Here is a 250,041-nt window from a genome sequence, read left to right as displayed (position 1 = left end):
GAGGTGTCCCCATTTGGAGAGAATAGGGGGACTGTGTCATCCCCACGGTTGCAGCCAGGAAAGGGGGTGCAGGGGCAGAGGTTGGTGGGAGCTGGCAGGGCCAGTGGGCAGCCGTGGCATTGGGGTTTGAGGGTGCTGGCTGTTCCTGGGGCTCTGCCCTGCTTCTATGTGTGCAGCCCCTTGGGGATGTCCTGGAGGAGCTGCAGCCTCAGGGTGCACAGCTTGGAGGTGTCCCAGCCCCTTCGCTGGGAGCTGCCACCGTCCCACGCTTGCTGGGCACAGACAGAGCCTGCAGAGCAGAGCAGGGAGGAGGAAGGAGAGCCCAGGGTGCTCTGAAACCACCCTGAATTTCTATCACTGCTGCTATCCAGCCTCCTCCAGCCCGATGGGAGGGTACGGTGATGCTGGGCCACCTCCAGACCCTCCGAAATACGGGGCTGCTGGTACTTTCCTTGCTGGGCTGCCAGAGCCCCCCTGCTCTCCCAGCAGCAGCTTTTGCCTCTGGAGAGAGCGCGAGCAGGAGAAAAAGCAGATTAGAGCTATCGCTGCATCTCCACCCGCCAGAGCTGCAGAGCTAAATGTCAGCTGGCGTCTGACACAGCACAGGGAGGGGGGGGACGAGGAGCCCCCCCACATCTCATGCTGGGTGGGCACCTTTCGGGGCACAGGTAGCAGGGCTGGCAGCCGGACACCAACCCCATTCCCAAAAGCTGAGGGGGGAGACGGCCGGCTCTGGGGTCGCCCTGCCTCGTCCAGCTGGCTCAATCCCAGCTGCAGCCCCAGAAACTTTCCTCCTCTGGTTCCCATGGAAACGAGGAATCATCATCTCCCCAAAATCGAGGCGGCTGCGGGGCGGTGGGGCTGGCGATGGGCACGGATGGGCAGCAGGCAATGCCCTGGTGCTGCAATCCCACAGGGTTCTGCAATCCCCTAGGATGCTGCAATCCTGTAGGATGCTGGAATCCCATAGGATGCTGCAATCCTACGGTAGGATGCTGGAATGCTGCGAGATGACCCCTCGGTGGGCGCTGCTGGCGTGATGCCTTTGTGCATCCAGCACAGGGCGTGTGTGTCTGCAGAACGAGAGCCCAACAGCAGAGCTGGGGGGTCCGCACGGAACCCCCTGAGCTGCAGGACACCTCCACGTGGTGGTGGCTTTCTCCCCTCGGCCAATCGAGATGGGTGGAGAGGAGTCAAGGAGGAAAAACGGCTCCTGTTGAGCGTACCTTGTCATCCTCCACACCTCGAGAGGAGAAAAGAAGTGGCTTGCTGGGAAAATTACCTGGCAGAGTGACCAGAGAGCCCTGGCTCCTGCCCCAACCATCCCCGTCGCGTGAGCCCCTGAGGTGATGGCCACGCAGGAGGGGGGCAGCTCTGCTTTTGGCTCATGGGAAGCGATTTGTGACCCGTCCATCAGCAATCAGGAGGTTTCAGCACTCTGCTCGCCTCCCGCGGGAAGATGATGGCCTGATGCCTGCTCTGATGAGAGGAAAAGCTTTCGCCGTCTGCCAGCCCCGGGAAGAGCCGTGGCAGGGTCCGTGTTCCCCATACAGGCACGAAGCCACCGTCCCCACCGCCGGGGGTCATGGCCGGTGGAAGCCGGGGGCTACCTCCACCTTCCCGTGGGCTAGTGGGAGCAGTTATCCAGGCACCAGGGCTACCAAAACCTTGGCGCTGAGTTCCAGGAGCTTTTCCGTGGGATAAATGTGGAGGAGACAGGTTTAGACAACAATGACTAAAACGAAGCTTCATCAAAAATTAACTCCAAGCAGGGGAATGTTCCAGGCGCTGCCATTTGCTGTCGGTAAAAATAAACCTGCAGGTTAAACACAGCCTTTTCCTCCTGGGGGCTCACGTGTGAGATGGGAGAGCTTCCTCACGTTGAGATGGTTAAAACCTAAAACCAAGCACGAGCCCAAAGGTGCGTGGCACAGGGTGGAAAGTGGTTCATCGAGTCCAACCATTCCCATCAATCACTAAACCATGGCCCTCAGCACCTCGTCCACCCGTCCCTTAAACCCCTCCAGGGAAGGGGACTCAACCCCCTCCCTGGGCAGCCTCTGCCAGAGCCCAGTGACCCTTTCCGTGAAACAATTTTTCCTAATGTCCAGCCTGAACCTCCCTTGGAGGAGCTTGAGGCCATTCCCTCTCGTCCTGTCCCCTGTCTTTTGGGAGAAGAGCCCAGCTCCCTCCTCTCCACAACCTCCTCTCAGGGAGTTGGAGTCATACCTGCCCACTACTAAACCATCTCTGAGCACCTCATTTCCTCAACCTTTAAACCCCTCTAAGGATGGGGACACCACCATTGCCCTGGGCAGCCTCTGCCAGTGCCCAAAAACCCTTTTGATGAAGAAATTTTTTCCTAATTTTTTCCTAGTTCTTTCCTCTCCTAACCAGGGGAGGTTCAGGTTGGACATTAGGAAAAAATTTTTCACAGAAAGGGTGATTGGGCACTGGCAGAGGCTGCCCAGGGAGGGGGTTGAGTCACCTGCCCTGGAGGGGTTTAAGGGACGGGTGGATGAGGTGCTGAGGGACATGGGTTAGTGATTGATGGGAACGGTTGGACTCGATGATCCGGTGGGTCCTTTCCAACCTGGTGATTCTATGATGATCCCAAAGATCTTTTCCAAACAAATGATTCTAGGGCTTATTGCAATGACCCCAGCCCACCAACCTTATGGCCCAGCCCCGTTGGGCATCGTGGGCTTGTAGAGGGTCCCCAGGGTCCCAACAGTGAGATCAGGGCCACCTCATCTGTGCTGCTGCTGCAGCCGGTGGCCAGCGAGTGTCCAGTCAGCATCCCAAACTGGAAGCACTGGGTGGTGTTTAAGTCTTGCTGGAGCCCCATCCCTGCACGCTGGTGTGTCTGCAAGCCACGCACCCCATCCCCTGGGGCCGGCTCCTTCCCTTCTCCCGCTACTCCTGCTGGGTTTTTAATTAGCGCTCCGCTGTATATTCAGAGAGCAGGAGCCCAGAATGGAAATGTACAGGTGTCCCCTTGATCCAGTTTCCATGGTTGCCGCATCAAGGTGGGGGCTACAGCTTTTATTTTTTTTCCTTAATTTAATAATTTTATTACAATGGCTTCAATCCGTAGGCAAAGGAGGGAAGGGGGAGAACGTGGGGGAATAAAAAATGCAGGGTGAGAAGGCTACATTCCCGCGGCTGGGCTTATTTGCTGTCATTCTTTTTGTCTTATTAGCAAGTGCCAGTTTCCTAGATGCTCAAAGTCAAAAAGCTCGGTAACGAGATCCCAGCCCTCGCTGGGCTGGGGAGAGCATCCAGGCAGCTGCACAAACGTCACCCCCTTGGGAAAAGTGGCCTCTGCAGAAGAGGGAGAGGAGCAGGACAGCGCTGAGCTGTGCCACCATGTCCCCATCTCCACCATCCCTCCTCATCCTGATCCATCAGGATCCCCAGCATCCTGACCTGGTGGGAGGTGTCCCTGCCCGTGGCATGAGGGGTTGGAATTAGATGATCTTTAAGGTCTCTTCTAACTCAAACCTTCCTATGAGTCTGCCCCTCACTGGGACAGCAAGTCTCCTCTGGTCCCAGCCTGCAAGAGGACCCTACCCAGCCCCAGCCTTCCCTGTTCTCACCCAGCAGCTCTCTGGCTCCAGGTGCCAGTGTCAGAAACTCTCTTTTCCTCTGCTCCAAATTAGTCTAGATCCGCCCCCAGCAAGACCAGTACGGTGTAAATGGGTCCCTTTGAACCCTGGATTTGTTAGTTGGAAAAGATCTTTGAGATGATCAAGTCCAACATGCTTGTCCGCTACTAAACCACCTCTGAGCATCTCATGTATCAATCTTTAAAATCCCTCCAAGGATGGGGATTCAACCGCTCCCCTGGGCAAATGGGACCATCTGCCACCAGGAAATGATTTAGCCCCAACCCTGCCTGTGCGAGCAGGCAAAAGCCACTCTGTTTACTGGGTGGAAGGCCAGATTTTGCACAATGGGGGTTAAAAATAACCCCAAAACAGCCCAGGCACAGGAAAAATCTGCTCTCTCCCACCACACAGCGCGTGGAAGGAAGAAATCCCCTCTCCTCCTTGCGCTGGCACCGTCCCGCGCTGCGGCAGGCAAACACACGCGCCGAGCCACAGACCTCTTAGTCACCAGCGAATGTTGTTTTCTCTCCCGATTTGTTTCCCCGAAGCTTGATGTTTTCCCTCTCCTGCTGCCCGGGCCTCGTTAGGCTGCAATTAAAACCAGGAATCCGAGTTGCGTGGTGCAATTAAAATGCGGGGTGCCACAGGCAAGCAGGCAGATGATGCTCAGCTCGGCTCGCCCACCCAGATGTCCCCATCACCCTGCTTGGCCCCGGGGTCCCTCCCTGGCGCGTGGGGGGGGATGACGGGGTGAGGTGACAGGATGGGTGCAGGCGGAGCTCAACCCAGCTCCATCATCAAGGTTTTGCTGTTGCTTACGGCGTCACCAGCTCCGGTGGCTGGAGGATGCGATGAGATGCATCCACAGTTGAGCTCCGGCGGCTGGAGGATGCGATGAGATGCATCCACGGTGGGAGCGAGATGAATTTTCCCAGCTGTGAGGATCATTAAACATAGGGAGCAGCTCAGAGGGGTGAGGAAAAAACAGCTCCACTCAGCGCATTCATGCTGAGATGAAATCTCTCTCCTGCCAGGGCAGCGCTGTGACCACCCCTGCATGAGACCTCCAGCCCCCAAAGTCAGAGGGACATGGTGACAGCTGCTCGCTGCACCATTCTCCATGGTTTGCCCTCAGGATGGATTTGAGGATGCAGCTCCCATCAGCAGAACCTCAAGCCATCATAGAACAATTTAGGTTGGAAGGGACCTCAAAGTCCATCCAGTTCCACCTCCCTGCCATGGGCAGGGACACCTCCCACTGGACCAGGGGCTCCAAGCTCCATCCAACCTGGCCTTCAACATCTCCAGGGATGGGGCAGCCACCACTGCTCCAAGCAACCTGAGTCAGGGTCTCCTCACCCTCATCGTGAAGAATTTCTTCCTAATATTCAGGACTGGAGGCTGCTCTAAGGTCTCCTTGAAGCCTTCTCTTCTCCAGGCTGAACAACCCCAACTCTCTTAGCCTCACAGCAGATGTGCTCCATCCCTCATCCTGGTTTGGATCCCCACCCCAGTAAAGGGCTTGGGGGACACCCCGCACCCTTGGTGCCTCCCTCCCAGCCAGGCAAGTGCAGCTCCGGGTGCTGCACCCACCTCTGACGTCGGATGACGCCAGCCTGGGCCACGGGACAAAGGTTTAGCAGCACTGCCCAGGCAGGTGCGTTGTTCGTGTGCTGCGAGGCATGACGGCAGGCAGGGAGCCAGCCGCACAGTTCCTCGTAGCCGAGCTCACAGAGGCCAAATCCTGCTTCCAAGGGGCTGCATCTCCAGTGCACTGAGCCCCTTTGCAGGACAGGACCAGCCTACCCCACCAGCGCCCAAGCCACCAGCACAGCACGACATGGCTTTAAATTGGAAGGGGGAAGATTTAGAGGAGGCATCAGGAAGAAATTCTTCACTGCGAGGGTGGGGAAGCCCAGGTTGCCCAGAGCAGGGGTGGCTGCCCCATCCCTGGAGGGGTTCAAGGCCAGGTTGGATGGGGCTTGGAGCCCCTGATCCAGTGGGAGGTTTCCCTGGCAGGTGGTGAAACGGCATGGGCTTTAAGATCCCTTCCAACCCAAACCACTCCATGATTCTATGACCTGCAGCCAGCGGTGCCCCAGAGCTGGTTCTGCATGGGGAGCACTGGGGAGCAGAGGACCCCAACAGGGCAGGGCAGAACCCACTGAAAGGCTGATTCCTGGTACAATCGTCTGCCCATTGATGGTGTTTGAGCTCTGCTCAGGAGACTCTCTCACTCCAGCTCTCCAGCAGGTCCCGTAGGATGCCAGTCCCAGTCCCAGGGTGAGCTCGAGGACCCCATCCTGGGGACAACGCTGATGCTCCACTCTGCACGGAGGACCAGGACCTTCTCCCCCGCTGCTTTTTCCCCACCTGTGTGGCTATCCTTTCCCTGAAGGCTCACCAGAGGGGGACGGCAGCTTCCCCCGAGCTGCTGGGGATGGCCAAGCCCCCTCCTCCCAAGGTCTTTGTACCTCCAGCATCCCCGAGGCACCATCCCACAATCCGTCTTGCCGCCACCCCAGCATTTGCCCCCCATCCACCCCGCACCGAGGCAGCCCCGGCACTGGAAATATATAGCAACAAGTGAGCGCAGGCAGCAGAAGTAGCAAAGCATATGGTAGGTGTTGGAGTTTATTCCTGTCGCCGAGTGTCAGCGGCGACAGACGGCTGGGGGTGGCAAAGCGAGAGATTTTTAGTAGGTACCCGTGCAACACCACCCTACGGACGCTACAGCTGCGCCGAGGGTGGAGACCCCACCGCCCCCCACCATGTGCCAGTGGGGGGGCACCCGCATGCGCAGCAGCCGGCGCGGCGATGCTCTCTTGGTGCTGGGGAGGTGAAGCTCGGGGCAGGATGAGCCACCAACCCACACCCCGCGGAGGCTCGGCATCAGTGGTGCCCGAGGCACATCGAGCCCCACCAGGCTGTGCAAAAAAAACACAGGTCATTTCATAAAATCATAGAATCACCAGGTTGGAAAGGACCCACCCGATCATCGAGTCCAACCATTCCAAACACTAAACCACGTCTCTCAGCGCCTCATCCACCTGTCCCTTAAACCCCTCCAGGGAAGGGGACTCAACCCCCTCCCTGGGCAGCCTCTGACACTGCCCAATGACCCTTTACGTGAAAAATTTCCTCCTAATGTCCAGCCTGACCCTCCCCTGGTGGAGCTTGAGGCCATTCCCTCTCGTCCTGTCCCCTGTCCCTTGGGAGAAGAGCCCAGCTCCCTCCTCTCCACAATCTCCTCTCAGGGAGTTGGAGAGAGCAATGAGGTCTCCCCTCAGCCTCCTCTTCTCCAGGCTAAACACCCCCTCAGCTGCTCCTCTTGTTCTCCAGCCCCTTCACCAGCTTCGTTTCTCTTCTCTGAACTCGCTCCAGAGCCTCAACATCCTTCTTGTGGTGAGGGGCCCAGAGCTGACCCCAGGATTCGAGGAGCGGTCTCACCAGTGCTGAGTCCAGAGGGAGAAGAACCTCCCTGGACCTGCTGGCCACGCCATTTCTGATCCAAGCCAAGATCTTGGTCTTCTTGGCCACCTGGGCCACTGCTGGCTCATGATCAACCAACACCCCCAAGTCCTTCTCCTCCAGGCAGCTTTCCAATCAAACTTCTCCTAGTCTGTAGCTGCTCAGGGTTGTTGTGCCCCAAGTGCAGACTCGGCATTTGGCCTTGTTAAACTTCATCCCATTGGTCTCAGCCCAGCGGTTCAGCCTGTTCAGATCCCCTCTCCAGGCTCAGCTGACCCCGGGATTTGCCAGCACAAGCGGTGACCCCGCTGGCACCAAGGGCTGGCACGAAGCTGCTTGCTCAGCCCAGCCTGGCTCCTCAGCCCCTAGGGGTGAATTGGCCCAGGGGCCAAACCTGCTCCCACTGCCCGATGCCTCTGCCAGGAGACGCTGCGGGCAGGCAGCCAGCGGTGGTGGGAGGGGAACAGATTGGCTGCAAAAAAGCACGTCAGTTCCCGAGCAGCAGCTTAGAGGAGGATCTCCTGCTTGCCTGAGCCCCTGGGAGGGTTTGGGGAGCGTAGTATCCCTTGCACAGCTCCTCTGGGGGCTGGTAACGTGGTGGGGGGCTCACACTGCGTGGGATGCACAGCTTGTCTCCCACCTGCACGTCCCTCATCTTCTGCCTGGAACAGGATGGGGAGCAGGTGTAGCCTCCCCCATGGCCACGAAGAACAAAAGCTGCCAAGGGGAGGGTGATGCTTCACTGTCGGTCAGGATGCCATCAGCTTCCCTCTATCCCTAAAGCCCAAGTCTCCGATGTGCTCAGCAAGGGGCCCTGGGAGCAACAGGGAGAATCATAGAATCACAGAATCACCAGGTTGGAAGAGACCCATCGGATCATCAAGTCCAACCATTCCCATCAATCACTAAACCATGGCCCTCAGCACCTCGTCCACCCGTCCCTTAAACCCCTCCAGGGAAGGTGACTCAACCCCCTCCCTGGGCAGCCTCTGCCAGTGCCCAATCACCCTTTCTGTGAAAAATTTTTTCCTAATGTCCAGCCTGACCCTCCCCTGGTGGAGCTTGAGGCCATTCCCTCTCGTCCTGTCCCCTGTCCCTTGGGAGAAGAGCCCAGCTCCCTCCTCTCCACAACCTCCTCTCAGGGAGTTGCAGAGAGCAATGAGCTCTCCCCTCAGCCTCCTCTTCTCCAGGCTAAACACCCCCAGCTCTCTCAGCTGCTCCTCTTCTTCTCCAGCCCCCTCACCAGCTTCGTTGCTCTTCTCTGGACTCGCTCCAGAGCATCAACATCCTTCTTGTGGTGAGGGGCCCAGAACTGACCCCAGGATTCGAGGAGCGGTCTCCCCAGTGCCGAGTCCAGAGGGAGAAGAACCTCCCTGGCCCTGCTGGCCACACTGTTTCTGATCCAAGCCAAGATGCCATTGGCCTTCTTGGCCACCTGGGCCACTGCTGGCTCCTGTTCAGTCACTGTCAACCAACACCCTCAGGTCCTTCTCCTCCAGGCAGTTTCCAGCCAGACTTCTCCTAGTCTGGAGCTGCTCAGGGTTGTTGTGCCCCAAGTGCAGGACGTGGCATTTGGCCTTGTTAAACCTCATCCCATTGGTCTCAGAAGAAGCAGGACACACGCGATTAAGGCTGATGCTCCATCTCCTACCTCAGTGACAAGCAGTGATCCAGTCAGGGCTGTTTAAGGACACTTTGCCACCATCCTCTTCAGCTGGATGGGGGACTGGGAGAGGTGAACCCCCTCCCCAGCAGAAATTCTGCTGCCTGGGGACCTCCCATCAGCTGTGGGTGCTCAGCAGCTCCAGCAACACCAGCTTCAGCCCAACCCTCCAAGCATCCCCCCCTGCCTGAGGTGGGCAAGGGGCAAACCCAGCAAGCACTGGACCAGGCAGACACCTTTCCCTGGCATAGGTGAAATAAATACTCGCTAAGCAGCAGCTCACCTGCTGCTCCTGCTCCTGCTAATTGCAGTGTTCTTACCTCACACTGATGTGCTCGATAAGATTAGTGATTACAGAAATCTCATATGGCAATTGGATTGAATTGGGAGCTGCGCGAGGAAAATTGGACTGAGCCGCAAATAGGAATTAATTATAACCTGGCAGCGGCGAGATTTGAGGCTTTGAATATATATTTTTATACGCTGCCCAGCATAACCTCTGGCTTCGTTGCAGGTGTGAGGGATGCTGAGGGCTGTCGTCTCGGCAAGGACACACTCGCTTCCCTCCAGGTGATCAAAGGGCTCAGGTAGGGGTTGTCAGCGTGATGGATGCAGGGCTGGGACTCCAGCGTGGCTGGTGGCATCTCCCCAGCGAGCTCAGCCTGCCGGAGCCTCCTGCCCTCGCTCTTCTCCGCCTGGCAGCGGGCTGTCATCTCCATTACCATGGCAATGCCAGACGAGCTCCCTGCGGTGCGTCCAGCGCGAGCTCCGGGTGCTGCATCCTCCAGGCAGCCTCAGCGATGCCAGACGTGGCCCCACACTCAGCTTGAGCCCCGTCCCCGTCATGCCAAACACCCCCAGAATGAGCAGGGACCTCAGCCCTTGTGGCCACGGGGCTACCACCACATCCCAGGAGAGGTGATCATAGAATCACCAGGTTGGAAAAGACCCACCGGATCATTGAGTCCAACCATTCCCATCAATCACTAAACCATGTCCCTCAGCACCTCATCCACCCGTCCCTTAAACCCCTCCAGGGAAGGGGACTCAACCCCCTCCCTGGGCAGCCTCTGCCAGGGACCAATCACCCGTTCTGTGAAATATTTCCTCCTAATGTCCAGCCTGACCCTCCCCTGGTGGAGCTTGAGGCCATTCCCTCTCGTCCTGTCCCCTGTCCCTTGGGAGAAGAGCCCAGCTCCCTCCTCTCCACAACCTCCTCTCAGGGAGTTGGAGAGAGCCATGAGGTCTCCCCTCAGCCTCCTCTTCTCCAGGCTAAACACCCCCAGCTCTCTCAGCTGCTCCTCTTCTTCTCCAGCCCCCGTCACCAGCTTCGTTGCTCTTCTCTGGACTCGCTCCAGAGCCTCAACATCCTTCTTGTGGTGAGGGGCCCAGAACTGACCCCAGGATTCGAGGAGCGGTCTCACCAGTGCCGAGTCCAGAGGGAGAAGAACCTCCCTGGCCCTGCTGGCCATGCCGTTTCTGCTCCAAGCCAAGATGCCATTGGCCTTCTTGGCCACCTGGGCCACTGCTTGCTCATGTTCAGTTGCTGTCAACCAACACCCCCAGGTCCCTCTCCTCCAGGCAGTTTCCAGCCAGACTTCTCCTAGTCTGTAGCTGCTCAGGGTTGTTGTGCCCCAAGTGCAGGACCCGGCATTTGGCCTTGTTAAGCCTCATCCCATTGGTCTCAGCCCAGCGGTCCAGCCTGCTCAGATCCCTTTGGAGCCTCCCGACCCTCCAGCAGATCCAGCTTCCACTCAGCTTAGTATCATCCACAAACTTGCTAAGGGTGCCCTCGATGCCTTCATCCAGGTCATTGATAAAGACATTGAGCCGGGCTGGACCCAGCACTGATGGAGAGAGATGAAGCCACATCCCTCGCCTGGGGTCTTGGGGTCCTGAGGGGGAAACAGAGGGAGAAGCAGAGCTCTTTCCCACCCCAGGACCCCGGCTCTAGCCACTGTCCCCATCGCGGTGGGACCCTCGTTTGGTGCAGCCAGAGCCCCCGTTGTGGAGGAGCCGGAGCTCGGGTGCCAGCCAGGGACCCCAAATGCCAGATCGATTGGCACCCGGCTGCACTGATATTAAAGCGCTTGCCAGCAGCTGCAGGCGTTTAACAAATCCTCCTGTCTGCTTTGTTTATGCCTTTTTTTTTTTTTTTTCCCTCCCACCTGGGCCTATTTGATGCTTTGGACATTTTACAAACATTTTAAAGGCAGCGTTTAAACCTGGAGCGATGAGCAGGTCACTGGAGACGGAGAGGAGAGGCAGGGAGAGATCCCTCACCCTGCAAAGCATCCGCTTCCCTCGCCCTCATCCCTGCAACCGCGCACTCCCACATGCTCCGAACGCCCACCCCAACCCCAAGGCTGAGCCAAGCCCATGGTTTGCATTAATTTCTCCTCTGCCAGACGAGATGGGGAGGGAGACTCCGAGGCAGCGCTTCCCGTCTGCTCGCTGCCTTTCGCTGAGCTCCGGAGGCAGGATCTGGCCCCCAGCCCCAGGTCCTTGTTGGATTTCCAGCCTCAAAGCCAGAGAGCAAAGCTCAAATGGAAAACAAAATACACCAAACGCGTGCCCCGAGGCTAGCGGTGACATCTGTGCCCTGGGGACACCCTGGAGGCTGCAGCTTCCACCCTGCTGGCTTTTAATGAAGCACCAAGAGCCGCAGGGATGACAAGGAGCTGCAAGTCATCCCTGCTCCTCACAGAACCCTCCAGCCCAGGGGTTTCACGTGTCCTGGGGGAGCTGAGACCCCCAGCCAGCACAGAACCACCAGCACCCAACCCAGGATGCAGGAGCACGGAGAAGGGGGTGGAATCGCTCTCCTCTGGCTTTCTCTCTCGCCTGATGTGACTACAAGGGATTGTGGGATTCAATTAAGTTCTGTTTTCCTCCCAGTAACAGTGGGAGTCTCTCCTCTCCGCTTTAAACCCGACACGCTGCCATGGAAGACAAATGCTTGCAATAAAGTAAAAGAGTCTGCGTGCCGGGGGAGGCTGCTGCTCGCCTGCAGCCAGGGCTGCCCAGGCCGCGCTCGCTGCTTCCCTATATATTGAGTTTATAATAATAATAATAATAATAATAATGCTTCCTTTCCACTCTGGCACGCAGAGCATCCCACCAGCCGCCTCTGGGTGCTCAGAGCTGGCACCCAGCTGAAGCAGAGCAGGACCCCGATGCAGGATCCAGCCTGGACAGTGATGGGAAGAAAGTTGGAATGGTTGGACTTGATGATCCGGTGGGTCTCTTCCAACCTGGTGATTCTATGATTCACCACCCAGGGCTCAGATCGCGCCCAGGAAGAGGGGGGCTGCCTGCATATCTTCCCCAGGAGTTGGGGTCTTGCAAGAGCACCTGGGGTGCACCTGGGCTTTGCAGCACCGTCACCCCTCTGCGGGGAAGCAATGGTTGCAGGGCTCTTATCCCAGACGGAACATAGGTTTTTCATAGAATCATAGAATCACCAGGTTGGAAAAGACCTACTGGCTCATTGAGTCCAGCCATTCCATTCCCCCCCCTACCTTGGAGGCTTTCCTGTGCCATCTGATGGCTGGATGCGCTTTCCTGTTCACCGACCAGGGGAATCGCATCCTAGGGGAACCACCAAAATCACCCTCACCAGCCAGGAGCCCATGGGGGGCACGTTTCACCCCTCAGCACAGAGCCAGGAGCGCACGGGGTGCTCGCAACCCCCAGAGAGCCACAGCGCAGACCCCAGAAAACGCTGCAGAGGCTTCGCACGTGTCGTGCCCACCTCCAACACCGAGCAAGCCCCTGGCCCCTCGCCCCTGGCACCAGCACAGCTGGGGATGCGGGTGGGAGAGAGCCCCCTGCCCAGCCCTCGCTGCTGGACCAGGCAGCGTTGCCAGGCAACGGGGAGATGCTTTTTCTGACCAAAATGGTAAAACAGCAGCTGAGTTGGGTGCAGGGGATGGGGATATGGCCCAGGGGAGGATGGAGCTGCCTGGGGGGGTCACTTAGGGCTCCCCCAGACCCAACAGCACCCGAAAATCGGGAGATGACAACCAACCATTGCCGTCTTACACAGCCAAAAGCCGCTCCAGCCCCAGTCCCTGAGCATCTGCTGGCGACTGCGCTCTGACCTCGGACCCTCTGCCTGGCTAGGGGATGGGGAAGGGATGGGGTGTCCTTCTCTGGGGACAGCAATGCTGGTTTCCCCCCTGGGAAACCCTCCCTGGGGAGTCCCAGCCTCGGCACATGCCCCATCTGAGAGCGAGCCTCCAATTTGCCCCCTCCCTCCCTCGCCAGCCATCGCGCACACAGCTAAATAAGCTCCAGGCAATTTTCTCAGAAGTTGAGTCCTTGCATTGAGGGAACACAGGACTAAAAATAGCCAAGGCCTGTGTGCGCATCTGCCCAGGTGAATCTCGCTATGGAGATAAGGTTAACGGAGGCAGCAGCTGCCACCGGCTCCTCTGTATCCAGCCCTCTCCCCTCTCTGCCTCAGTTTCCTGCATGGATCACTCTGCGCAGACACGTGCCCCAGCACAACCCCCACACGGCTGTGTTGGCATGGGGACCCCTGGCCAGAGAATCCTCCTTGCAGGGGAAATTTCAAGCATCCCTTAACGTGGGCATCACCGGTGATGGGTAGAACCACCCTTGGATTCCCACCTGACAGCATCCAGGATAGGGGGACACATCCTCTGATTTCCCCCCCACCTCCCCAGCCATCAACAGCATCTTCCAGTTCTGAGCCTCATCCCAAGAGGATCTCAGCCATCTCAGGTCATAGAATCATTTGGCTGGAAAAGAGCTTTGAGATCATCAAGGCCACTACTGAACCACCCCTAAGCACCTCATCTGCCAGTCTCTTAAACCCCTCCAGGGATGGGGACTCCACCACTGCCCTGGGCAACCTCTGCCATTGCCTGAGAACCCTTTCCATGAAGCAATTATTCCTAATAACCAACCTAAACCTCCCCTGGTGCACCTTGAGGCCATTCCCTCTCATCCCACTGCTTATTACTTGGGAGAAGAGCCCAGCACCCACCTCTCCACAACCTCCTTTCAGGCAGTTGTAGACAGTGATGAGGTCTCCCCTCCTCCTCTTTTCTCCAGGATAAACAACCCCAGGTCCCTCAGCCACCTCTCATAACCCTTGTTCTCCAGCCCCTTCCCCAGCTCCGTTCCCCTTCACCAGAGACTCTCCAGCCCCTCAATGTCCTTGCAGCGAGGGACAAAAGCTGAACCCAGGATTTGAGGTGCAAAGAGGGTCCAGAGAAGCAGCTGCGTTTCCTTCCCACAATGGCTCAATTACAAATTCAGAGCTAAATCTTCCCCCACAGCCTCTCCTCTCCACCCCTCTGCCTGCTTCCACTATTTGAATGTTGAACACTTTCCAGGGATTTTTTTCATGTGTTCAGGCTGACCCCAGCCACTCTAGTTCACCCGAACTTAATCAGCCTCATTTTATTGCTAACTGCTCTAGCTTTACACCTCTAGAAAAAGCAAATCCTTACATTATTGGCACCTGCCAAGCTCTCCCCAGGCTGCTTTCCCTGCCCCTGCGGGGGCAGGAGGAGAGAGGGCGGATCTGTTTAGTGCTCCCAGCCTTGATTTCTTCCCGAAATGACAAATTAATAGAATAGTAGAAATTAGAAAAATGGCATTTAGGTAGCAGACAAACCTCCCCCTTTTCTTCAGCAGCGTCTGGTTAAAAGCAGATTTGGAAATGGAAAGTGGGGGAAACTAAAAAAAAAAAAAAACCAGGTAATTATGTGAACAATGGATCCGACAGCTGGGCAGGGGAGGGAAACGGTCCAGGGGATGCCCTGGGAGTGGCTCATCCAACATTCCCATCACTCACACTGCAGAGATGCATCCAGCAGCACCGCAGCTGCATGGAAACCGTGGGGTTTGCTTCCACACCAAAACCTCTGCCAGCGCGGATCATCGCGGCTGTGCAGGAACCGGACCGAAGGGCTGGAGTTTGGAAGGGGAAAGGGCTGCGATGCTGTAAGAGCATCTGGGAGGGTTCCACCTCTGTGCTGCCAAAGGGTCAGAGCTCAGCCGTCCTGCACAGAACCCCCCAAGGATGCTCCGAGCCCAGGGTTGAGGGTGTTGGGCTCCCTGCGAGGGCAGAGCTGCAGCCCACGCTGTGCCCGCTGCTGACAGGGAGCAAAAAAACATCGTCATATCCTTAATCACCAGCACTGCTGAGGAGAGGAACAGGGGCCAGGCTGGGGGAGCTGGTGAGGAGGAGGAAGGAGTCCAGAAGAGGAGGAAGGATTCCTGCGGGAGCACGGGAAGGGGCTCTCCGTCGCCACAACCCTGTCTCACAGAATCATGGAATCACTAAGTTGGAAAAGACCCACCGGATCATCGAGTCCAACCGTTCCCATCAATCAGTAACCCACGTCCCTCAGCACCTCGTCCACCCGTCCCTTAAACCCCTCCAGGGAAGGGGACTCAACCCCCTCCCTGGGCAGCCTCGGACAGGGACCAATGACCCTTTCCATGAAAAATTTCCTCCTAATGTCCAGCCTGAACCTCCCCTGGTGGAGCTTGAGGCCATTCCCTCTCCTCCTGTCCCCTGTCACCTGGGAGAAGAGCCCAGCTCCCTCCTCTCCACAAACTTCTCTCAGGGAGTTGCAGAGAGCAATGAGGTCTCCCCTCAGCCTCCTCTTCTCCAGGCTAAACACCCCCAGCTCTCTCAGACGCTCCTCTTCTTCTCCAGCCCCCTCACCAGCTTCGTTGCTCTTCTCTGGACTCACTCCAGAGCCTCAGCATCCTTCTTGTGGTGAGGGGCCCAGAACTGACCCCAGGATTCCAGGAGCTGTCTCCCCAGTGCCGAGTCCAGAGGGAGAAGAACCTCCCTGGACCTCCAAAACGCTTTGAGCCCCTGCAAGTCTCAGAATGGAGCATCCAGAAGAGCAGTCGTTGCTTCATCACCCAGTCCAGGGTCTCAGCTCTGCTCTCCCACCCTTCCACAGCACAGGGAAGATAACAGAGCTGGAGACATGCTGCAGCCGCAACAATAAAAACCAAAGGGACCATCTCAGGGAAACCAAGAAGCTGGGTCACCACCTGCATCTGTTTTAGAAATTACTTTATTGCACTAAAAAGGGGAAGTCATCTGTAAACAAACATTCCATTCAGGTATTAATATATATATATATATAATAATTTTTTTCACTCCAAAAATGCATCATTAAATCCAGCCACAGAAATATCAGAGCAGGAACAGTAGAAAAGAGCTAGAAGAGAAGATCCCCACCAGGGCCAGCCCCAACCCAAGGAGCATCCCAGGGTCCTTCTCTCAACATCCCCCCCCCTCCCCAAACCCAAAGGCACACAGCTTTGCCATGGGGGATGCTTCACCCCCGCCAAATTTCTCATAGAGCACCAAAATCTTTGCTCAGCTCCTCTTCTCCCTCCCCTCCACCCCTAGTGATGCCTGGGTCCCACCAGCCCCTTGCAGGTGCAGCATCCCTGGGGATCACAGCAGCCTGGAGGATGCGGCACCCTGGATGGAGGCATCCTGGAGACCGCAGCATCCCTAGGGGGGACCACAGCATCCCTAGAGGGGACCGCAGCATCCCTGGAGGGGACCACAGCATCCCCAGGGGGACCGCAGTACCCCCAGGGGGACCGCAGCATCCCTAGAGGGGACCACAGCATCCCTAGGGGGGACCACAGCATCCCTAGAGGGGACCGCAGCATCCCTGGAGGGGACCACAGCATCCCCAGGGGGACCGCAGTACCCCCAGGGGGACTGCAGCATCCCTAGGGGGGACCGCAGCATCCCTGGAGGGGACCACAGCATCCCTAGGGGGTCCACAGCACCCTTGGAGGGGACCGCAGCATCCCTAGGGGCGACCACAGCATCCCTAGGGGGGTACCGCATCATCCTTGGGGGGTACTGCAGCATCCCTAGGGAGGAATGCAGCATCCCTAGGGGGGACTGCAGCATCCCTTGGGGGGACCAGAGCATCCCTAGGGGGGACCAGAGCATCCCTGGCAAACAGTGCATGGTGCTGTCAGGCAGCAGCCAGCCAGGCAAGGTCCCCATCCTGCCCTGGGTTTACTCAGGAGCAAGGCTTTTGCCCCCAGCCCAAAGACGTGGCCCCTCTCCCCATCCCACCCTCCCCAGAACCCCCCAGGATGAGCCAGGGCGCTGGGGGAGCCGGGAGGTTCCCCCTCGATGGGAGCAGTGGGAAGCCTCAGGTGGGAAATCCTCCCACGAAGGAAGGAACGTGTCTGCTCCTTACGTCCTGCACGGTTTGTTTTCAGACACAAGCTCAACAAAACAGCCACGATCACCCCAAATCCCCCCGACATGCAAAACACGGCGCTATCGGAACCATGCCTCGAGTACCTGAAACGTATTTACAGACAGAAGTAAAACACGCTGGGAAAGATCAGCCTCGGATATAAATAGCCAACACTGAGATCTGCCATCTGCTGCGAAGGACAAGGAAGGAACATCAACTGCCACCGACAGAGGTTAACACAGAGGGACACGTGTGTGCGTGTGTGTCCACGCGTGCTGCAACAGGCGGGGAGAGGAGCTCCGCGGACCCGGCTCCCTTCCCCAGCAACATGCAGAGCCCGATGCAATGGGGAACACCACACCAAGCAACAACAAGGCTTTATCCACCCACCGCAACGCCCTGGCTGGCACCTCCCCAGCTCCCAGTGCCTCCAGTCCATCAACTGGGGCAGCGGGGATGGATGGAGCTTTGAAGGGAAACCACAGAGCGAGGCCAGCGGCTTCAGAGTCCCGCTGGGTTTCATCCCTTCAACCAAGCAGGTGCTGCTCACAAGCCCTCCAGCCCCTCAAGGTGCCAGCGGGGTAGAGGGAGCCTCAGCCTGTCCCCATGCCCTGGGGACATCCCCAGTGCCAGCCAGGCCACCAGCACTCCAGGAGGGCTACTTGGCTTTTGTCAGCAAGCACGTCGCTGAGACACGAGCCGGGAGCATCCGTGTGCCCAGGGTGAGGGATGCCAGGTACCCCCAGGTCCCCCCATGGCATCTCCCTCCCACGGGCAGGGGATGGGCACGGGCAGCTCCTGGATTGGGGCAAATCCAAAGCCTCCGAGGCTCATAGAGCCGTTTCCCACAGGGGGTCGGCAGGGACACAGGCAGGGAGGGAGCCTCAGGAGGCTGGAGGTGTCAGATGGAGCTGACTTGCAGTCCCGCAGGGCTGGGAAGAGTCCAGGAAGGCTCAAAACCCACAAACCTGACTCATCCCCCGGGGTCATCTCCCTCTTGGGTCACCTCTACGGTATTTTTTCTGCAGCTTCTAACACTGGAAACTTATCTTTTGAATTAAAGCTGAGATCGATGCTGTCACCCAACTCCAGCCACCAGGACTTAGAGAGGTGGCAATAAGTATGCCCTGGAGATCTACCCACCCCCAACCTTCATGCTGGAGACCACAGGCACCCGGGAGGTGTGCAAGAGCCCAGAAGGTGCCATCCATCCTTCCCAGTGGAGACAGGACCGGTGGCTCCCTGCTTCATAGAATCATAGAATAGAATCATAGAATCACCAGGTTGGAAAAGACCCATCTGATCATCAAGTCCAACCATTCCTATCAAACACTAAACCATGTCCCTCAGCACCTCGTTGACCCATCCCTTAAACCCCTCCAGGGAAGGTGACTGAACCCCCTCCCTGGGCAGCCTCTGCCAGGGACCAATCACCCGTTCTGTGAAATATTTCTTACTGATGTCCAGCCTGAACCTCCCCTGGTGGAGCTTGAGGCCATTCCCTCTCGTCCTGTCCCCTGTCCCCTGGGAGAAGAGCCCAGCTCCCTCCTCTCCACAACCTCCTTTCAGGGAGTTGGAGAGAGCAATGAGACGCAGCCCCAGGAGGGAGCAGGGAGGGAGCAGATGGGGGGCAGTTCCCTGTCCCACCACAGTCGGGCTGGCGTGGGCAGAGCCCCGTGGCAGCATCGACCCTAGAGACTCCACCACGGCCCCATCCCTCCTCCAAGCGGCCCTTCCAACCCCTCCTGCAGCGAGGCTGGGGGCCAGGGCCACCAGCCCCACATCCCCCCAGCCCCACGGGCAGGCAGGTCCCTGTGGGGCTGGCAGTGAGAACCTACAGGCAGGACAGGAGGGCGGTGAGCGGCAGCTCCTTCTCCCCCAGCAGCGTGTCCCGCTTAAGGCTGCTGCCCTTGTTGACCACCTTGAGCTTGAGGGACATCTTCCTGGCGTGGCCGAGGCCCAGCCCGTCGAAGAAGAAGTCCTCGTTGAAGACGGGGTTGCGGCTGTTCTTGACGATGGTGCTGCGCTGCTTCTGCAGCTTCCCGGGGTTGAGGCACAGCGAGACACAGCAGTTGATGCTGCGCGGGTCGACGAGGACGTCGTAGAGATCCTCGGCCGAGATGAGCCGCACGCGCAGCCGCGCGTTGGAAGGGTCGTACTCAGCGGACAACCTCAGGCTCCCACCCCGGCTGAGCCTCAGGCTGTGCTCCCGATCCCGGCTCGCGGGCAGGTCCAGGGGCAGCAGGGCACTCGGGGGGTGCCCCCCGGCCGGGGCGCTACGGGAACGTCGCTGAGCGCTGGGGCTGGTGTCGGCCGAGCTGTCGTCGGTGGAGAGCGAGCTGTTGCGAGCGACCGACTGCTTCAGCTTGATGACCTTGGACTGGCTCTCCTGGCTGAAGATCTTCAGCAGGGAGACGGAGCGGGACAGCAGCGGCGAGCCGAAGGGCGACGACTCGGCCGAGGAGCACGTGTCGCTCTCGCCGCCGCTGAAGTAGCGGCCGGGGTGCATGAGGGCTGCGCCCAAGTCAACGGGCGTGCGGGGTCTGCTCTCCCCGTTGAGCTTGGCTCGGCGCTGGGCGCCGGGCGAGGTGGCCGGCGAGGGGCAGAGGCTGCTGTGCTCGCTGTGGAAAAGCGACTCTTTGCGTCGCGTGTGGGGGCTCTCCACCAGCGTGGCGAAGCCGTAGGACGTTTGAGCTTTGGGCACGTAGGGCAGCGACATCGCCGTCTGCGCCTGCGGGTCGGCGTTGGTGCCGAAGCCGCCCTCCGCCGTCCAGTCCTCGGCGCTCTCGATCTGGATGATGTGCCGGCCGGCAGCCCGCGCCCGGGGTCGGCTGGATGGCCGGGGGCTGCGAGGGGCTTTACGTCCAGCCAGGTCCTGCTCTGAGGCTGAGGGACCCAAGGCGGGCGCCGCGGGGGTCTCGGGACCCTCAGCCTCAGCGGGCGCCGCGCTCAGCTTGGGGGGGATGAAGAAGTCGGGGATCTTGTCCGGGGTGAGGACGTTGCTGTAGCGGGAGCCTCGCGGGGACTCCTCAGCGCCCCGAGAGCCACCGTTCTCTGCCACGCCACGAAGCCGCTCCAGGAGCCACATGGTGCCACCAGGGTGGGGCTGGAAGAGACCGAGGGGCAACGATGGCACCGGGGACTGGGGCTGTGCGACCAGTGGCACCAGGAGATGGGGACCCACCAGCCCAGGAATGGGGACAAGGATGGGAGGGAAGCGGCTACACTGGGGGACATGGGGACCCACCAGCCCAGGGGAAAAGGGACAAGGATGGGAGGGAAGAGGTTGAACAGTGGGACAAGGAGACAAGGATGGGAAGAAACCGGTGACATCAAGGGACACGGGCACCCACCAGCCCGGAGGAAAAGGGACAAGGATGGGAGGAAACCAGTCACACAGACGGACATGGGGATCATCCAGCCTGAGGGAAATGGGACAAGAATGAGAGGGAAGAGATTGTGCTGTAGGACAAGGATAGGAAGAAACCAGTCACACCGAAGGACACGGGGACCCACCAGCCCAGGAATGGGGACAAGGATGGGAGGGAGCCAGTTGCGCTGTGGGACAAGGAGACAAGGATAAGAAGAAATTGGTCACATCGAGGGACACGGGGACCCTCCAGCCCAGGGGAAAGGGGACAAGGATGGGAGGGAACCAGTTGTGCTGTGGGACAAGGGTGGGAAGAAACTGGTCACATCGAGGGACACAGGGATCCACCAGCTTGGAGGAAAGGGGACAAGGATGGGAGGGAAGTGGTTGTGCTGTGGGACAAGGAGACAAGGATGGGAAGAAACTGGTGACACCAAGGGACATGGGGACCCGCCAGCCTGGGGAAAAAGGGACATGGATGGGAAGAAACCAGTCACACCGAGGGACACAGGAACGTGCCAGCCCAGGGCAAAGGGGACAAGGATGGGAGGAAACCGGTCACATTGAGGGACATGGGGACCCACCAGCCCAGGGGAAAGGGGACAAAGATGGGAGGGACGTGGTTGTGCTGTGGGACAAGGAGACAAGGATGGGAGAGGGGTCAGAGACAAGAATGAGAGGGAAGCGGCCGCGCCGAGGGCCACAGGGAGCAGGATGGGAGGAAAACAGCGGAGCCGAGGCTCGCGGGGATCTGCCAGCGAGGGGGGGACGGGGAGGAACCGGCCGCACCGAGGGGCACCAGGACTGAAGGAATGGGAAGGGAGAGGGAGGGGAGGAGAGAGGAGAACAGGGTGGGAGAATGGGACGGGAGGGGAGAACTGGTTGCGCTGTGGGACAAAGAGACAAGGATGGGAAGAAACCGGTCGCACCGAGGGACATGGGGACCCACCAGCCCAGGGGAAAAGGGACAAGGATGGGAGAACGGGATGGGATGGGATGGGATGGGAGAGGGGGACGGGATGGGATGGGAAAACAGGACGGGATGGGGTGGGATGGGAGAGGGGGACGGGACGGGACGGGACGGGACGGGACGGGACGGGACGGGATGGGATGGGATGGGATGGGATGGGATGGGAGAGAGGGTTGGGAAGGGAGAACAGGACAGGATGGGAGGGGAAAGCGGGTAGGGAGAGGATGGGATGGGATGGGATGGGATGGGATGGGATGGGATGGGATGGGATGGGATGGGATGGGATGGGATGGGATGGGAGAGGGGGACAGGATGGGATGGGAGAGAGGGTTGGGATGGGAGAACGGGACAGGATGGGAGGGGAAAGGGGGTAGGGAGAGGATGGGATGGGGTGGGGTGGGATGGGATGGGATGGGATGGGAGAGGGGGACAGGATGGGATGGGAAAACGGGACGGGATGGGGTGGGGTGGGAGAGGGGGACGGGATGGGATGGGAGAGAGGGTTGGGATGGGAGAATGGGACAGGATGGGAGGGGAAAGGGGGTAGGGAGAGGATGGGATGGGATGGGATGGGATGGGATGGGATGGGATGGGATGGGATGGGATGGGATGGGATGGGATGGGATGGGAGAACGGGATGGGAGGGAAGGAAGGCGATGGGTCGGGAGGAGCCGCGACGGGAGCGGGGTGGGTCGCGACGGGACGAACCCGGAGCCGCCGCAGCCGGAGCGGAGCCGCCGCCGCCGCAGCCCGGGCGGGGCGGGCTCCGCTTTTATAGGGCGGTAGCGGCGGCCCCGCTCCTTCCCCGGCGCCGCCGTCATCCGAGCGCCGCGCCCCCGCATCCCCCCGCGCCGCCCCGGGGGGATGATGCTCGGGGTTGGGTTGGGGGGGGGGGGGGTAGGACCAGGGGCACCCGGGGGGACCCGCAGGAGGCTGCGATGGGACAGGGACTGCGGGGTCCTGGGCTGGGACAGGGGGGCAGCACCAGCCGGGTCCCCCAAAAACGCATCCCCCCACTCCCGAGGGCTGAGGATGGCACGATGAAGCGGTGCCACCCCCCCCCTCCATCACCCTGGGAGGATCCCACTCTCCCCTCCGAGCTCTTGAGCTCATCAAAGCGCTGAACAAAGCCAACAGCACTCCAAGGCGGCTTGGAGCTCGAGGACCCGCTGAGTGCATGAAGTGGTTGGATATCGCGGCTGGAGGAGAGGGGGGAGGCGGTGACAGATGTCACACAGCTCTCCGGCTCCTGGCCGGGACAGGATGAGGCCCAGGAGGTGCTGGGAGCAAAACATCAAGAGGATCTGGAGCATCCCTGCAGGCCCCGGTGCTGGGAGGGAGGCTGGAGACTCTCAGACCAAGGTGAGCAACCCCAGCACTACGTGGATTTACAGCCTTGGGGACAGGGATGCGAGGAGCAGGATGAGCAGGGGACCAGCTGCTCCTCTCTGGTGGCACAAACATGGGGACCAGCACGAATAGGGGGACCTGCAGCAGTTCCCCCCTAGTGACACAAACAGGGGACCAGCAGCAATTCCTCCCTGGTGGCACAAACAGGGGGACCAGCACGAATAGGGGCACCAGCAGCAGTTCCCCCTAGTGACACAAATAGGGGGACCAGCAGCTCTTCCTCCCTGGTGGCACAAACAGGGGGACCAGCATGAATAGGGGGACCAGCAGCAGTTCCCCTCTGGTGGCACAAACAGGGGGACCAGCAGCAATTCCTCCCTGGTGGCACAAACAGGGGGACCAGCACGAATAGGGGCACCAGCAGCAGTTCCCCCTAGTGACACAAATAGGGGGACCAGCAGCTCTTCCTCCCTGGTGGCACAAACAGGGGGACCAGCATGAATAGGGGGACCAGCAGCAGTTCCCCTCTGGTGGCACAAACAGGGGGACCAGCAGCAATTCCTCTCTGGTGGCACAAACAGAGGGACCAGCAGCAATTCCTCCCTGGTGGCACAAACAGGGGGACCAGCAGCAATTCCTCCCTGGTGGCACAAACAGGGGGACCAGCAGCAATTCCTCCCTGGTGGCACAAACATGAGGACCAGCATGAACAGGGGGACCAGCAACAGTTCCCCTCTAGTGACACAAACAGGGGGACCAGCAGCTCTTCCTCCACGGCTGCTGCCCTGTGGATGCTGTCAGGCTGCAGGGAAGGCACCGTTGCCATCCCACAGCAGAGAAGGGCTGGGAATAATGCCCAGGAAGGGCCTCCTGGCATGGCGAGCTCCTTCAGCAGGGGCTGCTGCAGCCCAGCAGTGAGTGTGAGAGGTGAGAAATCTCAGCTCGCTCTGCATCCTGATTCTAAGCTGATAAAAAGACACAGCCAGCTGCGTGGAGCCAGACCAAGGGCCGGCAGGCAGCTCTGCCAGCGCCTGGGAGATGTTTTGGGGGAGAAGGTCTGGGGGTACAACCCTCCTCCCTCTGCAGGGCACTGAGTCCTGGGTCCTGCGGGAGGGGAAGAGGATAGATCATGGAATCACAGAATGCTTTGGGTTGGAAGGGAGCTTTACAGCTCATCCAGTCCAACCCCCCTACAAGAGCAGAGAGATCTTCAACCAGATCAGGTTGCTCACAGCCCCATCCAACCTGACCTTGAGTGTTTCCAAGGATGGAGCCTTCAGTGCCTCCCTGGGCAACCGATTCCTGTCTTTCACCACCTTCCATGTAAAAAATCTCTTCCTTCTCTCCAGTCTAAATCTCCCCTCCCTTAGTTTAAAACCGTGGAGCCTGGGAGAGGAGTTCGGGGCTCCCGGGAAGAGGAGGCTGGTGAACAAAAGGGCTGATGTTTGCCTTTCCTCCACCGTGCCCAACGGTTGGTAAACAAGGTGCAGAAATGGTTGAGTTCCCTTGAGATAACAAAGAGCGCTGGAGCTGGGCCAGCCCTGCCCGCCGTGCCTCTGGGGCACAGAGAGGAGCAGAGCTCGGAGCTGCCTGTGCTGAGTTTGTGTGGCCTCAGCTCCGGGCAGGCCTTCTAGGTTTGAAAAAAAAGAGGAGCTGGGGTGGTTGGACAGAGATGCCCCAGTGAGAGGATAGGCAGGACGGATCCCACACTTGCATCTCCAGCATCTCCCCTGAAAGACTTGGGGGTGTTGGTTGACAGTGACTGAACATAAGCCAGCAGTGGCCCAGGTGGCCAAGAAGGCCAATGGCATCTTGGCTTGGATCAGAAACGGCGTGGCCAGCAGGGCCAGGGAGGTTCTTCTCCCTCTGGACTCGGCACTGGGGAGACCGCTCCTCGAATCCTGGGGTCAGTTCTGGGCCCCTCACCACAAGAAGGATGTTGAGGCTCTGGAGCGAGTCCAGAGAAGAGCAACGAAGCTGGGGAAGGGGCTGGAGAAGAAGAGGAGCAGCTGAGAGAGCTGGGGGTGTTTAGCCTGGAGAAGAGGAGGCTGAGGGGAGACCTCATTGCTCTCTCCAACTCCCTGAAAGGAGGTTGTGGAGAGGAGGGAGCTGGGCTCTTCTCCCAAGGGACAGGGGACAGGACGAGAGGGAATGGCCTCAAGCTCCACCAGGGGAGGGTCAGGCTGGACATTAGGAGGAAATTTTTCATGGAAAGGGTCATTGGGCAGGGGCAGAGGCTGCCCAGGGAGGGGGTTGAGTCACCGTCCCTGGAGGGGTTTAAGGGACGGGTGGACGAGGTGCTGAGGGACATGGGTTAGTGATTGATGGGAATGGTTGAACTCGATGATCTGGTGGGTCTCTTCCAACCTGGTTACTCTATGATTCTATGATTCTCCAGGACATGGGCTGTGCTTGGGACATCCCTTCCCAGCAGCACAGGCAGAGACCACAGCCGGGGCTGCCAGACCCAGACTGGAACCAGGCAGAGAACAAACATTCACAAAGCCAGCACAAAACAAGGTTTTCCTGGCCTCCAAAACAGATTCCGTGCCCTCGCTCGGCACCCAGCAGGTTGGAACTGGGAGCAGTGCCTTTCCCCACCTGCCTCCCCCTCATCCAGGGCTCTCCCCACATCAGGATGCCAGCAAGGGGCAGCTTGAGGTTCCAGAGCCGCGTCCCCAGGCAGCGTGATGGGAAGCCAGGCAAGAGCTGGGCAAGACGGATGGATGAGGGTCCCTCTTGCTGGCCTGGAGGCTGCTGGAGGCACACGATGTGTGGCAAGGTCTGGGCACAGCACTGGGGCAAGAGATGTGGGGCTGGGCATGCTGGTGGGGATGGGGATGGGGACAGTGGCAGGGCTGGGGATGGGGATGGGGACACTGGCAGGACTGGGGATGCTGGTGGGGATGGGGATGGACACTGGTGGGGCTGGGGATGGGGCTGGAGATGCTGGCAGAGCTGGGATACTGGTGGTGCTGGGGACACTGCCAGGACTGGGGACGCGGCTGGTGACGCTGGCAGCATGCTACCACCTGCTGGAAGCTGGGAAGAGAGAACCCTGTAAGGGGAAGGGGCTGGCATCAGGACCCCAAAACCCATCCAGTTCCACCCACGGGCAGGGACACCTCCCACTGGATCAGGGGCTCCAAGCCCCATCCAACCTGGCCTTGAACCTCCAGGGATGGGGCAGCCACCACTGCTCTGGGTAACCAGGGCCAGGACCTCCACACCTTTACAGCAGAACAATTCTTCCTCAGCTCTAATCCCAATCTCCTCTCTTTTATCATCAACCTCAATGCCTGCAGCCCCCTCCTCCCTTGCCCTTCCTTGCCCAGTGAGGACCAGTCCAGAGTGGAGTCACACTGGGGACGCAGAGCACGTGGAAAGAAATCCAGTTTCAGATGGGAGCGCTCCCTGGTGCTCTGACTGCATTATTCACGTCCATCCTTAACTCAATAAAGCCCTCAGATGTGTTTTAATTGTTTTTAGCTTCCAGCTCGCTGCCTCTGGGCTCCCAGTCCCTGCCCACACCTCCCACTGGATCAGGGGCTCCGAGCCCCATCCAACCTACCCTTCAACACCTCCAGGGATGGGGCAGCCACCATGTCCCTGGGCAACCTGTTCCAGGGCCTCCCCACCCTCATGATGAAGAAATTCCTCCTTATGTCCAGTCTAGACCTGCCCCTCTCCAGTTTATCCCCATTGCCCCTCATCCTGCCACCACAAGCCTTTGTGAACAGCCCCTCCTCAGCTTTCTCGTAGCCCCTTCAGGTACTGGAAGGTTGTCTGAGCTCTCGCTGCCTTTTTCTGCCTCTGCTATTGAGGGAACGGTGCGATCACCTTTGCGGATGCATTACTACATGGCAAAAAATAGCAGCTGAGAGAGAAACACCGCATCCCCGGAGATATTCAACCATCAATGGAAAATTACACGTGTGGTGCTGGGCTTTTTTTAGGGGCTGATTTTATCCATTGACTCAGCGTCCTCGCTCCCCACGGCAGGTGCTGGTGGCCCAGGGGCGAGCAGAAGGGACCTAATCATAGAACAGCCTGAGCTGGAAGGGACCCACAAGGCTCATCGAGTCCAGCTCCTGTCCCTGCACAGGACACCCCAACATCCACACTGTGGGGCTGAGGGAGATGGCCAAATGCTTCTGGAATATTGTCAGGCTTGGGGCTGTGGCTGCTTCCCTGGGGAGCCGTTCCAGTGCTCCACTGTCCTCTGAGTGAAGAACCTCTTCCTAATGTCCAACCTAACCCTGCTCTGGTGCATCTTCTGCCATTCCCTGAGGTCCAGAGAGAAAAGCTCAGCACCTGCTCCTTCCCCACTTATGAGGAAGCTACAGGCTGTGATGAGGTCCCCCCTCAGCCTCCTCTTCTCCAGGCTGAACAGACCCAGCAACTTTAGCTGCTCCTTACATGGCTTCCCCTCTAAACCCTTCCACCAACTCCCTCTGGACGCTCTCCAGTAGCTTTAGATCCTTCCAACGCCACAGCCCCCAAAACTACACCCAGTGTAGCGGAGAGGTGTCCTTGCCCATGGCAGCAGGTTGGAACTGGATAGACTTTGAGGTCCCTTCCAACTCAAACCAAGCCCTGGGTGCTGCAGCTCCCACCAGAGCTGGAGGGACGAGGAGGGGGTGACCCATGCTCAGAAGGAGGACAAGGTAACCTCAGGGGCAGAGATAAGCGTGACCAGCCACGATGGAGACGGCTGCCACCACCACCATGAGATCTACCAGACGCTGGTGGTGATGGAGATGACCTCAAGCTCCCCCAAGGGAGGTTTAGGCTGAACATCAGGAAAAAAAATTTTCATGGAAAGGGTCATTGGTCCCTGGCAGAGGCTGCCCAGGGAGGGGGTTGAGTCCCCCTCCCTGGAGGGGTTTAAGGGACGGGTGGACGAGGCGCTGAGGGACATGGTTTAGTGTTTGATAGGAATGGTTGGACTCGATGATCTGGTGGGTCTCTTCCAACCTGGTGATTCTATGATTCTATGCCATCCCAGCACCCTCGGCAGCTCCATTGAGCCCCCAGGCACAGGAGCTGGCAGCAAAAGCCTCACTCCAGTGCCATGACCAGGGGTGACACGAACAACTCAGGCACCTTCCTCCTTTCCAAGTTTAATTAGAAACGTATTCCAAACCACAAACCCACCCCCAGAGCCAGACATGCTGGAGAAGGGGACGTGTAAGCTGTAAAAACCTGCTGAAGCCCCGAGCCGGCCGGGGAGGGGGGTCCCGGGGCTGGGGGAGACCTTTCCTCCTGGCAGCCCTGGCCTCACGAGCCGATGCCGGTCACTCATCCCTGCCCTGCGCCTTCCCTGCAGCAGCTTCATCCTGGCTCCAGCCCAGGGAGGGCTGCGGGGGCTTGGGGACCGCTGGAAGCCTCACATGGCAGCCGCTCCTGGGGAGAATCCAGCTGGAAACGTGGAAGCAACAGGGACATCCAGCAGCACCGGCCTCCCAAGAGACCTTTGTGGCCAGCAGAGCCAAGGCAGGAGGTGAAGGTCCTGCTGACAGGGGCCCCACGGATGGGGAGGTGTGTCCCCAGATATCGGAAGGGAACGGGGACCCTACAGTGATGCCCACCCAGGTCCCCTCCCATCGCTGGGGTGAGCTGGGGGGCAGCCGAGGGCTGGAGCGGGCAGTGCTGATGGGTTCAAACCCCATCACTCTTGGTGAGGCCACCCACCCTCTTCCCAGCAGCATTTTGCTTCCACGTACAGAATAAACATCATGTCCAGCAGGGCAAGGGACCCCTCATGGAAGATGGAAGGCAGCGGTGAGGGGTTCCCCTGGGCTAGAAACCATGAGGCCCCGCTGAGAAAGGGGATGAGGAACCCTGGGGCAGCTTTGCTTCCCCCTGAGGCCAGCGACAACTGGAAAAGGGGAGCACGGAGGGGTCCCCAGCTATACCCAAGGGCTGGGGCGAGCCTGGCACCAGGGAAGCGGGTTTGGGGGGGCTCACGTACCCCCCTGGCATCACTGCTTCCTCCGGACAACCTGGCGGAGATGCAGCTCGCTCTCTGCGGCCACAATGGGCTGCTCGTTCTGCCGGTGGTGGCTGATGAGGTGGCTGATGCTCTCAAACAGCACGTCCTTGGTCCTTACCTGCGGGATCAGGGGGGGCACGGCGGTCCTGAATCCAAGAGGAGCTGCCTCCTTGTGGGGTCTCCATGCAACCTGCCAACATCTGCCCCCTCCCACCCAGCTGCCCACCCTGCCCTTACCACTCCCTCGGGGTCCACCAGCAGCAGATGCTTGGGTTGCCCGCTGTGCATGCCGGTCAGCACGTACTGCCCGGGGTTGGTGAGGCTGTCCCGCACCAAGAAGTCCCCATCCATCTGCAGGAGCCTCTCGGCATCCCTGCGGCTCATCTTCCCGTGGTACCACGGCTCCCGCTTGAGCTGCTCCTCCGTGGGGGCGATGGGGGCTTTCCGCGTCGGGGGGCTCGGCCACTGGTCCTCGATGGAGAGGTTGGTGCCACTCCCCGCGATGCACTCATGGAGCTTCAGAGCATCCTCGAAAGGCCCTGCGGAAGCCAGGGACAAGGAGGGGACACATCCCTGGGGCGTGACGCAGGGCTAGAGGGTGGCAGTGGGACTCGCGGTGATGGGCAGACCCTGCTGTGCCACGGCCACCCCTATGCCCAAGGCACAGAGGGGACAGTGCCCCCTGCACCGGCACAGCTGCCCCCTCCACGGGGTGAGGCTGGGCTGGAATAGGTGCCCCAAGCCTGTCCCTGCAACCCCCAGCAAGAGTTGGTGAGGATGGGATCCCAATTCCAGTGTCCCTGCATGATGCTGCGGGCACCACATCTGCAGCACACCCCAGCCCGGTGGCTTACTCATATCAAAAAGGTCCTTTTTGGGGCTCTCCTCTGGTGCCCCACGAGCCATGGCCTCCGGTTCCCAGGTGTCCAGGCTCTGTGTGTTCACGTACATGTGCTCCTCGTAGTCCCGCGGTCCCAGGGGGTGGCCGTCCGCCTGCAGGTACCCGTCGCAGGACTGGCCTGCAAGGACCGGGCATCACCGCCAGCCCGAGCAGGGCAGAGCCGCGGGGACCCTGGTTACGGTCCCCAGGGCCCCCTGGTCATGGTTCTTGGGGACCCTTGGTCACAGTCCCCAAGTTCTCCTGGTCACAGTCCCTGGAGTCCCCTAGTCATGGTCCCCAGGATCCCCTGGTCTTGGTCCTTGGGAACCCTTGGTCACAGTCCCCAGGATCTCCTGGTCAGAGTCCCCATGGACCCCTGGTCACAGAACCTGGGAACCCCTGGTCTCTGGGAACCCTTGGTCACAGTCCCCAGGGTCTCCTGGTCACAGTCCCCATGGACCCTTGATCACAGACCCTGGGGACCCTTGGCCACAGTCCCCCATGTGTCCCCGCAGCAGTACCCACCCTGGCTCTCCAGGTCCCACGGTGGCCCCAGCTGGCTGCTCTGGTCTCTCCTGGCTGCAAACCCCCCCTGGGGAGAGGAGACAGCGAGGGTGTTGGCGGAGGGGACCTTTCTGGGACCCCCATGGTGGGGTGGGCAGCAGCCCTGGGGGCCTCACCTGGCTGGGGGGGCCAGAGCCTGAGGGCTGAGTGTGGATGTGGCCGTGGCGGAGGCGCGAGTCGATGAGCCCCCCCGGGGGGGGCTCCTTCCCTGGGATGCTGTTGTAGTAATCGTGCTCGGCCACCTCCTCGTCCTCCCCCCACGCCGATTCCTCCGCACCCAGCGTCCTGCGGTGGGGACGGGAGAGCTGGGGACCCCAACCCAGCTCAGACCCCTCCCCGTGCCCAACAGGGGTGGTGCGGAGGGCAGTGGGGGTGGAACCCCCGTGGTTCTACCTGTCTGGGGGTGCCACCACCTTGGGAGGGCTGTGCAGGTATTGCTTGAAGCGCAGCTCAAAGGCCTGTCCCACCGTGCTGATGACGCTCTGCGCCAGCCCCTCGCAGCACTCCAGGATGTGACAGGCTGCAGAGACAGACAGACGGACAGCTTGAGCGCTCCCACCACGCTCCAGGACCACCCTGAGCCATGAGGGATCCCCTCCTCCAGCCCTCATCCCTCCCATTCCACACGGCGCGGGGGCCAGCGTCACCTCTTTGGTTGATGGGGTCCTTGGCGACGTAGGCGACGTAGTCCATGGTGTCCTAGGGGCACAGGGGGGGCTCAGGGCCCGCGTCTCGCTGCTGTGCTGGGGGCACTGGGGTGAGGGGACGGGCTTGGCCCCAGCCCCACATCCAGCCCTCGAGCCAGGCTGCCCCACAGCTCAGCTCCCAGCAGCTTCCTCGTCCCCGCTGTCCCCAAGGGGTGCGCGTGCCTCACCGTGTCTCCACCAGAGGCGAAGGAGATGGATTGCATGTGGTGGTTGGCGATGATCTAGGAGGGGGGGGCACATGGTCCACAAGGGGGGTTAGCCACCAGCCCCCTGGGTTTGCAGCAGGAGGCAGAAGGCTCGGAGGTGGCGGATGACGGGGCCGCGTCCCCGAGAGCGGCTCTCACCTGGCGCGTGGTGGGGATCATGAGGTTCAGCCCATCAATGGAGATGTTGACAGCGATGCTCATGCCAGCGAAGCGGAGGTTGCTCTTGCCCAGGATGGAGAAGAGAGCTTTGTTGGGAGCCTGATGGAGAGGAGAGGAGAGGAGCACGGGGGTGATGCAGCCCCCCCAGGACCAGGTTTCCTGGGGTGAAGGAGGCAGAAGGGTGCCCCAAGACACCCAAAACACATCCCAGCGCCCTGTCCTGCAGTCCTGGCTCACCCGAAGGAGAAGCCCAGGGCAGGATGGAACGGGTGCAAGCTCACCTTCTTCTTCCAGATGCCCTTCACGCCCGGCACTGCCTCGTACAGTCTGTTGATGGCTTCCCTGCAAGCCCCAAGCTGGGTTTTTACTGCGGACCCCTGGCCACCTCCCTTCCCACAGCTCTGGAGGGTCTGGGGGCATCACCCCGCGCAGCCCCGGGCACCGGTGGGATGGCCAGGGCCACCTCCCTTCTCCTCTTGGCATCAATCCCTAGCAGTGCCCTCCATCCACACAGATCCCGCGGGGGCACAGCTCCCCTAAACCCCAGCCCCGCGTGCCCCCCCGAGAGGGCCCTGGGGACAAGGAGCCCCCGGGGTTGTGGGGAGCTCTGGGTGGCACAGGGTGGGGGCAAGTGGGACCGCGGCGTCCGTACCTGGTGACCTGTGTTCGGGTGTTGAAGTCGAGGGACCTCATGGAGCGCAGCACCTCAATGCACCCCATGTACTGCAAGGAGGGGGGGGTGACACGGTCAGAGCAGCCTCTGGCCACCCCCCAGGTGATGGAGAGGAGGGAAGGAGCTGGGGGTCAGCTAGAAGGGCCCCTTCGATGCCGGCTTCACCCCAACACGCAGCATCCTTTCACCTCCACCCCAAAATGCCCCATCGCACACCCAGACCCCGTGCAGAGACCCAACAAACTCGTCTCTGGCTTGTGCCACCCTCGTAGGGGCTGGGGGGACAGAGAAGGTCCAGGGCGCTGGGTCCAGGGCTTGGGGGGACAGAGTGAGTCTGAGGGTGCTGGGTCCCGGTGGATTTGGTGGGTCCAGGGTGGACCCAGGAAGTGCTGGGATGGGGGTTCGGGGGGACTTAGTGGTTCCAGGGGTGCTGGGTCTAGGGAGCAGGGGGATTTAGCAGCCCCAGGGGTGCTGAGTCCAGGATTCAGGGTGCTGAGTCTGGGGTCAGGGAGACTTAGTGGGTCTGGGGGTGTAGAGTCCAGTGTTTGAGGAGACTGGGCACATGTGGGGATACAGGGTCCTGGGGTCGGGGGGATTTAGTGGGTCTGGGGATGCTGAGTCCAGGGTTTGGGGGGACTGAGAGGGCCTGGGGATGTTAGGTCCAGGGTTCAGAGGGACATAATGAGTCTGGGGGTGCTGGGTCGGGTGTTTGGGGGGACTTAGCGAGTCTCGGGGTGCTGGGTCATGAGTTCGGGGGGGACTTAGTGGGTCTGGGGGTGCTGGGCTTTGGATCGGGGGGACTTGCTGAGTCTGAGGGTGCTGGGACTGTGGGCTGGAGGGACTGAGTGGGTCTGGGGGTGCTGGGTCGGGGGCGCGGGGGGACTTAGTTGTTCTGGGGGTGCTGGGCTCTGGATCGGGGTGGACTTAGTGAGTCTGGGGGTGCTGGGACTGTGGGTTGGGGAGACCGAGCAGGTCTGGGGGTGCTGGGTCGGGGGTTTGGGGGGGACTGAGCAGGTTTGAGTGAACTGGGTCGTGGGTTCGGGGGGACTTCGCGGGTCCGGGGGTGCTGGGCTTTGGATCGGGGGCCCTTAATGGGTCCGGGGGTGCTGGGTCGGGGGTTCGGGGGGGGACTCACCCGGACGATGTAGGAGACGCCGGGCCCCAGGACGCGCTCGTCGGGGTGCAGCCACCCCTGGGGCGGCTTGCGGATGAAGCTGCCCTTGCGGCTCCACTCCTCCGCCCCGGTGCCCCGAGCCGCCCGCCCCCCCGCCGCCCCCCCGGGGCCGCTCCCCCCCGGGGCCGCCCCCCGCCGCCCCCCGTTGCCCCCCGGCAGAGCGCAGGGAGCGGCGCAGAGCGGCTCGCAGGCTCCCAGGGCGGCGGCTAAAGCCGAGGGGGGCCCCGGGGCCGCTTCTCCCCCTCCCCGGGCCGGTACCGACAGCTCCCGGGAGGAGCCGCGACCGAGGAACCCGGCGGATCCCGGGAATTTCCATTGCGGCATCCGCGGCAGCAGCGCGCAGAAGGTGGTCCCGGGCTCGGGCTCCTCGCCCGCCGCGGCCACCGGGGCCGGCATGGGGCCGGTCAGCGGCTCGTCTCGGAAGCGATCATACTTGGGCTCCGGGAGCATGCCCGGGGCCGCTCGCCGCCGCCGCCGCCGCCGCCGCCGCCGCTGCCGAGCCGCCCCCCGCCCGCTCCCCCGGGGCCGCGCCGAGCTGATGTCATGGGCCGAGCGCTCCGTGCCCGCCCCGGACAGGCAGCATCCCCGCCCCCCCGGGCCCGAGGCCGCCCCCCCCACTTCCCGGCTGCTAGAGCATCCCCCGCCCCAGCCGGCTGCCAGAGCATCCCCGGCCCCCCGGGCTGCTAGAGCATCATCGGCTCCACCGGCTGCTAGAGCATCCCCCGCCCCACCCGGCTGCCAGAGCATCCCCGGCCCCCCCCGGGCTGCTAGAGCATCATCGGCTCCATCGGCTGCTAGAGCATCCCCGGCCCACCCCGGGCTGCTAGAGCATCATCGGCTCCACCGCCTGCTAGAGCATCATCGGCTCCACCGCCTGCTAGAGCATCCCCCACCCTACCCTCTGCCAGAGCATCCCCGGCCTCCTGGGCTGCTAGAGCATCATCGGCTCCACCGCCTGCTAGAGCATCATCGGCTCCACCGCCTGCTAGAGCATCCCCCACCCTACCCGCTGCCAGAGCATTCTCTGCCCCACCGGCCCCCCAAGCTGCTAGAGCATCGCTGTAGAGTCCAGTGTTTGAGGGGACCGGGCACATGTGGGGATACAGGATGCTAGAGCATCCTCCACCCCACTGCTCCCCTCAGATGCCAGAGCATCCCCGGCGCCCCAGGCTGCTAGAGCATCTCCGGCCCCACCGATCCCCCGGGCTGCAAGAGCATCACGGCCCCCCGAGGCTGCTAGAGCATCTTCACCCCACCGGCCCCCCCTGGCTGCGAGAGCATCCTCCACTCTACCGGCCCCCCCTGGCTGCGAGAGCATCCTCCACTCTACCGGCCCCCCCTGGCTTGCGAGAGCATCCCCCACCCCACCGGCCCCCCAGGACCCACAGCCACCCCAGCATCTCCCAGTGCCCCATCCCTCCCCGTCCCTCCAGCATCCTCTCAAACCCCAGCCCTCCCCCGTCCTCTCAGGCTGTGCTGCCCCCACCACTCCGAGCCTGCAGCCGGGATGCAGGAACCCCAGATCAGGCAAACATGGTCCCCGCATTCGAGGACAGAGGGGAACAAAGCCCAACGGCCTCTTCCCTGCACCCCCCCAATCTCTGTGTGCCCCCCAACCACAGCCCATGGGACAGAGCCACGCTCTGCCCTGCACCCTGGTCCAAACCAGTGTGGTCCCCAGAGCCCCCCAAGTTCGCTTTGGCGCTGTGGGTTCAGCACGATGCCGTGGGGCGAAGGGGCTGGGGGGGAATCGCAGCCCCGTCCCCACTCACACTCTGCAATCAGAAATGGGGGCCAGGCCATCCCCACCCACAACAGGGCCATTTTCTGCTTCTTCCCCATCTCCATCCTCGAGAAGCTCCCACAGGGAGCCCAGTGAGTGTCTTTGCCAGGCTTCGCTGCCCCATTTCTGTGTCCCCCAAGCCCAGGGGTCCTGTTCACTCTGATTCCATCTGCCTCCGCAGCCAGATCTGACTCCTGCTTGTTTCCATCTGCCTGGAGGGCTCAGGCAGCAAAAAGCACCATCATTTTCTTGCTCTTCTGCCAGCAGCTGCAGCAAGCTGGGAAAAAAAAAAACCCCTTAAAGGGATTTTCTGACCTCAATCAAGTAACTCACCCTCCTCCAGCCCTGGGGCTACTGCTTTTTTTCCAGTGGATCAAAGGGCTTGAACCTCCTGTCGAGGTCGGCCTCACAGCATCCCCATAACACCCCCAGAGCGTCCTCGTGGCATCCATCCTCATGTTATCCCCACAACATCCCCACGACATCCCCACAACATCCCCATGACATCCCCCGAGCGTGCACCCTCATGGCACCCATCCCCATGGTGTCCATCCCCATGGCACTTCCAGGCATCCCTCCCCAAGGAATCCCTATGATATATCCCCATGGCATCTATCCTCATATCACCAATCCCCACAGCATCCAGCCCCATGGCATCCAGCCCCACAGCATCCAGCCCCACAAAATCCCCATGGCATCCATTCCCATGATATCCAGCCCCACGGCATCCATCCCCACAGCATCCAGCCCTACGGCATCCAGTCCCACAGCATCCCCATAGCATCCAGCCCCATGGACTCCCCACAGCATCTATTCCCATGGCATCCAGCCCCACGGCATCCCCATAGCATCCATCCCCACAGTATCCATCCCCACAGCATCCACCCCACAGCATCCAGCCCCACAGCATCCACCCCACAGCATCCACTCCCATGCCATCCAGCCCCACAGCAACCAGCCCCACAGCATCCCCATAGCATCCAGCCCCATGGCATCCCCATAGAATCCAGCCCCACAACATCCATCCCCACAGCATCCAGCCCCACGGCATCCAGCCCCACGGCATCCTGATAGCATCCAGCCCCATGGACTCCCCATAGTATCCATCCCCATAGCATCCAGCCCCATGGAATCCCCACAGCATCCAGCCCCACAGCATCCAGCCCCACGGCATCCCCATATCATCCAGCCCCATGGACTCGCCACAGCATCCATCCCCATAGCATCCAGCCCCATGGAATCCCCACAGCATCTATTCCCATGGCATCCAGCCCCATGGAATCCCCATAGCATTCATCCCCACAGCATCCAGCCCCATGGCATCCCCATAGCCTCCAGCCCCATGGAATCCCCACAGCATCTATTCCTACGGCATCCAGCCCCATCGCATCCTCATAGCATCCATCCCCACAGCATCCACTCCATGGAATCCATTCCCTCAGCATCCAGCCCCATAGCATCCAGCCCCATCGAATCCCCACAGCATCCCCATAGCATCCAGCCCCATGGACTCCCCACAGCATCTATGCCCATGGCATCCAGCCCCATGGCATTCTCATAGCACCCATCCCCATATCATCCAGCCCCACTGCATCCACCCCACAGCATCCATTCCCATGCCATCCAGCCCAACAGCAACCAGCCCCACAGCATCCCCATAGCATCCAGCCCCACGGAATCCCCACAGCATCTATTCCCACGGCATCCAGCCCCACGGAATCCCCATAGCATCCATCCCCATAGCATCCAGCCCCACAGCATCCAGCCCCATGGCATCTCCCTAGCATCCAGCCCTATGGAATCCCCACAGTGTCTATTCCCACGGCATCCAGCCCCATGGCATCCCCATAGCATCCATCCCCATAGCATCCATCCCCACAGTACCCAGCCCCACAGCATCCATCCCGATAACATACACCCCACAGCATCCAGCCCCACGGCATCTCCCTAGCATCCATCCCCACGGAATCCCCACAGCACCTGTTCCCATGGCATCCAGCCCCATGGCATCCCCATAGCATCCATCCCCACAGTATCCAGCCCCACAGCATCCGTCCCCATAGCATCCAGCCCCACAGCATCTACCCCATGGCATCCATTCCCTCAGCATCCAGCCCCACAGCATCCAGCCCCACAGCATCAAGCCCCATATCATCCAGCCCCACAGTATCCAGACCCATGGCATCCCCATAGCCTCCAGCCCCATGGAATCCCCACAGCATCTATTCCTACGGCATCCAGCCCCATCGCATCCTCATAGCATCCATCCCCACAGCATCTACCCCATGGCATCCATTCCCTCAGCATCCATCCCCATAGCATCCAGCCCCATCGAATCCCCACAGTATCCAGCCCCACAGCATCCAGCCCCACAGCATCCCCATAGCATCCAGCCCCACAGCATCCAGCCCCACAGCATCCAGCCCCATAGCATCCAGCCCCATGGAATCCCCACAGCATCTATTCCCATGACATCCAGCCCCATGGCATCACCATAGCATCCATCCCCACAGTACCCAGCCCCACAGCATCCAGCCCCATATCATCCAGCCCCACAGCATCCACCCCACAGCATCCATTCCCATGCCATCCAGCCCCACAGCAAGCAGCCCCACAGCATCCCCATAGCATCCAGCCCCATGGAATCCCCATAGCATCCATCCCCATAGCATCCATCCCCACGACACCTCCACAACACCCCCATCACATCCATCCCCACAGCCCCCTGCTCACCACGGGGCCCGGGGAGGGTCGGGACCGGCACAGGGCCGGTGCGAACGGAGCCGGGGCTCCCACTGGGGCTGCCCGTGGTGCTCGGGCAGCGGGAACCGGGCTCAGCAACGGGCTCGGGGGCCCGTAGGGCGATGATCTCCCAGCGGGGCTGGGGACCCCTGTGCCCCCGGTGCCCCCGGTTGTCCTTTGCCACCGGTGCCCCCCATCCATCCCGGCCCCGGGGACCCGTGCCTCCCCCAGCCCCGTGGCCGCCTCAGCTCCCGGTGGAGTCGGTGGAGCAGCCAACTCGGCTCCAGCCTCCCGAGGAGCCTCCGGTACCGAGGATGCTGCGGGTGTGCGCGGCACAAACGAAACCGGAGCCTCCCCGGGGCGCCTGCGTCTCCCGGCGGGCGGTGGGAGGCAGGGCTGGCGGCGACTGCGATCGATTAATCGAGGGAAGCGGGTGCCATTCGCTGCTGTCACACCGAGAGCCTCTTCCCTGCCCTGTCCGCCCGCCCCGGTTGGATTGCGGAGCTCGGGAATGAGCTGGGATGCTCCCCAGGAGGCTCCAACCGGGGCTGGGAGACAGGGGAAAGGACCCGTCACCGGGGAGGTCATCAGGGTTTGACCCGTGCCATGGGTTCTATGATTCTGTGATTCTATGATTCTATGGACAGAGCAGCACAGGGAGGGGATCAGGTACCCGGAGCAGAGCCGGTTGTGGCCCCCCAGCCCCACACTGGTTGCTGGTTCCATTCCCGGGGAAGAGAGTGTTCCCTTCTCTCCCACCCAAGTCATAGGATCATAAAATCCCCAGGTTGGAAAGGACCCACTGGATCATTGAGTCCAACCATTCCCATCAATCACTAACCCATGTCCCTCAGCACCTCATCCACCCGTCCCTTAAACCCCTCCAGGGAAGGGGACTCAACCCCCTCCCTGGGCAGCCTCTGACAGGGACCAATGACCCTTTCTGTGAAATATATTTTCCTAAACCCCCCCCGGGGGTGTTGGTTGACAGCGACTGAACATGAGCCAGCAGTGGCCCAGGTGGCCAAGAAGGCCAATGGCATCTTGGCTTGGATCAGACACGGCGTGGCCAGCAGGTCCAGGGAGGTTCTTCTCCCTCTGGACTCGGCACTGGGGAGACCGCTCCTCGAATCCTGGGGTCAGTTCTGGGCCCCTCACCACCAGAAGGATGTTGAGGCTCTGGAGCGAGTCCAGAGAAGAGCAACGAAGCTGGTGAGGGGGCTGGAGAAGAAGAGGAGCGGCTGAGAGAGCTGGGGGTGTTTAGCCTGGAGAAGAGGAGGCTGAGGGGAGACCTCATTGCTCTCTCCAACTCCCTGAGAGGAGGTTGTGGAGAGGAGGGAGCTGGGCTCTTCTCCCAAGGGACAGGGGACAGGACGAGAGGGAACGGCCTCAAGCTCCACCAGGGGAGGGTCAGGCTGGACATTAGGAAAAAAATTATCACAAAAGGCTCACTGGGTGCTGGAACAGGGAGGGGGTTGAGTCCCCTTCCCTGGAGGGGTTTAAGGGATGGGTGGACGAGGTGCTGAGGGACACGGTTTAGTGTTTGATAGGAATGGCTGGACTCGATGCTCCAACCTGGTGATTCCATGGTTCTATGATTCTACGCAGCCCCCGTGGCCCCGCCCCCTTCCCTCTCATCCAATCAGAAACCAGCTCGCCTGCCCAGGAAGAGGCGGTGCAGCCAACAGAAAGCGAGAACGCCCCAGCGACCGCCCGGATTGGCCATTCTCGCTGTCAATCAACTCCGTCGCCAGGGCAACGCGGCGCCCTCCTCCCCTCACCCCGCCAGCCAATCCCAGCGCAGCTCCGCCGACCAGGAAGAGGCGGCGCGGCCAATAGGAAGCGAGAACGCGGGCGGCGGCGGCTGCGATTGGCCGCTCGCAGCCGTCAATCGACGCCGTTGCCGGGGCAACGCGGCCTCCGCCTGTCCCCGGTTCCGCCGCCCTCGCCCCGCGCGGCCCCGGCGCTGCCCGCCCGGTGCGGGCCCCGCGCCTCCCGCCGCGGCGAGCATGGGGCGGCCGCGGCCACCGGCGGCGCCATGACCGGCGAGAAGAAGAAAAAGAAGCGGCTCAACCGCAGCGTCCTGCTGGCCAAGAAAATCGTCATCCGCGACGGGGCCGGCGTGAGCGGGGGGACCGGGAGGGAACGGGGCGGGGAGCGCTGGGCCCCTTCGCCGCACCGGGACGGGGACCGCAACCGGAGACCGGGGCCCGCGGGCCGTCTGGGCACCGGGGCTCCCCCGGTGCAGCCCTATCCTTGGTTGGGTCTCCAAATCTTTCAGTCTCGGGGCTCCCCGGTGCAGCCCTGCCCTCGCCTGAGTCTCCAAAGCTCCCGGTACCGGGGCTCCCCGGTGCGACCCTATCCTTGGTTGGGTCTCCAGAGTTCCCAGGGCTCCCCGGTGCAGCCCTATCCTTGGTTGGGTCTCCAGAGTTCTCGGGGCTCCCCCGGTGCGACCCTATCCTTGTTGGGTCTCCAGAGTTCCCAGGGCTCCCCGGTGCAGCCCTATCCTTGGTTGGGTCTCCAGAGTTCCCAGGGCTCCCCGGTGCGACCCTATCCTTGTTGGGTCTCCAGAGTTCCCAGGGCTCCCCGGTGTGACCCTATCCTTGGTTGGGTCTCCAGAGCTCCCAGGGCTCCCTGGTGTGACCCTATCCTTGGTTGGGTCTCCAGAGTTCCCAGGGCTCCCCGGTGCCGCCCCGTCTTCAGTTGGATCTCCAAGGTTCTCGGTTCCGGGCCTCCTGGGCCCGAGGCTCCCCGGTGTGACCCTACCCTTGGTTGGGTCTCCAAATCTCTCAGTCTCAGGGCTCCCCGGTGCAGCCCTGTCCTCGACTGAGTCTCCAAAGCTACCGGTACCGGGGCTCCCCGGTGCGACCCTGTCTTTGCTTGGGTCTCCAGAGCTCCCAGCGCTCCCTGGTGCGACCCTATCCTTGGTTGGGTCTCCAAAGCTCTCAGTCCCAGCGCTCCCTGGTGTGACCCTATCCTTGGTTGGGTCTCCAAATCTCTCAGTCCCAGCGCTCCCTGGTGCGACCCTATCCTTGGTTGGGTCTCCAAAGCTCTCAGTCCCAGTGCTCCCTGGTGCGACCCTATCTTTGGTTGGGTCTCCAAATTTCTCAGTCCCAGGGCTCCCTGGTGCGACCCTATCCTTGGTTGGGTCTCCAAAGCTCCCGCTACCAGGGCTCTTGGTCCCGGGGCTCCCCGGTGTGACCCTATTCTTGGTTGGATCTCCAGAGCTCTCAGTCCCGAGGCTCCCGGGTGCGACCCTATCCTTGGTTGGATCTCCAAAGCTCCCAGGGTTGCCCGGTGCAGCCCTATCCTTGGTTGGCTTTCCAAAGCTCCCAGGGTTGCCCAGTGCAGCCCTATCCTTGGTTGGATCTCCAAAGCTCCCAGGGCTCCCCGGTGCAGCCCTATCCTTGGTTGGCTTTCCAAAGCTCCCAGGGTTGCCCAGTGCAGCCCTATCCTTGGTTGGATCTCCAAAGCTCCCAGGGCTGCCCGGTGCAGCCCTATCCTTGGTTGGATCTCCCGATCTCGGGGCTCCCCCGGTGCGACCCTGCCTTCGGTTGGATCTCCAAGGCTCTTGGTTCCAGGGCTCCCCAGTGCGACCCTGTCCTTGGTTGGGTCTCCAAAGCTCCAGGTACCAGGGCTCCCTGGTGCAGCCCTGCCCTCGATTGCGTCTCCAAAGTTCTCAGTTCCGGGGCTCCCTGTTGCAGCCCTATCCTTGGTTGGACTCGATGATCCAGTGGGTCTCTTCCAACCTGATGATTCTGTGATAAGTTTAGTTAAGTCTAGAGAAAGCATCAAGGTGTCAAGGATATAGATTCTTGGATAAAGAAGAGGAAAACAGCCAGCTTTGTCAGAGCCGTGCATGTTGGCAAGCTCACTGGCACTACAGCACGGCAATTCACCTCCAGAACCTCTAGGGTCAGGGCTGGTGTTTCAGTATCCATCCATGCATCTCACCTTGGTCGCAGATCAGGATACATGTGTGGTTTTCTCTTTTGCAGCGACAGGGGATTGGAGAGCCCAGCGTGTACCACGCCGTGGTGGTGATCTTCCTGGAGTTCTTCGCCTGGGGGCTGCTAACCACGCCGATGCTAACGGTGAGTCCGTCTCCCAGGAATGGGTCTCGTAGAGTGAAGTTCCCCTTGGGATGGGGAGGGTGAAGATCTTAACCTTGGCTTCTGGAGCAGAGACAGTGTGGAAACCAAGGTGTTGCAGCTTGTGCCTGAAAAAGCTGAGGCTAGAGCCATTTGTTACCGAGTCAGGCAATTACTTTCTTAATTACTGTAGCTTAACTTGGAGCAAAGCATGAGTTGGATTTCTGAAAGCTTTTGGAGGATTCCAGGAAAGCAGGAGTGAAAGATCTGACCTGAAAACACTAGGATTTAGTGGTAGTTTACTGTCATTTATTGCTTTTTTTTCCCTAGGTATTAAAAAATAAAGCGCGATTGGGAGATTAATGAAAGCAAATTGAGCGAAGCTTTGCTGTTTTATCCAAACCTTTTATCCTACATTAACTTATTTAGGGATAAAAGAGGTTTTTTGTGGAATTACCACCATCATTATCTGGGTGTCAAAGCACAGAGGGAATTTCTGAGCCGTTCTGTGCTACACCAGGTCGTGCCCATTCTAGGAGAGCCCGGGACTTGGCTGAGTTAGATTAGCATGGTAAGATTAAACGCAGAGGGATTGCTGACTTAAAGAAACTTCAAATCTCCTCTCAGGTATTTGCCTTTAGTTAAGGAGCTGTAAAATTCCAGTTTGGCACCTTCAGGAGGGATTCTTAGCTTTCTAAATTCTCTTTAAGGTGGGGGGATGCCAGCTCATGGCAAAGTCCAATGAGCAGTGCCCAGTTTCCATCTGGTCTCTGATATCACGGTAAATGCACAAAAGGAGTTTTAGGACAGGCTGAGAGAGTTGGGGTTGTTCAGCCTGGAGAAGAGAAGGCTGCAGGGAAACCTTAGGGCAGCTTTCAGTACTGAAAGTGCCTCCAGGAAAGCTGGGGAGGGACTTTTTACAAAGGTTTGTAGTGATAGGATGAGGGGGAATGGCTTTAAATTGGAGGGGGGAAGATTTAGACTAGACATAAGGAGGAAACTCTTCATAATGAGGGTGAGGGGGCACTGGCTGAGGTTTCCCAGGGGAGTTGTGGCAGCCCCATCGCTGGAGGTGTTCAAGGCCAGGCTGGATGGGCCTTGGAGCAACCTGATCCAGTAGGAGGTGTCCCTGCCCATTGCAGGGGGTGGAACTGGAAGATCTTTAAGGACTCTTCCAACTCAAACCATTCTATGATTCTGTGATTTAGTAAAACAGCGTTAGCTTAGTGTGAAATGTGCATCAAAGAGACATTATAAAGGGAGGGAGAACAGCAGAAAAGCTCTGTGGCCATGGGAAGTAAACCCAAAAGGAAACCAAATGGTGCAGAGATGGACAAAGGCACATTTCCAATTATCTCAGCCTTTCCCAAATGTGCTGGAGTGATTTATAGACCTGGGAAGTGTTATGGAAAGTGGCCGCCTGCGTTGGAGTGGGAAAGTGGAGCTCCTCCTCTAGGTCCAGCAGTGGCGTTGTTGGTAGCATATTCCCCATTTTTCCTGTTGTGCTTTTCAGGCACCAAGCTGTCAGAAGTTTTGTGAAAGTTGCTAAGCTTTGTGTTTGTTTTTCCCCCCAGGTGTTACACCAGACTTTTCCTCAGCACACGTTCTTGATGAATGGCCTGATTCACGGAGTCAAGGTGAGGAACATTCCTTCCAGGCTTTCATTTCAATCTCAATCCGTGCCAGAAGTGGTGAGGCATTATCATCTCTGTTATTTCCTGATGGCAACCAGTGTTTGATAGATAAATGTTCATATTTTGGTTTGGGGTGGCCATTGGCAAACCTAACACAGAATGAAGAACTGGATCTGTTGGAGCAAGTCCAGAGGAGGCCACGGAGATGATCTGAGGGCTGGAGAACCTCATGTATGAGGACAGGCTGAGAGAGTTGGGGTTGTTCAGTCTGGAGAAGAGAAGGCTCCAAGGAGACCTTAGAGCAGCTTCCAGGACTGAAAGGGGCTCCAGGAAAGCTGCGGGGGAGTCTGTTGATCAGGGAGTGCAGAGACAGGACGAGGTGGAACGGTTTTCAGCTGAAAGAGGGGAGATTGAGATGAGGTTTTAGGGAGAAATGTTTTGCTGTGAGGGTGGGGAGGCCCAGGTTGCCCAGAGCAGTGGTGGCTGCCCCATCCCTGGAGGTGTTCAAGTCCAAGTTGGATGGGGCTTGGAGCCCCTGATCCAGTGGGAGGTGTCGCTGCCCATGGCAGGGGTGGAACTTAATGGGCTTTGTCCCTTCCAACCCAAACCATTCCAGGAACCCAAGAACCGACAGAGCGTAGATGCCAGGCAGCTTGTGCAGTTGATTTTACTGAGCAGCGCTAACAACGCGCTGCTTGTCACTGTAGGGCTACAACAGCTCTGTGTTTCAGGAATGTTCTAATTGGTGTGAGGTACACCCTGTGACCAAATTCTGGCGTGTAACAACATAAAAAACATCAATGACATCTGAACTCTTCCATAACAGAAGCTGTAGTGGGCTGTCCGTGGCAGAAGGCAGGTCTGTGCTGTGGCCACGCTGAGTTTGGGCTAGGCCAGTGTTCCCAGAGTAGAACTGGAGGCAGCTGCAATGAGCAGCCATGTGTTCTGACTCAGGAAAAGAGATTATTAGGCTCTGGCTAGAGGATCTCAAAAAAACAACCTAAGTGAGGTTTGCTTTGGTGTGAGATGGACACTCCCCTGTAGGCTGCAGGGCTCTTCCCTGCCTGATCGGGTTTGAAAGATGCTGAAAGGCCTTGAACATTTGTGCTTAATGGCCCTGGCATCTCATCAGGTCTGTCTTGTCTCCACCTGACAGAGAAAGCTTTCCCTAGAGCTGCAGCAGATGTTAACGTGATGGAGCTGTGCCAGCATCTTTTAAGGTACTGGCAAGGCTGCTCCTGCTGCACAGGCCTGTCCAGGAAGACCACAAACTGTTCTGTTTTGGTGTTGCTTGCTTGTAGAAAATAGGAATGGGTTTTCTCCTTGCATTTTTGTCTTTTGATCATGTTTTCAAAAGCTTTTGCTCTCGACAATCAGGGTTTGACTGAGGGATTCCCCTCTGCCATCCTCTCTGTCTCTCTTAGGGTCTGCTTTCTTTTCTAAGTGCCCCACTGATTGGTGCTCTCTCTGATGTCTGGGGCAGGAAATCCTTCCTCCTCCTCACAGTCTTCTTCACGTGTGCACCAATTCCCCTTATGAAGATCAGTCCATGGTGAGTTTGTTATAACCAACTGGTTCTGAGGAGAGGGATGAGCGTGAGGCTGAACGAGGGGGATTTGTGGGTGTTGTGTTAGCAGATGAGATGGAAGAATCCGTGCAGTGGAGAAGGCTGCTTAGCCTAGAGACCGATTGTGTGCTTCTGCCAGAGGGCTCGGTGTCAGGAGGAGAGTCTGGCTTTCCTCTGCTGGTGCCTGTTTTCCTGCTTGATGTATCATCACTGTTAGGTTGTGCTGATGTTTCCTTTCCCTAGAAAATAAGCAATAAAACTCCATGACCCCCAGGCTGAAGCTTGGAGTTCCTGAGCGCTTTCTGGTGCGATGAAGCAGGATGGGCTGAAGGAATAATGAGAGGTTCTCATTCAGCAGCTGTGGGCTACTCTGTGGTCACTCTCTAACACTGGTTATTCCTGATCCAGGTGGTATTTTGCTGTCATTTCCATGTCTGGAGTCTTTGCTGTCACCTTTTCTGTGATCTTTGCCTACGTTGCTGATATTACGCAGGAGCATGAACGCAGCACGGCGTACGGCTTGGTAAGGAGCTGGATAACTGCTTTGTCTTTTGGAAGAAAGATCATGGGCTTTGCATGTATGAGAGGTATAGAATGAGGGTGGGAGACTTATGGATGAGCCTGAGGACAGTGTCAAGGAAAAGACAATCCACACTTAGAATCATAGAATCACCAGGTTGGAAAAGACCCATCGGATCATCAAGTCCAACCATTCCCATCAATCACTAAACCATGTCCCTCAGCACCTCATCCACCCGTCCCTTAAACCCCTCCAGGGAAGGTGACTCAACCCCCTCCCTGGGCAGCCTCTGACACTGCCCAATGACCCTTTCTGTGAAAAAGTTTTTCCTAATGTTCAGCCTGAACCTCCCCTGGTGGAGCTTGAGGCCATTCCCTCTCGTCCTGTCCCCTGTGCCTTGGGAGAAGAGCCCAGCTCCCTCCTCTCCACAAGCTCCTTTCAGGTAGTTGGAGAGAGCAATGTAGAGAGCAGTGACTTCACTGATAGTACAGTCTCATGTTAGAATGACAGAATCATTAAGGTTGGAAAAGACCTCTAAGATCATCCAGTCCAACCATCAGCCCAACGCTGCTTCTGTTTGTGATTTAGTGCTGAAGGAGAGGGTGAATTTTGCTGCCATCTGAACATCTGTGTTGTTGCTTAGCCCTAAAAGCAGCCTGGTCTGTGAGCTGCTTTGCACCAGGAGAGGGGCAGGCTGTGATGCTAGCATGTGTACAAAAAGCCTGCAACAGGACCCTTTCTGTAGATTTACTGAAAGGGTTGTGTGTGAGTTGTTAGGATTGCTTTAATTTCCCTCTGCTAGAACTTAGCCTCGACTGCACCGAGCGAACATGACTGCAGGAGTCCCTGTCCACCTGGTTTATCTCCATCAAAGATGGCAAAACTGGAACCTGTGGGTTACTCTGGAGGAGAAAACGGGCTCTAGGAAGAGCCTCGATTAATGTTTTATGCTTCCAGGTGTCAGCCACGTTTGCTGCCAGCCTGGTCACAAGCCCAGCAATCGGTGCGTACCTCTCCCAAGCCTACGGCGATACCTTGGTGGTTGTGCTGGCTTCAGGCGTTGCTTTGCTGGACATCGGTTTCATCCTGCTGGCTGTGCCAGAGTCTCTGCCAGAAGAGATGCGCCCGGTTTCTTGGGGAGCTCCGATCTCTTGGGAACAAGCAGATCCATTTGCTGTAAGTAATCTGGCGGCTGGTTTTCTGCGTGCTTGTGTTTGCTTTAGTTCTTCTAATTTCTCTCAAAAGGAAGGTGTGTTCCACAAAAGGTGAGGGCTGCGAGGCTCAGAGGAAGCCCGCAAAGGTGCAGTGTTCAGCAGGTAGCAGACTGCACGTGTCTAAATCTGTCTAGCCGCTTCTGACCGATCCCATGTAGCTGCAAACCATCTAAAAGCAGCTCCAGATGTGCTGAGCGAGAGCATCTCTTGGTGGAACGAGTTGTTGGAATACCAATTACATTACTTAGGAATAGTACTGTGTCAGGAGAAGCTTTTTGTGCTCCTTGCTCCTTAGGATCTTTGCTAACGGTGATGAGCTTTGTGCAGTTTCACCTCACCTCAGCTTGCTAGGAAGGGGATTTTGGCTGTCTGAGAGAAAACCAGTTCTGATCAAAAGCTGAGGCACTAAATCTGAGAAACTGAGTGGTCAGAACTCCTCATGGCAGGGTGGGAGTCCTTGCAATCATACGCCTGGTCAGGGGTGGGGTGGCAGCGTTCACATCTTCCTCTGCGATGCTGGTCTGGTTCCATTCAAGCATTCGCTTCTTGGCTGTAAGATGGTGACTTAAGCACTTGGCTTTGCTCTCTCCGTGCCTAGAGAATATTTAATGATATTAACTCTTTCTTTTCTCAATTTTTTGTCATATCCCCTTCCAGTCTCTGCGGAAGGTGGGTCAGGACTCTACAGTGCTGCTCATCTGTATCACTGTCTTTCTCTCCTACCTTCCTGAAGCCGGCCAGTACTCCAGCTTTTTCCTCTACCTGCGACAGGTCAGTCTCTCACGATGAGGGAAGGATCCGAATGCAGAAAAGCTCTGCCTACAGATATTATCTTAGTTGCGTGTCCTGAGAAACATAATCTTGGCCGATAGCTCAGTAAAATTGAAGCTTTAAGAAACAGCAACTTGTTCCAGCTTTCCTAAAATTGTGGTGAGTGCTCTGTAGACATTCCTGGAACCCTTTGCTGGCTTCTTGCTGGTGGTCTGTGCCTCCGTCCTGCCCGTGCGGCTTTCAGGCATTTCAGGTGAGCCCAGGGATTTAAAGCCAGAGGAAAATCTTTTATCCCTGTGGCGGCAGGAGGTAACAGGAGGGACGGCTGATTAATGTTTAAGTACCTGATAAGCCATGTCAATAAACACTGGTGACACTGATTGAGTGGCTTTTCTCCTGTAGTACAAATCTCTTGTCCGAAAAGTCCCTCTTTGGTGTTTTCCCAGGTCATTGGTTTTTCCTCGGAGACCGTGGCAGCCTTTATTGGTGTAGTTGGAATTCTCTCGATACTGGCTCAGGTGAGAAGCAATTTCCGTCTTGATTCCAGGAGTCTGGTTATCAGAATGTCCAAAATATCTGATAATTGGGGCTGGTGAGCTGCAAGAATCCCTGTGGCCGCGCAGACACTGGACTCCTGCACTGTGGTCTCTCTTTCTCATCGTTTGAATGCAGCTGCTGTTTAACAAGCTGGGAAACCGTGGGGTTGCTCCATGGAGCTCCACAGCTTGTGCTCTGATTTCCGTGGAAGGAACTTGCTGGTTTCTACCACAACATTCTGAGAATGGCAGAGTGCACGTGCAGCTCCGAGAGCAGCACAAGATCAGATTCCCATCTCCTGTCTTCCAGCGTTGTCATCTTTACTTGTGCTTTGAAAGAGAGCTGGGCTTGTTTAGCCTGGAGAAGAGGAGGCTGAGGGGAGACCTCATTGCTCTCTCCAACTACCTGAAAGGAGGTTGTGGAGAGGAGGGAGCTGGGCTCTTCTCCCAAAGGACGGGACAGGACGAGAGGGAATGGCCTCAAGCTCCCCCAGGGGAGGTTCAAGCTGAATGTCATAAAAAAATATTTCATGGAAAGCATCATTGGGCAGTGTCAGAGGCTGCCCAGGGAGGGGGTTGAGTCACCTTCCCTGGAGGGGTTTAAGGGACGGGTGGATGAGGTGCTGAGGGACACGGTTTAGTGATTGATGGGAATGGTTGGACTCGATGATCCAGTGGGTCTTTTCCAACCTGGTGATTCTATGATTCTATTTTTCTTTTCAGACAGTAGTGTTGGGAATTCTTATGCGTTCGATAGGAAATAAAAACACCATCCTGTTGGGACTGGGCTTCCAGATCCTGCAGCTCGCCTGGTACGGCTTTGGGTCGCAGCCTTGGTAAGAGTTTGCTCATGGTGCTGTCGGCAGGTTTCTCCCTCCGCGGTGGCTCTGTCCCCTGGCCGAGGGAAGCGCTGCTCTTGGCAGCCACTTTCCTAACTGCTGCCTCTTCTCTCCAAGGATGATGTGGGCGGCCGGAGCTGTGGCTGCCATGTCCAGCATCACCTTCCCAGCCATCAGTGCCATGGTGTCTCGGAACGCAGACCCCGACCAACAGGGTGAGTCTCTTGGGGATTTGTCTGATGGTTGAGTTCATCCCTGCAGGTGCCTGAGCTGAAGCACCTTGGAGAACAGGCCTTGTGAGAAATGGCTGAGAGAACTGGGGGTGTTTAGCCAGGAGAAGAGGAGGCTGAGGGGAGACCTCATTGCTCTCTCCAACTACCCGAAAGGAGGTTGTGAAGAGGAGGGAGCTGGGCTCTTCTCCCAAGGGACAGGGGACAGGACGAGAGGGAATGGCCTCAAGCTCCCCCAGGGGCGGTTCAAGCTGGACATTAGGAAAAAGTTTTTCACAGAAAGGGTGATTGGGCACTGGCAGAGGCTGCCCAGGGAGGGGGTTGAGTCACCGTTCCTGGAGGAGTTTAAGGGATGAGTGGACGAGGTGCTGAGGGACATGGGTTAGTATTTGATAGGAATGGGTGGACTCGATGATCTGGAGGGTCTTTTCCAACCTGGTGATTTTATGATTCTATGAATCTGTGGTGATGGGGTGGGCAGGAACGTCACCTGAGAGAGTTGGGTTTGTTCAGCCTGCAGAAGAGAAGGCTCTGAGGAGACCTTATAGCGACCTTCCAGTACCTGAAGGGGCTACAAGAAAGCTGGGGAGGTACTGTTCACAAAGGCTTGGAGTGATGGGGTGAGGGGGAACGGGAATAAACTGGAGAGGGACAGATTTAAACTAGACATTAGGAAGAATTTTGTCACCATGAGGGTAGTGAGACACTGGAACAGGTTGCCCAGGGAAGTTGTGGCTGCCCCATCCTTGGAGGTGTTCAAGGCCAGGTTGGATGGGCCTTGGGCAGCCTGATCTGGTGGGAGGTGCCCCTGCCCATGGCAGGGGGGGTTGGAACTAGATGAGCTTTAAGGTCCCTTCCAACCCAAACTATTCTATGATTCTATGATCTGTGGCAGCTGTGGAGCATCGCTTTGTTCTTGCCAGTACTGACGCTCTTCCCTTTGCCTGTAGCTGGTGCTTTGAGAGGGGAATTCTTCAGTGACACACATAGGTGCTCAGTGTTGCTGAGGCTGAGAGGAGGCTGCTTGCTTTGTGGTTTGACCCCAACTCCTCAGACTTCTCTGCCTTAATTCCAATTCAGCTGGAAATTGCTTGATGTGCTCCTTTCATTCCTCAAAGCAGCAAATCCAGCCTCGCTGATGTTTGTAAAACCTGATATTGAGCAAAGCTAATAGCCACTTTATCTGTAGAGTGCCTGTCAGTCCAGATCCAGGTGTTTGATCATATCTCTAAGAATGTAAGCGTCCTTGAGGAAACCAGGTTTCTCCAGGAGGCTGCAGCCATGCCTTCCTCTCCTCGTGCTGTCCCCAGGTGTGGTGCAGGGGATGATAACCGGGATTCGGGGCCTGTGTAATGGCTTGGGGCCGGCGCTCTATGGCTTTGTCTTCTATCTCTTCCACGTGGAGCTGAATGAAATGGCTGAGGTGGAAACTTTGGGTAAAGCCTCCAAACCCAACATGGCCAACCCTACGGATGAGGTAACTCGTTCCTCTTTCTCATTCTGTTTGCTGGACTGCTTCTGTCCTGGAGCTTAAGCATTAATCGTTCCTCTGTCTCGCCCTACAGAGCAGCATTATCCCAGGGCCTCCATTCCTCTTTGGGGCTTGTTCTGTCCTGCTGTCGCTCCTGGTGGCCTTGTTCATTCCAGAACACAACCTTGCACTGAGATCAGGCAGCCACAAGAAGCACAGTAACGGAGCCCAGACCCACACCCACAGCCCGCAGGCCGGAGGATCGGACGGCAAGGAGCCCCTGCTCGAGGACAGCAGCGTATGAGGTTGGGAGGGAAAGACCCAGCTTGCATCTCGGCTCCAGATCAAGGATGGACTCGGCCAGCTGGAGCTCAGAGAGAGAGAGGGCAGGGGAGAGGAAGAATTGAGGTAACTGTGCCACTAATGAGGAGGGACAGGGTTTCCCTTCAAGCCAAACATACCCAGCAGGTGCAAAAAGGGAATTGTCATCTGGTGCCGATGGATGGAATGGGGAGGTAGTGGTCTGCTCCACCTGAAGGGTTTGTTCTTTCCAGCAACCCCGCCCTTGTATGTGAATGCTGAACTTTGAGGTGTGACCTGCCAAATACTCTACTCGCCAGTGACCAACGGAGGAGTTAGCGTTGTCTTTGTTCTTATGTGAACTAACCGAGCTGCCCGCCGGAATCACTCAAGTGTTTGTTACGTGTCCCATCCCCGGATAGAACTGGTACTGCTGGTCCTGTCCCAGGCTCGGCGCTGGGAAAAGTGTGTGTGTGTGAACACAGCGTAGTTAGCAGCCGTGAGGAGATCCTCGCTGCTGGAGGACCCAGTGAATTTCCCTGTCCTTGACCCAAGTGAAACTTGGATCGGAACAAAGAATCTTCTGACTTAACGTTCTGATGAAGATTAGAAAAATTAAGTAGTAAAGTTACAACCTGACACAAAGGGGAATGGGTGATGAGAGAAAAGGCAACCACACGCGTTACAAACGCTTAGATGGTCAATATGTGCTTCAGTTTGGGTTTTTTTTTTTTGTGTTACACTGGCGTAGCCTGTCTATGTCTGCCTCTGTCGGTTCTAGGTAGAAGGATTTCTCAGAACTGTAAGGATTGTTTAGAAAATGCAGCTCTGAGAGGCTGGAGAAACACCTGAACTCTGCTAAGCACTTTCATAAAGCATGATTTCCCAAGAGAAAGGGCAAAGGAATAGCTGTTGATCTTGAGCACCTTAACAAAGCACGTTCATTTTTTCTCCCAGGCTCTTGCTGTCTGAGATTAAAACCAGGTTAATGACCGTAGCTTGTTTTTTTTGCAGCCCAAAAGATCCAGAGGGTCGTGACTGCAGGTTTGGGTTCCACGTAGCATTTCTGAGTTGGCTGTGAAGGCTTTTGTTTCGTTGAAAAATGGAATTGCAGCCTTTGCTGCAGGGTTCGGGTCTGTTCAAATCCTTGAATTGTGGAAGAAGTGAAGACAAAGGTGTAGGGAAGGCTGGGACTTCAGTCGATATATAGAGGGAGGGCAGAGGAACAATGGTTCTTAGTAGAGTGAGATCTCATTTGTTGGCATTGAGCAGGGAAGCAAAGACCAAACTGAGAACAGGCACTTAAGAAATCAGTTGTGAAGGGAATTAAGGATACAGTGGCCAAAAATAGTCCTGTCTCAGAGCAGGGTATGTGCAAGAGCTGTTGTTTCTTCATCTGGGATCCCTTCTCCTGAGGTTTGGGACTGGTAACCTAGGTCATTAATGGCTTGGGTCCTTGTGAACGGGTCGTTGTGGCTGATGCTGTGCTTGTAAATACTGTTTGCCTCTGGGTTTAGTGGAAAACACCAAACGGGATGATCCTGGAGAGCTCAGCCCCTGGCACAGGAGGGGACAGTGCTGTCTGTCCTCTGCTCTGCCCTGACAGGGCATCTTGCGCTGCTCTAGGAGCACGAGGGGACCTGAGCTCCAGGCTGTGTTCATCATCCGGCCTCTGCTGTGTCATCAGCGTGAGGGATCCTCTTGGATTTGGACAGATCGAGAGCTGCAATTTGATGTAGGTCTCTTAAAAGCCTCTCAGATATTAAGTTTGGAACCACTGCCTGCCTAGGCTGGGCAGAACTAATGATTTAATGTCTGTTTACTGATTTTTTGGACCAGTTAGTTATCAGAGGTGGGCATTTAAGTGAAAGAACTCCATAGTTTGTTTTGCATTAATCCAGCCTGGTACCCAGCTCCTGTAATCAGAGCGGTAAGAGCAGATTATTTTCAGTGCACGGGACAAACAAGGAGGGTTTGCCAATGTGGATCTGATGCAGAAATGGAGAACAGAGACAGCAGAAAGTCTTGGTGACTCCAATTTTCCCAAGCTCATTGTGGTGATGCTTCAAATTCCCAGACATCATTGGGATTGTCTGTACGGTACAATCTCAGCAGGCTCCTTTCCTGAAGGGAATCCAGTCACTGACACTTCCAGGCAGCGATCCCAGCTCTGTTCCTTACAAAAATGCCTTTTTTAGCCTATGGTTTTACCAACTATGCCTGGTGATTCTTTATTCGCACTGTTTTAGAATGAACTGGAGTAGGTTTGTCCCTCAAACACGAGTGAAGTGAACCAAAACACCGAATCGTTACCTCGTGCTCGCCGAGGCACTTGGAGCTTTGCAGGTAGAATATAGTGGAATGTGATGAAAGAAATGAACATTATTTATATGGTACAAAGTATATAGAGATATATTTTTCAGAGTCTTTTCCTTTATTGAATAGTTTATTGAAACCAGTGTTTCTGGTCCCGTTCCTTCTCGCCACCGCTGCCTGTGGCATCTCCACCTCTCCCACCCTTCAGCCAGCAGAAATAACCAGGCGAGCATCCCTCCTCGATCCAGTCTGTCACAACCCAAGTTTCCAGTGGTGCCGACATTCCCGGTTTGTGAGTAGTGGACCTGGAGTATTTTGGTGACTTTCTTGGCCCCTGGACTCAGGGCAGGTGATGCTGCAGGGCTGTTTGAAAGGCTTCACCGTGCCGGGGGCTTCTTAGACTGCCGGAGCAGGTTCAGCATCACGCGGCTGCACGGCCAGAGCATTCGCTGTGAGCGCTTTTATTAATATCATGATGATTTGAACATCAATCCTTGGTTGTGCCAGAGCAGGAGCTGGCCCTGGGACATCTGCCCTCCCCAGAGATGTGTCACCTATTCCAGCGCTGGGAGCAGACACGGATTCCTTTCCACAGTTCTGGAGCTCCTTCCCTGGGTTCAGTGGGGGCTGAGCCCCAGGTAACTCCCCTCCCCATCAGTGCAGGGCTCTGACCCACCCACCCTTCTGCCTTTAAGTGACAGAGGAGGACTTGGGCCAAGCGGTGACGGCGCTGAAATTACTGGACCCGAATGAAGAATTTCTGTTCTGAAGGGCCAGTAATTCTGCAGCGTCCCAGGTGGAGACTGGAAGAAAAATCTGTCTGGAGCACTAAGCTGGTTTTGCCAATTTTTGTTACTTTATATGAAAACGCAACTTTTTTAAAAGAGCCTTTTCTTACAATCTCCCCTTGATCTGCTCTGTAGTGCCCGAGCCTGGCTGTTGAACATCGCTTTTCCCAGGATTTCTCTGCAGCGACTTATAATTCAGGTCGGTAACAGCAACGCCCCAAACATAAGGCAAAAATAGGCTTAATTGCCCTTTTTCTGCAGCTCCGGTATTAACGGCAGCAGCTCAAGTGAGATTAAACCCATCTTGTTGCATTAAAAAACCTGTGTTAAATCATTGCTTTCTCTTTCGCAAATCAGTAACTTTTTACTTCTCTGGTTTTTATTCTGTTCTCTGCGCTCAGATGGCTTCTAACATGTTTGATAACCTTTAAAAAGCGTGGGCGCGTGGCAATCCCACGTTCCCTGCAGGATGGCAGTACCTCCACGCTCTCCAAGTTTACTGTCGCGTGTGTTGCTGTCTCTTTTTTTTTAGGCTAACAATGAAATGTATTTATTTCAGTCCAGGTTGTGTTTAGAACTGGCAAAATCTCTCCCTCCGACGGATTATTTATTAAACTGCTGCTTTCCTGTCATGGTGAAGTTCTCTGTCCTCCTTTCCAGCCTGACCCACACTCATCTGCCCTTGTGGATCATAGAATCATTAAGGTTGGAAAAGATCTCTAAGTCCAACTGTCAGCCCCACACCCCCATCCCCACTAAACCATGTCACAAAGTGCCAAGGCCACATGTTTTTTGAGCCCCTCCAGGCATGGAGACTCCACTACAGAGCAGGCTTTCTAAATCCATCTTGTGCCTCCCATGGGCACAACTTGTTGAGTTGTTTCTACCAATTCCTTAAAAACTAAAATATTCCAAAGCAAAAAAAAAAAAAAAATGGGCTTGGAACTAGTCTGCGTTCATCCTTGATCCTGAAATCCAGGACAGGGGAGCAGGTTCCCACGCCAGCTTCCCAGCTCCTGCCTTTCCACACCAGCTCCATCCTGGTAGGAGCCTCCCCCCAGGCCTGGTTGTCTTCATTTCCAGCCAGGCTTAATTTAGATCTTATCTTTCTCATTTAAACACTTCTTTGGGTGTTTGAGGATGGTACTAAATAAACAATATAATCACAAGAGGTATAAACACATCCAAGTCGGTTCTTGGATGGGATCTAGGGTTTGATGGCTGATATCCCGTAACGAGCTGGAAATGCAAGCCTTCTATTGTAAAATACGTCACCTATTTATTTCCTCTGAACTTGAGCTTATCTTCGTATTATTGTTCGAATCTTCATTTGAGAAAGCCCCTCAGCTTCTCCCACTTTGCATCAGTGAAGAAAAAAGGAAAGTATTTCAATACCCTGCCCAGAGCAGTGGTGGCTGCCCCATCACTGGAGGGGTTCCAGGCCAGGTTGGATGGGGCTTGGAGCCCCTGATCCAGTGGGAGGTGGCCCTGCCCATGGCAGGGGTGGAATTGGATGGGTTTTGAGGTCCCTTCCAACCCAACCCATTCTATGATTCTATAGTAATACAGTTGTTGGTGTCCTCTCCTCGGTGTGGTGGCCACCTGGGTCAAGCCCAGCGTTGCAGTGATGGGGGCACTGCAGCTGTTCCTCCAGGCAAGCCAGAGCCAGCCTGCAGGACGAGGTTCCCTGGGGTGAGATTCCCGTGTTTTGCAGCGTGCGGAAAGCCTTCATCTTCTTCCAGCCGTCCCCATCAATTCTGACATGGGGCAGTGCTGGTGCTGACAGCCCCGAGCTACACCCCAGCCCGAGGGGCTCCAGCACCGGCGTGGGGGTATCCTGTGCCGGGGGCCTGTGCTCGTCCCTCTGCGATTTGTCTCTCCCCACCAAATTGTTTTGTTTCCTGAGAAACCAAGCCTTGCCCGACGTGAGCCCCCTGCTCCTGCCCCTCAGGAAGAAGCACAATCGGCTTCCAGAAAAACCATCGGGCTTCTGCTTCTCGAAAGCCACCGTTGCCTTCACTCTGACCCAAAAGGTTTCCTGTTGGGTGGAAAACTGTCCCGGTGCCTGAGCTTGCTCTTTCCGCCCTGCGTCTGCAACCTGTTGATCTCTCTTTGGGGGCAGGGGAGCTGCCTTTACGTACCTCCGGGATGGAGTGGAGGCGCTTGGAGGCTGTTGATGAAGAAGCCTCCAGCCAGTGGTGGAGTGGGAGTTGCATGGGTGGTGAAGGGGAGCTCGGGTGAAACCTTCGAGAGCTTCTCTGGGCTGGGATGAGTCCCCTGACCCTTCCCTGGCTCGGTAACGACTTGCCCTCATGGAGTGGGAGGTTTGTCAGGTTTCCATAACTCAAATTTCCCCTGGGATCCCTTCTCCATTTGTCTGTGTGGCAGAGGCCAGGGCAGCTCCTGGGCTTTCATAGCATCCCCAAGTGACAGGGGACAGGACGAGAGGGAATGGCCTCAAGCTCCACCAGGGGAGGGTCAGGCTGGACATTAGGAAAAAATTTTTCATGGAAAGAGTCATTGGTCCCTGGCAGAGGCTGCCCAGGGAGGGGGTTGAGTCACCTTCCCTGGAGAGGTTTAAGGGATGAGTGGACGAGGCGCTGAGGGACATGGTTTAGTGATTGATGGGAATGGTTGGACTCAATGATCGGGTGGGTCTTTTCCAACCTGGTGATTCTATGATTCTATTTTCATAGCTCTGAGCTGGAGGAAAAGCATCACCAGGCTCTGGATATTCCAGGAGCCGCTAATGTCCTGCTGACCCATCCGGGAAAGCTGCTTTATAAAAGCAAATTCTGCTTCCTAAGTGTGCAACTGTGGTTCAGATGCTGATTTATGGGTTCTTTCTTTTCTCACCATCATACTGAAGGGCACCAGGAGGGCTTTGGGTGTGATGCTGAGGGCTCGCAGAGAACCACCTCTCCTGGGAACATCAGGCTGGTCCCTGACAGCTGCGGCTGCTTTCCCCCTACTCACAGGCAGAGGCTGCAGAGCCCCAGCGCTCAGCACCCACCTGGCAGCCGGCAGGCACCAAAAACAAGGGCTGGTCCCCTGGGAGCATCGGTCTCTGGTTGCAGGAGCCCTGCAGGAAGCTGCACTGCACCCAGCGTGGATAATTTATTTCTTGAACTGTCTGTATCTTACCCCTCCTGCCCCCAAACCCCGCAGCGGTGAGCATGGGCTGCGAGGTTGCCTTTGCCTTTTAACTCATGCTAAGAATCATAGAATCATAAATCACCAAGTTGGAAGAGACCCACCAGATCATCGAGTCCAACCATTCCCATCAATCACTAACCCATGTCCCTCAGCACCTCGTCCACCCGTCCCTTAAACCCCTCCAGGGAAGGGGACTCAACCCCCTCCCTGGGCAGCCTCTGCCAGGGACCAATCACCCTTTCCATGAAATTTTTTTTCCTGATGTCCAGCCTGACCCTCCCCTGGGGGAGCTTGAGGCCATTCCCTCTCGTCCTGTCCCCTGTCACTTGGGAGAAGAGCCCAGATGGATGGGGAGGCCAAACCCTAGCACACTGCATGCGTCCTTGGGGATCCAAGGCTCGCTGCTGGGAAGAGCCCGGCCGGCGCAAGGAGCAGCCCTTGCCGGGGGCGGAGGGGGCTCCGGTGGCCACTGGAAACTCTGGGAAGTGGCTCTGTTAACACAGGATGGAAGGAAAAAAAACCCAAGAGTCATTAATCACCTGGCTTCAGCTGAATGTGCAGATCTGATGGCGGCTGTTTACAGAGCACTTCCCTTGTTCAGAGGCCTCTCGGACTGTCAGGATTAATTACCCGGCATCCCGAAAGGATGCGCGACGCGCCCAGTACCCGGAGCTGCCTCTCTGGAGAGTTCCCGGATGGGAAACGGCCAGGTCTTGTGCTGATTTTCCATCTCTGTACTGGTACATCCCTTCCCTTGGCCCTTCGGCATCGTCTCTGGCCCCAGCTGCGGCTCACTGGGATGGGATGGAGCAGAACTGGGTCTGTCTCTTCCCAGGGAGCTGGGTAGGAGCAGGGCAGCGATGCCAGACCTGCCGTGAGACAGCAGACAGGTGCTGAGGCTGTGCCAGGGCCTTGGGGTGAGATAACACAGGTTAATCAACATTTTCCATGCAGTAACACTTGCTCCTTCTATACCATAAACCGAACATCCCAGGAACATCTATTTTTATTCCAAGAAAACATCCTGTTCTAGGAATAAATGTTTGCAGACCTGTAGAGCATCACCCAAGCCTGTGGCTGGACACCTCTTCCCTCTGCCTTGGGGATGAGACTTTCCAAACCCCAAATGATGTTCCAGGGCAGCCAGGGCTCGGGGTCAGGTTGCCCTCGTGCCCCGTTCCTGCAGAGGTCCCTGGGCAAGAGCAGCAGTCATGGGTTTCTTCTCCCTCTGCCCCACATGCTGTGCTCACCAGCGATGCTGAACACGAGCCCTGGCCCCGTTTTTGGGGCTGGAAGTCTGAAACAACCCCTCCAACAGACGGTCAGACAGACAGACAGACATCCCTCTCTGCTCAGCAGTGCCGCGCTGGCCCCACAAGCAGGCAGTGAGAAGGGGAAGGGGTTTGGGTGCCCTGCGTTGTCCCCACTCCTCCAACCAGCCCCACCATGGCTCATCTCGGCTCTCAGTGCTCGGGGCATGGAAAGGGCTGGTTTCCCAGCGCTCCAGAGAAATGATGGAGCCCAGAGAGAGATGAGGAAGAGCCGGGACCGCAGCTGCACCAGGAGGTGCCCAATGGGGCGATGGGACCCTGCAGACCAAGGGTTCTCCTGGGTTTGGGGCTGCCAGCACAGCCCTCGGCTGCGGAGCTGGACGTTGAGTAAAAGCTGAACTTGGAAGCAGATCAGAAACCTCCCTCTGGAAATACCCCTCGGGCTGGAAAGTCCAGAGGCCTCAGGGTCAGTGCTCATGAGGGCGGTTCCTGCAGAGCTTAAGAAGGGCTGAGGACAGGGCTGGCGCCCAGAAGGAGACACCTCCAGCCGGCGGCGTTCGCTCCCTGGAAGGAGGGAAGGAAGGAAAAGCGACCCTTGCTGCTGCCCTGCTCCGCCGCTGGCTCTGCGGGTGATGGAGCTGGCTCCTCTCTTCCTCCTCCATCTCTTGCTGCGGGGCTGCAGCGGTGAGTGCTGCGGGGGCTGAGAGCCGTCGCGATCCCCTAACCCACCTGCTCTCAGTGCTTTGACGTGTGGCACCGCGGGAACTGGGAGGAAGGGGCGTTTGGGCTCATTTTGTGAAGAAACAGCTGGAAAACGTCATGGGTAAATGGAGATGGAGCAAGCAGCGATGCCTGTGACGGGGCCGGCAATGCCCCAGGCGTGTCAGTGCCCTGGGATGTTGCTTCTGGTGGTGATGAGGGGCTTTGCCAGCCCTAACGAGCCATCACTAATGAGTAGTGCCCCCTCTGTGGTGATGGGGATGGAGCTTATGCAGCACCTGAGCATGACCATCCAGTTCACAGCAAGCAAGGGAACTGGAGTCTCGTTTGCCTTGCGAATGACTGAGTTCTGGTGATTGTCCTTTCCTTAAATCCCGTGTTTTTCCCTTTCTCCTGCTCAGGGCGGCCGGCGAACAAGCTGGCGGTGGTGCCGCCGGAGCCAGTGGTTTGGTACGGGGGCTCGGTGCAGCTGAACTGCTCCCTGGCCTGCCCGGGGGGCACGGTGCAGTGGAAAGGGCTGGACACCAACCTGGGGAGCATCACCTCCTTCGCCACCCACAGCATCCTGCACATCAGCAGCGCCACGGTGGCCATGGGGGGCACCAAGTTCTGCCAGGGCACTTGCCACGGGGAGAGCTACCAGCGCAGCGTCAACCTGAAGGTCTACGGTAAGCATCCTCCAGCCTGTCCCTCACCACCTCCCTGTCAAAATCCTGGATCTCCACAGCAGTCCAGCTCCCAGCTGGGCAGCGGTGCTAGAAAATCACTGCTTGACGCTGCAATTCCTCTGTCAGCCCTCCCGGACAGGCTGCAGCTGGACGTGGATCCCCATGTTCTGGTGCCAGGGCAGCCAGCCCGACTGCGCTGCTCGGCTCAGCGCGTCTACCCGCTCACGGAGCTGCAGCTCACCTGGTACCGGGGGCACCAAGCACTGGAGGGGACAGATTTTGATGACACACAGACCGACGAGGAGCTGTCTGACATCGTGTCCACGCTGCCGGTGGCTGGGAAGGAGGTGGAAGAAGGGGTGGAGTTCAGGTGCAAGGTGACAATGAATATCGGGCAGGAGACCTTCACCAGGGTGGCAGCCGTGACCGTGAGCGCTGCAGGTGAGTGCTGGGGCAGGAGCTGGGGGCATGGGTTCGGTGCTGCTCCATCCCTTGGATCCAATCCCCATCGTCCTGTGCTGCTTTGCTGGAACGGGAGCAGCCCAGTTTCTACATGTCTCTGCAAATCTCCTATCCCCATCCCTCTCCCTGCTGCCAAATCATAGAATCACCAGGTTGGAAAAGACCCTCCGGATCATCGAGTCCAACCATTCCCATCAATCACTAACCCATGTCCCTCAGTGCCCCGTCCACCCATCCCTTAAACCCCTCCAGGGAAGGGGACTCAACCCCCTCCCTGGGCAGCCTCTGCCAGTGCCCAATGACCCTTCCCATGAAATATTTGTTCCTGATGTCCAGCCTGACCCTCCCCTGGTGGAGCTTGAGGCCATTCCCTCTCGTCCTGTCCCCTGTCCCTTGGGAGAAGAGCCCAGCTCCCTCCCCTCCACAACCTTTCAGGTAACTGTAGAGAGCAAACTGGCAGTGCCCGTGTTTTCCTGCTCAGTGCCTCGCCCTGCCCAGTCCAGGCTGTGTTGATGGGATGGAGGATGGGTTTATTGGGCAGTGAGGCCACTCCGAGCTGTAGTGAGGCCACCTGTGACCTGTCCACAGCTGTGACGGAGCAGCCGGTGGCCACAGCCACCTCCACGTGGAGCCCTTGGACTGTGGTGGCTACGACAGCGAGTCCCAGCACAGCCGGGTCCAGCAGCACCACAGCGCTGCCCTCGGAGCCGAGCGTTCCCACACACGGTCCCACCTCAGCCCTGACCACCACGCCGCGGGAGCCAGATGCTGAGACCACGCTGGAGCCGGCCGCTGCCACCAAACCCCCCTCCACAGAGCACCCTACACCCCACGTCCTCACCACGGACAGTCCCACGGCACCTTCATCCTCCTCCACGCTCCTTGGCTTTGACACCGTGACCCCCCAAGCTGAGGGGACGAGCGTGGCTGGCATCAGCTGGGGCTCTGTCCCTGCTGAGCAGGACACGGGGTTGTCCGTGGGGTCAGTGCCCGCCTGCAGCCTGCAGATCTGGTCGCTGCCTCCCAACGGGATGCGGGGCAGAGCCCTGCGCATCGAATGCCGCGCACGCTGCACCGGGAACGCCACCGTCCAGTGGCGTCGGACCCCTGCGGCCCTTTCCCAATATCAGGAGGAGGTGACGGGCAGCAGCTCCGCGCTGCAGCTGGACCGCGCCGAGCCCCAGCACCAGGGCCACTACGAGTGCGTCCTGCTCGGCCGTCGCTCCCAGGCGGTCAGCCTGCAGCTGGCGGTCTTGGATGGTGAGTAGGGGTCTGCAGCTCTCCTGTACCCCCACGGTTGGGCTGGGGCCGCAGCGAGCGGTGCCAGCACCATCCTGGGTGCTGGGCTGTCACGCTTACCTGTGGGGTTGTTCGCTGGCACGGGTAGAGCTGGCTTGCAATCACACATCTTTCTTCTCTCTTCGCAGAGACATCCAGCACCGTCCCTGCCATCACCACGGGGACCACAACCTCGCTGCTGGGACTGATCGTCACCAGCGTCGTGTCTCATCGCCTGTGGAAACGATTCCGATCTCAGTACGAGCTGTCCTAGGAGTGGGAGCTGCCTGTGGATGCTCACAGCCCTTCGGAACAGTCCTTGATGTCTCCTTTCTGCTGCTGGCCTCTCCCCATTGTGGGAATGACGAGGGAACCCAGCAGTGGGGGACACTGGCAAGAGCCAAGAGAGGAGCAGCCGCCACGCCAGGACAAGCATTTTCGGACCCCAAGACCCCTTTTTGAACACTTCATTTGTGCCTGAGGATGCTGAGGGGCTGTGAGGGGGAGGCTGCGCTGTCCTGGGGGCTTCCGAGCACTGGGAATTGCTCAGCTTCCAGGCGCACATCCCGCTGCTTAGATGAGCTCACGTGTGAGTCCTGCAGGAGCAGAGACGTGGTCACAGGAGACGGCAGGAACGTCCGAAGTAGCAGGGGGACGGGGACGATCCCAGGGCTGGATCATGCTGGGGGTTCCAGCCCTCAGAGGCTCCTGGTACCCACATGGATGGGCAAGAGGGCAACACCTGGCTCACAACAGGGGGGCCAGAAGCAGATCTGAGTGGGGGGTTCATCCCACGGGCAGTGCAGAGCGAGGCTTTGGTGTGTAGGCACCCCAGTAAAGGTCTGCTTCTGCTGGAATTATGAGCAAGCAGCATCATTTTTTCCTACAACAGGGGTGGTCGGACTCGATGATGTCAAAGGTCTTTTCCAACCAAGTGATTCTGTGGTTCTACAACTGTGGTTCTACGATTCTGTGATTCATAGAATAGGTTGGAGAAGTGAACCCGTGAGAACCTCATGAGGTTCAACAAGGCCAAGTGCAAGGTCCTACACCTGGGTCGGGGCAATCCTCAGTTTGAGTACAGGATGGGGGATGATGTGATGGAGAGCAGCCCTGCGGAGAAGGACTTGGGGTGCTGGGGATGAGGAGCTCGACATGAGCTGAGAGGCTGAGAGAGCTGGGGTTGTTTAGCCTGGAGAAGAGGAGGCTGAGGGGAGACCTCATTGCTCTCTACAACTCCCTGAAAGGAGGTTGTAGAGAGGAGGGTGCTGGCCTCTTCTCCCAAGTGACAGGGGACAGGACAAGAGGGAATGGCCTCAAGCTCCACCAGGGGAGGTTTAGGCTAGACGTTAGGAAAAAATTCTTTACAGAAAGGGTCATTGGGCACTGTCAGAGGCTGCCCAGGGAGGGGGTTGAGTCACCTTCCCTGGAGGGGTTTAAGGCACGGGTGGACGAGGTGCTGAGGGACATGGTTTAGTGTTTGATAGGAACGGTTGGACTCGATGATCCGGTGGGTCTCTTCCAACCTGGTGATTCTGTGATTCTGTGATTCTGTGATTCTGTGAGCTGGGAACTTGTGCTCGGAGCCCAGAAACCAACCGTGTCCTGGGCTGCGTCCAGAGCAGCGCGACCAGCAGGGAGGGAGGGGATTGTCCCCTCTGCTCCGCTCTGTGAGACCTCAGCTGGATGGTTGTGTCCAGTTCTGGAATCCTCAACAAAAGAAGGAGATGGAGCTGTTGGAACGGGTCCAGAGGAGGCTACAAGGATGATCTGAGGGCTGGAGAACCTCCCGTACGAGGCCAGGCTGAGAGAGTTGGGGTTGTTCAGCCTGGAGAAGGCTCTGAGGAGACCTTAGAGCAGCTTCCAGCACCTGAAGGGGCTCCAGGAAAGCTGGGGAGGGGCTGTTTACGAAGGTTTGGAGTGACAGGACAAAGGGCAATGGGGATAAACTGGAGAGGGGCACATTTAGATTGGATATAAGGAAGAATTTCTTCACAATGAGGCTGGGGAGGCCCTGGCCCAGGTTGCCCAGGGAAGCTGTGGCTGCCCCATCCCTGGAGGTGTTCAAGGCCAGGTTGGATGGGGCTTGGAGCCCCTGATGCAGTGGGAGGTGTCCCTGCGCGTGGCAGGGGTGGGACTGGATGGGCTTTGAGGTCCCTTCCAACCCAAACTCTCGTATGATGCGGTGACACGGCCTCCCCGGGCCCCGTTGCTAAGGGCAGGGCACGTGCCCGCAGTAGCCATGGCGACCGCAGCGCCCCGTCCCGCCGCCTTCCGGCTCTTTCTGCCCATACCCAAGATGGCGGCTGCAGCCTCGACCATTAGTGGCGCGCACGCCTGCCCTCTCCTTCCCGCCCGATTGGCTGCCAGTATGCAACATGGCGGCACGGGCACTTCCCGGAAGTGGCCTTTACCGGCCGCAAGCAAGATGGCGGCGTACGAGAAGCGGCGGGCGGCGGCGGCGGCGGCCGCGGCCCCGGCCCCGAGCAGCGGGCTGGCGGAGCCGGCTGGGGCGGCGGACGGCGGGCTGGAGAGCGAGGCGGAATTCCTGCTGCGGGCCGGGGTCACCGCCATGGTGCGGGAGGCGCTGCTGAAGGTGCTGGAGGCGCGGCCCGAGGAGCCCGTCTCCTTCCTGGCCGACTACTTCGAACGGCTGGTGCTGAGCAGCCCCGGTGCGGCGGGAGACGCCTCCGCCGAGCTCCCGGGGCCGTCGCAGCGCCTGGCGCGGGCGCTGTGGTACGTGCGGCTGGCTCACCACTCCCACAGGTGAGGGGGGTGGTGGGGCGTGGGTGGAGGACTACAACTCCCGGCATGCCTCGCGGTGGTGGATACTTGGCTTGGTTGGGCGAAGGCGCGGAGCACGCTGGGAGTTGTAGTTCAGGGCGGGAGAGGGACTGGGCAATGGGTTGGAGCTTGGTATAAAGCTTTTGACACCGTTTTCCACAGTGTTTTCTTGAGAAACTCGCTCCCACTGGCCTGGACAAGCCTTTGCTGGGTAAAAAAACTGCCTGGATGGCCGGGCTTAAAGAGTGGTGGTGAATGGAGCTCAATCCAACTTGAGACCGATCCCACGCGGTGTCCCCAGGGCTCGGTGCTGGGTCCAGCCCTGTCCAATGACTTTATCAATAATCTGGATGAAGGCGTTGAGTGCGCCCTTGGTAGGTTTGCAGATGACCCTAAGCTGGGCAGAAGTTTCAACTGGATATCAGGAAAAATGTCTTCACCAAAAGGGTTTTCAGGCGCTGGCAGAGGCTGTCGAGGGAGGTGGTGGAGTCCCCATCGCTCAAGGGGTTGAAATGATGGGTCGAGGAGGTGCTCCGAGGTGGTTCAGTAGTGGACAGGTATGGGTGGGCTCGATCTCAAAGGTGCTATGTCTCTGCCACCTCTCATAGTGAAGAAATTCTTTCTTTGGCTAGACATGAGGAAGAATTTCTTCATCATGAGAGTGGGGAGGCCCTGGAACAGGTTGCCCAGGGAAGAGGTGGCTGTTCCATCCCTGGAGGGGTTCAAGGCCAGGTTGGATGGGGCTTGGAGCCCCTGATCCAGTGGGAGGTGTCCCTGCCCATGGCCAGGGTGGAACTGGATGGGCTTTGAGGTCCCTTCCAACCCAAACTATTCTACGATTCTATGATCTCGCGACAGGACGGCCTTCGACAGCAACGCCGGTGCAGCCTACGAGGTGCTGGGCACCGGTGGGAGGCGACGGAAGGCCGGTGTGGACGGGCGGCTGTACAGCGAGCTGCTGCGGCGCATCTGCCAGCACGGGGGAGCCCCAGCCGAGGCGGCGGCCGCGTTGCTGGGCCGTGTGCGCTGTCGCGACCACGAAGCCGTGCCCTTTGACGTCTTCCGATACGGCGTCCTCACCTGCTTTGTCCTCCTGGAGTTCGCTGCCAAGGCGGAGGCTCTCTTCGCGGTCCTGGACGGCGGTCGCGGCGCTGCCGATGGGAGGCTGTGCCAGGCGGTGCTGCGGGCGCTGGAGGAGGCGCTGGGCACTGGCCACGTCCCCCTCCCCGATCGCTACCTGCAGGCGGGCTCCAAGCTGGGCCCGGACGGGCTGGCGTTGGCCATGGACCGGGCGCTGCAGGAGAGGAAGCTGGGTGCCTCCATGAGCAGGGAGGAGTTCCTGAAGAAAGCCACCGCCCTCTTTGTTGCTAAAGTGAAGCCTGTGGAGTAACACGTGGCTGGCAGCACCGCAGACCGCGGCTGCTTTGAACCCCTCGGTGCTCCACGAAGAGCCGTGTGCGTGGAGGGGGCTCCAGAGCCACTCTGGGTGCAGCTTGGGTGCTGCCTCGAGAGCTTCCCCGTTCCCATACTCCCTCCCTTGCTGGGTGCCCAGCTGCTCCAGCACTGGATGAATCCCTCTCTGCTGCACCTCTCCTGGCTGCAGCTCCTCAGACCTAGGAAATCTTTTTTAAGCATTAACTGAGGACTTGCCTGGAGGTTGGTAACCACAGGGCAGTGACAGCCGTTAAAAATGAGCCTGAACGAGGCAAACATGGGGCTGCAACTCCAGATATCCAGCAGTTCTATCCTAGCCCCAGCCGTGTCGCGTCTCACGGCTTCCACAGGGAACGTTGTGGCTACTTTTGGGTTCGTTTCATGCCCACCTGTGAACTGGGGGGCAATGTGCATCCCTGCGGCTGCCGGGCTTCCAGGGAAACACGGGGCTGATCCGCGGCTGAGGACAAAGTGCGGTGCTACTAAGCAAAATGGGTGAGAGGGAAACCTCATGGGAAGGGCCGCGAGCAAGAACTGCTCTGCTCTGAGCCATCTCTGCTGCCTCCTTGCCCCACGGTTGCCCAAACACCTCTGGCCGCTGCCTTCGGGACACTGGAGATGGAAGCTCATAGCTGAGCAAGGACTCCTGCGGATTCAGTGATGATTTGGGATCAAGACAATTGCCACTCCCCGAGGCCGAGGTTTGCTTCTGAACAGAGATGTGTGCTGAAATGTGCTGTTTATTTGAACCTGTGTTAATTATTTATAAGTCTTGGTTTACTGTAAGGCATTAAAGCTTTTTATTATTTTCTAGTGGCCAATTTCTTTGCTGCCTGGTGGCATTCAGCACCAGAATGAACCGCAGCGGCGCTCGGATCCTTGCTGCGCTCTCCGTCTTCAGGAGTTGATGCTGGCAGCTCATCTGGCACTGCCAACCACTTGTCCTTCCTACCAAAGCCGGGGAAGCGAGGAGGACACCCTTCCTGCTCCAGGGTGTTCTTTGTGTTCTCCTGAGCGGATGTTTTGATCCCTGCAGGCAGGAGCCAGCCCTGGGTGAAGCTGTGGGTGGTGGCTCCCAAACAGGGCAGGATGTGACAGGAGGGGAGATGGGAGGTGGTGAGGTTGGAGAGATCACAGCTGGGGCCATGCCAGGAGCAGCCTCTGCCTGAATTCCAGATGCAGACGTGTAAAACACCATGAGGAATGGCATGGATGGAGTAATTGTGCTACGTACTTGCTCCTGCTGATGGTGGCACCGCTTGGAGAAGAGGCTTAAACCACCCCACTCATGCGAAACGCTGACCTGAAACTGCACGGCCTCATTCATCTTAGAATTATAGAATCACAGAATATCAGGTTGGAGGGGACCTCAAGGATCATCTGGTCCAACCATTTGAGGTGATGCAGGGTTTAAATGAGATGGGCCGGCACCCTGTTGAGCTGAGTCTTGCAATTGTTCAGGGTAGAGGAATCTACCCTAGGGAGATTCTGTGATTATTCCAATGTTCAACTGTTCTCACGGGGAAATTTTTTGCTCTGGAATCGAATTGGAATCTCCCCAGGAGCAACTTATACCCATTACCACTTGTCTTTACTGTGTGACTCCTTGTAAAAATGGAGTCTCCATCCTCTTGAGTCTCCATCTGGCATTGTGAGCACAGACGGTGGGGTTTGGTGTCAGGAGGGGCCTGGGGAGCCTCCTGTGGACAGAGGTCAGGGCCGGGAAGGCCTGCATGGCCTCAGGGAATGGTTTGGGTTGGAAGGGACCTCAAAGCCCACCCAGTTCCACCCTCCTGCCATGGGCAGGGACACCTCCCACTGGATCAGGGGCTCCAAGCTCCATCCAACCTGGCCTTGAACCCCTCCAGGGATGGGGCAGCCACCCCTGCTCTGGGCAACCTGGGCCAGGGCCTCCCCACCCTCACAGCAAAACATTTCTTCCTGAGATCTCATCTCAACCTCCCCTCTTTCAGTTGAAAACCATTCCCTTCATGCTCTCCCTGCACCCCTTGATCACGAGCCCCTCCCCAGCTTTCCTGGAGCCCCTTTCAGTCCTGGAAGCCACTCTAAGGTCTCTCTGGAGCCATCTCCGTGGCCTCCTCTGGGCTCACTCCAACAGCTCCATGTCCTCCCTGTGCTCAGGGCTCCAGAACTGGACGTGGGGCTCCAGGTGGGTCTCCCAGAGCGGAGCAGAGGGGCAGGATCCCCTCACCCACCCCCAGCACCGCAGGCCTCACACCTCACGGGGGGAGGAGCCTGTCGTGGCCACGCCCCCTTATAGGTACCCAGCGGTGGGGGTGTGGCCTGTGTTGGCCCCGCCCCTCGCCGCGGCCCTGCGCTCTGATAGGCGACTATCACGGAGGGGGCGGGGCCTGGCCTGGCGCTGCGCTCTGATAGGCGGAGAGCGCCAGAGGGGGCGGGTTCACCTTGGCCCCGCCTCCCGCGCCGGGACTACATCTCCCGTCGTGCCCCGCGCGCCTGCGCTCGTCGCGGCCGCGGAGCAGCCTCCCCGTCCCCGCCGCCCCCCCTTCCCCGCACCCCTCCGCGGCCGTCGCTCCTACGCCAGCCCCCGGCTCCGCTCGCGGCCTACCCCTGCTCCTCGGTATGGCGCGGCCCCTGGTGCCCAGCTCGCAGAAAGCGCTGCTGCTGGAGCTGAAAGGGCTGCAGGAGGAGCCCGTGGAAGGGTTCCGGGTCAACCTGGTGGATGAGGGGGATCTCTACAACTGGGAGGTGGCCATCTTCGGACCCCCGAACACCTACTATGAGGGCGGGTACTTCAAGGTGAGGGGCTGGAGGGAGCGCGGGAGGAACGAGGTACCCAGGGGTGGGAGGGTGGGTTGGGGGAGATGGGGTGAAAGCAGAGTAGGGGGTGAGGGGGGATCCGTGAGGGAGAGGATCCCTTGGGAAGGGGGTTGGGAAGCGGGAGAGCCTGCGAGAGGGCTGTGGGGCAAGAGGGAGGTGGTTGAGGTGGTACAGGGGGAGTGGCGGGAGCTGCTTCTGAGTTCCAGGGGTGCTAAGGGTTAGGGAGAGCCGGTCTGGAGCTGGACAGCTTGGGGTGCTCGGGTTTTGGGAGTTGGAGCACCTGAAAATGAAGCTTTAATGGTGGTGAGGCTCGGAGTGGGGGACACAACATGGGATGAAGGCAGAATAGGGGATGGGGGGGACCCATGAGGGAGGGGATCCCTTGGGAAGGGATTTGGGAAGGGGAAGAGCCTGGGAGAGGGTTGTGGGGCAGAGCATCCCTGTGGTTGGGTTGTGGTGGGACAGCAGGAGCTGCTCCAGGGTTCCAGGGATGCTGAGCACCAGGGAGAGCCAGTCTGGAGCTGGGGGACTGCTGGAGCGCCTAAAAAAGTGGTTAAACATTGGAACAAGCTGCCCAGGGCGGTTGTGGAATCTCCATCCCTGAAGAGGTTCAAAAACCTTATATCTGTGGCACTTTGGGACATGGTTTAGTCAGGATGGTGGGGTTGGTCTCACGGTTATACTGGATGATCTTAGAGGTCTTTTCCAGCCTTTATGATTCCATGGGAGCTTGTGTGCAGGTGGCTGCTGCTGAACGATCCCCAGAGTTGGAAGGGGCTCTGCCTTCTGAGGCTTTTCCTCCTTCCTGCCCCTCCATCCCCCCACTCTGTGGGTTCGGGAGGATGCTTGGGATGGTCATTGTCGCCCCCAAACCCGGGAGGAGAGGCAAAAGGGCTCTCCCAGGCCGTGTGGGTGGTGAGGGCACAGGGCAGGGGTTGTGATTCGAGTTCCAGTACACAGTCCCTGTCCGGATGATGCGTATGAGCTCTTCCCAAGTGTTGTGCAACCTGTGGAGATGTTTTCTTCCTCTTTCACATCCTCCCTCCTCCACCACGGGCTGTCCTGTCTCCATCCTGTTGCTGCCAGGGTGGGGATGCACCGGGGTGACTCAGCCAAGGGGCAGCTGTGCCAGACAGCGGGGTGGTTTGTTTTTTCCGTGAGTGGTGGCATGCAAGTGTGATGCTTCAGAGCCTGCTTTGCTGAAATGGAGGCTTTTTCCGTAGCCTCTTTTGGTGCTGGGCCCACCTTTTGCAGCTCCTGCTCCTCTTTTGTGCCCAGGAGCTTCCAGACTGAGCGCTGCTGGATGGCAGAAGGCGAGGAACTTTCTGAGGAGAGGGAAGGGGACGAGTCCTCTTCCAGCTCGTGATAATGTCATGTTTGTGGATGGTGAATCAGGGCTGTTTTCCACACCCCTTCGGCATCGCTTTGCCTCTGGCTGGTTGTGTTCCCATCCCGTCTGGCAGACAAAGGGATTATTCTGTGCTGTTCAGCTGTTTGGCCAGGGCCGCGTGTTGCTGTGCGTGCCCTGGGCTGCTCCACAAGCACAAAAAAAAACGTCCCCAACCCCAGCTGCTGCCTCGCTGTTCCTTCATGTCCCAGTGGGAATGTGTGCAGGGCCGAACCCGCTGAGCTCGAGAGCACCTTGGATTCATAGTGAGATTGATGTGTGCTGAGGACAGAGCCTGGCAGGGTGAAAAGGTTTGCTGGATCCAGCGTGGAGTTGGGGTTAGAACCTTGGGAAGGGGATGGATGGATGTCTCTGCTTTCCTCGCCAGTCGTGTAATGGCTGCGAGCTGATGAGCAGCTCTAGCAGCATCGCCCGTTGTCGAGGCTGTGATTCCAGAAGCATCCAAAGCCTTGTTTGCAGTTACCCTCTGGAATGGGACCCGTGCCGGGCTCGTTCTGCGGGTGAATAGAGATGCTGGGTCGCTGCAAGGCAGAGTTGGGGGAGCTAGTGCTGTCGCTTTGTGGATTCAGTGTCCAAATTCCCCTGTACCCGAACAGAAGGAGCAAAAAATGTTCCCCGAGTTGTTATTGTGTGCTTTAAATCTTCACCGTTCGCTTCTGGCTGTTGGCTTTTTTGGGAGCAGTGGCTGAATCTTGAGCTGGAAGTTTGCTCCCAGCGCCTGGAAGGACCCAAAAGCCGAAGAAGTCACCTCAGGTTGTGCAGCGATGTGGAGAGAAGCTGCCTTCTCCTTGCGAGATGCTGTACAGGATGGGGACGTTGCTGTGTCTCTGCGCCATCTCAGGCTTCCCCATCTTACTTGGAGCCCAACAAGCAACCTTCTCCTGCCTCAATCCTTTGGTTTCCATGGCCAGTGCCTGCTGGAGAAGCCACTGCTGGGCTGGTTGTCTCTGCTGGCGCTGGAGCCGTGGGCTGCAGCGTGATCTTCATGTGCTTTTATTTTTAGCACCTGAGCTGCGCGCTGTGGCCAGCCTTGACTTGGGCTCTTTTTCTTGTGCTGAGGGGCTATTTTTGGAGCTTTGTTGTGTCAATCGGAGCACGGTGCGTCCTCCCCTGTGAGCTCTGCAGGGCAAACAGCCCCTCCTCTGGTGGCACAGCCATCGTCGCGTCCCTGACCATAGGGTGGGGATGTTCTTGACTCACAGTCTGCCTCCAGGTGCCACTGAATTTATTCGGGTGTGCAGCTCGAGCTGCTGTGGATGCTGGTGAGCATGCAAGGTGTGTTATGAGCTCTTGCTGCCTCCCTCCATGTCCAAGAGCACCAGCTGGACCTCGGTAGAGAAAAGGTGATGGGGCAGGATGCTGGTGATAGAGCTGCTGAGGCTTGCAGGCCCATCTGTGGATTAAGCTGGACGTTTAGATTAGGTATTAGGAGGAAATGTTTTGCTGTGAGGGTGGGGAGGCCCTGGCCCAGGTTGCCCAGAGCAGTGGTGGCTGCCCCATCCCTGGAGGGGTTCAGGGCCAGGTTGGATGGGGCTTGGAGCCCCTGATGCAGTGGGAGGTGTCCCTGGCCATGGCGGGAGGTGGAACTGGATGGGCTTTGAGGTCCCTTCCAACCCAAACCATTCTACGATGCAGAGGCTCCATCCCTGCAGGATCGCAGCTGGACTTGGCAGAGGTTCCTTTGTCCTGGTGGTGTCGAGCGGTCCGTGGTTTCCTTCCCTTCTGTCTCACAGGCTGATGCTCGCTTCTCCTTATTGTTTCCTTGCAGGCTCGCCTCCGGTTTCCCATCGACTACCCCTATTCTCCTCCTGCCTTTAGGTTCTTAACCAAAATGTGGCACCCAAACATCTACGAGGTAAGTTGCCTGGGACAATGTGGGGCATCCTAGGTGGGGGTGATTGTCTCCATCCGTGGCGGTGCGACAGGATGAAAATTCCAGCTTTTGTCTGGCACTGAAACACAGCTTTGGAAACTCCGTGCCTTTGGCGCTTAGTGCCTGGCACGGGGAATGTAGATAATGAGCTTACAACAGCCTCCTGTCCCGGAGTTGTTCCAGGTCAACCAGGCTTTCCAGGCTTGAAGGCTCCCACTTTTGGCTGGCAGGGATTTTGTGCTTAAACCACAAATGGGGGCAGAGCGAGAAGCGTTCGCAGCCCCAGGATGGCATGGATTGGTGCCAAAGGGCTTTGGGGCTAGAATGGTTTTAGCCAGGAGGCATGTGCTGTGTATGCAACATCTTCAGGCATCGGAGAGCTGATGGTGAGCAGCGTCCTCTGTATCGTGGCAGTGGTCGTGGGTGCTTATCCGAGTCCTGAGGTTGCGAGCAGCATCACAGAGACCACCAAATCCACTGTCCCTTCCTTTTAAGGACTGAAAGAACAGGCTGGGATTGCCTCAGCTGGCTGAAGCCTAAGGGAAGAGCAAGCAGGTTAGGATCTAAAGCTACTGGAGAGTGTCCAGAGAAGGCCACAAAGTTGATGAAGGGTTTAGCGGGGAAGTTTTATGAGGAGCCACTAAAGTCACTGGGAATGTTCAGCCTGGAGAAGAGGAGACTGCAGGAATACCTTATCATGGTCTGCAGCTTCCTCACGAGAGGAAGAGGAGAGAGAGCGGACGCTGAGCTCTTCTCTCTGAACCTGAAAGAATGGCAGGAAGATGCCAAGGGTTAGGTTGGACGTGGAGAAAAGGTTCTTCTTCCACAGGGTGGTGGAGCACTGGAATAGCACTTCAGGGCAGCAGTCACAGCACCAAACCTGACAATATTCCAGAAGTATTTGCCCAATACCCTCTGAGCCATGGTGTGGATGTCGGGGTTGTGCTGTGCAGGGACAGGAGCTAGACTTGATAGTTCTTATGGGTCTCCTCAAACTTGGGATTTTCTATGATTCAAGCTACTGGAACAGGGGACCAAGCTGCTGCTAGAGGTTCCTTGGGCAGCAGCTCCTGAGGATGCCGTTTCCCTTTTGCTTTCAGACCGGTGATGTCTGCATCTCGATCCTGCACCCGCCGGTGGACGACCCGCAGAGCGGGGAGCTGCCATCGGAGCGGTGGAATCCAACCCAGAACGTGCGGTGAGTGTTGTTTAGGGAGGGGATTGCAGTTGCAGGGATGGGAATGCGAGGAGATGGGGACTGCCTTCTGCTCCCAAAGCCTGCAGAGGATGCCACGAGGTTGCTGAAAGGCACTTGGGTCGCGTGCTTCGCTGAAGAAGAGCGGGAGCTTGCACAGGAGCATGTGCGAACCTGGCAGCTCACGCAGTGCTGTGCCCTGCCTGGTGGATCCTCGTAGGTGGGCTGGCACCAGGTCCACCTCCCACGCAGGAGGTGCCAGGACACAGGCAGTCGCCTCAGCTCTTACGAGCTCCTGTTGCTTGATTCCCAGGACCATTCTCCTAAGCGTGATCTCGCTGCTGAATGAACCAAACACCTTTTCTCCAGCCAACGTGGATGCCTCCGTCATGTACCGCAAGTGGAAGGAGAGCAAAGGGAAGGACCGCGAGTACACAGACATCATCAGGTGCGTGCTGAGCTGAGCCTGGGCCCAGCGGCACGGTGGCACTGCCAAGAACATTTGCTAAGCTGTGGTTTTGCAGGACACAGAAGATCTTGAGGGCAAGCATATCCTGCCCTGTTGAGTCCCATCTGCAGGCTGAGAGGATTTTACCCACCATGGCAGGGAGGGTGGAATTGGATGATCTTTAGTGTCCCTTCCAACCCATTCAGTGACCTCAGGTTGTGTCAGGGGAAGTTTAGATTGGATATTAAGCAAAATTTTCTTCCCTGAAAGCATGATGATGCTGTCAGAGGCTGCCCAGGGCAGTCTCCATCCCTGGAGGAGATCAAAAAGTGCGTAGGCATGGCACTTCAGGACATGGTTCAATAGGGATAGCGGTGTTGGGCTGACGATTGAACTGGATGAGCTTAAAGGTCTTTTCTAACCTTAATGAGACTATGGTTTCATGATTCTGGCTGTGAGTGTGGCTTTTGGGAGGAGCTTGGCTGGGTTATGTGCCCAGCTCTGCTCTCAGCCTATGCCCTGGCCCTCGTCAGCTCCAGCGCTGAGGGTCTGGGTTTGTAGCAGACGTGCTACTGATGTGGCCTCGCTGTCAGGGCTCCGTGGGATCAGCACAGGAGGGTACTGAGCTGCAGCCTGGCCAGCCCTGGCACAGAAAGGGATCCCTCAAAGCATAGAATCATAGAACATCCGAAGTTGGAAGAGATCCACAAGGACCATGGAGTCCATCTCGTGTCCTTGCACAGCTCAACCCCAACATTCGCACCCTGTGGTCCAGGGCATTGGCCAAACACTTCTGGAATATTGTCAGGCTTGATGCCGTGGCTGCTTCCCTGGGAGCTGTTCCAGTGCTCCACCATCCTCTGGATGAAGAACCTCATCCTAAAGTCCAACCAAACCCTTCCCTGGTGCTTCTTCTGCCGTTCCCTTGGGTCCTGTTATTGGTCACGATGCTCTCCTTCCTCTGCCTGGGGTGAGACTGGGAGGGTTGAGCTGCATGTGGCGATGGGGTCACTCTGTGTGAATGTTCCCTCCTCACCTCCTGCCTCTTTCCGTCCAGGAAGCAAGTCCTGGGGACGAAGGTGGACGCCGAGCGGGATGGTGTGAAGGTTCCCACAACCCTGGCAGAGTATTGTGTGAAGACCAAGACTCCAGCTCCAGATGAAGGCTCGGATCTCTTCTACGATGACTACTATGAGGATGACGAGGCAGAGGAGGAGGAGGCAGGCAGCTGCTACGGTGATGAGGATGACTCCGGCAATGAGGAATCTTGATGGCCCTCTGGCATTGCTAAACTTACTATAAACTACTGAATTTTACCTCAGCTGGGACAAACTGGTTTGAATTTAGGATCCGTCAGCCCTGAAATGAACTCTCTACCTCGCAGGGCAGCTGTTCTGCTGTGGCAAAGGAAACCCCACTACTGTCTTTGTAGAAAAAAGCAAAAAAAACCAAACCCTAACCCTATTTTATAAACATTCTGGGTGGGTGGGGAGGGGGAAGTCGCCTTGGAGCCTTCATGAATCTGTGGAAGCCAGGGAGCTGGTGGCTCTGGATGAGGAGTGACAGCAAAGCCCCATCTGGCTGCCCATCCTCTGGGCATGTTTATCTCCTCTCCAGCTCCACGTGGGAGTTTGGGAGGCTGCGGAGAGTTGGTGAGTGGTTGCATGGGAAGTGTGTGAACATGATGCAGCTTCTGACAGCTTCCAAAGTCAGAAGGGAACGGCTACAGTGTGACCCCAGCCAACCACTGGGACCCTCGTGCTGCCTCTTTGCGCAATCTGGAGCTGCGTTCGCAGGGAAGATTTGGGGCGTCAGGCAGGATGCGCCTGGCACTGCAGAGCATGGGGATGGGTGCTTGGAGTTTTTATCTGACTGGGAGGGAGAGGGGTAGTTCTGACTCTTTCTGCTTCTGTATTTTTGGAAACTATTTAATAAAGTCCTTCAAGGAAAGGGCTGTGTGCTGAGACTCTGCCAGGATTTCCATGCCAGTCATAGCCTGGCTGCTGCCCTGCAGCCCTGCCAGGAAGGTGCAGGTGAGCTGGCAGCTCCACGGGGCTGCGTTCGGGTGCTGCTGGGTGGCCTTTGGGGCTCACCGCGACCATCTTTCCTCCCTCCCCAACTGCCAGGGGAGTTGCACTTGGGGCACAACAGCCCTGTGCAGCTACAGACTAGGAGAAGTCTGGCTGGAAGCTGCCTGGAGGAGAAGGACCTGGGGGTGTTGGTTGACAGTGACTGAACATGAGCCAGCAGTGGCCCAGGTGGCCAAGAAGGCCAATGGCATCTTGGCTTGGAGCAGACACGGCGTGACCAGCAGGGCCAGGGAGGTTCTTCTCCCTCTGGACTTGGCACTGGTGGGACCGCTCCTCAAATCCTGGGGTCAGTTCTGGGCCCCTCCCCACAAGAAGGATGTTGAGGCTCTGGAGCGAGTCCAGAGAAGAGCAACGAAGCTGGGAAGGGGCTGGAGAACAAGAGGAGCAGCTGAGGGAGCTGGGGGTGTTTAGCCTGGAGAAGAGGAGGCTGAGGGGAGACCTCATTGCTCTCTCCAACTCCCTGAGAGGAGGTTGTGGAGAGGAGGGAGCTGGGCTCTTCTCCCAGGGGACAGGATGAGAGGGAATGGCCTCAAGCTCCACAAGGGGAGGGTCAGGCTGGACATTAGGAAAAAATATTTCACAGCAAGGGTCATTGGTCACTGGCAGAGGCTGCCCAGGCAGGGGGTTGAGTCACCTTCCCTGGAGGGGTTTAAGGGCTGGGTGGACGAGGTGCTGAGGGGTATGGTTTAATGGTTGATAGGAATGGTCTAAGAGGTGTTTTCCAACCTCACGATTCTGTGATTGCTGCCTCTGCCCCAGTGCTATGGCCAATGCTCGCTCTTTGCCTGGCCAGAACGCTGGCTCCACCAAGCCCTCCAGCACCGCACAGGGAAGGTGTATTTTCCCTCCTGTTCTTCCAAGACACCTTTGCAGGAGCAGACCTGCCCAGGCAGCACCTGGCTGGTGGAGCAGTGGCCGATGGGTGCCCAGAGCCCTCGTGGCTGCTCTGATGCGGGTGCAGCTGGGAGTGCCCTGAGCCCACAGGTCAGGACTAGCTGGGACGTGAGCGAGAGGCATTGCTGGTGCCTTGTCTGGCTGGGGAGAGCAGCTCCCCTGATCCCAGTTGGGCTGCTGCCCCTGCTCCCACCCTGCACAAAGCTCATCAGAGGGGAATTGAGCAAAAGACACCTTTCTCCTGCCTGCAGTTGTGCCAAGGGGATCAGGGTCCTGTGACCAGCAGGTCCAGGGAGGTTCTTCTCCCTCTGGACTCAGCACTGGTGAGACCGCTCCTCGAATCCTGGGGTCAGTTCTAGGCCCCTCCCCACAAGAAGGATGTTGAGGCTCTGGAGCGAGTCCAGAGAAGGGCAACGAAGCTGGTGAGGGGGCTGGAGAAGAAGAGGAGCAGCTGAGAGAGCTGGGGGTGTTTAGCCTGGAGAAGAGGAGGCTGAGGGGAGACCTCATTGCTCTCTCCAACTCCCTGAGAGGAGGTTGTGGAGAGGAGGGAGCTGGGCTCTTCTCCCAAGGGACAGGGGACAGGACGAGAGGGAATGGCCTCAAGCTCCACCAGGGGAGGGTCAGGCTGGACATTAGGAAAGAATTTTTCATGGAAAGGGTGATTGGTCCCTGTCCGAGGCTGCCCAGGGAGGGGGTTGAGTCACCTTCCCTGGAGGGGTTTAAGGGACGGGTGGACGAGGTGCTGAGGGACATGGTTTAGTGATTGATGGGAATGGTTGGACTCGATGATATTTTCCAGCCTGGGTCTTTTGCAGCCTGGTGATTCTATGATCCAGGAGCTGCCAAGACCTGGTGGATCCCCATGGAGAGCACAGCGGGCCCTGGCACCGCTGGCCCCATTGTTTTGGCTCTTCCTGCCCCCATGCCTGGCACCACCTGCTCCCAGGGTCAGGCCAGGGTTGGGAAGAGCCAAGGATGGAGCTGTTGCCTTGCAGAGGTCCTTCTGCCCCGTTCTCGCCTGCCCTGGTCCCTGGGGGTTATCAGGTAGCTCCAGCTGGGCTGGTGCTGGGGACTCAGCAAGACCGGCGTCACGGAGAGTACAGAGATCCCCGGGGAAAACGGGCTGAGATCCCAGAAGTGGACTAAGATCCCAGGGAGAAGCAGGCCAAGATCCCAGAAGTGGACCAAGATCCCAGGGAGAAGCAGACTGAGATCCCAGGGGTCTTGGACCAAGATCCTGGGGGAACTGGGCTGAGTTCTTGGGAAGATGTGGACCAAGATCCTTGGGGAAAGAGGGCTGAGATCCCAAGGAACTTGGACCGAGATCCCAGGGGATGTGAGCTCAGATCCTGGGGAAGGTGGGCAGCGACCTTGGTTGAAGTGGCTCAAGATCCCAGGAGGAAATCCTGGGGGGCAAGCAGCCCGAGATCTCGAAGGGGAAAGTAGGCTGAGACCCCAGGGGGAAGTCAACTGAGATCTTGGGGGGTCGCGGGACGAGACCCAGGCTCTCTCCCCACTCCTCACCCCCCCCAGCGCTCCATGCTGTCCCCAAAGCTCGTGGTGGCCGTGGGCCAGGCCCCCCATGAGGAGCTCCAGGTTCCCCTTGTCCCTGTCCGTCCCCCCCCCCGCATGGAGGAAGCGTGGCTGGTTCCCTTCCCACGGCTCCTGCTGTGAAGACGCAGCCGGGGGGGGGGATGACAACTCATCGTGCCCCCCTCCATGTCCCCCTCCCAGCTTGCTCCCCCCCCAGCTCCCCAACCTGTTCGCCCCTGCTCTCCAACCTGTCCCCCCCTGCTCTCCATGTTCCCCTCCTCCCACCATGACCCCCCCATCTTGCCCCCTCCCCCCAGCCATTGCCCCCCCCTCGCTGCCCCCCCTGTCCTCTCCCTCACGGTCCCCCCCTCCCAGCGTAGCTCCCCCAACTCCCCCCCATCTTTCCCCCCCATCACTCCCACCTTCTCCAGCCTGTCCCCCCCCACTGCCCTCCCTAGCTTGGCTCCCCCTCTCTCTTGGACATCGCCCCCCCACCTCCCCAACATGCCCCCCCCCCAGCCTTTCCCCACCTCATCCTCCCCTCCATGGCCCCCCCCTCCCTATCTTGGCCTGAACTCACTCCTAGCCATTGCCCCCCCACTAATTTCCCCCCCCCCCGCTGCCCACCCTGTCCTCCCCTTCATGCGCCCCCCTCCCTCCCCCACAAGTTCCCCCCTGCCCCCCCCCATGACCCCCCCTCCCCATCTTAGCCCCCACTCCCTATCTTGGCCCCTCCTTGCTCCCAGTCATTGCTCCCCCCCCTCAAGTTGCCCCCCTGCCCTCTCCCATGATCCCCCCTCCCCAATCTTGGACCCCCCTCCCTCCCAGCCACTGCTCCCCCCCCTCAAGTTGCCCCCCTGCCCTCTCCCATGATCCCCCCTCCCCAATCTTGGACCCCCCTCCCTCCCAGCCACTGTCTCCCCCGCTCCGCTCCCCCCTGTCCTCTCCCCCATGGCTCCCCCTCCCCCCCAGCCATCTCCCTCCCCCATCATGCTCCCCTCTACCCTCTCCCCCCCCCCAACCCCCAGTGAATGGCGAGGGGAGGGGTGTGCACCTCCCACTCCCCCCCCCAAGTGGGCGTGGCCTCGGCGGGACAGGCGCGAACCGGCTCGGAGGGCGGGCTCTCCTCCCTCCCTCCCCTCTGATTGGTCGCGCCGCGCGTCGGTGGGCGTGGCCATCCGGCGAGACGCTTCGCGATTGGTCCGCGGGGTCGAGAGGGGGCGTGGTTATCTTTGACCACGCCCCCTTTCGCCGTGCTTCCCCCCCCCTCCCCTTCCCGCCCTCAGGGCCTTATAGCGGTGGGCGCGGGGCCTTGAGGAGCGCGGAGCGGCGATGGCGGCGGGGATGGCGGCGCCTCACGGGCTCCTGGCTCTCTTCATCCTCGCTGCGACGGCGGATAGCGTCGCGGGGACAAGTACGGAGCGGGAGGGGGCGGGGGGGGGGGGGTCCCCCGGTTCCGCGTAGGCTTCACTTACCGGAGGAGGCCAAGGGGCAAGCCCGGTTCTCTGAGGGTTATCCCGGTTTTGAGGTTTCCCAGGCCTCGCTTGGCCGTGAGGGAGGAGCAGGCCGAGGCGAGGGCTACCTGCAGGCCAGCACGTCGCGCCGGGCGGGGCTTGAGAACCGGGAATGGGGGGGGGGGGGGGGAGTGGAGCCGTGGGAACCGGGATTTAGGGGGTTCCAGCCGTGGGAACCGGGGTTGGAGCTCGTCTCGGCGGTGGGAGACCGGGGACCCCCCTCGCTGGGACCGGGGAACGCCCGAATGGGCGTTCCCCGGTCCCAGCGAGGGGGGTCCCCGGTCCTTTAGTGCTTCCATATGGATAAAAATCAGGAATTCCATTCATTTCCACGTTTTCTGGAGGCTTAGGAGGAGCTCTGGGCTTTTAAAGCCTTGAAGATGCTCCCGTGGTGCTTAAGTTGATAATCCCCTCGTGGGTTTGCAGTTGGAGGCTGGGAATGGCCTCAACCTCTATTTGGGGGGCTTAAAAGCATCCCCCACCGAGATGAGCTTCATAATTCCTTCTGATTTCTTGTTTTTCCCTCTTCTGGAGTTGGTGGTTGGGGGTTTTTGGCTGGAGGATTCTGCGAGCTCGGATTCGGATCTGGTGGTAAAGGGGGTGTTGTATCCTGAGCTGGTTAGAAATTTAGGTTCTACCACCTTGGTGCCTCTTTTGGGGCATCAAACTTCTTCAGTGCAGTGGATCCCAACCCAAGGAGTGAAGGTGATGGAGCGGGACGCTCCTGAAAAAACCCAGAGACCCAAATATCTGCTCTGATATCTCCTTGTGGAACAGGAGGGCAGGGGTGAGACTTCTAAACTACGAGGAAATAGGGAGTTTCATGAACTTGCCCAGAGAAATAGTGGCTGCCCCATCCCTGGAGGGGTTCAAGGCCAGGTTGGATGGGGCTTGGAGCCCCTGATCCAGTGGGAGGTGTCCCTGCCCATGGCAGGGGTGGAACTGGTTGGGCTTTGAGGTCCCTTCCAACCCAAACCATTCCATGATACCTGTGTCAGCTTCTCCTGCTTCCTTGGCTTCATGCAGCAACTCCTTCTATAGGGAATGTACGTGGAGAAGGCTGTTCCTATACTTGGTGTGAAAAGCATCCCAAGAAAAGCTTGTTTTGTAGGCACATGGAATGTGTCCTGCCCTGGTGGTGGGACTCTTGGACTCTGTCTGAGTCCAGTTCTTCGAGTAAGCGAAGTGGTAGGCTGGGGAGTGGGATTTACGTTTGGATTTGGCTTTGTGGAGCACGAGAAACAATCCTTTTAATCTGGAGCATCCTGACTTTTGGTAGCTTGCCACGCAGCAGGACTGGCTGGAGCGTTGGTAGGTGTTTACTTGGACTTTTTACTTCAAGGAAGAGCCACCCTGGCTGGAAGCTCTTGCATCCAACCTGCTTGTGGAGTCACTGCCTGGTTGTGTGAAGCTTAAGGGGAGAGCGGATTTTAGAGCTATTCTTGGAAATGGCAAAAAATGCCAGAGCCTCCTGTATCCCTTTGCAAGGCTGAGAAACAAGAGGTCGTGCTGGGGAGGAGAATGTGCCTGGTGGGACAGAGCAAGCTCCCAGCAGGCTTGGCTGCCTGGAGCATGGACAGTTTACACCAGGAGAACTCCTCCCTCGGAGCAGGGGGAAAGGTTGTTTTTGGTTTGAAGGTGACTCAGGAGAACATTATCTGCTCACACCGCTGTCTGGTGTGATCGGATACAACACTGTGCCTGGAGAAACCTCCTGCTTCTGGGATTGTGAGCTGATTCTGTCTTGCAGCCCATTTGGGGGACTCTGCCCCCTTCCAGCAGGTTTTTTTTTTGGGGGGGGTAGGGGAGCTCTGCTCCCTTCCAGCAGGTTTTTTTTGGGGGGGGTAGGGGAGCTCTGCCCCCTTCCAGCAGGGTATTTTTGGGGGTAGTTGAGCTTTGCTGCCTTCCAGCAGTGTTTTTTGGGGGGTAGGTGAGCTTTGCTGCCTTCCAGCAGATTTTTCTTAGGAGGTAGGTGAGCTCTGCCCTGTTCCAGCGGGTTTTTTTTGGGTGGTAGGGCAGCTTTGCCCCTTCCAACAGGTTTTTTTGGAGGAAGGGGGGGCTCTGCCGCCGCTTTCCTCAGCCTGCAGCGCCCAGGATTGTGATTGCCCAGCCTACTTTGTGCTGGGGGAGGAGAAGGGGTATTAATCCTGTGCAAATGCCCGTGGTACTTGCTGTTGTTCCTGCTTGCTGGAGCTTTTTAGCCTGTGAACGGTGTGAAGTGCCCTCTAACTCAGCAAATAACCTTGGAAAGGCTTGTTTTGTCAGCACAGTCATTGCCTCCCATCTGTAACAAACCCTTCATCTTTCCTAGATTCAAGCAGGGCTGTGGTTAGAATTGGACAAGCTTTGACAAGTGCTTTAGTTGGATCTGTTTTGGAAATGAGGTGTTGGGGAGTGTTTCATCACCAACCTGGGAGATGAAAGCCCCTCCTGCCCACAGGACCATTGTTCTGGGGGAGAAACTCGGGGTGGAGCGGCTCACAGAGTGAGAGTTGCTCACAGCTGGTACCCCTGAACCTTTTATCTTTATATAATATAAAGTATCTTGAGATAAATGTCTTATAAAAGATTTCCCCTGTGTCTTTTTGGACCCCCACCACTTACCCCTCTAATTCTTAAATCTGACTGAGGTTGAGTCACGTAAGCAGCCTTGGCCCTCGAGTGATGTCCTGTCGTGCGGTGATGCTGCTAGAAGCAGTTCAAGAAGATCACTCTGCTGTCCCTGCTACAATTCTGTCATCCAGAGACCCTAGAAACCCTTGCAGAGGTGGTGTTGAAGGCATTTCTGAATGGAACCAGCAGTTGGTGTATGAAATAGTTGCTCTGACCTCGGTGTTAAGGTTAACTCAGTATCAACCTTTGAGTGTTGTGCCCTCAGATGAGAGTTGGATCTCTCCTTCCTCCTCAGGCATATTTATTCTTCCAGACTTTAATATGTAAAACTCATTTATTTATTAATTTTTCCTTTGAGAAATGCAGAATTGATTTATTTAGGACTTAACCTCACGGACTTACTTGTATTTTTCTGGAGTTTGGGCAAACTTGGTTTGGGAATATTGATTTTTTTTCTGCGTTCACAAGAAATGCTCGTAATGTTTCTTATTAAAACATCTTTAGGCATACACAAAACAACCAAAAAACTCGCTCCCAAGCTGACCTCCTTATTACCTGTGCATTATGGGATGTATGGAGGGTTGCATGGACTCATGAACTTAATAACTAAGTACATTAATGTCCTGGGAGCCATCCTGGCATGCGGGACACCTCGGAAACCTGCTCTTGGCACATCAGAAGTGCCTTTGGCGTGCAGGAAGGACATGTCGCAAGCTTAACTAGTTCTTCTTAAATCTGACTCAGGCTGAGTCACGTAAGCAGTCTTGGCCCCTCGAGTGATGTCTTTTCCTGCAGTGATGTTGCTTGAGCCTCCCTTCCTTCTTGCTCCCAGGGGTCTGTGGTGACCGTTTACACCTGGCTGGGAGCCTAAAGGTGTTTGGCAGCGTGATTTTTCCACAGTCCAGTGACTCGAGGACCTACCTTTGGACTGGCTCTTCTCAGAAGCTGAACCCCTGGCCTCTCGCTGCTGGGGAGGTTTGAAAAACACAGCAGTGCTGGCCCGCAGCCGCTTCATAGGCTTTTGATCTGCTCGTGACTAATTCAGCTCTGCAAAGTTGTCTTGCCTGAGATGAAAAGTCTGATTTCACTGTTTGTTTGACAACGAACGTTACATTCCCTTACCTGGCTTGCAGCGTCTTGCAGACTGCAAGGCGTTCTTCTCCAAAAAGCTGGTTTATTATCTTCGCTGCAATGTTGTCCCTCAAGGCAAATGCCAATGCTCCCCATTGGTTATGTTAGAGGAGGCCACGGAGGTGATCCAAGGGCTGGAGAACCTCCTGTACAAGGCCAGGCTGAGAGAGTTGGGGTTGTTCAGCCTGGAGAAGAGAAGGCTCCAGGGAGACCTTAGAGCAGCTTCCAGCATGGAAAGGGGCTCCAGGAAGCTGGGGAGGGGCTCTTGGTCAGGGAGGCAGGGGTAGGATGAGGGGGAACAGTTTTCAGCTGGAAGAGGGGAGATTGAGATGAGATCTTAGGAAGAAATGTTTTCCTGTGAAGGTGGGGAGACCCTGGCCCAGGTTGCCCAGAGCAGTGGTGGCTGCCCCATCCTTGGAGGTGCTGAAGGCCAGGTTGGATGGGGCTTGGAGCAACCTGATCCAGCAGGAGGTGTCCCTTTGGAACTGGATAGGCTTTAAGGTCCCACCCAAATCATTCTGTGATTCCATGTCCTGCTCTGCATACGCTGGTTTTGCCGTGGGGTCGCAGGAGGCTGTGTTGGCTGGCGAGGCAGCAATTCCAAATAACAGCCCTGTCCCTGCTGGGCAGAGTCCAGAGCGTATGGAGGGGAGGGAGGGACGAGTGCACTGAGCTGAAGATCGTCTGTGGCCTCGTCTCTGTGGCTGAGTTTGGTTTTTTTTGCTTGTAGAGGGTGAATTCTTGCTTTGCACTAACACTTTGCACTAATACCTCTTCAACTCTTAGCTGGTTTTATAAAGTCACCGCTGTCTCAAAAGAGGCTTACTCAGGACAGCGTCGAGTTGCACTGCGAGGCGATTGGCAATCCCATCCCTGAGATCCAGTGGTGGTTTGAGGGAAACGATCCCAATGAGACCTGTGCTCAGCTCTGGGATGGCGCGTGGCAGGACCGTGTCAAAATCAACGCCACCTACAACCTCCACTCTACCAGCACCATCCACATCGTAAACCTCACGAGCGACGACTCGGGCATGTATGAGTGCCGGGCCAGCAACGACCCTGACCGCAACCACTTGTCGAAGAGCCCCAAAGTCAAGTGGATCCGTTCCCAGGCGAACGTTTTTGTCATCGAACGTGAGTGGCCACGCCGAGGCCTTGGCACTTGCTCGGACACCGGTGTCTTGAGTCTCACCCCTGCACCCGTGTCCTGTGGCTCCCGAAAGCTCCCCTCACCCTCCCACCCCGGCTGTAGAACTGAGAGCCTTCCCCCCCTCTGTCATCTCCCCCACCACCCGTGACTTCACCCCAAATGATGGCCCTGCTCAAAAAGGGTTGTGGCTTCCCAACCAAAACGCCCTTCGGCAATCCCACACCTTTTTCCGGAGCCAAAAGAACCTGGAACCTACCGCTTATTCCCAAGTGCTTCCAAATCCTGGTGCTGGCTTGTAGAATTGAGTCTTGATTCTGCGGTAGACTCTGTCCTGACCACCGCTGGCAAACGAGCCCTTCCCTACCGTCCATCCAGCTCCTGTTGGCAGCCTTGCTTTTTAAGCTCGCTTCCTTGCTAGTGATGCAAACCATGGGGAACAAATCCTGCTTTGAGTTTCCTGAGATGCAACCGTTTTTGAAATGGCCGTGTCTGTGTGCGACACTGAATGTGATGTGGTTGCTTGTCCTGTGGGAGTGACCGGATCCCTTCTCGCTGCAAGCTGGGGCTAATGGGGAGCTGCTTTGAGTGGTGGAAACCTGGGTTAGTGGGGGGATTTCAGCATCCTGTCAAGGTCTTGCTATGAATCTTGAAGTTGAGAGCAGCATAGGAGTCTTTTTTTCAGGGTTAGGAAATGCAGGACTCTGGGAGAACCTTCTTCCAGTTGAATTTTTGGCTAGGCGGAAAAGCAAAAAGCCTGTTGGCACTGTGCAAACATTCTTCCTTCCAAGAAGCTGAGTCTGGGTGGAAAGGCAGGGGCTGTAGTGCCACCAGGGCTGTGTCAAGGGGCTGCTGATGGCAGCTGTTTTCCTGGAGTGCCTCCTGCAAGGAGAAAGGCCTGAGTCATCATCCTGCATAATTTACTGCCACTTGGCATGCGGAGACCCAGGGCTGGTTGGAGTTCTGGTTCTGCGTGTTCTCCTTGGAGCAAATGTGACTCTTAATCCCTTGGGGTGCATCATACGATGCATGAATTTCTCACACGTAAGGTCTGGGTCACTCCCCTCACAGCAGAGGGGCTTGGCTGCCATCAGCTCTGCTACATGGAGGGGTCTAAATCAGCTCAGATTCTGGAAGCGGTTGACACGGGGAGAGTTCTAGCAGCTCATAAAAGCTGAGAGCTGTGCTCCTGTGAGCGCCCTTCACAGTCTGACCTTTTCCATTGCTTATTGAGCGCTTGGCTCAGCTGGAGCTGCACCCATTGTAGGGACAGCAGGAGGCTCGGAACCACCCAGAGCACGTGGCAGCAGCCCTGCAGGGTCGATGTTGGACTCTGATGTTCAGAGTCTCCCTGTGCTGGTAGGAGATGGTCCATAAAGGTAAGTGGAAGCTATGATAGAGACAAGGAGCGTTGGGCTTTTACTGTTGGCATTAAAGGTTGTTGGGCTTTAACTATTGGTATTAAAGGTTCTTGGGCAGGTGCGTGACCCCTGAAATGCCAGGTGTTAACTCCATGGAACTGTTTATGAATGCAGGTCCGGACATCAAGACTGATATCACTGATGCTTATGGGAAGCTGATCCTCACCTGCAACATGTCCTCATCTTCTGATGCCATTGAGGGCCACAAGTGGATGCATGGAGACAAGATCCTTCAAACAGATGCCGAGAAGAGCACTTTCACCAGTTATACGTGAGTGTCAGGCCAAGGTCGGATAAAGATCTGACCATAGGGAACAGGCTTTTGGGCTCAGCTAGCAGGAAGCACTGGTGTCTAGGCTCTTGAACTTCAGAGCATAACACGAGCTAAATAAAAGTTTTGGTAAGGGCCCAAATTTTCTTTTTTATGGGAAAGAGGGAAGGAAAGCAATATGCCACAAATGTCCTCTTGGTAGGAGAAGTTCTGCTGTGTTGTGTTTCCACATGGGTGGTCATAGAATCATAGAATCACCAGGCTGGAAGAGGCCTACCAGATTGAGTCCAAGCATTCCTATCAAATACTAAACCATGTGCCTCAGCACCTCATCCACCCATCACTTAAACCCCTCCAGGGAAGGTGACTCAACCCCCTCCCTGGGCAGCCTCTGCCAGTGCCCAATGACCCTTTCTGTGAAATATTTTTTTCTGACGTCCAGCCTGACCCTCCCCTGGTGGAGCTTGAGGCCGTTCCCTCTCGTCCTGTCCCCTGTCCCTTGGGAGAAGAGCCCAGCTCCCTCCTCTCCACAACCTTCTCTCAGGGAGTTGGAGAGAGCAATGAGGTCTCCCCTCAGCCTCCTCTTCTCCAGGCTAAACACCCCCTCAGCTGCTCCTCTTGTTCTCCAGCCCCCTCACCAGCTTTGTTGCTCTTCTCTGGACTTGCTCCAGAGCCTCAACATCCTTCTTGTGGTGAGGGGCCCAGAACTGACCCCAGGATTCGAGGAGCGGTCTCACCAGTGCTGAGTCCAGAGGGAGAAGAACCTCCCTGGACCTGCTGGTCACACCGTTTCTGATCCAAGCCAAGATGCCATTGGGCATCTGTTGGCTCATGTTCAGTTGGCTGTCAACCCAGGTCTTTCTCCTCCTGGCCCTGCTTTGTGCTGGAGCTGTCATCTCAGAGCTTTGAGGGACCCTGTTCCTGGCAGGACATCAGCTCCTTGCTCCCCAGAGGGCTGCATGTCTGAAACAGGAGACTTGGATGTGTTGTGCCTGCCTTTGGGGTTTATGTACCTTTCCAAAGTCCAGCCCTTTGCACAAAACAAGCTGAAGTTGCCTGTAAGTTTGAGTCAGTGCTCAGAAACTGTGTGCCCGGGTGTAGCGGAGCAGAAGCAGGAATACCAGCCTTATTGTGACCGTGCAGTGAGCTTTCCTTTTTGATTACAGTCAGGCCTGGCTGGCGCTGGCCCAGCGGCTCTAGAGGCCTTGTGTCCTTTTGTGTGGCAGTGTCGACGTGCCTGTCTCCCCATAGCAACAGGGAGCTGAACAAGGATTAAAGTATTTATAACCCAGCCTCCCTCGCGTGACCTCAATTCCTTAGCTGAGTGGTTTTTGGAAGTGGGAAGTGCCGTGCACAGCACAACTAACAAACAGCCTGTTGTCCCGGTGCAGCCACGGGACTGAAAGTTTGCCTGCCCCTTCCCTCCAGTGGGCATTACTGAGCTGCAGAATGAGAGGTTTGTTGCAGAGCAGCGTAATCCGCTAAATCCCATCGCAGCAGCTTTATTAGAAGGAAAATGGAGGACTTCTCCCTACGCTTGGATTAATCCAGAGTAACCCAGCATATGTTGTGTTCTTTGCCAAGGCAGAGCCATGTGTTTAAGCAGAGTTTCTTTCGTGGACTGGCTTTCCTCTGGATCTGGTCTCCTAAGCTCCTTGCCTGTCCCATTTAGAGGTGAGCTGGCCCAGGTTACCCAGAGCAGTGGTGGCTGCCCCATCCCTGGAGGTGTTCAAGGCCAGGTTGGATGTGGCTTGGAGCAACCTGATCCACTGGGAGGCATCCCTGCCCATGGCAGGGGTGGAACTGGATGGGCTTTGAGGTCCCTTCCAGTCCAAACCATTCCATGATTCTATAAACTTCAGGGCTGATGTCTTGTGTGTGGTGTGGCCGTCTCCTGGGCTGAGTTAACTGGAGAATTCATTGCTGCACTTCAGATTCTGTTGACTTTGCTCAGTAGGTGAGGTTTTTACTGAGCCTGGGGTCTGTAGGAAAGAGCATGAAGTCAGTCACTTCCTAAGTGTACGTGTGGCACCACACCTGGTGTGATACATAATCTGCATTCACTAACAGTCTAGGTATTACTTTTTTTTCTCTTAGTAGAGGCTCTGATGGCAAGAGTTTTTTTGGAGCGAAAGCTGCAGGCTTTCAGGATTCACATTGCAAGGTCTCTGAGCACTGACCTGACAGGCCTGTGTCAGGCTTGGTGTCCATGGAATCCTCCCCCATTTGGAGGGGAGAGAAGGCTGGGTTGCTGTAGGGACATGATGCGATCTAAATACTGACAGTGGAATAGGAGGAGTTACCTATAGAGGAGATCACTGCTGCCTGTAGATGGTTGTTTCCATGGGTTTGGAGTTCAGTATTTGTGGCTAAGCCAGTTGTGTTGAGTGCTTACCTAACAACCTGTCTTCTGACAGAATCGAGGGGAAGAAGGAAGAGCACTCTGGCGTCTATGAATGTGTCTACAAAACAGACCCGGAGGTAAAAGGCCAAGTGAATGTTTCAGGTGAATATTCATATTTCACGTTTGCTGCTGGGTCTGAGGAGGGGAAGCTGTGATCTCCTGAATGCTTTGCTTTGGTATCAGTTCAAGCTTCTTGGAGAGCTGCTTCTTGCTAGCCCTTGCTAATAGAGCCACAGGAGCAGGGAGTACAAAGCTACTATGTCTGTTCTATAATGAGGTGTCTTAATTCCTTCCTTGCCATAGTTCCACCCCAGGTGATGGCCTACAAGAAGTCTGAACATGGGAACGAGGGGGACACGGGTGTGCTGACCTGCAAGAATCCCTCTTTCCCCTCTGTCGTCTCCTGGGTCTGGTACAAAAATGGTCAAGAGGTGAGTGCTGTACTTTCTTCTTTCATGGAATCATGGGATGGTTTGGGTTAGAAGGGACCTTTAAAGCTCATCCAGTTCCACCCTCCACTGCATTGCGTTGTTCCAAGCCCCATCCAGCTTGGCCTTGACCACCTCCAGGGATGGGGCAGCCACCACTGGCCTGGGCAACCTGGGCCAGGGCCTCCCCACCCTCACAGCAAAACATTTCTTCCCAAGATCTCATCTCAATCTCCCCTCTTTCAGCTTCAAACCGTTTCTCCTCATCCTACCCCTGCACTCACTGATAGAGTGCTCCTCCCCAGATTTTCTGGAGACCCTTTAAGTATCTATTCCCCACTTCTGCTTTCCCTACTTCCACAAACAGGTAGAGGACCTCATCTGCTCTGAATTAGCTGTTTTAAAGTAGCCTCCTCAGTACCTTGGCAAGTAGAGTTTCTTTCTGTAGTGGTAGAACCATGTGTGGTGTAAGTGAACGGCTCCCCTACTGCCAGCACCGCCCTGAGCGCTGTCTGTCTCCCTCCAGGCCATTGTCAATGGTTCTGGTCGCTACATCATCAAGTCCAGTGGCAACAAGACAGAGCTACGCATTCTCAAACTGAATATTGAGGAGGATGCAGGTGACTACCACTGCAATGCCACCAACGCGCTTGGCACTGGGAGCGCTACCGTAAACCTGCGTGTCCGCAGCCGCCTGGCAGCGCTCTGGCCTTTCCTGGGTATCGTGGCAGAAGTCCTCGTTCTTGTCACCATCATCTTCATCTATGAGAAGAGGAGGAAGCCCGATGAGGTTCCTGATGGTAAGAGCTGCCTTGGGTTAAATATTTTGGGGGAGACCAAGGAACTTGTACAGTGCAGGCAAAAAGATTCTTGCAGAGAACCTGGAGTTCCCTCTGTCGGATACACATGAATTTGAGGGCTGCCTTTTGGGGTGCTTCTTGGAAAACCGTGGTAGAGTCTTTGCCAGGTGACTTTAGCCATGTAGTCCCCCTGTTCCTGACAATCCTTAGCAGTGGTTTGCGTCTGAAACGAGAGAGGATTCTCTGCAGGTCAGCCTGACCCTTTGTCTCACTGATTCCTTTGTGCTTTGCTCAAGTGCTTTGCGTTGGTGTCACAGGACCAGGTTATGTTCTGGAGAAGTGGATTTCTGAAGAGCTTTTCTGGTGCTGCAAAACTGGGAGCCTGTATCAGTGGGCCTGTAAAACTAGGATTAGCTTAACTCGGGTTCAGATCAGGGGTCTGTTTTGGGACCTCAGATCCACACATCCTGGCTCTGGGAGATTTCCTCAAAGCCTAGTGTTATCTTTAATCTGTTCTGGAATGACCGGCTCCTCCCTTTCCTTATCTGTGTAAGAATCTACATTGTGTTAGCCCCACACCCCCTCCCTTATCTGATCCAGTTAACAATGGAGTGTGAATGTTTGGCATCCTTCCTGCTCCCTGGGTCAGGGGCCCTCTGCTGGGGTGCAGCAATCCAGGTGCAAAATATCCCTCCCCTGGCTACCAGGCTTGGGAGTTGGCTCAAGGCAGTTTTACAGCAGGTGCTCTGCCCTCTGACACCCTTGGCTGGAAGGCAGATGTTGTCTTAAGGATGTTTGTAGCTGCATCTTCCAGCAAAATAACTGTAATCTGTGTGTTGAGTGCTCTTGCTTTTGCTAACAGTGCCTGGTCCGGATCATATCGAGAGCTGGTCTGTCAGAGCTGTAGAAGATGCTTTGACAGACAAAGGCCTCATAAACTGAAATGTCCTGATGCTCTTTGGCCAGAGCTGTTAAACTCCAGTTCCCAAGTGCTTGTGGATGAGAATCATCATACCTATCTGACAGAGATCCACCAGGACAGCATAAAGCTGTGTAAAGTGGTTCTCTCTCCCCAAAAGTCCTAGTTTTTTTAGGAGGTAACAGTAAGGCTTTATCTCCACCAGGGGAGGTTCAGGCTGAGCGTTAGGAATAAATTTTTCACAGAAAGGGTGATTGGTCCCTGGTAGAGGCTGCCCAGGGAGGGGGTTGAGTCCCCATCCCTGGAGGGGTTTAAGGGACAGGTGGATGAGGAGCTGAGGGACATGGGTTAGTGTTTGATGGGAATGGTTGGACTCGATCCGGTGGGCGTCTTCCAACCTGGTGATTCTATGATTCAAATGCTGTTCCTCTCAATGTGTGGTTGTGAAAGGGCTCCTCGCCGTTACCCAGCACGGGGAGAGTCGCTTGTGAACAGTGTGATATCCTTGCTGGTGCTATCTTTCTGCTCTGGTGCTATTTTTCCGCTTTCCCCCCTATGCTGCTGGGTGCCACCTCAACCGGTAAGTAAAAGGTAGTTCCAGCCGTGTCTCTGCCTCTGTCCTCTCCCCAGCTGCCTGCAGATCTTGGTGCCCAGGGTAGTCCCAGCACTTCCAGCGTGAGTGTCCCCTCTCAGTGCTATTTGAGGGGAGCCTGGACTGTGAAGAACCTTCTGTTGGGAAGTGACAGACTGCAAGGAGCTGGTGAAAGGATCCAAGGCTTGACATGTGTTGGCAGATGTTTTCTTAGTTGTGCTTCTTGGTGTAGCAGGAACGTGATGTGCAGTGTGTTTATCTTGATTCCACAAAACGTGTGGGGCGGAAGAAGGTCGTGCTGCTGCCAGGGCTTTACACCTCCTTCCTGAAATTTCCCGTTTGTTTTTTTTCCCCTTTTGAAGCGTGTGCTGGGATCTGGGAGCTGCCTAACCTGGTGCTGCTGTAGGGCTGAGAGCAGCGGCAGTCGTGCTGCCTTCCCAGGGGAGTCTGTGCCTCCCTCTTCCAGTGCTGGTGGTGGGAAAGATGGACTGGGAGACACAGGGTGCAAATGTTGCTGCTTCAGAGACTGCTTGGATTCTTCCCTCTGATTCTGCTTCTGTGACTGCTGGGGTGGCCTCGAGGAGACTGAGGTGCCACCCCTGATCCATGGGGTGACTCGCTTATCCTGTGAGCCGAACGAGCGCAGAAGCAACAAGGAGCTTATCTCTAAGTTTGTGCCTTGTCTGAGCTGAGACAAGAAGCTGCTTTTAAGCTCACAGGGTTGCTGGTGTCCTGGTAAGACGTATCCCCTGCTTGCCAGGCCCTGGGGAAACAGGAGCCCTGGGGGCAAGGTGACCTTTTTGGGTTTTCTTCTATGCAGGCAGAGTATCTAGTGTTTCCAGCAACCTGCCTGGAATGCAGTCCCCAGAGATTTAAGAGATGGCAGAGACGTCTTACATGCTCCCCTGACACTGTTTTTTTTTCTCTTTTTCTGTGCTGTCTGGGATGTGAAGATGACGATGGAGGTTCTGCACCACTGTAAGTAGTTTTGCTTTTCCCTGTTTATCCAGATTTGTACCAGCAGGTGCTTCCTATCCAAGGAATCTTCTTTTGAATATAAAAGTGGGGAATAAATTTGGCTCGCTGGGCAGGAGGCTTTGTCCCCAGGGTTTCAATGTCCTGTATATAAACCCTACAGAACAGTGTCTACTTCTGGCAACCAATCTCCTTATCTTGACCATCTATTTGCACCTGAATTACATTAGGGGTAGGATGGGGCTTTGTGCTTTTTGTTTCTTCCTCACTGCCCCTTTTTCTCTTCCCAGGAAAAGCAATGCCACAAACCACAAGGACAAGAACGTCCGTCAGAGAAATGCTAACTAAGAGTGGGGCCAGGTGAGTGGGATTTGAGGGCAGGGGAGCATCTAAGAGCAGCTCTTGCCCCCTCACCACAAGGGGCTTGAGGTGCTGCCATGACCTGGGGTTGCCACTGTCTGGCTGGAACCCAGCTGGGGCTCAGAATTAGATGTTCAGAGCCTGGCCTGGCTGCAGGATCTGTGCCTGCAAGGGGCTCTGGAAGAAGCAGAAGCATTCATGCAGGCAGAGGCTCTTCTAGCACTGCAGGAGCTGGGGGGAACTCCTGGTGCTGTGATGCTCAGGGTGGTAGGAACCTGCTGAAGTCACTGGAGATGTGTGTGTGGGGAGTGGCAGTGCGACCTCTGCCCATGCAGACAAGGGGTGAGGGAAAACCATGGAATTGTAGAATGGTTTGGATTGGAAGGGACAATAAAGCCCATCCAGTTCCACCTCTGCCAGGAGCAGGGACACCTCCCACTGGATCAGGTTGCTCCAAACCCCATCCAACCTGGCCTTGAACACCTCTAGGGATGGGGCAGCCACCACTGCTCTGGGCAACCTCCTTACCCTCACAAGAAAGAATTTGCTGTTTTCTCTAAATCTCCCCTCTTTCAGTTTAAAACCATGTTTAGTGAGGTTCTGATGCTTGGGAAAGCCAGGACTGCCTGATAGCTCCCATCCTGGACTTGAGCAGGAGATGAGTCCTTGCCTACATGTATGGAGGAACAACCTTTGTCCTGTGCTGCCCATCACCACCTCTAGAGCAGCCTTACTGGTACAACTGGGTTATCTGACTGGCTTTTCTCTCTCTCCTACCAGGTGATGTAGATGAAGAACTCATCTGGACAATTATGTTTTCTGCTAATTTTTTGGTAAAATAGCACCATGAGATATTCTAGTGTGTCCTTGCGATTCAGTTACTTCACTTTCTAAAGAAACTTTTAAGTTGTAGAATCTAAAATACATTTTTTTAAAAAAAAAAATAAGAGTTGTGGGAGGGTTTTTTCTACCTTTAAATGCAAATCCCTTGTTTCTGGTAGTCTAGGTCACCTGCTCTCTCTGTCCTAGGTTTCTTCATGTTGGTACAGAGGGGGTGGGTGGCAGGACAACTTATTTCTTCCTACCCTCTGGGAAGAAGAGGCTGTGTTGGGTTAGGGCTGCTCCAAAATGCCTTCCTTGGCTTCTGAGGACACTCATGGAGCTGTGGGTGACAGGCCTGAACATGCAGTGTGATTTATTCCACGCGTGCTGCTGTACTGGAGGTGGCTGACATGGCTCGTGTTCCCAGCAGGTCGCTTTGTGTGGGTCGGGGGGGAAATTCTAGGAGCATCTTGAGGTCGCCCCATCCCACCCAAGGGCTGGGAAGGGCAGGTCTGTCTTTCCCAACGCAGCTCCTGCACCTTTCCCTGGTGTGGAAGCACCATGTGTCCTGTAAGCTGCTCCACCAGGGCCACCAGGCACATTGCTGGGGTGGCTCCTGCTGAGGAGCAAGCGCAGGGCTGGTTCTTCAGCAAGTGCTGCAGAACCTGGATGCACAGGCACTGCCGTTCCCTGTTGGGTGGATACTCCAGAGCCGTGCAACGACGATGCGGTGTTAGAGCCAGACACTGGAAAATGATTGCTGTTAACTTATTTCATGGGTGCTTTGTGTCTCTTCTCACTTTAGGGTGGGCTTGGGGTGGCTGGGGGCAGTTTCACAGCATGCGTTGTGCTTGAGCCACGGTGATGTTTGCAACATGGGGGCCTGAATGCTGACAAGTGCTGGGTCAATTGATACCTTTATTGCTGGGTAGCCTGGAACTGTTCCACCTGTTAACATGCTTCACAAATAAAGATGATTCCTCTCTTTTTTTTTTTCCCCATCCTTGTTTGGACTCTGGTCTCTACCCTGCAGGCTCGACCCCCCCCAGCCTGTCCTGCTGACTCATTTCTGGCTGTAAAACCTGATGCTGAGTCTCAGGGTTCAGTGCCAGCTCTGATCACCAAGTGTTTGCAGCTCAGGAGGTGTCTGGTGCTGTGGGGGGAGAGGTGCAGTGCTCCTACCTCTGTGCTGTGGGTAAGGGACAGGATCGCTTTGCCTCGCTCTTCCTCAGCATCTTGTGGGACCAAGGATCAACCCCAGTCACCACGAACCCTTGCAGGCTGTGCAATTTGCGTGTCTTGTGCTTCTCCGAGCAATTCTTTTTCCTTCTACCTGCTCTTTCCTAGGGGGAGAGCAGAGATATGAGACCTGTAGTGCCTGGAGAGAGGATGGGGATGGGTTAGGGATCCCCGTTTTTGCTTGGTGAGCTGCTCCAAGGGCAGAGGTGCAGGAAGGGGTGGATGTGGGATGGTGAAGAGCTTTTTTCTGTGCTCCTGGCTGGCTGAGGTGCTCTGATTGCTGCCTGCCCTACTCCTTAAGACCCCTGCAGCCCTCATACTGTAGCCAAACACTGCTCCCTTCTCAGGAAGGGGTGAGGAGGGACTGTGGCTCTCCTTGCAGCGTGGTGGCTGGCAGGAGCGGCAGTGATGCCAGCACCCTGGTGGCCCAGACCCTTTGGCCAGCGTTTCTGCTGCCTCGCTGTGTCGTCAGCCCGGGCTGAGCGGGCAGTGTGGCTCTGCAGCACGTAAGTGGGTTATGCAAGCCTTTTGCAGCCAGCCTCGTGCTCGCGGGTGCTGGCCTGGTGCAAAATCAATGCGTGGCTTAATTTCCTTGATGAGGATTATGGGTCCTGCCTGACCCGGCTCTGGGGCTGCAGCACAAAGCGTCACTTGTGCCTTTTGTTTGGCAGGGCAGGCAGCAGAGGGGAAAAACAGCCTGAGGAGCTTGGGGAGAGGACGGAGAGGCAGTGGGCCATGCTCTGCTGAGCCCGCTTGCTACTGGCAGCTGCCACGGTGACCTGAGGCAGAGCCACATGGAGCTCTGTATGGATTGTCCTGCTGTGGAGCCCAATTCCATCCCAGGGAGAGGGTGGGTGCTCCGGGCACCCCTGTCAGCAGGGGTCCTGCTCACCCTCTGCCTTCTGATGCCTCAGATGAGCATGAATCCTGCTCAGTCTCCGATGCCTCAGATGAGCAGGGAGCCTGTTCAGCTCCTGATGCTTGAAACAAGCAGGGATCCTGCTCAGCCCCTGCCTCCTACCTTGAATGAGCCCCAAGCTTCCACCTTGCTGGGGCCTCTTCTCTTGCTCTGGTTGACCCGCAGCCTGGGCTCCTTGGGGGTTGTTCCATGGGCTTTCGGGGTGGCTGCTGGGGGAGCGTTGCTGCACTCAGGGGGGTTTGAAAACAGGGGCTGTGGTTTGCAGGCAGCATCGTGAAGGTAAGGGGGTGCAGAGCAAGCCTGGTGGGGGCTGGATGTGGTGTTCGGGGTCTCATCTCCCATGGGGCTCAGCAGAGTGGCTGTGGAGCCAGGTCCTGGCTATGGAGCAGGGCTGATGGTGGCTGGGGCTGGTGTGGGAGCCGGGCACATGCAGTGTGTGGCTGTACTTCTGCTCCGTGCATCGCAGATGCTGCCACCCGCTGTGGCTACGCAGTCATTGCTACCCAGGACTGTGAGTGCGAGGCCAGTTCAACCCCCAGGAATGAAGCATTGGGCTGGGATGGTGCATCCGTCCTGGAAGCTGGAGAACAGGCCTTATGAGGAACGGCTGAGAGAGCTGGGCTTGTTTAGCCTGGAGAAGAGGAGGCTGAGGGGAGACCTCATTGCTCTCTCCAACTCCCTGAAAGGAGGTTGTGGAGAGGAGGGAGCTGGGCTCTTCTCCCAAGGGACAGGGGACAGGACGAGAGGGAATGGCCTCAAGCTCCACCAGGGGAGGTTTAGGCTGGACATTAGGAATAATTTTTTCACAGAAAGGGTCACTGGTCCCTGTCAGAGGCTGCCCAGGGAGGGTGTTGAGTCACCTTCCCTGGAGGTGTTTAAGGGACGGGTGGACGAGGTGCTGAGGGACATGGGTTAGTGATTGATGGGAACGGTTGGACTCAATGATCCAATGGGTCTTTTCCAACCTGGTGATTCTATGGTTCTATGATCCTGCAGGGTCGGAGCATTGGGCTGGGCTGGGGCACCCCGTTCGGCGTGGTGATGGAGCCGTGTGGTCTTGTGCCCAGCCCTTCAAGGCTCTTGGAGCTCACCCCCCGCTTCTCGCTCTGCTTTGCTCCTACCCCTCTCAGCCCAGGATAGCTGTGGCGGTTAGAGCATCATCCTGCGGTGGTGGGGCAGGAGATGCTGGTCTTGCTTATTGCCGGGCTCCGCTTGCCGCTGCTGCCGGTGGAGGGAGCTGCGAAGCCGCCAAGGCTGCGTCCCGGCTCCGCTCCGCCCCCGGTCCTCCCCATCCCCTCCCCTTCCCATCGGTCCCTCCCGTCCCCGCAGCCCTCCCCAGCCTCTCCCCCTTCCCCGCCTCCGGTCCTCCCCGTCCATCCCCTCCTCATCACCTCACCCCTCCTACCCGTCCCCATCCCCTTCCCTCCCCGCCCCCGGACCTCCCCGTTCATCCCCATCCCCGCTTCGCTCCGCCCCATCCCCTCCCCATCCCCGGTCCTCCCCGTCCATCCCTTCCCGTCCCCTCCCCGTCCTCGCAGCCCTCCCCAACCTCTCCCCCCTCCCCGCCCCTGGTCCTCCCGTTCCCATCCCCTCCTCGTCCATCCACTCGCCATCCCCGGTCCTCCCTGTCCCCGCCGCCCTCCCCATCCCCTCCCCGTCCATCCTCTCCCCATCCCCGCTTCGCCCCGTCCATCCCCATCCCCGGTCCTCCCCGTCCGCGCAGCCCTCCCCTACCTCTCCCCCTTCCCCTGGTCCTCCCGTCGAATCTCCTCCCCATCCCCGGTTGTCCCCATCCATCCCGTTCCCCGTCCCCATCCACGGTCGTCCCCGTCCATCCCTTCCCCATCCCCTCCTCGTCCTTCCTCTCCCCGTCCCCATCCCCTCCCCGTCCATTCCCCTCCCCTTCTCCATCCCCAGTCCTCTCCGTCCATCCTGTCCCCTTCTATCCTCTCCCCGTTCTCTCCCTGTCCCTCCCGCCGCGTCCATCCCCTCCCTATCCATCCCCGTCCATCCCCATCCCCGGTCCTCCCTGTCCATACCCTCTGTCGCCATCCCCGGTCCTCCCCGTCCGCGTAGCCCTCCCCTACTTCTCCCTCTTCCCCTCCCCTTGTCCTCCCGTCCCCGCCGCCAGTCCATCCATCCCCTCCCCACCCCCGCACCCGGTCCCCCCCATCCATCCCGTTCCCTGTTCCCATCCCCCGGTCCTCCCCGTCCATCCTCATCCCCGCCCCCCCCAGTCCTCCCCATCCATTCCCTCTGTCCTCATCCCCTCTCTGTTTCTCCCCTCCCTGTCCATCCCCATCCCCTTCTCCATCCCCGGTCCTCCCCGTCCATCCCCATTCCCTGGTCCTCCCCATCCATCCCCATCCCTGTTCCCATCCCCGGTCCTCCCCGTCCATCCCCATCCCCCGGTCCTCCCCGTCCATCCCCATCCCTGTTCCCATCCCCGGTCCTCCCCGTCCATCCCCATCCCCCGGTCCTCCCCGTCCATCCCCTTCCCCCGGTCCTCCCTGTCCATCCCCATCCCCGTTCCCATCCCCCGGTCCCCCCGTCCATCCCCGTCTCCATCCCCGGTCCTCCCCGTCCATCCCCGTCTCCATCCCCGGTCCTTCCCATCCCCATCCCCGTTCCCATCCCCCGCTCCTCCCCGTCCATCCCCTCCATCCTCATCCCCTCCCCGTTCCTCCCCTCCCCATCCATCCCCATCCCCTCCCCGGTCCCCTCCCCATCCCTCCCTGTCCCTCCCCTCCCGTTCCCCGCCCCCGGTCCACCCCCCCACCCCGCTCCGCCCCGTCCCTCCCCTCCCGTTCCCCGCCCCTCCCGGTCCCCGGGGCGGCGGGCGCCACTGCTCCGCGGGTACCGGGGCGGCAGCGGGAGGAGGAGGAGGAGGAAGGAGGATGCGGGCGGGCCGGGAGGCGGCGGCGGCGGCGGCCGAGGAGGAGACGGCGGCAGCGGCGGCGTCGGGGGGCGGCAGCGATGCCTCCAAGCGCGGCGGCGGCGGAGGGGGGGCCGCGGGGAGGCCGAGGGGCCGCGGCGGCAAGGGGTCCCCGAACGGCGAGTGCCGGCGGGGGGAGCCGCCGCGGAGCCCCGGCTCCGAGCCGCCCCGGGAGCCCAAGGTCTCCTTCTCCTGCGGCGGCGGCGGGGGCTCCGGTTCCCCCGGCGGGGCCAAGGCTGCCGAGGAGGGTGCGGGAGAGGATGCGGGCGAGGAGGCTCGCGGGAGCCAGGCCAGCTTCATGCAGCGGCAATTCGGGGCGATGCTCCAGCCCGGCGTCAACAAGTTCTCGCTGCGGATGTTCGGCTCCCAGAAGGCGGTGGAGAGGGAGCAGGAGCGAGTCAAGTCGGCGGGAGCCTGGATCATCCATCCCTACAGCGACTTCAGGTGCGAGGGAGGCGGGGACCCCGCGGGGATCCGAGGACCCGGGGATGGAGCATCGGGGATGGGGTTGGTGCATCCTGGGCGATGGAGCATTGGGGATGGTCTGGTGCGTCCCCTTGGGATGGAGCATCCCCAGGGATGGAGCATCAGGGATGGTCTGGTGCGTCCCCTTGGGATGGAGCTGCCTGGGGGATAGAGCATCGGGGATGGTCTGGTGCATCCCGTTAGGATGGAGCATCCCAGGGGATGGAGCTGCCTGGGGGATTGAGCATCAGGGATGGTCTGGTGCATCCCGTTGGGATGGAGCATCCCCAGGGATGGAGCATCAGGGATGGTCTGGTGCATCCGCTTGGGATGGAGCATCAGGGATGGGTTGGTGCATCCCGGGGGATGGAGCATCGGGCCGGGACAGAGCATCCTGCAGGGATGGAGCATCGGGAAGGGCCGGTGCATCCCGTTGGGATGGAGCATCCTTCAGGGATGGAGCATCGGGCCAGGGAGAGCATCCTTCGGGGATGGAGGATGAGGATGGGTCGGTGCACCCTGTGGGGATGGAGCATCCTGTGGAGATGGAGCATCCCATAAGGATGGAGCTTTGGGCAGGGCCAGTGCATCCCATTGGGATGGAGCATCCCGTGGGGATGGAGCATCGGGCCAGGCCAGAGCATCCTGCAGGGATGGGCCGGAGCATCCTGCGGGGATGGAGGATTTGGCTCTGCTGGAGCATCTCTCTGGGATGGAGAATTGGGCCATCCAGCCCCTGCGAGTGCGGCTGGGTACGGGGATGAGGAGAAGCGGAGCCCGGTGCCGAGCTGAGCCGTGTCCTGGGAGAGGGCACCTTGAGCTGTGCCGGCGGTGGCAGTGCGGATGCTGCCTGGGTGCAGGGAGGGGCTGGTGGCCGGGTATCCCCCTCCCCACCAGAGCAGCAGCTGAGCCGGGGGTGCTGAGGCCTCTGCTTTGGCAGTGGGGGGGGCTGAGCATCTTCTTTTTCCCAGGCATCATCCGGCTGGGCCCAGCACAGCCCCTCTGGAGCCCCACTGGGCGGTGGGTCTGTCCCCAAACTGCTCTGGGGAAAGGGGTCACCCCCCCAAGCCCAGCTCCTGGGTCTGGGTGATGCGCTGCTTTCCAAGCAGAGCTCTGGGCAGGGTTCCTCTCCCCCTGTCCCTAAAATTCGAGGAGTTTGGGGAGGGATTCATCTGGCTTGCAGGAGCCCCTGAGATGCAGCCAGTGGAGCTTCCAGTGGAGCAATGGCAAAGGCAGGCAGGGAGGCTCTGCAGCTCCATCTCCTTTCCCTCTCTCCTTTCCTGGGGAAGCTCAGAAAAGGCAAATGCTTCCGAGGCCGCGTGCAGGAGGGATGCACCTTGCAGGGATGGGTGGCTGAATCCTCCCTGCTTAGCCAGCTCTCAGGGTCCGGCTTGCTCAGAGGGGCTGGGGTGAGCGAGGGGCTCAGCTCCGAGTCGTTCTGCTGCGGTTCTGGTGCCTGGTTTGGAGAAGCTGGTTTGCTGGATGCCAGGGTGAGGGATGCCACCAAGCCCGACTCCAGGAATTGTTCGCTGCTGACACTCAGGGGTCCCCGGGGTGGGATGGAGACTGTGGGTGGTGGGGTCTGCGCTCGCTGGGCGGGCTCGGAGCAGGGACTAGCGCCAGCGCCTCTGGCTCCCACCCTCCCGTGCTGCTCCTGGGCTGAGCTGGCATCTTCCAGAGAAGCAGCTGGAGGTCTTGAGGCTCCTCTTGGGGCTGAGACCCTGTGGTGGATGTTCCCACTGTGAACCTGCTAGCGGGTTCAGAGCCCCCTCCTTGCCCCACCAGCCGGGTCCCAGCTCTGCTGCAGAGCCAGGGTGAGGGGTGGTTGCACCAGATCCCACGGTGGAGGGAGCTCCCTTGTCCCTGCCGTGACCTGGGGGGCATGTGGGGATGCCAGGTGGATCCCCAACCCCAGGGGCTGTGCGGGGAGAAGCTTGGGAGCAGGGTGACAGCCTGGCCTTGCCATCCCCACCATGTTGCCTGCCCTGCTTCTCCAAGCTGGCCAAGCCACGGACCCGGTGGCAGAGCCCGCGGTGCAGCCGAGATCAAGGTCTCCCTGCGGTGAAGCCGCAGCAGGAGCGAGGCCTCCGAGGCTTCCCCAGCATCGCTCCCCAGGCAGCGCTGGGGTGACCTTGGGGAGTCACCCTGCCCCACGCTGGCTCCATCCCTCCCGGAGTTGCTTCTCAAGACTTGAAACCCATTGGGGAAGAGCCGCTGCTTGTGTTTTGATGCTGCAAGTGGCGTAGGAGAGTTCCCTGCCCAGCAGGGAGGAGCTGCCGGCAGAGCCACGGCATCATCTGGACGTACAAACGTGCTCATAAACAGGGCTGACAGCTCAGACGTGAGGACCCTGCTCTGCTCGTGCGTGTTGAGCATGTGTCCAGCTATTTCACATTGTGCTGCCTTAAAAAAAATACCTTACGTTCACCTGGTGCTGATAACGAGCCCGTGTTTGCCTTGCAAAGCCCATTTTCCCATCTTAAGATATCATCGTTATCCATCTGCATATGTGACATCATTTCATAATTGGAGCCGTTTAGAGATCCCGTCTCCTCATGGACTGTGATTATTCATTCCGGGGCAGATTTCCTCCAGGAATGAAACTTGCCATTTCCATAAATATTGAATTATTAGGAAGCAGCCTGGGTGGCTGGTTGAGCTCAGGAGCTGCAAATCTGCTGAAAGGGACCTTGTGAACGTGCTCTGCGGTGTCGAGCAGAGCTCTCTCCTTTCGGGTGTCGTGCTCAGTGTCTTCTCTGTTGTCTCTTCTTCTGGTATTTATTGATGGGAGGAAAAAAACCCAGCTAGACTTTTTTTTTATTATTTCTCTTGGGGTTTCTGCTCCTTGGAGCAGGGTTGGGAGATGGGGGCTGTATCCAGCCCTCATTTTGCAGTGACTTGGCGCACGTTGTTGGTCTGGCTCTCACCTTTACACGCCGTATGCAACCACAGCACCAGGACTGGGGTGTCGTAAGACCTCAGGAGTAGAGATGTGCCCAGGGCCAGGCTCAAGGAGGAGCCAACAGCATTCCTAGGGGAGCAGCTGTAGCCCGGGCGCTGGGGAGTGGGTGCTCCAGCTCCGTGCTCCATCCCATCTTCTCGCCAGTGAGAGGCTTGCAGGAGCCCGGGAGGAGGATTCAGCTCCAGCACCTTCCTGGATGCAGCAGGGATGCTGTGAGCTGTGTGCAGCTGGTGATTTGGTGGTGGTGGTGCCCGTCTCCCTGTGCCCGCTGCCGGGGTGCCGAGCATCCCCTCCATGGGCTTTCCTGTTGCAAGAACCAGTCCCTCACCAGAACTGGGGGTGAATCCACACTGAGAGCTTGTGTCCCCGGTGCTGCTTGGCCAGACCTTTCCTCTGCTGGTGTTACAAGTGTTTCTGGGGCTTTGTGCTGCCTGGATGGTGCTGCCAACCTGTTGGTGCCACCGTTGGGGCTGCTGTCGCTCCCGAGGCATGTGCCAGCACTGCTGCTGCTGCAGGTGTTACCATCCCCTCCAGCGAGGCTTCTGGGGAGCAGCATCCATGGAGGGTGGTTGGACTTGGGGGTGCTGAAAGCCACCACTCGGTCACGGGGGAAGAGATGTTTCTGGGTGGGATTGTGAGGGCTTGGGTCCTTGAGCGGTTTGCAAAGCCTTTCTCCTCCCTCCCCAACCACCCCCTGGGGTAAAAGGCTTTTCCAGGGGAAAGCAGCACCAGTCACTCATCCCAACTGGCTGTACTGGGACAGGGTGGGATGGTGCGTTGGGCACTTTGGCTCACAGCTCACGCAGCTCATGCAAACTTCTGCTGGTGGCTTCTTAACCTACTTCTAAGAGCAACCTCGGTTTTTTAGACTATGAGTATTTACTGTGAGTTTGTGAAGCGCTGATCCCGCGCCAATCCTGAGCTTCTACCACCCACCAGGCAGCCCAGCCCTTTGCAGCCAGGACCCTGGTGCAAGCCGAGGGGCTCAGCTCTTGGGGGGCTCCTCCTGCAGAGCAGGGTCTTGGAGAGGAGCTCCATCTGGCCAGGCAGATCCGTGCCTGGTTGATGGAATTGCTGGAGAGGGGAGCTCTGTGATGTGCTGAGCATGTGGAGGCAGCTGGATCATCCCCTGCAGCCCCCCTGGAGCTGAGATGGAGCTGAGCCAGGACATCCCTGGTGTCCTGTGACCGTGTGCCCTGGACAAAGAGGTTCTCCTGGCTCACTATCAGGTGGTCACAGCAGGAGGATGCGGCCGTTGGGGTTGTCCTGCACCTCTCAAAGTCTCCATCAGGGTTTTGGAGCTGCAAGGGAGGTGGTAGCTCTGTGGAGGGATGTGCTCCAGAGTCTCAGGGGCAGGAGGATGGTGGGGTGCCTGGGACTTGGTGGGGTTGCTCAGCTCTGGCTTGGCTCCCACCGACGGAGGAGGAACGCAGCAGCCCCCGCTCGCAGGGGCTTTTGGCCTCTTCTGTCACCATCACTGTTGCTCAACTGGGTCAGAAGCAAGGGAGGGAGTGCCAAGGATCCTAATTAATTCATTTTCAGGTATTTTTAGTAGCCTGGATTGGATCTTTTTTCCTATGCACACACTGCCCTCCAAGGAAGAGAGCGTTGGCATCGCACCCAGGGCCCCGAAGAGATCGCACAGTCAGTCGTGTGTGTTGTGGGGGGGGGGATCAGGAGCAATTTTTCTTTCTCAGCAGGCCGATTTCTGCCCTGGCTCAGCCAGATTGCAAAGGGATTTGAGCCAGTGGGAGAGTTTTGCCCAGCTGGCGTGGTTATTTAATCTTTATTCTTCATGGCATCGCACGGCTAATGCCCCCGTGGGACTCGCTTTGTGCAGGGGGGGTCAGTCTGCAGCCAGAGCCGCTGGGGAGGGGGGGTTGCAGGACCGATCCAGCCCGGTGCTGCTGCCGTAGGTCCCAGCAGCGGCTCTGATGATGCCACCAGCTCCGGGGGCTCGTGCTGCTGGGGTCCAGCAGGGTCCACCATGGCCACGCTGCCCATGGGAAGCTGTGGGGCACCGGAGCCATTCAGTGGGTTGCAGGGGGAGCATAACCCCCTCCTCCTGGCTGGGAAGGCAGCGCTGGGTGTGAAGTCATCGCTGTGCAGCGGTGACATCACTCACGGTTGCCATGGCGATGTCTCACATGAGGAAGGTGTCATTGGAAAAAGGTCAGGAGCTGGGATGCTCGGCTCCTCCTGGTCCTGCACTAATTTGCGTGGGGAGGAGGTGGGGGGGTGTATGGATCCAGCCCATCTCCTTTTCCTGTGTGCAGGAGGTGCCCCCCATCCCTGGCAACGTGGCCTGGGCACCCCCTGCCCGCAGCTCCTGGGGGCTCCTGAGATGGGTGGGTCGTGGGTCTGAGGAGCATCCTCCCCTCCTGCTCCCCAGGCCAGTGGTGAGGGGCTGGGATCCCCTCCGCACGCTCCTGCCCCGATGGGGCTGCTGTGACCTTGCAGGCGCTCGGGAAGGTCATCTGTGACCCAGAAGAAAGCAGAGGAGGATGGGGGTGAGGCAGGAGAGGGTGGAGGCAGCAGAGGAGCCGTGCAACCCAGGCAGAGGTGCCCACCCCCTCTGTCTGGCTGGGGCTGCGGGCGATGCTCCAGCTGCAGCTGTACGTGATCTGCTGTGCCAGGAGCTACCGTGGCTCCTTCCACCGCTGTCGGGGCTCCTTCCACCGCTGTTGTGCTCCTTCCACCGCTGTTGTGCTCCTTCCACCACTGCCAGCGTCCGGCACGCAGTTCCTGCCCTGCACGCCCCAACACTGGGACCATCACCAGGTCCAGCGGGTGCTGGATGGGGTGGTCCTGGCTGTCCCTAGGGACTCTGCCCCCATCCTTAGGGACTGGGGAGGGCTGGGGGCTGCCTCTACTCGTGACCTTGAGCTTTGCTATGATTCTCCACCGTGGCAGGCGGTTTGGGGAGGAGAGTGGTCCCCAGTCCACCAGGATGGTCTCACCCGTTGGCACCTGGTAGCCTAGTTCTCCCCTCGCCCCAGGACCTTCCTGGATCGGGTGCTCGGTGCAGACCAAACCAGCACAGCGGAAAGAGACCCCCCCCCATCAGCCAACACCCCCAGGCTCATCCTGCACCTCCACTGCGTTCCTCAGCCAGGACTGTGCTGGCTTGTGTGGAGCAGGATGTGTCCCCGGGGAGAGGTTTAGGGCAGAGGTGGCTTCAGGGTGACATCGCGGTGGTAGCACAGGTTCCATAGGGCAGTGTCCGCGCCCCCTCGACAAAGAGAGGTGGCTGCAGGAGTTGGTGACACCCTCCTCCATCCTTTCGCTCCCCAGGTTTTACTGGGACTTCACAATGCTGCTCTTCATGGTGGGCAACCTGATCATCATCCCCGTGGGCATCACCTTCTTCAAGGAGGAGACCACAGCGCCCTGGATCGTGTTCAACGTGGTGTCCGACACCTTCTTCCTGATGGACCTTGTGCTGAACTTCCGGACAGGGATTGTCATTGAGGACAACACAGAAATCATCCTGGACCCTGAGAGGATCAAAAAGAAGTACCTCAAGACCTGGTTTGTGGTGGACTTTATCTCCTCTATCCCCGTGGACTACGTCTTCCTCATTGTGGAGAAGGGCATTGACTCGGAGGTCTACAAGACGGCCCGCGCCCTCCGCATCGTCCGCTTCACCAAGATCCTCAGCCTCCTGCGGCTCCTCCGCCTCTCCCGGCTCATCCGCTACATCCACCAGTGGGAGGAGGTAAGGGATCCGTGGGACGCAGCCCTGCAGCCTGGGAGTGTCGCTGTGGTGGGAACCACTGGAGAGAGCAAGAGCCAGGAGGAGCGTGGTGGGGCTTGGGGTTCCCCGAGGAGCTGGTGGGTTTGGACGGGGTCTGTGGGGCTGTGTGTGGAGCTGGTGACCCTCCCGGGATGGGGAGCAGGCTCTGGGTGTCCATAGGTGTCCGCAGTGGGACAGAGAAGATCAAGAAGTGCCTCAAGATCTGGTTTGTGGTGGACTTTGTGGTGTGCTCAGTGGTAGAGGTAGGACATGAGAGTGTTTCTCAGTCCACTTCAGCACAAAGGCAGCTCCTCTGGCTCTCAGGACCTGTGAGCAGCACCCACTAGACCTGGGGGTGCTGGTTGACAGTGACTGAACATGAGCCAGCAGTGGCCCAGGTGGCCAAGAAGGCCAATGGCATCTTGGCTTGGATCAGAAACGGCGTGGCCAGCAGGTCCAGGGAGGTTCTTCTCCCTCTGGACTCAGCACTGGGGAGACCGCTCCTCGAATCCTGGGGTCAGTTCTGGGAAATGGCCTCAAGCTCCACCAGGGGAGGTTCATTCCCTCTCGTCCTGTCCCCTGTCCCTTGGGAGAAGAGCCCAGCTCCCTCCTCTCCACAACCTCCTTTCAGGGAGTTGCAGAGAGCAATGAGGTCTCCCCTCAGCCTCCTCTTCTCCAGGCTAAACACCCCCAGCTCTCTCAGCCGCTCCTCTTCTTCTCCAGCCCCCTCACCAGCTTCGTTGCTCTTCTCTGGACTCGCTCCAGAGCCTCAACATCCTTCTTGTGGTGAGGGGCCCAGAACTGACCCCAGGATTCGAGGAGCCATTGGCCTTCTTGGCCACCTGGGCCACTGCTGGCTCATGTTCAGTCGCTGTCAACCAACACCCCCAGGTCCTTCTCCTCCAGGCAGTTTCCAGCCAGACTTCTCCTAGTCTGTAGCTGCTCAGGGTTCCTGTTCCTGAAGTGCAGGACCTGGCATTTGACCTTGTTAGACCTCATCCCTCCTTCCTGCATCCCCCCCCCACCACCTGCAACCCTCCCTGCCCTCGTCCTCCTGCCCTCATCTCTCCCTGCCCTCTGCCACCCTCTCCCACCTCCCTCTGGGGCTGAGCTCTGCTGCAGGAGTGTTCTCCTCCTGCAACCCCCCTGTTGTCCCTCCCATGTCCCTCCCGTGTCAGGGCTCCAGCTCTGCGCCCTTTTCACTTTCAGATGAGATTTAGCAGGGAGAGCCCTGAGGACGAGTTAAACCTGTGCGGATTATCCTGGTAATCGCATCCGCTTACAGGGGATGGGAGCAGAACAAGGTCCCGATCCCCACTAGGACCTTGCTTGCTCTTGGAGGTGCTGCGGTCGGGGCTGGCACACGCTACTGGAGCATCTCCATGGGAATGGTTGGACTTGATGATCCAGTGGGTCCTTTCCAACTGGGTGATTCTATGATTCTATGATCTCGGGAAGGGCTTTGTGTGCTGGTTTGGCCCCCAGCAGTCTTAGTGGTGGCACTGGTGGAGTGGGGATGGGATGTACCTGAGGCTGGTGGTGATGGGACTAGGGTTCCTCCTGCTTTTCCTCACCCCAGGCTGCCTCTTCCCCAGCCCCTCGCACGTCCCGCTGGCTCTGCCTGGGCAGGCAGCCTCGGATCCCGGGCTGGCTGCAGGGAAGGGGACGCTGTGCCCGTGCTGGTGTCCTTCTCCTTGTCTCCTTGCCCTTGCCGTGTGCCCGCTCCACGCGATGCCGTAGAGCTCCAGCCTTGGCTCTGCAGTGGTGATTATGGGTTACACCGCAAGGAAGATAATTGTTTGTTATTTTATTTCCTCCCCCCTTGAATTCCTCTTTTTTAGACCCTAAAAATGTTAAAGGCAAAGGAACAAGTCCTCAGTTTGCAGCCAGGAGCACACCTTTCTCCCTCCTGGCTTTGCCTCTGTGGGTGCCTTGGGGTGATGGGTGCTCAGGCCAAGCTGGGATGTGTCCAGAGGAAGTTCTCACAGGGCTGGGAGCGAGCAGAGTTCTCCATATGCTCCTGGAGGAACAGTCCTGCTGCAAACCCTTCCACAACAGAGGAACTCGTGGTCCTGGGAGCCCCACGATGGGTCCCTGTGGTCGTGGCTCCCTCCCACACTCACCCGGACCTGGGGGGACTCTCCCTGGGTGCTTCTGGATCCTGGAGAGACGCAACCCCAGTCCCATCAGGGTGGGTTCTACAGCTGAGTGGGTTGCTTGGAGCTTGTCCTGGCCGCTCTCCTCAGATCAGGGTCTCCCCCAACCCTGATGGGGGCACCTCAGACTCAAGCTGCCTGCACCCTCGCTGGTGCCTGGAGCTTTTGGCTCTCTGTGAGAACCCACCACCTCTGCCTTATCCTCATCAAAGCTCGCAGCCAGGAGCGCATCCCGGCAGCTATAAATAGGCAGATGGAGAGCAGCCACCTCAGGAAGGGCTGAGGCCGCGAGGGTTGATGTCCTGAGCGGAGCCAGGCAGTGGGGAGATAATCTACAAGAAGGACATGGAGCTGTTGGAGTGAGTCCAGAGTGGATACAGGGGTGATCCGAGGGCTGGAGCACCTCTGCTACGAGGCCAGGACGAGAGAGTTGGGGTTGTGCAGCCTGGAGAAGAGAAGGCTCCTCCAGGGAGATCTTAGAGCAGCTTCCAGGACTGAAAGGGGCTCCAGGAAAGCTGGGGAGCGGCTCTTGATCAGAGGGACAGGATGAAAGGGGCTGGCTTTCAGACAAAAGAAATAGAGATGAGATCTTAGAGAGAAATGTTTTCCTGTGAGACAACCCAGGTTGCCCAGAGCGGCTGCCCCATCCCTGGAGGGGTTCAAAGCCAGGTTGGATGGGGCTGGGAGCCCCTGATCCAGTGGGAGGTGTCCCTGCTCATGGAAGGAGTGGAACTGGATGGGCTCGATGGTTCCTTCCAACCCAAAACGTTCTATGACTCTACGATCCCTGCGCTTACCCTCTGCCGTCCCACCCTGGCCCCCTCCACTTGCAGATTTTCCACATGACCTACGACCTGGCCAGCGCGGTGATGAGGATCATCAACCTCATCGGCATGATGCTGCTGCTCTGCCACTGGGATGGCTGCCTCCAGTTCCTCGTGCCCATGCTGCAGGACTTCCCCAAGAACTGCTGGGTCTCCATCAACGGGATGGTGGTGAGTGCCAGCCCCAACCCCGCACGGCTCCCTGCACTCGTGCCCCAGGCTCCCGTCCATCCCCGTGGCGTCTGGCCTCTCCCCGCTCGCCCCAGAGATACCGGTGCTGTGGTGCCTCGATGGTGGGTGATGTCTCACGGGACCGTGGCAGCAGATCGATCCGGGCAGGAGGGAGATGCTGACAGGATGCTCTGCCGCATCCCTTCTCCTGCTAATTAGCAACAAAGCTCCTATTAATAAATAATGGGCCAAATTTCTAATTGCTCCCTATCAGCCCTGCAGCCTGATGCTAATGGCTCTTCTCCCTCTGTCCATCTTCCGTTCCGATGGTGTTTCCATCTCCGTTCCTCCCATCTGGATTCTTCTCCTTCCTCTCCTCCCCGTCTCGTGCTTCTCCTTCCCTGGCTCCTTCCCTGGCTGCTTCATTCCTGGATGAGAGGGAATGGCCTCAAGCTCTGCCAGGGGAGGGTCAGGCTGGACATTAGGAAAAAATTTTTCATGGAAAGGGTCATTGGTCCCTGTCCGAGGCTGCCCAGGGAGGGGGTTGAGTCCCCTTCCCTGGAGGGGTTTAAGGGACGGGTGGACGGGGTGCTGAGGGACATGGTTTAGTGATTGATGGGAATGGTTGGGCTTGATGATCCAGTGGGTTTTTTCCAACCTGGTGATTCTATGGTTCTATGAAACCAGGGCTTCGCTTCAGGCTGGGCTGGTCGATTCCTGCCCCAAGAGCTGCCAGCCCATCCCTGCCTGGTGCCCGCAGGGTCCTGTGTGTGAGCGCTGCAATAACTCAATGGCTTGAGAGCAGCCTGAGAAGGACTTGGGGTGGCAGGGGAGGAGAAGCTCAGTGTGAGCCGGCAGTGGATGCTCAGAGCCCAGAAACCAACCGTGTCCTGGGCTGCATCCAGAGCAGCGGGGCCAGCAGGGAGGGAGGGGATTCTGCCCCTCTGCTGCACGCTGTGAGACCCACCTGGAGCCCTGTGACCAGTTCTGGAGTCCTGAGCCCAGGGAGGACATGGAGCTGTTGGAGCGAGTCCAGAGGAGGCCACGGAGATGATCTGAGGGCTGGAGAACCTCCTCTATGAGGCCACACTGACAGTTGAGGTTGTTCAGCCTGGAGAAGAGAAGGCTCCATGGAGAGCTTAGAGCAGCTTCCAGTCCTGAAAGGGGCTTCAGGAAAGCTGGGGAGGGGCTCTTGATCAGGGAGTGAAGGGATGGGATGAAGGAGAATGATTTGAAGCTGAAAGAGGGGAGATTGAGACGAGATCTTAGGGAGAAATGTTTTGCTGTGAGGGTGAGGAGACCCTGGCCCAGGTTGCCCAGGGCTGAGCACCCGGCACCATCCCTGTCGCTGCAGAACGACTCGTGGAGCGAGCTGTACTCCTTCGCCCTCTTCAAGTCCATGAGCCACATGCTCTGCATCGGCTACGGGAAGCAGGCGCCCGAGAGCATGACCGACATCTGGCTGACGATGCTGAGCATGATCGTGGGGGCCACCTGCTATGCCATGTTCATCGGCCACGCCACCGCCCTCATCCAGTCCCTGGATTCCTCCCGCCGCCAGTACCAGGAGAAGGTAGGACAGGGCTGGATGGGGACCACGGCTCCTCTTCTGCACCCTCCTGGAGATGCGGCACAGTGGGGTTGGGCTGGTGGAGTGGGACCTGACAGCGAGGAGGGGTCTGGGACCCCTTCCATGGAGCAGGGATGTGGATGGGGGGGTTCCTGGTCCCCAGCTCCGATCTGGCTGGGTGCTGAGGCCGCTTCTCCCCACAGTACAAGCAGGTGGAGCAGTACATGTCCTTCCACAAGCTGCCTGCTGATTTCCGCCAGAAGATCCATGATTACTACGAGCACCGTTACCAGGGCAAGATGTTCGACGAGGACAGCATCCTGGGGGAGCTCAACGAGCCCCTGCGCGAGGTGAGGGCCCTGAGGGGTGGTGAGCCAGCCCTGGGTTGCTGTGGTGAGGATGGGAACCCTTCTGAGGGGCCTTTCCAGCTGCAGAACCCACCAAGTCCTGCTCTTGCTCCGACTCTGCAGCTCCAAGCATGAGCGTGTCCGTGCACAATCGTGTCTGCGTGCTGGGATTTCTGGCTGTGCCATCTTCTGGGTTGGTGAGCCCTAGGGGTCAGCACGTTGGCCTCCTCGACCTGATCTCTCCCCTCCTTCCCCTGCAGGAAATTGTGAACTTCAACTGCCGCAAGCTGGTGGCTTCGATGCCGCTGTTCGCCAACGCCGACCCCAACTTCGTCACGGCCATGCTCACCAAGCTGAAGTTCGAGGTGTTCCAGCCGGGCGACTACATCATCCGTGAGGGCACCATCGGCAAGAAGATGTACTTCATCCAGCACGGGGTGGTCAGCATCCTCACCAAGGGCAACAAGGAGATGAAACTCTCCGACGGCTCCTACTTTGGAGGTGAGCACTGAGGAGCCTGAGCCATCCTGGAGAGGCATGGGGACGTTGGTGCCGGCCCAGGGCACCCACAACGCCGTGGTTCTCATCCCTTGCGCCTGTCTTGTCCCCGTTTCCAGTCCTCGCTGGTGGGGGTTTGACTTTGGAACCGTTGTATTCTCTGCAGAGATCTGCCTGCTGACCCGCGGCCGGCGCACGGCCAGTGTCCGAGCGGACACCTACTGCCGGCTCTACTCGCTCTCGGTGGATAACTTCAACGAGGTGCTCGAGGAGTACCCCATGATGAGACGAGCCTTCGAGACCGTGGCCATTGACCGTCTCGACCGCATCGGTAGGGGAGAGGGGCTCTGGGGGCCACTGAGGGGGCTGTCCTGGCATAGCCCCATGGGCTCTTGTGGTTGTCCTCATCCCTTGGGCGTCTTGGCTTGGGCAGCAGGACCAGGGAAGTGATTGTGTCCCTCTACTTGGCACTGGTGAGGCCGCGTCTCAAATCTTGTGTCCAGTTTTGGGTCCCTCACTCCAAGAAGAACACTGAGGGGCTGGAGGGCATCCAGAAAAGGGGAACGGAGCTGGGGAAGGGGCTGCAGAACAAGGGTTATGAGAGGTGGCCGAGGGGCCTGGGGGTGTTTAGCCTGGAGAAGAGGCTGAGGGGAGACCTCATCGCTGCCTACAACTATCTGAAAAGTGTTTGTAGTGAGGTGGGTGTTGGTCTCTTCGCCCAAGTGACAGGCAATAGGATGAGAGAGAATGGCCTCAAGTTGCACCAGGGTAGATGATATCAAAAATGCTGGCAAATAAACTCTCTAAGACTCATTTTGGAGTTCTAGAAAGCAAGCAACAAGTGGCTTCTCCTAAGTAACAAATGCTAGGATGAGAGGAAATGGCCTCAAGTTGCACCAGGAGAGGTTTAGGTTGGATATTAGGAAAAATTTCTTCATCAAAAGGGTTCTCTGGTTCTGGCAGAGCTGCCCAGGGAGGAGGTGGAGTCCCCATCCCTGGAGGTGTTTAGAAGATGAGGAGGGAGCTGGGCTCTTCTCCCAAGGGACAGGGGACAGAATGAGAGGGAATGGCCTCAAGCTCCGCCAGGGGAGGTTCAGGCTGAACATTAGGAAAAAATTTTTCATGGAAAGGGTCATTGGTCCCTGGCAGAGGCTGCCCAGGGAGGGGGTTGAGTCCCCTTCCCTGGAGGGGTTTAAGGGACGGGTGGACGAGGTGCTGAGGGACATGGTTTAGTGATTGATGGGAATGGTTGGACTCGATGATCAGGTGGGTCTTTTCCAACCTGGTGATTCTATGATTCTATGAGGTGCTCAAGGATGTGGTTCAGTAGTGGACAGGTACGGTTGGACTGGATGATCTCAAAGGTCTTTTCCAAGCAAACGATTCTATGATTCTCCCTGCAGGCAAGAAGAACTCGATCCTCCTCCACAAAGTGCAGCATGACCTCAACTCGGGTGTCTTCAACAACCAGGAGAACGAGATCATCCAGGAGATCGTCAAGTACGACCGGGAGATGGTGCAGCAGGCGGAGCTGCAGCAGCACACGGCCGTCTACAGCCCCGTCCAGCCCCAGGTCACCTCAGCCATCGCCACCCTCCAGCAAGCCGTGGCCATGAGCTTCTGCCCTCAGATGGCCAGCCCGCTGGTGGGCTCCATGGCCCTGGGCTCGCCCCGCATGATGCGCCGCTTGCAGTACGCCCAGGCCGTGCCCAGCCCTTTCGCCGTCTCGCCCGTCTTGCTGCAGCAGAGCCCCCCGCCGCAGCCCCCGGCGCCCCACGCCAACCCCTCGCAGGACCAAGCGCAGCCCAGCACCCTCCCCACCTCCTCCGGCGCCTTCGCCGCCGCCAGCCCCCCAGCCCAAAGCCCGCTGGCCAGCCGGACGTTCGCCTACGGAGCCGCCCCGGGCCAGCTGGGCTCGCAGCTCTCCCTCAGCCAGCAGCAGGCTCCCGGCTCGCCCCAGCGCTTGGCCGCCCACAAGAGCACCCAGGCGCTGCACACCAGCAGCCTCAGCCAGGAGTCGCGGCCCCTGTCGGCATCGCAGCCCTCGCTGCCCCACGGGCTGGCGGGCGGCAGCACCCAGAGCCCTCCGGCATCGGCACGCGAGTCGTCCACCTCCATCGCTGGGGCCCCCGCTGCCGCCTCTCCGGGTCCTGGCCCCCCGGCCGCGCTGCGGGGCCAAGCGGCTTCGCGAGGAGCCCACGTGGCATCAACGGGCTCGGTGCCGGCGGGGCCGCCGGCTGTGCCGCAGGACTCGGTGGCCGCCCGCAAGGATTCGGTGGCCAGCACGCCCGACACGGACCCGGCCAAGTCCAGGCTGTCTTCCAACTTGTGACCTCCGTGCTGTCGCGGGGGGACGAGCGGGATGGAGGGGGGTCCCGTCTCGCCCCACCCCGTGCCATCATCCCGCGCCGGCCCCGCTCCTCGGCTTCCTCCCTCCGCACGCAGCGGGGGCGGCTGCCGGGCGCGGGCACCGAGTCGCTGTGCCCCTCGCCCCCCACGGGGACCGGGCTGAGCCCCCGGCCGCGTCGCCTCCAACCAAAGTCTAGCCCCATCTCCTTGCTCCCGAAGCCCCCGCTGCCCCCCAGCCTCCCCGGCTGCTCCATAGAAGCCACTGCTGCATCGTCCCCCGTGAGCAAGTCTGTATAAGATATTTATGACCTGAATCCATCCCCGCGTGTGTGCGCAAGCTGCAGGACGCCTCCCTGGGGGCTCTAGGCACGCTGGCCAGCCCCAGCGCATCCCTGCCTCCTCTCCCGCAGCCCCGAGGCGAGGGGTGATGATGGCTCAGGACTGGAGGTAAGTTTTGGGGTGTGCGGGACGGTCACCTCGCGAGCACCCCACGTATACGCCGTGTCCCCCGCTAGCCTGACCCTGGGGGGCAAACGCAGCCCAACGTCCCTGTACTTAGGACAGAGGCATCGCCGGAGCCTGGGGTGCCGACCCTCGGGGTGCCCCGCGGGCGCTGCTGCCCCATGGATTCGAGGCTGGGGAAGGCAGACCCTGCGTGTAGCTGTGTGCGTGCGCCGACGGATGCGTGGGTGTGTGTGGGTGTGTTTCTAAGCCTCGGCCGAGCACTCCGGAGCCTTCCACGTTGAATGTACGCAGCGCCCGCGAGCCAGGGACCAGCCAGCAGGACAGGGCCCCGCTCCAAGCTTCCACCTTTCCATCCAGCCCATCCTGTGCAATAAACGTCAGCGACTGACAGAGCTCCGCGCGACTCCAGTCTCTGCTTCTCCTTCGCCTCCAGCTCTCCCTGCCGCGGCTCCGGCTGCTCCCGCTCCCCTTGCCCAGCTCTGGGAGCGCTGCCACCGGGCACAGCCCCAGCTTGGGCTGCACGTTTGTCCTTTGAAGAGCTGCTTCCCTGCCAAGGTGGAAAAAAAAACCTCCTCTCAGAACCTTTCCCCGTGCTGGGAGCACCATGGCCTTGCTCCAGCAGCAGTGAGGAAGGAGCTGGGAGCAGGCTGTGCCCAAGAGCCAGCGGATACGTTTTCACAAGGGCCTGGAATGATAGAATGAGGGGGAACGACTTTAAATTGGAAGGAGGAAGAGTTAGATTAGGAAGAAATTCTTCACGATGAGGGTGGGGAGGTCCAGAGCAGTGGTGGCTGCCCCATCCCTGGAGGGGTTCAAGGCCAGGTTGGATGGGGCTTGGAGCCCCTGATGCAGTGGGAGGTGACCCTGCCCGTGGCAGGGGTGGAACTGGATGGGCTTTAAGGTCCCTTCCAACCCAACCCATTCCATGATAGGTTTAGTCGAGAGCGGGGCCAAACACCCAGCTCCAGCTGCACAACCTCCACACAGCAGTCGCTGCACCCCTGTGGAGAGCAGGGCTGGAAGGCCACAGGAGGCTCCTGGCTGGACACGCAAAGCCAGGCAGCTGTGGTCAGTCCCTGTGTGAGCCCTGCTCCCACTGCAGCTGCACCAGCAAGGCTGTGCTGCAGGAAAAATCTCTCTTTTCCTTCTACAAAAGCACTTCCAGAACGTGACACTCTGTGAATAACTGCAGCCCACTCAGTCAGCAAAACAGAGGCAGCCTGGGGACACAGCAGCCCCACCTCCCCAGGATGACAAGGCGAGAGCCCAGGCACCCCCCGCCCTACTTCATGCAAAAATGCCGAGAAGGACACGATTCCTACCCCATATTTCAAAAAATGTTTTATTTACAGTATCGTACACCTCCACCCCCCTGATAGTGGTTTTTTCCTGCCTGAGACCCAGTGAGCAGAAAGGAAACTAATCCCTGGAAATGAATCAGGAGCAGCAGAGGCTGCGCTACAGGTGAGCAGCGAGTGTCCAGGAGGCAGAGAAGGGCCTGGAGAGCAGCACCCATCCCACACCCGAAGGCAGGAGAGGCTCTGACTGCAGCCAGTGCCCCAGAAGAGGGATGGCAGCCCTGGATCAGCACTATCCAGAGCAGCAGGAGGGATCTTGTGCCAGGGTGAGGCCCATGGGGAGCTATCCACCTCCTCCCATCATCCTTTCAACCCCACCGCAACGAGGAGCAGCCTTCCCCAGGGCTCGATGCCCTCTCCCCTTGCCTAGGACGCAGGCAGCAACAACAGCGCAGCCCTGCTGTTCCCCAGTGGCCCCTCGGGGCTGCTCCTGTGCTCCTCGCAGTCCCAGTTTGCCCCAGTATCTCTGTGAGGGGCAGGTAGCTGCTGCTGGGCTGGCAGTTGTGCCCATTCCCCATGAGGCGCAGGACAGCAAAGCCTTGCGAGGCAGTGCCCACCAGGGCGTTCCGGAGGTAGTCCAGGGTCCCAGCCGGGGCTCAGCTGAAGAAATAGGTGGAATCCATCACCTTCTTCAGGTTGAATTCACCTGGGGGAAGGGAGGAAAAGGAGAGGTCAGAGGAGAGCAGGGGCAGGGCAGGAGGGAGCTGGGAAAGCTGCCCCAGCTCAGGGTGGATCAGACAGCAGGGATCTTGGAGCTCTTCCAGGGACTGATGTCCCTCCAAATTTATCTGGGATGGTGGCAGGAAGAGCAAGACAGAAGTGTTAACAGCAGCAAGGCAGGGAAGGACAAGAGGAGCACATGGCCTCAAGGTTGTGCTGCCTCTGGGGTTGTTCAACAGCAAGGGAGACGCTGGCCTGGTCCCTTGTGGAGGCAGAACAACGATCCGCTAAGCCAGACAGCCTGGCAGAGGCAGGGCTGGGAGATTAGGAGGAGTTAAACTAATTGCCTTAATCCCATTGCATGTAGATCATCTAGATCCTGGCAATTACCATGCTGAGTCCCCTCAGTCTCATCTCCAGGCAAATGCCTCCTGGCTGGAAACAGATGGGAGAGGAATAAGATGGGGGATGGGATGAGCTGGGTCAAGCTGGGGAAAATCCCAGGGGCTAAGTTCCAGGGAAGGTAGGGATCGCTCACAGGGGCTCTGCAGCCCAGCCCAGGCAGGAAAACCCGATCCGAGGGGACAGCAGGGCTGGCGAGACCCTCACCACATCCGATTTCACCTCAGTGATTTAGGAGGCCGTTCTCTATCCTGCTCCCTTCAACTCCAAACAGTTCCCAAGCTTGGCAGGTCCCATCCTGTGCTCCTACCTGTCTTGGGGACACTCGACAGCTGCTCCATCAGCTTCTTCTGCCAGAGGGCTCTACTCTCTTTGCCAGGGCTGCATGAACCAGAAGGGAAAGCAAATCAGTGTGGGAGCTCTGGGAGAAGGTGCACCCCCTGCTGCTCCCCACAGCGAGCCCCTGACAACTGGATTTGGCTTCCAAAACAAATCCCAGACCCTGTAGCAGGAGCAGGAGCTCAGGCCTGGCCACAGCAGCCCAAGTCAGGTGCTGAGGCTCCTACATACCCTGCCAGGATTGGGTCAGTCCGTGCTGTCTGGCTTTGTGGTGGTAACAGAGGGAACCACACCAGATCGACCCAGTGTGGGCCTTCACCACACCTCTCGACAGGCTGAGAGCTGGGGTTGTCCAGCCTGGAGAAGAGAAAGCTCCAAGGAGACCTTAGAGCAGCTTCCAGCACTGAAAGGGGCTCCAGGAAAGCTGAGGACAGACTTTAGCAAGGCCTCTTGTGACAGGACAAGGAATAATGTTTTTAAACTAAAGGAGAGATTTAGACTGGATATAAGGAAGAAATTCTTAACGCTGAGGGTGGGGAGGCACCTGTACAGGTTGTGCAGGGAGGCAGCGGAGGCCCCATCCCCAGAAACATTCAAGGTCAGGTTGAATGGGGTTCTGAGCAACCTGATTTGGTTAAAGATGTTTCTCCTCCTGCAGGGCAGCTGGACAGGATGAGCTGTAAAAGTCCCTTCCAACCCAAAGCACTCTATGATTCTGCCTCATACACAGCAGGGAACCCAATGCACTGACATCACAGCCTGCCCCAAGCCCATCAAAGTGTCCAAGCACCAAATCCTATGTCAGTTTTATAGCAAAAGGACGCAGACACCTTGTTTTCCACACCAAGGTCCAAGGCAATTTGAGTGTCAGTCAAGAAGGAAGCACAACTTCCCTCCAGAGCAACCCTCAGGCAGATGAGAACCTGTGAACATCTGCGCATGATGGGAAAGAATCGGTGCGGGTAGGAAGGAGCATGGTGGGGGAATTCCTTGAGGACAAGGAATACCTGCAGTATTTCTCCAGCATGAACTCAGACAGATCTTGCAGGATCTTCTCACTGTGCAGAGCCACAAATTGCTGCCGGCAGATCTGATCCAGGAAACAACAGTTAGTTGAAGGTTAACAGGCGTTTTCTCCCTCCCTTCCCCTCAGCGCTTCTCAGCTAAGACAGGTCAGAGGTGAGGGGCAGGGAAAGCACAGGGCAAGGGTGGGAAGGGGGACGCTGCTGGAAATCAGCCTGGGGACGTGGGGAGCAGAGGCTGATTGACCCCCATCTATGATTCTACTCATGCCTCTCCAGGGGAAAGAGCCCAGGGCAGGACAGAGGCATCAACTCTGCTCAGCACTGCGTTCAGCACTCATTTATAAGCACAGATTCTCCCCCTGCCACCCCCTGAAGGGTGGGAAGAGATGGGGCAGTGGGACTAAGAAACCAGCTGCAGCTACCAGCAACCACCCCAGGTTCACCCGACTGGTAAATCAATGAGCCTATGGAGCAAAGCCCAGGGGAGGGAAGGGCTGGCAAGTGCCCAGAGGACAAATCAGCAAGATCCCCGCTCACGAGGGACCCAGAAGGACGCTTTTACCTGGTTCATGACATCCACGGTGAGCGCGTGAGTCCAGTAGCAATCGTGGACTGAGACGAAGGTCAGACCCTGCCTGGGAGGCAGAAGAAGGTGCCGTCAAGTGGCGCTGGGAGCCCCTTTCTCTGCGATGACACCTACCTAAGACCCTCTCACTGGGACATAAGCAGGGACCACACAAGGAGGGGACTCCCTGCACACTGCCCAAGATCTCTGGAGATAGAGAACCAACACTCCAACCTCCCTGTGTCCCTGCCCTGCTGCCTCCTCTCTTCTCTTCTCTGCCACAAACCCCAGATGCCCATCTACCAGGGAAATCTCTTTCCCACATCACATGCTTTGCCCTGGTGAAGCTCTCCCAGCAGAGACTGAATCCCAGAGGCAGGGAAAAGCCCCGGCTGTGTGCTCCCTACCTGAGGCAGTGCAGAGCCGTGAGCATCATGTGCGTGGAGTCCAGGGAGTGGATGAAGTTGGGTGGGAAGGCGTTCTTCTGCTTCACCGTGTCAGGCTTCCTGCAGCACAGCGTAGGAGATAGGAGGTGAGATACTTCCACAGACAAAGATGAGCGCCAGCACGGAGTCAGTGGCAGCCAACACCCAGGATTGAGCAGGGCAGTCCTGGAGGGCTTCAAGGTCCTGCTAAAGCACAGAACCCTGCTCCTCCTACTGGCTTTCTGCAGCTCAGAGCGACGCTAGGAGCTCTGTCACACTGGCAGGTTCCACTACGATAAGGTTTTGTCCCCAGAGCACAGGCTGGGGACAGCAGGGGCTCAGCAAGGACCGTGGTTTCATACTTACTGGCTGCTGTTGGAATTCCTCACACTCAAGTTCTGCATGCTGCAGTTCAGCTGCAGGGAGAAAGAAAAGGGATCAGCTGTTAAACTGCACAGCCCTACATGCCTGGAGAGGGAATCACGCCTAACAGGAGCTCCTCTGCTCTGCAGGAAACATGCCTGGCTGCCATCAGGGACCTTTCCAGGGCATCCCAGGCCCCGTGGCAGCTGGCAGTGACACCTTGTGTGCCTCCCCTCCTAAGGATGCTGGCAGACTTCCCTCATCCCTTCCCAGCGATCCACTGATTCACCCCGGGAGCACTAAGAGAAGGGCTCCTGGAGGTGAGCGGCTGTGAGGACAAGACAGGCTGGGGAGCCGTGAGTCAGTGCAGCAGCGTGTGGGAGGAGAGAGCAGCGAGACTGAATCACACAAGCCCTGAAGAAGAAGGCTCCTCAACGCGGGGAACGGGCCTGTGCCCCAGCTGCCTGAGTGGGACGGGAGCAGCAGAGCTTCCTCACCAGCCCACCCACACGCTCTGGTCTCTGCAGGAGCGACAAGGCTGGAGGATGTGCCTGCACATACAGATCCTACCTGCTCTGCAAGCTCAGTCGCAGGTGATGCCATCATGACGGGCCTCAGCTGGCTGCCACAAGGCCAGCCTGCCCTGTTCCTGCTTCCCACCATGAGTAGTTGCCCAGGTGGCCAAGAAGGCAATAGCATCCTGGCTTGGATCAGAAACGGCGTGGCCAGCAGGTCCAGGGAGGTTCTTCTCCCTCTGGACTCGGCACTGGGGAGGCCGCTCCTCAAATCCTGGGGTCAGTTCTGGGCCCCTCACCACAAGAAGGATGTTGAGGCTCTGGAGCGAGTCCAGTGAAAAGCAATGAAGCTGGTGAGGGGGCTGGAGAAGAAGAGGAGCAGCTGAGAGAGCTGGGGGTGTTTAGCCTGGAGAAGAGGAGGCTGAGGGGAGACCTCACTGCTCTCTCCAACTCCCTGAAAGGAGGGAGCTGGGCTCTTCTCCCAGGTGACAGAGGACAGGACGAGAGGGAATGGCCTCAAGCTCTGCCAGGGGAGGTTTAGACTGAACATTAGGAAAAAGTTTTTCATGGAAAGGGTCATTGGAACAGGCTGCCCAGGGAGGGGGTTGAGTCCCCTTCCCTGGAGGGGTTTAAGGGACGGGTGGACGAGGTGCTGAGGGACATGGGTTAGTGATTGATGGGAATGGTTGGACTTGATGATCCAGTGGGTCTTTTCCAACCTGGTGATTCTATGATTCCCACCACCACAGAGGGATGGGTAAATGAGTCCCACAGGCCAGATACTCACCACAGTGGATTTGGACCGATAGTAGGGCTGCACAATGGGGAGACCCAGCGGTGTGACCCACTCCACCGTCTGTCCTGACTGGGCAATGAGCTTGGCACTCTCCGTCAGCCAGTTCTTGAAGAGAAAGAAGTAGGAAAGAAAGTGGCTAGAGTTTGTAGGGGCAGCTGGGAGGTGTCATTCCTGCCCAGCCTGACTCCTGTCACCAAGTCCAGTGCTTTGGGGGGAGTTTGCCTCTGCAGGAGGCACAATCCCACACGTCTGGGCTGTGACAGGAAGACCCTCTCTAAGCCAGAATAGCCCTGGTCTATGGATGGAAGGAAGAAGAAAAAGGCAGAGAGAAGTAAGGGGAAACAGGCACCTCACCTGGATATCTCGGGTTGCGGAGAACATCTCCTTGATGCCATTGAACACCTGCTTTACGAGGTACTGAGATGCTTCCCACAAGTATTCCTGCACAGACCAAAGGCAGAGCAAGAGGTCAAGTAAAAAGAAAAGCAAAGCAAAGAGAGGGGACACAGGGTGAGCTAAGAGAGCATCTCCCTGCCTCTGAATTTCCTCCATCACAGACTGTGCTAAGTTCTGAGCTCTGCAGATGGCTGTGGGTTGTGACGGAGGGAGGCTGAGATCAGCATTTCAGGCAGCTCCATGTTCGAGGACAACCTGATCTTCGTGTAACGTCCCTGGATGAACAGAAGGCTCTCACTGCCTCATCTGCCCCAGGAATATAATACACAGCAGAAACACTCCCAGCATCAACCTGCCATGGCAAACCACCCAGCCAGCAAGAACTGTCTCAGGGTAGGGTCACAGAACAAGAAACACGCACCAGGAGCAAGCCTCCAAAACCTCTGCTAGAGACGAGGGCCACTTCCAGAGGGAAGAGCACAGCCACAAACCTTGTTTAGCACCTGAAACACCAGCAGAGGTTGTCTCCCCACCAAGCTGGGCCAAGGAAGGATGAAGAACAGCCCAGTCTGAAGAATCCCTCCCCACTCCCAAGTCCTGGCAGACAGCTCTCCTGCTGGTTGGACAAACCGGGGGGGCTCAAGTCCTGCACGCTCCTCTGGTAGCTGAGATTTGGGGGGTAAGGAGAGAGCAAGGCAGGAAGGAAACCCACAGGAAGGAAAGTGCAGGTACCTCTCCCAGTGAAACATTGCTAGGGGAGGCTGGGGCAGGCACGCTACCTCAGGGAACTCATCAATCTCCTTGAGCCGCTTCTCGATCTGCAGCCGCCCGCCGTAGCGCGTGACACCATACACCACTGTCATCACCGTCTGCTTCACCACCTTGCGGCTGACAAAGCCTTGCAGCACCTGGGCAATCTTCACCCCTTGTTCAGCATCCTTCTTCCGAAACTCTTCCACCTGAGGAGGAAAGTAACCCAGGAGGGTCAGCCCCACGGCAAGCTGTGCCAGCCCAAGCCCCCTCCACGTCTGGGAAAGAGCCAGGGGAACCACAGGAGACCCTCCTAGCTGTGCGCTGCATGGCTTGAACTGCCACCAGAAACCCTGCAGGCCACCTTCTCTTGCCCTGGTTAACAGAGAAGGAATCAAGAGGCATCCAGATCTCAGAGATAACCATGCCCATGAGGACCAGAGCTTTCCACTGCTGCCTCAGCAGTGTCACTTGGCAGGTGGGTGGTGCCGGACATCACAAGGACACAGCACTAAGATTGTGGCTCAGGACTTGTATCAGAAACGGTGTGGCCAGCAGGGCCAGGGAGGTTATTATCCCTCTGGACTCGGCACTGGGGAGACCGCTCCTCGAATCCTGGGGTCAGTTCTGGGCCCCTCAGCACAAGAAGGATGTTGAGGCTCTGGAGCGAGTCCAGAGAAGAGCAACGAAGCTGGTGAAGGGGCTGGAGAACAAGAGGAGCAGCTGAGAGAGCTGGGGGTGTTTAGCCTGGAGAAGAGGAGGCTGAGGGGAGACCTCATTGCTCTCTCCAACTCCCTGAAAGGAGGTTGTGGAGAGGAGGGAGCTGGGCTCTTCTCCCAAGGGACAGGGGACAGGACGAGAGGGAATGGCCTCAAGCTCCACCAGGGGAGGTTTAGGCTGGGCATTAGGAAAAAAATTTCATGGAAAGGGTGATTGGGCACTGGCAGAGGCTGCCCAGGGAGGGGGTTGAGTCACCTTCCCTGGAGGGGTTTAAGGGACGGGTGGACGAGGTGCTGAGGGACACGGTTTAGTGATTGATGGGAATGGTTGGACTCAATGATCCAGTGGGTCTCTCCTCCAACCTGATGATTGGTGCCTCTGCCACCACCAGTGATAGTTCCAACCAAACCATGCACCTTCTGTGTGCTCCTCCCACCCTCTGCAAAGCAGGAGAACTGGAAGGGAGAGCCAGGGGTTCAAGGTCAGTTGATTCTGATGGACCTCAGCACACTTCCCAGCCAGCTCATTTCACACGTCTTGCCAAGAAAACTTAGCAGCAGCGCCAAAGGCTGAATCCTGCTCCTTCCTACCCAGCTCAAAGAAAATCCCAGAACTTGCAGGCCAGCCAACTGTGACCAAGAGATGAGGAATGTTCTACACTCTCTCCTATCTCTCTATCCCTACTTCTCCCAGACTTTGTTCAGGAGAAGCGGACAGCAGAAATCCCAGTGGATTTCTCCTAGCTATCTCCTTCAGGACAGATGAGAGTCTGCACCCTTCTCTGATGACCGATCTTCTTCTGCGCTCCCTCTCCTGCCATCCTCACTTCTCTCTTGGCCAGATCTGTTGCTGGAGCACATCCAGAGAAGAGGAATCGAGCTGGGGAAGGGTCTGGAGAACAGGGGTTCTGGGAGGGGCTGAAGGACCTGGAGCTGTTAAGCCTGGAGAAGAGGAGGCTGATGGGAGACCTGACCACTCTCTGAAGCTCCCAGAAAGGAGGCTGGAGCCAGGCAGGAGTTGGGCCATTTCCCCAAGGAAGAAGAGAAAGGATGAGAGGAAATGGCCTCAAGTTGCGCCAGGGGAGATTTAGATTGGATATTATGAAAAATTCCTTCACCAAAAGGGTTGCCAGAGGCTGCCCAGTGCAGTGGTGGAGTCCCCATCCCTGGAGGGATTCAAAAGCCGTGTGGATGCGGTGCTTACGAACATGGTTTAGTGGTGGAGTTGGCAGTGTAAGGGTTGGACTTGATGATCTTAAAGGCCTTTTCCAACCTAAACGAATCTGTGATTCTGAGATTTCCAGTCAGATCCCCAGTGCAGCTGCTACAGTGGTTCCTGTGACTAGCTCGTGCTTTCCCAGCCCTCTACCCCGGTTTTATCTCCACCTTTCTCCTTGGGAGCTGGAGCAACCCCATGGAACACACTGGTGAGGCGGGGAAGGCAGGTCCTAGAGGACACCTCCCTGCACCCCCGCTGTGCCTCACCTGCTGGGCCACCACGCTGTAGACATCCTGGGGGACACTGCAGGGCATCAGATTGACAGAGATGGCACCAATAAGGTCCCGGCCGAGGGCTGCGTAGTGCTGCAGGCCATTGCAGGAGCCGTCCTGATTGTGGGAAGAAGCACAGGGGTAGAAACAAGGTGTCAGTGTGCAGATGGAGCCCTGCTCATCCGTCCCTGCCCAACAGCACAAGTACAACTGGATCTGAAGGTTGTTGCTTTTATTCCCCTCTTCAGCCAGGTTTGTGGCTGATGTTCCAGCAGCAGCCAGGGCAACACCAGTTTCCATTTTCCTTCCAGCCAGTTTTCCTGTCTGAGTCTCACCACTAACTACTGGGGTTTAGAAAAAGAAAACCTCACATCCCACTGCCCTCTCCAAGAGTTTTCAAAGCCATCAAACCCAGAACATTTGGAAAATAACAAATCTTTCTGGGATGTTAAAAGGAGCCTCAAGAGCTGGCAGCCAAAACAACCTCAGGAAACCCAGGAGTGGGATCAGAGGCAGGGCTAAGCCAAAGGTTGCTCAGCAAGCCCCCGCTGACTCCGAGGCTCCAGCTGGCTGTGCTGCTGCTGCTCCATGGCTGATGAAAACATCATTCTGACAGCAACCAGCTCCAACCCAGCCTTCCCAAAGCTGAAGTTACAAAGGCTCTGACCCATCTGTCACAGCAGCTGCCCCGACAGCCCTCCTGGGACCGAGCACAGCCTGGATGAGATAGGCAGAACCCGAATTGTTGGCGTGGGAACGTCCTGCTGTTCCCCAAACATCACCCAGGGACGTGCTGCTGCTTTGAGCCATCCCTGCTTCTCCTGTGCTTGGGTTTTGCCTGGACAAAGCGAGCCTGCAGCTGCGGGTAGGATCAGCCCTGCTCTCCTCTCCCCTCCTCCCCGCAGCCTGCAGTGCAGCAAGTTGCAGAGCTGGGAATTGACAGGGCTCCGGCAGCCCCGCCGCGGCAGAAGAGCTGCCTCTATTAACTGAGCGCTGATGACTCAGGTGGAAAGAGACTCCGGTGCCCTCCAGAAGAAGTCCTTGCTGGAATTTCATTAACAGCACCCTCCACACGCCCCCGACTGCTCTCTTGATCTTTTGTTGTCATAACAATATCACTTTAGACTGTCTTATCCATATTCCAGCCCATCGCTTCTGGCAGAATACACCCCCGTTCTCCCTTCCCCGAATCGCTAGGGCCCATCTGATCTTCTAACAAGATAAATGAGCAACCCCTCTTGCCAGAAGAACAATTATTCATTGTCCCCCGTGCAGCAAGGGGATTTATCAGCGCAGACAGATAGCTGGCAGGGCAGTGGCTGCAGAGAGAGCTGCTGATCTGCTGGGATGCAGCAGGGAGAAAGGGCTGAGTGCAGGCTAATGGGAGCAGCTGCCTGGGTTCCTCTCTCCAGCTGGGAAGGACAGAGGACTTCAGAGAGCTGAGCACCACTTGAGCAACCACACTTAGAGCACTGGCATGTCTGGGACCAAGCAGCCACATCACTGAATGCAGAGGGCAGAGCTCAGCCCTTCCTCACAGGTCCAGACCTCCCCCACCTTTGCTCCTGCTCGGCTCCAGTCTCCGAACAAGCGCAGGGGAAAGGCCCCCAAAGCCTCAGTGCAGCCCTGAGCACTTCAGACAGGCAGGAGCTGCTCTACGCTTTGCCGCACCCCACCTAGCCAGGGTCAGGCTGATTTCCAGTCCTGATCCTGGTGGCTGGAGAAGGTAAGACTGGCCCAGCTCTCACCCTGTGGGCAGCTGATCGTGATTTCCCAGCCAGGCTCTGCTACAGCCAAAGCAAGCAGAGCAGCACTTAACCGTACCGGTTCATTAATGCAGCAGCATATTACTGGAGGCCTCAAGCCAAGATGCCTGTAGACTGCACTCCCATTCTTAAGAAAGCTTGGCCACACAGCATAGTAAATGCAGCACTGGAGACACGGATGCTTCTGCCCTGCCTGTTTTCCTTTCCCTGCTCCGTCACACCAGGCACGCGGATCCACAGGGTTCTCACCTGGTGAACTGGGAAGTGAGAGATGTAGGCTGCTGGATCCGGGGATCTCGAGGCTTTGGCGATTTCCATACAGCACGCCAAGGCTTGCCAGGGTTCGTCGGTGTTCATCCACCACTTCCTGCCCTGGGAACAAGAAAGCACAGGCTGGTAGGATCAGGCAGTGCTCCTGTGGCATCCCGAAGTATGGGCAGGAGCCCCTGCGCGCTTGGAATATGCTGAGCAAGGCTCCTCCTCCCACCATGCTTCCATTTCCCCAATATCTCATTGTGTTTCCAGGCACAAATGTGTTATTTAGGCCTTGAACAGGAGGTTCTCCAGCCCTCAGATCATCTCCGTGGCCTCCTCTAGACTCGCTCCAACAGCTCCATGTCCTTCCTGTGCTGAGGACTCCAGAACTGAATGCAGGGCTCCAAGTGAGGTCTCATGGGAGAGGAGTAGAGGTGCAAAATGCTCATTTCAAAATCAATTTGATTTCAGTTTTATTTTACTTTCGAGAAGCTATGTCAAATAAGAGGAACGGTTAATTCTCCTCTGAAATTAAAGATGACACTGATCCCTTTTTCCCTGAGCATATTTGTACAATTCCTATTTGGACTCCACCACAGAGGAAATTCCCTGCTTTTCAGTTCAGTCACTGGAGGGGAACCTCCCAACTGCAGGCTGGGCTATTCCCTTGTGGTTCAGGATCCCACCAATCTCTTCCCCACCTACCGTGAGCGGGTAATCGGCTGAGTCCAGGATCTCCTCCATGATTTCATTGGCATACTCCAGCCGCTCCTGCAATGAGTTCTTCTTCTTCAACCCCGTGAGGTTAATGAGGTGGATCTTCAACCAGTCAAGGCCCCTGGGTCCCAGCGGCTTTCCCTCTGCGAAGAGCAGGATGGCGCGGGTGACATCGTTACCGAGGTGGTTGAAATAAGGTGGGCAAGGGTAAGTCCTGCCTCGGAAATCCATGTTGTGAGGAAACCAGAACACCTTGTCCCTGACGTAGTTGGCGATGGAAAGCTTATAGAGTGCATCCATGCGCAAGCTGTGCATCTCAGCCGCCTTCTTCCTGCACAGCAACAACTCGCGCTTCTGGGACTTGCTCAAGGTACACGAATTACTGGGAAGAACAGAAGGCTTGGGAGCCTCAGAGACGGGTGGTGGGATGTCCAGCTTCTCATTGCCTTTGTCATTGAAGATGGAGATGATGATATCCAGCACCGGCTGGTTAATCTTCCAAGCGCAGTTGCCCAGCTGGTTCAGGGCATCCAGCACAGGGTGGAGGTTCACCGGAGGACACTGCTCCAGGAGGAGCTGGTGCTGGATGGCCCCGTCCACAAAGCGCATCAACTTGGTGTTGCTCAGGATAAAGGCACCAAAGTGGGGTGAGGTCCAGGGCACCGGGGGGCACAGCATGGGGATGGCAGAGGAGTTGAAGGTCAGCATGGTCTCTGCTGCATCTGACACAATCTGTGAGAAGATGGGATGGGGTTTCACGAGTCCAACCTGGAGAGGAGAATCAGAGAGGTGAAGGTCAGCAGTAGACGAGGCTGGAACAGCACGTGGACAATCAGCCATTACCTAACGATCATTCTAAGTACTGACGCTGTCCGCAAAAAAAAAACAGAGGCTCCTTCAAGTTGCAGATGACACTAAGCTGGGCGGAAGTGTCGATCTGCTGGAGGGTCGGGAGGCTCCAAAGGGATCTGAACAGGCTGGACCGCTGGGCTGAGACCAATGGCAGGAGGTTTAACAAGGCCAAATGCCGGGTCCTGCACTTGGGGCACAACAACCCTGAGCAGCTCCAGACTAGGAGAAGTCTGGCTGGAAACTGCCTGGAGGAGAGGGACCTGGGGGTGTTGGTTGACAGCGACTGAACATGAGCCAGCAGTGGCCCAGGTGGCCAAGAAGGCCAATGGCATCTTGGCTTGGAGCAGAAACGGCGTGGCCAGCAGGGCCAGGGAGGTTCTTCTCCCTCTGGACTCGGCACTGGGGAGACCGCACCTCGAATCCTGGGGTCAGTTCTGGGCCCCTCACCACAAGAAGGATGTTGAGGCTCTGGAGCGAGTCCAGAGAAGAGCAACGAAGCTGGTGAGGGGGCTGGAGAACAAGAGGAGCGTCTGAGAGAGCTGGGGGGGTTTAGCCTGGAGAAGAGGAGGCTGAGGGGAGAGCTCATTGCTCTCTCCAACTCCCTGAAAGGAGGTTGTGGAGAGGAGGGAGCTGGGCTCTTCTCCCAAGGGACAGGGGACAGGACGAGAGGGAATGGCCTCAAGCTCCATCAGGGGAGGTTCAGGCTGGACATTAGGAAAAAATTTTTCATGGAAAGGGTCATTGGTCCCTGGCAGAGGCTGCCCAGGGAGGGGGTTGAGTCCCCTTCCCTGGAGGGGTTTAAGGGTCAGGTGGATGAGGTGCTACGGGACATGGTTTAGTATTTGATAGGAATGGTTGGACTCGATGATCAGGTGGGTCTTTTCCAACCTGGTGATTCTATGATTCTAAGTGACCCTGAGCAGGTAAGGCCCCAGGGAAAGAAAAGGGCCAGTTTGGGTGAAGAGGTGACCTGCCCAGTCCCAGAGCCTCCAGGACAAGACTCACCTGCCAGCTGCTGTGGAACGAGTAGATGTGGTAGAGGACGGGGATGAGCTTGGGCTCCAGGCGAGGATTGAGGATGTTCCTGGGCACCTTGACAGCCTGCACCAGGAGTTCCAGCATGTGCATGCCCAGGCGCATGACGAGCATGTATGGCCAGCTGCAGTCCTTCAAGTTGAGGGAAGGCCCAAAGCCCGCTTCCGACACCAGCTTCTCCCAGTATTCTCGTGGCAAGTAATTGTCAGGCTGGGTGGTGGAAGGAGAAAGTCAGGTCAGCCAGAGAAGCCAGCCAGGGGTTTTGCCAGATGGGATCTATGTATCTGGCACATGGCTCTGAGACAGACCCTCCTGTCTTGGTGGCCCTGTGAGGTCCTCCCTGACAGGGATATTTGAAGAAGGACTGCTGAGGTGCTGAGGTGCTTGGGGCAAGCCCAACAGCAAGAACCTGCTTCAGCTGCAGGGCAACTCCAACCCTCCTTTCCAGACTGCAGATCTGCCTCCCCAGCCACACACACAGCTCTGGGAACAATCTGCTCAGCCTTGTGCTGCCCGGGTCAGTGGTCTTGACCCCTTCCTCCCCACCCATCCTGCCCTGCAAAGCGCACCCTCCTTGGGCCCCAGAGCTCTCCTGTATGGGATGCTCCAAGGGGTCAATTCTGCAGATATCACAGAAACATAGAATCACCAGGTTGGAAAAGACCCACCGGATCATCGAGTCCAACCATTCCCATCAATCACTAAACCATGTCCCTCAGCACCTCGTCCACCCGTCCCTTAAACCCCTCCAGGGAAGGGGACTCAACCCCCTCCCTGGGCAGCCTCTGCCAGTGCCCAATGACCCTTTCTGTGAAATTTTTTTTCCTGATGTCCAGCCTGAACCTCCCCTGGTGGAGCTTGAGCCCATTCCCTCTCGTCCTGTCCCCTGTCCCTTGGGAAAAGAGCCCAGCTCCCTCCTCTCCACAACCTCCTTTCAGGGAGTTGGAGAGAGCAATGAGGTCTCCCCTCAGCCTCCTCTTCTCCAGCTAAACACCCCCAGCTCCCTCAGCTGCTCCTCTTGTTTTCCAGCCCCTTCACCAGCTTCATTGCTCTTCTCTGGACTCGCTCCAGAGCCTCAACATCCTTCTTGTGCTGAGGGGCCCAGAACTGACCCCAGGCTTCGAGGAGCGGTCTCCCCAGTGCTGAGTCCAGAGGGAGAAGAACCTCCCTGGACCTGCTGGTCACACCGTTTCTGATCCAAGCCAAGATGCCATTGGCCTTCTTGGCCACGTGGGCACACTGCTGGCTCATAATCATGGAATGGTTTGGGTTGGAAGGGACCTTAAAGCCCATCCGGTTCCAAACTGCCTCTCCCTGTCTCTGTCCTGCAACCTGCAGGCCCCAGGGCCGCCCTCTCGCAGGTGAACCAACCTGGCTGTCCTTTGCCAGCAGGTGGATATAGTCCTCATAGACCTCCTGCACCTTCTCCAGCTGGCCGCTGCGCTTCTTCCTCTGGGTGATGTATCTGTCATAGACCTTGGAGCCCAGCTCCCGGGCCAAGACAGCCAGGGATTCTCCTTGTGGAGAGAGGGTGTTGAGGATCTGAGAAAGGGGAAGGCAAAGAGGGTCTTAAGGAGGAAGGAACAGAAAGACAGAGCAGAGAGACAAAGCAGGAGTTAAAACCCCCTATGTGGGGAGCACAGAAAGATGCTGATTCCCGTGACGCTGAGCAGAAGATGAGGAAGAAAATACGGCCACGACAGAGTTGGGGCTTCTCTGGCTGCTCAGCACAGGGAGCAGACAGAGCCTTCACCTAATAACCTGGGCAAACTTTGAGGCTCATGTTCCGATTCTGCTGGGCTGAGCAGGATATCAGCACTCTGTGGCAGCCCCACGGCCACCCCAGCAGCCCCATTCCTGTGGCTCTGTGAAGGGCAGAAAGGGTCCTACCTGCAGCATGATGGCCACGTACTCCTTATCTGGCAGCAGGCACAGGTAGGGATAGAGAATCTTGTACCCCGATGCTGTCTTAAGCTTGGACATGTTGTGCTTCGACTTCTGCAGGGCCTGGAGGATGGAGTCGTGCCACCGGGACCGCAGAGTGTCCAGCAGTTTGCGCTACAAAGAGGTGGAAGAAAGACAATAATGCTGCGGTGAGCGCGTGCCACTAGGGAGCTGCTTCCCTCTTTAGGTCACCAACCCAAGAATCTCTCCCACAGGGCTGAGCTGACTCCCTTCCTCCAGACTCTGAGCTTTACCGCTTTGATGGCTTGTGGGGTGAGAGGTTTGATCGACTCCACTGACTCGATGGTTACAGTGCTGTCCAGCTCCATCTCCAGCTGCTGCTGAAAGCGCTCCCGCAGCTCCTGCGCAGAGAAATCCAGCTTGGGGTACGACAACACCTTCTCCTGTAACAAGAACAAGGCATTAAGTGCCAAAAATCAAGGGTAGAGAAGACATGCTCGTTCTCTCAGCTTCCCTGCAAGAGGCACGTGGTACGAGTCCCTGCTGGGGGCAACTTTCTGGGATCACTGAGTCCACAGGTCTGAGGCCTCTGGCAGGCAAACCCCAGGGAGGCTGGAGTCACAGGCCTCTCCAGAGGCTGCTCTGTTCCTGTATCATGGTCAAGCATCCCCCCAGGCACCCCCTCCAGTGTATGAAGGTCATCTCCAGCCTGCCCTGCCAGCCTTCAGCTTCTCCTTTCCTCTGTAAGGCTGTTGGTCCTCAGAACAAGAAGTTGCCTCGCGATTTATGTGGGCTATTGACCAGAGATTGGACTAAAGAGTTCTTCCTGTATCAGAGCCTTGGGCTGGACTTGAGGACACCAGCGAGCACCATTTGAGAGCTCCACCACCTCTCTTAGGTGCAGAGACATCCCCGAGTGAGCTCTGTGGCTTACTTTAGAGTAGAAGTCCTGAAGCAAAGACGACTTGCAGTGCTGGGGGTTGGCTGGAGGGGGCAGCTGGTAGTTAGGCTGAACAATCCTGATGGCCTTCAGCACCTTTTCCTTCTCATCCTCCTCAAACAGGCACTTCTGAAAGAGCTCATCCACATGGAAGCCATCATTCTCCAGCTGCTGCACCCATCTGAAGAGAGGCAGATAAGATAAGCTTAATCTTTCACAGGGTGCTGCACATGTTGTACAGAAATCAGCACATAACGAAGCAGAGAATAAAGTTTTTAAGCCAAAGACTAAGGATGGAGAAGACAGATGGGGGTGAGGCGTTTTGAGGATTCAAGAGCCTTGACTCTATCAGGCTTTTCCTTCCTCACTTGTGCCCTCAACAGAACTGCCGGGACCCACGTAAGATACAGCAGAGGACAAAGCCACCCCTCCCAAATCCCTGGCAGCCACAAAAGCAAAGCCCTCTCCCAAAGCAGGGTTTGGGGGGCCAGCCCCCACCAAGAATTAGCTCTGAGCACAGGGCAGGAGACCGATACATGGCTCCAGGCCATTCAGGAGGACCAGTGGGGCCTCTCCATGCCAGGTGGTCCCCAGCAGCTCTCCTCTGTGCCACGCTCCACACCAGGGCAGCTGCAGGAGAGTGAAATGTCTCATTGGGAAGGCTCTGACAGCCCTGGGAAATGGGTTGTGCCCTGGGATGCCTCCTCCTTTCTCCTGTGTGCTCTGCAAAGCATGCTCAGGGCAGCAAACACTAAAAGCCTTGCAGCAACTTGCACCTGACCATGCTGATGTCTGCCCAGCCCCAGGAGGAGGGAGAACTATGCAGAAACGGGCATAACGAGGAACCCCAGAGAAAGCAGATGCCTCAGTCCACCAAACACGTTTTTGCCAGGCAACCTGGAAGCACGATGCTGTCCTGCAGGAGCACAGGAGCTCTCCCTGCCCTCCACAGAGCCAGGAGACAGCGCTTGGGGCTGCAGGAACTGCTGGGGTGGGAGCTGCCTTGAGAGCACAGCCTGTCCCGACAAGGTCATCCGCCTCAGGTTACAGCAATCAATTATCCACCTCTGCAGCCCGCATCTCTGCTGAGCAGGCGGCTTTCACCTTCACATGTGGGGTGAGGAGGCTGAGCTCTGCTGCTGCTGTGAAAACAAGCAGGTTCCTTCAAACAACCCCGCTCTCCCCCTCAGTCTGAGCCAGTAGAACAGAGACCACAGGGTCAGTCACAGCTTGGGGAAAAGGGGCAGGGGCCTGTGGTTCATGCACTGAGCGTGGGAACCAGGATGCACGGCTGCAATAGCCATGAGCAGATGCAATTCCTGCAGGAAGCTCTCTTCTCTGCAGCCCCCATCACTGCCAGTGATCAGAATCCTCTGCACGCGTCAACATCTCCCGCTCCCCAGCCTCACAGAGGATCATAGAATCATCAGGTTGGAAAAGACCCACCGGATCATCGAGTCCAACCATTCCCATCAATCACTAACCCATGTCCCTCAGCACCTCATCCACCCGGCCCTTAAACCCCTCCAGGGAAGGGGACTCAACCCCCTCCCTGGGCAGCCTCTGCCAGGGACCAATCACCCTTTCCATGAAAAATTTTTTCCTAATGTCCAGCCTGAACCTCCCCTGGTGGAGCTTGAGGCCATTCCCTCTCATCCTGTCCCCTGTCACTTGGGACAAGAGCCCAGCTCCCTCCTCTCCACAACCTCCTTTCAGGGAGTTGCAGAGAGCAATGAGGTCTCCCCTCAGCCTCCTCTTCTCCAGGCTAAACACCCCCAGCTCTCTCAGCCGCTCCTCTTCTTCTCCAGCCCCCTCACCAGCTTCGTTGCTCTTCTCTGGACTCGCTCCAGAGCCTCAACATCCTTCTTGTGCTGAGGGGCCCAGAACTGACCCCAGGATTCGAGGAGCGGTCTCCCCAGTGCTGAGTCCAGAGGGAGAAGAACCTCCCTGGACCTGCTGGCCACGCCGTTTCTGATCCAAGCCAAGATGCCATTGGCCTTCTTGGCCACCTGGGCCACTGCTGGCTCATGTTCAGTCGGCTGTCAATCAAGACCTCCAGGTCTTTCTCCTAGTCTTCATCCTAGAGGATGCTGCAAAACTGCATCCTCCTGGCTCTGCTGGGCTGGAGCTGGGATGCGGGGCGCAGCAGAGCCCAGAGCCCCACCTGCCGACTGGCCTGGCCAGCACTGGGTGACAGGGGAGGGAGGACAGGCAGATCAGGACGCCAGCAGCACAGCCAGGCCCCCAGCAGGCATAGAAAGCAAAGCAGGCAGGAGGGAGCCCCTGGCAGCTCTGCGAAAACAGCGAGTGAAGCACGTTACCTCTGGATGGTTTTGGAGGACAATGGGTTTCGGCCCAGGCACTCCAGCGCTGCTGCGTACGAGTCCAGGTTGGGCTGGAGGCCGACGGCTGCCAGCATGGAAAACAGCCGGTTGACGCAGCGCAAGTGTCCCTGCAGGTAAGAAGGAAAGAGGGTGCTGACACCAACACCAGCAGCTCCAAATCACGGCTTCACGCCACTCGGCTCCTGTTCCAAGTCAACCACATCTGCCCTGCGTCATCCCCTTCCTCCCCCCAAAGCCAGCTCACAAGAATCAGTGGCCTCATTCAGTGGCCTCCTACCTGCTCCACCCTCATCAGCAGAAGCCAAGCCCTTCTTGAATGCTTGCTGAAGGCTCTAAGGAGAACTTAGAGCCACCTACCACAACTGAAAGGGGCTCCAGGAAAGCTGGGGAGGGGCTCTTGATCAGGGCTTGCAGGGATGGGATGAGGGGGAATGGTTTTCAGCTGAAAGGGGAGATTAAGACAAAATCTGCCCCATCCCTGGAGGTGTTCAAGGCCAGGTAGGATGGGGCTTGGAGCAACCTGATCCCGTAGGAGGTGTGGTGGAACTGGACGGACTTCAGGGCCCCTTCCAACCCAAATTATTCTACGATTTGATGACCCGGCTGACACAGACACAACCATGTCCACTGCCTGAACAAGCGTGAGGCTCTTCCTCCTAAGCCAGCCCCGTTCTCCCCCTTGGCCACCAAGAAAACCCACCCAGGGCAGCAGCCCCCACATCGGTACCTTTCTTGCCCAACTCCGCATCACAATGTTGTACGCATTGACATTCAAAAGCCTTCTCTTCACAGGGGAGTGATGGTACGAGAGAAGGAACCTCTCGGCCTTCTCTGGCTGCTGCAAGAAGAGGAAGCATTCCAGGTTGGACTGGATGGTCTGCTGTAGAATCTTGTACTGGTTGCCATCCCTGTCCTCCTGCACCCGCTGAGGCCTCCGTGCCTTGGCACCCTTGTTCGCTGCTGCCACTCTCGGCTTGCTGTGGGCGTAGGCGCCATGGGGGCCGGGGTGGCTGTGGCTCCAGGCAGCAGCCTCTTTAGCCTTCAGGCTCTTCTTGGCTTTGATCTTCACGTTGCTCTCTGGCTTGGCCTTGCTCTCTGCCTTGGCCTTGGCCACTGGAGCCAGCTGGGCAGCAATAGATAACCTCCGCTCCACCTTCAGCTGTCGTATCCGCATCTCTTTCTTCGACTTTTCCACCCAGCTGCTGGGCCACGCTGGTTTGTCATCCCTTTGCCTCAGGGCGGGCTGCTTCTCCGTGGGGCTGGGAACCACAACTTTCTGCAACGGAGGCGCCAGCTCCACCTTGTTGACTGTCACCTCCGGGACGTTACTAGCTTGGAGCTGCTTCACTCGGGCTTTCAGCACTGAGAGGAAACACACAGCCAGGGAGAAGTGAAGGGATGCAAGGCACGGCAGAGGTTGTGTCGTGTCCCAGCACCTCACCCAGCAACAGAGAATCACAGAATCATTAAGGTTGGAAAAGAACTCTAAGCTCATCCAGTCCAACCATCAGCCCAACACAACCATCCCTACTAAATCATGGCCCAAAGTGCCATGTCTGCGTGGTTTTTGAGTCCCTCCAGGGCTGGTGACTCCACCACTGCCCTGGGCTGCCTCTGCCAGGGCTTCACCACTCTTTCATTAAGTTATTTTTCCTAATATCCATGCTCAGGGCAAGAGAGTTTGCACAAGGATTCTTCCCTCCTGGGTCCTGCCGCTCCCAACAACCTCCCTCTTTCTGGGAACCACTTGCACGCCATGCCCATCTCAGCAGCCGAGAGAACCCAACAACGTCAAAAGAAGAACTGGCTCACGTGTGTCACCTGCTGCCTGCTCACCCCACTGCACCTCTCCAATAATCTCATCATAGAATCATAGAATCACCAGGTTGGAAGAGACCCACCAGATCATCGAGTCCAACCATTCCCATCAATCACTAAACCATGTCCCTCAGCACCTCGTCCACCCGTCCCTTAAACCCCTCCAGGGAAGGTGACTCAACCCCCTCCCTGGGCAGGCTACAAATATTTCCAGTCCCAAATATCTTCATTACGGGAAGGCTCCTAACAATTCTCCTAGACATTGAACAAGGGAAACCCCTGCAGCTCTTCTAGCCCTCCCCAACTCACCTTCCAGCAGCTCAGTTCTCTCACAGATGGTATTTCTTGCTGCCTTCTCCTTGGTGCTGGCGGAGGAGTAGTTCCTGAGAACACTCCCTGCAGCAGAAAGACACAAAGACCAGGAGATCAGGAAGGTTTCATCCCTTACTGCTGCCTGCACCACAGCACGGCTGGGCCCCAGGGAGGAAGGCGCAGAGGGGAAAGGGTGAGTGGCATTTTTCAGCTCAGCCTGGGGGGATGCCCTGGTCCACATGGACCCCACAGGCCCTGATCCAGCCTGAGGGGATCCCATACCCGCAGGGACCCCACAGCCCTGTCCTGGGGGATCCCAGACCTGCAGAAACCCCACAGCCCTGTCTGCGGGGATCCCAAACCCACAGGGACCCCACGGCCCTGTCCTGGGGGGATACCACATCCGCAGGGACCCCACAGCCCCATCCTGGGGGGGATTCCAGACCCACAGGGACCCCACGGCCCCGTCCTGGGGGGATCCCAGACCCACAGGGACCCCACGGCCCTGTCCTGGGGGGGATCCCAGACCCACAGGGACCCCACGGCCCTGTCCTGGGGGGGATCCCAGACCCACAGGGACCCCACGGCCCTGTCCTGGGGGGGATCCCAGACCCACAGGGACACCCATGACCCCCAGCCCCGTCCTGCGGGGGGATGCCCAGGCCCACAGAGACCCCCCCAGCCCCGGGCCCGGCCCCCCTCGGTCTCAGGCCCCTCACCGGCGGCCCGCAGCGGGGCCGGGCCGAGCAGCGCCGGCCGCAGCCGCAGCAGCGACATCCCCCGCGCTACGCCGCCATGCCGCGCCGCGGGGCACGCCGGGAGCCGCCGCGGGGCACGCCGGGAGTCGTAGTTTCAGTGCCGACGAGGGGCACGCCGGGAGCCGCGGTTTCTGCTCCACCGCGAGACTACAACTCCCATAGTGCAGCGCGGCTGCGCCCCGAGCGCCCCCTGGCAGCCGCGGTAGGATCCGACGGGAGCGGGATGGAGCCCGAGGGGCGGGACACGGGGATGGGACACGAGCCAGCAGGGGCCCTGTGGCCAAGAAGGCCAATGGCATCTTGGCTTGGATCAGAAACGGCGTGGCCAGCAGGGCCAGGGAGGTTCTTCTCCCTCTGGACTCGGCACTGGGGAGACCGCTCCTCGAATCCTGGGGTCAGTTCTGGGCCCCTCACCACAAGAAGGATGTTGAGGCTCTGGAGCGAGTCCAGAGAAGAGCAACGAAGCTGGTGAGGGGGCTGGAGAAGAAGAGGAGCGACTGAGAGAGCTGGGGGTGTTTAGCCTGGAGAAGAGGAGGCTGAGGGGAGACCTCATTCCTCTCTCCAACTCCCTGAAAGGAGGTTGTGGAGAGGAGGGAGCTGGGCTCTTCTCCCAAGTGACAGAATCGTAGAATCATGGAATCACCAGGTTGGAAGAGACCCACCGGATCATCGAGTCCAACCATTCTCATCAATTGCTAACCCATGTCCCTCAGCACCTCATCCACCTGTCCCTTAAACCCCTCCAGGGAAGGTGACTCAACCCCCTTCCTGGGCAGCCTCTGCCAGTGCCCAATGACCCTTTCTGTGAAGATTTTTTTCTGAATGTCCAGCCTGACCCTCCCCTGGTGGAGCTTGAGGCCATTCCCTCTCGTCCTGTCCCCTGTCCCTTGGGAGAAGAGCCCAGCTCCCTCCTCTCCACAACCTCCTTTCAAGGGAGTTGGAGAGAGCAATGAGGCAGGGGGACCTACCCCATTTGTGGAGGTGTTTAAAAGATGGGTGGACGAGGCGCTCAGGGACACGGTTTAGCGGCAGATAGAAACAGTTGGACTTGATGATCCAAGAGGTCTTCTCCAACCTGGTGATTCTATGGTTCTAGGATTCAACTGGGAGCCTTGCGAGGGCGGGAGAGCGACCGCGAACCGGGGCCTGGTAGAGCCGTCGGGGCGCCGCTTTATGAATGGGCGGCACCGATTTATGAATGGGCGGTGCCACTTTATGAATGGGCGGTGCCACTTTATGAATGGGCGGCACTGCTTTATGAATGGGAGGCCCCTCCCTCCCCGCCCTCGGCCCCGCCCCGCCGCCGGCTCTCCCCGCTCCCGGCTCGCCCGCCCCGTCGGGGCCGGTCGCCACCGCCGCGGCCATGGCCCATCGCCCGGCGCCCCGCCGAGCCCCACCGCTCGCCGCTCGCCCGCCGCCGCCGGTATGAGGCGCGGGGGCCCCGCTGCCATCGCCGCCTGCCTCGCCGGGGCCATCGCCGTGCTGGCGGGGCCGGGACCCACACCGGGACCCGGACCAGGACCGGGACCGGGACCGGGCAGCTCCGCCTGGGGCAGCCGGCGGCCCCCCCGGAGCTACGGGCACCTGGAAGGCGATGTGCGCTGGCGGCGGCTCTTCTCCGCCACCCGCTTCTTCCTGCGCATCGACGGCGGCGGCAGCGTGGAGGGAACGCGCTGGAGGGAGCGCCCGGGCAGTGAGTGGGGGGGGACCGGGACCGGGACCGGAGGGAGCTGGGGTACCGCCGCAGCCCCAGCCTCGGGGCTGGGGGCGGAGGGGATAGGGGTTGAGGCTGGACGGAGGCAGGAGGGACCCCATGGTGCCTGCTGTCCCGCTGTCCTCCTGCCCCACTGTCCTATGGTCCTGCTGCCTCCACTGTCCCTCCTGTCCCACTTTCCCTGCTGTCCTGCTGCCCCCCGCACTGTCCTGCTGTCCCACTATCTCTTGCTGTCCTCCCTGTCCCCATTGTCCCATGCTGTTCCCGCTGTTCTTACAGCCCCACTGTCCTGCTGTCCCTGCTGTACCTCCTGTCCCCCACTGCTCCTGTTGCTCCACTGTCCCCACTGTTCATCTCTGTCCCACTGTCCCTGCTCTCTCCACAGTCCCTGCTGTCCCATTGTCACCCCGTACCACTATCCCTGCCGTCCCCCCTGTCCCTGCCATCCCACCTGTCCCAGCTGTCCCGTTGTCACCCCCACTACCGCTGTCCCCGCTGTCCCCGCTGTCCCTGCTGTCCCTGCTGTCCCACAGTCCCTGCCATCCCCCCTGTTCCAGCTGTCCCATTGTCACCCCCCGTACCACTGTCCCCACTGTTCCCACTGTCCTTGCTGTCCCACTGTCCCCACTGTTCCCACTGTCCCTGCTGTCTTCACAGTCCCTGCTGTCCCATTGTCACCCCCTGTACCACTGTCCCTGCCATCCCCATCGTCCCTGCTGTCCCACAGTCCCTGCTGTCCCCACTCTCCCTGCTGTCCCACAGTCCCTGCCATTCCCCCTGTCCCTGCTGTCCCCACTATCCCTGCTGTCCTACAGTCCCCACTGTTCCCCCTGTCCCTGCTGTCCCCAGTGTCCCAGCTGTCCCATTGTCACCCCTCCATACCACTGTCCCTGCTGTCCCACTGTCCCTGCTGTTCACACTGTCCCTGCTTTCCCCACCATCCCTGCTGTCCTACAGGCCTCACTGTTCCCCCTGTCCCTGCTGTCCCCACAGTCCCTGCTGTCACACTGTCCCCCCGTCCCTGCTGTCCCCCCTGTCCCTGTTGTCCCCTGTTGTCCCCTGTGTCCCAGCTGTCCCACTGTCACCTCCCATACCACTGTCTCCGCTGTTCCCACTGTCCCCTTGTCCCCTGCTGTCCCTCAGCCAGGGTGCACAGCTCCGCTCCAGCACACTCGGCTCCTGCTGTCCTCCCTCCCCAGAGCCCCTCTCCTGGGTTTCAGCTGCAGCAGCGATGAGAGCTGCTCGGACACTGGCCTGGGGACCCGGGGTCACTTTACCAGCTCTGCCCAGTGTTTTGGGTGACCTTGGGGGTCCCTCGTCCCATCTTGTCCTGCCCGCACAGACCGGGGGAGTTGCCTCCCCTGCCTTGCATTTGGGGTTTTCTCCATCTGGCACAAATCAAGGGGCATCTCATCGTTCCCTGGGATCTCATTGTTCCCTGGACGTGCACTGGGGATAAAGGCTGAGGAAGAGGAGGGATTAGAGGAAGATTGAGGATGATGCTGGTTGCGGAACCAAGCATCTATGGGGCTGGTGTAAGGAGGGTGGAGGGGTCTTGCAGAGCAGCAGAGTAGGTCAGGCTCAGCACAGCCCGAGGGCACACGTGGAACACAGGGATCCCCGTCACGCAGGGACCTGGGTGGGCAGAGCTGGCATCCGTGGAGAGCAGAGGGACGCGGCTGTGCCAGGGGGTCGATTGCTGCAGCCTCCCCACGGGCTGATCCTATGGAAGGGCCTCAGGGGCTCCCAGGGCCAAGAATCGCATCCACCATCTGAGCGGGTGAACAGCGTGGGGTGTCGGCACTGTGATCTGGAGCTTGGGAACAAGCAGGCAGGATCAGGCCTTCCCCTGGGGCTGGGGCTGCGTCTGCTCCACCCGGCAGCCCTCGGGAGCTGCCGCGTGCAGCGGTGGGAAGAGGCGGCAGGGGAGGCTGGCACCAGGGTCCCTGCGCCACTGGAGAGGCTGCTTCTAGCACCGGAGTCTGGCTTGGCTCCACAGCCACCTCCTTCCATTCGGAGCCCTCCAGGTGACAGCACCGTGGGCTCTGAGGGGTTGTGGCACCTACCACCTACCGTGTGGCTGCGGCAAGAGCCAGGGCTGCAAACCCAGCTTCACAGCCCATGATATCAGCCTGGTTTTGGTGCTGGGTGCTCATCCCTGGGACAGGGAGGAGGGTGCCAGGCTGGCAGGCTGGCTGGACAGGGAGCCTTGGGAAGAGGGGGACACCTGAGCATCCCGGGGAGGCCCTGGCAGGCTATCAGGGCTTGAGGTGGGAAGGATGCTGTGAGCAGGAGCAGCAAACTCATGTCCCGGTGGCAGCTGGGGATGCGCTGTCCCCTGGCCAGTGCAGGAGGACATCACCCAGCTGTCTGCAGGACAGAGGAGCCCAGCACAGCCCAAGGAACCTTCTCGTGGTGTTGGGAGTCGTGACAGGGCGTGCTGCCAACACAAAGTGCCCCAACACGTTCCCTTGGCCATGTGGCAATGGAACTTGGCAAGTGGAACGGCTCCGGGCTGTTGCATGGGGCTCACTCTGGCTGTCAGCACTGCAGATAACGCTTGTTTGGGCTGAGCTCTGCTCCTAAACCCTCATGACAGCTGCTGGACTGCTGCTGGGGCTCGGGGTGGAAGACTGGGAGCACTGGGAGCTGCCTCCAGGCTGCTGTGGGTCTCTGGGCTGCTGCCCTGTGTCTGCTGGAACCCGTCTCCATCACGCAGTGTGAGGTGCTGGCCAGGCACCTGGGAGCAAAGCACAGCAAAGCTGGGGCACCGGGAACAGCATCGGGGGTTATTTTTAGAAGAGCAGAAGTCCTTTGTTATAAATAGCAGCAGCTCCAGACGGCGATCAAGCAGGATGGATTCACAGGCATTTGCTCAGCCCTTCCCCACGGCTGCTTCTCAATAGCTTTGCTTGGCTAGGTCCTGTGGGTCCCAGTGGGTGCTGGTGGCAGCACCGAGGTGGCTGGGCTGGAAGTTCCTTTTTGCATCTCTGTCCCAAAGAGCTGAACACTCGGGAGCCCTCGTGCTGTCCTGGTGTCGCATCCACCTTATCTGCACGTGGCGAGGGTACTGGTGCTCCCAGAGAGGTGATGCCAGCGGTGCTGGGAGGGTCAATGCCTGGGGAAAGCCCATGCCCAGATAAAACCTCTGTGCATCCTCCCGCTCCGTCTGGCCGGGGCAGCCCCAGGCGGCGATGCCCACGGGCAGCTCCTTTTGTGGCTTGTGCTTTGCCTGCATCCCCGTCTGCATCCCTGCCCGCTGGAGGCTCCTTTACCCCCTTTCCCACAGCACCCTCAGCCCAGCGGGCGGCAGGGCTGGAGCAGCACCCTGGGCTGGTCGGGTGTGAGGCAGCGCAGGAATCCGGAGGCCCTGACGATGCTCTGGGTGTTCCCCCCTGTCAGAGCCGCTGGTCTGACCACATGCCTTTGCCATTAGCGGCTGGGCCCGGAGCTCAGTGGCCAGGCACATGCGCTCCAGCCCAGATGTGGCTTCACCTCCTCAAGTCTTTTCCGCGTGTCCTGCAGGACGGCTGCATCCTCCCACCCACGGTCCCTGGCACAGGGCCGTGTGCCCCGTGCTTGTGCCGGCGGAGCCCCATCCCAGCCCCATTCCTGCCCCCGCACCTCTCTGCTCGGCTGCCTCCATGCACCGTAAGGTGGCTCTGTGGCATCGCTGCCACCCCCGTGCACACTTTGCCCCACGCCAACCTCGGTGCCCCGAGCGTGTGGGGGGCTGAGAGAGGTGGGGTGGGTCCCCAGGGCTCTGTGGGCACCTTTGGGTTGGGGGCATGGGCAGAGCTGCCAAGGAGGGGAGGATAAACAGGAGGTTGGCACTGGGAAGAGGCTGGCGGGTTCCAGGCTCACAGAGGTTGTGTTTGGCACCGCTCCCACGCAGTTTGGATCCCAAGAAGTGGCTGGGTCCTGGAAAGGAGAGGAGTAAAGATCAAAAACTCCCCTCGGATCAGTTGTTCCTGCTGCCGGTTGAGGCTGCAGCTCTCGTTCCCGCTGTCCCTCCGGCTGCTCTGGCACCGGGCAAGGGTCAGCAGGTCCATTCCTCCAAGGGGACACTTGGCAGGCACGGCCCTGGTGTTGTGGGGAGGTGGCACATCCTTCCCTGGCTCACCACCACGCTTCCCTGCCCCACAGGCATCGTCGAGATCCGGTCTGTGCGTGTCGGCGTTGTGGCCATCCGGGCTGTGCACACCGGCTTCTACCTGGCCATGAACAAGCAGGGGAGGCTCTATGGGTCGGTAGGTTGGACGCTGCCTCCTGGGAGAGACAGGATTGGGGTCAGAGGCGCAGGGCAGAGCTGCAACTGGGGGTCCTAAACCCGTTGACTGGTGCCCAGGAGTGCTCCCCAGCGCAGGATTGCACCCACAAAGCTCCTCTACCCTCTGGGGTCCTGCCCTGCCTCGCTCTTGGGGTCTCACCCCACCGGAGCAGGGTGACAACGGGTCCTGGCTGAGCGCAGCCACCTCTCACCCCCTTCCCTCTCCTGCCAGAAGGAGTTCAACCCCAACTGCAAGTTCACTGAGCGCATCGAGGAGAACGGCTACAACACCTACGCGTCATTGCACTGGCAGCACCGGGGCCGCCCCATGTTCCTCTCGCTCAACAGCAAGGGCAGGCCACGGCGCGGGGGCAAGACACGCCGGCAGCACCTCTCCACTCACTTCCTCCCCATGCTTGTTGACTGAGCCCCGTGGGCAGCTCTGGACCATCCTGGAGTGGGGGAAAAAAAGAAAGGGTTATATTATTTATTATTTTTTTGCTATTTATTGGTTTATTCTTAAATGGATGGTGGATGTAGAAGGCAGATGCAGCCTGCAGCCGCGCAGGGACGCGGCTCTCCCCACCGTTCCATGGATGCAGAGCTGGCACGATGCAACCCGGGGAGCGTGGCCACCGTGGCTCTCCTCATCGTTCCATGGATGCAGCCCGGGGAACGTGGCCACTGTGGCTCTCCCCATCATTCCATGGATGCAGCCCGGGGAGTGTGGCCACCATGGCTCTCTTCATCGTTCCATGGATGCAGCCCAGGGAGTGTGGCCACCATGGCTCTCTTCATCGTTCCATGGATGCAACCCAGGGAGCGTGGCCACCGTGGCTCTCCTCATTGTTCCATGGATGCAGCCCAGGGAGTGTGGCCACCATGGCTCTCCCCATCATTCCATGGATGCAGCCCAGGGAGTGTGGCCACCGTGGCTCTCCTCATCGTTCCATGGATGCAGCCCTGGAAGCGTGGCCACCGTGGCTCTCCCCACCGTTCCATGGATGCAGAGCTGGCACGATGCAGCCCGGGGAGCGAGGCCACTGCGTCCCGGAGCTGCCACCACTTCACCCCAGTGGCTGTCGCTCAGCTAAGGGCGTCTGCAGGGTCTGGGATGGAGGTTGCAGGGCTGGGACATACGGGCGGGCTGGATTTGTCTTGTGTCCAAGTATCTGTGGCGATTAAAGCTGTGTTCACGGTATGGAAGAAGGAGCGAGTTGTGGAGCTTCAATGGCTTGGGCTGGGAGGGTTTGGCTCCCCCAGCATCGTGACTGCAGCCACCAGCGTCGTCCTTGCTGCTGCCGTAGAGGAGCCTGGCCAGGTCCCCACCATATCCAGCTCCTCATCCATCCAACCCTCACCTGAGGGCGTGGGTGGACACAAACCTAGCCCCAGGTTGAACCCCCAGGAGAACACAGTGATGGTTGTTCAGCAGCATGAAGGAGGGAGCAGGAAAAAGATGCTGCTGGTGGAGGAGACCCCAGACCCTGTGCTAGCGCTGCAGGAAAGGGCTTGCATGCCTCACCCCCAGCCACAGAAATGCAGCTCCAGGAGGAGAATCCCTGGGAGGTGCCACGCTCTGTGCAAGGGATGCAGATTTGGAGATCCAGAGGGACAAAGCTGAGTGGGTGAGGAGGGCGAGAGGATCCCTGGTGTGGGAGCAAGAGCCGAGCATCCCGTGTATCGGTGAGCTCTGTGGGAGCCAGCCTAGAGCTCAGGGTGGCACCGCCCCAGGGCTGCCTCTCTGGGGGGAGCTGGGATGCTGCTCCCCACCCATGGGCAGGCCCTGAGCTAGGTCAATGAGAAGAAAAGAGACCAGAACCGCTCTGGGAACCTGTTCCCAGCGGGAACCTGTGGCCGGTGCCTGATCCATGCCCTGGACCAAGAGCATCCAGCCCCCAGCTTCCCACGCTGCAACCAGAGCCTCAACCCAGCTCCGCTCCATCCTCCCTGTCAGAGAAGGAGCTGGAAAGGTGGAAGGTAGCAAGGACCAGCCCCTTGCCCGGAGGGGAGCATGGACAGAAAAAGCACCCATGCCTCAGCCCCGCGGCCAGAGCACGTTCCTGCACTCTCCTCTGCATCCACATCACAGCCTGGTCACTCAGTCACGTCAGAGGTCAGACGTCAGCGATGATCCCAGCGCAAACCACCAAACTCGTTCCATTTCTTACCCAACCAGCTCAAAATGAGTCCAAGAGAGGGAACAGGCGCTGCGTTAACTGTGTAGTGACTGCAGCGGGCACCGGCCTCGGCCAGGAGCCCCTGCCAGGTTGGTGGCAGCAGCTACGCACACACTGCAGCTTTGCTTCATCCTCTTGAAACCCACCCCGAGCACTGCTCACATGGGACAGATTGACTCTTAGAATCATAGAATCACCAGGTTGGAAAAGACCCATCGGATCATCGATGAAGATGAGCCCAGCTCCCTCCTCTCCACAACCTCCTTTCAGGGAGTTGGAGAGAGCAATGAGGTCTCCCCTCAGCCTCCTCTTCTCCAGGCTAAACACCCCCAGCTCTCTCAGCTGTTGCCCTTGAGCTCCAGGCAAGCCAGAACCCCAGACCCCAGCCAGCAGCTGGTGTGTGTCACGTGAAGGAAGGTTTTTCCAGGTGTCCCAAGCTGCATTTCAGCTAAACAGCAAAATCTTCCCTCTGTGCCAGCCCAGCTGATGGGCATACGCAGACTCAGCCAGGGACCTTCCTGCTGCCACCTGCCTCCCAAGCCCAGGATCCCGATGGCAGAAGCTTCTGGCTCAACCTCAGGGGGAGGATGAGCCATTAACCCTGATATACCAGTCCTGAGATAAACTCTCATCCCGCAGGCATCCGCCCGCTGAGATGAAAGGCACCGCTGGGCTGCCCTGGCAGAGCCAAGGAGAAAAAAGCATTCCAGGAGAGTTGCTCAGTGCCAGCCGCATGGCTCTGGCAGGCTGGGTGAAGGCTGCTTACCATCCACACTTGGGACGGTTTTGCCGATGAACCTTCTCTTCTTTTATCCCCAAATGGCTCACGAAATGGCAAACAAACCACCAGCCTGCCCCTTCCTCCAGAAGGCTCAGAAAGCTCTTGGGAGGAAGGGCCAGGTCCTCGGGTAAGGCTGCTGTGGAAGCAGAACCAAAGCCAGGACCTAGGGAGGGACACCAGCACATTGCATAGTCACGCCCAGCCTGCTCACAGCATCCCAAAAGCTTGAGAAGACACAGGGAGCCTCCAAAGCCCTTGCCTGGCCTGCCAGGCAGCTCCCACGGGGGCAGGCTCCCCGTCTCCTGCTCTGACATTGGCTACAGCCGGGTCCTAACACATGGCCTGGACACACAGTGCCGACACGAACATCTGGCTGGTGGAGCTAAGAGCCCACTGACTGCCCAAGGCCCTGTAACAGCAACAGGCACCAGTTGACGTCTGTCCCATGCCATCCAGGCCAGCACTTTGGAGCCACCCATCGCTGCTTTGCTCCTGCTGCTGGCTCTGTGCTGGACTCTGCCGCAGAAGTCCAGACAGAGTGCAAACCTCACACAGCCCTTGCACCTCCGAGGACATCACCTTCCCCAAGGCACAGCCCTGCCCCATGCTCCTGCCCCAGGTGTCTCTCAGAGCTTGCTCCAAGCCCCATCCAACCTGGCCTTCAACCCCTCCAGGGATGGGGCAGCCACCACTGCTCTGGGCAACCTGGGCCAGGGCCTCCCCCCCCTCACAGCAAAACATTTCTCCCTAAGATCTCATCTCAATCTCCCCTCTTGCAGCTGAAAACCGTTCCCCCTCATTCTGTCCCTGCACCCCGTGATCACAAGCCCCTCCCCAGCTTTGCTGGAGCCCCTTTCAGGTCTGGAAGCTGCTCTAAGTTCTCCTTGAAGCCTTCTCTTCTCCAGGCTGAACAACCCCAACTCTCTCAGCCCGGCCTCATTCAGGTTCTCCAGCCTGTGGATCATCTCTGTGACCTCCTCTGGACTTGCTCCAACAGCTCCATGTCCTCTCTGTGCTGAGGACTCCAGAACTGGACGCAGGGCTCCAGGTGGGTCTCACCAGAGCAGAGCAGAGGGACAGAATCTCCTCCATCGTCCTACTGGCCCCACTGCTCTGGATGAAGCCCAGGATCAAGCTGGTTTTCTGGGCCACAAGCAGCCCTTGCTGGCTCACATTGAGCTGCTCCTCCACAACCAGATCAAACCTAAAGGCCCTGAGCAGGAGCACCAAGCAAACCCAAGTTTTGTCCCTCCCACACCTTCCGACCCAGATGAGTACGAACACAGGCACCTGGGAGGTCACCACCCGCTCTGGTCACATTCCTTTCATTCTCCAAGCATCAGCTTTGTCACAGAAACAGAGTCATCAACACACATGGATATTTGTCTCTCTCTCCTTTTTTAATCAGCTGTATTTTAAGTAGTTTTGAAACACATTTTTCTCCAAAATGTTGCTTTTCCTGTATATTAATCACAATGACGTTTGGCTGGTCCTTGCTCTGCTGCGTGCCCAGCCCTAATGTCAACACAGAGGAAAAAAAATCCGCTCAGGCGGAGAGAAGGGCAGGACCGCACCAGGGATAAGGTGTAAAAAATACAAAAGACCAGGCAAGGATGCTTCCAGTTGCAATCCTGCAGCCAGTTGCTCCACAGGCTGGCTACGCGTGTACCGATGCTGGTCACGTCAGCGTCTGTGCCTGGCGTGCAACAGGGCTTGGAGAAGCCCAACCTGCCCCAGGTGAAAGAGGAGGGCTCAGCACAGCAGCCTCCAGAGAGCTTACCCTGCAGTTTTCCTCAAATCATGCATAATGTCTCGTTGAGCTGAAACGTCCATTTATTTATCAGCAGTAATAATTTAAAATTATAAAAACCCTTTCAGTGTCGAGTATCAGAAGGGCAGGGTTATAAAGAAAAATAAATGGGACTTGAGATGGGAAGGGAAGGATAACGGGGGGGGGGTCTATTTCAAGAGTTCGTTTTTTCAGTGACTATTGGCCCTCCCTGCTGGAGATGCAGGGAGGGAGGCAGTATCATTATGTTTTCATTTCCAAGACTTCAATCTCCAAAGCAGAAGAGATAGTATCCAAGGGGAGGAGGAGGAGTAAAAGAAAGAAGGGAATCTCAAATTCAAACCCATACAAACAGCCTTTCCAGTCAGAACTGCAACCGCCAGCTCTGCACCACCTCAGGTTTCCCAGCTGCGGAGCGCAGCAGCCTTTCACGGCAAGGGTTAAAAGTCCACGCGGCAAATGGATGTTTTTATTAACAGACAGAGCTCATTTCCACCCCCCCCCACCCCCTCCCCCGGCTTCAAAGAACTCAAGGCTTCTCATCTCTGAAGGACCCAGAGCCTCCATGTCTTCCGAACTCAAAAGGGAACCCTGGGAGCGCTGCTTCCCCCTTGCTACCCTCCCCTGGCTCTGCTCTGGAAGCCCCTTTTGTTGCTTACGTTGGCTGGGGAGGGAGGAAGGAGAAGGGACAGGGCCCCAGGGACAGAGGGGTGGATTAAGATTTCATGAGTTGTTCGAGGAGTTTTCGTTACTCGGTGAGCTGGAGGAGGATGAGGAGGAGGATGACGAGAAGTTCATCCCCGTGAGTCCAGGGGGGTTTGTGGCAGTGTTTTGTCCACTTAAGCTTTTCCGGCACACAGGACACGTGTCATGCTTTGGAAAGCAGGCAAAAACAAAACAAGAAATAGCGGGAAACAGGATTAGGAAAACGATACAGGAGCGGCACTCAAAGCTAGGATGACACTCCTTCCTCTGATCAAAGGCCGCTCGTGTTTCAGCCTTATCATGGAGGTATGAAAATATTTACAGAGGAGAACGAGAACCCCAGAAAATCCCCTCGCGTCTCCCACCAAGCACACTAACCTGCTCCAGCCACGGGACTATACAGCCATTGTGGAACAGGTGATTGCATGGTAACTGCCGGACGCTCTCACCCACTGTGTAGTCTTCTTTACACACAGGACACTCTAACCCAGAGTCTGTATCGCAAAGGGAACGCAAAACACAGCTGAGCAACAAAGGAGAGAACCACGCTCCAAGCAGTGACTCGGGATCCCATCACCTTTTCCCTTCCCCACACCGGCTCTTGCCTCTTCCACCCCACCACTGCTTCATGTGGAAAGGAAACTCACTTTGCAGCCTCTACCACCTCTCCCTGCCCTGGGTTCATTGTTCCCTTCCCTTCTGCTTTTCCATCTCTATCCACGCTGAACTTTGCAGAACAGTTTGCCCCTCCACAGAAAATCCATCCAGTTTACACTGCTCTCTTTTTGAGCTTCCTCCCTCTTTGAAGTGTTTTAGACCTCAAAGGTACTAGCAGAGACTATTAAAATCCCAAGAAAATGTTAAGCAGAACTTTCACCGAGCTCTTTGTGAAGGATTCTCTGAAGGAGATGCACATACCTACATGTTCCTGTGCGATCTGTATGGTGGGGAGGGCCTGGATCTTTTCTTTGTCTGCTGGCGGTGGTCCAGTGTTTTCAAACTGATTTAGTAACTGAAAAAACAACAGGGAAGACAGGCAGAAAGAAAATATGAGCTCAGCAGCACACAGAACCTCTTCATTTATTGAACCAGGGCACTTGAACCCTGCGCTGCCCACACTGCAGACCGTGTCTCCCACTTCTCCACCTCTGAGAATCATAGAATCACCAGGTTGGAAGAGACCCACCGGATCATCGAGTCTAACCATTCCTATCAAACACTAAACCCCCCTGCATCACAAAGCTGCTGACAACCACACAGCACTGCCCAAAAAGACAAGAGACTCTGTTATAACATCAGTTTTACCTGTGTAATAATTGCATCCAAGCCATTGGCACCCCATGCGTAGTCCATTGGATTTGAATGCAAGACTCCCCTTTAAAAATAAGGACCACAGTTAAATTCAGGTGGAAGCACGGATGAGAACACCATGAGAAAGAGCAGTACATCGTCCAACTCACCAAGGACCTAGCCCTAGGTTTGGTATTGTTGTAGGTGCAATAATTCCATTGACCAGCTGCTGGATGATTCTGAAAGACAAGAAAACCAGGATGAAATCGGAACTAGAGCGTGCTGAGTCCCAGCTCAGAAACATGACAAGGATGGAGTGCCTAAATACGCTAAATGCTGTTGCATCATCAGCTCTTTTTAAGTTGAAAGAGGGGAGATTGAGATGAGATCTTAGGAAGAAATGTTTTGGTGTGAGGGTGGGGAGGCCCTGGCCCAGGCTGCCCAGAGCAGTGGTGGCTGCCCCATCCCTGGAGGGGTTCAAGGCCAGGTTGGATGGGGCCTGGAGCAACCTGATCCAGCCAGAGGTGTCTGGGTGTCAGGGGGCGGAACTGGATGGGCTTTAAGTTCCCTTCCAACCCAAACCATTCCATGATTTACAATTCTAAGAGCTTGCCCGTACAGCAGGCCCAATGGAAGTCCAACCACCGAGCAGCGCGTGGTCACAGGAGCAAAGCTGGGCACCCAGGGAAGAGACTGCTCCCCAAACTGATGGGAACAAGGGATGGGCTGGGCTTCTTCTAACTCTCATCACTGACAAAGAATGGGGTTTACTCCACGAGAACGTGGCTGCTGTTCTTACCCTTCCAGTGTGGGGACGCCTTCGTGCCTGCCAGCGGCACGGCGAGTGGCGAGGCGTGCTCGGGGCTGCCTTGCGCCGTATCGATGGCGAGACTGATGCTCTCGCTCCCTCCGGCTCTCAGAGTCCCTGTTGTCTTCTGACTGCACATTGGACCCAAAAGGAAACTCAAAGCTGTCATCAAAGATCCCGAAGGCAAATTGGCCATAGCCCTGCGGCAAGGTGAATAAGTGCTGATCCACGTTCTGGGGAGGAAGAGACATCAGATTGCCATGAGAAGAGGAACAACTCTTGGCTTTCATGCCTGGAATTCCACTAAATCAGCCTCTTCAGATCCCCAGCAACTTGGTTGATGCAGGTGGATCCATGCAGTCTCAGGAGCTGCTTAGCGAGGAACAGACACAGGCCAAAACCAGATATGAAGGTAAGAAATAACCACAGCTTCCCTGGTTTCTTCTCTTCAGCTGCTGCACGTATCTGCTGCCTTTTAAGCTGAGGCTACTGCATAGCAACACACCCAGACAGCTCACTAAATCCCAGCTTAGCCCCCTCACAACAAGAATTAGCTACAAGTGATGGTCCTGGTAACAACACGCAGTAAAAATACAGCACACAGATGATATTGATACCTCCTTTCCCAAATTCTGTTGAAATGTTCCCCGGATGATGACAACGTACTATGGAAAAATACTTTAATTCAGTGGCAAAGCAGCAAGTGTTGGAAGAGACAGGGAGGACTGACTCACCTCAAAAGGATGCCTGTTCTGATCGCTGGTTGATGTAGAGGAGGTGGTCTCACTGTCAGCGTTCCTGTGAGGAATGCAGAGCACTGGTCAGCCTCAGAAGGGTGTCACGGAAAGGTTTTCTCAGCAGTGGGAAGCGAGGGATATGAGTTTAACAGGAAAAGCCAACACCGTGGCTCCTTGGTACCAGCACACAAGAAGCAACTGGTTCCTTTCTGTGTGGAGCCAGAGCTTGGAGGTCTGCTCACATTTCCCTCCTGACTGGGACAGAGTCTGCTCCAGACAGAAACTGCCCTCAGCTGCTGATTCTCTAATCGATCATATCCGCTTTCTTCCTGTAACCTTCATTTTCCCACATCTTCACCCGTGTCTCCTGTTTTAGGTTCTTGTTTCACGAAAGTGCAGAAAAGTGACTGAACCAGGATGTCAAGCAAGGATTCCCAGTACAATCCACCTCAAAGAAATCAGCTAATACTCTGGAGCACCAGGAAGAGATGACCTAAGGCACAAAGCCTGATCACTATGACCCAAACACACTTAAGCCTAATCTTGATTCAAAGGAGTTTCTTTATTGTGGAGGCACGTGACCAAATGGGGCAGAAAAACTCTTAATACTGTCAGGCTGCTGCTTTTAGAGAAGGAACATTTACTGCTCAGTATCCAGGTCTATGCTTTTGACACTCACGGTACCAAAAAACTAAGGTTTTCAGCCTCTGCGGTTGTTTTAGTCAAACCAAATGTGGCTTGGTTAAAGTAGAAACCTCTGTGAAGGCCATCGCATGTGCCCCTGCCTGCCCCCAGCCAGAGCCAGCCACGTTCCAGCAAACACCTTGGAAACATTTTAAGGCATTTCTCCTCCTCTTGCCCATTCTGATGCTGCTGAGTCCTGCTACTGAGTCAGCAACGGAGCACGTGAACACAGCTCCAGTGCAGAGTCCAAAGGCCCAGTCAAAATGTTTGGCTGTCAGTGTTCTAAATTATTAAATCCTACACTGAAGCATAAGCACGCTCTCCATCCCGCAGATTCCTCTCTCGGAGTTATCTCCACCCTGATGGCTCCAACCATCAGGTTCAGAGCTACCACACGCCATTGGAAAAGCCTCTCCAGCACTTTTTTAGTTTGTTTTAAACTAACCAATTTTTCCCAGCACTCAGCATTCCCATGGCTGACTGACCTGCAGATGCAAACCCTGCAAATTAAGCACTCCTTGCCCATAGTGAGGAAAAGTAGTGGGCAGAAGCTGTAAAAATGGTGTGTTCAGTATCCAACTTCAACTAGGAAGAGAATAAAGCAGACTAGGTTTGTTCCAGCAAAAGCCTCTGGGGCAGCACGTTACCTTGGCTCTTCAGGAAGTTCTTCAATAAAACCAGATTCACACCGTGGGCAAATATAGTCCTAGGGGAGAAGAAATACTGAATGAGAAAAGAAAGCAGAATGTAAAAGCTGCAGAGAGCGCCTCTGGTGCGACGGGGTGGAAGTTCCCTGCAGCCCATCGTCCCAAACACACGGCATGATTACAGAGCCAGAAAGACCCCAAACCATCGATATTAACCTTTACCAGACTAGTAAGGCAAATTGTTAACCTGAGCCTGTTCGGAACTCGGCTTTGGAAAAGATTCAGATAACACTAATTAGTCCCCAGTGGAGTCAAGGCATTAGGTAACATGTGATGTAGTTCTGGTGAAGTGAAAGCAAAACCACTGGCCCTCCCAGAAGAGCCACACGCACTCAGCCACCAGTTGTCTAATTGCTGCATGTTTTGGGGGCCTCTCCCTGCCTGAAATCATCCCAATGAAAGGAACAAAGAGGGAATTGCAGCACAGGGTAATCACAGCTCCACTGCGGCTCGCTGCGTGGAAAGCTGTTTGTAATGCAGCCCGGGGTTCACACCCCACAGAGGTTGAGGAGACACAAGAGGGTCATTCTCAACAAACAATAGCAGAATTTTACACTCCCACGCTCAAGGCTCATTTCAGAGAGCGACTGCCGCCCTTGGAGCCTTCCGCATCGAGGACTGGGATAAACCACTGGCATGTGTGGGAGCAGGATTCCTCAGGGGTTTGCAACAGTCACTTTTCCTCACAATTCCTGGCATCAGGAAAGAATTTACGCTCCACAACCACGCTGTCCTAGCAAGCAGCAGCCCAGAGAGCTTAAGATACTGGAAGGAAATGACTCTACTGTTCAGCACTTGAGAAGGGGCAGCGGTGCGGAGCCAGGAGGGGAAGCAACAGATCCCCTACCCAACCCCAACCCTGGCTGAGGTGGAACCACCACTGCAGGAGGGCACAGTCGCACTAAACCCCGCGCCGGGGTTTAGTCTCAGCATGGAAGACACTAAAGAGCTTTCAAAAATAATTTCCCCTTCCTGGGAACTGGTACAGGCCCCTAAAATCTCCCCCGAAGAGGAGAGAGTCCAGCCGTGTGGGTCTGCTCTGCTAAGACATCTGGAATCGCTCCTCCACCACTGCAGGAAAACGTGATAAGGCCCCAGCAGAAGGCAGGGAGGCCAGCGACCCGCTCAGTGCCGCCCAGCCTGATAAGGAAGCAGCAAACACCAAGGCCTAGAAACAGACCCAGGGAAGACACTGCTCCCTCTTCCGCTCACAACTCTTTAGATTCACGATTGTGAAATAACTGCTTCTATGCAAGTTACGCAACATTTGATGTCAAGAATATTTCTACACCATCCAAATCCTTCTCAGAGCTGGTCACCTGGCACATGGGAACCCACATTGAGCACAGAAATAAGATCAGCTGCCTTCGACACCCCTGTGTTGTTTCCCTTTCCACCCTTATGCCACTGGGATGATCCATCATAGCAGCCACACTTGAGTGCAGGGAGCGACTTGCTCCTCTCCACTCTCTTATTTAAGGGAGGCTTTTGCATGTCTGTACTCAAAGATAGCTCTGAACGTTGGGATCAAGCGCCCTCAAGAGCGGGGAGCAATTTCCTCCTCTCAACTCTCCTATTTAACGAGGCTTTTGAGCACATGTCCTTACAGACATCTCTCACTGAACACCAGGATCACACTTGAGAGCGGGGAGCAACTTGCTTCTCTCCATTCTCTTATTTGAGAGGCTTTTGTGAGTGTGCATGCTCACAGACAGCTCTGAACATTGGGATCAGCAAATTCCTCTGCAGCTGGAACAGCAGAAACGCCAAAGTTTGCTGTTTCCCAGGCTGTCAGAATGGCTCCTTCACAGCACGCGCTGTGGTACCTCCAGGAGCTTGGTCTGCAAACAGCAAGTGAAACTGAAAGAACCTGGACCCTCAAATGAGTTAATTAACCAGCAATTAACAAGGCCTGAATTGATAAAAAACGTTGCCCACTCCCTGCTGTGGTCAGTGCACTCACTGCCAGATGCAGATGGGGCATTTAAACAAAATTTAAAGGCTCAGCAGTGCCGAGTCGCAGCCCTCAGCATCTGAGCTCTCCACGCACGCAGCTTCTGCGTTATCTAGAGCTTTGCCCTTGCACTTCAAGCTGTGAGGTTTCTCCAGCCGGTGGAGAGGGTGGAAGGACAAACAGCACGTCACAAACCCAAGCTGACAGTGAAGTCCGATCAACCACGGCACACACACCCGTGCTCACACTATGGTGACTTTTTAAATGTTAACAAAACGCGATGGTTATTCTGACAAGGCGCTGTGAAACAATCCAGGACAGAGACTGGAGGATCCTCCAAATTTCGTTTGGCCAGCGGTGAAGAGAAAACCAAGCCAGGACCCACCAGCATGTTTTAACCAGGTCCTTCCCAACAGCCAATGCTCCTTTTCCACCCGCACGAGGAAAATGACTCCTGAGGAGCAGGGATTTTACCTGGCGATCCCAGCACGAGAGGAAGCCCTGCGAGCACCCTGTTCTGCACTTCCTCCCCATCTCACACATCACTCCTGTGGGCTGGGGCCGCTCTCAGGCTCAGGAACCACCCCCTGAGCACCATGTGGACACGGGGAGGACTCATCACTGTCTTTGGGCTGGGGAGGAGCAGGGGGATTAACTCTCCTACCCCACTCCGCACTGCTCCCTACTAAGGCCTTGTTCCCCAGCTCACAGCCCAGTGTCCCCCAACCCCTTCAAGGCCTCACCCCAACCCCAACGCGCCCAACCCCTCCAGGACCCGCACCTCCCGGCTCCCCCTCATCATACACGGGGCTGCTGAGCCCCCACCCCCGAGGCCCCTCCGACCTCGACGATGCCCCCTCAAGGGCCTCACCCCCCCTCAGCCTCCCCACACCCCCTGAAATCCCGAGCCTCACTGCCCCCCCCACCTCAACGTGCCCAACCCCTCCAGGACCTGCACCTCCCGGGGGGCTCCGTCGTCCTCCTATTGCCCCCCTGCCCTCAGGGCCCGGCACCCCCCATGCTTCACCCCCTCCCCACATACCCAACTCCTCCAGGACCCGCACCTCCCTCCTCCACGCACCCTTCGAACCCCCTCAGGCCTCAACCTCTGCCCTCGACCCCTCCAGAACCCGCACCTCCCGCCTCGGTGCTGCCCCCGCTAAAGGCCCCTCAGGCCTCAACCCCTGCCCCCAGCGCCCCCGACCCCTTCAGAACCCGCACCTCCCGCCTCGGCGCTCCCTCCCCTGAGGGCCCAGTTCTCTCCCCCCGCCCCCCTAGGCCTCATCCTTCTCCCCGACCCCTCCAGGACCCGCACCCCCCGTCCCCCCACCCCGCACGGTCCCGCCGAGCCCCGACCCCCGCTCACGGGCAGGCGCGGGGCGATCTCAGCCGAGCAGCAGTGGCAGAAGAACCGGCCCGGCTGCGGGGAAGCCTCCGCCATCTTCCGACCCCCCCCCACCCCCCCACTTCCGCCTCGGCCCCGCCCCGCCCAGCGACGCGGGGAGCGACGGCGGCCGAAGGGGGACAAGAAAGGGGAGCCGGACGGACTGCGGAGGGGCGGGGCTTAAGGGAGGAGGGGGCGGGGCTTAAGGGAGGGGGCGGGGCAAACAGCAAGGGATGAAAATCAGCGACTCATAGAATCACCAGGGTGGAAAGGACCCACCGGATCATCGAGTCCAACCATTCCCATCAATCACTAACCCATGTCCCTCAGCACCTCGTCCACCTGTCCCTTAAACCCCTCCAGGGAAGGGGACTCAACCCCCTCCCTGTTCCAGTGCCCAATGACCCTTTCCATAAAATTTTTTTCCTAATGTCCAGCCTGAACCTCCTCTGGTGGAGCTTGAGGCCATTCCCTCTCATCCTGTCCCCTGTCCCTTGGGAGAAGAGCTCAGCTCCCTCCTCTCCACAACCTCCTCTCAGGGAGTTGCAGAGAGCAATGAGGTCTCCCCTCAGCCTCCTCTTCTCCAGGCTAAACACCCCCAGCTCTCTCAGCCGCTCCTCTTCTTCTCCAGCCCCCTCACCAGCTTCATTGCTCTTCTCTGGACTCGCTCCAGAGCCTCAACATCCTTCTTGTGATTCTATGATTCCATGATTCTATAGTGTGGCTAGCAGGAGCAGGGAAGGGATCGCCCCCATGCACTCGTTGCTGGTGAGGCTGCACCTCAAATCCTCGGTTCAGTTTTGGGCCCTTCGCTCCAAGAAGGACATTGAGGAGCTGGAGCGTGTCTGGAGCTGGAGAAGGGGCTGGAGCCCAGGGGTTCTGGGAGCAGCTGAGTAGTGGGGTCTGAGGGTGGTGGGGCTGCAGGGTTTGGGGGTTGGGAGAGGAGGGAGCTGGGCTCTTCTCCCAAGGGACAGGGGACAGGACGAGAGGGAATGGGCTCAAGCTCCACCAGGGGAGATTTAGGCTGGACATTAGGAAAAATTTCTTCACAGAAAGGGTGATTGGTCCCTGGCAGAGGCTGCCCAGGGAGGGGGTTGAGTCACCTTCCCTGGAGGGGTTTAAGGGACGGGTGGACGAGGTGCTGAGGGACACGGTTTAGTGATTGATGGGAAGGGTTGGACTCGATGATCCGGTGGGTCTCTTCCAACCTGGTTATACTATGATTCTATGATTCTATGAATGGGGGGACTGTGAGGTTGTGGGGTTCGAGGGCGATGGGGCCCGTGGATCAGAGCTGCTTCCAGCAGGTGGCATCTTTGGTCCAGGTTTTGCATCTCCAGCTTGTTTCTGGTGCTGGAATTGGCTGGGGAGGGAACTGGAAAGCAGCTCAGGAGTGCTGGGAAGCAGAGCGGAGGGATGGGATCTCTGAAAGTTTCCCTTCCTTGTGGCTGCTGGTGGTCGAGGCACAGGGGTCAGGAGACAAGGGACAGGGATCAGGGGTCATGAGGGATGCGCTGGTAGGAAATAGTCGCATAACGGCTCAGAAACCAGTCACCAACCTCTGGAAGGGTTTGGCCATCGCATGGAAATTGCAGCTGTGGGACAAATTCGCCGTCATTCATTCCCTGTTGATGATCCCAACTGTTGATAAGCCCTGTTAGCAATTATTTACAACCCATGAGGAAACTGCTACCCAGTCCTGCAACACCTTTCGTTGGGAGGTGGGTCTAGACAGTCCGGCGTGGCCCAACCTGGAGCCAGACGGAGTGTGGCTGCCCGCAGAGCGGAGCCCGCGGCCCTGGACGGGGCATTTCACCCCCCGAGGGAAGTTCCCTTCCACGCTGCGGACGTGGCTGCGTTTCTCTTTGCCGTTTCACGGCCAGAGGACAAGTTGCCACTTGATCAAATGGGTGCCGAGCGCTTGTGGGATGGGGAGGGAAGGATCCAGCTCCACTGACTTTGTCCCTCTGGAATTCCCTGACGCAGGAGCTGCAGAAGCTGAACGTGGCAACACTCGTCGGGATGCAAATGGCAAGAGATATTAATGCACGTGGAGATAAAGGCAGGCAAGGGGGGGGCTGTGGCTTGCTGCCCCAACGCCTCCAACACGAAGCAGTCAAGAGGAGCCCCCACCTCGCTGAGAACCTCAGCTAATTGGGATGTGTTTGTGCAGAGAGAGGTGGCTGAACATGAACCATGTGAAAATTTTTCACAGCAAGGGTCATTGGTCCCTGGCAGAGGCTGCCCAGGGAGGGGGTTGAGTCACCTTCCCTGGAGGGGTTTAAGGGACGGGTGGACGAGGTGCTGAGGGACATGGTTTAGTGATTGATGGAAATGGTTGGACTCGATGATCCAGTGGGTCTCTTCCAACCTGGTGATTCTAGGATTGCATGACCACATTATCCCTGTGCTCCAGGAGCCTGGGCAGGCAGCGAGCTCCTTGTTAGGGCTCCTGCAGCATCCCCTGCCCAGTCCTTGGATCATTTGCAGCGTGGAGAGGGGATCCCGTGTTAGAGCCCATCTCCAGGGCTGGAGGTTCCTGCTCCCCTGTGCCTTTGGTCCTGGGTGCAATCCATTCTTGCAAGGGACATGAGGTGGGCTGGTCACAAGCATCCCATCTCTGTTGCTGTTCTGATGAGGGCTGCACACCCCAGAAATTGAGTTTCTGGAACTGGGTTTCAGGACTTGGCCGTCCCACTGACTCCAAGGGAGCCCCATCTTCAGGACTGGAGGTTCCTGCTCCCCCCCATGCCTTCAGTTCCAGCTGGGATCCCTCCCCACAGGGGGCACGTGGGGACCTGGGCACACGCACCCCATTTCTGCTGCTGTTAAGGTGAGGGCTGGCACCCCAGGAACTGAGTTTCTGGGCTTGGCTGTCCCCTGCCTGCCCGCTGCCTCCGAGGGAGCTGTGTCCAAGGGATTCCCGTCTTCAGGGCTTGAGGATCCTGCTCCCCCCATGTCTTCGGTTCCAGCTGGGATCACTCTCTGCAGAGACACGAGGGGGCCTGGGCACATGCACCCCATCTCTTCTGCTGTCAAGGTGAGGGCTGTGCACCCCAGGAATTGGGTTTCTGGACTTGGCTGTCCCTTGCATACCTGCTGCCTCTGAGGAAGCCGGGTCTGGTCAGGAGCAAATTTGAGTCACCCTGGGAAGCCGGAGGCCGGGAGGATTTTCCCACGGTGCAGCAAGAAAGAAGCAAACTGCACCCTGTTCCGAAAGGACTGACGAAGAGGTGACACCTCCCGCATTAACATCGATTCATCGTTAGACAAAACCTGCTTCCCAAGTAGTCAGGAGGGCAGCGCTGCCATCTGTGCTCAGGGAAAGCTGAAGGGAAAGAAGGAAGGGAAGCCCTGGTAGCCGAGAGGGCAACTGGGTCCTGGGGGGCATCCAACGTGGCTGGGGAAGAGTTTAAAGGGGAAGCTGTATGAAGAGCAGCTGAAATCACTGGGTCTGTTTAGCCTGGAGAAGAAGAGGCTGAGAGGGGACCTCATCACGGTCTGCAGCTTCCTCACAAGGGGAAAAGGAGCAGGCGCTGAGCTCTTCCCTCTGGACCCGAGGGAATGGCAGAAAGATGCTGAGGTGGCTTAGGCTGGACGTTAGAAGAGGTTAGAAGAGGTTCTTCACCCAGAAGGTGGTGGAGCACTGGAACAGCTCCCAGGGAAACAGTCACAGCCCCAAGCCTGACAACATTGCAGAAGCCTTTGGCCAGCGTCCTCAGCCCCACAGTGTGGATGTTGGGGTGTCCTGTGCAGGGACAGGAGCTGGACTCGATGAGCCTTGTGGGTCCCTTTTAATTCAGAACATTCTATAATGATTCTGTGAGGTTTCTGGGCAAAGGCAGTGGGAAAATATCTGGAACCTGTCATTGTTTGAGGGGATGGGATGGGATGGGATGGGATGGGATGGGATGGGATGGGATGGGATGGGACGGGATGGGATGGGATGGGATGCGATAGAATGGGATGCGGTGGGATGGGATGGGATGCGATGGGATGCGATGGGATGGGATGGAACGGGAGGCTCTTCCTGCAGCTGAGTCATGATCCCACCTGGGTTATGCTGTGGAGAGGGACACATGCCCGTCTGCAAGCCCTGACTGGAGCTCAGGAGAACCCATGAGCACATTGGCCTCTGTTTGGGAGAAGAAGCAACGTGAGCCTAGCAGTCCCCCTGCCAGTCTGGGCTTGGTGTGGATCCTGGCTGGAGCGGCAGCCGGGGCGTTACAAGGAAGGTGAAAGCCCCTGGTGCTGCTCTGCACCCTGACATTGTCAGGAGGAGGAGTGCGGCAGGTGGCATGGTTGTCACTCGAAACCACGATGCCCACTGGTCCTGTGGCAGGCAGCATTCCCAGCAGCCCATGTGGATAGAATCATAGAAACACAGAATTACCGGGTTGGAAAAGACTCACTGGATCATCGAGTCCAACCATTCCCATCAATCACTAAACCATGTCCCTCAGCACCTCGTCCACCCGTCCCTTAAACCCCTCCAGGGAAGGTGAATCAACCCCCTCCCTGGGCAGCCTTGGACAGGGACCAATCACCCTTTCCAGGAAAAATTTTTTTCCTAATGTCCAGCCTGACCCTCCCCTGGTGGAGCTTGAGGCCATTCCCTCTCATCCTGTCCCCTGTCCCTTGGGAGAAGAGCCCAGCTCCCTCCTCTCCACAACCTCCTCTCAGGGAGTTGGAGAGAGCAATGAGGTCTCCCCTCAGCCTCCTCTTCTCCAGGCTAAACACCCCCAGCTCTCTCAGCCGCTCCTCTTCTTCTCCAGCCCCCTCCCCAGCTTCATTGCTCTTCTCTGGACTTGCTCCAGAGCCTCAACATCCTTCTTGTGGTGAGGGGCCCAGAACTGACCCCAGGATTCGAGGAGCGGTCTCACCAGCAGACGTTAGCCAGGGCTCTCTTGCGCAGCCCCCAGCGCTGCCACTCACATCGCCCAGGCTGTGGGTGTTGGCGATGAGCTCACATCCCGAGACGTTACTTAATTCAGACAGTGCCACCGTGCCAGGCGCTGGCGGGGGGTGGCCACGGGCTGTGGTGGTGCAGCCGCCGGCGGGCTCCGGCACAGGGTGTGTGTGCGTGTGTGTGCACGCGCCCCGAGCGAACGGTCTCAGCAGGAGCCAGCGTTCTGTACGGCCAGACTCGCCTCGTGGCACCAGCCAGGTGTGTGGGTGCTGTACCAGCTCCGCGGGATGCGTTTCACATCGTGTCCCCGTGGTCAGTGGGTGGAGGAGCCCAGTGCCAGCCCCGTGTTGACGTGTCCTGCCGGGAGCACCCGGGGTTCTGGATAAATCCTGCCAGTTCATTGATGCAGGAGCTGATGCATTAGGATAAACCCAGACACACAGGATGGTGACACTTAAAGAATCACAGAACGGTTTGGGTTGGAAGGGACCTCAAAGCCCATCCAGTTCCACCCCTGCCATGGGCAGGGACACCTCCCACTGGATCAGGGGCTCCAAGCCCCATCCAACCTGGCCTTGAACCCCTCCAGGGATGGGGCAGCCACCACTGCTCTGGGCAACCTATTCCAGGGCCTCCCCACCCTCACAGCAAAACATTTCTTCCTAAAATCTCATCTCAATCTCTCCTTTTTCATCTGAAAACTGTTCTCCTTGTCCTGTCCCTGCCCTCCCTCATCCAGAGCCCCTCCCCAGCTTTCCCAGAGCTACTTTCAGTGCTGGAAGCTGCTCTAAGGTCTCCCTGGAGCCTTCTCTTCTCCAGGCTGAACAAGCCCAACTCTCTCAGCCTGGCCTCGTACAGGAGGTTCTCCAGCCCTCAGATCATCTCCGTGGCCTCCTCTGGACTCGCTCCAACAGCTCCATGTCGTCCCTGTGCTCAGGACTCCAGAACTGGTCACAGGGCTCCAGGTGGGTCTCCCAGAGCGGAGCAGAGGGGCAGGATCCCCTCTCTGCTGGCCCCGCTGCTCTGGATGCAGCCCAGGACGCGGTTGGTTTCTGGGCTGTGAGCGTACATTGTTGGCTCATTTTGAGCTTCTCATCCCCCAGCACCACAGGTCCTTCTCTTCAGGGCTGCTCCCAATCCATTTAGGAAGGAAGGACTTGGCTTCTTCTTCCAGCCCCGCACACTGCTGCCCGGCAGCGCTGGGGCACCCAGACCTTTCAGCAGATCCCAACGACTTTGGGTGCAGCTTCCACTGCTGCTGCCAATTCCCTGGTGACTTGGGCATCTCATTTCTTAAAACGCCTCAGCCACTGGGCCCTGTGCTCTTAAATAAAGCGGTCACTGTCGCTAAAGGCCACTGCCTGGCTCTCCAGGCATGGGATCCGGGGGCAGCTCTGAGCATGGGCTCCATCCCAGCTCTGCCTCCAGCCCTTGGAAGCACAAGCACCTCCTGCAGCCGGAGCAGCTTTTCAGCACGGTTCCTGCCAAGTGAGAATAACTGGTGCAGCTGGTCTCCCCGCTCCCCTCCTCCCCACATTATATATAATTGCCTATTTTAATTAATAAATTGGAGGCCACTCAAAGGAAAGCGGCGAGATTTGTTACAAACACTGCAGGGATCGTCTGCCAGCCCCGAGCCAGTCATGTCACGGCGGATTTGAATCGGTCTCCCTTTGAATTCCCTCACAGACAGATCAGGAGATTTCCATCCCCACCTCGCCTCCCCGAGCCTTGCACCTCCGGGCTGCAGGTCCAGATCCCGCCCCAGTAGTTATCTGGCAGCTCCTGATAACCTGTGAGCAGCGGGTGTAAGCTGAACCCCATCCTTGCCACCTCTGGGATGGGAATTTTGAGGGATGCTAGTGGTGTTGGCCACTGGGATGGGTCCCTGCATGGCTCCAATGTCCAGCATGCAGGATTTCCCCAGCAGGCAGAGCCTGGGAGGGTAGTAGTGCCCACCTCCTGCTGTCCTCACTGACATCCCATCCCATCCCATCCCATCCCATCCCATCCCATCCCATCCCATCCCATCCCAGTGAGGAGCCCACCTGCCTCTGGGAGTGGTGACGGCGCAGACACTGGGGAAGTTGGGACTCTCTGGGGAATGTTTCTGGGCTCCGCCAACAATTTCTCATTTTCTTTTCATATTCTTTGCTTTTCTTCTGCTTAATTTAAACCATTGGTTTTCAAGGGAAATTTTAATGTGAAAAACATGTTTGATTTTTTTTTCTGCTAACTGCCAGCCTGGGCCATGTAAGCAATCAAGCTGCTCCTCTGATGAGGGCTGCGGGGTGGCTGAGGGCTCCACAGGGGAACGCGCCCTTCAGAGTCTCTGCTGTTTGCTCTCCAAACCTCTGGTTCCTGAAAGCTGGGGACTGCAGGGCCACGGGCTGGTGGGGCTGGGATGCTCTGCTCAGCTTGGCCCCAGTGGCTGGTATCATTTCAGCTCATAGGGGAAACCTTCTCCCGGTGAGAGCCAGAGCTGCAAGGTCAGACAGCGGGAACAGCGTCAGTCCCTCAGCATCTGTGCGCCCCGTGCAGGATCAGCCCCTCCACTGGTTCTATTTGGATGCCTTCTCCCCAGAATTCAAGGGAGGGAGGGCTATAATCAGCCTGTGCCCCGCTGTGCAGGATGCCTCTTGCCTTTGCTTTCCCATCCTGGCCAGGATTTCCCAAGCCACCATCAGCCCCTGCATCCCCCTCTGTTGGACCGACAACAGGATCATAGAATCATAGAATCACCAGGTTGGAAAAGACCCACTGGATCATCGAGTCCAACCATTCCCACTAAACCGTGTCCCTCAGCACCTTGTCCACCTGTCCCTTAAACCCCTCCAGGGAAGAGGACTCAACCCCCTCCCTGGGCAGCCTCTGCCAGGGACCAATCACCCTTTCTGTGTAATTTTTTTTTTTTGATGTCCAGCCTGACCTTCCCCTGGTGGAGCCTGAGGCCATTCCCTCTTGTCCTGTCCCCTGTCCCTTGGGAGAGGAGCCCAGCTCCCTCCTCTCCACAACCTCCTTTCAGGCAGTTGGAGAGAGCAATGAGGTCTCCCCTCAGCCTCCTCTTCTCCAGGCTAAACACCCCCAGCTCTCTCAGCCGCTCCTCTTGTTCTCCAGCCCCCTCACCAACTTCGTTGCTCTTCTCTGGACTCGCTCCAGAGCCTCAACATCCTTCTTGTGGTGAGGGGCCCAGACCTGAACCCAGGATTTGAGGAGCGGTCTCCCCAGTGCCGAGTCCAGAGGGAGAAGAACCTCCCTGGACCTGCTGGTCACACCGTTTCTGATCCAAGCCAAGATGCCATTGGCCTTCTTGGCCACCTAGGCCACTGCTGGCTCATGTTCAGTCACTGTCAACCAACACGCCCAGGTCCTTCTCCTCCAGGCAGTTTCCAGCCAGCCTTCTCCTAGTCTGGAGCTGCTCAGGGTTGTTGTGCCCCAAGTGCAGGACCCGGCATTTGGCCTTGTTGAACCTCATGCCATTGGAAGAAACATGCTCAGGTGCTGGCACAACCTTCATGCTCCATCTGGCTGGTGTCAGAGGAGGTGTCCCACCTGGATAACGAGCACGCTCCTGGAACAAAGATCAGCAGAGCAGATGCTGCCTTTCCTGATGCTGCTCTTCCTCCTTCAGCAGCACCTTCCCACAGCATCTCCGAGGAGCCAAAGAGGCTGTAATGACCCAGGAGGTTTTACTGACTCTCAGCTCCTCTGGACCCAGTTCAGCCCCACAAGATTTCATTATGTTTTATGGCGCTGCCAGCTCTCCCCTCGAGGCTTGGTTTGGCCCTTCCTTCCACCGCGGCAGAGGAAGCGTTTACACTGGGGAAACCACACGGCTGGTCCGGACGCTGACTCACGGCTTGTTTACACAACGTGCCCATGAAAGTTACTCAGAGAAGTGTCACGCGTGGCGGAGCCCGGCCACGCGAGCTTGGAGACCCGGCAGCTGCTGCAACAACCATGGGGATGGTTACAGAAAGCACGGATGAGCTGGAGGACAACCAGGTTCTCCCAAGGAGGCACCGGGTACAAAGGTGATTCCTGCTGCGGCTTCCTCATGGATGCTTGGAGCATCTAGGGAAGTGGTGGAGACTCCTGCCCTGGAGGGGTTCAAAAAGTGTGTAGACGTGGCACTTTAGGACATGGTTTAGTAGGGATGGTGGCGTTGGGCTGTTGGTTGAGCTGGATGAGCTTAGAGGGCTTTCCCAATCTTAATGATTCTATGGTTGAATGATCCTCATGCTCTGCCCCATGGGATGAAGGACCTGGTTTGCTCACAGCATTGTCCTTGTGCCTTCCCCAGTGGCTTCTAGGGGGATGGAGAGTCACTGCTGCTGTTTCCTCTGCACACCTGTATGTAGGTGCTTTCATGAACATGGATGGTTGTCCTGCATCATCTTCCTTGCAGAGGTGTTCCCTGCTTGGAGCAGGAGGTGGAAGCAAGTTTGCAGACAATACTAAGCTGGGTGGAAGCGTGGATCTGCTGGAGGGTCGGGATGCTCCAAAGGGATCTGACCAGGCTGGACCGCTGGGCTGAGACCAAGGGGATGAGGTTCAACGAGGCCAAATGCCGGGTCCTGCACTTGGGGCACAACAACCCTGAGCAGCTACAGACTAGGAGAAGTCTGGCTGGAAACTGCCTGGAGGAGAAGGACCTGGGGGTGCTGGTTGACAGAGACTGAACATGAGCCAGCAGTGGCCCAGGTGGCCAAGAAGGCCAATGGCATCTTGGCCTGGATCAGAAACAGCGTGGCCAGCAGGGCCAGGGAGGTTCTTCTCCCTCTGGACTCGGCACTGGTGAGACTGCTCCTCGAATCCTGTGTTCAGTTCTGGGCCTCTCAGCACAAGAAGGATGTTGAGGCTCTGGAGTGAGTCCAGAGAAGAGCAACGAAGCTGGTGAAGAGGCTGGAGAAGAAGAGGAGCATCTGAGAGAGCTGGGGGTGTTTAGCCTGGAGAAGAGGAGGCTGAGGGGAGACCTCATTGCTCTCTCCAACTCCCTGAAAGGAGGTTGTGGAGAGGAGGGAGCTGGGCTCTTCTCCCAAGGGACAGGGGACAGGACGAGAGGGAATGGCCTCAAGCTCTGCCAGGGGAGGTTTAGGCTGAACATTAGGAAAAAGTTTTTCATGGAAAGGATCATTGGGTACTGGAACAGGGAGGGGGTTGAGTCCCCTTCCCTGGAGGGGCTTAAGGGATGGGTGGACGAGGCGCTGAGGGACACGGTTTAGTATTTGATAGGAATGGTTGGACTTGATGATCTGGTGGGTCTTTTCCAACCTGGTGATTCTATCCTACGGTGGAGAGCAACTCTGGCAGCAGCACAGGCTGCGTGGGGCTGTGTGGGGCTGGGCACTAGCAGGGAGACCCGCTCTCCTTCCTGGCCAGAGCCATGTCCTGGGTGCAGTTGGTGCCTTCCCATTCTGTTCACAGTGTGAGTGGCTCAGGCTGGGTTCTGGTGGCCCATGGCTTGTGCAGGCATTCAGGGTGGCCAACACGAGCCTTGCTGGCCATGCTAGAGCCCTGCTGATCCCTCACTCCCACTCCTCCCACGCCCACCCCCTGCGAGGCTTAGACAGCCATGTGGGCAACAAGATCATTTTGTAAGGAACTCATTAAGGCAGCCGTAAATCTGTGCGAGTGCAGAGAGGAGAGATGAAAACCAGAGCCAAGAGCGGGGCAGAGATGAGAGACATCTGTTCCTTCACTGAGAGGGGAAACACGCTTCATCAGACCCTGCTCCTTCCTTCTCCTGGGCTGGCTGGCAGGGTCCTGTGGGATGGGATGGGATGGGGTGGGATGGGATGGGGTGGGATGGGATGGGGTGGGATGGGATGGCATGGCATGGCATGGCATGTCCCTGCTGCCTCGAAGCTCCAGCTACTGCTCTTCCACACTCTAGCTTCTGCTCCACGCTGTTTGAAGCTCCTGGTCCCATGAACCAGCATCTCTACAGCAAGGACAGAGGCCAGAGCATCTTCCATCCAACATGAGGCAGGGCTAGGGACATCAGAACTGAAAATTCTTGGAAGAGAAGAGGTGTCGGGTGAGCACAGCTCATGCTGGGGGTAGCCGTAGCCCTGGAGTGCTGGAGGAGGGTGCTGAGGAGAGGAGAGGAGAGGAGAGGAGAGGAGAGGAGAGGAGAGGAGAGGAGAGGAGAGGAGAGGAGAGGAGAGGAGAGGAGAGGAGAGGAGAGGAGAGGAGAGGAGAGGAGAGGAGAGGAGAGGAGAGGAGAGGAGAGGAGAGGAGAGGAGAGGAGAGGAGAGGAGAGGAGAGGAGAGGAGAGGAGAGGAGAGGAGGAGAGGAGAGGAGAGGAGAGGAGAGGAGAGGAGAAGCAGCGAGGCTGGGGAGCAGCTCACACCCAGCTGAAACTGGAGAGCCGAGAGCCATCCTGATGGACTCATCGGTTGGGTGTGCAGAGCGTGCATGGGCTGCACAACAGATCTGGGCTTTAATTAAGCATTTGACACGGTGCCTTGTGAAATCTTACCCGAATAATTCAATCCCATTGCCTGAGAGATGAGCACTTTTACAACACACTGAAAACTGGCAGGGAGATCAGCAGTGGGCAGGCAGGCTGGGGGCTGCAGGAGGGGCAGCGGGTGCTGCCTGGTTTAACCTCCTCCCTGCTGACAGCCTGGTGAAGGGTTCACTAATTAACTGCCCAGTTGATGCTGCCCTGGGAGGCTGAGCTGCCAGCCCAGTGGGGAGGGGAAAGACACACTGGAAGAAGCCGTCTCACGAGTCCCGCTTGCTCCTGTATTCACAGGGTACAAAAAATGCATTCGCAGGAGGGATCGGAGTCCGATCAGGAGTAAAACAGGCCTGGTGATCAGATTTGGAGGGGCAGGTCTTGGGAAGATATGCCTTCCCTGCCTTCCCCACATGCAAGCTCTCCCGCCCTGCCCTCCTTCAATTGCAGAAGTGGAAGTGTCCCAGGAACATGAAACGATTACTCGGTGAGGAGAATCCAGCTCAGCACTTCTTGGCATTTGTTCACGGCTTTTCATCTTCAAAGCTCCTCGCAAACATTAGCTAACTAATCCCTGCAACCTTCCTGTGAGATAGTGCAGGATCAAGCAAAGGAGCATTATCTCGCCGCAGCAGATGGGGAAACTGAGGCACGGAGCAGTGACGCTGCTGCCCCCGGGCGCGGGGCGAAGCTACGTGTCAGCGCTGGGGGTGGAGTGTGGCCGGCCTGGCCATCGAGGTGCAGATCGTGCTGCTCCACCACTCTCTCCCCAACGCTGGTGATGCAGCCGTGACCCATAAGCATCTCTTGGATTTACCAGGCTGGAGCCGTGTGAACGCAGCCGAGAAAATCCAGCCCCAGAGTCTGAGCCTCACATCGGCTACTGGCCGCGTGCACACCCCCATCTGCACCCCAGTTTACACCCTCTCCTCATTGCACTCCAATTTATACCTTCACACCCCCTGCTTTCCCTCACTTGCACCCCAATTTACATGCTCTCCCCCTTGCACTTCAGGTTATACCCCGTGCTCCCCCCCACTCCCACCCTAATTTACACCTCCTTGCACCCCAGCTTGCACCCTGACATCTCCACTTGCTCTTTGCACTCCAATTTACGGCTTCACCCCCCACTTTTACCCCGATTTACACCCTCCCCCTTTCACCTCAATTTACACCCTCCCTCTCTTGCACCCTGGTTTGCACCCTCACCCCTCACTGCCCTCTTTGCGCCATCTCTGAGTGATGCTCACAGAGGGGGAGGCTGAGGCTTGGGTCAAGCTTCACTCAGCTCCCGCTTGTTGGGTTCTCATTGTGTTTTGGGGCCAACTATTGACATAGAATCACAGAATCACCAGGTTGGAAGAGACCCACCGGATCATCGAGTCCAACCATTCCCATCAATCACTAAACCGTGTCCCTCAGCACCTCATCCACCCGTCCCTTAAACCCCTCCAGGGAAGGGGACTCAACCCCCTCCCTGGGCAGCCTCTGCCAGGGACCAACCACCCTTTCTGTGAAAAAATTTTTCCTAATGTCCAACCTGACCCTCCCCTGGTGGAGCTTGAGGCCATTCCCTCTCGTCCTGTCCCCTGTCCCTTGGGAGAGGAGCCCAGCTCCCTCCTCTCCACAACCTCCTCTCAGGGAGTTGGAGAGAGCAATGAGGTCTCCCCTCAGCCTCCTCTTCTCCAGGCTAAACACCCCCAGCTCTCTCAGCCGCTCCTCTTCTTCTCCAGCCCCCTCACCATCTTCGTTGCTCTTCTCTGGACTCGCTCCAGAGCCTCAACATCCTTCTGGTGGTGAGGGGCCCAGAACTGACCCCAGGATTCGAGGAGCGGTCTCCCCAGTGTCGAGTCCAGAGGGAGAAGAACCTCCCTGGCCCTGCTGGCCACGCCGTTTCTGATCCAAGCCAAGATGCCATTGGCCTTCTTGGCCACCTGGGCCCCTGCTGGCTCATGTTCAACCAACACCCCCAGGTCCTTCTCCTCCGGGCAGTTTCCAGCCAGACTTCTCCTAGTCTGTAGCTGCTCAGGGTTGTTGTGCCCCAAGTGCAGGCTCTTGGCCAGCCCCATGTCCTGTGGGCTCTGCTGCAGCATTTGGCAGCGTCTCCACTTGCATGGGAGAAGCTCGAGAGTCCCACTGCAATGGGGAGCATGATGGAGCTCGAATTGCTTCGCTCCAAGCGGGGAAACAGGAACTAAAAGACATCCAGGGACCTGCCCAACACCTGCCAGTGGATCCACGCCATCAACACGAAACCTCTGCTCTTTTTCCTCTGCCCTGACCCTGGGCTCTGCGAGAAACCCTTCTCAATTGACTGTGTTGTTGCAAACTGCAGCTCTAATTGGTTTAGCAGAGTTTAATTAGCCTGAACTGATGAGAGAGGAGAGATTCCCTCCTCAAAGGCGCCCAAGCAGTTCAGGAGGAGAACGAAGAGCCCGGGGTTTGCGGAGGGGGAGGATGGATGGCTCTTGAACCTCCGCCTGAAATCTTGCTGCATCCCGATCCGCCGTGGGACGCCGCCTGCCCCAGCACAATACCAGCACCCAGACGGAAAGGTCAGATGTGAGGCTGCCATTCACTGGGGCTGCAAAGAGCTCCTTTGTCCCCACTCAAGTTCCTCCTGCCACCCCCAGACCCTGCCTGGCCCGTGGGCTCCTTTGATTCCCTCCGCTGCTGCACCAGGGCTGGTTTCTCCACGGTTCCCAGCCTGGCTCCTCGTCCCCCTCGCTCTGTGGGTGCTGTGGGGGCTCTTATCCCGTTCGTGGTGCAGAGGGGAGCAGGGAGGCAGCATCACCCTGCTGGTTGGGGGAGTTTTGCTCCCCGTTTTGCTCGAGAACCAGCCTCGGCCCCCGTCTGAAGCAAGTTGCATCCTTGCCCATGGCAGGATGGTGCTTCCCAAAGCTGCTGGAGCTGGAGCAGGGACAAGCAGAGCCCCTGGCTGAGCTTTGCTGGGCACAGCGCGCTGTCATTCGGGCTCTGAGATGCTGGGCATCCGCAGGCCTTCTGGAGGCACAAGAAAAAGAGCCCAATCCGCTTCCCTCCCGGCCTCCAAGCTCCTCCTGCCCCACGTCAGGCGGAGCGGGAGCCTGGTTGCTCCCTTCCAGATGCAGCAGCGCCTGGTGCTCTGGAGCAAGATCCGACCCCTTCCTGGTTGTGCAACGCAGCTCTCGCAGCCAGGGAAAATCCCTTCCTGGCCTCCACGAGCTCCTCTTGCCTCTTGGAGCATGTGAGCGAGTGCATCACCGCTCGCTCGCTCGTTGAAATCCAGCTCAGGGATTTGGCTCCCCAGCCCTCTGCCCTTACATGGGCAATCGCTCCGAGGCCGGCCGAGCGAGCCAGGGGTCACGCAGGCCTGGAACACGGATGGGGACAGGAGCAGCACTGCCCAGCCTGGAGCCAGCACAACTCCGGGAGCCTGCGCTGCTCCGTCCGGCTCCATCCTTCCTCCCCAGGCCAGCAGACCCTGGTGCCACAGCTCCCTGCGTGGCCCCAAGGCTCCTCCACCAACGCCTCGTGCTTTACACCAGCCCCACGTGGGTAAAACCCCAGCTCACCCCATTCCCAAGGGTGCAAGGGGCTGGATGGGAAGAAGGAAGGCAAGATTGGCCTTGGTAGAGAGCCAGCCTGCTGCTTTTCCTTGGGATCCATCCTTAGCTCGCAGGATGGACTGGGATGTGGCAGTACCAGCGGACGCAACCGTGCTGGCTGCTGGCATCGCATCCTTCTCCTCTCCCCGATGGTGGAACAGGGGCTGCTCCACGTCTCCCTGGACCAAATCTGCATCCAGCCCCCATCGTGCGCCAAACGAAGCCGCTCACGCTGTGCTGGCACCGGCTCGGAGCGCGGAGGCTGCTGCTGTACCGGAGGGGTGGTGCAAGGTCCCCCGAGCTCTCCGGCCGGGGCCCCTTCTCCTGAAAGAGCCCAGCTCCGTTCTGCTGAAAACATGACCTCAGCTGAGGCCAGTGCAAAGGGTAAAACGTTCCTCAGCTGGGCGGCCGCGAGATGGACCCAGAAGCTCACGGGGCTGGAGCAGGAGGAAGCGAGACGGGCACATGGGGGGTCCTGGCTGTGCGCTGAACCCCCTTGCAGATGGGGGTGACCTGTGTGCGGTGGAACTGAGCAGGGAGCGAGGCCAGGAGATGTCGGGGAGAAGGATGCACCTTGCTGGGGGTCCCCACAGTCCCCCCTGCCCCCCTTTATCCTGTGGGACCCCCCAAAACCTGGCAGTGCTGGCACAAGGTGGTTCCCTGGGATGCGCAGGGTCTGGCACCTGTTTGGGAGCTGGGATGGAGCGGATGAAGTGGGGATGGGGACGCACGGGGAGGACAGTGACATAGGGAGGGGACAGCCCCCCAGCTCTTCTCCTGCCCCTCCTTGGCTCATCCAGATGAGGGCTCATGCAGCTCGAGGCAGCGGGACCCAGCGGTGCCTCAGTTTCCCTACTGGCTCAGTGTGGGTGTTACTGGGCTGCTGGAGGAGCTGTGCTGGTGTTTGGGGAGCGGAGATGAAAGGAGCCACATGACACAGACCTTACCGTAACTGTGCTGCCAACTGGGGAGGAGGAGGAGGAGGCAGACAGTGGGTTCATGCAAGGATGGGAGGGGTGGGGGGTGGGGGAAAGTGGGGTGCGGGAGGGACAGAGTCAGGAAGGGGGACTGCTCTGGGTCCCCCACATCTCGAGGTCTCCCAGGACACCTCCCTGCTCTCTCTGCCCCAGCCTTTGCCTCGTTGCTGGGCTCTGCCACCCCTGCACCCCCGGCACGAGGGTCACCCCCAAACCTTCCCCTCCCCATCTCCAGCCCCCCTGCTCGGTCTGGAGGACGCGTGGTGCCAGCCCCACCCTGACACCCCCATCCTCACTCCCCCAGCGCCCCAGGTGGTGACGTGCAGACCCTCGCTGCCACCCCAGACCCTGCGCTCTCACCGACACCCCCAGAATCCCGATTTACACCCTCACCCACCTGCCTCCCACTCTCAGCCCCCTTCCCCTTCTCCCTTGCACCCCAATTTACACCCTTGCCCCCTACTCCTCTCCTACTTGCACCCTAATCTACACCATCCCCTCCCCAGTCCCCCCCTTGCACCCCAGTTTAATCCTTTACCTCCCTGCATCCCCTTTGCACCCCAACCTACACCTCCTCCTTGTGCCCCATTTACACCCTAACCCCTTGCTCCCCCCACTTACCTCCCAATTTACAACCTCCCCACCCTTGCACCCCTACATACATCCGAGTTCACACCCTTACTCACTGCATCACCCCTCTTGCACCCATTTACATCCTTGCACCCCAGTTTACACCCTCATTCCACCACTTCCCCCCCCTCCACCCTCCTTACACCCTCATTTCACCACTTTTCCTCCCTTGCACCCCAGTTTACAACCTCATTTCACCACTTTCCCCCCTTGCACCCCAGTTTGCACCCTCATTCCACCCTTTTACCCTCCTTGCACCCCAGTTTAGAACCTTGCACCCCAGGTTACACCCTCATTTCACCATTTTCCCCCCTTGCACCCCAGTTTAGACCCTTGCACCCCAGTTTGCACCCTCATTCCACCATTTTCCCCCCTTGCACCCCAGTTTACACCCTCATTTCACCACTTTCCCCGCCTTGCACCCTAGTTTAGACCCTTGCACCCCAGTTTGCACCCTCATTTCACCACTTTCCCCCCTTGCACCCCAGTTTGCACCCTCATTCCACCCCTTTCCCCTCCTTGCACCCTAGTTTAGACCCTTGCACCCCAGTTTACCCCCTCATTTCACCACTTTCCCTGCCTTGCACCCCAGTTTAGAACCTTGCACTCCAGTTTACAACCTCATTCCACCCCTTTCCCCGCCTTGCACCCTAGTTTAGACCCTTGCACCCCAGTTTAGAACATTGCACCCCAGTTTAGAACATTGCACCTCAGTATACACCCTCATTTCACCATTTTCCCCCCTTGCACCCCAGTTTGCACCCTCATTCCACCCCTTTCCCCGCCTTGCACCCCAGTTTAGACCCTTGCACCCCAGTTTAGACCCTTGCTCCCCAGTTTACACCCTCATTTCACCACTTTCCCCGCCTTGTACCCCGGTTCACACCCTCATTTCACCCCTTTCCCCCCCTTGCACCCCAGTTTAGACCCCTGCACCCCAGTTTACACCCTCCTCCCCCCCGTCTCCCCCCGCCCCCGGCCCCCCCGTGCCCCGCTCTCCCCGCCCGGCCCCGCCCGGTGATTCACGCCTCCAGCCGCTTTATAGCGCCGGGGGCGCCGCCGCCGCCGCGCAGCCAGCAGCCCCGTCCCGTCCCGTCCCATCCCGGCCCATCCCGGCCATGCCGCTGCGGCTGGCGATCTGCCTGCTCGCCCTCTGCAGCCCCGCCGCCGCCGCTCACGGTAAGAGCCGCCCGGGGGAACCGGGGATGCCCTCTCCCTCCGCTAACCCCGCCGCCAGAGATGCTCGGGACCCGGTATCCCCCGCCCCGGTGTCGCCTGAGATGCTCGGGACCCGGTATCCCCCACCCCGGTGTCACCTGAGGTGCTCGGGACCCGGTATCCCCCGTCCCGGTGCCACCGGGAGATGCTCGGGACCCTGTATCCCCTGCCCTGGTGTTGCCGGAGATGCTCGGGACTCGGCATCCCCCACCCCGGTGTCACCGGGAGATGCTCGGGACCCGGCATCCCCCACCCCGGTGTCACCGGGAGATGCTCGGGACCCGGTATCCCCAGCCCCGGTGTCACCGGGAGATGCTCGGGACCCGGTATCCCCAGCCCCGGTGTCGCCTGAGATGCTCGGGACCCGGTATCCCCAGCCCCGGTGTCACCGGGAGATGCTCGGGACCTGGTGCCGTTACCGGGGCCCAGCATCCCACCCTTATCCCATCCTGGTGCCACCGGCAGATGCTCGGGCAGGGGGATCCATAGGTCTTGGTGCAGTTACCAGGCAGCTTCCCCACCCAGGGCCCGGTATCCCACCCTCATCCCATCCCGGTGGCACCGGCAGGTGTTCCTGGAGTCCCGGTGCCGTTACCGGGCTGCTTCCCCTATCCCATGATCCTGTATCCCCACCCCGTCCCATCCCGGTGCCGTTACCGACAGGTGCTCAGGTCCTGCTGCTGTTACGGGGCTGTTCACCCTGTCTGGGGCTGCTCTCAACCCCCTCCAGCCCCATCCCGTCCCGGTGCCGTTACCGGCCTGCATCCCTCTAACTGGGACCCTGTCCTGTCCCAGTGCCACCGGCAGGTGCTCGGGCTGGGGGTCCCGGTGCTGTTACTGGGCTGCTCCTCAGGCTCGGGGGCTGATGCCACCCACCCTGTCCGAGAGTCACCTCCCTGGTGGGTGTGGGATTTCATTTTACCGGGAGGTGCCCGATGCCCAGTGGTGCCGCTCTGATGGTCTCTATCTCCCAGTTGTCCCTTCCCAGAGGCAGCTGCCTCCACCAGGCTTGGTGTCCGCTGGTGCGTGGGGTCCAGTGGTGCCACTCCAGTGGTCCCTGTCCCTCAGCTCTCTCTCCATGGAGTCAACTTCCACCAAGCTCCATGCCAGTGGTGCCCAGTACCTGGTGGTGCCACTCCAGTGGTCCCTGTCCCCCCCGGTGTCTTCCTGGAGACAGACACTTCCCCCAGGCTTGGACCTGGGGCTGCCACCAGAGCAGGAGCAAGTGGCCAGGGTCCTGCGTGGTCCCACTGCCCCATCCCGTATGGCAATGCTGACCCTGGCATCCCACACCCCTGTGTGCCCTGGGATGGGGCAACTGGGGTCTGGCCAGCCCCACCACGGCTGCCCAGGAGGGCATCCCTCTTTCCAGGCTGAGGAGCAGCAGAGCTTTGAGCTCCAGAGCTTTGAGAGCTGGGTAGGAAGAGCTGGGATCAGCGGCTGGTTCGTGATCTGGGTGTGGAGTTTGCAGCTCGAACCCCTCCCGGTTCAGCTGATGGTGCTGGCAGCTCGTGTGGGCGCTTGGGAGGCGTCCAGGCTCTTTGGTAGCTGTTTCCTCACAGGGAATCCATCCCAGCACTGGAACCCTCTTCCAGAGCTCCAGCATCCCCCTCTAAACTCTGTGGAGTGTTGGCTGCTCCTGCCAACATCAGCTCTCCCGCAGCGGCGTTGGAGTTTCCGTCTTTCCCCTCACACGGTCCCACTCGTCTCCATCGCTCCCTTCTAGTGTGAGCAGGAGCCACATCCCTGGATAGAGGCAGGTCAGGATGCCTGGAGGAACAGGGAGGCTCCCGTGAAGCCCCTCATGCTCCTGCAGCCCCTGGGATCATTGCTGGCATCACCAGACCTCATGGGATCTCTGCTGGGTCGAATAGATGTGCTGGAAAGCCCCAGGAAGGGCCATGCTGCCTCCCCCTCACCAGAGGTGGGGGTCTTCCAGCCTTGGAGAGCCCAGGAGTGCTGCGCTCTCATAGCTGGGATGTCAAAGATGGGATGCCCTGAGACCTCATGCTGGTCCCCTCTGGCCTGTGACCTCCTGGCTTTGCTCACAGGATGGGTGGGCTTTGAGCCCCCTGCCTAGAGGCGCATCCCTTGCAAGCATCCCTGCATCCCAGTGTGAATCAGGAGGCAGCAGCGCTGCTGGGTGCACCCCAAGGCCGGGTGCGTGGGCAAGGGAGCATGGACCCCTCTCCTTCTGGCTGGGATTGATTCGTGTGGTTGTGCCTGGTCCGTGGTTCCTGGGAAGCTTGGTACCGTGGGGAAACTGGGGCCATGGGGCTCTTGTCAAGGAAAAAAGGGGCTTGGAAGAGCAACTGGACACATCCAAGGGGGATAAAGCTTCGTGGCAGAGCTGTCTTGGTGTGGATGATGCTTCCAGAGATGCCCGGGCTGCTGGTTCCTGCAGCCAGAAGGTTTGCTCCATCCATAGTTGCCCCAAGAAGCTATTGCTGGCCACATGGGCTTTTGTCTGACCCAAAACTGGATGGATTGGGAGGATGAACACCTGGGGTCCAAGGCAGGTGCTGGCTCTGCTTTGGGGCAAGATGAATCCCTGCTCTGGAGGGGAGCGAGTCCCTCCTGCCACTGGGAAGTTCCATCCCTTCCCCCACCCCTCCCTCACATCTTTAGCCGTTTAGCAAACCTCAAACGCAGCTAACGAGAGCAGAAACCCAAATAAGCGTCAGAAGAGGCTGGTTCGCAGGGGCGGAAATTGCAAAGGAATCACTCACAAGAAAAGAACTAGAACTGATTCGCTCGTGGGGTTAAGGAACAATCAGGCTTTTGACTCGGAGCAATCTCTGATGCCGCTGAGCTGGCCCTGTCCCAAGGGCTGTGTCAAGTGCCCTGTTCTCCAGCCAGTGGCTCGGCTGCTCCTCACAAAGGCCACGGGTGTTGGGAAGGTCCCCATCCCTCCATGGGGACCCAGCCCTCGCGGCACAGGCACCATCAGCAACGCTTTGAATGTCTGTGTGGTGAGGTGGGGAGGCAAGAGATCCAGCAGGAGCTGAGCAAAAGGGTAAACTGCAAGCCCCCATCCTGACTCACCAGCTGGGCATCTCCTAGAGCATCATTTGTGAGTGCTGGGATAACTGGTGCAGCCCTGTGCGATCCCAGTACTTGCTTTGGTTCCTGTTGAGGAGCTGAGCTGCCTGAGCCGTGGTCCATGGCTCCTCTGGAGCTTTGGAGCATGGGGAAACCGGAGCCGTGGGGTCGTTGTGAAGGAAAAAAGGGCTTGAAGGAGCAATTGAGCACATCAAGTTGTGTTGGGCTTGCAGTGAGGGCGCAGAGGTGGGAGCCAGCATGGATGTGGATGAGGTGCTGAGGGACATGGTTTGGTGATTGATAGGAGTGCTTGGACTCAATGGATTCAATGATCCAGTGGGTCCTTTCCAACCTAGTGTTTCTATGATTCTATGATTCCCCAACTCATCCCATGCTGACCCTTTCGAGGCACTGATGCGATCCCCACACCTCTGCTGTGGTTGGGGTCTTGCTGCGGTGGTGTGGGGAACCCCTCACCCTCTTTTCCCTCTCTGCAGGTGGGATCTGCTGGCTGCAGCAGGGGAAGGAAGGCAAGTGCACCATGATCCTGAAGACGGGCGTGACGTGGGAGGAATGCTGTGCCAACGGCAATGTGGACGTGGCCTGGTCTAATTACACCTACCCAGGCAACAAGATCAGCCTGCTGGGCTTCCTGGGGTTGGTGACCTGCCACCCCTGCAAAGGTGAGTGGGGCCTCATGGATGTTGCCATGAGGTCAGGACTCCCGGGACAGCCTCTATCCCCAGGCAGCTCTCGTGTTGTGTATTTTTCTTCTTCCCCTATGGAGTGGAACGTGACGTGGGTCTTGGCTGGGCAACCCGAGTGCAAGGAGCCGCACTGGGGCTCCCAATTCCCAGGTTAACTCTGCTGTGGCTGGGGCCTCCCACCCCTCTCCTCGCCAGGTCTGCTCAGAGGGAAACTTCTGAAGGTTTTTTATAAGGGAAAAAAAGAAAAGATCTATTTCTTCCCCTCTGCTCCCCCTTCCTCCTCCCAAGCGTGTGTGTGAAATGGCTTTATGTAACGGGCAGTTCCAGAAGTGGAAACTCTCCAGCTGTGAGTTCCAGCCCCGCCAGATGTTTTGGCGTGTGCCGGAGGCGCGGATCCCCCAGTCGCACTTGCGTGACCGTGTGAGAACATGCTTGAGGACCTGCTGACCACAGTAGGCAGGAGCAGGTCTTTGGAAGGTCATGTTATTTGGTTAAAGCCAGGGGGAGGTGGGAAGGGATAAGGGTCTCGACAAAATTGCTTCTGCACCCCCCGGCGCTGCCACCCCAGCTGCTCCTCAGCTCCGTCCTGGCAAGGCTTCAGGTTGCATCCTGCGCCAGCTGAAGGCTGAGTGAGCTCCTAGCCCTGGTTCTCTGCTTTATTACCCACCGTGGGCTCAGCTACGCAGAGGCTGGACAGGCTGATCCCACTCCACAGGCTCCAGAGGTACCGAGACCCTCTCCGAGGGCTGACTGGGAAGCGCAGCTCTCCCCATGCCCAGGACAGAGGGTGGTGAGGATGAGCAGCCTTCCTCCCAAGGCACTGCCCTCCTCTGCTGAGGGTCACGAGAGGGCTACCAATAGCCACAGACTGGGGGTCATCAGGGTCTGCGAGCAGGACCTTCACTGAAACGGCCTGAGAGCCCGGCCAGCACGTACACCGCAACTCCCCACCCTTCAGAAAGCCCCTGCCTATCCCATCCAGATGGAGCTGGTGCTGCTGCTCCCCACCGGGCTCCAGCGATCCAGAGGCCTTGGAAAAGGGCGGATGAGACGAGCTGTACTCCTGCTCCCTGGGCTCACGGGGCCAGGAGAGGTTACTCCAGGATAAAGTGGGCTGCAGCCACCAGCCCTGCGCCAGCAACCGGGGCGGCGGAGCCTCGCGGGAAGGTGCTGGCTGGACCCCGGGGGGCTCCGCAACGTGTCTCTGGTGGGGAGGTGGAATTCCTGTCTCCAGCTGCTGGGGACACCGTGTCCCCCCTGGAGACGTGCAGCAGAGATTGGGGTCATAGGCTGCCTCCCTCCTTTGCGGAGATGGTCTGGATGGCTGGACCCTGCTGTGCCAGGGGTAACATCCCGGAGCGGAGGACAGCGAGGGTCCCGTGTGCTGGGGTGCAGATAATGTCCCTCTGTCCCAGAGTCTCATCCCTGCTGCTTTCAGTGCCGCCAGGGCTCAGCCTGCTGCTCTCCCCTTCCCTTGCACAGGCCCCAGCTATGGAAACGAGGGAGCGAACTAAGAGACTGTGTCTCCCACCAGGGAATTTCCCCTTGGGAGAGCCAAGCGGGGAATTTTCCCTTCCTCTTCCTTTCCCTCCACCCCCTCTGTTTCCCAAAGTGACCCCTCTCCAGCAGGGAAATCCCCGTCTGTACCTGCCAACAGCTCCCAGCACACACCCTGTCTGCGGGAATCCCTCCTGCACCGAGGTGATTCCCTGTCTCGGAAGGTTTCTGGGTGCTGCCCTGCCTTCCTCCCTATGGGTGCAGATGGAGCCACTTCCCTGCACCCAGACACAGCCCCGCACCCTCCAGCTCTGAGCAACCTGATCCAGAGGGAGGTGTCCCTGCCCATGGCAGAGGATTGGAACTGGATGGGCTTTGAGGTCCCTTCTAACCCAAACCATTCTATGAACTCCCACCATCACTTGTGTCTTGGGGAGTGAAAGGTCCCTTTGGGCTTTGGGAAGGGGCAAGGGGCTTCCAGCTTCCCCAAGCAAAGCCCCCAGCCCAAGGTTGACCCCACGGAGGCACCGGCATCCAGGATGAGCCCCTGCTTGGAGCTGGTGGCCCCTCTCCATCCCTGCTGGCACCGGGCGCTGGCGGGACCCTCTGAACCCGGCCCCCGTGCTGGCCGGGCGATGACCCTGGGGACAAAGCAGCCGCCTGTCTGGGGCTCGGCGCTCGCTGCTGCATCTCGCTCTTGTGTTCAAGTCACGGAGGCCCGAAGCAAAAAACAGGGCTGGGCATTGTCTGGTGGAAGCGGCGTTCCTGATTGCCCAGACTTCCTTGTGAAGCTCAGTTCCTTCTGGAGGAGCTGGGGCCTTGCAGAGATAGATTTTTTCCATTGCACAAGGAAAAGAAATGTCTCTTTCCAAAAAATAAATCCGTAGAAATGAGTTAGCTGGTGCGGAGAGGAGGGCTGGGGCGAGCGCTGGATGATCGTGCGGAGCTTCAGCCAACGACCTGCTCCTTGGCGGAGCTGAGCAGATCCAGATGCTGCTTGGAGAAGCACGGCAGCAGCGTGTGTGTTGGGACCCTGGGAGGGATTTGGGACCCTGGAGTGGATCCAGGACCCCAGGAGGGATTTGGGACCCCGAGGGCTGATGCTGGCACCATCCTGGTCCATGCCAGCCAGGCTGGACATGTTGGAACCTTCCCTTGTGAGTGGCAGCCGGTGCCACATCGTGACGTGCTGCTCCTCTTCTGTCCTCAGAGAGCTGCGAGGGGGTGGTTTGCGGCCCCGACAAGGTCTGCAAGATGAAGCATGGGCGTCCCCAATGCGCCTGTGCCCCCGACTGCTCCAGCCTCCCCCGCAAGCTGCAGGTCTGCGGCTCCGACGGCTACACCTACCGAGACGAGTGCGACCTGCTGACGGCCAAGTGCAGAGACCACCCGGACCTCGAAGTGATGTACCAGGGCAAATGCAAAAGTAGGTTTCGTTGTGTCCCCATCCTGTCCCCGTCCCATCCCCTGTGGCTCTCGTGTCCCCATTCCATGTGGGACCGGTCTGAGCTGTGTCCACATGGAAAGAGATCGAGGGCAATGTGGGTCCCTGAGCCCGCGGACTCGTTGGTTCTCCTGGCACATCATGAGTTGCTCTGGTGTAGAGAGGAAGGGTCTCCCTGCTGTGTTGTGCTCACACATCCAGGCACATCCTCTCCTCACCCACCTGGGTCTCCGCTCTCCATCACCAGCCGTGTGTCCTGGGGAGGAGCCATCCTGCCCCAAGAACTGGTTGTTTCCACCATCCCCAAGGCTGGTAGCTCCACCAGCACGGGATGAAGGGTTTGGGCGCGTGGTCCTGGCCGTGCCTTGGAAGGGCTGTGGCAGCACAGGGCTTCACCGACACCACACAGGGCTCTGTGCCTGGTGAGGAGGGTCCTGCAGCCAGCCTGGCGTTGATGGGCAGGAGTAGCCCTGGGTTCCTTGGCATCACCCTTGCTGTGCTGCCCACAGCCGACTGGAGCGGCTCTGAGCTGGCTCCCTCTGCCTGGCACCCACTGGCTGCTTCTGGCCACCCCAGCGGGCACGCGGCACCAAGCACCACGTGGCAGCGAAGCCACTCGTGATGCCAACAGAGCCCAGTTGGCATTGTCAGTGCAAAGGGGGTTTAACCTCACCACGGGCTGAGGAATAACAGTCCGTAAAATGTCACTTGCAAACCTCAAGCCCCATTTTTTTGTTGTTTTGTTAGAGAGAGCAGCAATCCTCCTCGCCCTGCCAAGAACTGTCAGAATTATTATGGTTATTTTTGCCAGCCCTCCTCTCTGAAATGCTTTGCCTGTCAACCTCTGGCCTGCGCAGAGAGATATGGGGCAAGAAATGGGAGTTGTGAGCTGGGAGTTGCAGATGCCAAATCTCCTTCCAAGCCGGCAGAGAAAGAGAGGAAGGCGGAGGAACCGTGTTGCAAAGTGTTTATGGTGTCTGGGGATTGCTCCGAATCCCTCGGTGCCCCCGGTGCTGTGGGGTTGTGCCGGGGCGGAGGGGCTGCAGAGCTGGCAGGAGGTGCAGATCCAAAGGTTTTGCTGCGGGATGGGGGGGATGTACGAGCCCCCCCTGCTCTGTGCTAGCCCAGCAGAGCTCACTGCAGGGCCCAATCCTGTCTGTGCTGGCTCGCATGGGCTGGGTTGGGTCCAGGGTGACCCTGCCCTTCCCCTCTCGCCGGGGCGTGCGGCGCAGCGGTTGCCAGCCTGGCCGGAGCTGCTGCTGCTCCCCTTGCCAAGGCACCTGCGTGGGGCTGCTTGCCCCGGCCGGGTCCCGCTGCGCCAAGCTGGGCTCAGCCCCACGCGCTCCAGCTCTGCAGCTGGATGTCAGCTCCTCCCGCACGGCGAGGCTGCGGCTGGGGCTGTGCCGGACGGTTGTGGGGCCACGTGGGTCCCTTCCGTGGGGGAGATCGTGGAATCAAAGAATTATAGAATGGTTTGGGTTGGAAGAAACCTCCAAGCCCATCCAGTTCCACCCCTGCCATGGGCAGGGCCACCTCCCACTGGATCAGGGGCTCCAAGCCCCATCCAACCTGGCCTTGAACCCCTCCAGGGATGGGGCAGCCACCACTGCCCTGGGCAACCTGGGCCAGGGCCTCCTCACCCTCACAGCAAAACATTTCTCTCTAAGTTCTCATCTCAATCTCCCCTCTTTCAGTTGAAAACCATGCCCCTCGTCCTCTCCCCGCAATCCCTGATCCAGAGCCCCTCTCCAGCTTTCCCGGAGCCCCTTTCAGGCTGGAAGCTGCTCTAAAGTCTCCTTGCAGCCTTCTCTCCTCCAGGCTGAACAACCCGAACTCTCTCAGCCTGTCCTCGTACAGGAGGTGCTCCAGCCCTCGGATCATCTCCATGGCCTCCTCTGGACTCACTCCAACAGCTCCATGTCCTTTCCTCCTTATGTCTAGTCTAAATCTGCCCCTCTCCAATTTCTAGCCATTGTTGGTCCCTACCAGCTCCTGTCCTTGGGAGCGATGGCAATAGGAGAGCTTGGGACCCTCCAGCTCCACTCTGTCCTCCAGTAGGTAAAGGTGGGAGGGGGCCCAAGCTGCCCAGGTTTCCCTGAGATGATTCCCACTGCCTGCCTTGCTTGGAAGAGCCATGAGAGGAGGCCAGGAGCCGTGGGAGGAGGCCAACCATCCCCAACTCCCAAGGTTCCACCACAGCTACGTGTGCTAACCCGCAGAGTCCTGCTCCAGCGTGGTGTGCCCCGGCACCCACACCTGCGTGGTGGATCAGACGGGCAGCGCCCACTGCGTGATGTGCCGGACGGCTCCTTGTCCCGAACCCACCAGCCTGGACCATGCCCTCTGCGGCAATAACAATGTCACCTACCCCTCGGCGTGTCACCTCCGGCGAGCCACCTGCCACCGCGGGCGCTCCATCGGCGTGCGCCACTACGGGAGCTGCTCAGGTGAGTGTCCTGAGGGAACCAGGCTGGGAGCCCGGTCATAGAATCACAGAATCATAGAATTATAGAATTATAGAATCATAGAATTATAGAATCACAGAATCACTAGAATGGAAAAGACCCATTGGATCATCGAGTCCAACCATTCCCATCAATCACTAAACCATGTCCCTCAGCGCCTCGTCCACCCGTCCCTTAAACCCCTCCAATGAAGGTGACTCAAGCCCCTCCCTGGGCAGCCTCTGCCAGTGCCCAATGAACTTTCCATGAAATATTTTTTCCTGATGTCCAGCCTGAACGTCCCCTGGTGGAGCTTGAGGCCATTCCCTCTCGTCCTGTCCCCTGTCCCTTGGGAGAAGAGCCCAGCTCCCTCCTCTCCACAACCTCCTCTCAGGGAGTTGTAGAGAGCAATGAGGTCTCCCCTCAGCCTCCTCTTCTCCAGGCTAAACACCCCCAGCTCTCTCAGCCGCTCCTCTTCTTCTCCAGCCCCCTCACCAGCTTCGTTGCTCTTCTCTGGACTCGCTCCAGAGCCCCTTTCACCCCGTCTCATCGCTTCTCCCTTGCTCCCTTTCCAGCTGCGACAAAATTCTCCCCGGAGACGGACACCGCGGAAGCGAATTACGTGTGAATCCTCCCTCGCCGCGAGGTCGGACCCAGGAGACAGGGGCATTATGTGTATATTGTACAAACCATATACCTGATATTTATTAAGATAAAAAGATCCTTATTTATACCCGTGTATGTTATGCAGTCGCAGGGGGCTCGAGTCTGGCTCCTGCCAACCAGGGAGCAAGGGCTCCCAACCCGGAGCGATGCCAAGTGATGCTGGGCACAATCCGGTGCCCGGCGCCCGCTCCCGGCACTCGTACGGTGCTCAGAGGGCACAGCCGTGGGGCCCCCCACGTGTCCTTGGCCGGCAGCCCTGGGCTATTTATTTTTGGATGGAATTCTTGGTACTCTGATGACGTTTCTAGCCGGGACCTCGAGGTCTAGAGGGAATCTGTGCTTCTTGACTCCCCCTTCAGCAGCGAAGGCAACACGGAGCCGCATCGGATCGGAGATAGATATATATTTTTATATATATATGTATATGCATATATATGTTATTTTTTTTCCTAAAGTTTTAGCATCTGTATGTTAAAACAGATCTTAGTTTAGGATTTCCTATACCTGTGGTCTGCAGCCTCCACCACCCGTGATGCTCAGCTCCCAGCGCTGCTGCAGAGTTGCTGGGGTGGCCGTGGGGACCCCAGCTTGGCCCAGGGGGACAGGAGGGAGGTGACAGCGCTATCCACATCCTGGAGACCCCCAGCCTGGCCACCCCAACTCCTGCCCCCGCTGCTCTCTCGACACCGTCTGTATTTATTTGTATTTCTTCTCTCATTTTGTGTGTTGTCACCTGTGTAAATACCATAACATCTCTGACACAGAGAAGCTATTGCCTTTATATAAATATCATATATATTATATATATATAAAAAAATACCCTATTTTCTATTTTTGTATGGTTGTGTTCTGATTCTTGAGGCAGACGCTATGGGAACACGTGCATCTCCTACTCAATATCATTAGGGGCATTTGATGGCTGTGTTACAGTTTGGATTATAATTAAAAAAAGAACCAACAGTGCTGTGGGTCCGGTTTTGTTCAGCAGGTTCATAGAATCACAGAGTGGTTTGGGGTGGAAAGAACCTCAAAGCCCATCCAGTCCCACCCCTGCCATGGGCAGGGACACCTCCCACTGGATCAGGGGCTCCAAGCCCCATCCAACCTGGCCTTGAACCCCTCCAGGGATGGGGCAGCCACCACTGCTCTGGGCAATCTGTGAGGGCCTCCCCACCCTCACAGAAAAACATTTCTTCCTAAAATGTCATCTCTATCTCCCCTCTTTCAACTGAAAACCATTCCCTTCATCCCATCCCTGCACTCCTGGATCGAGAGCCCCTCCCCAGCTTTCCCGGAGCCCCTTTCTGTACTGGAAGCTGCTCTAAGGTCTCCCTGGAGACTTCTCCAGGCTGAACAACCCCAACTCTCTCAGTCTGTCCACGTACAGGAGGTTCTCCAGCCCTCGGATCATCTCCGTGGCCTCCTCTGGCCTCGCTCCAACAGCTCCATGTCCTTCCTGTGCTCAGGACTCCAGAACTGGTCACAGGGCTCCAGGTGGGTCTCCCAGAGCAGAGCAGAGGGGCAGGATCCCCTCTCTGCTGGCCCCGCTGCTCTGGACGCAGCCCAGGACACGGTTGGTTTCTGGGCTGTGAGCGTACATTGTTGGCTCCTGTTGAGCTTCTCCTCCCCCAGCACCCCGAGTCCTTCTCTCCAGGGCTGCTCCCAATCCATTCTCCACCCAGCCTCAACCCCGGTTCTGGGGCTGTGGGAGGCAGCTGCATCCCTGGGGCTGTTTCCCGTGGGGCTGTGCCACCCACAGCATCGCTGCTCACCCCCTTGCTGAGGGTCAAGGCAAGCGCTGAGGTTTTTTCATCCTCTCCAAGACCGCTTTCAGCAGCGGGAGGAAAGGGGAGAGTGAGGAAGAGCAACCAGCCACACAGATAAATCTGTTCCCAATATTGGGCCGTGCCATGAGGGTTTGGTATTTCACAAAACAATTCCTGCCATTAATTGGGTCCTGATGTGCGAGGCTTCCCCAGTGCGGGAGCCCGCGGCGCTCCAAGCTCGACGGAACCCGCTGCCGCTTCCTCTGTGCACGGCACAGCCCCTGGACCCCCCCAAGCATCGCATGGGTCAAGACCTCCCTGGCTCGTGCCCAGGACTTGCCATCTGGTTCAGCTCCAGAACAGCCCCTACAGCCGCATCGAGCTCCCAGAGCCAGGCTGGGTCCGACAGATCCCTTCAAACTCCCTCTGGATTTTGTCAGCGGGGCTTACAGAAGGGAAACTGAGGCACCGTAAAGCAATGGTGAGGAATGAAACCATCGCTCCTAGGTGGAACTTGGCTCCCTCAGCCCTCCCTGTGGTCCAGGAGGATGCTGAGCATCATGGACCATGGCAGCCCTGACTGGGGGGACACAACTGTCACCCCGAGTCCCCTGATCCCTGTGCTGCTGCAAGCACCCCCACCCAGCCCTCAGCAGCCAGGGGCAGCCTTCCCCCAGCCAAATCTGCTTTGGGAGCAGCCTTGATTGCTGGGGTAGGGGGTCCATGGCATTTCCAGGAGGGGGTGCCAGCTTGCAGCTCATGCCAGCTTGAACGTAGGCATCTTACGTGCCCCAGAGCTGAGCTGAACCCAGCTGGGCGCTGCTGCGAGCCACCAGCATCTCAACCCAAGCTCTCCTGCATCCCCTCTTTAATCTCTTCTCCTCAGCAAAGCCCCTCGTGCCTCACTTTTGGGGTTGAGCGCAAAGAAATCGCCAAGACAATGCCCAAGACTTTTCCCTGGCGCCAGCGTTTGCCACACGTGGTGGTATGTGGCTCGGCTTTCTCTCCAGCCCGCCCGCAGCGCCTTCGTCCCCGAGGCTGCTCCCCATCCTCCACCTGCCCCGGCCGCAGGGTTTGGCCCCCGGAGCGCCTGGCGTGTAGCCCCCACGCCGTGGGCACGGGCTGCGGCAGCAACGTCAGCTCCCACCGATGAGCAGGAGATCTTGGCTTCCAAAACACAGCCCTGAGTCAGGCCCCTCCTTCCTTCCCACCGGTTTTTGGGTGGTCTGGGACAAGCTGGGACAGGCGCGAGCTCTCCAGGCTTCCTGGCAGCTGACACAAGCCCTGGGGCCGGCAGCCCTACCCTGGCATCCTGGGGGGCTGTGACCCACACCGTCGCAGCCAAGAGCCAGTAGGGATTTGGGGCTTCCTTGCAGGCTGGCAGGGGTCTGTATGATGCTGGTTGTCCCCTGCTGTCCCCAAAGCCACCAACGCCCGTGGCTGGGTCCCCCTGACCCCATGCCAAGCCGCGCAGTGGGGAGCTGGGGTTGCAACTGGAGGCGATGGGTGGCTGCAGGGAGCGGTTGCCCGAGTCCATGGGCTCACGGAGAATGCAGAGGTGGGAGTGCTTTTTGGGGACATCTTGGGACGCCGGCCTAGCCCTGGATTTCATCCTCCCCAGGAGAGCCCTGGGCGGGCGGCGAGCTGGCCCGTGCCGGATGCTGCGGTTGCTGCAGCCTCTTGTGGGACCCCCTGGGAGAGGAGGGCAGCTGCACCCCGTGGCCGCAGCGTGCCAGCAATTTGCAGATAAAACAAACAACCAAGAGCAAGGAACGCCTGTGTCTGTCCCTGGAGACGCCGCCGGGCAAAGCCGCACGCCGTGTGCATGTCTCAGCTGAGACCTGGCAGCAACTCAGCACACATACACATGGGTGTGAGCAGCTCCTGGCCCCCCACGCCCGTGGCCACCAGGATGAGCACCCATCATAGGAGCACCAGGTTGGAAAAGACTCATTGGATCATCGAGTTCAACCATTCCCATCAATCACTAAACCATGTCCCTCAGCACCTCGTCCAGCTGTCCCTTAAACCCCTCCAGGGAAGGTGACTCAACCCCCTCCCTGGGCAGCCTGTTCCAGTGACCAATGACCCTTTCTGTGAAAAAATTTTTCCTAATGTCCAGCCTGACCCTCCCCTGGTGGAGCTTGAGGCCATTCCCTCTCGTCCTGTCCCCTGTCCCTTGGGAGAAGAGCCCAGCTCCCTCCTCTCCACAACCTCCTTTCAGGGAGTTGCAGAGAGCAATGAGGTCTCCCCTCAGCCTCCTCTTCTCCAGGCTAAACACCCCCAGCTCTCTCAGCCGCTCCTCTTCTTCTCCAGCCCCCTCACCAGCTTCGTTGCTCTTCTCTGGACTCGCTCCAGAGCTTCAACATCCTTCTTGTGGTGAGGGGCCCAGAACTGACCCCAGGATTCGAGGAGCGGTCTCACCAGTGCCTAGTACAGAGCAGGAGGAGGTGGTTGAGCTCTTACCGGGGTCCCCGCAGGCTCTGCCAGCACAGCAGGGTGGTTGGGAGCCCGTCAGCCCGCAGGAGGTGTCTGTGGTTCCCCTGTTTGGGGGGTCCCATAGAAGTGTAGGGAGGGTTCAGTGTGGGATCGGACAAGACGAGACAGGATGGGATGAGACAGGGTGGGATGAGACAGGGTGGGATGAGACAGGGTGGGATGAGACGGGATGGGGAGCCCCACCCCGGCGGGAAGGCAGCTGGAGATGCTCATTTTGGGTGGCAGAACCTGGGTGCAGATCCTGGTCTGGTCCTGAGTCGGGGTTGGTGCTTCCCTCCTTCCTCCCGCATCCCCTATTCCATCACCGCAGCCCAGGACAGGGCTGGGGTCCAACTGGGGACCAAACAGGAACAGGAGCAGCCGGATGACCAGAGAGGGGGTTGCAGTGTGGCCAGGAGAGGGGGAAAAGGAAGGATAGGAGACGGGAAAGCTGGGAAAAGCTGAGGGGAGACCTCATTGCTCTCTCCAACTCCCTGAAAGGAGGTTGTGGAGAGGAGGGAGCTGGGCTCTTCTCCCAAGGGACAGGGGACAGGACGAGAGGGAATGGCCTCAAGCTCCACCAGGGGAGGGTCAGGCTGGACATCAAAAAAAAGAAATTACACAGAAAGGGTGATTGGTCCCTGTCCGAGGCTGCCCAGGGAGGGGGTTGAGTCCCCTTCCCTGGAGGGGTTTAAGGGACGGGTGGACGAGGTGCTGAGGGACATGGGTTAGTGATTGATGGGAATGGTTGGACTCGATGATCCGGTGGGTATTTTCCAACCTGGTGATTCTATGATTCTATGATTATATGAAGAAACAGCCCTTGTTGGGATGGGCAGCAGCCACCTGAGCAGTGTGGGGTTAAAGATTGGCCCCTCAGCAGGGATTAAAGGGGGATCAAACCCCAGCCCAGGACCTCTGGCTCTCTGGGCAGGTGGGTCTGGGCTTCTTTTTGGTCTCCCCATCCCACCTTTGGGGCAGGATCAGGGTGGGGGTGGACTGAAGGGGGTGGGTGACTGTCCCTGGGGCTGCTGGGGGAGCAGGGTGGGTAGAGGGAAGGTGAACAAACAGAGGTCTGGGAAGGAGGTTTTATTGAGGAAGGCAAACGCTGCCACTGCAAGAGGCTGAGTGAGGTTCTGAGGCTTCTTGTACAGCCTGGGGGGAGGCATCTCCCCTCCTCAAGATGCAGAGTCACTCTCCCACCCTGCCCTGAGTTGAGGAGCCCTGAGCATCAGCTCCCAAAACCCCCAGGAGCTGGGAGGACCTTGAAGTCCTGGCCCTTTTCTCCCTTCCTGGGAGCCTCCAGACAGCCAAGACCCCTTGGTCCCCGTCCCTGCAGCCCGTCTGCCCCCAGGACCCCCTCCCAGCCCTGGGCTGGGCTTTGGCTGCCCCTTTGGACGGCGATGCCCTCGCACGGTGCGATGCACCCAGTCGATGTAGTTGGAGATCTTGGTGTAGATGTCGGGGTGCCGGCGATCTCCGCATCTCTCCCCGGAGAAGGAGACGATGCCGTAAACCTTTCCCTTGAAGATCAGGGGACCCCCAGAATCACCCTGTGAAGCAAAGAGGGGAAAAGGAGACTTAGGGGGTCTCCTAGACGGGGTGACAAGGGGGAGGTTGAACTGGATGACCTATAAAGGTCCCTTCCAACCCATCGCATCCTCTGATTCCGTGAAGGGAATGGGGGCCTGGAGCGCACTCACGGCGCAGACGCCCTGCAGCGTGGTGTTGCGGCTGGCCCCACACATCATGTTGGGGGAGACCTTGCCCCTCCACAGCGTCCGGCAGAGGCTCCGCTTGACGATGGTGGTACCGGTCTCCATCAGCTCGGTGGGGCGATCACCGTAGTTGGAGATGTCCCCCCAGCCCATCACGTAGCAGAGGGTGCCGGGCTTGAGGTCGATGTGCGGCGGGGGCAGGCGGATTCGCTTCACGTACTCGTTCAGCGTGGCTGACCTGTTCAGCTGCGGGGGGATTCAGGGATGCAGGTGGATTCGCTTCTGGGGCAGAGCCCCCCGACTCCTCCTGCCTGGGGACCTCGACCACCCTGCACCCCATCACACCCCTGCCCCAGCTCCTGCTGGAGTCCCCAGTCCTGTCCTCCCCCTTTCAGAGGCTGCACCCCCCCATTCCCAGCCACCCCTCTGCACTGGTCCCAGTGTGTTCCAGCATCCCGGGGAGGAGGGAGCCCCGGAGCCAAGGTCGGTGTCCCGGGCCGCCTCCCTCGCACCCCTCGGTGCCGTCCTGCTTCTCCGGAGAAGCACTGACATCTAGTGTCGGTTCGCCTCCCCATCTCCTTCTTGCGTCCCGTGGGGCTCCCCACCTCCCTCTTGCCCTCTGTGGGGCGAGAGGCACCCCAAATCCCCCCTGCTCCCCCGTGGGGAACCCCAACTCCCTCCTTCTCCCTACAGGGCTCCCCGTCTCCCTCCTTGTGTCCTGTGGAGCCAGGGGCACCCCATGTCCCTCCTGCATCCTGTGGGGTTCCCCGTCTCCTTCCTGCACCCGTGGGGCATCCCATCTCCCTCTTGTGCTTTGAGGGGCAAGGAGCATCCCACCTCTCCCCTGCACCACGCAGGGCACCCCCACCTCGCTTCTGCATCCGTGGAGCATCTCATCGCCCTCCTGCACCAGTGGGGCAAGGGACACCCCATTTTCCTCTTACACCCTACAGGATGTGGGGCACCCAATCTCCCTCCCGCACCTCACAGGGCCAGGGGCACCTCACCTCCCTCCTGTGCTCTGTGGGGTACCCCACGTTCCTCCTGCACCCATGGGGTGCTTCATTTCCCTCCTGCACCCTGTGGGACATGGGGCACCATATCTCCTTGTACTCCATGGAACCCCTCCTGCACCCCACAGGGTGAGGGGCACCTCATAGAATCATACAACCACAGAATCACCAGGTTGGAAAAGAGCCACCGGATCATCGAGTCCAACCATTCCCATCAATCACTAAACCATGTCCCTCAGCACCTCGTCCAAACATCCCTTAAACCCCTCCAGGGAAGGTGACTCAACCCCCTCCCTGGGCAGCCTCTGCCAGTGACCAATGATGCTTTCCATGAAAAATTTTTTTATGATATTCAGCTTGAACCTCCCCTAGTGGAGCTTGAGGCCATTCCCTCTTGTCCTGTCACTTGGGAGAAGAGCCCAGCTCCCTCCTCTCCACAACCTCCTTTCAGGTAGTTGGAGAGAGCAATGAGGTCTCCCCTCAGCCTCCTCTTCTCCAGGCTAAACACCCCCAGCTCTCTCAGCCGCTCCTCTTCTTCTCCAGCCCCCTCACCAGCTTCTTTGCTCTTCTCTGGACTCACTCTTGACTCTGGACCTCATCTTCCTCCTGCACCCAGCGGGGTGTGGGACACCCCATTTCTCTCCTGCCCCCCACCTCCCTCCTGCTCCCTGTGGACACCTGGGCCGTGCGTTGGGTCTCACCTTGAGCAGGCGGATGTCGTTGTCCACCGAGCGGGGGTTGTAGTGCGGGTGGGCGATGGATTCAGCGATGCTGAAGACCTGCTGGGACTCCTCAGGCTCCTCCAGCCTGTGGGCGCCCAGCACCACACGCACCAAGGGGTTTCGCCTGTGCCAGAGGAGGAATCGGAGATGGGGAGAAGGAGGCTGGCGAGGTGGGCTTGAGCAGAGCATGGGTGGGCAGGATGGGGGTGTCTCCACCCTGGGATGGGGTTATCTGTTTGAAGGGGGCTGTGTGGTGTCCTGGGTGGGGACGTGAAGCTCACGGCTCACCTGGGAATGAGGCAGTGGGCTGCTGTCATCACCCACTTGGGCCACACCAAGAAGCCCCCGCAGACGTGCTGCCCGTCCATCTGGATGGAGGCGATGAAGGGCCGGGAGTGAGGGGCTGCTGCCTTCCCCCCGATGATCCGGCTCCCCTGGGCACCTGGTGGGTCAGGACAGGTAGTCAGGGGCTACTGGAGAGTCTAGGTATGGCTTTTACCTGGGTCTATCCTGCTCCTGGCTGTGTGTCCCAAGCTCTCCAGCACTGGGGGTGCCAGGGAGCGGCCAAGCTGAGCGTGGCAAAGCAAAGACTTTCCATGTTGCTCCACCCCAGGGTCTCCTTCTCTCACCCTGGGGTCTTCATACAATCATAGAATCACAGAATCACTAGGTTGGAAAGGACCCACTGGATCATAATCGAGTCCAACCATCCCATCAATCACTAAACCATGTCCCTCAGCGCCTCGTCCACCCATCCCTTAAACCCCTCCAGGGAAGGTGACTCAACCCCCTCCCTGGGCAGCCTCTGCCAGTGACCAATTACCCTTTCCATGAAATATTTTTTCCATCCTGGCTGTAGGCACCAACCCTACAGCCTCCTCAGCCCCAGCTTCCCCGTTACCTGCTGGGGCCAGCGCCAGGAGCAGGATGGAGCCTCCCAGGCTGAGGATGAACCCCCCAGTTGTGACCATACTGGTGCAGAGTGGACCACTGCCACCTCCTCTGGGGCTTCTCAGGGTTGAGGGGGCTCAAATAACGCTCGGGCTGAGGCTCTGCCTGGGTGCCCGGGTATCTCCCTCCTGCTTCCTCCTCCCTGCCTTGTGTAATTGCTGCGGTGCAGCGGGCACTGGCCCTGCAACTCCGCAGCCGGGGGAGATGAAGCCTTGCAGCTTCCCCAGGAGTGGAGCTGGGAGAAGAGAGAAAGCAGAGCGGTTTCCCAGCCCTGACTCCTCTTGTGCTTTGAGCTATGCAGGATGAAACCTCTCTCCTCTTGGCAGGGGTTGGGACAGCAGGGTCCCACCTCATCCCAGGACTCGTGCGATGTCCCTCAGCCTGGCTAGCAGCCTGGAGCTGTGGGTTGTGCAGGGGCTGCGCTGGGCTCAGATCTGAATCGTCTTTTGGCCCCTCCGGGGCTGTGGTGTGCTCAGATCCGAATTGCATTTTGACCCCTCCAGGACTGTGCTCTGCTCGGATCTGAATTGTCTTTTGACCCCTCTTGGACTGCCCTGTGCTTGGATTCGGTTTGTCCTTTGACCCCTCTGTGACTCTGATGTGCTCAGATCTAAATTGTCTTTTGGCCCCTCCAGGACTGCACCGTGACTGGATTCAAATTGTCTCTTGGCTCCTCCAGGACTGCACTGTGCTTGGATCTGGATCGGTTTGGCCCCCTCAAGACTGCACTGTGCTCAAATCCAAATTGCCTTGCAGCCCCTCCAGGTCTGTGGGGCGCTCAGATCTGAATTATCTTTTGGTGCCTCCAGGAGTGTGATTTGCTCAGATCCAGTTGTCCTTTGACCCCTCTGTGACTCTGATGTGCTAAGATCTGGATCCGAATTGTCTTTTGGTCCCTCCAGGGCTGTTTGTGCTTGGATTCGAATTGTCTTTTGGTCCCTCCAAGAGTGTGATTTGCTCAGATCCGAATTGTCCTTTGACCCTTCTGTGACTCTGATGTGCTCAGATCTAAATTGTCTTTTGACCCCTCCAGGACTGCACTGTGCTTAGATCTGGATCAGTTTGACCCCTCCAGGACTGCACCGTGCTCAAATCCAAATTGCCTTGAAGCTCCTCCAGGGCTGTTTGTGCTTGGATTCAAATTGCCTTTTGGTGCCTCCAGGAGTGTGATTTACTCAGATCCAAATTGTCTTTTGACCCCTCTGTGACTCTGATGTGCTAAGATCTGGATCCGAATTGCCTTTTGGCCCCTCCAGGACTGTGCTTGATCCAAGTTGCCCTCCAGCCCCTCTGGAGACGTCCTCACTCCGGGATGATGCTGTGGGCAGAGAGACAGTTTGACCCTCCTGCTCTGCACCCCCCTGGGGCACAAGGAGGGCTGCAGGGTGTGTGTTTTGGGGGGGCAGGGTCACCCTGGGATCTCTGAACTCTCACATGTGTTTCCCAACACGCTGCGGCCGGGGGCTTCCTGAGTCAGTTTGCCCAGCGCCGCTGTCGGGTTGGGAAATGGAGGAACAGCGAAGGGGGGGGGACGCGTGACCCCGCTCCCCCATTCCTCAGCCTCTCCTCGATCGCCCCTCGCACCCTCAGGGCGACGCAGGGACCCTGGGAAGGGGATGGGGGTGGCATTTGGCCCAGGTGGGGACACTCTGGGGTGGCAGGAGGGGGGGGGTCGTGGCTAGGGGTGAGCCATCCTGCCCCATAGCCCCCCCGCTCAGGACACCGCGCAGCCAGGGCTTGCTTCGGGGTGCCCCCTGCACCCCAGAAACTGCATGGGGTGGCCCTGGGGGGAGCCCCGAGGCAGGGTGATGGGCTGTGGTGGGGCATGTGGAGCCCCGAAGCCAGGTGAGGGGCGGTGGGAATGATGAACAGGGGGATGCCCAGCCCCGACGCCGGGTGATGGGCAGGGGGTGCGTAGCCCCGATGCGGGGTGATGGGCGGGGGGCGCCCAGCCCCGAGTCCAGGTGATGGGCGGGGGGTGCCCAGCCCTGAGTTCGGGTGATGGGCGGTGAGGGGGATGCCCAGCCCCAACTCCAGGTGATGGGCGGGGGGTGCCCAGCCCTGATGCCGGGTGATGGGCTGGGGGTGCTGAGCCCCGATGCTGGGTGATGGGCGGGGGGGATGCCCAGCCCCGAGTCGGGGTGATGGGCGGGGGGGGGGATGCCCAGCCCTGATGCCGGGTGATGGGCGGAGGGGGATACTAGGAGCCCTGAGTCCAGGTGATGGGGGAGGGGGGGATGCCCAGCCCCGATGCCAGGTGATGGGCGGGAGGGATGCTGGGAGCCCTGAGTCCAGGTGATGGGCTGGGGGGTGCCCAGCCCCAACTCCAGGTGATGGGCGGGGGGTGCCCAGCCCTGATGCCGGGTGATGGGCGAGGGGGTGCGGAGCCCCGAGTCCAGGTGATGGGTTGGGGGTGATGCCCAGCCCCGAATCCAGGTGATGGACAGGGGGGTGCCCAGCCCTGATGCTGGGTGATGGGCCAGGGCGTGCGGACCCCCGAGTCCGGGTGATGGGCCAGGGCGTGCGGACCCCCGAGTCCAGGTGATGGGTTGAGGGGGGTGCCCAGCCCCGACGCTGGGTGATGGGCGGTGAGGGGGATGCCCAGCCCCGATGCCAGGTGATGGGCGGGGGGGATACTGGGAGCCCCGAGTCCAGGTGATGGGCGGGGGGGGATGCTAGGAGCCCCGATGCAGGGTGATGGGCGGGGGGGGATGCCCAGCCCCGAGTCGGGGTGATAGGCGGGAGGGATGCCCAGCCCCGATGCCGGGTGATGGGCGGGGGGGGTTGCTGGGAGGCCCGAGTCCAGGTGATGGGAGGAGGGGGGGTATGCCCAGCCCCGAGTCCAGGTGATAGGCGGGGGGGATGCCCAGACCTGATGCCGGGTGATGGGGGGGGGGAGGGATGCCCAGCCCCGAGTCCAGGTGAATGGAAGAGGGTGCGCTCAGCCCCGAGTCCAGGTGATGGGCAGGGGGTGCTCAGCCCCGATGCCGGGTGATGGGCGGGGGGGGATGCTGGGAGCCCCGACTCCAGGTGATGGGCGGGAGGTGCCCAGCCCCGATGCCGGGTGATGGGCGGGGGGGGATGCTAGGAGCCCCGATGCCGGGTGAGGGGCGGTGGCAGTGACGAGCCGCGCCCGGCAGACGGAGCTGTGCGGGAGGCGGGGGCACCGGCGCGGCCCCGACATCCCTGCGCATCCCGCAGCCGGTGATGCCGCCGCCCGCCGGGCCCTGAGTGCCGGGGACGCCGGCTCTTGCCGGCCCCGCTCCCCCTCGCCTCATCCCGGCTCGATCCCAACTGGAATATGGAGTGAGTACCGGATCCGGGCGAGGGCTGAGCTCTGCAGAACCGGGAGGAGGGGGGGGGTGTGGGACGGACAGACGGAGCCCCCCAGGTGCTGGGGCTCGGGACCCCCACGCTGGGGCGATGGGACCCCACGCTGAGGGCTCACGGAACCCTTAAGGGGGCTCGCAGCCCCCCGCTGCCGAGGCTCAGGACCCCAAAACCAAGGGCTCGCAGCCCCTCGATGCTGGAACTCGAGATCCCAGTCCTGGAGGCTCACATCCCCCCGCTGCCAAGGCTTGGGACCCCAAAACCAGGGGCTCGCTTCCACCCCCCAGATGCTGGGATTCAGGACCCCAAAACGGCGGGGGGGGGGGTTGCATATCCCTGGTCCTGAGGACTCAGAACCCCAAACCTGGGGGTTACATCCCCCACACCAGGGACTCTCATCCCACCCAATGCTGGGGCTCAAGACACCCCACCTGGGGGCTCACATCCCCCCATATGCTCAGGACCCCAAACCCAGAATCTTGCAGCCGCCAAAGGGGGCTCAGAATCCCAAACCTGGGGGGTTACATCCCCCCCATGCTGAGATTTGGGACCCCAAAACTAGAGGCTCGCATCCTGCCTGATGCTGGGGCTGAGGACCCCCAAACCGGGTGCTCACATCCTCCCCAGATGCTGGGACTCAGGACTCCAAACCCAGGGGTTCGCATCCCCCTTAATTCCAGGGCTTGGGACCCAAATACCGGGGTCTCGTGTCCCCCCGATGCTGCTCGGCAGGTGCTGTCCCTCACGGGTCCCAGCCCAGCTCTGGGGTGCTGAGGTGCCAGCTTGGGGTGCAGCAGCAGAGGCCCCGGAACGGGGCGAGTCTCTCCGCTGGCAGCGGTGCGGGAAGCAAGGGAGGGTGGGAAGGGCGTTTATTTTTGTGTTTTGAACCTGTTGTTGCTGCTGCTGCTGCTGCTTTTGGCTGGGGTGAGTGGGTGGCTGGGAGCCATGGACCCCTCCCTGCGCACGCATCCCCAGCCCTGCTGAATCCCACACGCTCAATCCCACCGGAGGGACGCTCTCCAGCCTTGGCCTCATCCTTTGTGTGCTCTGGTGGGGCCCAACCTGGTCGGTCGGTGCCTGCAGGCAGGCTCAGAGCTGGGATTGGGGTTTGCAGGCGGATTGGGGGAAGGAGGGAGCAGGTGGAGGCTGTTGGGAGGTCGGGGACCATCCTGCTTGCGCACTGGTTTTGCCCCTCAGGAGCACCAGCAGCTCCCGCCTGCAGCGTGTTGGGGCTGGTCGGCTGCTCAAAAGCCACTGAGAAGCAACAGCCAGGCTGGTCCTGTTTCACCCAGGCCTTTCCTTCCCTTCTGCGGCTGCGAACCCCATCGCTGCAAACGTGGGTCCCTCCTGGGTTTGGCACTGGGGGCGTCCATTCATCCAGCCAGCCTGGGGTCAGCTCTGCTGCTCACAGGCACCTCACCTTGCACGGATTACCTGGCCACCTGCTAGAGACACGCTGGGTGCTCAACAGGTCTCGCTCGCCACCGTCTGCCTCCCACCTGGAGAGCGGTGGGGCGCTGGCGAGGGATGGGTCGGTGATTTCTGGAGGTCAGGGTGGGCTTCGTGGTGAGAGAAGCGCAGGAGGTGCTGGCAGGGACCTGGGGACCCCGTTTCAGAGGTTGGGGCGCAGCGTCTGTGGGGCTGGGGGTGCAGAGCAGCTCCTTTGGCTGCTGGAGGGGCCGGAGGTTTTGTGGTGTGAGAGCTCGCCAAGGCAGGTCTGCGGCTTTGGGCAGCTCCTCGGTGTGTCGATCCCTTCAGGAAAGCGCCTCTTCGGGGAGGAAAATGCGTGTGTGGTTTTACCAAAAAGCAGCGAGGGAAAGGTCAGAAGTGAGGGGTAGGGTGGGAGTGGATGGAGGAGCTGCAGGGACTGGGCTCAGGGTCTTCTGGATGGGGGTGTTGAGGGATGGGGTTGAGTTAGGGGATGGTGTGGGGCAGGATGGTGGCTCCTGCACCCGGGCTCTGCACGCTGCCTTTCACCCTGCTCTGCCCTGAGCTCCTCTTGCACCTGAGTCTCCAGACGGAGCAGCCCCACTAGGGCTGAGGACCCCATGGAGGGGCGCACGGATGGTTCTTCCTTTGGACTGAACCCTATGAGGTGGCCTGGGGTGGGGGCTCACCCGATGGAGCTGTGGGAGCAGCATCTTCCCTGAGATCCTGTCTGCAGGCGTGGGGTGCAACCGAAAAGCCAAGCGGGGATCACAAGTGGCTTTTGAATTCTCTGGGTGCTGAGGAGCCTGCTGGTGGCCTTTGCTTCATCCTTTGCTTGGCACTGGCAGCAGCTGGAGGAGGGTCCTGGCCACCGAGAGCTGCTGGTGCCCACGGGGGTTTGGTGAAAGCTCTCAGCTCTTGTGCAGGCTCTGCTGGTCCTGTCAAGGCTGATTCCCAGTCCTTGGCTCCAGCTGCCACCGATGCAGCCAGCACGGCTTCACCAGGGGCAACTCCTGTATGATCAACTTAGTGGCTTTCTATGATGGGGTGACCGCAGCAGTGGACACGGGTAGATTGATGGATGTGATCTATCTCGACTTCTGTAAAGCCTTTGACATGGTCCCCCACAACATCCTTCTCCCTAAATTGGAGAGAGATGGATTTGATGGATAAGAAAGTGCTTGGATGGTTGTATTCAAAGAAGAGTGGTCAATGGCTCAAAGTCCAGATGGAGATCTGTGACAAGTGGTGTCCTTCAGGGGTCTGTACTGGGACCAGTGATGTTTAATATCTTCATCAATGAGATTGACAGTGAAATCGAGGGCCCCTTCAGCAAGTTTGCGGATGACAATAAGCTGAGTGGGGCAGTTGCCACACCAGGAGGACGAGATGTCATCCAGAGGGAGCTGGACAGGCTGGAGAAGTGGGGCTGTGAGAACCTCGTGAGGTTCCACAAAGCGAAGTGCAAGGTCCTAGGACTGGGTTGGGGCAATCCCCATTTTCAGTACACGATGGGGGATGATGTGATCGAGAGCTGCCCTGCAGAGAAGGACTTGGGGTACTGCTCGACGAGAAGCTCGACATGAGCAGGCAATGTGTGCTCACAGCCCAGAAACCAACCGTGTCCTGGGCTTTCAAAAGAAGTGTGGCCAGCAGGTCGAGGGAAGTGATTCTGCCCCTCTGTTCCTCTCTTGTGAGACCTCACGTGGAGTCCGGTGTCCAGTTCTGGATTCCTCAACATAAGAAGGAGATGGAGCTGTTGGAACGAGTCCAAAGGAGGCTACAAAGATGATATGAGGGCTGGAGAACCTTCCGTATGAGGACAGGCTGAGAGAGCTTGTCCAGCCTGGAGAAGAGAAGGCTCTGAGGAGACCTCATAGTGACCTTCCAGTACCCGAAAGGAGCCACAAGAAAGCTGGGGAGGGACTATTCATAAAGGCTTGTGGTGATAGGATGAGGAGGAGCGGGTATAAACTGGAGAAGGGCAGATTTAGAATAGACGTTAGGAAGAATTTCTTCACTGTGAGAGTGGTGAGACACTGGAACAAGTTGCCCAGAGAAGTTGTGTCTGCCCCATCCCTGGAGGCGTTCAAAGCCAGGTTGGATGGGCCTTGGAGCCCCTGATCCAGTGGGAGGTGTCCCTGCCCATGGCGGGGATGGAACTGGGTGATCTTTAAGGTCCTTTCCAAGCCAAACTATTCTATGATTCTATGATGCTCTTGAGCAGCTGCAGATGATGCATCTCTGTGTCTGGTTGCTCCAGTAGTTTGTCCGTGCAGGTCACTGCTCTCCTCTCTGGGTTTTGGTGTCCTCGGAGTGGGGGCTCTCCTTTTCCTCCCTTCCTGACCCTGCTCATCGCTGATCCGAAGCCAGTGGTCGCACCCAAAGGACTGAACCCTGGATCTCAGGGGTTCAGATTTCAGTCACTGCTACAGGACGGGGCCTCTCGGCCAGACCCTTGTGTCTGGGCAGGAACCGGAGCGGGTTTCCTGGGAAGCTGCTGAAGTTGGCATTCCTGCTTCCTGGCCAGAAACAGCTCCTTTCCCTGCACGAGGTCAATGGTTCATGCACTGTGCTGGGAGCTCTGGTGTGGACCCGTCTCCAGTGCTGGAGGTGGTGGCAGCAAGGAGGGTAAAAGGGGAGAGCAGGGAAGACAACGTGTGCTGGGACAGGGTTGGATGGAATTGCGTGGGGCTGGAGGCAGAGGTGTGCACAGGAGCCTGGTTTCTCAAGTCTTTACTCCATCCGAGCGAGCCCCCGGGCCCCAGACAGCAGCCGCTCTCAGGGGCGAGGACAAGCCCTGCAGCAGCTCAGGAGGAGAGAGAGGAGCCAGGGTGGATCCTGCCCCAGCCAGGTGTTTCCTGGTGGAGCCTGGCTGGATGTGGGCTGAGCCCAGCCCGTTGGCTCGGCGCCGAAGTCTGAGAATCATAGAATCATAGAATCACTAGGTTGAAAAGGACCCACTGGATCATTGAGTTCAACCATTCCCATCAATCACTAAACCATGTCCCTCAGCACCTCATCCACCCGTCTCTTAAACCCCTCCAGGGAAGGGGACTCAACCCCCTCCCTGGGCAGCCTCTGCCAGTGCTCAATGATGCTTTCTGTGAAAAAATTTTTCCTAATGTCCAGCCTGACCCTCCCCTGGTGGAGCTTGAGGCCATTCCCTCTCATCCTGTCCCCTGTCCCTTGGGAGAAGAGCCCAGCTCCCTCCTCTCCACAACCTCCTTTCAGGGAGTTGGAGAGAGCAATGAGGTCTCCCCTCAGCCTCCTCTTCTCCAGGCTAAACACCCCCAGCTCTCTCAGCCGCTCCTCTTCTTCTCCAGCCCCTTCCCCAGCTTCGTTGCTCTTCTCTGGACTCGCTCCAGAGCATCAACATCCTTCTTGTAGTGAGAAGCTCTGCTTGGGTGCTCATGGGGTGTCCCAGCCAGGAGCCCAGCCAGGAGCCACGTTCCTTGGAGCGCGGCACATGCTTGTGCTCCCGGTGGTGGTGTGAGAAAGCCACACACTGCCTGGTGTGAACAGGAACCCAGGGACAACGTGACACGGCCAGGGCCACCCCAAGGTGCTGTGTCCCAGCCAGTTGGTGTTCCCAGGCGTGGGGAACGGCCGGCTCTGCTCTCATTCATAAATCGTGGGGGAGTTTCCTGGTGGAGCCCTGCTCCTTTTTAACTGGAAAGGAGCTGGAAACCCAAGTGTTTGGAGGGCACTTGAACCATTGTTTGAAAGATCTGTAATTTTCCAATCAAACTCCCTCCCCGAGCCTCTGTTCATCAAATATTCATGGGATCCATTTTCTCCTGGCACTCCCAGCCCACGTCTCAGCCCGAAGAATCAATCAAGCAGCTCTGCTTGCTTTAATGCATCCTGCGTTTTCGGGAGATTGGGGCTGCCATCTCCTCCTGCTGCCTCCCCCCATCTCCCTCCTGTCCCCGTCTCCTCCTGGATGAGACCGTGCAAGGAGTGGGAGCGTGGGGAAGCTTATGGAGAGGGACGGAGCGGGGCTGAGCACCAGGGTGATGGTGCGTGGAGAGGGATGGAGTGGGACTGAGTGCTGGGATGATGGCTCGGAGAAGGGAGGAGCAGCCTGAGCACAGGGGTGATGGCTCATGGAGAAGGAAGGAGCAGCCTGAGCACTGGGATGATGGGTCATGGAGAAGGAAGGAGAAGCCTGAGCACCGGGGTGATGGGTCATGGAGAAGGAAGGAGCAGCCTGAGCACTGGGATGATGGGTCATGGAGAAGGAAGGAGCAGCCTGAGCACTGGGATGATGGGTCACGGAGAAGGAAGGAGCAGCCTGAGTGCTGGGTGGTGGCTCAAGGAAAGGGAAGGAGCAGCCTGAGCGCTGGGGTGATGGCTCATGGAGACGAAGGAGCAGCCTGAGCACTGGGGTGATGGCTCATGGAAAGGGAAGGAGCAGCCTGAACACTGGGTGATGGCTCATGGAGAAGAAGGAGCAGCCTGAGCATTGGGGTGACGGCCTGTGGAAAGGGAAGGAGCATCCTGAATGCCGTGGGGCAGGAGCAGCCCCTGTACCACCACAACCCTAGCATCTGGATCCCACTCTGTGTCCAACCACCCTGGCACTCAACTCCTTGGCAGTGCAGCTTGCTGGCTGTCCTTGCCCAAGCCGCTGGCCGCTGATTTATTTGCCTTTGCGGTGGATGATTCCAGCCCCCCGGGCTGCTGTGGCCCCCTCCCCTCTGCACCCGCTGTCAACAAAGGCGTTCGATAGCATCCCTGCTGCTAATGGCTTCGTGACGGAGGCTCTACAACCTCTCCTGGCTCTTGGCACGGTGGAAATCAGTGTTGGTCCCTCGATCGCTGCCGTTTAACATGGTTATTCAAGCAGGACATGCCTGCCTAGTGCTGTGGCTGGATGGTTTCGATACAGTGGTGCCTCCCTGCTCTCTGCCTGGCTCGAAGCTGAGTGCTGGAAAGGGAACAGGGGTCAGGAGAACGGAGGAGCAGCTCGAAATGGCTCTTCGCACATTTGGATGAGCTAATGGGAAAAAACCAGAGGAAGGCAAATAAACATTATTGTTTCATGTCAGGCAGGGAGGAGACAAAAGGTCACGGGCTTCCCTTGTGATGGTAGGAAACGGCAGCATCAGCAGGGCTGGAAAGAGCTGGAGAGCCAAGGGAGAGTGTGGATGTGTGCCCGGGACGCGTGAGTGCCCACACGTGTTGGGGGATTTGTCCCTGGGTCCAGGGTTTGCTGCCTTTGCAGGTGGGAGCTCCTGGGGCATCATCTCCTGGTCCCATTGACCTCGTCTCCTGTGCCACGGCCACGCGGTGCATGCAGAAACAGCTCGAGGAGCTGCCCTGGGAGTTGCAGGGCTGGGACACGTGCGCCGTGGACACCGGATGGCAAAGCATGAGCCTGTTAAGTGGAGCTGGATGAAATGAGGGGGGAGGAAGGGCTTACTTTGGGTTTCTTTCTTGAGCTTTTGGTTTATAAGGGGCTGGTTGGTCCTGGCATCACCTTTCCGTTCTTCCCTGGCACCCAGGAGGAATCTGGAGCTTGTGCTAGCATAGCAGAAACCTCCGGGGAGGCTGTGGGGGTGCTGTGCCCTGGGGTGCTGGAACCCAGGGTGGATCTGGAGCTCATGCTGGCACAGCCGAAACCTCTGGGAAGGCTGTGGGGATGCTGGCACCCAGGATGGATCTGGAGCTTGGACTGGTATAGCCAAAACCTCCGGGGAGGCTCTGGGGGTGCTGTGCCCTAGGGGTACTGGAATCTAGGATGGATCTGGAGCTTGTGCTTGCATATCCAAAACCTCTGGGGAGGCTGTGGGGATGCTGTGCCCTGGGGTACTGGAACCCAGGGTGGATCTGGAGCTCATGCTGGCACAGCCGAAACCTCTGGGAAGGCTGTGGGGGTGCTCCTACCCAGAGTGGATCTGGAGCTTGTGCTGGATTATCCAAAACCTCCAGGGAGGCTGTGGGGATGCTGTGCCCTTGCAGGTGCTGGAACCAAGGGTGTATCTGGAGCTCGTGCTGGCATATCCAAAACCTCTGGGGAGGCTGTGGGGATGCTGTGTCCTGGGGATGCTGGCACCCAGGATGGATCTGGAGTCTGTGCTGGCATATCCAAAACCTCGGGGGAGGCTCTGGGGGTGCTGGCACCCAGGGTGGATCTGGAGCCTGTGCTGGCATATCCAAAACCTCTGGGGAGGCTCTGGGGGTGCTGTGCCCTAGGGGTACTGGAATCTAGGATGGATCTGGAGCTTGTGCTTGCATATCCAAAACCTCTGGGGAGGCTGTGGGGATGCTGTGTCCTGGGGATGCTGGCACCCAGGATGGATCTGGAGTCTGTGCTGGCATATCCAAAACCTCGGGGGAGGCTCTGGGGGTGCTGGCACCCAGGGTGGATCTGGAGCCTGTGCTGGCATATCCAAAACCTCTGGGGAGGCTCTGGGGGTGCTGTGCCCTAGGGGTACTGGAATCTAGGATGGATCTGGAGCTTGTGCTTGCATATCCAAAACCTCTGGGGAGGCTGTGGGGATGCTGTGTCCTGGGGATGCTGGCACCCAGGGTGGATCTGGAGCCTGTGCTGGCATATCCAAAACCTCGGGGGAGGCTCTGGGGATGCTGGCACCCAGAGTGGATCTGGAGCCTGTGCCGGCATATCCAGAACCTCCAGGCAGGCTCTGGGGATGCTGGCACCCAGGGTGGATCTGGAGCCTGTGCTGGCATATCCAAAACCTCGGGGGAGGCTCTGGGGATGCTGGCACCCAGAGTGGATCTGGAGCCTGTGCCGGCATATCCAGAACCTCCAGGCAGGCTCTGGGGATGCTGGCACCCAGGGTGGATCTGGAGCCTGTGCTGGCATATCCAAAACCTCGGGGGAGGCTCTGGGGATGCTGTGCGCTGGGGGTGGCAGGGTTAGGGACCCTCGGTCCCTCCGCCCGAGCTGCGCATCCCCCCATCCCGGCGCTCGCCCCGTTGCCATGGCGCCGTTGCCATGGTGCCGTTGCTAGGGAACCGCCTCCCGGCTCGGCGGAGCCATCAGGCACCGGGGCCCCAGCGGTACCGGCCCGGCCCGGGGCTGCGGGGACGGGAGAGGAGGATGGGGGGAGCAGGGAACAGGGGAGGAAGAGGAGGAAGGGATGGTGCGAGGAGCAAGAGAGGAAGAGGAGGTTGGGGGCTGTGGGGAACGAAAGAGGAAGAGGAGGTTGTGGAGAGAGGGAAATAGGAGAGGAAGAGGAGGATGGGGAGAGTGGAATAGGAGAAGAGGAGGAGGATGGGGGGAGCGGGGAACAGGGGAGGAAGAGGAAGATGGGATGGAGCAGGGAGCAAGAGAGGAAGAGGAGGGTGGGGCTGTGGGGAATGAAAGAGGAAGAGGAGGATGGGAGAGCAGGGAAAGGGAGAGGAAGAGGAGGATGGGTTGGCTGTGGGGAATGGGAAAGGAAGAGGAGGATGGGGGAGCAGAAAAAGGGAGAGGAAGAGGAGGATGGCGGAGCAGAAAAAGGGAGAGGAAGAGGAGGATGGGGAGAGGGGAATGGGAGAGGAAGAGGAGGATGGGGGAGCAGAAAAAGGGAGAGGAAGAGGAGGATGGGGAGAGGGGAATGGGAGAGGAAGAGGAGGATGGGGGAGCAGAAAAAGGGAGAGGAAGAGGAGGATGGGTTGGCTGTGGGGAATGGGAAAGGAAGAGGAGGATGGGGAGAGGGGAATGGGAGAGGAAGAGGAGGATGGGAGGGAGGGGAATCAGGGAGGAAGAGGAAGATGGGGGGAGCAGACGCTCTGGTTTGTGCTCTGGCATGGGGAGGGTCTCAGGCAGCCTAGAGTAGGGGCGTCCCCCACCCCAGAGGCACAGGATCCCCCCATCCCTCTGAAAGCTCATCCTGTCCCGTTGGGCAGGGATCTGGGGGCACCAGGGTCTGGTGGTGATGAATGAGCCCCCCAGGGCAGCAGCTCAGCACCCACAGCGGGGCCGGGGGGCACTGGCTGCCGGGGCAGGGAGGGGCATCCAGCCTGTTTAGCGTCTCTCCTTGGGCCAGGAAGATTCCTGGCGTTCAACCCGGGAATGCAGAGACTGAAGCAAATAATGGAAAATAAAGGGGATGGAGGAGGGAGGAAAAGCAGAACAGAACGTTTTGGGAATGCTGTAAAAGTTTGGATCCATCAAACAGGGCAAGATCCAGGAGAGAAACAGGCGCTGGCCAAGAACCTTCTGAGTCTGGGATGCCAAGAGCTGGACTCGGGGGGGACCCATAGCCCCAGAGCAGGATGATGCCCTTGGGGAAGGGGACCCCCTGCTCCATGGGCTGGTGCCAACCTGGCCCTGTGGCTGCTCTGGCAGCGCTGGCTCAGGGCAGGGAGCGAGGGGGGCAGCCGGTTCCTCCTGTCAACTTTTGCACATAATCCATCTCTGCAAGCTCCATCGCAGCTGCCCCGAATCTCACGGGGGTTCCTCACTGGTTTGGAGCTGGTTTGGTGGTTTCACCCTTTGGGCTGTAGCCCAGGGCAGGGCGTAGGGCCCTGATGTGGATGCTGCTCCCAGCGCTTGCTCCGTGCTCTCCCATCAAAGCTCTGGGTGTGGATGCTGCTCCTCCTGCATCCCCACAGACCCAAAGCAGGAAGGTCCCTGTGGTGAAGGGGGCAGCTCCGGGATCACGGGCTGGTGCCAACCTGGCCCCATGGCCGTGCTGGCAGGACGTGAGGTGGGGCAGCTGGTTCCTCCCATCAACTTTTGCACAGAATCTATCTCTGTGAGCTCCATCGCAGCTGCCTTGAATCCCGTGGGGGTTCCTCACTGGTTTGGAGCTGGTTTGGCATAGGGCCCTGATGTGGATGCTGCTCCCAGTGCTTGCTCCGTGCTCTCCCATCCAGGCTCTGGATGTGGATGCTGCTCCCCCTGCATCCCCACATCCACCCATGGAGACCCACCAGCTCTATCACCTCCCTGGTCACAGCTCCACCTGTGCAACTGCAAGAAAATGATGCTTTGGGTCTTTCCTTTCCTATTAAAGTTCATTCTCCTGGATCCAGGGATGAGGTGAGAGCTCAGGAATGGGGCTGGGGTAAGGCAACATTGGGAAACCCTTGGGAAACCCACTGTTCCCAGTCCCTCTCCCTGCGAGGGAGCAGCTCCTACTGCCAGGGGGTTTGCAGGGTGCAGCTGGTGTTCAGGACAGCGAGGAGGGAGCAGGATTGGCCCCTCGCTCCCTCCGTTACCCCGCGTGCCAGGTCCTGCTGCTCTCCACGTCCCAGCACAGACAAGGACAGGAATGGGACTCACAGACTCCAACCCTGTTTGGGTTTCTAATTACTTCATTCCCGGGCAGAGCACGGCGAGGCTGCGAGCAGCGAGCGTGCGCCTGCGCCTGCAAAAAAAACCACTCACAGCATTGCTGCAAACAGCACAAAAATAACCGCTGCCAAAGCGACACCTTCTCCGGGTTGTTTTTCTGGCCTGGATTTTGCACGCTGACAGGATCCCGGGGTGCCGGGTGAGGGGAGGACGGGTGGCTCTGAGCAGCTTGCAGTTAATCGCTGCGTATGAGGAGGCAGGAGATCCTTTTGCTGTGGCAGAGCCCGTCTGATTTCACACAAAGGCAAGGTCTTGCACACCCACGTGCTGTCCCCTCGGGCTTGTGTGAAGACACACGCGTGTGCAAGGGCCAGAGCCCAGCACAGGGAGGTACCGTGCGTGGCACACGGCACTGTGCCCACCCTGTGTGTAAAAGCATCGTTGGAAAAAGCCCTCAGCGGGAGCACAGAAGAGCTTTCTCCTCGCCCACGCTTCCCCCAACCCATCTGCAGAGCCCAGAGGAGCCGGTGGAGGGAGGAAGGATGAGCAGAAACCTGGGGAGCAGGGTTGGTGCCCCCGTGCCAGGGTGCCTGCAGGTGCCTCGGAGTCCGCGTTGCTTTCCGAAAGGGGCACCCCAAGCCAGGCTGGGGCTCAGCTCCTGTTCTGGTTGCTGCCGTAGGAAGCTGGGGGTGGCTTCTACCTGTGCCAGTGCCTTTGTGTCCCCCAAGTCACCGGATACGCGGTGAGGCTGGGTGGGACGCAGCTTCTGGCACTCGCTCCTTGCTGATGGCTTTTCCAGCTGTGCTGGGGACACAGCGTTGCCCACACTCCCTCGTTTCCCCACGCCGCCTGTCTGGCTGCTCCTCTCCCTCCTGGGACAGGACTGTCTGCCTCTTGCTTTAATTGCCTTTTCGACGCCCTCGGGCCCAGCCAGGCGTGCAGGGATGGACTGGGAGGAGGCAGGTGTAGGTGCATCTCATGGGCCCCGCACATCAGCCATCCTGGCTCCGTGCACCAGCCAGGGCGGGTGCTCCTGGGAGCTGTGAAAATGGATGTGTGCTTAACCACCAGCATAAATTAAGCCCAAGAGCATCAACCAGCAGCAGGAACAGCCACAGACCCTGCTTTGGGTGGGAGATGTGAACCCCCTGCCTGGGTTTCCTCCCTCCGGCTTGCCCAGGGCAGCAGCACAAGGGGCTCCGGGTGCAAGGGAGCAGCTGGAGGAAAGGGCTTGGCCACAGGAACCAAAGCCCAGGTCAATTCTTCCATGCCGACGTCTCCTCCGGAGCATCCGCCTGCGCAGGCTCCGCTGGCCCTTGCTCTGGGAAATAAGTGGCAATGATCCATCGCCTGACGGTACCTCCGCGCCTCCCACCCTAATTAGTGTCACAGCTAAGCACTTTGTTAGCATCATCTGGCGGGCAGCCAGCCGGCTCCCTGCGGCGTCAGAGCATCCCCAGTTCCCAACTGGATCCGTGCAGACGCCCTCAGCTCCCGGCTGCAGAACCTGCACCTGATGCTTTGCGGCGTGGGGGCTCTCGCTGGGTCCCGTCGGGCTGCGCTGCTGGTCGGGCTGGTGCTCAGCTCTCGTGGAACGTGGGCAGGTGGCTGCGTGGGCACACGGCTGTCGGGGAGCAGGGAGCTCGTTTCTCACAGCACCCCAGGGCCTGGCTGCACCCGCGAGAGCTGAGTCGAGGCCAGCAAGACGGCTGCTGCCGGCAGCATCCCCGGGCACGGCTGCGTTGTGGAGGCAGGTGCCAGGCCTGGGAGCGCAAATCCCAGCTGGAACGGAGCCCTGTGCATGTCCGTGTGTCTGTGCACGTGTGGCTGAGCATGTCTGTGTGTCTGTGGACATGAATCTGTGCATCATGTTATGAGGAGCGGCTGAGGGAGCTGGGGGTGTTTAGCCTGGAGAAGAGGAGGCTGAGGGGAGACCTCATTGCTCTCTCCAACTCCCTGAAAGGAGGTTGTGGAGAGGAGGGAGCTGGGCTCTTCTCCCAAGGGACAGGGGACAGGATGAGAGGGAATGGGCTCAAGCTCCACCAGGGGAGGGTCAGGCTGGACATTAGGAAAAACTTTTACATGGAAAGGGTGATTGGTCCCTGTCCGAGGCTGCCCAGGGAGGGGGTTGAGTCCCCTTCCCTGGAGGGGTTTAAGAGACGGGTGGACGAGGTGCTGAGGGACATGGGTTAGTGATTGATGGGAATGGTTGGACTCGATGATCCGGTGGGTCTTTTCCAACCTGGTGATTCTATGACTCTGTGATTCTATGATTTTACATCCGTGGGTCTGTGTGCCTACATCTGTGTGTCTGCACGTGTGTCATGCATGTCTGTGTGCCTGTGCACATGCATCTGTGTGTCTGCACGTGCATCTGTGTGTGCCCATCTGTCTGTGTGTCCGTGCACGTGTATGTGCGTGTCTGTGTGCCTGTGCATGTGCGTCTCTGTGTCCATCTGTCTGTGCATGTGTTCCTGTGCCCAGAAAGGTCTCTGTCTGGGAAAGGTGTCAGCAGCCAAGAAATGGGCTTGGAATGGAAAGTGTGAGCCAGGTTGAACGACAGGGGTGGCCAAAAGCATTGCATTCCAGCTTCTCCGTGGTCACCGTTTCCATCTGGGCCATGGGAGAAGTGGCTCTGGCCATGCTAGGTCACCCCCAGGTGCCTTTCCAAGGGGATTTGAGCGGGACAGAGATCCAAGGGGCACCTGTAGAAGCTTTGTGCTTGGCTCCAGGAGAAGTGGAAGGGGAGAAAGCAGCCAGCAGAAGGGAAGGGTCCAGACTTTGTCCGTGCGCTCTGTCCGGTGGCACAGTATCTTCATTCACCCGCTGCCTGCACTCTTCACTCTTGCTTCTGCTCTTTTGCAGGGTTGTGGAGACCAGCACCCTTCAGCAGGAGAGGCTGCAGGCCATCGCGGTGAGTCCTCCGAGCGTGGCAAGGGCGTGATGAGCACGCAGAACCCTGAGCTGGTGTGCCCACCTCTCTACATCCCTCACCTGCAGCACGCAGGGACGACACCAGCAGGGAGGAGAGCGTGGGCACAGGGGCCGTGAGCTGCTTTCCCAGCCCCTGCTTCCAGCCTGGAAAGCTGCTCTGGGGCTGGAGGCAGGGGCAGGAACCAGGGAAGCCCCCGTGGGTGCCCAGCCCTGGGTAGGGGGTCTCCAGCAGCTAAACAAGGGATGCATGGACCCCGTGCTTGAACATCAGCTTTTCCTGGGAATGCACACGGTCCATCAGGCTCCATCAGGGCTTGGTTGCATTGCTGAAACAGAGTGAGCAATGGGCAGCTGGGAGGTTTAATTAGCGTTGGAATGCCTTGATGAGCCTTGAGTGAGAGGGAAATGAGTGATGATTCCCAAGGAAGGGCTGAGGCTGATGCAGGATCCATCCCTGCCCACTGTGAGTACCGGTAATAGGAGTCAGCGAGCAGTTGGTGCCGTGCTGGGCACTGGGTTGGTTTCCCCATCGCTGTCCCGTACCAGCTCCCCTGCCCGCTGCGGGCTGCCAGCTTCCCCAGCCCATCCTGCTATCGGCCAATCTCGGCTGCACAAAGGACAAATTGTTCTGGGCCGAAGGAGAAAGCGAGCGGGTGACGCTTCCCAGGCTGGGACTGACTCTGCTGGAATGGTCTGGACCAGCCCCAGGATGTGCGGAGAGGGGGAAGAGAGAGAGGCCGTGGGGGCTGGTTCCCCCGGCACTGGCTCAGTGGGGCCGGATGAGGGGACAATGACATTTTGAGACAGTGAAAGACACTCCAGTCTCTACCCCAATTTCTCTGCGCCTTATGTGCCTCAGTTTCCCTGGGAGAGAGCAGTCTCACATCCCCATGGACAGCCCGTATCCCAGTTTCTGACCCCCAGGAGTCCCTCGCCACCTGCTCCCTGCTCATCCCAGCTCTGGGGATGATGTCCTGGCCAGGAGGGAGATGCTCACCCCCTCCCCACACCGACCTGGGCTCTGCCGCTCTCATCCCTCCAGGAGAAGCGGAAACGTCAGACGGAGATCGAGAACAAAAGACGGCAGCTCGAGGATGACAGGCGGCAGCTGCAGCATCTCAAGGTGAGGATCCCCCAGGAGCCCTGTGGTGTCTCTGCACCAGGGACATGCTGGGACCCCAAGCTGTGGGGCAGCAGGACCGTGACCCCAGCTCTGCTCTCCCAGTCCAAGGCTCTGCGGGAGAGGTGGCTGCTGGAGGGGGCCCCGGCTTCAGCCTCCGAGGAGGACGAGGCCATGAAGAAGCAGATGCAGGAGGATGAAGTGAAGACCAAGGAGCTGGAGGAAACCATCCAGAGGTAACAGAGACCGTATAGAATCATAGAATCACCAGGTTGGAAAAGACCCACCGGATCATCAAGTCCAACCATTCCATATATATATTCCATATATATGTATATATATATGTATAGAGCCGGGGTGGAACTTGAGCCTCTCCAGAGACCCCCCTGGAGCAGACGGGATGCTGAGATGCAGCTCAGCCCCACACGCTGGACACGAGGCTTGGGTTTAGCCACAGCCCAGCTCGGCGTAGAGCATTGACTCTGGAGCTCAGATCTCCCAGGGGGGGAGGTGCTACCGTGGTGCTCCCAGGTCTAAGCTGTTCTCGCTGTGAACCCTCCACTGGCTTCTTGTCCAAGGGCTGTGGCTGCTCCTGGAGCTCATCCAGCCCTGTAGCCCCTCTGAACGTGGACACCCTGAACCGTGCTCTGCCCAGCGCTGCCCCCGTGCCTGTCTCCGCAGCCGGAGCTGCGTGGGGCATCGGTGGGAGCTGTGGGGCATTGGTGGGAGCCATGGGGCATCAGTGGGAGCTGTGGGGCATTGGTGGGAGCCATGGGGCATTGGTGGGAGCCGTGGGGCATCAGTGGGAGCCGTGGGGCATCGGTGGGAGCCATGGGGCATCAGTGAGAGCCGTGGGGCATCAGTGGGAGCCATGGGCATCAGTGGGAGCTGTGGGGCATTGGTGGGAGCCATGGGGCATTGGTGGGAGCCATGGGGCATAACTGGGAGCCGTGGGGCATTGGTGGGAGCCATGGGGCATCAGTGGGAGCCGTGGGGCATCAGTGGGAGCCGTGGGGCATCAGTGGGTGCCGTGGGGCATCAGTGGGAGCCATGGGGCATCGGTGGGATCCGTGTGGCATCGGTGGGAGCCATGAGGCATCAGTGAGAGCCGTGGGGCTGGGAACCAGGGTTGCTCCTCGTGGTGATGCTGCTCATGGTGACAGGGGCAGAGAAACCGGGGCTGCTTCCCCATGGATGTCAGTCCCCGCTGTGGTGGCTCAGCCTCTGGGAAAGGATTCACAGCCCCTGCCCAGCCCCCTCTGAAAGCAAAAGGAGAGGATCTAGGACCCCCAGAATGAAGGTGTCCCAGCAGCCCGGCTGCCCTGCAAGAATGCAATCAGTCACGGCTGGGCCGTTAATTACGGAGCATCGGTGCAGAGAGGGGTCAAGCACGAAGGGGCCTTTGTGTCCGTCTAATGGCGCGGTGCATTCCTGCGCCGGCATCTTGCGTGGAGACCGGAGTCAAGGGGGAGGCTCTGCCAGGGGGGAGCTGCCACCGCGCTGACGGAGGGGCCCAGACGTGAATCTATGGGGCCTCCCCTGTCATCCACCGCGTCCCGGAGAGGCCCCGCGGCCAGCACAGCTCTTGGCTGGGCTCAGTGGCTGGGAACGGGTGGGAGAGCTTATAGGATGCTCAAACAGGCTTTGGGCAACACGAGTGGGAGCAGAACCGTGTTAGAATCGTAGAACCAGAGAACAGTTTGGGTCGGAAGGGGCCTTAAAGACCATCCAGTTCCAAAGCTGCGTTGCTCCGTGCCACCAAGCGAAGGCACTGGCAACTATGCAGTTGTCACAGCTTGGGGACAGCAAGAGCTGGGGCATCACCCCGTGAAGTCAGTCCCTCTGCCCAGTGCCCGCAGAGGGGGTTCCTTGTCAGAGAGAGCAGGGATAGGGAGAGGGGGGATGGTTTTCAGCTGAAAGAGGAGAGATTGAGGTGAGATCTTAGGAAGAAGTATTTTCCTCTGAGGGTGGGGAGGCCCTGGCCCAGGCTGCCTGGAGCAGCGGTGGCTGCCCCATCCCTGGAGGGGTTCAAGACAAGGTTCACAGGTCTGCTGGGGCTACCTGCCCCTCGGCTCCCCGTGGTCTCTTAGCCCCGACTCTCCCCACAGGCTGGAGAAGGAGCTGGAGGTGCTGGAGAACGGCAGCTCAGCGGCTTCCACCAAAGAGAACCTGGCAGAGGTGGCAGCGCCGGCAAAGGAGGAGAAGACAGAGGCTGTTCCCAACACACAGAAGGTGGGCACGGCCGTGGCAGGGGCGAAGGAGGAGATGGGGTGCCTGGGGGGCACCCCTGCCAGACTGGAGCTGGTTCCTGCTGCTGGCACCTCTGCATGGGGCACCTCTGCCGATGGCTGTGGGGTGGCACTGGGATGCTGGTGTAGCTGTGGTGACCCCCAATCCCAGCAGGGTGGGTTGGCCACCCGCTGTGTCCCTGCCGCCCTTAGAGCCCTTGCTCTGCTGCTCCCCTGGGTCCCTTGTCCTGGTGGGGCTGGGTGCAAGGGTGGTTGGTGCGTGGGTGGTAGGTGTGCGGCAGCTCCTGGAAGCTCCTAACCTCTCCTTTCTGTTTTTTGCAGAGTCCCCTGGGCACAGTCAAGGGTAGGTGACCCCCACCTCAGCCATGGTTCCCAATCGTGGAGTGCAGCTCCCATCACCCCCTCATGCTGCCCTGCCACTGGAGCTGGGTGGGTGGAGGGTGCTGGATCAGCCCTGTCCCCTCCTGGGCAGCGATGCCCTGTGGTGGGAGTCCCTGTCTCCTCCTGGGCAGCGATACCCTGCACCAGGAGGCCCCATCCCACCCCCCTTCCCCTCCCTGAGTCTCATCCCGTGGGCACGTGGGCACCCAGGTGATGGTTTTGGCCCAGGCGGTCACCTCTCCTCTCTGTCCCCAGCTGAGAAGAAGATCTCCAGCAGCCCCATGAAGGCAGTGGAAGGCACTGACATGATGAAGGCAGGTAGGTGCCCGCTTTCCACGAGAAGCTCTCCATCCTGGGCGCTTCCCCCTCCTCTCGGCTCGCTGCCCATCCCGCAGCCCTGCCACCACCGCTCCCCACTGCTCGATGACTTTCCAAGCCCAAGGCAACATCATTTATTTGCAATCAGAAGGTTTGGTTTTGCTTCCACCCCACGGCTGGTTGGTGGGTTGGGGCCTTCCTTTTGCCCCTCGTTCCATCTCTCTGCTCTGATTTCATCCTTCGCCTCTATTTGCGGCTCCTCCGGCGCGAGGGAGCAGAGCATCGGCTGACCTGGCACACGTGGGGAGCTTGCAGGGGCGCGGGGACCGAGCTGCCTGCACCAGGGGGGCTGCAGCCAAATCAGCTGCTGGAGGGCTTCGCTCCAGCTTGGGGGGACAGCTCAGACCGAGTCAGAACACCGGTGCTGGGCAGAAATCGTGGCCCGCAGAGCAAGGCAACCTCAGTGCCAGGAGGAGAAGGAGAGATGCCAAGGATTGCACATCCCACTGGAGCAGAGGGGCTGCCAGCACCCTCAGTGGGAGATGCCACCTCCTACAAGCATGAGCTTGGCTCCCCGCAGCCGGCACCGCTCGTCAGCCAGACAGACGGACGTGGCATCACCTTCTACGGTGCCACCAGGGATGCAGAAGCCGTGGAGGTAAGGGGATTCCAGGACGGTGACAGCCCCGTGGGTCGCGCTAGGGATGTCGCACTCACCTCTGCCATTCACCGCTCCTCGCTGCCGCCTCGCTAACGCCGCTGAGCACCGCACCGCACCACTGCCGCCACGCGCCTGCCCGCTGCTGGCACCCGAGCAGGGGCTGGGGAGGGGCCCGGGGCCACCGTAACGTGCGCTGTGCTCTTTGTGTCCCAGCCATGTACTCGGTGGAGATCACCGTGGAGAAGGACAGAGTGACTGGGGAGACCAAGGTCCTGTCCAGCACCACCATGCTCCCCCAGAACCACTGTCTGCAGGGGGTCAAGGTGTACGAGGATGAGCTGAAAGGTACGGCCCATCCCTCGCCGCTCGCAAGGCATCAGGAGCAAAGGGCAGGGGACGAGGGAGCGGCTGCCCCAGCATCCCAACAGGCGCCGGGGATAGGAAGGGCTGGTGCCGTTCCTGGCTTCCTCACCAGCTCTGTAGGGAAGGTGACCTCGTGCCAGCCTTAGTCCTGCACCCTGGGCAGCCCGACGTGGGACACGTCCTGATGGAAAGGTGTAGATGGTCCCAGCAGGTCTGCACATCATGATCCTGCACTGCATGAGAGTGAAGAGGATCCACTCTGTCCAAGACTCGGGGTGCACAGCACCAGCACCACAATAGCCCAGCGTGCCCAGACCAGCAGAGGGGACCATGGCCACCAGGCACAGAGGAGGTGCAGCCAAAGGGACTGGTCCCTGCTTTTGGGAACCTACAAAGGGCCTGGTGACACCCAAGGGATGGCAGTGTTGATGGCAAGGACCAGCCACAGAGCTGGGTTGTGTTACTGGGGAGTGTGGTGGCCAAGTGGACCAACTGCCTCTCCGAGGAAACCACAATGCACCGGCAGCTGGTCCTGTTCATAGAATCATAGAATCACCAGGTTGGAAAAGACCCACTGGATCATCGAGTCCAACCATTCCCATCAATCACTAACCCATGTCCCTCAGCACCTCGTCCACCCGTCCCTTAAACCCCTCCAGGGAAGGGGACTCAACCCCCTCCCTGGGCAGCCTCGGACAGGGACCAATCACCCTTTCCATGAAAAATTCTTTCCTAATGTCCAGCCTGACCCTCCCCTGGTGGAGCTTGAGGCCATTCCCTCTCGTCCTGTCCCCTGTCCCTTGGGAGAAGAGCCCAGCTCCCTCCTCTCCACAACCTCCTTTCAGGGAGTTGGAGAGAGCAATGAGGTCTCCCCTCAGCCTCCTCTTCTCCAGGCTAAACACCCCCAGCTCTCTCAGTCTCCTCTTGTTCTCCAATCCCTTCCCCAGCTTTATTGCTTTTCTCTGGACTCAACGCCCTCATTGTGGCCGTGGCCATGCCTGGTCACGGTGGCCTTCAGATCCCAGCTGCTCCAGGACCCCCAGCTCCAAGGACGGGCTGAGGAGCCACCTCGGCAGCTATCCTGGTGGAGCTGGCCCTGCCAGGGCTGGTTCTCATCCATCTCTCCATCAGCTGTTGAGGCCATTGCACTGATCATCGCATGATGCCCCAGGTCAAGTGGAAAATGCGATGAGCCGGAGGCTGCTCTCGCTGTGACGGACATCTGCTGCCTCCAGCACCGCAAGCAGCCGTGCAACACATGCTGGTGGCAAGAGAGCCACGTCCTTTCCCAGATATTGGAGCTACCATGTGCCCCAGGCCGTGGGACACAGCGGGATGCGGCAGGACGTGGTGGGACGTGGAGGATCAGCAGCTGCTGAGTGCTCGCTGGGGTCCCAGGGGCAGCAGCGTGTGTTGATCTGCCCCGCGATGTCACGTCAACCCAGGAGAGCCGCGCGCCAGCGAGACGTCATCCCGTCGCCGTGACCGTGGCCAGCTTGGCAGGCTGATGGCAACCTGGCAGACGGCTGTGGCTCCCGCAGGGCTCGCTGGGTCTGTGGCTTCGGAGGTGCCAAAGGCCGGGAACGGCTCGTCACGTTGTGCTTTTGGGTTGGGCTCCCCATCTGCTCTGCGGGACGGGGGCTGCGGGGAGGTCTGGCAGCAGCTCCGGATGAGGGAGGTTGGGATGATGCTGGGGGGTCGGGATGATGCCAGGGGGTCCCAGCCTTGGTGCTGGGGCTTTGAGGAGGGGATGGTGCCACTCTCTGGCTGCACGAGAGCTGGGTCTGAGCAGATCTTAGCAGCTGGAGCTTCCCCAGGTCAACTTGTGCCCCCCCATGCCAAGCCCCCCTCACCCTCCCTCTTCTTCTCCCCGCAGTGGTGCACGCGGTGAGCGCCGAGGACGGGGCCCTGCAGAACGGGGCTCAGCCCCTCAGCTCGTCCGAGGTCGACGAGCTCCTGCACAAGGCAGATGAGGTCACCTTGAGCGAAGCCAAGGGTGGCGAGGATGCCGGCAGCACCCCGGCCAGCCAGAAGGCAACGCCACGCCGGGAGATCACGGGGCTGCAAGCCAAGGCACGAGAAAGCCCCACGGTGCTGCCAGCGGGTGAGGGGACGGAGCCGAGCCGGGAGCAGCCGGTCACCATGATCTTCATGGGCTACCAGAACGTGGAGGATGAGAACGAGACCAAGAAGGTGCTGGGGCTGGAGGGCACCATCAAGGCCGAGCTGGTGGTCATCGAGGATGCCGAGAGCAAGCCGGAGCCGGCAAGCAAGGACCACGCGCCGCCCAACGGCACCGCGCTGGAGCCGGCGGCCGCCCAGCCACTGGCGGAGGAGGGTCTGGGTGGGCAGAAGCCGGGTGCCAACGCCACAGATGCCAAGGAGGCTGAGCAGGAGACGGACGTGAAGAAGCAGCGCTGCAAGTGCTGCACGGTGATGTGAGCCGTGCCGCTGCCCCCATCGAGCCCCCACCGCCCCGCTCGCCAGGCCCACCGCCCCGGACACGGCCCCTGAGCCATGGCCATGGCACCACTCGTCCCGTCTGCCCACGCCGCACCCCACCAGCGCCTGAGATATTTATTAGAGCCCCCCTCGTCCCGTGGCCAAGCCTCCCCCGGCAACAGCACCCTCCCGATGCCAACACTGGAGCCTTTCCCTCCTCTCAGCGGTGTTTTCCCACCTGCCGTTGGAGGACGGAGCTGCCTGGGCTGGGGGATCGGAGGACGCCGCCGCGTCCGTAGATGACTCCCGGGGAGCCACACTTGGCCCAGCCCTCGGTGGCCACAGAGCCAGCCGCTCTCTCAGCGCCTCCATCATCCGCTTCTCCTGTGGGGAAAGGCTCGGGGCTGTCCTCCTCAGCTGCCCATGGATGTCCCTGCTCCATCCTGCACCCTCATCTCTGCAGCCCCAGGCTCCCCGAGCCATGAGCCCCTCCGGGATGGAGCACATCCAGGCGAGGGAAGGGCATTGAGGGCAGAATCCCCTCCACGATGCTTGGCTGTGAGCGGGAGCTTGCAGGGGCCCACGGGCCATGCGGAGCTCCCATGGGATCAGCCCCAGCCTCTCCCCAGGGCTGTGGGTGGGAGCCTCTGCTCTGCTCCCCTGGACTTGGTGCTCGCGGTGACAGCTGCCACCATCCAGGTACCGATGCCACAGGCTCCTGCGGGGCCGTTTCCCATCTTGGCTGTCGTGCCAACATCACTGGGCGCTACCAGCTGAGCGTGGTTGAGTTGTGCCGGGTGCCTGTGTCCTCCTGGGGTGACGTGGGTGGTGGTGGCAGCAAAGGATGGGGAGCTGGGGGGCAGGAATGAAGCCCGATGGGGATGGGCTGGGAGCTCCTGCGCCTCCTCATCTCCTTCCTGCCTCTGCTCCCTGTCCAGCAGTGACAGCTTGGCAGAGCTGCTTTCTAGGGACAGGGGCTGCAGAGTCACCACCCCTAGGGCATGGGGCAGCCAAGTTCACCCCAGGCACTGGGACTGGGAGCTGCTGGGAGTCTGGTGTCCCATGGAGGGCGTCCCTGGGATGCTGTGTCCATACTGGGACAGCAAACAGACTTCCCTGCTCCCCCCATCCTGGCACCCCAGCCCTTCAGTGGGGATTTCACCACCAGCACCAGCGTTTCCTCCCCACTGAGACCCGCTGGGGAGGGCGGAGTGGGCCAGGGTGGCACCCATGGGTGCTGAACCCTGCCCAGACCCTGGGTGCTTCTGCTGCAGCAGCTTATACATCTCATGGGCACTGGGTGTGTTGCCTCTGCTGAGCCCACCTCGTGGGGCTGCTGAGCCGGGGCCACAATCCTGTCCTGCCCTGGCCTGGGGGCTGCTGCCAGGGGGTCCCATCTCCTGCCAGCACTGTCCCAAACACTCTGGGGTTTGGACCCCCGTGTGCTGGGGTTGCTTTCAGTGCCTGGTGCCCCTGAGCAGCCGGGGTGGCAGTGCCCGGTGACCTTGTGCTGGGGGCACAGGAGCTTTGAGCAGGGTGCAGGTAGCTGGGAGCATGATCCACCTGCCAGGCGGCACAGCACAGGGCTCCTGGTGTGAGTGCGAGTGGGTCCCGCCTGCCGAGAGCATCCAGGTGATCCAGGGATCCCCCAAGACCCCTACAAAGTGCACACAGAGCAGCCCTTGTGCTGCCCAGCCCACAGGGGCGAGGCTGGCAGAGCAGCTGGCGATGGGGCTTGGCATTCCCTCCCCTCCAACTCCCTTATGTGAGCAGTGACCCCCTTTCCCTGGCATCCCAGTTCCCCGAGTTCCCACCCAGGCTGCAGTTTCCACCTCAATGGAATCTGTAGGGATAGGGGAGGCAGGCAGAGGCTGAGGCTGGGGGCTGTGGGGGCTCATGGTGTTGCTGTACCAGTCCTGAAAGCCTCCGGGAGAGGCAGAGCTGGGGAAGAGAGCAGAGGATCAGGCCTGGCATCCCTGGGAGAGGAGGGGAGGGGGGGTGCCCTTCCTGCTTGTCCCACAGATGGCATCACTGGGGCCATGGAGCGGGGCGCTGGGTGCTGTGGGGCACCTGCCACATCGATCCTGGGGGGCTTTGTTAGGGCCAGCGGGGATGCGTCACCTCCTGCCACCCCATTGCTGGGGGCCAGCACCACTCACCCCATCCCACCTCGAGTCCCCCAGCCCCCTTCGACCCCACACCGGGGCCCCCTCCCACCCTCGGCACCCCATGCCCCCCAGCTGGCTTCGGACCCAGCGCCGGCCCCTGGCCCATCCGGCTCCACAGCGGCAGGGAGCAGGATCAGGCCCCCACGGGGCTGGGGCTGGCAGGGGCTGAGCGGCTGCAGGCGGAGGAACCCAGCTGCCCCCCAACCCCATCCCAGCCAGCCCCCCGCCACCCCCCGCCTGGCTCCGCTGAAGTGCACTTCCCGCAATCCCGTGCTTTTCACTTGTGCCGAAGCCGTTTGAAGTTTTTCCCCCCCTCCCTGACCCTCCCCGTTGTTTGTAAAACACCTGAACCGAGCAAATAAACTGTGTGACCAACCAGCCTGGCGCCTCTGCCCTCTGCGTGGGGACCGGGGATGGCACCTCAGCACCTGGCACCACGCTCGGCAACCTCCCGCATGGGAAGGGGCCAGGATGGGGATACTGGGGGCACTGGGGATGTTCTGGGTGGGGATGATGAGGATGGGGGCTCTAAAGATGATGGGGATGCTGGAGAAGTTGGGGATGAAAATGTTGGGGATGCTGGGGAAGAAGATGTCTAGGATAGATGGGGGTGCTGGGAATGAGGATTAAGGGGATGGGGTTGATGGAGATGATGAGAATGGGGATGCTAGAGATAAATGGAGAAGCTGGAGTTGAAGATGATGGGGATGATGAGGGTGAGGACTCTAAAGATGGTGGGGATGCTGGAGATGTTGGGGATGAAGATGTTGGGAATGCTGGGGATGAAGATGTCTGGGATAGATGAGGAGGCTGGGAATGAGGATTAAGGGGATGGGGATGATGGAGATGATGGAGATTATGAGATTGGGGAGGCTAGGGATAGATGGAGAAACTGGAGTTGAAGATGATGGGGATGATAATGGGGATGTGGATGTTGGGGATAGATGGAAATGCGAGGGATGAGGATGATGGGGATAATGAAATGGGGATCTGGATGCTAGGGATAGGTGGAGATGCTGGAGATGAGAATGATGGGGATGCTGGGGAAGGGCCCTGTGGCCCCTTCACTCCTCTCATCCCTGCCCAGCAGCTTCCCACAGCCTTTCCCCTCTGGCTGTTTCATGAGTGTAAGAGCCATGTGTGGAGGCATTCATGCTGTCACTTTGGTTGACAGCCTTTCCTCTGCTCGGCAGCTTCTCTGTGCTGCGCTGGCTGCTCGGTGCTCCCGTCTCAGCTCCATCACCTGCCAGCCAGGCAGGGGCACAGTGCTTTCAACCTCTACGTATCCCCAGCCCCGATGTTGCCCCAGAGACTCCTGTTCCCGCACCCACGGTGGCACCAGGCAAGGGAGATGGCCAGGTGTTCCACGCTGTGGCAGGATCTCTGCTTCCGAGGGCACAGGGAAGGGCATCGTGGCTGGAATGCTGTCCCGGCATCACCATGTTTCCAGCCCTGGCGTTGGGGCGATGGCCACGAGGAGCAGAGAGGAAGAGGCAGATGGAAATCAGGATTCTGGGATGAGAGGGATGCAAGCATGATGCTGGAGGATGTGTCCAGCTGAAAGGGACGTGACAGCCTAGTTTCCTGCTTGTCCCAAGGTGTAGGGCTGGGATCAGGGCCCCCCAGGTCCTCCCACCATGTGTGGCCACGGGTCTTTGCTCACCCCCAGATCCCACTTCTGCCCAGGGTCAGGATGCCAGGGCTGGTTCCTGGTGCCAGCACAGAGAGCCAAGCACACACCCTGCGGCGGGCGTGGTGGCTCCCTGGCTCCCTGGCCATTGCCTGTGGACTTTGTCTTTACGCTGCGGTAAAACAGGCTCCGCTCTCCTGCCCGGAAACGCAGAGCCGCTTGGCAGCCGCACCAAATCACCAGTACTGGAGCTGCAACCAGAGAGTGTGGCACCCAGGGGCTGGGCACGGGGTAAGTGGGACCCCCTGGGCACCCCAGAGCTGGGGTGAATGGCCCAAACCACCCCGCTTGGGCTATCGTGGGCAGCAGTGGGACTGAGAGGGGCTTGCTGGCAGGAGAGGGCACTGGTTGGGAGCAGAGGTGTGGTGGTGAGGCAAAGAGGACGAGGACAGGGACCTCCTGCCCCTGACGCAGGCACAGAGAAGGGCTGAGCATCCTAGCACAGCATCGCTGTGCAGGACAGCGGTTCTGGGTGCAGCTGCCAGCGATACTGTCCACTCTGCCGGGGTCTGGCAGCTGCAGCAAAGGACAATGAGGGCATCGTGGCCACCGTGCGGCTGTCCTGCCCTCAGCCTGGTGGGTACAGGGTGCCCGAGGGTTCCTGACCAGGTGCAGGGTCTTCTCCCTGCTGGGGAGAGGATGATTTTGTCCCCCAAGGGAGAAGGGAGCTGCCCCGCTGGCAGAGGCCGGTGGGGAGCAGGGACAGAGGTGGCAGCACCAAATAAGCACCCACGGCCAGGCTGCCAGTGCCAGCAGAACCAGGGCTGCCGCGGCAGCGAGGACACCCGCCCCAGCCCTGCGTGCGCAAACACTGGGTTATCAGGCCAGGAGAGGCCCCGTGGTGTAAACAGGAGAGTGCAGGCTCCTGGCATGGTGGCTCCCAGTGCAGCTGCTGTGGTGTTTGCTCAGGCTCACGGGCTTCCTCGCACACTCCCCAGCAGGTACCACCGCGTCCCCTAAAACCAGGGGACCACGGGCATGCTCCGGGCATGGACTCGAGGGGCTGTGAAGACGCTGGGGGCTGACTGACTGGGCAACCAGGCAAAGTCTGTCCCTGCAGAGCTGCTCAAGGTCTTCCCAGGGCTGGAGAGCTCATGTTGGTGCTTCTCCATGGGGAGAACCGAGCCACCAGGCAGAGATCAGCCTGCCTTGTGGCATGGGGTTGGGAAAGAGCTGGACATCTTGGACCTCTTCGGAGTCTCAGGACTCCTCAGGTTCTCTTTGGAGACTCAGGACTCCTCGATGCTGGAGTTGTGCCTGTGGAGAGGCAGAGCATGCCTGCAGGAAGGCGAGGAGTGCAGTGCTGAACCACCGCACTGGTGCATCGATGCATTGGCACGTTGGCACGCTGGTGTGTGCCACAGGGCAGCCCTCCAGCCGCAGACGCCAGCAGGGGTGACGATGGCAAGGGGAGGACTAGGAACAGGTCATTGAATAGCAGCCAGCGCTGAGCCCAGCGCAGTTCTTGGAATTCCCCACGGGCTGAGCTTATCAGGGCTCCGCAGCCGTGCCAGCGCCGTGTCCCCTGCACCCACGTCGCCTGCCGCAGCCACTCCCCACGGGACACGGCTCAGGCAGGTGCCACTCACGGCCTCCCCAGGGCATGGGGACCCCCACTCTGACAGCTCCCCAGACTGTAAGTGCAGCGCGGTTGGGGTGGGGGTGAGGGCAGCACCGGGGTGTTCAGGGTGCGTGTTTCGTCCGGCCTTGGAGGGACTGGTTCCTGCACAGGGCTCGGCTGCAGCGAGGGTGCGTGTGCTCACACCGACTTTATCTGCCGCTGGCACGCTTGTCCATGGCTTGCACATCAGCAGGTCTGGGTGCACCCCACAGGGTGGAGGGGGCACCCCGCAGCCCACTGCATGATTCCCAGGGTGGGGGGATCCTGAAAAAGCCCCAGATGTCTCTGTTTATGGTGAGGGCCAGGCCAGGCTGGCTGGTGCTGCTGTGCTGCCTGCTCTGCCCAGCCTCTCCCCTTGGTGCCAGGGTAGGATCCGAGCAGCCCAGCATGGGTGAGGACAAGCTCGGGACCCCCATGTCCCCCCATTCCTGCAGCATCAAGCAGACAGGGCCGAGCTGAAACAGCTGGATTGTTTTGGTGCCGCTTCGGGAGGGGCTGTGCCGGGAGCCCCGATAACAGCCCTGCTGGTGTCCCTGTCCCCACTCCGCTCCTGTGCTGCTGCCAGCACTCCCCAGCGTAGAGTCCCCTCCCAGCAGGGACCTCCAACCCTTCCAGATGTAATGACAGGTGTGAACAGGCAGTTTTCATGATCCAGGTCATCAGGGCTATAAAAAAGCAATAGTGAATTACAGGAAAGAACATGAGGAGGTTCAGCCGGGCACAACACATCAGGAACGGCACTTCCCGAAGATCTCATCCCTATTCCTACTCCAAGAAGTGAGGTTGAACCACCCAGGCTGGGCACAGGCACCAGGCAGCGGCACCACCACGGTGTAGGGGCATCACCTTGAGATGCTTCAGCTGCTCTGATGAGATCCAGGTGCTCCTGCTCCAGGAAAGGCTTAAATGGCCCCTCAACTGTAGCACCAGCCCTTTGTCTCAGGAGGAAGGTGAGCAGGGGGAGCTCCATCACCAGTGCTGCTGCAGGGAAGGAGGCACACCCAGGGCACGGGGCATCCATCCTGGGGGTGATGGAGGAACCAGCAGCTGCCTGCATCCATTCGAGGGAACCTCAGCCTGAGCTGTGCTCACTGGTGCCCTGGCTCCTGGGGTCCAGGCTGCTCCTTCACCACATCCTTGCTTCCTTTGCTCCCAGCATTCTCCCAGGAAGCTGAGAGCACCTGGAGAGCGGTGCCCGGTGCTGATGCTCTGCCAGGAGCGGTGACAGCACGGTTGTGGCTACACCTGGGCAAACAGAAGGAGAGGATGTGCTGCTTGCCCGCGGGCACGCCCGGCTCGCCCAGGGTGTACGTGCGTCTCGCTGGCACAGGGGCCAGGCTGGAGATGGCATTTACAATGCTGCTGCCTCGCGAGGACGCCTCCCAACCCAGCACCCACTGTCTCATCCAGCTCCGGCTTCGTTAGTGCAGGAGGAGCCACACCAAGGTCAGGGCAGTTTAATCCCACTCTGCGTGACACAGAGGTTGAAGTCCCTCCTTTTTATGAGCCATGGAATCATTTTATGATCCCTGCTGTTTCAATAGCCTCCTTCACACAAATGTACAAGGAGAAATTCCAGGCAGAGGTGGACTCAGTGCCACTGATGCCCCTCCCTGCCATGAGCGGATGCTTCCAGAGCCACCCATGGCTAGCAAGATGTTCAAGACCCCGATCTGGTGGGAGGTATCCCTGCTCATGGCACGGGGTGAAACTGGATGGGCTTTGAGGTCTCTTCCAGCTCAAATCATTCCATGATTGCTCCTTACCTGGTGGATGTGGTGAGTTGTGAGGGTGCCTGTGCTGGAGGTGGCAGGAGCTGCCCAGGGCGGTGGGGAGCTGCGCAGCCGCAACCTCTGCTCCTTCTGCTGTTCTTAACATCCTCTGTCCCCTCCTTCTTGCAGGGCCAGCCAGGTCCTGCCCCTCATCCTCCGGTGAGCCAGGAGTCCAAGGGCGACCTCGAAGCTGAGCAGTGTCCCTGGTCCAGGACAAGGTTGGCTGAGGATTGAATGCTGACTCTCCCCAGGAGATGGACAGAGTCACCAGACATCTGGTCTTCCAGGTCCCACAGACCTCGCACAAACACAGCTTTAACGACGCCGACTCATTCGGGGAGCAGAGGGCCAACAGTGACGATGATGTGTTTGGCTCCATTCAACACAGCAGCCAGAAGGTGGAAAATGGCTGGAAAATGAGGTCAAGGTCACCTTCACATTTCCTGGATGGTGGAAAAGATGTCTGGACACCATCCCCAGACAGGGAGTCCAAGCTGGAGGTGGTGAGGTCAGGAAGCTTGTACGACGTCAGGGTTTACAAAGGCGAGAGGAAGCCCTCGAAGCTTTACGATGAGGATGAGGAGGAACAGTACAGGGTCCCTCCGCCAAACATCTCACCTGAGAAAGCCAGGGAGCTCGCGGACGAGAGGAGGGAGGTCATCCGGAGCCAGGTGATGAAGAAGAGCTCCACCATAGCTGAGAGGTGGAGCTCCCTGGATGAGCTGAACTCTCTAAATGCCGGCAGCCAGGGTGAAAGCAAGGACTCGGGCAGCTTCACCACCACCTTTGCTGTTTCCTTTGACAAACCTTCCTCGAGGAGGGCAGCAACACCTGTTGACCCTGAAAATATTGACACAGAGCAGATCAACTTCTCTGCTGCTCGACAGCAGTTCCTGATGCTGGAAAAGACCAACCCAGGCTCTTTCTTCAGCCCAGGGCAACAGGCCATGTCTCCACAGCCACAGCCAATAACAAGAGTCTCTAGACAGGACTGGCGCAGCCCTGAGATGGCCACGAAGCCTGTGAGAGGTTATGGTGGTGCTGGTGCATCTGGGCAGGGCAGGACAGACAAGAATGTTTACCAGGTTTATAGTGCATCCTACAAGACACCTGTGAAGGAGGTTTACGCTCCCAGAAGGGCTGATACTGACAGGTCATATCCCACCAGGAATATGTCCAGCTTGACCAAAGCATCTTCCAGAGAGGACTTGGACTCTGGCTTGGGTGAGATGTATAATGAAGGCAATGCAGGCTACACTAGTGATGGAAGTGCATCCAACGAGACCTTCAATGGCCTTGTGGATCTGAGGACCAGCAGCAATGGCCTGGACAAGGAGACAAAGATCAGCAATGAGACGCCCATTGAGCGGGAGATCCGCATGGCAATGGAGAGGGAGGAAAGCCTCTGGAAGGAGAGGGGGATCCAGCGGCTGACCTCCAGCAATGAGCTGGTGGAGATCCAGACCAAGCCTTTCCTCTCCATGCAAGCCTCTCCCGGCCCCGGCAGGAAAGGAAAAGACAAAGGCCGCGCTTCCCTTTACGTCCAGAGGGAAATCGAGCAGGAAACCAAGCGTGAGGAAGATCTGAAGAGGCAAGGGAGGCTGCTGGGGACATATGACAGGGGAACGCAGCAGGAGCTGGACGAGCGCAGGAGGGTGTTTGAGCAGGAGGAGCCCCCTCTGCAGAAGCCCACCCTGACGAGGAAGGCAGATGAGCCAAGGAGCTTGGTCAATGAGTTTGTGGTGGAGCAGCCCACGAGCTACAGCCCCCAACCTGTAGAAGACACCAGGGAAGGAAGGAACCTTCCCAGATACTCAGTGAGCATCACACACTTCCAGGCGTCCCACCCGCACTTTGTTGCCAGCGAGAAGAGCCAGGACCAGCCTCTGGTGTCCCAGCACGTTTCCGCTAGCGCCAGCAAATGGAGGAGTGAGGATTCCCAGGGAGGAAGGCTTCCCAGCTCCACCCTAAGCCCCACCGACACGGCTGTCCTGCCCAGAGAGTACTTCTCTCTCTCCTTCTGGAAGCCCAAGGTCTCCTTTGTGGACGACATGGGGACACAGAATCCACTAAGGAGGGAGGATGGCCGAGAGGAGCAGTACAAGCTGAGGACCTGGAAGCCCCAGACATCATTGCTGATTGAGGAGGAGATCCGGAATGACCTGCAAAGGGAAGAGGAGCTGCAGGAGCAGCGGCGGAGGCGGCAGCTGATAGAGGGCTACTCTGTGGTCAGCAGTGACGGCGTTCCCCAGGAGAGCTCCCGCTCGCGGCACAGCTCCGGTAAGGGGAGGAGAGGAACAGCGGGCTGGGGACAGAGCAACTGTGGGCATCGCTCCTGCCCTCCCGTTCTGTGCCTTGTGGCTCTGAGTCTCAGCAGGAACCATCAGAGGGGGCAGGAATGGCACCATGGGGTGTCCATCCAAAGGGACCTCCTTGAGGAGGTCAGCAGGTACCTCTTCCAGGCATAGGAAGACCTTACAGATGATGTCCACAGTCTGCATGAGATGCCTCTCATGGCCAGCAGCCAGAGGTGCCCTGGGCTCTCCGTAAGGGCAAGAGTGGCCACAGCAGGGGCCAGTGGCGACAGTTACGGGTGGAAAACATTGAGTACCAGCCTGGAAGAGTCTAGCTGCAAGTTTCTCCCTGCAATGATTTGCTGAGTTGCCTTGTAAGGACTCCCATGGGTTGGTAGCAAGTTGTCCCAGGAGAAATAAGTCTCCTTGGCTGGGATTGTGTGGTCAGCCAGAAGTGGTTGAAGTGCAGTCCCTGGAGCCAGCCAAGCCTGTCCAGGGCAGAGCAGCTGTAGGGAACTGATGATGATGAGGGATGGGCTCTGCGAGAGCAGCACAGCTTTTGATTCCAGAACTTCTCAAGTTTTGATGACTGTGAGTCGCGTTACTGCAGAAAACAGTGCTGGAAGCACCCAGTAGTGCCCAGCTCATGCATCTCCCTCCCCTTACGACTCCTGGCTGGCACCCAGACACAGGGTCCCAGCCATGACCAAACCCACTGGACCAGCCAAGGAGGCCAGTGTGGGGCAGGAGCTCTCCTCCATCTGGAGCCCCAGCCCCAGGAGTGGTCCTGGTGTCCCTCACCCCCATGATGATTCTTTCTCTTGAAGCCGCCTCAGGTGTCAGCGGCAGCTACTCGGTGTCTGGGTCTCCTGTCTCCACTCCAACCCCACACCAGGCAGGGGTCCTGGGGCTGATCTCGTCCTTCACCCCGCTGAGAGTGGCCGGTCCTTCCCAGGGCAGCACAGAGACCCTCACCTCCGACTCGGCTCGTTCCAGCCCCTTCGAGGAGCGGAGGAAGAGGGTGAAGGAAGAAGGCAAGGTGAATGCACCCATACCGCCCACACCGGGCAGGATGTGATTGAGGGGCTGGTGGCTCTGGGGCTGTAGGACCCTGGAGCTGGAGGAGCAGCTGCTCAGCTCAGTGGGAGATCTGGAGGTGGTGGCACTGGTGAAGGGTTGGGCTGAGCCCCCAGGTCGGTGTCCGTGCTGGGAGGGTTGCAGGGGACCTACAGGACAGCAGGGTCCTACCCTGAGCTGTCACCCCACTCCAGGAAGGGCTCGAGGGCACAACTGCATGCACTGTCCCACCTCACCTCTCCCCTATCCAGCAGCCTGACCCTCCAATAGGCCATATCCAGCTGCCTCTGGATATTTCCCTGCAAGGTTGCTGTTATCTGAACCTTTTTTCCCCTCTTTTCACAGTACGCCGGCATTGAACCTGTTGACAAGATCAACACAGAGGTAAAGCCCTTCACGTGCTCGAGGGCTCTGCTGGAGCTGCTCTGACTCCTCATGTCCTGGTCCCAGGTCCTGGAGTTGGATGGGATGGGCAGGGTCTTGGCTCCAGCAGAGCCAGGGGCATCGTTTGGGTGGGCATCGCCTTGGGCGGGATGTGGTGTGACCACTGTCCAGCAGATTGAACACCAAGGGAGGGGCTCCTCGCTGGGAGGGCATCCTGAAAAATAGATGATCTGAGGGTTGGAGAACCAGGCTGAGAGAGTTGGGGTTGTTTAGCCTGGAGAAGAGAAGGCTCCAGGGAGACCTTAGAGCAGCTTCCAGCGCTGAAAGGGGCTCCAGGAAAGCTGGGGAGGGGCTCTTGAGCAGGGATGGAATGAGGGGGAATGGTTTTGAGCTGAAAGATGGGAGATTGGGATGAGATCTTAGGAAGAAATGTTTTGCTATGAGGGTGAGGAGGCCCTGGCTGACGTTTCTCAGAGCAGTGGTGGCTGCCCCATCCCTGGAGGGGTTCCAGGCCAGGTTGGATGGGGCTTGGAGCCCCTGATCCAGTGGGAGGTGTCCCTGCCCGTGGCAGGGGTAGAACTGGATGAACTTTAAGGTCCCTTCCAACCCAATTCTATGATTTATAAAAATATCTTCTTTATAAAACTCGCGGTGCCTTGGGGTCTCTGTAGGTTGTGGAGAGCACCCGGGTGATTCGGCACAAGAGCCTCATGGCCCAGCGCTGGGAGGCAGGACAATACGTCCGGGATGACGACTGAGGGGCCCTCGTGGCCACCGGACTCCACCGTGCACTTGCCCAGCTTGGGACTAACCGATCGAGATTCCTGATCAGTTCAGCTCCTGGTTATGAGCAGAATCAGAGACCTGGACACTGCACATCGCATCCTTTTTTAATGTAACAGATGATCCTTCCGATGCCTTTGATGCGCTCATCGACCTTTGAGGAGCGGGAATACTTTATTTCTTAAAAGGGGAAAAATTAGATCACTTGCTTTTAATCGCTTCTGCTAGGAGACAGCTGGATGAAATCATACGGTAATTTAACGGCTTTCTCGTTGGGAGCCTGACCTCTGGCTTACAAAAAAAGCGATGGGTTTAGGTTTTTAAGTCCCATATCGTCGGGCATCACCTAGGAGGATGTCCAAGTGGATGCTCGCCTTTGGATTGAGGTCAGCACCACACTGGGAAATCAATGTTTCTGCTTAACTCCTGCCTTCTGCTGACACAGGGCGACAGAATAGATAGAAACGCTGTTTATTGTGCTAATTTATTAAAGACTCGCTGCTCTCCATCATCGTTCCTGGCTGGATTTGTCCGTCTTCTCCACTGGTTTTGGCATTTCCAAGGGTTCCTGGATATTGAGGAGAAGGGGAGTGGGGATGGGGGTGGGATTGGAGGCTTGTGCTGGGAGCAGCCCCGCGGAAAAGCGGCTCCAAGGGGGGAAAAGGTGGGATAACGGCAGCGGGAAGAGGGGAAAGGGTGGGAGAGGCGGCAGCCGCCATGCAGAGCCGCCAGAGGCCGCCAGGGGGCAGCGCGGCCCCCGGAGCCCAACGGGGGGGAAGGGGGAAGATGGCGGGGGGGAAGGGGCTAAGATGAGGGGGAAAGATGAAGGGAAAAAGGAGGGAGGTGAAGGGGGGAAAAGGAGGGAGATGAGGGGGAGAAGATGAAGGGGAAAAGGAGGGAGGGGAAGGGGGGAAAAGGAGGGAGGGGAAGGGGGGAAAAGGAGGGAGGGGAAGGGGGGAAAAGGAGGGAGGGGAAGGGGGGAAAAGGAGGGAGGGGAAGGGGGGAAAGGAGGGAGGTGAAGGGGGAAAAGGGGGAGATGAGGGGAAATGGAGGGAGATGGGGAAGGAGGGAAATGAAGAGGGAAAGGGGGGAAATGAGGGGGGAAGGAGGGAAATGAGGGGGGGAAGGAGGGAAATGAGGGGGGGAAGGAGGGAAATGAGGGGGGGAAGGAGGGAAATGAGGGGGGATAAGGAAGGAAGGAGGTGAGGGGGAAAAGGAAAAGGAAGGAGGTGAGGGGGAAAAGGAAGGAGGTGAGGGGGGAAAAGGAAGGAGGTGAGGGGGGAAAAGGAAGGAGGTGAGGGGGGAAAAGGAGGGAGGTGAGGGGGGAAAGGAGGGAAATGAGGGGGGGGAAGGAGGGAAATGAGGGGGGGGAAGGAGGGAAATGAGGGGGGAAGGGGGGAGGTGAGTGGGGAAATGGAGGGAGGTGGGGGAAATGGAGGTGAGTGGGGAAATGGAGGGAGGTGAGGAGGGAAATGAGGGGGGGAAGGAGGAAAATGAGGGGGGAAAAGGAGGGAAATGAGGGGGAAAAGGAGGGAAATGAGCGGGGAAAAGGAGGGAGGTGAGGGGGGGAAAGGAGGGAGATGGGGGAAAAGGGGGAGTTGAAGGGGAAAAGGAGGGAGATGAGGGGGGAAAGGAGGAAGATGAGGGAAAAGGGGGAGTTGAAGGGGAAAAGGAGGGAGATGAGGGGGGAAAGGAGGAAGATGAGGGGGAAAAGAAGGGAGATGGGGGGACTCACTGGTTGCCCAGGCTGCCTGGACACTGGCCCAGCTGGCAGCTCTGCTAGCCCTGAGTGTGGCCCACTGGTGAGCCAAGAGCTCTTGTCCCACTTCTCAAAGGAACAGGCATTCCTAGAAATCCTATTCCACCAAATGTATACACAAATGCATTTAATTAACAAATAAAGCTTCACAAGTTATTTCCATCCGGACTCCAGCCATAAACATTCTGCCCTAAGATCACTTACGGAGCAGTTGTTGTAGGAGGTTAACGAGGCACCTTCCAGCTGATAAACTTGCATCGGTCTTATGTGGTCATTAATTGACAGGGTTACCATGCAACAGAGATGGAGACTGAGATGTGTTTTCCTCTAGTCCTTTTATCAGCGTGGAAGAGCCTCGGAGCCCACCGGCTGGCGATCTTTGGAAAGCCCTTGTTTGCTGCAGACGCCGCCCCTGGCAACAGCCTCTTGTGGGCACTTCCCTAAGGATTGGAAAGGAAGTTTGCAGTTGGAGTTCTGACACCTGCCCTGGGAGAATTCTTCAGAGTTCCTGCAAACGCTGCATCCCAGCTCTTACAAAGAACTGTAGGATGGGTTGGGTTGGAAGGGACCTCAAAGCCCATCCAGTTCCCTGCCCATAGTGGGGACACCTCCCACTGGATCAGGGGCTCCAAGCCCCATCCAACCTGGCCTTGAACCCCTCCAGGGATGGAGCAGCCACCACTGCTCTGGGCAACCTGGGCCAGGGCCTCCTCACCCTCACAGCAGAACGTTTCTTCCTAAGACGTCATCTCACTCTCCCCCCTTTCAGCTGGAAACTGTTCCCCCTCATCCCATCCATGATCAAGAGCCCCTCCCCAGCTTTCCCGTAGGCAGATGTCACCAAAGAACTCCCAAATGTCTCAAGAGCCATAAAAAGAAAAGACAAACACATAATCGAAGGTGTGGAGGACATCTTTCAGGATCTTCCTTGTTCTATGGCCCTTCCCAGACATCAGCACCAGACCTGGATCAGGACTGGGACTGTCATTAAGGTCCAGGCTGGATGCTGAACTTCACCCTCGCTGATGCTGGAGCTGACTCCGAGTGTCCTTGTGGGACCACATTTGCCACCCGAGGCAGGTACCAGTGGCTGCAGTGCTGGCTGTGAAGCCCAAGCAAGTGGATTTGATATCCTTCCATCAATTTGCAGCTACTCCAGCGTGTATTTCATGGCCAAACTCTGCTCTGTTAAAATAGATGAGAGCTGGCTGCTACATGGATCTTGTGATCTGCCTCAGGACTAAGAAGCACCCGCTCTGCATGTTCAAAGTGGTGTACGATGTAGTTTGCATTATGCAAAATATATTTCAAATAATTTTTCTTTATGAAAATCTCTTCAGGCAGGAGAACTCTCACTGTGAAATAAAAACATTAACTAAAAGTTGGGGGCCAATAGTGAGGGAGAAGAAAAAGATGAGTAAAAGTATATTTATGACTATTTAAAAGGATTGCCAGGATCCCAGTTGGGTTCTTTCTCAGGTTGCTATGGCAATACTACATCCACCTAGTTTGATGTAGTGTGAGAAATTAATTCTTTGGATTACTGGAAAGCTCCATCTGCTCGCCTGTGTCTTTTCCAGGGCTGATGAGAATCACAGATCCCTGGAATGGTTTGGATTGGAAGGAACCTTAAAGCCCATTCAGTTCCAACCCTCTGCCATGGGCAGAGAGATCTCCCACTGGATCAGGGGCTCCAAGCCCCATCCAACCTGGCCTTGAACCCCTCCAGGGATGGGGCAGCCACCACTGCTCTGGGCAACCTGGGCCAGAGCCTGGGGGCTGCTGCTCAGTTAGATGGAGCCGAGGCATTTGCTCACTGGGTGGCCAAGAGACACGCTTACCCTTTGAATTATATTTTTTTTCAATTCCACCTCGGTGTTCACAGCTCAGTTCTAGCAGAGAAGATGTAAAACGGAGGAGACAGCCATGTGCTCCGTGTTAATGTGAAATATCACCTGCAGGCACTCAAATCATTACAGATGGAAATTTCGTGGCTCTACTACAACATCTTTAAAAGTCTGGACATTTGCATTTTGTTTGAGGTGTTTAATCACAGGATTAACTAATACAGATGTACCTGGCATTAAAGCTCTGGTGTATTGCACACATCCATCCTAAAATATGTCCATCCATCCTAAATATTGTCACAAGATTGCGACCCCGGCTCAGCTAAGGGAAGGGCAGCGGGCTGGAGTGCAGGGCTCTGTATGCAAATCTGAGTCCTGTGATGCCAGCAAGCCAACCCCATGGACAATTCTGTACTCGCTTATGGAAAACAGCCATGAAAAATGTCAGGAATCGGCTTCTCAGCCTCCCACCTCCCCACGGCCACCAGGGCTCCTGCTTGTCTCCTCGGTGGCAGCACCACTTGCATCAAAGAGAAATCGAGAGATGAAGGAAACCCCAAAATGCAACCTGCACCCGCGAATCTAACTCTTGTTTTTAAAACCTCTGCAATCTATAATGCTGTGAAATTCCTCCCCGTAGGGCTGAGCTTCTTGGATGAATGAAAAGGAGCCTCCATGGCAATGGTGCGGTGCTTAGAGTTAGTGTGGGAAAAGGTACCAAGAACGGAAGCTCCACACGGTCACGAGGCCACAAAAGTACTGACTTGGCAGATGAACTCTTGATTTCTATCACTGGCCTTTCTACATGGAATGCTTTTATCTTTCCTTATCTCCAAGCACATGTCTTCCTTTTCCTGATCTCTTTAAAGAAAGGCCTTCTTTCTCTTAATATTTAGTTCCAATTAAAGGCACTGGCAATCAACTGAAGACACTTCTCCAGCCCCTCCTGCTCTCCCAGCTGCGAGCACCTCCAGAGGAGCAGTCGAGTGGATGAATCCGAGTTCACAGTTACAACTGAGCAGAGGAACGTGCAACACGTAGTGTTGGAACAGACCCAGAGGAGGCCACAAAGGTGATTCAAGGGCTGGAGAACCTCCCGTACAAGGCCAGGCTGAGAGAGTTGGGGTTGTTCAGCCTGGAGAAGAGAAGGCTCCAGAGAGAACTTACAGTGACCTTCCAGTACTGAAAGGGGCTCCAGGAAAGCTGGGGAGAGACTCTTGATCAGGGAGTGCAGGGAGAGGATGAGGGGGAATGGTTTTGAGCTGAAAGATGGGAGATTGGGATGAGATCTTAGGAAGAAATGTTTTGCTGTGAGGGTGGGGAGGCCCTGGCCCAGGTTGCCCAGAGCAGTGGTGGCTGCCCCATCCCTGGAGGGGTTCAAGGCCAGGTTGGATGGGGCTTGGAGCCCCTGATCCAGTGGGAGGTGTCCCTGCCCATGGCAGGGGTGGAACTGGGTGGGCTTTGAGGTCCCTTCCAACCCAAACCATCCCATGATTCTATGATTCACCCCCAAAGGCTGACGTGACACACTCCTCCTCCCTCAAATTAATACAAACCCACCTTGGTCACTGCACCATTTTTATCTGCTTCCAACAAAACCAGGATCCCTGTGGAATAGGGGCCTGGGATTGGGGGTTGAGTTTTGTTTTCAGACTTTGTGTCTGGGTCAGCATCTGCCTGGCTGTGAGTGGTGCAGCACTTTAATTCTCTTTCCAGGAGAGGCTCCCATCTGATAATGGACACTGTGGATGCAGAACCCACACCTTTGTGCAGAAAAACAGGACATTCCAAAGCTGTACAGTAAATGTTTTCTTGATTTTTGTAACCCACAGGGAATTCAGTGCACCGGTATAACCTATCGTGAAGTGAATCCATGCTCGTTCAAGGAAAAAAAGGTAAAACAAAACCTGCAGGATTTTGCTTTTTCATGGGTCTGATCTGCACAGGGACCTTGTGAGACATCGGCATAACTTGTGCTTATTTTACATCTGTATTCAAGAAAACGTGGCCAAGTAATTTCAGGGCCGCCTCCAGCATTTCAGCGAACCTCTGAAAACCCCAGGCTGGCTCAAAGCACTGCACTGCTCGTTCCCTTTTAAGACCTCTCCGTGTCTGGTTTCAGCCCTTGGGGGGCTGGAGAAAACACACTCAGCACTTTCTGAAAGTGATTCTGTGGTGAGGTCTGTGAACGCAGAAACACCTGAGAATGTAACCACCTCAACCTGACTGGTTTTATGTTTCGGTGGGATGCTGAAGGTTCTGGAAACCCTCTGTGACCCACACTCAAGTAGGAGAAGCCCTGTGGAGATGGACTTGGGGCTGCTCATTGACAAGAAGCTCAACATGAGCTGGCAATATGCGCTCACAGCCCAAGAACCAACCGTGTCCTGGGCTGCATCCAGAGCGGCGGGGCCAGCAGGGAGGGAGGGGATTCTGTCCCTCCGCTCCACTCTGTGAGACCCACCTGGAGGCCTGTGACCAGTTCTGGAGTCCTGAGCACAGGGACGACATGGAGCTGTTGGAGAGAGTCCAGAGGAGGCCACGGAGATGATCCGAGGGCTGGAGAACCTCCTGTATGAGGACAGGCTGAGAGAGTTGGGGTTGTTCAGTCTGGAGAAGAGAAGGCTTCAAGGAGACCTTAGAGCAGCTTCCAGTCCTGAAACAGGCTCCAGGAAAGCTGGGGAGGGACTTTTTATAAGGGACTGCAGGGATAGGATGAGGGGGAATGGTTTTCAGCTGGAGAGGGGAGATTGAGATGAGATTTTAGAGAGAAATTTTTCTTGAGAGGGTGGGGAGTCCCTGGCCCAGGTTGCCCAGAGCAGGGGTGGCTGCCCCATCCCTGGAGAAGTTCAAGGCCAGGTTGGATGGGGCTTGGAGCCCCTGATCCAGTGGGAGGTGTCCCTACCCATGGCAGGGCATGGGATTGCATAGGCTTTGAGGTCCCTTCCAACTCAAACCATTCTATGATTCTATAATTAAATACAGAAACTGCTTGTATAGGCACCGAAAGCCCTGTAAGCACTTTTCTGCTGTCCCCTCACTTTCTCGTAGTCCTGGCTGTGTTTCTCTTAACTCTTATAACCTCTGTTTCACAGATTAGAAACCTGAGGCACACACAAAGCCAGTAAACAGGAGAGCTTTGGCTTTTCAGCTCCAGATAAGACAGCGCAGGAAATAGGAACAATCCCAGCAGGAAAACAACAGGATACAGAGCAGCAGTTCTTCAACTTGACTCCCACCCTGTTCCCCGGGTACGGATTGTGAGCTCCCACTCGCTTGAGAAGCACTCGCTGGAGGTGGAGGGACACGGGACAGCGTAAAACACCGTTACAGGAGCCAGGGAGCTGCCAGAAGGGGAGCGAAGGACATGGATGGGAGATGCAGCGCCCGGGGCTGGAATGGGATGAAGCTGAATTTAAACACATCTGGTTGCAGGATGGGAGTTGAGAGAGGAGCAGAAGTAGCTCCAAGCTGCCAAACCCCATTGAGCTTGTCCCACCACTTCATAGCAAGGGCCTTTTGGGGTGGATTAATCATTTCCCAGCGCATTGTTTTTCCTGTTCTCTGCAATGTTTGTTTCCCTTCTCCCCCCTCCCCTGTACAAGAGCCTCCTCAGCACCTCTTCAGCTCTTTTCCTGCTTCGCTGTGTCCTCCCACCAGCACCTCCTGCCCTGCGTTGCAGAAACACAATCCCCATGACGCTGCCTGTGCTTGTAACATTCCTCCATTTTAAGAGATGCTCCAAGAAAAGAACATCCAGCACGGCTGGCGGAGGGCAGGCTCTCCTTGCACGCACCCGCTCAGAGCCAGAGGAGAGAGACCGACGTTAAATATTAGCCGACAGCACCACATTCCTTAAACAAGAGCGGTTTTGTTCGAAGAATCGGACACAATTTGTTTCGGGAGCCTGAATTCTCTCTTCTCTTGAGGGTCTGCATTACAGAGCCTCTATCCTCGTACTGTAACTGCGAGCTCTAAATCAGGCTTCTTAAAAGAGCTAATAAAAGCCGCAGCCAGCTGGCAGAGGATCGCCTGGTCCAACAAGCAGTAATCAAACACTGAAAACAGCTGTGGTAAAGGAAAAAATTAATTTAAAACCATGAATTTCTATAAATAGGTCCTCAGAGTTGATTTCCCCAGGGAAAAAGTGGGAAAGCTGAAACCAGGGAAGGGCAAATCTGTTAGATGGGCAGCAAGCGCTACCACGTCGATGATAATTGTGTTTGTTGCCCTGTTAATGCTGGGTTTGTGAGCAGCTTCATGCTCAGGGTTAGTGCCGCCGGGGGAGAGACAGTCTTTCTTTTCCGTAACAATTCCCTATGTGGCCTGTTTTACTTTTCCCTGGATTTTTGCCTTTCAGTCCTGTGATGAGAGTGTAACTGGATCGGCACAGAACCCACTGTGGGAACGTGTTTTGCTCCCCAGCAGCCGTTTGCATGAAAATGATCTTCTTTCACTTAATTAACGGGAGGCAACGCGTGTTGGCAAGAAGGCACTTGTAGGACTGCTACGCTTTTAATTGCTTCTCTCACTGTTTGTGGTATTTTTCAGAAAGCGTGACCTCTGCCAGGCGTAGAATCATAGAATCAAAGCATCATTAAGGTTGGAAAAGACCTCTAAGCTCACCCAGTCCAACCGTCAGCCCAACACCACCTTCCCTGCTAAAACGTGACCTGAAGAGCCACATCTGCATGGTTTTTGAGCCCTTCCAGGGATGGAGACTCCACCACTGCCCTGAGCATCCTCTGACAGTGCTTCACCACTCTTTCAGTAAAGGAATTCTTCCTAATTTTCAATCTAAACCTCCCCTGGTGCAACTTGAGGCTGTTTCCCCTCGTCCTATCGCTTGTTACTTGAGACCAATAGGACAGCATCACCATCTCCTCCTGCAAAAATCACTCCTAATCCTCTTCGTGGAGTTTGACTGCAAAAAAGGAGAAGGGAAGGATGGAAAAAGGGGTTTTTTTTCCTGTTCCCTTTGCTGTAAAGGGGCTGGAGCCACAGCCTGGGCCCACCAGAGGGTGCTCTGCTGCCGCAGCCCCGCAGGACTGGGAGAAGCACCAGTAAGAGGCAGCGGCTCCCAGTTTGAGTCACCCACTTCTTGATTTCTGCATCCAACAGGAGCCGAGAACCTCGCAGATGAAAAATACCACAGAGGGATGGCATCTTGCCTCCTAGGGAGGCAGCAAACCCAGCCTTGGCACACCTAGCTGCTAATCTGGAAAAGAAAAATACGCGGTGGCATCGTATCCTTAGGAGGCTGCCAGCCCCTGTCCCACAGCAGCTTCCAAAATTGGGGGCAAGAGCAAACAACTAAGCCCATGCTAGAGATTCGAGCAAAACTCGAGCTAGTGGTGGGTTTGGATCTGGAGTTCTCAGCTGAAATTGCCAATTTTCCTGATTTACATCAGGAAAAAAGGTTTTCACAGAAAGGGTGATTGGTCACTAGCAGAGGCTGCCCAGGGAGGGGGTTGAGTCCCCTTCCCTGGAGGGGTTTAAGGGACGGGTGGATGAGGTGCTAAGGAACATGGTTTAGTGATTGATGGGAATGGTTGGACTCGATGATCCGGTGGGTCCTTTCCAATCTAATGATTCTATGATTCTATGATTCTAAGTGCACAAAAGGTACTTCTGAAAATACACTTTCTCCAACCCCGCACCATAAACCCAGCTGTTTCTGCATCTTCCAGCAGACGCCCTCAGATGACCCAGGTGTTGGTGAATACCTCTTACAGAACTATCTGGGCTCCCTGAAGCCTCAACAGGAGCCTCAGCAGAGCTGCTGGGCACGGCCAAGCCTTGGGAACAAGCCTTGGGAACTCCTCTGACAGCCAGGTCACAGCCGTGCTGCTCAGCCCCAATAAAATCCTTTTTTGTTCCTTGGGGGACCACAAGCACCTCGTGACAAAACATAAGAGGGAAGAACTTCGCTAGCTGACTCCCAGTTATAGAATCATAGAATCACCAGGTTGGAAAAGACCCATCAGATCATCGAGTCCAACCATTCCTGTGAAATACTAAACCATGTCCCTCAGCGTCTCGTCCACCTGTCCCTTAAACTGGGCAACTCGCAGTATGGAATTGTTTTCTCAAGAAACAAACTATCAGTTATGTATTTTGGAGTTGTCTCCTAGGGAAGAGGTAGATTCCTCTACGCTGGACACTTAGAGCTCAGCTTGACAGGGTTCTGGGCCATTTCATTTAAATTATAGATCACATAAAAGGTTGGATCAGATGATCCCTGAGGTTCTTTCCAACCTGGCATTGTATCATTTTTTTAAGGCCTGGCCTTGAAGCAAGAAAACGTGCTGAAGATGCCCCCCGAATTAAACTCAGCTCTGCAGGAAGTGTTTCAGTGCCTGAAAATCGTTCTCCTGGCTTTAGGGGCTCACACTACAGCAGGGAGTCAGCAGCAACAGGTCTGCAGCAGTAAGATGTGCCACTGGTTCTTCCTTTCTGACCAGTCCAGTCATAGAATCTTAGAGTAGTTTAGGTTGGAAGGGACCTTAAAAATCATCCAGTCCCACCCCTGCCATGGGCAGGGACACCTCCCTCTGGATCAGGGGCTCCAAGCCCCATCCAACCTGGCCTTGAACACTTCCAGGGTCGGGGCAGCCACAGCTTCCCTGGGGAAACTATTCCAGGGCCTCCCCACCCTCATTGTGAAGAAATTCCTCCTTATGTCCAGTCTAAATCTGCCCCTCTCCAGTTTATCCCCATTGCCCCTCATCCTATCATTCCAAGCCTTTGTAAGTCCCTCCCCAGCTTTCTTGTAGCCCCTTCAGGTACTGGAAGGTCGCTCTAAGGTTTCCTTGGAGCCTTCTATTCTCTAGGCTGAACAACCCCAACTCTCTCAGCCTGTTCTTGTATAGGAGATTCTCCAGCCCTCGGATCATCCTTGTAGCCTCCTCTGGGCCTGTTCCAACAGCTCCATCTCCTTCTTATGTTGAGGATTCCAGAACTGGACACAGTCCTCCAGCTGAGGTCTCACAAGAGAGGAACAGAGGAGCAGAATCCCCTCCCTCATGCTGCTGACCACACTTTTTGTGATGCAGCCCAGGACATGGTTGGTTTCTCAGCTGCGAGCACACACTGCCAGCTCATGTTGAGCTTCGCATCCCCAGCACCCCAAGTCCTTCTCCTCAGGGCTGCTCTCCATCACATCATCCCCCATCCTGTATTGAAAACATCAATGCAGTCATCAGGAGTCTCCTTGGTACCACGGCGATGCTGTCTTATCCACAAGAACACGTATGAATTCAGCGGGGTTGGGAAAGCGCAGGGGTGTGTGCAGACCGGGTAGGTGTGTGTAAAGCTGACAGGTCTGCAAACAAGGAGCCTTTGTTCCTTGGTGCTCGGCTCAGCCCTGGAGGCCCCGCAGTCGACAGAAAGCACCCTCGCGCAGTGCACGCTGTCATCACCCTCTGCGCTCGCCGCCAGGGTATCTGAGCATCTGACCAAATTAAATATTAAATGTTCTAAAGGCTATTGCGTTTCTTTTGTTCCTTTGGCAACTGAGATCTCCAGTGCTCTCAGTTCTCCCTGACTTCACATCTTGCAGGTTCACGTCTTAATGTTCTTTTAATGCTTAATTTAATACTCTGGGGTTCTTACTACACGCTCACATCTGTCAGACAAAACATTTGGCGTACAATGTACCAGACCAGGAGACAGCTCTTTAACGAGCAAACGTTTCTTTTCGGCGTCCAGACCCCGACCTGCAAAGCCATGTGGGGAAGAGGTGGACAGGCTGTGCAGTGGAGGCGGGCTGGACAAGAACCACGTTTATTCTATAGCCACACCAAGCCCTGCCACCAGTCATGGTGACAGCTCCTGACCTCAGCTGAGGGGACCACTTGCTGTCAGAGGCCAGCTGTAACTACATAAATAACACTTCAAAGCGATTCCGTCTCCGTATGAAAGCACAAGTTCTGGGATACTGGATGCAGGCCACTGCTTCTTCTCCTATGCTTCCATCTAGCTGGAGCAAATAAGAGCAGCTCCAGTCTTCAGTCTGAAATCAGAACGTTAGACTTAAGATTTTCACCATCAGAAACATAAGCAAGTCTTCACAGCATAGAATAGAATCATAGAATAGAATCATAGAATAGAATAACCAGGTTAGAAAAGACCCATTGGGTCATTGAGTCCAACCATTCCCATCAATCACTAAACCATGTCCCTCAGCACCTCGTCCACCCATCCCTTAAACCCCTCCAGGGAAGGGGACTCAACCCCCTCCCTGGGCAGCCTCTGACAGGGACCAATCACCCTTTCTCTGAAAATTTTTTCCCAATGTTCAGCCTAAACCTCCCCTGGTGGAGCTTGAGGCCATTCCCTCTCGTCCTGTCCCCTGTCCCTTGGGAGAAGAGCCCAGCTCCCTCCTCTCCACAACCTCCTTTCAGGGAGTTGGAGAGAGCAATGAGGTCTCCCCTCAGCCTCCTCTTCTCCAGGCTAAACACCCCCAGCTCTCTCAGCCGCTCCTCTTCTTCTCCAGCCCCCTCACCAGCTTCGTTGCTCTTCTCTGGACTCGCTCCAGAGACTCAACATCCTTCTTGTGGTGAGGGGAGCAAGCTTAGCTTTGGGAGCAAGGCTTCCCTGCACTGTTTCCATTGCATAACATCCTTCAGGAACATATGGGCCAGCAAACAGAAGACGTCCGCTGCGTAATTACGGCACTGAGAAACCAATTGAACCTCAGCAGCTGCCGCTGGGGAGATTTCATTCATTCCCACTATTGCTTTTTGAACTTAAGTGGCACTGAAACAAACACATCTTTGATCCAAGTAGGAAATCGTTTGGAGCTTTGTGTTTAATAGAGCTGAAGCCCTGGGAAAATGATGTCTTTATAAGCCCGTATGACAATACGGGCCTCACTGCAGGCACACAGCGGTTCCATGCGTCACTCCTCTCACTTCCTCAGATGCATTTGGACGTTTTTGTTCTTGAACCAATGTGGAAACAAGGAGTTTAATTCAGCTGTGCTCCTGAAGCGCCTATAACGGCGTGTATGACAGCAGAAACAAGTATTTGGGAAGAGGGAGAAGCAGCAGTTTTCCCAGCTCCAGAATAGCACGGGTACGTCCCTGCGTGTCAGTCCCTGTGCTCTGTGGCGCTGGTTTGGGGTCATTTGTCACTCCCTTATCTCCAGGGGAATTACTGCACTCATTATAGAATCACAGAATTACCAGGTTGGAAGAGACCCACTGGATCATCGAGTCCAACCATTCCTATGAATCACTAAACCATGTCCCTCAGCACCTCGTCCACCCGTCCCTTAAACCCCTCCAGGGAAGGAGACTCAACCCCCTCCCTGGGCAGCCTGCAGGGTGCTGCACGCTCAAATAAAGAGGAATTTACACAGCTAGAGCTGTTCTATACACACACGTGTGCTGATGTTCATCTCTGTGTGAACGCACACACCTTCAGAGTCCAGGACGCCGCTTCCAATGTGGCTGAAACCTCTACCAGCACATTCGCTGACAGAATTTAATGAAAAATACTTTTCAAAAGGCATGTGAAGAATCCAGTAGGGATACATTCTAGTGTGCTCCAGGCATGCCTGTTATAACCTGTGAGATTAGAGCAAATCCTGCTCGGAATGGCAGCCCAGCGAGGAGGAGGCAGGGGTCTGTCGCCAGCCGCACGTGCAGTGGGAGGTTTTTCTGTCCTGCTCTGTATTAGCTGTGATGACACTTGCCAGAGCTAATTGGCACAAGGTCTCATCATGGAATCATAGAATCGTTAAGGTTGGAAAAGATCCTTAAACTCACCCAGTCCAACCATCAGCCCAACAGCACCATCCCTACTAAACCATGGCCCACAGTGTCTTATCTGCAGAGTTTATGAACCCCTCCAGGGCTGGAGACTCCACCACCGCCCTGGGCAGCCTCTGCCAGGGCTTCACCACCCTCTCAGTGAAGAAATTTTTCCTAATATCCAACCTAAATCTCCTGTGGTGCAACTTGAGGCCATTTCCTCTGGTCCTATCACTTGTTACTTGGAAGAGCCCAGAATCCAACCCACTACAACCTCCTTTCTGGGAGCTGAAGAGAGAGATGAGGTCTCCCTTCAGCCTCCTCCTCTCCAGCCTAAACAGCCCCAAGTCCCTCAGCTGCTCCTCTTCCTCCAAAGAGCAATATCTACTTAGACCCAAGTACAAACCCAGGAATGTTACGGGGATATTCTTACAGGATATTGGCCCTTCGTGGTGTGGCTCAGCAAAGAAGAAAGAGATCAACCCCTTGTCCTGAGGGAAAAGGGAACATCTCTTTGCAAGCTCTCTACAACTACCTGAAAGGAGGTTGTGGAGAGGAGGGAGCTGGGCTCTTCTCCCAAGTGACAGGGGACAGGACGAGAGGGAATGGCCTCAAGCTCCACCAGGGGAGGGTCAGGCTGAATATTAGGAAAAATTTTTTCACGGAAAGGGTCATTGGGCACTGGCAGAGGCTGCCCAGGGAGGGGGTTGAGTCCCCTTCCCTGGAGGGGTTTAAGGGACAGGTGGACGAGGTGCTGAGGGACATGGGTTAGTGATTGATGGGAATGGTTGGACTCGATAATCCAGTGGGTCTCTTCCAACTTGGTGATTCTATGATTCTAAGCTTTGCAGCAATCAGCTTACTAAGGAAGCGATCAGATCTATAATATATTTGGTAATGATTCGTGGAAAGTAATCACTAAAATTCCAAATTCATTCGAGCAGTTCATTGACTCTGGTTTGGCACTGCAGCTAAAGACACTGGCTGTGCTTCCTTCTTTAAAAGACAGCGGTGGAACTAGAGTCTAAAATATCCTCTTGCTGCTATTTTTTGAGAAAGTATTCCCCTGGATCCTCCAGGAACTACGTCACCGCTTCGTTTCTTAGAAGGTTGGTTTGGAAATGTAAGTAAGAGAGCTCACAATAAAACCACTTTGTCTCATTCACTGGTGGAGGTAAACACAGAATCCTAGAATCATTTTGTTGGAAAAGACCTTTGAGATCATTGAGTCCAACCGTACCTAAACCAGATCCCTGAGCAGCCCATATGCTCGTCTTTTAAATCCCTACAGTGACGGTGACTCCACTGCTGCCCTAGGCAGCCTCTGCCAGTGCCCAAGAACCCTTTTGGTGAAGACAATTTTCCTGATGTCTAATCTGAACCTCCCCTAGCGCAACTTGAGGACATTATCAATTTAAATGTTACTCTTAGGTACAAACAATTCTATCAAAGCTGGCTCCTGCACAGCAAGAGAGTGAGCAGCGTGCAGACGTATACATCTAGCAGAGACGCTGGATGCTCCGCATGTGCATCTCTATCTCTTCTAGGGGCTCTTTTCCATTTAAATGGCCTGCGCTCAGGCTATGAAATTTCCCTGTCTGCAGCCATCTGGCATCTGTGTAATATCCCCTGAAAGGGCGGATGCAAGAGGAGACGACCCAGCCGAGGACAGAGGTGATGAGCTTGCATTTCAGTGCACAATACCTGACAGGTGAGCGATGGAGCAGCCTCAGAAATAATGTATGAGCTGTTGGCTCCACGCTGGCCTCAACAGGGCTCTTCATCCTGCACCAGCACCACCTTCATCACCCACGTCTTGCAGCTGCGCTGAAGGGAGAATCGCTGTAACGCAGCAGCCCCATCACAGGCTTGGGAAAACCAGTGGAAAGAAACAGCAGGGTTTTCTGGTTTTGAAATTCAGACAGAGCCCTCTAGGTTCCAGCAAGAGGGAAACTCTTTGGAAACCTGCTTGCTGAGCCATCGAGCCCCCCTCTAAGTGGTTTATCAGGCAACTGGCACCATCATTAAAGGGTAACAGAATAAAATCATTGTAAGGAAATGAAAGAGCTTTCCAGTCCATTTCTGAGAAGATTTAGAGCACGGTAGAGCGACTGAACTGCACTAATCTTTCACTGCATAAAACAACCCCAATGCCCCAGAAGAAAAAGAAATAAGAAATGGAGCAGGGCAGCTACAGGAGAGAGGAGAAATGATGTTTCTTTCCCTGCCCTTGGATAACAGGGGGAGATGTGCTTGTCGGGAGGGTTGTTTGTATAAATAAATGTTCATTCTTGGCAGTGGAATGCAAACTATGCTAAGGGCTGGAAACAGAGCACTTTGTGAAGTGGAGGCCAGGGAGAGGGAAGGATGAAGCCAGGCTGCGGGGAGGAAATTCACATTCATTTTTAGCAACTTGGAGTGTTTCTCAAGCATGTTTGACATTTTTAATTATGCTGATGTAGAGCCTATTCCAAGGACAAAAGAAGTCAGGATAACAGGATAAGCAATTAGGAAATCTCAAACCAGGCAGCGAGGGGTGGTGTTGCCTGGGGACTGTGCTGAGCACGGGATCATCTCTCACACTCTCCAGACAGATGGAATTTGACCGTCTTGCAAAACCTTCACCTCGGTCAGGAGGCTCAGAGCATGGTCTTACCAACTTCTACTGCAGGCGTGTTTTGACAGCCCACAAGAGACAGGAAAGAGATTAGTCTGAACTGCTGCTGTTAGTCGCAGCTTTCCTGCGAGGTCTCCTGAGAGGGTAAGGAACAATCTTGCTCTGTTTATAGCAATTGTCTCACAATCCGTAACTTCACAATGGAAAAATCAAACTGGCATTTCTCGTGGAGAATAAGATCAGCTCAATGGTATCGAGTCACAGAGTCACGGCCTGTTTGTCTGTTTTCCATGCTCAGAACATGCTCAGCATCTCACTTTACGTGGGACCGGTGAAAAACAGCTCAACCTGCTCACTGACCCACCTTCCCTGCTGGAGAACCTGCACAGAAATGTGACTGCATTTTAGTGCCTGTGTAAAGGGTGATCCATGTGGCACTGGAATGGGAGGGTTTCCCATTTCATAGAATCATAAAATCATAGAATAACCAGGTTGGAAGAGACCCACCAGATCATCGAGTCCAACCATTCCTATCAAACACTAAACCATGTCCCTCAGCGCCTCGTCCACCCGTCCCTTAAACCCCTTCAGGGAAGGTGACTCAACCCCCTCCCTGGGCAGCCTCTGCCAGGGACCAATCACCCTTTCTGTGAAAAAATTTTTCCTAATGTCCAGCCTGACCCTCCCCTGGTGGAGCTTGAGGCCATTCCCTCTCGTCCTGTCCCCTGTCCCTTGGGAGAAGAGCCCAGCTCCCTCCTCTCCACAACCTCCTTTCAGGGAGTTGGAGAGAGCAATGAGGTCTCCCCTCAGCCTCCTCTTCTCCAGGCTAAACACCCCCAGCTCTCTCAGTCGTTCCGTTTATCGCTGAGCAGAAATGCTTCAGGAAACCACGCTGAGTGGCTTCTCCTGCTCTGGTTGCCTGGGCCACCCTGCTCACTGGGTGCTCCTGGCACCCTTCAGACAAGCTGGGCTGAAAAGGAACTCACATTCTCTTTGAGATAATGGAAAGTCGCAGAGGAGGCATCCAGCTTCAGGCATGAATAAATCATTATGGGTATGAATTATTCAGTGATCATCCCTTCAACATGCGCTACACGGGCTCAAGAGGCAGCATCCCTGTTGTGGGGGGTTGTCTTCCCAAATGCTATGGATGTCTGACAGGTTAATGAATCCAAATATTCACACGAAAGGAAGGGAAATAAGATTAAAAGAATAATTTTTAAAATAGCAGTAAAAAGCTGCTCGAAACAGTTTGTGATCCCTCAGGCTGGCATGACAATGGCCAGACAACCTTTTAACTCTGTGGTGGTGTTGAAGCAAGAGGTCGGAATCATAATATGAGGCATCAATAAATAGTGGCTCGGGAAACTGGAAACACAGGTTGGAGGAAAGAGCTGGAATTACGGGCACAGAATCAATGCAGAAAGTAGCCCAGTCTCCTAGTAACCCAGGTCTGACATAAGGACCAATATGAGTATCACCTTGATGCTTCAAATGCCAATACGCAACCCTGGTTGCACTTAGAATCAAGGAATCACTGAATGGTTTGGGTTGGAAAAGACCTTAAAGGTCAACCAGTTCCACCTCCTGCCATGGGCAGGGACACCTCCCACTGGATCAGGGGCTCCAAGCCCCATCCAACCCGGCCTTGGACACCCGGAGGGATGGGGCAGCCACCACTGCTCTGGGCAACCTGGGCCACCCTCATCATGAAGAATTTCTTCCTAGTGTCTAACCTAAATTTCCCCCTCTAATTTAAAGCCTTTCCCCCTCATCCACTTCCCAGATAATTCCAAATTTAGAGGCTTAGATACGTGTTTTAAGACCACCGTCTTTGCTCTACGATGCTTTTTTAACATGCCATTTATTAGGAGCTGAAAGGGGTTGGATTCAGAGAAGATTTGGGTTGCAGTGAACAGGAGGACAGCACTTTTAAACCTCTATCGCTGCAAGTATTTCAATTCCACCCCCCAAAATCGCAGAGCCTGTGGCCCAGGTGAGCAGGGGAAGCCCCAGTCCCTGCGAAACACGTGCTGACTGTTTATTAGCGTCGCAGTTCGGAGTTGCAGGGCTATGATTAAACCAGAGAGTAATCTACACCGCTCCAACACAGGCTCGAAGGGGAAAAAAAAAAAAAAAATAAGTCCTGTGTCCAACAGCCAGGAAAAGGCTGGTTCATCCCTCACAGGAAATGAGTCACCCGACAGCATCGCGTGGTGCGGAGCAGCAGAAGCTCTGCAATAACACAGACTGATAACAACAGAAGAGCACACACAGCGAGGTCTCCCCTTTGGTCGCAGATTAGAAGGAAAGAAACATAAAACATGAGCTCTTGCAATTGCAGGAACATTTTAAGTTGCTGTAAGGACAGAAAATCCATGTAGATAGAGTCTGGTGATGTCAGAGTGTGCAATGGTAACGATAATAAAGCTCCAAGCGCAGATCTACTCGCTTGCAAAGAGCTTTTTACCTCTGTCCCTGTAAGGGAGACCTGAAAACATCCAGCTCAGGGACCCTGCAAGCTGTTTTGAAGCCTTTACTCCTGTTTAATACTGAAGGCACGTGAAGCTCAGTGCCAAACCAGTCTGATCATCCATTACCAACTAGTCCTCTTTTTGGTAACGCTTCATGCTGCCAAATCGCCACGGACCAGTGGAAAATGTACTCCTCTGGCTAACAACACACGCTGCTTGTAAAAACCCAACCCTGCAGTGCGGAAACGCACTTTTCCTCAGCGCTCCCCCACAGCTCTTCCCCCAGTAACCCCAGCCAGGCATCTCATGATTTCTCCGCGTGACACTTCTCGCTCCCCTTCCTGAGGGCACGAGTGGAGGGGGAAATGCCTCTGCTCTCGGTAGCGTTGAGTCATGGATAACTGAGTGAGGCTCGGAAGCCCTACGCACCTTTTGTGGGACCAATAACTGCAGCAGTGGCTGCTCCATCCCGGTTAACTCCAGGCTAACCACTTCCAGAGCTGGGATGTGGCATCTTGGCTTGGATCAGAAACAGCATGGCCAGCAGGTCCAGGGAGGTTCTTCTCCCTCTGGACTTGGCACTGGGGAGACCGCTCCTCGAATCCTGGGGTCAGCTCTGGGCCCCTCACCACAAGAAGGATGTTGAGGCTCTGGAGCGAGTCCAGAGAAGAGCAACGAAGCTGGGGAAGGGGCTGGAGAAGAAGAGGAGCGGCTGAGAGAGCTGGGGGTGTTTAGCCTGGAGAAGAGGAGGCTGAGGGGAGACCTCATTGCTCTCTCCAACTCCCTGAAAGGAGGTTGTGGAGAGGAGGGAGCTGGGGGCTCTTCTCCCAAGGGACAGGGGACAGGACGAGAGGGAATGGCCTCAAGCTCCACCAGGGGAGAGTCAAACTGAACATCAGGAAAATATATGTCACAGAAAGGGTGTTGGGGCACTGTCAGAGGCTGCCCAGGGAGGGGGTTGAGTCCCCTTCCCTGGAGGGGTTTAAGGGACGGGTGGACGAGGTGCTGAGGGACACGGTTTAGTGATTGATGGGAATGGTTGGACTCGATGATCCGGTGGGTCCTTTCCATCCAAGTGATTCTATGAGTCTATGATCAGGAATGATACCCAAAGGAATGCTCTGGCACCCTAAGATGGAATGATAGGACTCGATCATCTAAGAGGTCTTTTCCAACCTTAAGATTCTATGTTGCTAAAGCTGCAAATGCTCTTTTAAAGAAAACAGCCACATTAATTGAAAGGAATCATAGAGTCATTAAGGCTGGAAAAGACCTCTCAGCAGCAAAAGGCTTTGAAATGCCCCCCACCCCCAGGTTTCTTTGGGAATATACTGCTGGCAAAGTTACTGAGGGAAGAATTTCCCAGTTTAGGACCTCATAGGGGACTGTGAATGATGGGGGAGGAGGGGAGCTTACAGGAAAACAAGGGTCATTAAACCAGTACCTAGGAAATACCGTCATGTGCAGCAATTGGGGCTCCTGAACAGAGACCTCATTTTAAGAGGGTTGTAGTTTTCAAGCCATTGAATGGAAGTGGAAGGAGAAAGGGGGGAAAAAACTCTGCCACTTTGCAAAGGAACCTCCTAACTCGGAGGCACAGTGCAGGCTTCAGAGCTATTTTAGAAACACAAAGGAAAAAAAGGCAGGAAAAGGGTCTTTTTTCCGTTTTGGTTTGGGTTTTGTTTTGTTTTTAGAGGGTTTTTCTTCCCTGCCTGGTAAATAAAACTCAAAGAGATAACACAGGCAGGAAGGGGTTTGGAAGGGAAAAACCTGGGTGTGTCCCACCAAGGCCTTTCTAGAAAGTGAGTAACTGGAGCTGGGGAGGGTTGGACGGCTTTGCTGGATTGTACAAAAGAAGCTGATTCATATTTTTTTCCCCTTTCTTCCTCTTCTTTTTTTTTTTTTCTTTTCACATGGCCATTTTCATGCGGGTTTCTTTTTCAAAACAAACCAAGCCATGCACAGAGGCAGGTCTTTCTCCCAGCTGTTTGCTTTTTTTTATTATTTAAAAGTCTTACTTCGTTCTTAAATGCATTTTCTTGTGTGAACCAGAGGGAAACCACACAACAGCCGATGGTATCGTTACTCAGTTCCCTACTGAAAAGATGCTGCCTAAAAAATCCTGTTAATATTACAGGAAAATGCCTGATAAAACATTGCATAATCAGCATTTCTGTGAGAATTACGGAAAATCTGAGTGAGCTTTCCTGAGCCTTAAAAGAGTCTTTGAATACAGACCACAAGTGCCCAGGAGAGGGCTTCGAAAGGTAATAATTCTTCTGGCATCCACCTGTGTTTGCTTTTCCAAAGATACCTGAAAAGCAGCTGGGGTATGTGCAGACACAATAATGTCTATAACCACTAGAAACTCAAATATTGCTCGGACTGGTGAGCTCTGTCTAGTGTTAATGACATTTTTCCTTTGCATCATGTACAGGACATCTTTCTTCAGGGTATGCTTCTTTAGGATTTGTTTCTTTCCCAAAGGGCCTGAAATATCCTATAATGAAAAGAAAGAGAGTGATGCTGTCTCCACACCATCCTTTTCTGTGGAGGGATTTCTTATTTACAGCACATAAACCATTCTACTCTGAGGGGAAGGTGAAGTGCAACACCACCATGGGAAACAAAACCAGGCACAGCTCAAGAAATTGCATTGTGGTTTGCGAGATGGGAGTTAAATTCCTGCTCTGCTTTGATCAGATAATTATCTCGCTGCCTCTCAGATCCAGCAACTCTAAAGTGGATCGCATAATCCCATCCTTCTCCCATTCTTCGCCTCATCTAAGCTGTAAATCTCTTATCTGTGGGGAAAGCTGAGCCTCCTTTCATATGCAGCACCTAGTAAAATAACTTGGGTTTCAGATGGGGCCTTTAGTGTCTCTAGAAGTAGGTAAGAACATGTTTTTTCTCCTTTTTAAACTCCTACTGGAACAAGGGCCAAATGCCTGGGGAGCACAATCAACCAAGACAGAGAAATTAGAGCTACCAGCTCACTCTAAGGTCCCCATCCCAGTGGAAGCTCTTCCATTTCTCAAGTGGTGATAAGAGTGAAGCATTAAGTTGATATCTGGTCCCGGTCTGGTCCTGAACACCAAAATATCTGAGCGTTCCTCCACACTCTGAGAAAATAGGGCATCTGGCCACAAAAATCAACACATTAATACATGGAGGGGGAGAAAATAACACGCAGTTTCACTTTTATTTTTTTTTCCCCCATGTTCTTGCGTCTAGTGTGCGCTTCAGAAAGAAACGAGAATACAAAATGCATGTCTGTGCCTGTCAAGAGCTACCTGACATTCAGCAGAAACGCTGCCCGAGGATAAGACTCCAAATTTCATTTGCATTGTGCTTTTAAACTCCTCTCTGATCCTTCCCCCCTGCATACCCTGACATCGCTGCATCACAGCTGAGGTGCTCCCATCAATGCACCGATCTGTATTTATGTTTTACTCTTTTACCAGTGAAAACAGAGGTAGATTGGCAGAATTGTACAAATGTTTTCACGAAAACATCAACAGTGGGTGTGCTGCTGAGGGACCAAGGATCCTTTCCACAGTAAAACCAGCGCTGTGTTGCCTAGAAACTCTCGAAACAGGGTTGCAGCTAATGAAGCCAAGATCAATGTGGACTGGACATTTGATATTTGATTCAGCGCTACACAAGGGACTTGTAGCAAGGTCTGGGAC

General features: G+C 57.8%; 15 protein-coding genes across 19 annotated transcripts; 10 read left to right on the top strand and 5 right to left on the bottom strand.

Annotated features, from left to right (window-relative positions):
* Positions 1–18,816: 18,816 nt before the first annotated feature.
* Positions 18,817–20,083, bottom strand: C2CD4C (C2 calcium dependent domain containing 4C). The gene has a single exon (XM_069877892.1). The coding sequence runs from the start codon at positions 20,068–20,070 to the stop codon at positions 18,817–18,819; it is 1,254 nt and encodes a 417-aa protein (XP_069733993.1). The 5' UTR covers positions 20,071–20,083.
* Positions 20,084–28,273: 8,190 nt separating this feature from the next.
* Positions 28,274–33,575, bottom strand: SHC2 (SHC adaptor protein 2). Its single transcript, XM_069878079.1, is given in 13 exon segments — positions 28,274–28,785; positions 28,905–29,206; positions 29,522–29,686; positions 30,073–30,139; positions 30,228–30,396; positions 30,505–30,631; positions 30,759–30,810; positions 30,986–31,039; positions 31,163–31,282; positions 31,465–31,525; positions 31,836–31,906; positions 32,992–33,530; positions 33,533–33,575. Coding segments are annotated over 13 exon segments (1,899 nt in total). The 3' UTR covers positions 28,274–28,656.
* Positions 33,576–39,565: 5,990 nt separating this feature from the next.
* On the top strand, positions 39,566–54,464 carry LOC138731853 (hippocampus abundant transcript 1 protein-like). The gene is made up of 12 exons (XM_069878120.1): positions 39,566–39,677; positions 41,554–41,649; positions 43,221–43,283; positions 44,705–44,832; positions 45,256–45,370; positions 46,325–46,543; positions 47,239–47,352; positions 47,799–47,870; positions 48,612–48,724; positions 48,845–48,942; positions 50,268–50,434; positions 50,523–54,464. Exons 1-12 carry the CDS (start codon positions 39,594–39,596, stop codon positions 50,730–50,732), a joined length of 1,479 nt encoding a protein of 492 aa, XP_069734221.1. The 5' UTR covers positions 39,566–39,593; the 3' UTR covers positions 50,733–54,464.
* Positions 54,465–58,800: 4,336 nt separating this feature from the next.
* Positions 58,801–62,268, top strand: MADCAM1 (mucosal vascular addressin cell adhesion molecule 1). The gene is made up of 5 exons (XM_069878131.1): positions 58,801–58,943; positions 59,381–59,647; positions 59,774–60,088; positions 60,698–61,369; positions 61,537–62,268. Exons 1-5 carry the CDS (start codon positions 58,892–58,894, stop codon positions 61,659–61,661), a joined length of 1,431 nt encoding a protein of 476 aa, XP_069734232.1. The 5' UTR covers positions 58,801–58,891; the 3' UTR covers positions 61,662–62,268.
* A 1,542-nt stretch (positions 62,269–63,810) lies between these two features.
* On the top strand, positions 63,811–66,416 carry TPGS1 (tubulin polyglutamylase complex subunit 1). Its single transcript, XM_069878176.1, has 2 exons — positions 63,811–64,153; positions 65,030–66,416. Exons 1-2 carry the CDS (start codon positions 63,816–63,818, stop codon positions 65,559–65,561), a joined length of 870 nt encoding a protein of 289 aa, XP_069734277.1. The 5' UTR covers positions 63,811–63,815; the 3' UTR covers positions 65,562–66,416.
* Positions 66,417–68,097: 1,681 nt separating this feature from the next.
* CDC34 (cell division cycle 34, ubiqiutin conjugating enzyme) lies at positions 68,098–75,281 on the top strand. Its single transcript, XM_069878189.1, has 5 exons — positions 68,098–68,386; positions 71,584–71,670; positions 72,789–72,886; positions 73,197–73,331; positions 74,389–75,281. Exons 1-5 carry the CDS (start codon positions 68,210–68,212, stop codon positions 74,600–74,602), a joined length of 711 nt encoding a protein of 236 aa, XP_069734290.1. The 5' UTR covers positions 68,098–68,209; the 3' UTR covers positions 74,603–75,281.
* Positions 75,282–79,163: 3,882 nt separating this feature from the next.
* Positions 79,164–94,246, top strand: BSG (basigin (Ok blood group)). Its single transcript, XM_069878159.1, has 9 exons — positions 79,164–79,262; positions 83,893–84,240; positions 85,789–85,945; positions 88,363–88,451; positions 88,653–88,780; positions 89,304–89,577; positions 92,042–92,066; positions 92,354–92,423; positions 93,204–94,246. The coding sequence occupies exons 1-8, from the start codon at positions 79,181–79,183 to the stop codon at positions 92,409–92,411; spliced, it is 1,161 nt and encodes a 386-aa protein (XP_069734260.1). The 5' UTR covers positions 79,164–79,180; the 3' UTR covers positions 92,412–92,423; positions 93,204–94,246.
* A 4,054-nt stretch (positions 94,247–98,300) lies between these two features.
* Positions 98,301–114,256, top strand: HCN2 (hyperpolarization activated cyclic nucleotide gated potassium and sodium channel 2). The gene is made up of 8 exons (XM_069878008.1): positions 98,301–98,782; positions 105,060–105,483; positions 108,491–108,652; positions 110,007–110,225; positions 110,426–110,572; positions 110,830–111,070; positions 111,234–111,398; positions 112,471–114,256. The coding sequence occupies exons 1-8, from the start codon at positions 98,301–98,303 to the stop codon at positions 113,397–113,399; spliced, it is 2,769 nt and encodes a 922-aa protein (XP_069734109.1). The 3' UTR covers positions 113,400–114,256.
* A 951-nt stretch (positions 114,257–115,207) lies between these two features.
* POLRMT (RNA polymerase mitochondrial) lies at positions 115,208–136,466 on the bottom strand. Its single transcript, XM_069877988.1, has 21 exons — positions 136,350–136,466; positions 135,628–135,714; positions 134,228–134,862; positions 133,477–133,607; positions 131,150–131,336; positions 130,509–130,658; positions 130,201–130,368; positions 129,682–129,852; positions 128,281–128,520; positions 126,412–127,191; positions 125,701–125,823; positions 123,680–123,802; positions 121,505–121,684; positions 120,684–120,770; positions 120,321–120,434; positions 119,022–119,071; positions 118,638–118,736; positions 118,228–118,300; positions 117,648–117,730; positions 116,612–116,682; positions 115,208–115,885 (listed from the first exon to the last, which is right to left on the bottom strand). Exons 1-21 carry the CDS (start codon positions 136,405–136,407, stop codon positions 115,836–115,838), a joined length of 3,660 nt encoding a protein of 1,219 aa, XP_069734089.1. The 5' UTR covers positions 136,408–136,466; the 3' UTR covers positions 115,208–115,835.
* Positions 136,467–137,700: 1,234 nt separating this feature from the next.
* Positions 137,701–142,830, top strand: FGF22 (fibroblast growth factor 22). Of its 3 annotated transcripts, none has more exons than XM_069878200.1 (3): positions 137,701–138,081; positions 142,249–142,352; positions 142,608–142,830. In XM_069878200.1, the coding sequence occupies exons 1-3, from the start codon at positions 137,814–137,816 to the stop codon at positions 142,797–142,799; spliced, it is 564 nt and encodes a 187-aa protein (XP_069734301.1). In that variant the 5' UTR covers positions 137,701–137,813; the 3' UTR covers positions 142,800–142,830. The 3 variants fall into 3 exon arrangements, with proteins under 3 accessions (XP_069734301.1, XP_069734300.1, XP_069734298.1); XM_069878199.1 differs by having other exon boundaries at positions 142,605–142,830; XM_069878197.1 differs by lacking the exon at positions 137,701–138,081 and having other exon boundaries at positions 141,859–142,352; positions 142,605–142,830.
* Positions 142,831–146,712: 3,882 nt separating this feature from the next.
* On the bottom strand, positions 146,713–155,466 carry RNF126 (ring finger protein 126). Its single transcript, XM_069877870.1, has 9 exons — positions 155,374–155,466; positions 151,994–152,052; positions 150,660–150,723; positions 149,917–150,158; positions 149,288–149,356; positions 149,133–149,202; positions 148,746–148,839; positions 148,206–148,321; positions 146,713–147,995 (listed from the first exon to the last, which is right to left on the bottom strand). Exons 1-9 carry the CDS (start codon positions 155,446–155,448, stop codon positions 147,846–147,848), a joined length of 939 nt encoding a protein of 312 aa, XP_069733971.1. The 5' UTR covers positions 155,449–155,466; the 3' UTR covers positions 146,713–147,845.
* A 17,571-nt stretch (positions 155,467–173,037) lies between these two features.
* Positions 173,038–183,809, top strand: FSTL3 (follistatin like 3). Its single transcript, XM_069878255.1, has 5 exons — positions 173,038–173,139; positions 176,718–176,903; positions 179,635–179,850; positions 182,088–182,315; positions 182,888–183,809. Exons 1-5 carry the CDS (start codon positions 173,079–173,081, stop codon positions 182,938–182,940), a joined length of 744 nt encoding a protein of 247 aa, XP_069734356.1. The 5' UTR covers positions 173,038–173,078; the 3' UTR covers positions 182,941–183,809.
* Positions 183,810–186,339: 2,530 nt separating this feature from the next.
* On the bottom strand, positions 186,340–191,730 carry PRSS57 (serine protease 57). The gene is made up of 6 exons (XM_069877758.1): positions 191,577–191,730; positions 190,964–191,117; positions 190,655–190,799; positions 188,926–189,186; positions 188,591–188,775; positions 186,340–186,436 (listed from the first exon to the last, which is right to left on the bottom strand). The coding sequence occupies exons 1-6, from the start codon at positions 191,644–191,646 to the stop codon at positions 186,340–186,342; spliced, it is 912 nt and encodes a 303-aa protein (XP_069733859.1). The 5' UTR covers positions 191,647–191,730.
* A 2,988-nt stretch (positions 191,731–194,718) lies between these two features.
* On the top strand, positions 194,719–218,648 carry PALM (paralemmin). 3 transcript variants are annotated; one of them, XM_069878292.1, is made up of 9 exons: positions 194,719–194,932; positions 208,506–208,554; positions 209,617–209,697; positions 209,800–209,930; positions 211,803–211,926; positions 212,265–212,286; positions 212,580–212,642; positions 213,517–213,648; positions 215,543–218,648. In XM_069878292.1, the coding sequence occupies exons 1-9, from the start codon at positions 194,928–194,930 to the stop codon at positions 216,106–216,108; spliced, it is 1,173 nt and encodes a 390-aa protein (XP_069734393.1). In that variant the 5' UTR covers positions 194,719–194,927; the 3' UTR covers positions 216,109–218,648. The 3 variants fall into 3 exon arrangements, with proteins under 3 accessions (XP_069734393.1, XP_069734392.1, XP_069734394.1); XM_069878291.1 differs by lacking the exon at positions 194,719–194,932 and adding an exon at positions 201,645–201,769; XM_069878293.1 differs by lacking the exons at positions 194,719–194,932; positions 213,517–213,648 and adding an exon at positions 201,645–201,769.
* A 2,852-nt stretch (positions 218,649–221,500) lies between these two features.
* MISP (mitotic spindle positioning) lies at positions 221,501–228,405 on the top strand. Its single transcript, XM_069878289.1, has 5 exons — positions 221,501–221,602; positions 223,489–225,639; positions 226,481–226,692; positions 227,076–227,114; positions 227,786–228,405. Exons 2-5 carry the CDS (start codon positions 223,614–223,616, stop codon positions 227,870–227,872), a joined length of 2,364 nt encoding a protein of 787 aa, XP_069734390.1. The 5' UTR covers positions 221,501–221,602; positions 223,489–223,613; the 3' UTR covers positions 227,873–228,405.
* Positions 228,406–250,041: the final 21,636 nt, after the last annotated feature.

Source organism: Phaenicophaeus curvirostris, chromosome 28 (assembly GCF_032191515.1).
Source record: "Phaenicophaeus curvirostris isolate KB17595 chromosome 28, BPBGC_Pcur_1.0, whole genome shotgun sequence".
Lineage (NCBI taxonomy): Eukaryota > Metazoa > Chordata > Aves > Cuculiformes > Cuculidae > Phaenicophaeus > Phaenicophaeus curvirostris.
Note: the sequence above shows the minus strand (reverse complement) of the source record. Positions and strands in the feature narration are given on the sequence as shown.

Excerpts from the sequence above, each read along its gene's own strand:
- HCN2 (XM_069878008.1), top strand. The coding sequence starts at position 98,301 with ATGCGGGCGGGCCGGGAGGCGGCGGCGGCGGCGGCCGAGGAGGAGACG. Across the intron at positions 98,783-105,059 it reads CATCCCTACAGCGACTTCAG|GTTTTACTGGGACTTCACAA; the intron begins GTGCGAGGGAGG and ends TTCGCTCCCCAG. Across the intron at positions 110,226-110,425 it reads GCCGCCAGTACCAGGAGAAG|TACAAGCAGGTGGAGCAGTA; the intron begins GTAGGACAGGGC and ends TTCTCCCCACAG.
- POLRMT (XM_069877988.1), bottom strand. The coding sequence starts at position 136,407 with ATGTCGCTGCTGCGGCTGCGGCCGGCGCTGCTCGGCCCGGCCCCGCTG. Across the intron at positions 135,715-136,349 it reads GGCCCCGCTGCGGGCCGCCG|GGAGTGTTCTCAGGAACTAC; the intron begins GTGAGGGGCCTG and ends TTTCTGCTGCAG. Across the intron at positions 134,863-135,627 it reads GAGAACTGAGCTGCTGGAAG|TGCTGAAAGCCCGAGTGAAG; the intron begins GTGAGTTGGGGA and ends GTTTCCTCTCAG.
- PRSS57 (XM_069877758.1), bottom strand. The coding sequence starts at position 191,646 with ATGGTCACAACTGGGGGGTTCATCCTCAGCCTGGGAGGCTCCATCCTG. Across the intron at positions 191,118-191,576 it reads CCTGGCGCTGGCCCCAGCAG|GTGCCCAGGGGAGCCGGATC; the intron begins GTAACGGGGAAG and ends CTGACCCACCAG. Across the intron at positions 186,437-188,590 it reads CAGCCAAAGCCCAGCCCAGG|GGGGTCCCACAAGAGGCTGC; the intron begins GCTGGGAGGGGG and ends CTCCTCTCCCAG.
- FSTL3 (XM_069878255.1), top strand. The coding sequence starts at position 173,079 with ATGCCGCTGCGGCTGGCGATCTGCCTGCTCGCCCTCTGCAGCCCCGCC. Across the intron at positions 176,904-179,634 it reads GACCTGCCACCCCTGCAAAG|AGAGCTGCGAGGGGGTGGTT; the intron begins GTGAGTGGGGCC and ends TTCTGTCCTCAG. Across the intron at positions 179,851-182,087 it reads GTACCAGGGCAAATGCAAAA|AGTCCTGCTCCAGCGTGGTG; the intron begins GTAGGTTTCGTT and ends GCTAACCCGCAG.
- C2CD4C (XM_069877892.1), bottom strand. The coding sequence starts at position 20,070 with ATGTGGCTCCTGGAGCGGCTTCGTGGCGTGGCAGAGAACGGTGGCTCT.
- RNF126 (XM_069877870.1), bottom strand. The coding sequence starts at position 155,448 with ATGGCGGAGGCTTCCCCGCAGCCGGGCCGGTTCTTCTGCCACTGCTGC. Across the intron at positions 149,357-149,916 it reads GGCGTCCCCACACTGGAAGG|AATCATCCAGCAGCTGGTCA; the intron begins GTAAGAACAGCA and ends CTTGTCTTTCAG. Across the intron at positions 149,203-149,287 it reads AACCTAGGGCTAGGTCCTTG|GGGAGTCTTGCATTCAAATC; the intron begins GTGAGTTGGACG and ends TTATTTTTAAAG.
- CDC34 (XM_069878189.1), top strand. The coding sequence starts at position 68,210 with ATGGCGCGGCCCCTGGTGCCCAGCTCGCAGAAAGCGCTGCTGCTGGAG. Across the intron at positions 71,671-72,788 it reads GGCACCCAAACATCTACGAG|ACCGGTGATGTCTGCATCTC; the intron begins GTAAGTTGCCTG and ends TTTTGCTTTCAG. Across the intron at positions 72,887-73,196 it reads AATCCAACCCAGAACGTGCG|GACCATTCTCCTAAGCGTGA; the intron begins GTGAGTGTTGTT and ends CTTGATTCCCAG.
- TPGS1 (XM_069878176.1), top strand. The coding sequence starts at position 63,816 with ATGGCGGCGTACGAGAAGCGGCGGGCGGCGGCGGCGGCGGCCGCGGCC. Across the intron at positions 64,154-65,029 it reads CTGGCTCACCACTCCCACAG|GACGGCCTTCGACAGCAACG; the intron begins GTGAGGGGGGTG and ends ATCTCGCGACAG.
- PALM (XM_069878291.1), top strand. The coding sequence starts at position 201,684 with ATGCAGAAACAGCTCGAGGAGCTGCCCTGGGAGTTGCAGGGCTGGGAC. Across the intron at positions 209,698-209,799 it reads GGCAGCTGCAGCATCTCAAG|TCCAAGGCTCTGCGGGAGAG; the intron begins GTGAGGATCCCC and ends CTGCTCTCCCAG. Across the intron at positions 212,643-213,516 it reads CACTGACATGATGAAGGCAG|CCATGTACTCGGTGGAGATC; the intron begins GTAGGTGCCCGC and ends TTTGTGTCCCAG.
- FGF22 (XM_069878197.1), top strand. The coding sequence starts at position 141,891 with ATGGGCAGAGCTGCCAAGGAGGGGAGGATAAACAGGAGGTTGGCACTG. Across the intron at positions 142,353-142,604 it reads AGGGGAGGCTCTATGGGTCG|AAGGAGTTCAACCCCAACTG; the intron begins GTAGGTTGGACG and ends CTCTCCTGCCAG.
- LOC138731853 (XM_069878120.1), top strand. The coding sequence starts at position 39,594 with ATGACCGGCGAGAAGAAGAAAAAGAAGCGGCTCAACCGCAGCGTCCTG. Across the intron at positions 41,650-43,220 it reads TAACCACGCCGATGCTAACG|GTGTTACACCAGACTTTTCC; the intron begins GTGAGTCCGTCT and ends TTTTCCCCCCAG. Across the intron at positions 48,725-48,844 it reads GGCTTTGGGTCGCAGCCTTG|GATGATGTGGGCGGCCGGAG; the intron begins GTAAGAGTTTGC and ends CTTCTCTCCAAG.
- MISP (XM_069878289.1), top strand. The coding sequence starts at position 223,614 with ATGGACAGAGTCACCAGACATCTGGTCTTCCAGGTCCCACAGACCTCG. Across the intron at positions 226,693-227,075 it reads GGGTGAAGGAAGAAGGCAAG|TACGCCGGCATTGAACCTGT; the intron begins GTGAATGCACCC and ends CTCTTTTCACAG. Across the intron at positions 227,115-227,785 it reads TTGACAAGATCAACACAGAG|GTTGTGGAGAGCACCCGGGT; the intron begins GTAAAGCCCTTC and ends GGGTCTCTGTAG.
- BSG (XM_069878159.1), top strand. The coding sequence starts at position 79,181 with ATGGCGGCGGGGATGGCGGCGCCTCACGGGCTCCTGGCTCTCTTCATC. Across the intron at positions 84,241-85,788 it reads GAACGTTTTTGTCATCGAAC|GTCCGGACATCAAGACTGAT; the intron begins GTGAGTGGCCAC and ends TTATGAATGCAG. Across the intron at positions 88,452-88,652 it reads AGGCCAAGTGAATGTTTCAG|TTCCACCCCAGGTGATGGCC; the intron begins GTGAATATTCAT and ends TCCTTGCCATAG.
- MADCAM1 (XM_069878131.1), top strand. The coding sequence starts at position 58,892 with ATGGAGCTGGCTCCTCTCTTCCTCCTCCATCTCTTGCTGCGGGGCTGC. Across the intron at positions 59,648-59,773 it reads CGTCAACCTGAAGGTCTACG|CCCTCCCGGACAGGCTGCAG; the intron begins GTAAGCATCCTC and ends TTCCTCTGTCAG. Across the intron at positions 60,089-60,697 it reads CGTGACCGTGAGCGCTGCAG|CTGTGACGGAGCAGCCGGTG; the intron begins GTGAGTGCTGGG and ends ACCTGTCCACAG.